This window comes from Dendrobates tinctorius, unplaced genomic scaffold (assembly GCF_039654945.1).
Source record: "Dendrobates tinctorius isolate UK_male_01 unplaced genomic scaffold, ASM3965494v1 ptg000162l, whole genome shotgun sequence".
NCBI classification, from domain to species: Eukaryota; Metazoa; Chordata; class Amphibia; order Anura; family Dendrobatidae; genus Dendrobates; species Dendrobates tinctorius.
Window position 1 is genome coordinate 66,879,750 of NW_027361829.1, and position 274,747 is coordinate 67,154,496.

Genomic DNA, 274,747 nt, shown 5'->3' on the forward strand with positions numbered 1-274,747 from the left:
CCATACGCCATCAAGTGCATCTGGGAAGCTATCGCAGAAAACCATTGAAAAGAAAGCTGAGTGATACTTCGAAACATGTTTATAATTGAACATTGTACTCTAGCCTATACTCGGATTCCTTATTAGTTTTTATCAATATTTATGTAAAACTACAATATAGGACCTAGTTCAGACAGCGTGTGTGAAACCACAAACATTGAGTAACCCAAAGCAAATGTGGACTAATTCGCAAACTACCCAGTGACGCCCTGCGGATGCCAACAAACCCTCTGGGCCTATAATGTCATCTCGTGGTTTCATATTTATTAAACAATCGAGGCTGCAATCCTTTCCACGTGTATCTGGAGTTGAACCATAAATTGTGAGTAAACCTCTAGTGCATGTGGAATAATGTTAATCAACTACTGTTAACCAACTTCTTTGCCAGAGTGGATTTACAACTATTTGTCATTAAGAACAGACATTTATTTACAACACAGAAAATTTTATCTATTTTTGGCATTTTATATATCTTTTACATTTTTCTTATACTATTGTGCAGGACTCACAATTACGTAGATTTGGACTGGACTTATTACCAATTATGCAGATTTAAAGAGAACTTGTCAGTAGGATCAAGCCTCCTAAGCCGTCAGATATGGCATGTAGGTCATAGGAAGCTGAATAAAATGATACCTTGATATCTGTGATCCAATGTCTTATTCCAGAGTAATACAAGTTTTTCTTATATGTAAATGAGCTGTGGGTCGGACACTGATCTACATGAGAATCTGTCTCCAGAGATTATTATAAATAAAAGGGGAGGTTACCAGTGTAAAACATGTATTGGCTGCTCTGAGCTGACCTGATCTCACTGCAGAGCTGTGTGATTATAGCTGACACATCTGCAGGTTCCTCTCTGCTTCAGCTTCCATCACACATGCAGACAGGGTTGTAATACAGCAGAGCTGTAGTTACTAACGTATCTATGAGACAAGGCTCAGTTCTCTTTTTCTGTGTTAGTTACATGTCTCCCACTGGTAACACATCCTTTTATTAAAAATAAGCTCAGAATTCTCATACAGATCTGTATCTGGCCCATAGACTTGAACAGATCATGCATAGTTGTGTTCAAAAGTTTACATACTCCGGCACAATGTTTGCTTTCTTGGACTTTTTTTTTAGAAAATATGAATGATAACACCAAAACTTTTTCTCTGCTCATGGTTAGTGGTTGGATGAAGCCACTTATTGTCTAACTACTGTGTTTTCTCTTTTTAAATCATAATGACAACCCAAAACATCCAAATTACCCAATGACTGGTCGACTTGGCCTTGTGTTTTGGATCGTTTTCATGTTTGAATGTCTAAGTAGGTCCTATGCGCAGCTTCCGGGCTGATGATTGCAAATTTGCCTCCAGTATTTGCTGATAACGTGCTGCATTCATCTTTCCTTCAACTTTGGCCAAGTTTCCTGTGCCTTTCTAGCTCACATATCCCCCAAAACATCAACGATCCACCTCCGTGCTTTACAGTAGGAATGGTGTTCCTTTCATCATAGGCCTTGCTGACCTCTCTCCAACTGTAACATTTATGGTTGTTGCCAAAAAGTTCAATTTTGATCTCATCACTCCAAATTACCTTGTTTCAGAAGTTTTGAGGCTTCTCTCTGTGCTGTTTTGCGTATTGTAGGCAAGATACTTTGTGGCATTTGCGCAGTAATGGCTTTCTTCTCGCAACTCGACAATGCAGCCCTTTTATCTTCAAGTGCCTCCTTATTGTGCATCTTGAAAATCTCCACATTGCTAGTTTACAGAGAGTTCTGTATTTCAGCTGATGTTATTTGTGGGGTTTTGTTTGCATCCCGAAAATTTTTTATGGCAGTTGTGGACGATATTTTTGTTGGTCTACCTGACTGGGGTTTTGTTTTTACAGAGCCCCTGATTTTCCATTTGTTAATCACAGTTTTAACGCTGCTGCCTGGCATTATCAATTCTTTGGATATCTTTTTGTATCCCTTTCCTGTTTTATACAGTTCAATGACCTTTTCCCGTAGATCCATTGACAATTCTTTTGCTTTCCCCATGACTCACAATCCAGAAACGTCAATAGCTGGATGAAAGATGCAAGAGTTTGTCACACACACTGATTACAATCAAACAGGTCACAGGTGAGGATGTTACCTTTAGTAGGCATTCAAACCCATTTGTGTCAACTTCTGTGCATGTTATTAGGCCAAAATCACCAGGGTATGTGAACTTTTGATCAGGGCCATTTGGATGTTTTGGGCTGTCATGATTTAAAAAGAGAAAACACAGTAGTTTGACAATAAATGGCTTCACCCAACCACTAACCATGAGTGGAGAAAACGTATTGGTGTTATCATTCATATTCTCTGAAAAAAAGCCAAGAAAGCAAAATTTCTGCTTGGGTATGTAAACTTTTGAGCACAACTGTCACAGGGTTACTGTAACAGAGCGGAGCCAGAAGACCTGCGTCTGGTGGCTTCTACTCCGCCTCTGAGAAGAAGCACTTCTCCAGTGTATCAAACGTGTTAATTTCTTTCAGCAGAACAGGGGTTAATCGGCCATGTTGTAAATTCCTGCATTCAGCTGTGCTCGGTTAGCCTTTCCTTTCCCCTATAAATTCTGGGCTCGGTTACCAAGCCGTTGTCTGAGTTAGTCATTGCTGTAAGACATAAGAGTGGGAGAAGTTGGTTTTGTGAAGGAGTGTTGGAGGAATTTATTAGCTACTGTTGTCAGGTTTGTATGCTTGGACATTCCTTATCCTTTCCTGTTTTGCTTTCTTCTACACACCCTAGTTAATACCTCTGTTATATGTGAGTGTATATTTTGTGTGTGTGGAGTTTTCAGTTAACCCTTGTCTTTGTTACCCTGACTGTCGGGTTGGTGTACTGCGGTGCACAGTAGCGCCTCCTCTTCCCTTGGGTGGGGGAAGGGGACAGATGAAGGGCTAATCTAGAAGATGGGGAAAGGGCAGAAGCCCCGGCGTCTTCGCCATCTGAAGTATCCTGGGGAACAGGGCATGCTAGGACGCCCCCTAGTGTTAGGGCCAGGAAAGGTGCCCCTGGTCCCAGATCACTCGCCAGTGGAATCGTGACAACTGTACATATAAGAAAAATGTGGAATAAGACATCAGATTGCAGATATGAAGGTATCATTTTATTCAGCTTGCTATGACCTACATTCCCATATAAATGGCTTAGGAGGGTTGATCCTACTGACAGATTCTCTTTAAATGTGTATACCTATCATATATTAAATATTATTTTATGAATATGGTTTTATTGTAATACTTTCAGAGTTGGCATATTATTATACTTTTGTTCATTTACACATCTGGGACATCATTGGTTGACAACTGCAAAGGGCGCTGCCAGCAGCGGATCATGATGGTTTGTGCACCAGCTTGTAAGAACATTTCTCAGACATGTAATAACCCCAATGATTGCACGCCAAGCAAGTTTTTGCATTTGTACACGTGGTTTAAATATGACATAGAATAAAACTTTTACTCAATTTTTTCATAATTTGCATATCAACATGTCTTTTGATCCTGTGATTTACATAGTTCAACAACTTTTTCTTCTTGGTGTTGAAATTTCAGAGCTTTTATTTCTGCACAAATTTGTACTATGTGGTAAAATGCTGCCATCCTATTAAAGTCAGTGCTATAGTGCATTAAACAAGAGGAGATTGCCCAACTCCTCATTATCAATCCAGTGGTTTTTATCCTCTCGCAATTTTTGTAACACTGAACTGATGCCATAACTAATTCCACACATTTCTATGTACAATTGTTGTTGTGCTTGAACGGTCTTTCCACAAGATCAAAAAAAAAAGTTACACCCAGAGTTTTCTGCTCTGGGTAGGAGCACTAGACCGCAGCACTTTAACTTTGCGTCTCACTTTCATACCATTCGGGTATGTGCATTCGATCTCTTTCAGGCAGGTGCACTCTGTAACACTCTTGACAAACCGTTAAGTAAGCGCTATCATGATTGAACATATGCACTACAATGTAAAAAAGACTTGCTGTGCATATGTTCTATCTTTTCAGCTTCTTTTAGCCGCCTCAGGGCCTCCAAAGAGGCAAAGCCGTACATAGAAGTGGAATGACTGTAGGGTCGTGGGCCGGACTGGGGGGTGGTCCCTCTGTATACCGCGCAGTGACGTACAGACACAAGATGAGGCAGGTTTCGGGTGCAACAGGTCCAAATTTATTCGTGCTCTCGCCGTCCGACTGACGGTCCTCACAATACAACACAGTACCTTGCTCACGGCCCTCCGTGTCCAGGGCCGCTTCACACACCGTACTTTTCACCTGGGACGTATATGTACGTCCTGTACCTTTTTCACTCTTCGACGCTCATGTCAGCTCCGTCACTGTGGCTGTTGTAGGCCTGTACACCAACAGTAATTTCACTGGTCAAACGTCGTACCAAATACGGTGTCCTACACCCGGTGTCTCGTCTATACTGTGGCTCTTCCTGTCAGGACCACCCCCCTGACTTTCTCTCTCCTCAGTCCCCCTGGTTTGGGTTTCCTCACAGTGCACAAACTGTTGTAGTCCTCCTGTCACTTAAGCTCCCCCTGGGGACTGGAACTTTCTGGAACCCTCCTTCAAATTTATAACTTTCCCGGTTCCCTGTAACTCCGCCCCCCATGACCAACGGTTTCCTAAGCCCTAAGCTGATGTCAAGTCCTTTGCTCACACTCCTCACTGCACGTCCACTACACTTTCCTAGCTGTTTCCCCACTGTAGTAACTGACACCTGTCTAAACTGTGCAAACCTTTCCTTCTCTATTCTGAAAAGTCCGTCCGTCCACACAGGTCACCTTCCCTACACTCCCCCTTCCTTTGTCTATTGTCGTCCTCGACAATCGTAATCCCTGCCTTCGTCTTTCTGAAGCTCCACCTACACTCTGTTGTCGGACCAGTTGTTGGGCCAAACCCACTACCTGCGGGGGCCGAACCATACTGGGAGCACCATGCTCTGAGCAGCCTACTGCTACTCACCAGCGCGCACGCCACATGACAACGTCTTCCAAATTGGGCTAGGTACACCCATTTTCTCTCTATGGCGTGTACCTTCCCCTACTCTCCCCTTCTGTTACCTTTCACTGTCCGGTATGCCATGATCAAGGCCTCACACCTACCAGATCATTGCTGGCGTCCACCTTCCTCCTTCAGGGGTGTCCATGGTGTCGGGGACCTGACCTAGGACGGCTGTCTTTCTCACGTCTTCCATCCCTTTTACCTTTCTTGCAGTTACATGTCATGGTCGGCGTCTTGGTCTCCCAGACCTTCTCCACACATAGACCCCTTTCGGATCTCACACTTCCCTTTGGTCCCTCAGACCTTCTCTTACCCGGACCTGTTGCATTTACTTGTGCATATTGTACAACAAAACAACTTTACAATATCACAAGTACCCCATTTTTTTTTATATATTTTTTTTTTCATTTTCCTTTGCTTTCAAAAATCAACATACAACAATAAAACATCACATGTTCTCCTCCCCCCTTCCTTGGACATGGACACTCCCTCTGCTCTTCGTATCCCCGCTCTGTCAGGTAAACATATCTACGTATACTTCCATAGAAAAGGTACACAGAACGGAGAAGGAAAGAAAAAGAAAATAAAAACAACAGATAAACAACAAAAGAAAATTTCCTCTACATACAACTATCCTTATAACCTGCACAGCGGTGCTACGAACTCCTGACAGTTCACTCTGCCTCCTAGCGGTCAGTCGTGAGGGGCTCCACAGCCGTGGAGCTCCTAGAGTACCGAGGGTGTCCACACAAGTCCTCTTTACGGGGGTTCACATCCTTCAGGCTCCGCCAGTACGGCCACCGCATGATAACCGCGGGGACAGTACTCTTTGTAGTAAGACACATAGTCTCCTTCTTTCAAAGCCCGTCCGTGACGAATGGAAGCCACATTTGCGTAAACTTTCTGGCCAGTCTCATCCTGAATAAAGCCATATCCTTGAGCGATGTTGGTATACACCAGCCGTCCCTTAGATCTCTTAGCCGCGATCCCAGCCTCTCCCCCTGCGTGGAGCAGGTTCCATATCTCCTGCTCCCAGGCCGCCTTCTTCCTTATTACCTCTGCAACCCAAACAGAGGGTACACTACAGGCTTGGGAGTCCGGTGGGCGGGACTCCGCCGAAGAAGGGAGCGGGACAGAGGCGGCCAATGATGTCAGTGGCCCAGCAGCTGCTGGGGCCGGGTGGCAGATGAGAGCGGCCGTGTTCTTAGGAGATTGGGCAACAGGGCCTGTCACACAGGTTGCAGTCGATTCCAGTGCCGGCATAGCGGCCGCAGGGTAGGCCGCACCTGAAATTTCATCCGGAGCCGGGGCAGCGGCCGCCTTTGAAGATGCGGTCGCTAGCGGCAGAGGGGATGCAACAGTGTCGCCTACGGTCAGACTCCGCATCGGCGCCGCCGGGCGTAGCGCCACCGGATGGAGTGGTTCAGGACCAGGAGCGGAGGCCCTGCTCAGTTCCGCGTATATGGTAGGGCCCTCCTTGGCCGGGCTCTCGGGGACACAGGATGCCGCACGCTGCGGCCGAATGGTAGAGGCCGCTTGCGGAGCCACTGTCGGGGCAAGGGGAACTCTCACCTTCCCCGGTGCCGTGGCCTCCGTCTCCTCATCACGCGGCTCCTCCCACAGTCTCCGCTCTTCATCCCGCCTTCCGGCGGGGCTAGCCTCCAGGCTCAGGGGCTCCGCAGGGAGGCTCTCCGCTGGTAACTTAGGTGGTCGCTCTCGGTGGTTCCGCACAGGCTCCGCTCCTTCACTCACCATCCAGCTGCTTGCCCGTGGCCCTGAGGGGAACGTTTCCTGGCGTGACTCGACCTCCCGGCACCACCGCCACTCTAGGCGCCCGATGCCCCGACATCCACAGCGTCTCATATCGTCCGATGGGCAGCACTCGAATGGCGCCAGACAGCCGCAGCCAAACTTTTTCCCTGTGCCACTCCCTCTGCTGGGTGGGGCGATGGCAGACCTTTTCACCCACTTGTCAGGGTCCAGTACGTGGGAGCGCCGACCTCCTGGTACATATCGCTGGCTCCAGGGGTACGTAGGAGGGGGCCCCAGTCCATTGGGAACAACAGCAAATGCCTGGAACTCTCCTCTGCGCTGAAGCAGCACCGCCATCTTGCACCAGTCCTGATACCTCCCCGGATCTTCTGCTGGCAACGCAGATACGCCACAGCGCTCCCAATTTGTAATCCACAGGTGGGTAATTTGTATTCCACAGATGTTTATAATCCACACAGAGCAGTCTGAGTTTTTTTCCATCCCTTGGGGCAGGCCTGCCGCAGAAGATATTATATAAGCGGTGTTGATCCTGCCGACTATGCCAAGTGTAGGGTCGTGGGCCGGACTGGGGGGTGGTCCCTCTGTATACCACGCAGTGACGTACAGACACAAGATGAGGCAGGTTTCGGGTGCAACAGTCCAAGTTTATTCGTGCTCTCACCGTCCGACTGACGGTCCTCACAATACAACACAGTACCTTCCTTACGGTCCTCTGTGTCCAGGGCCGCTTCACACACGGTACTTTTCACCTGGGACGTATATGTATGTCCTGTACCTTTTTCACTCTTCGACTCTCTTGTCAGCTCCGTCACTGTGGCTGCCTTAGGCCTGTACACCAACAGTAATTTCACTGGTCAAACGTCGTACCAAATACGGTGTGCTACACCCAGTGTCTCGTCTATACTGCTGTTCTTCCTGTCAGGACCACCCCCCTGACTTTCTCTCTCCTCAGTCCCCCTGGTTTGGGTTTCCTCACAGTGCACAAACTGTAATAATCCTCCTGTCACTTGAGCTCCCCCTGGGGACTGGAACTTTCTGGAACCCTCCTTCAAATTTATATCTTTCCTGGTTCCCTGTAACTCCGCCCCCCATGACCAACGGTTTCCTAAGCCCTACGCTGATGTCAAGTCCTTTGCTCACAATCCTCCCTGCCCTCTAATGGTCAACCCAAGGTACTGCATGTCCACTACACTTTCCTAGCTGTTTCCCCACTGTAGTAACTGACTCCTGTCTAAACTGTGCAAACCTTTCCTTCTCTATTCTGAAAAGTCCGTCCATCCGTCAGGTCACCTTCCCTACATGACCGTTCCTTAGTTCCTCAGGGGGCTTCTACTTGGAAGCTGCTCACCAGTTTATTCAATACAGATTTGAAAGAAAAAAATAATACAAATTGAAATAAAGCTGTCTGCCAAAGACCCCGCAAAAAAAAAAGACAGAAAAGACCCTTGTGTGTCCTGGAGAGCCTTCCTCCTGAAAAGTTGCCAGATTTGCATACGTCTAAAAGACATCATGTGCACATACTCTAATAGGGTAAATTCAGCCACCGAAGTCCACTGCTGTGGTGATCTAGGTCTGCTTATGCGAACGCTTCTTATACTATATATAAAGTGTTTGTTCACTGCTGTGTATACAGGTTCTGCAGGGGTGTACTGCCCAAAGCAGCAGACCAGACAGCCGCTAAAGTGCTTGTATGCCAGGGGAGCTCAGACCACCTCGGCATCTGGCCTCCCCCTATCATAGCAATTTCCACATCGGAAGGCTCCATGATCCACCAGCCTCTGTCTTTGAGCCTGAGACTCCGTGCAATGACAGACCAGACTTGACAGACCTGAGCAGTGTGTCGGGAGAACAGGCTGAGGTGAGTAGTGTTTACTTACTTTTTAATATCAGTAGCTATGAGAACACTTATACTAAGTGAGGGTGAGTTTTGGGGACATCATACTGAGTGGGTGTGGGCTTTGGGGGGGAAGGCAGTGGGGTACATCATACTAAGTAAGGGGCTGTGGGAGCACAATACTGAGGCGTAATCATACTGTGTAGTGAGCTGTGAGGACCATAATGCTGTGTGGGGTGAGAGGCTATGGGGTACATACTCAGGGGCCAGCATACTATGTGGGTGGTTGTGGTGTCAATGATCTTGTGTGGGGGTATCATACTGAGTGATGTCTGTGGGCTCACCATACTGATAGGTGTGGGGTTATTATACTCTATGCATGGGGGAGGGCATTTTTGAGAATATCAAACTCTATAGTGGCCATAAAAGGGTTTCTTGGGTGAAAAAGCTACAGGGTTTGAATAAAGGCATAATTATTGTGCATGTGCCGCCATACATATTCTCACTGTTCATAAAAGTTGGGGAAAAAAAGACCCCCCCTCTACTCCTCTGAATTTATGCATATATATTTATTTATTTTATGGTTGGGGAACACAATTAAAACTATTGCTGTGGGGACTCATGAACATTCTAGAACGTCTTTGCAGTTACATGAGGTCCAGACCAAAGTTTTAAGTCCGTGGCACTCGTAGTGGTTAGAGACCCCACACCCACTCATCAACCATTTAACCCGATGATAGTCTTGGAGTTCCTATTTTCCGCAGTTTTCAACTAGTAACAAGTGACATTGGCAATAAAGTACAGTACCTAGGGTGAAAATTACATTTCTTTTATTCGCCTTCCTGACAAATGATTTTTGTTTCCCTAATAAATGGCACAGTATTTCCAGAAAGGACACATCCTATATTACACCTAAAAGAATATTGTCAGTCGCTCCTGAAGTCTGACTAGAACGGCTGCCACTCCCTAACTGTTGGCTTCATTGCCTGATAATTCAGCCAGGAACATTTTTCTTCCTCTAGACACTAATTCTTGACATTGAAGTCTGGTAAAGTAATTCAGCTAGGCCTGGACTTGCATTCTGCTCTTTGAGTCATGAAGGCAAACAGTGTTTCAGAGACTCGTCACTGTTGTTTCCGTAATGCAAACTATTGTCACATTCATATCCTTTTAAGATGACCGTAAGCAAAAATTCCACACCATGTACATCCAGGGATCGTAGTAGTGTATGTAGAAAGCCTCTTATATTGTTGGTTGGGTCATGTGCTTACAAAATATTATGTATTTTTATATTTTTACAATTTAAAGAATACATCTAATGATTGTTATATTGTTTCACTGCATAAAAAGCACAAAATGTTGAACTTTACAAAGAATTTTTAGAAAAATGTACTTTTTTTTTATATGCAACTCCTCAACAGACCCATGTACCCACATGGTTGCGGACTATGGCTAACCCTGCAGTCATGTGTTACTCCACGGCCTCACCTTTCTCTTCTTAACCTTCAGATAAACAAGGAACAAATGGAAGGAAGAAATACATGGTTACAACACATAGAGATACATTTTTATGTGCAAAACAGCAGGATTTTTTTATGTTAAATATTAATGATGAATGAACGTGCTGAGTTAAGGTGTTATCCGCCATGCTAGTGGAGCGCCTGCCAGGGCCTTGGGGTACTCGGTACCGGGCCACTTCTTAAAGGGACAGTGCCACAGCGGCGGTGACCTGGTCCGTGGCCCTGGGCGTCCTATAAAAGAAGTATATTTACAAGGGATGAAAATAAAGAGTTCTTGCAATAAAGTGTTCATGACGCCACCTATGGTTTATGTTCAGAGGCGACCAGCGCTGCAGTGCAGATCCTCTGGGATGGATGGTGGGATGCAGCAGAGTTGGAATAGCTCTCCACAGGCAGAGCTGTTGTCCCAGGGCAGCAGTTGTAATTAAAGATGTTATGTTTGATGTTAGTAGATGTAGCAGTGCTGAGTGAGTGTTAAGGAAAGAATTCAGAGGACACAGCTGGGTGAAGTTCCAAAGTTTTACTCACAGTTCTGTCTGCAGTACAGATGCCCACTTGGTGCCATGTCCTTCAGGTGAGGGGCTCAGTCAACTCCCAGGCAGATGAAGCACACCTCTCCAGCACTCCCTTCAGTATATGCCTTTCCTGGCCATCTCACTGTGTTGCTTTTTCACCTCTTCCTATACAACACCTCACAGTCAGTATTGTCAGGCCAGCAGCCGCGGACCTTATCGGATAACGTGCACAGTTCATTTCCTTGCTCCTTTATGGCTGCCTTTCTGGCGAAGATAACTGTGGTTAGTGGCTGTGGCCCCTAAAGTTGCTACAGTTGTCAGCATGCTAGCTGAGTCCTGTCGTCCACTCTACTAGGCTTGGGGCTGAGACCCTTCTGTGACCTGATCCCTCCACCTGACGGCCGTCAGCGTGGAATGAGCCCCACAGGTGGCCTACGCTCTGCCTGTGCCTCTGGAATCCCTTCCCTCTACAGGGAGCTTCCTTCAATCTCTACTCCGTCCAGCAGCTCCTCCCGACTAGGAGCTGATCCAACTACATCCTTCCATTTCTCCCCCTAGAGGAGAACTGATCCTGACTTCCTTTCAGTTCTCCCGCTCTGAACCCTCAAGCTCCACCCACCTCCCAACACCCTTTCCTATCCAGCAGGGATGAGATCATCCTCCCTTAGGGTCCATCCAAGGTGCCCTGCTGCTATAAGTGAGTGTTGGATGCAGGTGTAAGAGTGCCGTCAGGTGCCTCCACCCTCCTTGGGTAGTGGGATACTACACCTCTGGATGAGGTGCAGTACCTCTGTGTCGACTGAATCCTCAGGGGCGCCACACTAGTGTGCTAACCGAGTGTTTTCGGTGTGCTCGAAAAATATGTTCGAGTCCCTGCGACTGCATGTCTTGCCGCTCAGTCGATTAATACTGCACAAACTATTTTCAGAATGAATCAGAGGCTGGTTGCATAACTGAATAGATGGAAAATAGGTTTTCTATGCAATTATGTTGTTAATTAAACTATCTTAAAGATACTACTGTGCATCTTTCTTGCATATACACAGGGAGAGACCTGTCAATCACTTGGAGGGTCACAGGAAGAAGAAGGTCGAGGTTGGTACCAGACTAATCTCATCTCTTTCTATGGTCCAGTTCCCTTTAAAAATGCACATGCGAGTTATATGGATGCTATACTATTCTCAAAACTTACCACCGTTTCTTTAAATTTTCGTAAATTTCCCTTTTAATGAACTTGAGTGATTCAGATAAGACACACCAGCAAAGAAAAAAAAAATCAGTTTTGTCCATGCTTTGCCTCAATATGAACATGAACCCTCTTTGTAATATCATATGTATATGGTTTAGCAATGAGACAACTCCTGCAAACACACTATATTGCTAAGACAGGACTGCCATAAGGATAAGAAAAATTCTTGTTTCTGCTACAAACATCTCTGCATTGTGGCATAGGGAGGCGTAGAAGACTGTACCCAAAAGTGACATTTCAGCTGGAGTTAGGATTTGAAATCTACTAATACTCAAGGCTTAGATTTCTGTCAATTTTACAGATAAGTTTCCTTTGTGTTAGAGTACAATTGAAGATATATTTTCCTTCCGGACATTTGCTGGTGTCACCAAAAGAGGGAAATCCATAGTTTGTAGCTGGCACAACAGTGACTTCCAGTGGTGGGTCTGTAACATTTCATCCATGTTGAGTTTTTCATGCAGAACATAACAGTGTAAATGTGTAAGAATGATGAATTACCCACAAAGTTGAGCAAATCTTAAAGGGGTTGTCCAATGATATCATATTGATGACCTATTCATATTCTTTTCAATAAGAGCTGTTCTGCACTACCCAGCAGCTTCCGCGCTTTGGAGCTCTGTTCAATGTGTTTATATCCGGTTGACACTGGCGCTTGATTACTTGTTTCGTGCCAGGTCCTCACTAGTGATAAGCGAATGTGCTCTGATAATATCTTATCTGAGCATGCTCATATATGTGGCACCCCAGGAGTTCGGTTGCCACAATGGCCTTGCTTTCCTCCAGGGGGGAGTGATGTCATGCCTGGAAGCAAAGAAGGAATTCCCTTACCAGATAGTTCCAGCATACAACACAGTTCCTGCTCCAGGCCAGCAGGGGGAGTTCTAAACCCGAATTTAGGGGAGCTGCTCTCTCTGGTCAGGAGGAGGAAGTTAGTGAGAATTACAGCCTGAACAAGGTTGAGAGAAGTCATGTGTAGAGGAGCTGGGGATAGGAGCTCCATCTGAGCTCACCCCAGGCTTGAGCACCAGTGATCGGGAACCGGAGCCCGAGGCTGTGTGGGTACTAAAGCCCCAGCAGCAGAATCGAGGGCTAGAAGACCGTAGATCCTCTGTCCCCACTGATACTCGATGACACAGCAGCACATGTGAGCCAGAGATGCCAGACAGGAGAAACCCCTGAAGCAGGCTACAGCTGCCTGTCATGTGAGTGGAGTTCTACTTAAGCCTCAGATAGAAAGAGGGACTTGAACAGAGTTTACAGCAGCAAGTACCTCAGAGAATAGCGCTAGAAAGGATTACTTCTGCAGATCGAGGCTAGATGGATTTTTTGCCTACGTTCATTTTCGCCAATGTGACTTAATGAAGAGCTCCTCTTTACAAGATTCCTGGGTTGAGAGCAGCTTTCTTCTATGTTTGGCTCACTTTGGGAGAAAAGATTGTCAACCTCTCTACCCGATGGACCTCTTAGACGACTCTCATCCTATAACCACCACCCCTATTTGGCTATTTTTTACATCATACAGCGCCCCCTTGCCTAACTCCTTCTTGTGAGGGACTGTTTGCTTTAAAATTTGGGAATCTCTTATCCACTTACCCATGGACTTAACTGTGGAAGATGCCTTGTGCCTTGGGAATTGTGTATCTGTATTTTTTTTTACAAAATAGGTTGTTAGTAATGTGTCTCCTGTTTTTGGCTTTCCCCTCATGTAGATCTAGTGGCAATATCTTTATGCTATGGGGCCTTATATTTGGTTGTAATGTGGGGTTTGTTTCCTTACATACGAACTGGACCATGCTTTATTATGTATTGGATTTTTTTTCAGTGTTTTGTTTGTTATTTTTTTGGTTATGATCATAATATGTGCCCTAATGATAATATTTGTACTATGACACTACCTCTTATAGCTATGTCACTTTTAGCTATTTTATTGTATCCTCTCTGGAGAAACACTTCAGATTTTGTATTATTATGGCTTTGAGCTTGTGCACGCAGAACATTAACATCCCCTGTTCCCATTATTATTGTTCATGACACATTTGGTTCATTTTTACTATAATTGCTGTCCCAGAGTTTTTTCTCTCTTTTTTTCTTTTTTTTTTTTTGCGAGGGGGGTGTTCATTCTATTGTTTTGTATGGGTTGTGCAATAATTGTGTCTATGTTTGGTGCAGTATAGGTCTGTGGGGACGTCCACTATTAGTACTATCATCTAGTCAGCCTATTATATATATTCATCTCTGTTATAAAATGCACTGAGGAATGTCAGTTTTGCAGTCTGTGTTTTGCTGACCCTTTTTGGCTATATCTACAAGTGTTGTAAATGTATATATATATATATATCTGTTGCACCTTCATGACATTGCACTGGGAACTGTATTTATATGGATATTACTTGTAATGGGGGTGTTGTTATCTTGCTTTTTAATGTTTTTAATTTGTGTTTGCTTTGTTGATAAAGATTTTTTTTTGTACCTTCATATTCAGGTGTGCACATATGCATACACAGAGGTCTTTCTCCTTGTTTATTAGCGCTAGAAAGGAGGCCTCACAACCCACTCTACTAAGGAGATTCCCAACTTGCTTTCAGGCTGACCGGCTCCAGAACCATCTGTAATCTGAGCCTCGGACTGTACCTGCACTGCTCAGTAAAAGGTAAAGGAAACTGCACCCAGCTGTGTCTACGGAATCTTTCCTGCGTCACCTGCCCTGCACCACACTCACTACCAACATCCCCTTTAATACCCTAACTGCACTGGGATACAGCTCTACCCGTGGAGAGCTTAACCATCTTTGCTGCCCCATCACCATCCCAGAGGACCTGCATTGCAGCGTCGGTCCCCTGACCAAATACTACGGGTGGCGTCAAGAACACTTTATAAACTTTATTCCCTTGTAAATATCCCATTTATTGGACGCCCAGGGCCACGGACCGGGTCATGGCTGCTGTGACACTTCCCCTTTAAGTAGCGGCCCGATACCGAGTATCCCCACTGCCCTGGCGGGCGATTCATATATTATGTTCGAATCCCCAGCAATTGCATGATTTGCGGCTGTTAGATCGCCTGTACACATGTGGGGATTCCCTAACAATCAGGCAATCCCCACATATGTTGTGTTTGTGAACCAGCCACAAATCATGCAGCCACAGGGACTCGAACATAATATACGAGAAAACAATTCTTTCTTTGAGGTAAAACATTTTTTTAAAAACAGACAGGGAAATTGTTATGATTAGGTCACTGGGGAGGATAGCCGAGGAATAAGTCAGGCAACCAGAAAACCAGAAAGGTTGGTAACTAAGCGGATTGCAGACCCCTAAACTAACAACACAACTATAATTAGCCGTGGGATGTACCTACGATGCCCTAGACGCCTCGGCACAGCCAAAGAGTTAACTAAGCCTAAAGCAAGAAAGGGGAAAGCTAAACTGCCCCGGAGTAGGACCCCAAAGGAATAGATAGCCCCCAAACATATATTGCCGGTGAGACAAGATGAGGCACAAACACAGGCAGAAAATAGAGTAAGCAAATGATGGGGCCCAAACTGTCTAGATAGAAAGATACTGTCTGCAATCACGCAAAAAATCCTAAGAAAAATCCAACACGTCTGATATGCAAAAATACTGAGGCCACACGACCTCTCCCCCACTAGATCAGCATTCTGGTGTGAACTGAAAGCAAAACAAAAGATACTGATAAAACAGGGGACTAGCAATACTGAACAGACTGACATAAGCTGGGACATATGGAACGGGGTCCAGCACTGGTCCCAGCCGGGAACAATGCTGAACACACACAGCAAAGCAGAAAGCAGAGAAAGGCAAAAACTGGATCAAATGAAAAAAGATTCCAGCAAGCAAATCAATTATCTGAACGATGCAGGACCAAACAGGGGGCAAGCGGACTTCAAAATGCACAGGAAGAAAACCAAATCACCAGCAGCAACTGAGGGAAGCTTGCTGACTTAAATCTTCCCAGTCTGTAACACCTGATTTCCACTCATCCTCTTCAGGTGATTGACTTCTGTCAACCCGACCAGCTCCATTACCCGCAGCAACCACCATAGGGAGCCCAAACTCAGAATTCAGGTCACAAGTGTTCACAACAGGAAATGCTTTATCTCACATTCAGTATTACTATGGGCTGTGCATTATACTATGTGGATGACTATAGGCTGTGCATTATACTACATGGATGACTATGGGCTGTGCATTATACTATATGGATGACTGTGAGCTGTACATTATGCTGCATGGATGACTATGGGCTGAGCATTATACTAAATGCATGACTATGGGCTGTTCATTATACTAAATGCATGACTATGGGCTGTGCATTATACTACATGGATGACTATGGGTATGCATTATACCATATGGAGGACTTTGAGATGTGTATTATACTATATGGAGGACTATGAGGTGCATTATACTATATGGAGCATTATGGACTATGCATTATACTATATGAAGGGCCATGGGTAGAACAGCGGCAGAACGTGGGACATATACCACGATGAGTGACAAACACCAGGATGGGAAATATATGCAAATTATATATATATATATATATATATATATATATATATATATATATATATATAAAATCACCCAGTAGCTTAACTAGAGTCTGACGGGTCCAGGTGCAAAATTTGGACTGGGCACCCCTCCTTATCCTGATACATACATCAGGATAAGGAGGGACCCAGTCCAAATCTTTCACCGTGACCCTTCATACTCTAGTTATGCTAGTGGGTGACATGTTCCCTTTAAACACTTTCAGAAAATTCATGTCCACAACGGCAATATTAAAACCAATACTTCTTTGTGGAGATTACTTTGTTTGGAGATTTTGAGTTGCAGAAATGCTAAACTTGTGCCAAAACGGATTAGGGTGGATTTCACAGAGCCGCACTCACTTAGATCCATCATGAAGGGGGACACGTATTAGACTGTTACATCTCAGTATGTTAGAATGTTTTCAAAAGTGAATATTTCTTTTGATAGATCTACTGTGTAAAATCTAAAACTGTATCTTATTTGCTTCCAAACATGCAAAACTGTAGATTTTAAAACTATTTATGATAAAAGGAAATGAAATATACTCTAAAAATACAAAGTGCATAACGTCAGTTTAGTGGCTACCAGAGGACACATCTGGCACACAGTGGTTCCTCGCCTCTGTTTACCTCGCTCTTCATGTCATATATCTAACAGGAAATACTTTGCAGGTGGTATTTACTGTTTCATACAGTATATGTAAAGTATGAAACTTAATTTAATTACAGAGATCAAACACTGTAAGTCTTCTCACATATGTGCCACATCTGTACTGCAATTTATCACTGACAGAATGGCCCATGGGAATGCACCGAGCCACCTCCAATGTGGAGATATGGGAGATGTATCAAAAGAGGTTTGATGACAGTGCCAGACCTTGAAAATCTTTTTAGCTGCTAGTTGTGCTATCATCCATGTGCTAAGAAACTGCATTACTGACTTGTGCAGTAGGTTAGGGGGTCTCTGCTCACAGCAGAGATAGTCCAACACATGTATGAGGCTGTAAACAGGTCCACAGGTGAAATGACGGCACAGAAGATTAAGACCCAGGGCATGGGCGGACATACCGCCGGTTCAACCGATGCGGCTGCACAAGGGCCCAGAGGTTCCAGGGGGCCCCTGCAGGGCGGCTAATGATGAGGGCAATCTGGTCGGTTTCTCCAGGCCCGAGGTTTCGGGGGGCCTCTGGCCAGATTGCCCTTATGTGCGGGGAATGTTGCTATCTTGAACTGTAGCTAAGGTCTGAGCAACGAGCAATCCAGTGGGGTATTTGATCCATCACCGTTTGCTTGATCTGCATTTCCACTCCCTCCAGAGGAGTACAAGCTCATATGGGCAATGTGAGCACTGTGTGACTGGGCGGTAGGGTTATCTTCGCAGCCATCGGTACCATCACTTTCCCCAAGACTCTTCCATTTTCCGACGTCTCCTGAGTTAGAGCTGTTCGGATTAACTTCTGGAACACGTTCTGTTGAGGGGTTTGTGGGCTCCATTGGTTCAAGAAAGGTTCCTGCAGTTCACTAATCAAAGGTTGTCCCATCTCCTTTAGCACATTCCTTGCCAGAGTCATTTCAGGTCCACGTCTGGATCTCTTGTGACCAACACAACCCCCTTGCAGCCTACATCCTTCCTGCATACTTTAATCTCCATCCAGACCACCTCTGTGACCGGGATGGGCAACTGATTGGCTGCTGTTAATCTTATTACTGGTCCCCACTCTGACCGTGAGACATGTGGGAAGTGTCATCTGAAGTAGGCTTCCGGCAGAGTAGTCACTTGTGACCCGGTGTCTATCAAGCAGTGAACAGCTCGCCCATTCACCTCGGCCCAGACTGTAGGACTTGCAGAAGCTATATTTTCAGGACCTCCTTCCTTCCCCCTTTTGCCCTTTGCCAAGCTCTGGGCTGCGTCCCTCAGCCACGGAGGCCACTAGTTTAACGGCTGCATTGGTGGGGGCCGTCTACGGCTCACACAGCCTCAAGCATAATGTCCCGTCTTCCCACAGTTAAAGCACATCAGTCCCTCTTTTTCACCAAGGGGTCTCACTCCCTGAAGGGGTCCTTCGGAAAAGCAAGATCCTGTATCATTTCTGTATCGGATTGAGGGGTCTCTCGTCAGTGACTCTTGAACTGGAACAGAGTCTCTCCTGAGACTGAACCATTCTCTCCTCATCTCTTGTATTTATTTCTGGATCTCTTGGCCCACTCCGGCTCTGGTGCAGGCGGGGTAGGTACTTCGCCGCTACGGACCATCCCGCTAGGGCCATCACCCTCTGTTCCTGCTCTCTTACATGCGCCTCCGCCCCCACCTCTAAGAAGGTCATATGTGGCTAGCGCGCAAATGTTTTCGCAGTGCCTGTTTAAGCGATGCATCCCTAAGACCCTATTGATCCTTCAAAATTCTTCTTGGGCCTGTTGTTCCTTCCAGGATCTGGGGGATGAGATCCTGAAGCTGTGCCTGGGGGTGGATGTGAACTCTAGTCTCTAAAATAGTCGCCAAGATGCTGAAGCCACACCATCATAGACCTTGCCATGCAGGTTGCCGCTATTGCCAAATTTAATGAGCCTGTCAGTGATTCTTAGGCTTGTTTTAGGAAATCCTATGCTTTATTATCTAAGAGATCCCTCAGAGTCCCTAGGTCCTCAATGGGCAACATGGATCGTTTGACTAATTTAGCTACCACGACGTCGATCTTTGGGGTCTTATCTCATATGCCAGTCTTTTCCTCATCACAACGCTATCTCCTTTTTGAAGAAGACATTAGTGAACCTTTCCTTTCCGGCCTTTTCCACTCTCTACTAATGAGCACCTTGATTTTTTTCATTAACTGGAAAGGAACACCTCTTCCTCTGTTCCAAGCCACCGAACATAATGTCCTGGACAGTTCTGGTAGTTTTTGGATCAGATATGCCCATAGTGGACCTTATTGCCCTGACCAGCCTGTCAGTATCCTCATCTGGGAAGCAGGGTCTACCCCCTCCTGTGAGGATGAAGAGGCAGATGAATCAGTCAGGTCCGAATCCTCCCCCTTAAACTCTACTGATCTTTCAGACACTGATGACAGTAGTTCTAGCTTCCCATCTTCTGTTTGTCCCATCAGATGTTTTAAGGACTCCTCGACCGCCGATCAAATGATGGCCTTCAGGTCCATCGCGAACGCGGGGGATTCTCCTGAGACCGTCTGCTGTATACACCCTGGGCAGAGTCTCTTACTATAAGTGCACGATAAATCCCCCTTGCACAGAGCACACTATCTATTGTTCTGATTTGAACAACCTTTTAGGGGCCTTCCTGGAGACGGAGGCTGAGCTGATTCTGAAGAACGTCTCCCCCTGGAGGTGCAAAGTAAGACTGTCACAGGGGAGCGCCAGCCAAGCACATCTTTGGGTGATGAAATGCAGCTCCAGCCTGGTGCCTCAGACAAGGAAAGGAGGTGCAAAGTTGGAAGAAACCCAGTCAGCAGGAGTGCAAAAACAGGGGCTAAATTAGTAATCAATCTTTTATTCAATCCACAACGCGTTGCCACCTGAGGAAGACAGAATTACCCGTTGAAACGCGTTGTTGATTTAAAAAAGAAGATTGATTACTAATTTAGCCCTAGTTTTTGTGCTCCTGCTCCCCCTGGAGGTGAGCTCGTGACGTGCCTTGCTTTTCAGGCTGGTCCTGCTGCTGTACGATTGCCATCATTGCGTCCTTGCTGCTGGCAGCGCTGAAAAGGCTCCTGTTTCGACTGCTGCGAAGATGGTGGTAGTGGTGGCAACTGCTGCTGCTGTGGTGGCATCTTTGTGGGCACTTCCCTTTAAATATCGGCTGGCCCTGCCCACCTCTCCATCTCCTAAAGTTTCAAAATCAGGCGCACTGAATGCAGGGATCCACCATAGACCTGCGCATGCGCAGTTCCGGATGACCGCTGTAGTTCACGGCACGCTACGTCATCGGGATGCGCCGGATTTCATCCTGCGTCCTGCGTGTGTGTAGACCCGGGCAGCCTCGCTTTCCGGCACACTTAACCCCAGGACACACCAGCTTCATCCAGTGTGCACAGCACATGCGCAGACCCGGAAGCAAGTTCCGGCGTGCATCATTGGGGTGCTCCTGCAACCCACAGCGTGCAGACTCAGGATCTTGTGTCGGCTAGGAGACATTTGCCCAAGAAGTCTCAGCCTGCACGGTGCTGCACCAACCTCCCATTCGACGTCACCTCACCGGCGGACAGCATCCCATGCTCCTGGACACCCCCCCCTGGGTAAGTGTACCACTTCATTCTGCAGGTTCCCACGAGGACAGGAAACCGAACTGATGCAGAGGAGAGGTACCACCTTTTAATTCAGTAGGTTTCCTGTCCTGGTGGGTGGATACCCTCTCTCAGGTGATGCTGTCATGGGAGAAGGGAAAAAGAAAGAGAACAACTCCAATCAAGCAAGAGGTCATCTATAAAGTACCTGGATGTAAATGCTTACTTGTTGATACCATCTACATCTCATTAGTACTGTGATTCAGTCTACAGTTTGATGATGGCTGTCAACAACTCCCAACATCTCCTTACCCTTGTTAAGGACATACAGTGAGTTATAGGTATATGCAATAAAATATTTATGAAGATTAAATGACATTACTATTGATTACTGTACTAAAGTTGTTTCTTGTATTCAAGTACTTACCATGGTTCTGGTGATGTACTGTACACATTGTGAGGTAGCGCTGTCATCTAGTTAGGGGATACTTGCTTGCAGCCACAAAAATCACATCTGGCACAGGATTTTCATTAGATCAAAACAGTCCATGCGGTTTATTCACGCCTCATAAACCACAGCAGCAACAGAAAGTTCACTTAACAGCATTACCAGCATAGCGTCCATTACAGAGCTTCCCTCTGTTAGCAATGTCCAGCATACACAGGCTCTTCAGCCTTCCTAATTATCTCACCCACGTCAGGGTTCTCTCATGGCTGTTCCTCCATGCTGCATGCATCCATTCCCTCGAGGGAACTTTCAGGCTCTGACAGCCATTACACACAGCCACACACAGGCTGTTAGCCAGGAGACACTCCTGCGCACGGGACCTTCCGCTCTGGACCAACCAGGTCCCTGCATTCACCACATGTGACCTACCCTGGCCACATTATATGTTCTATAGCCACACCCACCGGGTCACGTGACTATGACCTCATCACAGGTCCTTCACACACTCACATAGCCTTTTAATACAGGCGTTTTCAGACACACTCCTGGGTGGGTTTGTAGGTAACCAGAACCCGCCCATCTCTCTAGTTACCTGATGACTTCTTCCCTTACACTTTGATACAACACCTCAGCAATGATATTGCTGATCACACATACACAAGTCTCCATCTCAAAGCCACCCACTTTGAGATACATAACCATCCTTCAGGATTCTGCTACTCATCCGTTCTTTTGGGACATCCACACAGCACCCCCTAGCGGACACAGTGGTTACTACACCACATACCTCGCCCCTCTGTTCAAACTTGTGTTCACACATCATTACATCAGGCTCTCGAGACCGGGCACTCATCACACCTTGCCCCACAGGTCGAGAGAACCTTTTCCAACTGTCATACGGCCTCCTCTCTACGTTAGGCCTCCCCCGCCCCCAGCGATCAGAATATCGGTCCTGCTCTTTGACCCTCCAGTTACAGTCTGTCTGCATCGTCAGACACTGTCTAGTCACCACATTCCTCTCTCTGTTTGTTCCGTTCCCCGACCAGCTTCCCTGGTTGGTACAGTCATCAGTCTTAATCAGGCCTACTGCCTGGCCTGAGTCTGGCTCATTCAGGGTTTCACAGGAACTACGGTCTCTCAACGTCATCTTGCCAGTCGAACTACCACTTGCTGAAATTCTTTGGCCATCTGCCCTGTCACTTCTTGGTGGAACCCTTCGGGTCCTTACATCTTGTTGGGTTGGAGGCGGCCGCCACCTGGTATTCCGTACTTCTTTATTAATTCGCCGGCGGTTCAGGCTCAACTGCTCAATTTCTTGCAGGTACCCCACTCGATACTCCACAAGCATTCGAAAGTCTGTCAGGCTTTCTACAGAGCCAACTACCATGATGGATATCCTACCCACCTCACTGGATACCAGGTCTTCATCATCATCATCATCAGGAGGGATCCTCACTCTCACCACACCAGAGATATTCACAAGGTCTTGCATTACCTTCCCGGATCTTCCAATGATTCTCCCAATCAGAGTTTTGGGTACCGGCATCACATCTTTCCGCAAACCCTGCTGATCCATAGCCTCCCTTGCTAACTCTAGGCGTCGAGCAGCCTTCACATTACTCTGCCTGACCCGCTGTTTGGTGTGGAGACATTGTAGATGCATCTCTTTCAGGACAGCTACTCGGTTTGATGTATCTTCTCTGTCCGATACTATCACCAACTGCCGAGTCTAAAGGTGCCCAGCGCACCTTACACGCTTTGACCGCTTCTTTGAAAGCCTCATGCACACCTTCCTCCACACAGGCTTCTTGCATGTCCTCTGGTACATCAATCACAAACTGAAAGGTTGTGGTCTTGATCTCTTCCTGGACTGAAGGCTCTAGCTTTACCACGGACACTTCCCTCACTGCCATTGACCCGACCGGGTGACTGTCTTCTTCTGTTCTTAACTCACCAACTTCACACGATTTGACCACTTCATGACCCTTTGCCACGAGGGCTACTGGCCGTTCTGTCCTGTTATCACTTGCGCTCACCCGCGGTAAGTCTTCGTCCAACTTCTCCCGCAGAAGACTTTTAACTACTCCCCTGAGTTCTTCCATTTCTTCCCTAAGGGTCTTGTTCACATTTTGCCACATTGATAGGTGACCTCTGAGCTCCAAAACTTCTTTCTCGAGCTCCTCCACTCTGTGCTCGGCCATTTGTCTCACCACAATTTCTCGCTCGAGATGCTCCTTCACTGTCTCTTTTATTAACTGTATCTCCTGCTCTAGTTCTCTTTTGGCCAGTATGTGTTGCACCATTACTTCTTTAATCATATCATCAAAAGGTAGCCCGGGGTTAGTCCCGTCAGTCGAGTGAACCCCCCAGTTACCCTCTGACTGTGTCTCTACTCCCGTTATCTTCTCGATCAGGTTACCATCCGTCCTGTCACGAGTTTCAGTCAGCACAGCACTAGACTCTGTCCTAGTAGTGGCTACTGGCAACAACACATCACAGTCACACCACACCGTACGGTGAACCCCAAAGACACTCTCTATCCATGTGTCAGCTCCGCTCTTTTTGTATACCACACCCTTCTCAGTCACATCGTTGTACCCTTCAGGTGACATCCGGTCAGTAAGTTCGTCCGACGCCCTTCTTTCTCCGGTCGCCCCTACGTCTGGCCTGTCCCCGTTAGGAGGCGTCAGCATCTCAGTGTCTGCTAGCCCTACCGTAGAAACGTCTCTATCCTCCTCCCCCACATCATCAAATATGACAAAGTCCCGGCGCTTCTCAAAGGTATGCACTAAGTTTGGTGGTATCCTACCACCTTGGGACTCCCCATTTTTCATCTCAATCAGGACTCTGTCCACCTTATAATTCACAATGCCCCGTGGACACAGCGAACTCTGACATTTTTCTCGGTCAGAGATAAAACGAGCGGAGTTCCTGTCAGAGTCACCTGACTCTTGGAGTTCAGCCTACCAGAGACTCCTTCCTGGTACAGCATCACGGTACACACATGGGGCCCGTCATTACTACGCGGAAAGGATATCTCACATTCCCCCCAAGACGTACACATACACTGCGGTACTGCAGACATACCCACTGAGTCAACCAGTGCTGTCATTTCCTGAATCACCCCAATTTGGGTTACAGCCCCCTCCCAGGACTCCACCCCTTTTTGGGTTACCACTTCAATTTGGGTCACCGCCCCCTTCTGGGACTCCACCCCCTTTTGGGCTACCACCCCAATTTGGGTCACCACCCCCTTCTGGGACTCCACCCCCTTTCGGGATCTCCCCATGTCCATTATACCGGTCTTCTCAGACCACAGTTCACACAACACAGTTTATGTCTTAACGATACCACACAAGTCCTTGTTGGCACAAGCTTTAGCCAAAATAACTGCGATCAACCGCTTCCGGTAACCATCAATGAGTTTCTTACAATGCTCTGCTGGAATTTTAGACCAATCTACTTTGGCAAACTGCTCAAGGTCCCTGATATTTGAAGGGTGCCTTTTCCAAACTGCCATTTTTAGATTTCTCTACAGGTGTTCTATGGGATTCAGGTCCGGACTCATTGCTGGCCACCTTAGAAGTCTCCAGTGCTTTCTTCTAAACCATTTTCTAGTGCTTTTTGAAGTGTGTTTTGGGTCATTGTCCTGCTGGAAGACCCATAACATCTGAGGGAGACCCAGTTTTCTCACACTGGGCCCTACATTATGCTGCAAAATTTGTTGGTAGTCTTCAGACCTCATAATGCCATGCACACGGTCAAGCAGTCCAATGCCAGAGGCAGCAAAGCAACCCCAAAACATCAGGGAACCTCCGCCATGTTTGACTGTAGGGACCGTGTTTTTTTTTTTGAATGCCTCTTTTTTTCTCCTGTAAACTCTATGTTGATGCCTTTGCCCAAAAAGCTCTACTTTTCTCTTATCTGACCAGAGAACATTCTTCCAAAACGTTTTAGGCTTTTTCAGGTAAGTTTTGGCAAACTCCTGCCTGGCTTTTTTATGTCTCGGGGTAAGAAGTGAGGTCTTCCTGGGTCTCCTACCATACAGTCCCTTTTCTTTCAGACGCCCTACCATACAGTCCCTTTTCATTCAGACGCCGACGGATAGTACGGGTTGACACTGTTGTACCCTCGGACTGCAGGGCAGCTTGAACTTGTTTGGATGTTAGTCAAGGTTCTTTATCCAACATCCACACAATCTTGCGTTGAAATCTCTTGTCAATTTTTCTTTTCCGTCCACATCTAGGGAGGTTAGCCACAGTGCCATGGACTTTAAACTTCTTGATGACACTGCGCACGGTAGACACGGGAACATTCAGGTCTTTGGAGATGGACTTGTAGCCTTGAGATTGCTCATGCTTCCTCACAATTTGGTTTCTCAAGTCCTCAGACAGTTCTTTGGTCTTCTTTCTTTTCTCCATGCTCAATGTGGTACACGCAAGGACACAGGACAGAGGTTGAGTCAACTTTAATCCATGTCAACTGGCTGCAAGTGTGATTTAGTTATTGCCAACACCTGTTAGGTGCCACAGGTAAGTTACAGGTGCTGTTAATTACACAAATTAGAGAAGCATCACATGATTTTTCGAACAGTGCTAATACTTTTGTCCACCCTCTTTATTATGTTTGGTGTGGAATTATATCCAATTTGGCTTCAGGACAATTCTTTTTGTGCTTTTTCATTTAAGACAAATTAAATGAAGATAATAATACCAAAGAATTTGTGTTTGCAATCATTTTCAGGAAGAAACTGAGTATTATCTGACAGAATTGCAGGGGTGTCAATACTTTTGGCCACAACTGTATATGAATGATGGTACTGGTATGTTTATTTACGGATGCTGATTCTCATGATGTATTCATGTACTGATTGTGGTTCTTGTGATGTAGTCATGTACTGATGCTGGTCCTGGTGATGCATTAATGTACTGATGGTGGTTCTAGTGACCTATTTATTTACTGATGATGGTTAAGGTGCCGTTTTATGTACTATTGATGGCTCTGGTGCTCTATTTACATACTGGCAATGATTTGGGTTTTGTAATTATATATGGATTATGACTCTGGTGATGAATACAGCTCCAGAACCATCATCAGTCCATGAAGTTATCACAAGAGCCATCAGTAGTACATGAATGAGGCACCAGAACAACCATCACTATATGAATGTCACCAGAACCACTACCTGAAATGGAATACCTCACCAGAACCACTTTCCGTACAGGAATATGGCACCAGAACTGCCATTAGTTTTATTGCAAATTGTTTTTGTTACATGAAGGATGCAAAGTCCATTATAGGTATCCCATTATCTATAATGGTGTGTGGTTAGTTTCTATTAGGGTATCCACCAAATGATGAACACCATAATTGAAACCAAACGCAAGCCATTATAGTTAACTATGTTAATTCCATAACTATCATTGGGTCTGACATTATAATATAATTGCAGGGATGAATATAACTGTTTGTCAACTGTATTGTCTAAATGGTCCACAAACAATGAATGATTATATCTCTAGCTTTGAAATTGCACTGACTATTGAGTCTCACCCCTAAAGTAATCCACTTTTATTAATTTGATGGTATTTTTTTATGAAAAAGGTAACTATTCTATTGGAACTGGTGGAACTGGTTGTCAGAGCTTTTTACTGGACCCATCAAAAGGAGGGGGTACATTAGAGGTCCTGTTTCCTTAGTCTCTGACCTATTCCTTTGCTTGGAGGCTGAGTGGTGGACGTGGGGGCGGGGGGTGGCTTCATATGCCTAGGGCACTAAAATACCTTGTCCTGGTCCTGTTTGGCTGTATAATACAGCTGGCATCTTCTGGTTATGGCGCTGGCTCAACTCCCGAGCCTGCTCCATACACCTGCACCAGAAGGATGACTAATATGTACTTGACACATTGTGAAGAGTTTTAATTAACATTTGGTCCCAGTGCTAACACCTGGGACCCACACTAGTGAGCTGTTAGCAGGTCCTTTGCCATCTGCAAGTAAATACAGAGCTGTAAAACCATTGCACATGTAGCGGCCATTCTCAGTTATTGCAGCTCAGGTTCCATTGATGTTACTACAAAAGTTGGGATGTTCCTGTTATCAGTTATTTGGTAGGGGTGCTATGTTTGGTATTAAAGGTCTATGCTTATGATGAATCAATATCAGGAGCCTTGGACAGCCCCTTTAAGGGGCAATAAAAATAATAAGATAATAATAATGAAAAAATAATACAAATATAAATATTAGCAAACATAAACATTATCTTTACAATAGTGTGAGTAGTTATGCAATCCACTAAAGAAAGACATGAAACCATAATATGAACATAGAACTAAGACTTTATTTTTCATTTTTGTTTTACATAATGGAATTTCTGACAGCACCTGACATTAATAACTTCCACTGTCAATAAGCTATGTACAATATATAATGCAAATAAATATACATGTGGCAGCAAGTTAAAGTCTGGGTCTAGTCTATCATTAATATACTTAAACTAAGCATGAGGTTTCATTCATTCTGGTTAGAGCTCATAAGCCTGGCTAGCTTAGTATGATAGGAATGCTGGCAGCTAAACAATTGCAAACTGGCACACAAAGGGCAGGGTCTCTCTGCAGTTTTTATCAAACCACTTACCAATAGCAACAGCAGAGAGAGATGCACAGTTCTCTTGCTTGCCGCCATCAGGTTGAGTGGTTATTTCTGTTTCCCAATGTTTAAAGTATATGCGACTACCAGTCATATCAACCCAGGATCCTTCATTAGCCATATCATTGATGCCTATCCACACCTCTGATCCAGAACCTAAGCTCCTGCGCACATAATCATATAACGCATCATTTTCATCTCCGTTCTCTGGAGAACTCAGGATTCCGCCTTGTGAAATGCAGGCGTCACTGGCTTCACGGTAAGTCTTTGCTTCCGGAAAGGACAGGAAACATTTGCTTAAAGCCTTGGAACCCTTCAGGCAAACTACAAAGATAATAAGGTTAGAATAAATTTACATAAAATAAAATTCATTAGCAATTAAAAAGCCATGTGTTAATAGCTCTTGTTTTGCAACTTTTTGATTTTGCAGAAAAAAGTAACATTTTCTCAAACTGGCTGTATAATCATTTTTTTTTAAGTTTTAATGTCTGATAATAAAAATGGCATTTTAGTAGCATTGGAAGGTGGATCAAATAGAAAAATGCTAATTTTAACCCCATAAAGATTGAGCCACTTTTGGCCTTAAAAATAATCAGTCAGTAGGATCAACCTTCCTAAGCCATCTATATGGGCATGCAGGTTATAGAAAGTCGAATAAATGATACCTTGATATCTGTGATCCAATGTTTTATTCTAGAGAAATCCACATTTTTTGTGAAAGAATTATCCACTACGTTGACAACCCCTTCTTGATCTGAATGTTTGGCGCTGATAAAATAAAAATATTTATACGCACCTCCCATGATTGCGCCATTCCAGCAGTGTCGGTTATGACAAGTGAGCCCGGCGCCCAATCAGCAGTGGGGTCACCTGTCTCTGCCTTCGGACAAATCAAACATGAACAGGAAGCCAGGGCTGCGACTGCTCTCTGAATTCCTCATGATGTTTGATTTGTCTAAAGGTGGAGACAGTGACTCCAACTCTGATTGGGTGCAGGGCTCACATATCATAACAACCGCACTAGCGCCCCAGGGAAGGCAAGTGTTGACACCTCTGGAACAGCGCAGCCACCAGAGGTGAGTATAAGTGTTTTTATCTTAGCAGCGACAAACAATCAGATTGAGTAGAGGTTGTCCTAGTAGTGTGTAAGGCTGCCAGGGTGGTAGTTGTGGCAATGGGCTCTACTGTTCCCACACCCTAGCTCCCCTCAGATAAAATACAATGTCCCTTCTGCTGCATGTGCAGCATGCGCAGCAGTGCACTCATGGTTACTGTCAGGATCCTCTCATGTTCTGTCACTTCGGCTCAGCGTTTTTGAGCTCCACAAAACATCTCAGAGTCACATAGTTCTTTTCCAACAGATTAACTTTACTATTCAGCAAGGCATTCATGACACTGGCAGCACAGGTTAAACAAAGAAACATCTTCTTATCTTTCCCTGCCACCCTGGCACCCTCTATCCTCTCTAGTAGCTCTGTCTCCGATCCCTGCTATATCTGTGGACAGTTTGTGTCCCATCCGTGCCACCAGTGTCACTATCTCCCTGTCAGCCCCTTATCTGGTTCCAATAGGGAAAGGTACCAGGAACGCCATCTCAACTGCTTTTGCCCCAGTTGTAGACCCTGGATCCTTCTTGGGGATGGTCCTTTTGAGCTGGTGCCCGACTGCACTATTCACCGCCTGGGGCCCCTTACTGTTGTAGCAGCTTCATCCCCATGGTCAGCCATCTGCTTTCTTTACTGCTCACACCTTGCCCTGGGCAAGCCTGTCCAGGCTCAGCTGCCTATACAGGAAGTCCCTCTCGTATATCCCTATGACTCTGCCCTGCTCTGCTCTAACTCCTCCCCACTGAATAACCCCTTGCTACCTATATATGACTAACACTCTTATCTATCCTACTGTATTCTCTAAGCCTATGCACAATACATAACCAAAGCATCACATTACAGTACACACACAATACTATAACATTAATCAACGACAAAGTGCCGCATGTAATATGTGAACAGTGTCCAGAGGAGAGGAAGCAAGTGAAGGTCCCCCGCCACATCCTTACAAGTGGACAACCCCTTTAATATGTAAATTTTCATCCCCACCTTTGGATGTATGAAACATGAATATGAAGAGGAAGTCAGAGAGCAGCTTCATTTCTGGCTTTCTTTTCAATTTGCATGAAGGTTGGGACAGGCACCCCAGAGCTGATTGGGCATCACGTGTCATACAATTGAGAGCCCTAGGACCGCGAGTGCCAACACGGCAGGAGCGGTGCTGGCAAGAGAGGCAAGTATAAGCTTTTCATTTTATCTGGTCCAAACATTTAGATCAAGAAGGGATTGTCCTAGTAGTGGACAACCCCTTAAATATCTATGGGCAGGACACTGATCTCCCTGAGAATCTGCCTCCAGAGCTTATGTTAAATGAAAGGAGGAGTTAACCAAGCAAGACATATAATAACTCACAGTCTGCTCTTCTGATCTACATGTCTCACACTGATAATTTCACCTTTCATTTACAATAAGCTTAACAGCTTGTATACATATTTAGAGAAAGTGGATTTCTCTGAAATAAGACATTGGATCACAGATCACTTTAATCAGCTGTCTATGACCTACATGCCCAAGTAGATGACTTAGGAATGTTGACCTTACTGACAAATTCCCTTTAATGAAGTCTCATTTTTCCATTCTGACATCTGTCATTTTATGTGGTAACTTTAGAATGCTTCTACATATCTCAGTGATCCTACAACTGTTTTTCGTGACACATTGTACTTAATTTTAGTGGTAAATTTAGGCCAATAAATTTCCATTTACTTATGAAATTATCAGAAGTTTTATGAAAATTTTGAAAGATTCACAATTTTAAAAGTTTGAATTTTTAATCCATTACAGCAGCTAGTGATTCCAAAGAAAATGGATGACAAATAATATTTTCCATGTGTGCATAATTTTTCCAGCAAACTTGAAGGGCCTATTTATTGTAAAACCCACAGAAATTATACCATTTTAAAACCTTCACCCTCAATGTATTAAAAGCTGCCATCAGAAATTTTGTTAACCCTACATGTGTTCCACAGGAATTAATAAAAAGTGTTAAAAAAAATAAAATAAAAGTATACTTTTCCACTAAAATATTGTTTTAGGCATAAATTTATTTTCATTAGTTTCATAAGGGGTAGTGGAAGAAAATAAACCACACAAATTATTACTCAAATTCTTCCAAATGCTGCAATACCCCATATGTGGTTGACAACTACTGTTCTGGCACATGTCAGAGCTTGGGAGAGAAGGAGCATCATTTAATTTTTGGACAAAAAGACTTGGCTAGTATAATTTGTGGCCGCCATGTCGCAATTTCAGAGACCCAAGGCGCCAAAATTGCATAAACCCTTCACAACTGACCCCATTTTGGAATCTATATCCCTCCCAAGAAATGCAAAGCAAGTGAAAAAAAAAAAACAGGACACGAAAAGAAAAACTGGCAAAAAACTGCTTTAAAAAAATAAAAGCAACAAAACAAAAAAACTGTATATGTTACCACCCTAAAAAGGTTGATATGTCAGTAAGACAAATGAAAATGGATATTTGCACTACTTGTAGTCAGCACAGTGGGTATTGTAAGGGTTGGACCCCTAACTCGCAGTGTTTGACATGTATAATACCATAAAACTGAAAAAGGGGTTGTACTGGAAGAATCCTCTTATGTGAGGATGGAGAAATAGGTTAAAGCAACAATCTCATTAACAGTTAAACATGATTCATTGTGAGAAACTATATTGTCATGCCAGTGATGTCAATACCAGGCCTACCAGCAAAGCCAAGGCACATGGTCATCAGAATCGGTTGTATTCTTGACCACTATTTGATGCTTTTTTAGCTCTGCATTGTCATTTCTCCCTTAAAGTGCCCAATTATGAATTAAACAAAAAAAATTGTATTATAAACTTGCTTTGTAAACTGTCTATAGGTTATACAATGCAACACTTACTCGTCTGCAGTGCAACTTGTTCCTTCAGGTGCTTCACCTCCTGCCCAAGCTCGTGCAATTCTTTCTTTAGTTCGTCATGCATTTTCATGCTGACTCCATCTGCTGAATAGGCAAATAAAAATGCTCGTTTATTTTTCTTATGTCACCTCTAGTTCTTATTGTTGAAATGACTGTCTCCAGCAAGTAGCAGTTTTCATTCAATGTATACAGTGACTGGTCAGGTGGGACTTTTCTCCTGTTTTTTATTCTGAGTACTGTCAGGGGTGGTTTTCTATGCAACTGATTACTTGGCAATGATGTATCTCTTGTCATATAAGCCAGGTGGTGTTACTGTGTAAGGGGTGTACCGGGACCGTGTGATGCTCCACTCCGTTTCCTTATATATTGCCTTGTATATAAAGATATTATTTATCTGTATGTATATTGTTGCCTTATATTGCTGCTAGAATATATATGACATTGTATAGGAATAGCTATTTTAGGAGGAGCCAACTGTGGATAAGATAAGGGGTTTTCCCTGGTTATAGCAGTAGGGCCTTAGATCCCGGATAGTGTGGTTGCCTCAGCAACGTTTGAAGCGAGAAGCCCAGCCATCCAGGGCCAGTGGGCCAGAAAGGCAGCAGTGGGAACAGAAGCTGTAGCCAAAGCCACAGCGGAAAGGGATGCAGGTCGCTCATCATGTGACAGCTTACTTCATTGGCAGATGCCCTCTTGTCTGGGGCAAAACGGACAAGGGAAATCCTGAACATAGTAAAGCTGAACAGAGAGGGTGCTGCGGTACCGGATGGAATGGTACGACCCTGGCACCCACTGGAAGACTTAGGAAAGAGTTCAGGGAAAGTGAAGGTTGTGAACTGTATGAAACCCTATATTGATGCTGTATCTGACATGGACGTGCTGCGAAAGGAAAGAAGTTACCATATTCGTTTACAGTTGAAATTGGACTGCGTCTCTGTTTGTGCGCAATCATATGGAAGGGGTCTTCAGCAACTCAGAGGAGACCCTGAAGGTGCAGAGAGGCAAGTACACCGACAAAAGGACATGGCTTATCTGTGACGAGAGACCAGGGTGCGCAACAGCCATTAGTCTCAGCCACGACTACGGCCCTGGCCCTCCCTCACAACTGCATGGCACCCCCCAGCCAGTGTCGGATTGGGGTGCTGAGAGCCCACAGGTAGACTTGGCTCTAAGAACCCACTTTATACATACATCCAAATACCTGTTAGGTGTTATTCCTAATGGAGCGAAGTGTCGTCAGTAAAATACGGAAGATCCTGCATATCTAATGTGCCCTCACAAAATCTATGATGTATAATTGTGGTTGTTAGCATTAAGTGCATCTCTGCAACTGCATAATATTATATTACAGGACAGAGAGGGATGAAATGTTCAAGTATTTAATGGAAATACAGAATCTTCTCCTTATTGATATAGAATAGTGATGAGCGAATGTACTCATAAGGTGTTATCTGAGCATGCTCGTGTGCTAACTGAGTGTCTTCGGCGTGCTTGAAAAATATGTTTGCTTGACTCGCGGCTAATAGGCAATCCCTGCATGTGTTGTCACTGTTGAACAGCCACGAGACATGCATCTGTGGGGACTCGAATATATTGTTCGAGTACGCTGAAGACACATTTTTGCAATTTCACCGCACTTTTAATTTTTTTCCCATTTTTCAGGACACGATATCTTAAAACCAATGGTGACGTTCAAAAGTACAACTCGTCCCGCAAAAAACAAGCCCTCACGTAGCCATATTGAGTTAAAAATAAAAAAGTTATGGCTCTGGGATGAAGGGGAGCAAAAAACAAAAAAGCAAGGGGTTAACAATCGGTTTCAGGCAAAACCATATAATACAGTACCAACAGACATCGGACAGTAGACAAATGTACTGAATAACTAAAGATCTTTCATAAAACACAGTAACATAGATAGCAAGGCCGAAAAAACAAATTTGTCCATCCAGTTCAGCCTATATTCCATCAGAATAAATCCTCAGATCTCCATCCTTCTAAAGAATCTAATCACTGTAAGATATAACATTGTTACACTCCAGGAAGACATCCAGGCCTCTCTTGAACCCCTCGACTGAGTTCGCCATCACCACCTCCTCAGGCAAGGAATTCCAGATTCTTATTGCCCTAACAGTAAAGAATCGTTTTCTATGTTGGTGAAAAAACCTTCTCTCCTCCAGATTCAGAGAATGCTGCCTTGTGACCTTTACCTTCCTTGGTATAAACAGATCCTCTGAGAGATATTTGTATTGTTCCCTTATATACTTATACATGGTTATTAGATCGCCCCTCAGTCATCTTTTTTCTAGACTAAATAATCCTAATTTTGCTAATCTCTCTGGGTATTGTAGTTCCCCATCCCCTTTATTAGTTTTTTTTGCCCTCCTTTGTACTCGCTCTAGTTCCATTATATCCTTCCTGAGCACCAGTGCCAAAACTGTACACATTACTTCATGCGCGGTCTAACCAGGGATTTGTACAGAGGCAGTATAATGCTCTCATCATGTGTATCCAGACCTCTTTTAATGCACCCCATGATCCTGTTTGCCTTGGCAGCCGCTGCCTGCATCTGGCTGCTCCAGGTAAGTTTATCATTAACTAGGATCCCCAAGTCCTTCTCCATGTCAGATTTACCCAGTGGTTTCCCATTCAGTGTGTAATGGTGATATTGATTCCTTCTTCCCATAAACTAGAGTGCAAATCCAGTCACTGTGCGTATACAGAAGGTACTGTGCCGTAGCTAATGCCTTAATAGCACACTGAGGTGTTGTCACTATATGTGTTAAAGTAAATGTGTTCCTTATTTATTTTACTAATTAAAACCAGACCTCTTTTTGGATTGTAGATTTTTTGGTCTGATACAAATATGTCAGCTCTCTGCTTTTTTTCTTCTCTCAGATAACAGCATGGAGGGGATTGTTCATGGCAGATCAGAGTGTGAAGATTCGGGAAAGCATCTATAGTCTTAGGTAGGGCTACAGGCTGTAGAAAAGGAGGAAAGCACAAGATTTTTCATGAAATTTAGCTGGGGAAATTACCGTACTCCAGGAATAAAGCCTTGCTGATACATTAGAGGCACAGAGAAGCAGGATTCTGGATCTTACATCAAGTGCAGGTGGAAAATCTTTAACACTTAACTATTAGAAATTGCCAAAAAAATATTTCCTCTAACACGTGTTAACATTTAAATAAAGTAGAAGCTGTCGAGTTACATCATCCACATGATTTGGAAGAGCCTCTGGTCTCCATACATTCCCCAGTGATCACAATCCCTCTGTTCTTTTTATGCTTCTGAATGTCAGCATAGTTTATGATCATTGGCCTGGACTGCATTAAAAGCAGAGGCTTTGATTCTCTCAAACATAAGGCCACGTCACAGGTGAAAGTGTCATTTTCAGTGATATGTTATGGTCTAAAAATATTGCTCATCCAATTATCAAGGAACATGAGGAACTGGCCTTAAGTTCATAACATCTTGATTATGTAAAGTTTTCAGAGAAATCATAAACCTCATGATGCTGTACTCATTAGAAAATCACTGCAAACCTCAAGAACTACTGTAAATCCTCATGATGTTAGGAGCTAAACTGACACTACTGCCAGATGCCAATGTATGGCCTATCTTATACTGTCACTTAAATGGTCACCATATAGCTATGCACAATCTGTTTTGTCAACCTGTATTTATATGTATATATTTTTTTAACTAAAAAAAATAAACCACTAATATTAGGAATTTAGGAAAACCATAAAATCATACGTAATAGATGTCTACAACATATAATATTGCAAGATTTACTGTGAACTGTAAAATGACAAAAGAGTCAGAATTAACTTGGCTTCAAAGAAAACCACAAACACAGACTTTTGATCTAATGTTTTACAGATTGCCTAGAAATTTACAGCAGGTAGGTAACTCTTATACAAAAGCCATTTACCGTATTTAAAAAGTCATTTTTATACAAACTTAGTTTCATCATATGGAGAAAAGTATTGGGACACCTACACATTGCACCTACTGGAGCTTGTATGACAACCCATTCTTTAAATCCATAGGCATTAATATGGAGTTGGTCACAACACAGTCAGGCAGTTCCCAATGCATATTCATACATGAGGCTGCCAGCTATTGAAGTCTGATGCACCACTCCACAGAACAAGTGCATACTGCTGTAGAGTCCTTGGTGGCTTGCTTTACACCACTCTGCCCAATCTTAGGTATTGTGCACGAGTTGTAAGCCTTTCATACAGCTGCTCGGCTATGACAACCTATGCCAAAAAGCACTCGGCACGGTCTTTGCGCCGATGGTAATGCCAGAGGAGGTTTGACGCTCTGCAGTTATTGAGTTACCAGAGCTTTGGTGTCTTTTATACACTGTGTGCCTCGACAATTGTCAACCTCACTCTGTAAGTTTGTCTCCACTTTGTGGCTGAGTTGTTGTGGTTCCTAAACTCTTTAGCTTTTCAATAATACCTCTTAAGGTTGATCATGTATCATTTAGGAGGAAAGGTAATTCACAAACTTACTTGTTGCAATCGTGGCAGTAGTTTGCTGGAAATCAGTCAACTCTTTAGACCGACTGTTCTTTTCACAAACATTAGCAGATAAACTGCATGGCTAGAGGCTGGACTTCATACAACTGTGGCAATGGAACTAAATGAAAACCCTGAATTTATTCTGAGATGTGCCCCAATATTTAGTATACCAGTCTATTACAATTTAGGGTTGGTGATTACTTCTACATTTGATATCTACACCATCCACCGGCACTTGAGTAACGAAGGTGACTGGAGAATTGGAGTCTGTCCACCACTGTTATATAACCACATCATAGAATGGAATAACATAGAAACAGAATTCTTGTTTTTCTCATTTAAATTCAGTCTCTATTGAGGGCTGGCAAATGCCTGTAAATTCATACGCAATCTGTGAAAATGTCCTTAAAAATTTTAAAAAAACAATAACAACACAAGTGATTTTTTTTTTTTTTAGTTATGTTAATTATTAAACTGTCAACAAAAATCAAACAGCCCTTTAAAAGTGACAAAGGGACAAAAAACGTTAGCAAGAAGAAAACAATCCAGGTTTAATGTAAATTATCAGATAAATTAACATTGTAAATCCATCCATTGGTAAAACAGAATGACCCCTATTCTCCATGAAGGAGTTCTAAGACAAGCATGTCTTTGGCCAAAAGCTTCTTACCTTTACTAGTTTGCCTTTGCTTTTTCTGCTGATAGGTGACTTGGGCGAAGCAAAAAATGCACAGAACCAGACAGGCACGTCTGAGCTCCATGATATTCCCACCGCTGGCAATCTACTGTTTGAAGCACACTGTGTTCCTGCACTTTAACTACGCCTATAATAAAAACATGCTGTTCAGGAACTCCTCCATCCAGGCCGTGCATTCATGATTCTCTACAGAAGTTATTGATAACAGTAAAGTTATAAGTCAGATGCTTACAGCACATTGCAAACTTAGGTCAAACACATACATGAATTAGATGATATGTAATAATATTTAGAAGATGGTTTCTACTTCGACAGCCCAGCAAAGCATTTTGAAGTCTTATGTTCTGTATTGCACTGTTTTCACACTACAATTAGTTCTTCTTCATCATTAATCTGTCGCACTTAGGGTGAGTGGACACGCTGCAGATTCTGCTGCGGATCGGCAGTGGTTTTGGCCCTGCGGATCCGCAGTAGTTTCTGCTGCGTTGTACAGTACCATTAAAATTAGTGAAAAACAAAAAACGCAGTGCACATGCGGCAGATTTTTCTGTGTGGATTTGCTGCGGTTTAAAATCCGCAGCATGTCAATTCTTTGTGCGGAATCCGCAGCGGTTTTACACCTGCTCCATTGTACAGGTGTCAAACCACAGGGCAAAACCGCAGGCTAATCCGCAGATAACCCGCAGGTCTTTTGACCTGCGGATTTACCTGCAGATTTTGCCAAATCTGCATGGAAAAATCTGCAGCACAATCCGCAACGTGGTAATTGACTGGGACATTCTAGCAGCTTTAGTTTCTTTTTCTGAAACCAAATGCTGAAATGTTCACCCTTGATTCATGTTCATCATCCTGGTAGATGGCAACAGATCTTTATCAAGAATGTCTCTGTACATTTATCCATTCATCCTTCCTTCAACAATACAGAGTTTGCCAATACCCTATGCTGAAAAACAGCCCCACACCATGATGTTCCCACCTCCAAACATCACTGTTGGTATGGTGTTTTTAGGATGATATGCAGTGCCTTTTGGCCTGCTAACATGATGTGTATTATGGCATCCAAAAAGTTCAATTTTGTTCTCAACTGCGCCCTTGAACAATGTTTTTTCTTCAGCAATTGAGTCTTGCAAGGTGATTGTGTATACAGACCATGAAGGTTGAGTGCATAGATTCTAGTTTTCTTTGAGACCATTGTATTTGCTGATTTCAGATCTTTCTGTAGCTCTACACAGGTGGCACTTGGCTCTTAGACAACTCTTCTGATAATTCTTTTCACTCCTCTGTCTTAAATCTTCTGGATTATGGACCCAATAGTGCTCACTGGAACCTTCAGTAGTTTACAAATTCTTCTGTAACAAATGCTATGAATATGTATTGCAACAATAAGGTTACAAAGGTCTTGAGACAGCTCACTGGTTTTACCCATTGATTGATGCTTCTTGTGTGGCACCTTGGTAATGAGACACCTTTTAATAGGCTATCAGTTGAACCAGCTGAGATTATTTTCCACCAAGTGGCAGGATTGCTTTCAAATTACTGATAGATTTTAGCAGGTGTCATGAGTGTCCATGGCGTTTTGCACCTCTCGTTCATATGTGTCATTTCTAATTATTACAAATAACTTAATTTAATAGACATCTATGGTTTGATTTCTTTTCCAGGGTAGATTAGATAGGTAGTTACCAACATCCGGTGAGAATTTCATGTCAATAGCCCCTTTAGAAATATATTTAATTAGAAAATTGGTGATGTGTTCAATACTTATTTCACTTGCTGTAAATCAATAGTACAGGTGAATATAAAAAAACTTTTTAATTTATCTTAATAGTTAAATCTGCTTTATCACTTCTTCCTTGTCCCGCGTCCTGAACTCCTCATCCACTTGGAAAAAACCAGCTCAACTCCATTTTGCTCAAGGCAAGGATGGACTGCCAGCACAGTCAGATGGCAGGTTACACTCGAAGGAAAAAAGAAGGGAAATAAGTGAGAAGCAGAATGAGAAAACGAGCACAAAAGACGCAGAAAGATCATGCTGAGTATTTCAACAAGTCTTATCTATCTAACCCATGATCTGGATTTATATCTACTATATGATTTTTTCAATGCTGCTGTTTAAATCTTTTTTTACTCACTTCATTTGGCTCTTTTTACTTATGTTTAGGACCTGTGTGAAAATTCCGAAGGGCTCACAAACTTTCAAGCACTACTGCCGGAGCAGTTTTCAGCTGACCAGCATTAATGCTGGGTGTCAGACTCCCATCAATCAAATATTGATGACGTATTATGGATAAATTTTCAGTTGTTCAACCCTGGACAGCCATTTGAATGGGAGATAAAGCACTGTAATCAGCAGTGGTCCCAAAGCAATGTACAACAAAAAGGAGAGGTGAGTATTGTGTTTATTTTTTAAATCAGTGAGTACATTGTGATGACCATAATACTGTATGGAGGACTATGGGGTTGAATTATACTATATGGAGGACTATGGGGGTGCATTATGCTATATGGGGGACTATAGGGAGTGCATTATACTATATGGAGGGCAATTCCGGTGAATTATAATATATGGAGCACTAGAGGGGGGTCATCATACTATATGGAGGACTATGCGGAGTGCATTATACTATACAAAGGACTATGTGGAGTGTATTATACTGTATGGAGGACTATGGTGGTGCATTATACTACATGAAGGTCCTATGTGGAGTGCATTAAACTATATAGAGGGTTATGGGGACTATTATAGGAAAGGATGACACCGGAGAGATCAAGCAGAATCCCACCACAGCCACCACATGTGGTGAACCACACCTTGCCACCACACCTGATGTCACTATTACGTCAGATGGATCACGTAATGCAGTCTCCCAACTATCACCAACACAACATCCAGAACCCCCTGGGGACATGTAAGGTCAGCTTAGCATAGTTTTACACAGACACCCCCATCCACACTGGCCCAGGGAGGCACGGGAGTTAGAGGATGTGGCCCATGCTGTCACTGACATGGAACCACACTCGCTCATAACCCTGACAGCCTGAAAGACCCCTTTCACTAGCACTAGTGAAACAGAGCACTGCCAGCCTCGTAAGACTGCCACTAATTCCTTGCTAGCTATGTTCCTGGTCCGATAACAGGATCATAAAAACCAGAAACCATACAATAGTGGTAGGACAAAAGATATAAGCAGCTGGATCATGTCAATTACCAGGTGATGTTCAATCATGTGTGCGCTGGGCAGCAGGGGGCATGGGCTGCCATCTGGCTCTTAGGTCCTTCACAGCACGTTACTCGACCTGGGCCCCCCTGTCGATATGGACCACATACATAACAGAGAGAGAGACCACATGGCCTTACCCAAGTCTTTATCTCCTTGGCGCCACTCCCCTCCTGCCCTCTGGGCTGAACCTAAGTCCCATCTCCTTGCCTCTGCAGCTAAAAACTCCAAAATCTAAGATGGGTCATAACTCCTTAATATACAGTCTTGGGGAGGTGGTTTTTGCACCATCAGATCTAGCCGGGTCCCTGCTATGCGTTAAGACCAAACACAGCTTTGCCATCTGATTTCTACTAGCTATTCTATGTATCTCGATATCCCTAGGGCTAGAATGGGTCAAGACCCAGGCGAGCATTTGCCATGTTCTGGGGATCTTGGAAATATACACGATGTACAGATATGACATATAGTATCTGCATCACTCCTTATGGAATTATGTTTCTGGAGTGTTCAAGAAGGAGTCGACAGCTTCAGCAGGACTCTATGTCAAGCAAGCCTTTGTCCTGCTCTGAGCTGGTCAAGGTGTGAGATCTCTCACTCACAGCCTTTGAGGCTTGACCCCACTGCTGAGCTTGGTGTTCTCATATACCTGCAAGCTGAAGGGGCTTTTATAATCCCATGCCAGATAGGAATAGGATACATTGATGATTGACATGAAATTATATCTCCATATTCTTCACAATTATAATATATCATAGACTATGGTGTGTATTATATTATATGAAGAGCTATGTGGGTCTCATTATACTATATGGAGGACTATGGGGGGTGCAATATACCATATGGAAGGCTATGTTGGGCCCATTATACTATATGGAAGACTATGTGGGGGTAATTATAATAGTTGGAGGGCTATGTGGGAGCTTTAATACTTTATGGTGGGCTATGAGGGGCATTATACTGTATGCAAGCAATTATGCAGTGTCAAGGTTTGTGTGGGGTCCATCACACTGTGTACAGGGCTGTGTAGAGGTCATTGTACTGTTCAGAGTGCTAGTACAGGCCATTGTACAGTCTGAAAAGGTGTGGGACCATTATACTGTATGCAGGCCCATTATACTGCATGGATAGTTGTATGAGGATTACAATAGGGAGATCATACTGTGCTGGCGTCACCATACTTTGCCAGGTATGGTTGGGTCAACATACAGCAGTGCGTGAGGAGGGTACTGTGGAGTAATTCACTGTGTGGGGTATCATACAGTGTTTGTAGGGCACTCTAGATGGCATCATACTTTATTGATGCAATGAAATGGGAATCAAGAGCTTCAGTAGGAGCAAAATTGCCTTGTATGGGCTGCAAAGTTGTGAGATATGCTCTTCTGTGACCCTGCTGAATATCTGTTTTATATACTGTACATATACATATATTTATTAGGGAGGAGAGGGCAATTAGAACTACATATGCTAGGGGACCCCATGATTTCTATGTATGCCCTAGTCTAGTGCTGTCATATTCTAGAACTGCAGACTGTAGAGAATCAACCACACTCACACAAAGAATTTCAGATTAATCCTGGTTTTTATTAAACACAATATTTCACAACAGTGCTGGGTAAGGGGACAAAAAGCGACGGGTAGTGTTTTAGTGCTTGATGTTTCAACCCGTCCCATCTATCCATGCCTCTCTCTGGTTTAAACCTCAACGTCACACTTCCAGTTCGTGGTAACCAGAAGTCCCACCCAGTAGCGTAGCTACCGGGGGGGCAGATGGGGGGCGGTCGACCCGGGCCCCGCGCTCTGAGGGGGCCCACCCGGATTTACACTTAACTGTATCTGCGGCAGAGAGGGAGAATCAATCTCCCTGCTCTGCCCCTATGTTCTCTTCTCGGCCACAGGATCTGTGATGAGGTCACAGGAGGGGGAGGAGTCGAGGTCACATGATCATGGGCCTCAGTCTCAGTGTATGCAGGAATCTGCCTTGCTGGTTGTCATGGCGCACTGGGATTGGAGCAGTAGCGTAGCTCTAATCTCTTCTGGGTGCACAGGACCTGTGATGAGGTCACAAGAGGGTGAGGAGTCGGGGTCACATGATCAGGGGCCTCAGTCTCAGTGTATGCAGGACTCTGCTGTGCTGGTTCTCATGGTGCTGGATGAAGGGAAGTTTCTGTGTGGGGTCAGGAGGGGCTTGCAGGGTGCATGTAGCAGAGCTGTGTGTACGAGGTGTACGGAGCGGAGCCGTGTGCGTACGAGGTGCATGGAGCGGAGCCGTGTGTACGAGGTGTACGGAGCCGCGTATGTACGAGGTGTACGGAGAGGAGCCACATGTGTACGAGGTGTACTGAGCAGAGCCACGTGTGTACGAGGTATACAGATAGGAGCCACATGTGTACGAGGTGTACGGAGCAGAGCCACGTGTGTACGAGGTGTATGGACAGGAGCCACGTGTGTACGAGGTGTACTGAGCAGAGCCACATGTGTATGAGGTGTACGGAGCAGAGCCGCGTGTGTACGAGGTGTATGGAGAGGAGCCACGTGTGTACGAGGTGTACTGAGCAGAGCCACATGTGTACGAGGTGTACGGAGCGGAGCCGCGTGTGTCAGAGTGTACGGAGCGGAGCCACGTGTGTGCAAGGTGTACGGAGCGGAGCTGCATGTGTGCGAGGTGTACGGAACGGAGCCGCGTGTGTGCAAGGTGTACGGAGCGGAGCCGCGTGTGTGCGAGGTGTACGGAATGAAGCCATGTGTGTGCGAGGTGTACGGAGCGGAGCCGTGTGTGTACGAGGCATAGAAAGCGGAACCGTGTGTGTATGAGGTGTGCGGAGCTATGCGTGTACAAGGTTTATGGTGGGGAACATTCATACCTCCCAACCGTCTCGATTTTGAGAGACAGTCTGCCCCGTTCGGGAGCTTACTTTTCCCGTGGACACAGGAGTACACGGCAGAGCCCCGAGGAGCACTTTAAAATTTGCACGTGACGTTCCACCGAAAGTGACGTGCTGGAAGCTGACCGGAAATGAGGTAATTTCGGGAGGAGATTGGGACGGAACCATGGAGGCACCTCAGGGAATGCTTCAGATCCATCACCGTCTCCTCCGACAGCGCGGACAGCGGGATCGCCTTGGACTCGGGGATGTCGGCCATGTGAGTGGATCATGATATGTCCTGCACTGGGAGGCTCAGGTGGGCACTGCAATGGGAGCCGGGCTGCTATAGTATCTTTATAGAATCTTTCTTTGTTTCTTTCTCTCTCTCTGTGTTCTTTCTTTCTTTCCCCTCTTTCTCTCTCTCTGTTCTTTCTTTTGCTCTGTTCTTTCTTTCCCTTCTTTCTTTCTCGCTAATCTTTCTTTCTTTCTCTAATCTTTCTTTTTCTCTCTCTCTGTTCTTTATTTCTCTCTCTCTGTTTTCTTTCTTTCTCTCTGTTCTTTCTTTCCTCTCTTTCTCTCTCTGTTCTTTCTTTCCCCTATTTCTTTCTCTCTAATCTTTCTTTCTCCCTCTAATCTTTCTCGCTCTAATCTTTCTTTCTCTCTGTTCTTTCTTTTTCTCTCTTTTTCTCTCTCTGTTCTTTCTTTCTCTCTCTCTGTTCTTTCTTTCTCTCTCTCTGTTCTTTCTTTCTCTCTCTCTGTTCTTTCTTTCTCTCTCTCTGTTCTTTCTCTCTCTCTCTGTTCTTTCTCTCTCTCTCTGTTCTTTCTTTCTCTATAATGTAGCCCCCTTCATATAGTATAATACAGCCCCCCAAAAAATATAATGTAGCCCCTTCAGAATATAATGCAGCCCCCCTTATATAGTATCATGCTGCCCCCCCTTATATGGGGTATCATGCTGCCCCCCTTATGCGGGGTATCATGCTACCCCCCTCATACTGGGTATCATGCTGCCCCCCATCATACGTGGTATCATGCTGCCCCCTCCTCATACGGGGTATATCATGCAGCCCCCTCATATGGGGTATCATAATCATGCAACCAGGACTCACTATATAAATTTAAAAAAAAAAAACTATACTCACCTCTCCTCCTCGCTCCCACGCTGATTTTTGCAGCAGCTCTGCTCTGATGTCAGGTGCTGCACTGCAGTAAGACCGGCACACAACGGGGACACGATGAAGTGACGTCATTGCACACCCGCTGTGTGTCAGAGGAAAAGGGTAATGATGGGAGAGGGAGCGTCGTGTGACACTCTCTCTTACATTATTGCGGCGCGTACTGGGGGGCCACGATGACGCCGCAATAATGGAATATATATATATTATTTTTGGCAACAGCGCAGTCATCTGCTGAGGTTCTCTGGTTAGGGGCCCACTCAGAAGTTTCGCCTCCCCTGAACCAAAACCCTAGCTACGCCTCTGGTCCCACCCTTAGCAGTCTTTTTAGTATACCCTGTCCATGTCACATCAATGGTGGAGTACATGCAGCACTGATCACCTCTCCCCTACAATGAAGGACACAGCAAAAATTTGAAAAACACCCGAGACTGGTCAAAATCTCAAGCATTAAATCAGTACCAGTCCCTTTTAGTCCCCTTACCCAGCACTGTGGTAAAAGATTGTATTTAATAAAAACCAGCATGAATCTGAAATTGATTGTTGATTCTCTACAGTCTACTACTTGGGCCCCTCAGTTCAACGTGCTCCCCCTCATCAATGCTGTGTGCACCATATCTCGCTACCTACATAGTCAGGAACTGCAACCTCCCTGGAGTGCCCAGAAGTACAATGCGTTCAGTGCTCAGAGACATGGCCAAGGTAAGGAAGGCTAAAACCCGACCACCACTGAACAAGACACAAGTTGAAACATCAAAAAATATTTCAAGATCGATTTTTCAAATGTTTTAATGGACTCATTAGATGAGATTGACTCTTAACAGACCAGACAGATGTGCTGGATCAGTAATTGGCACAGACCTCCACTTTGACTCAGACAACAGGAAGGTGGAGGTGGGGTACTGCTATGGGCTGGTTTTATTAAAGGTTATCTAGTTGGACCTTTTGGGGTTGAAGATGGACTCAAATTTAACTTCCAAACCTACTGCCAGTTTTAGAAGACACTTTCTTTAAGTAGAGGTATAGGACAAAGTCTGCTTCAAAAATAAAGCTTGATTTTTATACAGAACACTGCTCCATCACATGCATTGAAGTCCGCCACTGGTTGGCTGCCAGTAAAGGCCTTAAAAATTAAAGAAATAATGATTTGACCCATTCCTCATTAAATGGAAGATTTACACTGAAGGAAAATAGTACACTTTTCTGAAAAGTGTTTGAGAGGCTGTGGTCGGTGGTGCTGAAAAAATTTATTTTTAAAACAGATTGAGAAACTGACAGGCTCCATGGATGGAATCTTATTGCTGCTAGTGAAAAAGATGGTTGGCTATATGGGTCATTGATATATTATTTTTAAATGTCAGAAATTTATTTTTGTACATTGTGAGCTGTTTGGTTATTGCTGTGACTTTAACAAATGAAAATGTACAATAGAAATGGGAAAATGTATGTTTTTAATTTAGTTGCATAATAGTTCTGCACACTAATATTTGCCCAGTAATGATGCTCACAGACAAAACCTTAATTTTTTCTTTCTTAAATATTCAGGTTAAACTTTTTGATTGACTGACAGCACTGTAGATGTTAAAATAATAAAACTAGTCATCAAAATACAAATTGATTAACCCCTTAACCCCCGAATGTATTTCGTTTTTGAGTTTTCATTTTTCACTCCCTTCTTCCCAGAACCATAACTTTTTTATTTTTCCGCCAATATGGCCATGTGAGGGCTTGTTTTTTGCGGGACGAGTTTTACCTTTAAACGACACCATTGGTTTTACCATGTCGGGTATTAGAAACCAGGAAAAAAAATTCCAAGTGCGGTGCAATCCCACACTTGTTTTTTGTCTGGCTTTTTTTACTAGGTTCCCTAAATGCTAAAACTGACCTGCCATTAGAATTCTTCAGGTCATTACGAGTTCATAGACACCAAACAAGTCTAGATTCTTTTTTATCTAAGTGGTGAAAAAATTTCCAAACTTTGATAAAAAAATTGCGTCATTTTCTGGTAGCTGTAGCGTCTCCATTTTTTGTGATCTCGGCTTATTTTTTTGCGTGCCGATCTGCCATTTTTAATGATACAATTTTGGTGCAGATACAATCTTTTGAACGCTCGTTATTGCATTTTAATGCAATGTCACGATGACCAAAAAAAACCGTAATTCTGGGGTTTTGACTTTTTTTCTCGTTACGCTGTTTTGCAATCATGTTAATCCTTTTTTTTATTGATAGATCAGGCGATTCTGAATGTGGCGATACCAAATATGTGTGTATGCTTGATTTTTTTTATGGTTTTACTTTGAATGGGGCGAAAGGGAGGTGATTTGAACTTCTGTAATTTTTTAATATTTTTAAAAACATTTTTTTAAACTTTTGGCATGCTTTAATAGTCTCCATGGAAGAATAGAAGCTGCCATAACCGATGATCAGATCTCCTATATGTAGCTGAATTACTCACTTGCTTTGAGCACCGACCACTGGGCAGCGCTCACAGCAAGCAAGCAGTGACAACCATAGAGGTATCCAGGAGACTTTTGGTGTCATGCCATCCCACCGGTGACCCGCGATCACGTGACGGAGGTCACCGGTGGGCAGATTTCCGGTGTGATTGCCGGAAGCGCATGTTAAATGTCACTGTCAGCGCTTGACTGCAGCATTTAACAGGTTAATAGCTGCGGGTGGAGCGCAATTCCACCCCTGTCTGTTTCGGGCACTTGTCAGTTGTTCAAAACAGCTGACATGTGCCAGGAAAGACGTGAGCCCACATCAAAGGGAGAGAGTCCGACGTCAGCGTAAATGCACGCCCGATGTCAGAAAGGGGTTAATTGTGCACACAGGGTAGAAATATTGATGATGATTATAGTAGGTTGGTTACGAAAAGACTTAAGAGTTTGTTGGTTATTGACTGTATATAGCTGTCTTGAGACTATCAAGTTTTCAACTGAATATGATTGTAGTGAGTGCAATTATCTTAATGTGCATTTATGCATATCGAGAAAATTGAGAATGTACCCTCTTTACTAAATGCACCGAACCGAAAAATAATATGATCCATTATCGCAGAAGTCATGCTCTACGTTTTTAGAAATTGCATTTTTGTTAATGGATGAGTGTTGGTAGTACTCAGAAGTCTAATCAAGGAATTGATACTGGTCTACAGCTGATTAAAGATAAACTCATGTGTTGATGCTATGAAATATGGGCATTCTTCTCCGATCAAAAAAAACTATATGCGGGTAGTGGAGATTTTGAAACAGGATCCAAAATTTGGAGTAACAAGTGACACCATTTTGGAAGCTAGACCTCTCAAGGAATGTATCTAGATGTGTGGTGAGCACCTTGAACCCCCAGCTGCTACAAAGAAGTTTATAACGTTGAGCCGTAAAAATAAAAACATCAAATTTTTTACACCAAAATGTTATTTTACCCACAATTTTTTTTTATTTTCACAAGGATAGCAGGAGAAAATGGACCCCAAAATTTGTTGTTCAATTACTCTTGAGTGCGCCAATACCCCATATGCGGTCTAAAACTACCTTTGAGGCACAGTGCAAAGCTCAGAAGGGAAGAAGAGCCACACTGGAGTTAACATTTTGCTGGAATGGTTTTAGCATGCCATGCCACATTGGCAGAGCCCCTGAGGTGCCAGAACAGCAGAACCCCCCCCATAAGAGATCCCATTTTACAAACCACCTCTCACTGAATTCACCTAGGGGTGCAGTGATCATATTGACATCACAGGTGGGTCACAGAATTTTATAACATTGGGCAATGAAGAAAAAAAGAATTGCAATTATAACCTCCAAACTGTTGTTTTAGCCCCAGATCTTACATTTTCACACTGTGAAATGGGTAAAAATGGCAACAAAATATGTCCCACAATTTCTGCAAAATGTAGAAATACCCCATATGTGGCTGTACAGTACAGCTGAGCTATACGGCAGCGAGATTCTGGAGGGATGGAGTGCTATTGGCAATGGCAACATCGGGTCACCATGGCAACGCTCGGGACCCCGGGATGATGTTGCTGTGAAAGAAATATTTAGGAGGTTAAAGAAGGAGAATCTGCTGACACCCAGCTGCGACTGCGTGCACAGCCTCAGTGCACGCAAAATTGTCATGACGTAACCATACGTCCAAAGTTGTTAAGTGCCAGGCGAACTGGACATATGGATACATATATGGTCATAAGTGGGTTAATCACAGACAGCACATTAACACAATTTATGTACTGTGCATTATTTTCATGGACCATATACTTATATGGGCAAATTTCATCAGCGAAATATCAAAAATGGACATGTCTCTATGATTTTTGATGGACACAAGGTCTGTGAAAAAACAAGGATATGTGAACAGTCACATAAAACATGTATGCATTATAGTCTATTGGCGAAAAACGTGGACAGGACACATACGTCATTCACAGATTGCTGTTCCTGGATTTTTTTCTACTTGTGAATTGTTGAGCGATACCGTTCGATACCCAAAAATATCGTATCGGATGGTATCGCCCGATACGAAAAAAATATCGGGTATCGCCGATTCCGATACCGGAAGTCCCATTCAAGTCAATGGGACTTCCGGTATCGGAATTAAAAAAAGCCCTTTATTTCCTTGTTGGTTAATTCTACATAATTGAAAACAAATAAGAATCATGTAGAATGTATTGTGGGAGGTGGAGGAGACATTAAAGGCATAGTGGTTTATTCAAATCACATGGCATAGCATTAATTCCAATTTTTTTTTTCAAGATGTTCGGAGTTAAAAAAATATTGACTGTTAACTTTTTTATATTTTGTCAGATATGTATGTTTCACAACTTCCATGCTCTTCACCTTCTTTTGTACTTCTCCCACACTTTCTCCTTCATGATCCGCAGCAGTAGCATTTTTTTTCATCAACTTTTTCTTCACCTTATTCATCTTCTTCTTCTTCACCTTCTTCCCATTATTTTTTTTTTTCCATTCTTCATATTCTTCTTATTCAGCTATTATTAATTTTCATATGCTATTTCTTCATCTTCTTCCTATTCTTCTTTTTCTTCATTTTCTTATGGTGACAGGCATTCCTGTAGTACCGTATATACTCGAGTATAAGTCGATCCGAGTATAAGTCGACCCCCCTAATTTTGCCACAAAAAACTGGGAGAACTTATTGACTCGGGTATAAGTCTAGGGTGGGAAATGCTCCATAGATTATTCCCCCATATGGTGTCCCCAGAAGAAGCTCCATAGATTATTCCCCCATATGCTGCCCCCATAAGAAGCTCCTTAGATTATGCCCCCCATATGCTGCCCCCATAAGAAGCTCCTTAGATTATGCCCCCCATATGCTGCCCCCATAAGAAGCTCCTTAGATTATGCCCCCCATATGCTGCCCCCATAAGAAGCTCCATAGATGATTCCCCCATATGCTGCCCCCATGCTGCTGCTGCATGTAAAAATAAAAAAATTACATACTCACCTCTCCGTCTCCGGGTGTCAGATTCTCACCTGTCCTGCGTCCGTGGCTGCTCACCGCTATCTGCCACGTCATCAGTCAGTGACGTTCAGACTGCAGGGGGCGCGGCGCGCACTAACCACGTCACCGCGCCCTCTGCTGTCTGAAGTCACTGACCGATGACAGACAGCAGCAAGCAGCCATGGACGCAGGACAGGTGAGTATCGCTATACTTACCCGTCCTGATGCTGTGTCTTGAGCCCCCAGCTTCTCCACGCTCTCTCTTCCTGCCTTCAGCGGTCATGTGGTACCGCTCATTAAAACTCATGAATATGCGCATATTCATGAGTTTTAATGAGCGGCACCACGTGACCGCTGAAGGCAGGAAGAGAGCACGGGGAGAAGCTGGGGGCTCAAGACACAGCGTCAGGACGGGTAAGTATGACCTGACACCCCCGCTCCCCCTCCCGCTCCGACCCCCCGGTGTATATGACTCGAATATAAGACGAGAGGGGGACTTTCAGCCCAATTTTTTGGGCTGAAAATCTCGACTTATATTCGAGTATATACGGTACTTATCTATAAAAGTTATAAGATTACACCTTACGTTCTGCCTGTCACAAAAGATTTACAACAGGATTTGTCCGCGTTCAGTTTGGCCTGCAGCAGCAGGCATTTTCCAGGGGCACCACGAGGAGGAACGGACTCACCCCCATTTACTGCTTAGTCTTCTTCTGCTTATAATTTTGATATCTTCTATGCTGATTTTGAGTCTAATGCTTAATGTTCTTCTGCTTTCTGTTCTTCTGCTTCTTGTTCTTCTGTCTTTTGTTCTGTATCTTGGTGGTTGTCTTCGTGTTCTTTGTCCTCTTGGTCATATTATTTAGGGTCATATTTCTGGTCTTCTTTGGTGTGGTCTTCAGGGTCGTCGTCATGGAGATCAATAAGGATTACCAAAGACAATTTCAAAAAGCTTGATCTTGGAAATGTAGCAGAAGGTACAAGAAGGCTGAGAAACTGGCGAGAACCAGCTGACAGTACTGGAACCCGTAGTGGCAGCAGAAGGAACAAGAGCCAATGGCACTACCGAGGACCAACTGACGGTGCTGGACCACGGTTACTAAGCAGAAGGTACCTGTGCTAAAAAGCACTACCAAGGACCAGCTGACGGTGCTGGACTTCGGATACCGAGATGGAGGCACCTAGGCCAAAGGCTCTGGCAAGAACCAGCTGACAGTGCTGGCACCCGGATGGGTAGCAGAAGGAACAAGAGCCAATGGCACTACCGAGGACCAACTGACGGTGCTGGACCACGGTTAATAAGCAGAAGGTACCTGTGCTAAAAAGCACTACCAAGGACCAGCTGACGGTGCTGGACTTCGGATACCGAGATGGAGGCACCTAGGCCAAAGGCTCTGGCGAGAACCAGCTGATAGTGCTGGAACCCGGATGGGTAGCAGAAGGAACAAGAGCCAATGGCACTACCGAGGACCAACTGACGGTGCTGGACCACGGTTACTAAGCAGAAGGTACCTGTGCTAAAAAGCACTACCAAGGACCAGCTGACGTTGCTGGACCTCGGATACCGAGATGGAGGCACCTAGGCCAAAGGCTCTGGCGAGAACCAGCTGACAGTGCTAGCACCCGGATGGGTAGCAGAAGGTACCCATCCAAAGCAAAGTAGCCAGGCCGCAAGCCGGCCGCAGTTACCGAAACCCACAGTCCTAGAGGGGGTCCATGTCCCATTGGCACTACGGATCCAGCCTTCAGTGCTAGATCCCGCAGTCCACATAGGAGTCACCTAAACTGCAGGCACCGTAGAGTCGGCTAACCCGGCCGCAAGACGACAGGACAATGGATTGGTGGCAAAGTGACCTTGACACTACCGGAAACAGCTGGCGTGCTGAAAACAGGCTGGGCAACAGGGAGTACCCGTGCCAACGAAACTTCTGAGCAGCAACTGGTGATGTTGGAGCCCAGGGACAATCATGGTGTAGGCCGAGGCCTACTTGGTGGCAGTATTATATAGGTTGTAGACTACAACAGACTGTCAACGTGCTCCAATTAGGCATCTGTCTCCACTCTGTTTCCAGGATTTCACCTGACCACCAACACCGCCAGTTTATGCGTACAGTAGCCATCTGCCCAATCCACACGTGTTCCTGTGTTACTGGGGTTCTGTAATGTCAGCAGATCCCCTGATGTGTGTCTGGCAATGTCTCCTGCTCTGTCCACCTTCCCACCACTTGTAGTGGTAGGAGACAGTGCCGGACACACATTGGGGGATCAGCTCACGTAGCAGAACACCAGGAACACAGGAACAAGTGTGGAATGCGTGTACGGCAACTGTGAGCAGGAACTGGCGGTGTTGGAGGTCAGGGGAAATACTAGAGACAGAGTGGAGACAGAGGCCAAATCAGAGAATGTTTAAATCAGAAGTAGTTACAATTTGGAGGCAGCAGCAGTTTGCCCTCCACACAGCAGGGGATCAGCTGACGTTACTGACCCCCACTTTCACATGAACGAGTGTTTTTTTTCTGTGTGGACAGCACTTCCGAGCACCAACTGGCGTTGTTGGAGCCCAGGGACAATCTGTCATGGTCACGTGTCTCTGGACGCAGCGGTTACCGCAAGGCGAACCCATAACACACGTGACCCTGGATACACCGCCTCCAGTGGGGCGCATTTAAATAATAAAACGTGCAGGTGGATACGCCGCCTCCACCTGGCGAATTTAGGTATTACACGTTAATAAACATTCTGGAAACCCCGCCTCCAGCACAGCGAATTTAAATAATAAGGGAGACCTGGGAAACATTAACAGTGGTGGGCCCTGCGATAGGGAAAAGGGAATTGGAGACCTCCTGAGCTCCCCTGAGCCAGTGTCCCTGCACTCCTAACATTCCCTATGCCGGTTTCGCACCGGGCGCCGCACGCGTACCTCAACGCCCTAGCTTGCCCTGACCCTAAACCCTCACTAGGGAATAGGTCGGTGCGGAAACTAATCCCACCACTGCACTAACAACACACATGAGGAAAGAGACAATACAGGGGAAACACCACTTAGCTTTGCTCTGTTGCGTGCGCTCCTAGCAACAGAGCCCACCACCTGTGTGCATCTTCTCCTCCACCCTGATCCATCACCATAACTGGATCCGTCACCATCATGCAGCCTGGGAGCAGAGTCCATCACCACTTGCAGCAGTCCAGTACACAGAGTCCCAAGATGAGTCCAGCCTCTGCCAAGAATCCAAGCATGCTCGAGTCCAGTTCTCAGCAACCAAGTCGAGCATGCTGAGTGCAACTCTCTTCCTAGTCACCACTCCTCTAAGCCATGCCCGCACTTCCCGCCGACACCATAAACTGCGACTCCACCAGGCCATGCCAGTCCTTCCTGCAGACACCATTAGCTGGCACTCGTTCTCTCTGGCTGACTGCGCAGGACTCCTATCCAGCTCCATCCTTCCACCAGGCTCTCCAACAACTCAGCAAGAAATATCACCAGCAGTGAGTGAACACCCTGAGACCCATTTATAGAGTGTCACACCTGAACCATAATTAAGTGCAACCTAACCTAAGGTGCAATACCACTAACCACCACCGGGGACAGTCAAAACACCTTTGAACTTAACCAAAGTAAAAAAAGTTCACTTTGTGCTTTTAATACCGCCAGATCCAACACTGGATCATGACACAATCATGGTGTAGGCTGAGGCCTACTAGGAGCCAGTTGTAAATCGGAGGTATTTTGACTTTGAAGGAAGCAGGACACTTTGCCATACACACAGCAGGGGATCAGCTGACGTTACCGAACCCCACTTTCACATGAACAAGTGTTTTTTTCTGTGTGGACAGCACTTCCGAGCACCAACTGGCGGTGTTGGAGCCCAGGGACAATCATGGTGTAGGCCGAGGCCTACTTGGTGGCATTTTTATATCGTTTGTAGGCTACAACAGACTGTCAACGTCAGTTTATGCGTACAGTAGCCGTCTGCCCAATCCACATGTGTTCCTGTGTTACTGGGGTTCTATAATGTCAGCAGATCCCCTGATGTGTCTCTGGCAATGTCTCCTGCTCTGTCCACATTCCCACCACTTGTAGTGGGAAGGTGGACAGCGCAGGAGACAGCGCCGGACACACATTGGGGGATCAGCTCACGTAACAGAACACCAGGAACACAGGAACAAGTGTGGAATGCATGGACGGCAACTGTGAGCAGGAACTGGCGGTGTTGGAGGTCAGGGGAAATACTAGAGACAAAGTGGAGACAGAGGCCAAATCAGAGAATGTTTAAATCAGAAGTAGTTACAATTTGGAGGCAGCAGCAGTTTGCCCTCCACACAGCAGGGGATCAGCTGATGTTACTGACCCCCACTTTCACATGAACGAGTGTTTTTTTTCTGTGTGGACAGGACTTCCGAGCAACAACTGACGATGTTGGAGCCCAAGGACAGTCATTTTGTAGGCTGAGGCCTACTTGGAGGCAGTTTAAGATAAGACGTTGTTTGAATTTGGAGGCAGCAGGAGAGTTTGCCGTACACACAGCAGGGGATCAGCTGACGTTACCAAACCCCACTTACACATGAACAAGTGTTTTTTCTGTGTGGACAGCACTTCTGAGCACCAACTGGCGGTGTCGGAGCCCAGGGAAAATCAGGTAGTAGGCCGAGGCCTACTTGGAGCCAGGTGTAAATCTGAGGTACTTTGAGTTTGGAGGGAGCAGGACACTTTGCCATACACACAGCAGGGGATCAGCTGACGTTACCAAACCCCACTTACACAAGAGCGAGTGTTTTGTCTGTGTGGACAGCACTTCTGGGCAACAACGGGCATTGCTGTAGCTCAGGAAATAAAGTTCAGGTCATAGAAACATGAACACAACAGGAGACCTGGATCCTGTTGCCAGGCAATTATTTATTCTGGAAGAGGACTGGCAAATTCAGGTGAGATCCAGGCCTTGTTCATTTTCACAAAAGTAAGCCGGTCAACATTATCGGCGGATAGTCGCGTGCGACGGTCTGTTACCACACCACCTGCAGCACTAAAGACACGTTCCGATAATACACTGGCAGCAGGGCAAGCCAGCACCTCCAATGCATACTGGCTAAGCTCTGGCCATGTATCCAGCTTAGAGACCCAAAACTTGAACGGGGAAGAGCCGTCTGTGAGTACACTAACAGGGCAAGACAAGTAGTCTGTCACCATCTGACGGAAACGTTGCCTCCTGCTGACTGGAGCCGTCTGTGATGGTGTAGCCGTTTGTGGCGGTCCCACAAAACTTTTCCACATTTGGGCCATACTGGCCTTGCCTTGTCCTGCGGCACTGCCTCTGCTACCTCTTTGTGCAGAGCTTCCTCCACTGCCTCTACCCACATGGCTGCTTTGAAAAGCACTACCAGCAACACTTGCGGGGGGAATGGAGAACATGATGGCCTGCACAAGTGTTTCTTGGTACTCCCGCATTTTACGCTCCCGGTTCAACTGTGGTATGAGGCTTTGTAAGTTGTCCCGGTAGCGAGGATCTAGGAGGGTGTACACCCAATAATCAGCCGTGTGGAGAATGTTGGCGATGCGGCGGTCATTTAACAAGCACTGCAGCATGAAATCAACCATGTGCTGCAGACTGCCAACTGGACCGGAAACGCTGTCCCCAGCTTGAGGCAGCATCTCAGCCTGCTCAGCATCACCCCACCCTCGCTGTACACACTGACTACTAGAGCCTTGTGTACCTCCCTCCTCTGGAGAGATGTGTTCCTCCTCCTCCATTGACTCCTCGTCATCCTCCTCACTAAGTGTCCCCTGCCTGGGCCTTTGTGTGGAAGCACGTTGCGCAGACTTGCCAGAAGCAGATGGCATTTCTGACTCATCATCCTCGACCTCTTCAAAAACCTTCTCACTTAGTGCTTGTAAGGTTTTTTGAAGCAGACAGATAAGGGGGACAGTCATGCTGACTAGTGCATCATCTGCACTGGCCATCCGCGTGGAGTCATCGAAGGCACGCAAAACTTGGCAGATGTCCCTCATAGTGGCCCACTCAGTGGTGGTGAAGTGTGTCCGGCGCACAGTGCAACTTGTTTGCGCCTGATGCAGCTGGTACTCCATTACTGCTGCCTGCTGCTCACACAACCGCTCCAACATATGTAACGTTGAATTCCACCTGGTGGGGAGGTCACATATGATGCGATGTTCTGGCAGGCGGAATCGGCGTTGCAGAGATGCAATGCGCGATCTTGCCATGCTGGAACGCCGCAAGTGAGCACACTCTAGGCGAACCTTGTGCAGCAGTGCATCAAGATGCGGATAGTCCCTCAGAAAGCTCTGCACGACCAAATTGAGCATGTGTGCCAGACATGGTATGTGAGTGAGGTTGCCTAGGCCCAGAGCTGCCACTATATTTCGGCCATTGTCACTCACTACCAAACCTGGCTCGAGATTCTCTGGCACAAACCACACATCGCTCTCCTGCTTGATGGCATTCCAGAGCTCCTGTGCTGTGTGGCTCCGATTCCCCAAAGAAATTAATTTAAGGACGGCCTGTTGACGTTTGGCCACACCTGTGCTCATATCTGGCCTAACAGGCTCATGCAGTGCTGATTCCGAGGAACTAGAGTTGGAGGAGGACTCAATATGTACAGACTGCATTCCTGCAATCCTTGGAGTTGGCAGAATACGTACAGAGCCACTCTCCAGATCTGTACCCGGCTCCACAACATTGACCCAATGGGCAGTGAGGGAAAGGTATCGTCCCTGTCCATGGTTACTGGTCCACGCATCGGTGGTCAGGTGGACCTTGCTACTGACGGCGCATTTTTAATTTTTCCCTCCACATGCTTTTGCAGGGCAGGGACGGCTTGCCTGCTGAAATAAAAGCGGCTGGGCACATTGTATTGTGGAACTGCCAATGACCTCAAGTTCCGGAAGGTGTCAGTCTCCACGAGCCTGAATGACAGCATCTCAAGGGCCAGTAGTTTGGCAATGCCGGCATTCAGAGCCAGTGCTCGGGGATGGTTTGACGAGTATGGCCGCTTTTTCTCCCATGCCCGTGCTACCGATTGCTGGTGAGTGGCCTGGGAATGTGCTGATGACTGAGAACGTGGTTCAGTGGGTGGAATTTCACTGGGTGACAGAGGTTCTTCCATGGCGTTCCAGTGAGGAAGCCGAACCAGCTGTGTGTGAGCTGGAGAAAGAGGCCCCAACACGAGCTGAAGAGGTGGTAGGTGCTGCTGAAGGTTGGCCTACATCTTCAGTGTGTCTGTGTAACTCCACCTCGTGCTTGGTACACACATGTTTCCACATATTTGTGGTATTGAGGTTGCTCACATTTTTCCCTCGTTTAACTTTCTGATGACACAGCTTGCATTTGACAAAGCAAATGTCATCTGCAACTGTGTCAAAAAAAGACCACGCACTGCAAGTCCTGGGAGTGCCCGTTTTGTGTTTTGGAAGAGGATTGCTCCTCACGGGTGCCAAAGTGGAGGCTACAGGCAACCAAGACTGCCCCCGCCCTCTCCCTCCTCTTTTGGCCGTTCGGGGATTCTCTTCCTCAGAGCTGCTCCCACCACCTTCCTGTGGCTGACGCCATGATGGGTCAAGGACCTCATCATCTCCACTCCCCTCTTCAAGCACCGGCTGGTCCTGGGTTATCTCGCCAGCACCGTACGCACCAGAAATTGGCAACTGAGTCTCATCATCATCAGATGAGTACTGAGGTGTGCTGACAATAGGCACTGGCCCACCCGCCTCTTCAGATTCAGAGGGACAAAGCAGTTGCACATCACTGCATACTCCCTCTTCTTCACGCTCTAGAATGCTGCTTGGCTGGCCACCTCTTTCCAAGCCAATGGATTCTGAGAACAGAAGTAAAGATTGAGATGACTCCTGTCCAGGGCTCTCAGACAATTTGGGCAATTTGGCAGGTGGTGAAGAGACAGATGGTTGCTCTTCAGTGCTCTGGCCCTGAGAGGATGCGGAAGTTATTGAAGTGGATGCGTTAGCTGCCATCCAACCGACAACGGCTTCAATTTGTTCGTCACGCAGCAGTGGGGTACGGCGAGGTCCTACAAAGCTGCGCATGAAGGACTGTTGCCTGGTAAAAGCGGGGGATGCCGGGTCACTGGTGGCCGCAGCAGACACTGAATCCCCACGTCCTCTCCCTGCTGAAACTCCACGGCCACGACCACGTGCCTTACTCCCTGCCTTCTTCATCTTGGTAGACTGATAAAGATAGGCAGAAAAGTAAAAAAGGGGGGGCTTAGTGTTCTTATTCCTGAACACCTGCTAACCAGTATAAGAAACACTAATTTTGCTAAGAGTGTGTGTACTCCACTTTAATATGATCTAATGTGGCCTACACAACTCTAAAGTGGAGTGTTTGGTGAACTTTATTTCCTTTTTTTTTGGGGGGGGGGGGAAATAAAAGGATGTGACCAAAGTTTGAAAGCTATAGTATCACAAACTTTTTAGAGCGATTACAATGCAGGAAGCTAACCTACAATGCAATTGATGAGGCTCCAAAAAATAGGGTGACACTAGTCTGGCTGGCCCTGAAGGGCACAAGCCAGCAAAAAGGCTCCTCTATCTAATCCTATATAGTGTTTGCAACCAACCAATGACAATGGATGCGGATGGAAGCACACTAATATAGGAGCAAAAATCTGGACAAATTAGCTGCAAAAATAGGACTATGTATGAGGCAGTGACGCACGCTGAGCGGACTACAACCAGCGTTGGCTGTAGAACACACTGCAACGTGAGTTGCACTCACACACAGAGAGACCTATCAGACAGCCAAAAACAGTGCAGAGAAATGGGCTATAGCACTGAAAGGCTCCACTGTCCACTCCTTTAGTGTTTGCAACCAACGTATATGGATACGTATGGAAGCACACAGCACAGCACTCACACAGCCCTTGCAGACAGCTATTAAAACAGCGCTGCTGGGCGAAAAAAAATGCTACAGTGGTGGATTATGTAGCCTGGGTAGAGCAATAGATATGTTTGATGATCGCTATTTCTAACTGTCCCTCACAGTCTTCAACAGCAGCCTGTCCCTAACTGAATTCACAGCAGAGTGAACCCGAAATGGCGGCTGCTGTGGTTTTTATAGTTCATCATGACATCATTTCAGCAGCCAATCACAGCCATGCCAGTAGTTAACATGCCTACATGCCTAACAAGATGTGCCCACACTTCTGAGGATCCCCATTGGCTGAATCAAATCGAGCGGGCTCCTAGCATTATGGGAACTTCCGATTCCGGTATTCGATATGAATAAAGTATCGGAACTAAGTATCGGAATTCCGATACAGCTAATGTCGGCCGATACCCGATACTTGCGGTATAGGAATGCTCAACACTACTTGTGATACATAATGTGAATTATCTTTTTAAAATGTCCTTGTGGTCAACTATAAAGCAAACGCAAATTAGATCATAAAGGAGCCTAGGTCTGCTATTAGATCGCATAACCCACAGGATATTTTGACAGATCATGTTGAAAGTAAGCAAAAATTTGGTAATGATTGTGTTGGTAGTCAATCCTATGAATATCGTGATAGTGTAACAATTACATTGTCAGGTATTGGAAGCGTTAGCGCTAATTCATGATGGAAAGGTCAAAAGGACAGTTGTTAGAGTGCAAAGCTTTTTGGATTGCACAAATAGGAACTATGTTACCCCACGGGTTAAATGAGTGTTGCACTTTTATTTTTATGATTACTTTTCCGTATGCTGGGTTAATTGTTATGTAATTAAGTTTCATGGTTTTTCTACGATATATGTGTGAAATGTTATTTATATATTTATGGAGTGTTTCTAGAGTTACGTGCACCTATTAGAATTTCAGGTGGTCTACGTCAATACGCATGATGAAAGGGGGGGGAAGCGTCCTACTAAAATGTCACTTCATATAATACAAGGTATGTCGGTGTTTGTTACTGTGACTAAATGCAATTCTTGAATAAAAGGACCTTGTTCGGTAAAGGCCACTAAAATGTAAGTAGTCCTTTATCGACTGTGCTGATCTATTTGCCCGGTAACTCTTGAAAACGTATAGGAGGTGCATCAGTCCACAAAACATTGCTAAAGAGCACATGGACAAGGCTAATGATATTGGAACAAATTGCTTATGGACAGCAATGCTTTTTATTTTAGACCAGTGGCCTTTTCCTTGCAATCTTGCCATGGACACCATTACTCAGTGTACTCCTGATGGTGGATTCGTGAACATGAGCTAAAGTGAGAGGCCTTTAGTTGCTTAGAATATCTTGGGTTCGTTTGCGACCTTGCTGACTAAACGCCTTGCTACAATAGTGACTTTTGATAATAAATCAATCCTGGAGAGGGTAACAATGTTATTGAATTTCTTCCGTTTGTACACAATCTGACAGTGGATCGATGGAATCCAGACTCTATAGAGATGATTCTGTAAGCCTGATGCGCATTAACAACTCTTCTTTCAAGGTCCTCAGAAATCTGCTTTGTTCATGTCATGATACACGTCCATAAATGTGTTGTGAATATAAGATTTTAATAGAACATGGGTTCTTTATATAAAAAAAGGACACCCATTGACAAAAGACTGGCATCCCCCTGATCGAAATTCCACCTAATTATCAGTTAACCCTAAAATTTCACAGACATGCAATATTAGATAACTTGATCATTTTTTAAAAAAATGACAACCTAATGTTTTTCAACTCACTTCTATTATTTTGGGCTCCATTTACTCCATTTTCAGTGTGCGATAAGCGCCTTCCTGATCTCGGCGGCCATATCCAGACAGACACAGGCACTCAGGACCCTGTGTTCGCATCTAGGACAGTGGCTGCACTACTGGGGACAAGGATTCTTAGGGGCACAGGACCTGGTAAGTGCTGCTACACTGCCCTCAGGCCCACTCCCTTTTCCACTCAAAGTGCTCTGCTGATCTACAGCTGCACACACATAGCCTTCCCTGCAACGTATTGGGAGATAACAGGGGTACAGCATGTCCCTACCTAAAACCTCCAAAAAGTCCAGCAAAACACATACCGTGTTTATTGCTTGTCAGACTCCGTTACCAAGGGAACATAATACACCGCTCTGTGATGCTTGTGTGGCGCCCCCAGGAGTATGGTCGCCACAATGGCATTGCCTTCCTCCAGGGAGGGTGATGTCAGGCTTGGAAGCAATGAAGGGTCTCTCTGACAGTTAATCATTTACATGCAACACGTTCCCACTCCAGGCCAGCAGAGGGAGCTCTGAACCAGGATTGGGGGAGGAGCCCGCTCTGAGGGCCAGGAGGGGAAAATAGTCAGTTAGTGTGAAGAGGGCAACGAGTGTAGACGTGTGGAGAGAAGCTGGAGGTTGACCTGAGGACAGAGAGCTCCCTCCTTGAGATAGCGCATGATCTGGAGCCTGGTCTCCATGGTTGTATGGATACTGAAGGTCCTGCAACAGAAACCAGAGGAATAGGAAGCGGTAAATGCTCTATTTCCACCTAAGACTTGGAGGCACAACAGCAACTGGTGAGCCAAGAGAGATCGAGGGCTACGGCTGTCTGCCGTACGAGGTAGTTCTAAGAGAAGATAAGAAGGAGGAACGTCAGTGTAACACAGTACTGGATGTACCTCAAGCCAGCGCTAGGAAGGAGACTACACAACCCATCTGATAGTGAGATTCCTGAGTTGCTTCCAGGCTAGCCTGCTCCTGTGCCATCTGTAACCAGGACCCTGGACTGTGTTTGCCAAGTAAAGGTAAAGAAACTGCACCCTGTTGTGTCCTTGCCTCCTTCGTGCAACATCCTCAGCACTGCTACATCTCTGTGCCAAACACTGCACCTTCTTCCTAACCCTTTATCTACACTGCCCTGGGACTACAGCCCTGCCTGTGGAGGGCTACAACATCATAGCTGCACTACACCATCAGTCCCAGAGGATCTGCATGCAGCGTCGGCTTAACACCTCCCTTGCCAAACACCACAGGTGGCGTCATGAATCATTCACTTATAAACTTTATTCCCAACTCAACCCCTTTTACATGGGCACCCAGGGCCACGGACCGGGTCACCGCTGCTGTAACATTCCCATCTGAGAGACCGGCCCAGTACCGAGTACCCCACAGCCCTGGGAGGGCAACCCACTTGCGACCCTATTGGTGCTCAGGAGCCATCCACCGTGACTGATCCCACACTGGGTTTCGTCATTATCTCAATCTATGGCTTCCCTAACCAAGGCTATTGAGTCCCTTCAGGATCCCTCCAGGAGCAGTACCACTAATCCGCCTGCCCCAGATAATTCCCCTACATCAGGGGAACCGTCGGCCTGCAGGGGCCGTTCTCGATTAAAACACAGACAGGCATCTAGGAAAAGAGTTCGTAGCTCATCCCCCAGGCCCTCTGGAGCCTCGGTGTTCGTTAGCTCCATTTCTCGCTCTCCCTCTCCAGGGACTTATAGCGAACACGACTCCGATTCCGATGGGCACCTTGACCTAGAGTCGCCAGGTTATCAGGCTACAGTGGACAGCCTCATTGAGGCCATCAACCAGTCGATGCAGGTTGACAAAGAGCCTACTACTTCCAATGCGGAAAACGCGGTGTCCTTTAAATGGACCAAACGTCCTCATAGGGTGTTTGTCAATCACCCTGAGTTCCAGGACATAGTTCGGCGACATAGGGAACGGCTAGACAAACGTTTTGCAGGTCAGAGATCTCTTGAGACCAGATATCCCTTCTCACCTGACCGCCGTAAACAATGGACAGAATCCCCTCCAGTGGATCCTCCTGTATCGCGTTTAACCTCTAAGACTCTTCTGTCTTTGCCAGTCGGATCATCCATTAAGGATCCCACAGATCGCCTGATTGACAGATTCACCCGTTCGGTTTTCGAGGCATCAGGCTCGGCACTTTTTCCCTCCTTTGCAGCGACCTGGGTAGCCAAAGCCGTGGATTCCTGGGCAGATTCCCTGCATAAGGCCATACAGAAGAGTGATCTTAACCCGGAGGTAGCGGAGCTGGCCAATCAAATTTCCTTAGCTGGTGACTTGGTAAACGCCTCCCTAGACGTGGCTAATTGCTCTGCACTTGAAGCCGCTAACGCAGTAGCTATTACATTCATAGGGATAAGTGTCCTCAGGCCTCATACAAACCCAACCAGCCAAGGAAGGCTCACCCCAAACAGGCCAGATCTAGGGGATCCAGACCCCAAAGACCCTTGGCTAAATGACTCGCAACCCTGTCTGGTCGATACCAGCAGAGTAGGCAGCTGCATACTCCTGTTTTGCCATGTCTGGCTCACCGTCGTTCACCACGAGTGGGTCCAGGTATCTGGTGTCCTCCGGATAGAAAATAGAATTTTCTTCCCCACCACCAACCCGTTTTTTTGGCTCCCAACCTCCCAAAGCAGTAACAATGGCACGATCCTTTCACCTAGCCATCGAGTCACTCCGCAAAGACAGTGTTATTTCCCCAGTCCCGGAGAACGAAAGGTTGGAGGGCTTCTATTCAAATCTGTTTGTGGTTCCAAAGAAGGATGGTACAGTCAGACCCATCCTGGACCTAAAGCTTCTAAACAAATTTGTCAGAGTCCAGCGATTCAGGATGGAGTCTCTCAGTTCCGTCATCTCCTCGATGGAGGAGGGAAAGTTCCTATCCACCATCGACATTCGGCATTTGTATATTCATATCCCAATCTCCCCCTCACCAAAAGTTCCTTTGCTTCGCCGTTCGCGAAGAACATTTTCAGTTCATGGCCTTGCCTTTCGGCCTCGCCACCGCCCCCAGGGCATTCACAATTTCCTTCCTGGGCATAATTCTGGACACTTCCCGAGGGTTGGCGATTCTCCCGCGGGACAAGGTCTTAGCCCTTTAGCAGGGGTCCCGGGCACTCTGTCAACCGTCTCCTCGTTCCATCCGTTTCAGCATGAGGGGCCTTGGGAAGATGGTAGCCGCAATGGATGCATGGGACAATAGCACCTTGATCGACTGTGTCGGCTGACCCCCCGGGTCAAGCAGGCACTCCAGTGATCGACGCTCCGGTCCTCCCTCCTCCAAGGGAAGTCCTTTCTCCGTCCATTGGCTGGTGGTCACTACCGATGCCAGCCTCCTCGGGTGGGGAGCTGTTTTTCAGCAGTCACATCTTCCCATCAATGTCCTGGAAATCCGAGTGATTCGGCTGTCTCTGTGGCGGTTCCTTCGTCTCCTAGCAGGCTGCCCCATCCGTATCCAGTCGGACAATGCCACAGCTGTGGCTTATATTAATCATCAAGGGGGCACTCGAAGTGGAACACATCCTTCGCTGGGCCAAACAGAATCACTCGGTTATCTCGTCCGTTCACATTCCAGAAGTGGAAAACTGGGCTGTGGATTTCCTCGGCCGTCAAGGCTTAGCCTCAGGAGAGTGGCCTCTCCATCTGGAGATTTTCCAGCAGATCTGGTTTTGTTGGGGAACTCCGGACGTGGACCTGATGGCGTCCTGGTTTAATGCCAAGGTGCACGAGTTTGTGGCCCAGTCCCGAGACCTGAGAGCTATTGGAGTGGATGCACTGGTCCTTCCATGGAGTAGCTTCCATCATCCCTACCTGTTCCCACCGTTGCCCTTAATTCCAAAGATCATCACGAAGATCAAGGCAGAGGGGGTACCGGTGATCCTAGTTGTTCCAGACTGGCCACGCTGTGCGTGGTATACAGAACTGGTGCAACTGTTCACAGACGTCCCTTGGTGACTAACGTTCTTTCAGGGAGTCTACCATTTGGTACCTCCCTACAGAGTGCCCCTAGATGCCTGGGATCTTAATCTGGTCCTAGGTGTCCTACAAGAATCTCCCTTCAAACCGTCTCTCTATTCAACCTCTCATGGAAGGTCGCCTTCCTAGTCACAATTACTTTGATCAGAAGAGTCTCGGAGTTAGCTGCTCTTTGTTGCCGAGATCCTTTTCTGATTTTTCACCAACAAGGTGGTCCTCGGGCCATTCCCGCCCTTCCTTCCAAAAGTGGGTGCCGGGAGTTTACTCTTATGATGTAATTTCCCACCCAGGGACTGCTTTGGGACGTCCCACGGTCCTGTGTCCCCCAACTTGGCAAAGGAGAAATAGGGATTTTTGTGTACTCACCGTAAAATCCTTTTCTCCGAGCCACTCATTGGGGCACACAGCACCCACCCTTTTGGCCTGTTGGCCATGATGCTTTCCTGTAGATATGTTGTACCTACTGCTTGGACACTGAACTGGTTCGATCCGGAGCCAGTGGGTGGTGTATACTGCAGAGGAGGAGCTAACCATTTTTGTATTCACTTAGTGGCAGCCTCCTAGTGGCAGCAGCATACATTAATGGTCCTGTGTCCCCCAATGAGTGGCTCAGAGAAAAGGATTTTACAGTGAGTACACAAAAATACCTATATTTCTGCAGGATGTTCGTAGGACACAATATCTAGTTGTATCAAAAAGATTGTTGCGTGCATTTCATGTAGGCAGGAAAATTTAATGCATTGGCCAATACTTAGCCCATCTACTGATACCAATTACCATGTTGGCATCACTCTATACGGTATCATTTTGAACATTTGTGCTAGAATAAAATATATTCCAGGGTATTATTCCAAATAATAAAACTGCCTTCATTCTATTTAATGCGCAATTTAAGGACAAAATATTTTAGTGAAATTGGCTCTGTACTCAGAAAAGCGGTCATTATAAGCTATTAATTAGGATAGTAAAATCTCAAAGTGCTCACCATGGTAGCAAGATATTTTTCTCTGCACAGATGATGCCTGAAATATACAGCTTCAAAATCACCAAGAGTTTCTAAAATGCTGCAACCATCAAAAATATGTCATAAGACCATATACCTAAAGAATACACTATGTAGTGTCCTTGCGTAGTGCAGCAAACATTGTTGCTTTGCTATATTATCCAACGTTGTAAAGTTACATCTTTATTAAGGGAAAAAAAAAAAACACATGCAACTGTTTCCAACACACACATGGCATTATAAAGAATTTCCATTTCCCTGGCTAGAAACACATATTGGTTAATACGTTAACACAAGATGGAACAATAAGTCATCGGAAAAATACAGCACACAAAAAAAATAGTTATTCAAGTAAAAAAGTCACAATGTCAAGTGTTCTTTTAAAATCCATATAAACAAGAAGTGAGTTTTTATAATGTAGGAAGAGAGACCCTGATTCCAACGGTGTATCACAAAGAAAAGGAAACGTTGCCAATAATATGATCAAATACATATAGGCCTGATCAGTGGGTGAAGTATCCAGCGGGCAGACTCAGCAATAAAAGTAAAAGGGAGTTCAGCATATTTAAACATTTTATTTTTGATCCATTAAAAAACAATGATTAAGTACACAGGATATTAAAATTTGAAAGTTTCTGGCTATAGAATGCCCTTAATCATAGTATAGTGGAATAGACATCAGTTAACATTCAATTAAAAAGTATAATGCCAATCACAAAGAAGAATCCAAGCAACCAATAGTAAAACTCATTACATAGAAGACAAAAACAAATTGTAGTGCCACTGGTGCACACTTACGCAGTGAGGAGGCAGTGACCCACAAATTCCAACACAAATCTCTTTAATGCGTTACTTTATGGCATTAAATGTCCAATTCACACATGTGCATATAGTATTAGTGTCCATTTCACAGCACTACATACTAGATGGCATCCTTTAGCTTACAGTCACTAAACACGCTGGACTTCCCTTTGACCAGTAGCTGTGGGCGACTGCAGTCTGCACCGCCGTCTCAATGTCTCTTATAGCTTATCCAAAGTGCACGATATCCTTCGGATCTCAGCTGGGAACCTTATTCTCTGATTTGCAGGCACTAAACACACCAGTCCTTCTTTGACCGGTTGCCGTGGGCATCTGCACCGCTGTGAACGCTGTGGGTACCAGACCTTTCAGCTGCCTTGACTGTTCAGCTCCGCTTGCTTGCGTCACATCACACACAGCCAGCGCTCTGCAGGGCCTCCTGCTCTGCACTCCCGCCGAACACCAGACTCACACTGACATTACACCTGACACACCCAAATCCTTTCCTATAGGGCTTTTAACAAAGAAACCTGTGGCCTTCAGCCACATGAAAAACCCGGGCCTGGAATGAAACGGACTGCACGACTACCATCCTGCAATCTGTTTCACAACACAACATCCCAGAGGTTTTCTCTACATCTGCCTTGGACCATAGCATGTCCAAAACTACACTTATTTTGTTTTGTGTTGGCTAACCAACCAGACATTGTGATCATAGACAAGGATCAGAAGACAGCAATGATAATAAATGTGGCAGTGCCAAGTGACAGCAATATCAGAAAGGAGGAATATGAGAATCTGGAGAAATACCAGGGCCTTAAAGGAGTACTGGAGAAGATGTGCAAGGTGAAGGAAACAACAGTGATTCCAATGGTGATAGGAGCACTTGGAGCAGTGACCCCTAAGTTGGAAGAATGACTATAACAGATCCCAGGAGCAACATCTGAGCTCTCTGTCCAGAAAAGCACAATGCTGGGAACAACGAAGATCCTGCGCAAAATCCTCAAACTAGGGTCCCCCGATCACCGTCCCCCCCGGTACCTCCGTTGTCACTGTAGGCTCCCCTGAAGTTCCCCGGGCCACTGGCTTCTTCTTCCGGGAAAAAATGGCGGGCGCATGCATAGTGTGCCCGCCGAGATCTGCCGTCTGGCACTCGGCAACAATAGATTTTTTCCCTATTGGTTCATTTTGATCACTGTGATAGACCCTATCACAGTGGTCAAAATGAAAAAAAAAATAGTAAATCAAATCCCCCTTTATCACCCCCTTAGTTAGGAAAAAAATTTAAAAAAATGTATTTATTTCCATTTTCCCATTAGGGTTAGAGTTGGGATAAAGTGAGTTGGGCTAAAGTTAGGGTTAGGCCTGGGGCTAAAGTTAGGGTTAGGCCTGGGGCTAAAGTTGGGGTTAGGGTTTGGATTACGGTTAGGGTTGGGATTAGGGATATGGGTGTGTTGGGGTTAGGGTTGGAGTTAGAATTGGGGGGTTTCCACTGTTTAGGCACATCATGGGCTCTCCAAATGCGACATGGCGTCTGATCTCAATTCCAGCCAATTCTGCGTTGAAAAAGTCAAACGATGCTCCTTCCCTTTCGACCTCTGCCATGCGCCTAAACCGTGATTTACCCCCCTATATGGAGTATCAGCATATTCAGGACAAATTGCACAACAACTTTTGGGGTCCAATTTCTGTTACTCTTGGGAAAATAAAAAACCGAGTGGTGAAAAGATCATTTTTGTGAAAAAAATATGATTTTTTATTTTTACGGCTCTACGTTATAAACTTCTGTGAAGCATTTGGAGGATCAAAGTGCTCAACACACATTTAGATAAGTTCCTTAGGGGGTCTACTTTCCAAAATGGTCTCACTTGTGGGGGGGTTTCCACTGTTTAGGCACATCAGGGTCTCTCCAAACACAACATGGTGACCGATCAATTCCAGCCAATTTTGCATTGAAAAGTCAAACGACACCCCTTCCGAGCTCTGCCATGCGCCCAAACAGTGGTTTACCTGCATATATGGGGTATCAGCGTACTCAGGATAAATTGTACAACAACTTTTGGGGTCCAATTTCTCATGTTACCCTTGGTAAAATAGAACAAATTGGATTTGAATTAAATTTTTTTTGAAAAGTTAAATGTCCATTTTTTTTTTTTAAAAAACATTCCAAAAATTTCTGTGAAGTACCTGAAGGGTTAATAAACTTCTTGAGGCTGTGTGCACACGATGCGCATTTAGATGCGGATCCACAGCGTTTTTGGCAGCATGGATTCACATCAAATCCGCAGTGTAGTGCACAGCCAATGTTAATCTATGGGAAATGGAGATTTGTTGTGCACATGCTGTGGAAAAATCCACGCAGAAACGCAAACTTTTTTTTTTCCTGCAGCATGTCAATTCTTTTTGCGGATCTGCAGCGTTTCTGCACCCATTGACTTCCATTGATTCAGGCACATCCACAGCAAAAACACAGATGTAAAAAGGATCTGCGCATTTGCTGTGGATATGGGTGCTAGAAACGCTGCAGATTGGGAGGAGGGAAGTGTGTGGGCGGAGTGTGGGCGTGTATGTGTGTGCCGTTGTCAGCGTGAATCTGTGTCTATGTGCAGGGGTTTGCGGGGCTGTGTGAGTGTGTCTGAGTATAGGCAGGCATCGTCCGACGGGACTACACTCCCTGACAGAAGTTATGTCACTTTTCCATGTTATATAAATAAAAGCTTATAACCTGACGTTAAATTCATCCATTTGTTGTATAAATGATTCTTTTGAAAGCTGAAACCCTCCGAAATGTGGTTTAGGTTAAGAAAATAAATTGCCATCAATGCAGAAATATTGATCATTTAATGGACACAGAATGGTCAGATTTTGGCGAGACAAAAGTTGTCGCCTGGTCATATAATGCACCCAATCCTAGTTTACATCCTCACCTGTACTCAGTAAATGATCGGTTAATTAGTGGGTGTCTATAAAATGAAACCCAGCACCCTAGATCTTCACTTGAGCTCTGACAACATGCCAAAAATCCACCTTGCGACCAAAGCCTGGATTATCAAGAGGCTGAAGACCAGATCCACTGAAGAGGTGGCTGGCACCTTTAATGTGTCTCAGCGTCAAGTACAAAGAATTAAAAAAAGATTCGAAGAGACTGGAGATGTGTTTGACAAGCCCAGGTCCAGCAGACCCAGCAAGACAACTGCTCAGGAGGAACGTTTGTTGGTTAGAAAATCCAAAGCAAGCCCCTCTTCCAGTGCAGCAGAGCTCCAATAGGCCTGGTCACCTCAAGTCCCTGTGTCAACTAGAACAGTTTGTAGGATTCTGTCTCGAAATGGTCTGTATGGTCGAATCAGTGCCCAGAATCCAGCACTAAACAAAACGCAACTAAAAAAACGTGTGGAATTTGCAAAGTCCCACAGCCTGATAAACAGATGGACGCTGAAAAGTGGCAGAAGGTGGATTTCTCTGATGAATCTTCTTTGCCCGGGAAGGAACAACCACGGGAAGGGCAGTCTAGGAGCAATGCCTAGTAAAAAGACTATGAAAAGGAGGCATTGCTCCTACCAGCCAGTTTCCTACTCCACACTGATGAGGGGCAATACAGCTGTTTCGGGGTATGTGGATGGATACCATGTTTTGGCATAGGTGGTTTCCTTCATTGGAGACTGCCCTTCCCGTGGTTGTTCCTTCCCAGGCAAAGACCTGGCTGGTCATTGCTTGCGTTGAGAAACACGTGATGGTGTCTCCGCGGCTTCTGTTTTGCATGTTTTACATATTTCCCATAAGGGATGGGGGCAGTGCTCTAGAATCACTGCGTTGAGAAACACGTGATAGTGTCTCCGCAGTGTCGGATGTTGATCTCCATGAGTTCATTCATCCTCCTTTTCATAGTCTTTTTACTAGGCATTGCTCCTACCAGCCAGTTTCCTACTCCACACTGATGAGGGGCAATACCCCGAAACAGCTGTATGTGGATGGATACCATGTTTTGGCATAGGTGGTTTCCTTCATTGGAGACTGCCCTTCCCGTGGTTGTTCCTTCCCGGGCAAAGACCTGGCTGGTCATTGCTTGCGTAGAGAAACACGTGATGGTGTCTCCGCGGCTTCTGTTTTGCACATTAGCCAATGATGGGAAAGTAGTAGTCCCTTCATCTGGCTAATGTATTGAATGTTAAAAAAAAAAAAAAAAAAAACACATACAGTACACATAGTACATTCTTACCATACACACCTAATCCCCGAAGCCATCGATCATCTGCAAATAAAATTAAAATAATAAACAATCAATATACTCCGTGTCTGACGTACTCCAATTAATAACGATTGTCCCACGATGATCTCCAGTGGAGAGCTGTCGTGACCGCTCTCCAGGGGCTCCGGTGATAGTGACTGAGATAATCCTCCGCACTGTATCACTCTGCTGCCGACAGGTCATCTGAGGTCATCCTGTCACTTGCGGCACCGCTGTGTGAGAATTTTCTTACGCTGTAGTGCCGTAAAGTGAGAGGCTAAACTCCGATGATACACTGTGGGAGGGTTAACTCCGGTCAGTGTGTCTTCGGAGGCCCTATAGAGCGGTCAAATCTGTTGATGGGACTGCTCTATAGGGGAAATCGTTGTGGGACACTCGTTATTAAAGGGATTACGTCGGACCAGGGAGTATTTGTTTATTATTTTACTTACAGGAGATGGCTTCGGAGAATTAGGCATACAATAAAAAGATGGAAAACTGTGTAGTGTTATTTCATTAAAATACTTTTTTCTGGCTGTTTTTTTAACCCATTAATAACTATAGGATTAGTAATGGATAGGCGTCTTATTGACACCTCTCCATTATTAACCGGTCTTAATGTCACCTTACAATCAAAGGTGACATTAACCCCTTATTACCCCATATGCCACGGCTACATGGCAGTGGGAAGAGAGAGGCTAAGTGCCGGAATTGGCGCATGTTAGAGATGCGCCATTTTTGGGATGACTGAGAGCTGGTGTTTGTAGCCAGGGGGCGGCCAATATCCATGGCCCCTTCCTAGGCTATTAATATCAGCCCGCAGCTGTCGGCATAGCCTTTCTGGCTATTATAGGGGGACCCCACGTCATTTTTTCGTCATATTTTAATAGCCAGAAAAGGCTATGCAGACAGCTGCGGGCTGATATTTATATTCTGGGAAAATCCATGGGTATTAACCCCTTCCCAGGCTATAGACATCGGCCCCCAGTCGCTGGCTTTCCCTCTCTGGCACAGAAAATTGTGCGGGAGCCCACGCCATTTTTTTTTCTATTTTTTTAAATTAAAAAGATATTGCGTTAGGCCGGGGTCACACTTGCGAGAAACTCGCACGAGTCTCACACCTCAATATCCGGCACTGCCGCCGGCACTCGGAACCGGAGTGTACGGCTGCATGTTTTTCTATGCAGCTGAATGCTCCGGTCAAAGTGCTGGCAGCAGTGCCGAGTATTGAGGTGCGAGACTCGTGTGAGTTTCTCGCAAGTGTGACCCCTGCCTAACGCGGATTTTTTCTATCTATAGATCTATATCTATAGATAGATCTATAGATATATCTATCTATAGATCAATCTGTGTGTAATGGAGTATGCAAAATAAGATGGACAAAGAAATTACATCACAACTCTTTTTTTTTTTGTTAAATTATAGATCTTTATTTAGCTTACAAAAACACATACAAATCTGCATGGAAAAAAACGCATCAAATCCGCGTCAAAAACGTGCAGATTTTTACCTGCATTTTCTGGCAAGAGACGCAGATTCTGTGTGATTCTATCATATAGACCCCTCAAAGTGACTTCAAATGTGATGTGTTCCCCTCTCCCCCCCCCAAAAAAAATGGTGTTGTAAAACTGAGAAATCGCTGTTTAACTTTTAACCATTATAACTTCCTAACAAAAAGAATTTTGGTTCCAAAATTGTGCTGATGTAAAGTAAACATGTGGGAAATGTTACTTAAGTTTTTTGTGTGCCATATCTCTGTGATTTATGGGCATGAATATTCAAAGTTGGAAAATTGCAAAATTTTCAAAATTTTCCCCAACTTTCTGTTTTTTCACAAATAAACGCAAGTCATATCAAAGAAATTTTACCACTATCATGAAGTACAATATGTCACGAGAAAACTTTGTCAGAATCACCGGGATCCATGGAAGCGTTCCAGAGTTATTACCTCATAAAGGACAGTGGTCAGAATTGTAAAAATTGGCCTGGTCATTAAAATGCAAACCATCCTTGGGGGTAAAGGGGTTTAAGTCATGTGATGATTTATTGGATATCTGCCATTGTGACTATGGGGCAGTAGCTAATCTCTATATTTATTGGCTACTAGTATCTTGTGTCATGGGAAGAGAGAACACAACTTACCAGGATGCAACAAATCCTATACTGAATTTTTTTTTTTCTTTACTCCCCAGGTTTTCATTTAAAGAAAGGCAAGTTTACCTCCTTACATATCCCTTAATGGAGTCGGCACATTAGCAATATACGCAGGAACTCCAAACACACATTCATCTGTAAAACCACACTTAATCTGGCTATAGGTTTTCTAATTCCAATTGATCACTTTGCATTTTTTCATACTGCGTCATTTCTAATGTACATGAACTTCTTTGTAATGTATGATTTTTAATGCCATGTTGATACTATTGCATCCGAGCATCATTTTTATGGGTTTCAAAATGTATGTTTGTCTGATACATGAAGTGCCTGGTGGTGGAATTCATTGACATATCCATGTGGGGCGGTCATCTGACCATATTATAGTCACGACTAGTGACTTAAAACAATTAGGCTGCGTTCACACGTCGCGGCTTTTTCTCGCTTTCACGGCGGTTTTAAACGCACGATTTTGCCGCGAAAACTCGAAAAATAAGCATCCCATGCAATCCTATGGGATTCCGCAATGCTGTGCTAATGCTGCGTTTTTTTCCGCGCGGAATCGCTTTGCGGTAAAAATCGCAGCATGTTCATTAATTTAGCAGAATCGCGGCGATTCCGCCCACATAGGAATGCATTGTTCTGCTTACTTTCCACATGTGGCTGTGCCCACCATGCGAAAAGTAAGCAGAACATTTGCGGATGGTACCCACGGTCCGGAGGAGAGGAGACTGTCCTCCGGGCTTTGGGTACCATATCCCTGTAAAAAATAGAATTAAACTAAAAAAATATTGTTATTCTCACCTTCTGGCATCCTGCGCAGCCTTCCTGCCTCTCTCCATGCTCCCGGTCCCAGTAATCCTTTGCGAAAATGACCGTGATGACGTCGCGGTCTCGCGGGAGCATGACGTCTAGCGGTCATTCGCGCAAAGGATGACTGGGAGCGTGGAGAGAGGCGGGAAGGCTGCGCGGGTCGCCGGAAGGTAAGAATAACAATATTTTTTTTTTTATTATTATTTTTTACATCCTTTTACTACTGATGCCGCATAGGCAGCCTCAATAGTAAAAAGTTGGTCACACTTGTCAAACACTGTGTTTGACGAGAGTGACCAACCTGTCAATCCGTTCTCCAAGCGATGCTCCAGATCGCTTGGAAAACGCTAGCATTCTGCCAGCTAATTACGCTTGCAAATCGCTAGTTTTTCCGCGGGAAAATCGCAGGAATTTAAAATGCGATTTTCCAGCGGAATGGAATTCCGGAATTCTCGCGGTAACTTCCGCGAGAGTTCCGCTACGTGTGAACGTAGCCTTAAAACTGCACAAAAGTTGCTAACAAGGACTGATCTTGGAACACACAGTATGTAATGGTGTAAAAAAATAAATGTACCATCTCAATGATTTTATTTATTTTACTAGCTTATATAACGCCATTAATTTCCACAGCACTTTACATACATTATCATCGCTGTAACCTTGCATATACTATTGTAGATGTTTTTCTGTGCTATATTGAGCTTATGTCAAACCCTGTGGTCTGCGTTACTACCCTGCTTTAAAACACACGTCAGTACACGCCCACCCCAGTGGAGGCCAGAAAAGTGGCCTCTGTCGGAGTGGCATGTTTTTTTTTCTGCAAATTGATGGGTGTCCAAAACAAAGCTCTGCCCCAGTTTTACTTTATTAAAATTGTAAATAATTTTTTAAACTGTTTTGGAATATAATGTCTATTAAATGGAACAGGTCACCAGTTTTTCACAAAACAAAAAAAAAAGCCACTGTCAGGTGTAGGGTTAGAATTAGGATTAGGGTTGGGATTAGGGTTAGGGTTGGGATTAGGGTTAGGGGTGTGTTGGGGTTAGGGTTGGAGCAAGAATTGAGGGGTTTCCACTATTTACCAACTTTGGGGGTCTAAAAATTGGGGTCTAAAAAAATCACTTTTGTGGAAATAAAAAAGACTTTTTATTTTCACGGCTCTCCGTTTATAAACTTTTGTGAAGCGCTTGGGGGTTCAAAGTGCTCACCACACATCTAGATAAGTTCCTTAGGGGGTCTAATTTCCAAAATGGGGTCACTTGTGGTGGGTTTCCACTGTTTAGGCCCATCAGGGGCTCTGCAAGCGCAACATGATGCCCGCAGACCATTCCATCAAAGTCTGCATTCCAAAATGGCACTCCTTCCCTTCCGAGCTCTGCCATGTGCCCAAACAGTGGTTCCCCCCCACATATGGGGTATCGGCGTACTCAGGACAAATCGCATAACAACTGTGCGGGTATGATTTTTCCTGTTACCCTTGTAAAAATAAAAATTTGGGGGCGAGAAGATCATTTTTGTGGAAAAAAAAATGGATTTTTTATTTTCACGGCTCTACGTTATAAACTTCTGTGAAGCACTTGAAGGTTCAAAGTTCTCACCACACATCTAGATAAGTTCCTTAATGGGTCTAGTTTCCAAAATGGGGTCACTTGTTGGGGGTTTCCACTGTTTAGGCCCATCAGGGGCTCTGCAAGCGCAACATGATGCCCGCAGACCATTCCATCAAAGTCTGCATTCCAAAATGGCACTCCTTCCCTTCCGAGCTCTCCCATGCGCCCAAACAGTGGTTCCCCCCCCCCCCACATATGGGGTATCGGCGTACTCAGGACAAATCGCATAACAACTGTGCGGGTATGATTTCTCCTGTTACCCTTGTAAAAAATAAAAATTTGGGGGCGAAAAGATCATTTTTGTGGAAAAAAATAGATTTCTTATTTTCACGGCTCTACATTATAAACTTCTGTGAAGCACTTAAAGGTTCAAAGTGCTCACCACACATCTAGATAAGTTCCTTAATGGGTCTAGTTTCCAAAATGGGGTCACTTGTTGGAGGTTTCCACTGTTTAGGCACATTAAGGGCTCTCCGAACGCAACATGGCATCCGATCTCAATTCCAGCCAATTCTGCGTTGAAAAAGTCAAACGACGCTCCATCCCTTGCGAGCTCTGCCGTGTGCTGAAAAAGTGGTTTACCCCCACATATGGGGTATCGGCGTATTCAGGAGAAATTGTACAACAAATTTTGTGGTTGATTTTCTCTTTTAACACTTGTGAAAATAAAAAAAATTGGTTCTGAAGTAAGTTTTTTGCAAAAAGAAGTTAAATGTTAATTTTTTCCTTCCACATTGCTTTAGTTCCTGTGAAGCACTTAAAGGGTTAATAAACTTCTTGAATGTGGATTTGAGCACCTTGAGGGGTCTAGTGTTTAGAATGGTGCTACTTTTGGGTATTTTCTGTCATGTACACCCCTCAAAATGACTTTAAATATGATGTGGTCCCTAAAAAAAATGGTTTTGTAAATTTTGTTGTAAAAATTAGAAATTGCTGGTCAACTTTTAACCCTTATAACTTCCTAACAAAAAAAAAATTTTGCTTCCAAAATTGTGCTGATGTAAAGTAGACATGTGGGAAATGTTATTAAGAAATTTGTGTGACACATCTCTCTGATTTAAGGGCATAAAAATTTAAAGTTTTAAAATTGCAAAATTTTCAAAATTTTCGCCATATTTCCGTTTTTTTCATAAATAAACACAAGACTTATCGAATAAATTTTACCACTAACATGAAGTACAATATGTCACGAAAAAACAATCTTAGAATCAGTGGGATCTATTAAAGCGTTCCAGAGTTATAACCTCATAAAGGGACAGTGGTCAAAATTGTAAAAATTGGCCTGGTCATTAAGCTGCAAACTGGCTCTGTCGCTAAGGGGTTAATAGTTTAGATGGGTCAAATGTGGCACAGATTCCCTCTGCAGCTGATCTCGGACTTCATCTCCATGTTCGGTTTGTCCGAAGGTGGAGACCCTGATGCCAGCGCTGATTGGGAGCCAGGCATCACAGCTCTGGGACAGAGTGCTGACACCGCTGGAACAGCACCGACACGAGAGGAGAGTATAGGTTTATTTATTTTATCGTGACTGGACATTTAGTTTCAGAAGAAGTTGTCCTAGTAGTGGACAATCCCTTTAAGAGTAAAATTGATTAAAAAAAAAAAAAACTAAATTGAAAGAATAAAAAAAATCCAAGTTTATTAATTTGTAAACAAAAAGCCAAGACACATCTTTATTGCTTTTCCAACGCACTGCTCTGAAAGTTCACCTGAGGAAGCCTATCTTCTGTCGCTTCTTCCCTAGGCTTTCTTCTTGGTTTAATACATTTTGTATAGACAAGTGTAAAAACTTTGCAACACGCTTCCCTGTCTAAAGTAAAAAAACAAGAAAGAAAAATATTTCAATGTCAGTGCTACACACATTCAAATCATTATTATTTTTTTTTTTTAAATATAAAGTATGTAGAAAAGAAAAAAAAGTTATAATACAAACATAGTACATTAGCAAGATCCCCAACTGAGGTTAAGGGTGTGTGCACATGCTGCGGATTCTGCTGCGGTTCCACAGCGGTTTTGGCCGCTGCGGGTCCGCAGCAGTTTTTGCTGCGGTGTACAGTACCATTACTCCCTATGGGAATAAAAAACCGCTGTGCAGACGGTGCAGATTTTTTCACGCGGTTTTGAAACCGCAGAAAGAACTGACAAGTCAATTCTTTCTGCGGATTCCGCTGCGGTTTGCCATCTCCTCCATTGTGGAGATGAAAAACCGCAGGGCAAAACCGCAGAGCAATCCGCAGGTAAAACCACAGGTCTTTTGACCTGCAGATTTACCTGCGGATTTTACAAAATCCGCGCAGCCAAATCCGCACCCCAATCCGCAGCGTATGCACATACCCTTACTGGTATACATGTGGACGCTTTGTAAGGCCTATAGATGTAAAGTATAATTCTAAATTAAGTGGTAAAGAGAACTACAGAGACCTGGAATTTCCGTAACATCCACCCAAGGTTGGAGTGTTCTCAGAAAGAGCTTAGAGTCTGTAACAATGGTATTTATTTTTTCACTTAACCATATCCACGCTGAGGTTCTGAGGATTCCCCGCGGAGGTAACATGGATGTGTGCCACCATGCAGAATTGCTTATGGAGGTTTATCGGCCAGTAATAAATGTTGGAGATTTAGAGAATGGTTCTGATAAGATCTGAAATAATATATAATCACCAGTGATGGGCGAACATTCTCAGATAACGTCTTATCCGAGCATGCTTGGCTGTTATCAGAGTATCTTGGGCGTGCTTGTATATAATATTCGAGTCCCCGTGGTTGCATGATTTGCAGCTGTTAGACAGCCTGAACACATGTGGGGATTACCTGTTTGTTATGGAATCCCTTGCATGTGTTGGGGCTGTCGAACAGCCACGAGACATGCAGGTGAGGGGACCCGAACATATTTTTCGAGCATGCCCAAGGTACCTGGTTAGCACCCGAGCATGCTCTGATAACACCTTATCCAAGCACATTCGCTCACAACTAATAAAGATATATTTGAGTAAGTTGATCAAAAACTATCTTACCTAAAGATCTCAGATCACATTTATGACAATTTAAAGTAGAAAATTGAAAACTACCAATTGATTTATTGCTATGGGAAAAAAAAAGTTCGAAAGTTTTGACAACTGCTGGCTAATGTCTAAGGCAATGTTCACACACTGCGTTTTTGATGCAGGCAAAACCTGCTCTCTTGGCAGTAAAGAAGCTGCTTACAAAAAGCAGGTTTTGCTGTGAATTTGCCACGTTCTGTGCTGTTTTGTTTATCAAGTACTTTTGTTTCTTGTGCATGCTGATAAGATTTTGTGTATGTATGTATGTATATATATATATATATATATATATATATATATATATATATATATATATATATATATATATTATATAAAGCTCAATGTGTGTATGTATGTATGTCCGGGATTGGCATCTGCACCGTCAGAGCTACAGCCACAAAATTTGGCACAGCCACACGTCTGGACCCTGAGAGCATCATAGGCTATGTTGTGAGTGAAATTTTAACCCCGCGCGTTCCAATTCACCAAACAATTTTGCCCCTATCTACATAATGGGGAAAAAGTGTATGTATTGGCATCTGCACCGTCGTAGCTACAGCCACAAAATTTTGCACAGTCACACATCTGGACCTCGAGAGCATCATAGGCTATGTTGTGAGGCATAATTTTAACCCCGCGCGTTCCAATTCACCAAACAATTTTGCCCCTATCTACATAATGGGGAAAAAGTGAAAGGAAAAGTGTTGGAGGCAAATTGACAGCTGCCAGATGTGAACAAGGGGGACTTAAAGAATGAGAGCGATGGCGCCAAAGAGTATATACCGTACAGTTGCTAAGGTGGGGCCCTGACATGGGATACTCACCACACACGGGGATATGAACACACACACAAAATGCGCCACACACTACCACGTGCTTCAACACATATACCACCCTCAGTACACATTCACCAAACTCGCCACATAAAAGTTGAAACACAAAAGTCGCCACTCAAAACTCGCCACGCTGTCCCAGAGCTGTTTAAAGAATGAAAAATGAGCTGTGATTGGTTGCTATCAGCAACAGTTTTCTTTGTAGACAGTTGTGGTAACTGAGGTCTATTATCATTTCTATGGTTTTATCATCCTTCTGTAAAGCTGGAAATAACACAATGTATTACTATGCCAACACAGACCACCCTCTGACACAGACTGCAGGGGGAGCCCAGTATCACACAGGATAGGATTAGATACACAGCTCAGCAGTCAGTATCACACAGGATAGGATTAGATACGCAGCTCAGCACACAGTATCACAGAATAGTATTAGATACACAGCTCAGCAGTCAGTATCACACAGGATAGGATTAGATGCACAGTTTTTATGTGCAATATAATCATTACAATTTGTTATAACTAACCACAGTTGGTTACTACGCCCAGGCAACACCGGGATATTCAGCTAAAATATTATATATTTATATATATATATATATATATATATATATATATATATATATATATATATATATATATATATATATATATATATATATATATAAATAACAAAAGACGATATGATGCAACTTTGAGGTTTTTCACCTGATACCAGCACTTTTTGCACTTATTACTTTCTATGGATGAAAAACGCTGAAACAAAAGACAAGCTGCAAAAACGCAGCAGTTTTGCAATTCAGCCAGGAAAAACAGGATTTTTGGTTACTCACCGTAAAATCTGTTTCTCGAAGCCTTCATTGGGGGACACAGGAAGCCATGGGTGTATGCTGCTGCTGCCGCCACTAGAAGGCTGACACTATGCACAAAAAAGTTAGCTTCTCCTCTGCAGTGTACAACCCACTGACTGGCACTAGCGTAATCAGTTAGTGAGAGAGCAGTAGGAGAAGCAACATGTAAAAGAAACGAACAGAATTCAAACTGTAACAAGATAACAGTAAGTAGAGCTGATAAACATGGGAAGGTGCTGTGCCCCCCAATGAAGGCTCCGAGAAACAGATTTTACGGTGAGTAACCAAAAATCCCATTTTCTCCATCGATTCATTGGGGATACAGTAAACCATGGGACGTCCGAAAGTAGTCCCTGGAGAGGGAACAACAGAAACTCCGTTCAGGTCGGAGAACTCACCACTGCCACCTGCAAGATTCTTCTACCTAGGCTGGCGTCCGCCGAAGCGTAGGTATGGACCCTGTAAAATTTAGAGAACGTGTGAATGGAAGACTAGGTTGCCACTTTGCAGAGTTGCAGGGCAGATGCCCTACGGTGTACTGCCCAGGAGCTGCCCACTACCTGGGTAGAGTGTGCCTTAATCCCAGCGGGAGGCACTCTGTTCTTAACCCGGTATGCCTCGAAAATTGCCATCCGGATCCAGCAAGCTATCGTGGCCTTGGAGGCCGGCAGACCTCTACGAACACCCTCTGGAATGACAAAAAGAGAGTCTGTCTTCCTAAAGGAGGCAACCCTAGCCAAATCGACCCGCACCACCCTGACCAGGTCTAACCTGTTCAGTGAAGTTTCTGGAGAGGGAACAACAGAAACTCCATTCAGGTCGGAGAACTCACCACTGCCACCTGCAAGATCCTTCTACCTAGGCTGGCGTCCGCCGAAGCGTAGGTATGGACCCTGTAAAATTTAGAGAACGTGTGGATGGAAGACTAGGTTGCCACTTTGCAGAGTTGAAGGGCGGATGCCCTATGGTGTACTGCCCAGGAGGTGCCGGCAGACCTCTATGAACACCCTCTGGAATGATAAAGAGAGAGTCTGTCTTCCTAAAGGGGGCAACCCTAGCAAAATCGACCCGCACCACCCTGACCAGGTCTAACCTGTTCAGTGAACGCTCCAAAGGATGAGTCAGAGCCGGGCAAAAGGAAGGGAGGACCATATCCGCATTTAGGTGAAAAGTTGATACCACCCTGGGAAGGAAAGATGGTAGAGGCCATAAAACCACCTTGTCCTGGTGTAGAACAAGGAAAGGAGGGCGACAGGAAAGAACCACCAATTCCGAAACGTGCATAATTGAGGTGACAGCCACAAGAAACACCACCTTCCAAGACAGAAAGGACAGAGAGACCTCTCGGAAAGGTAGAACAGGAGAACTCCTAAGGGCCTCCAGGACTAGATTGAGGTCTCAGGAGTCCACTGGTGTCCGGTACAGGGGCGCAGCGTGCGCTACCCCTTGGAGAAAAGTTCTGACCTGAAAAGAATAAAAAGCGCTGACACCTGGCTCTTTACCGAACTAAGAGCCAGGCCAGTGTCAAGTCCCGCCTGGAGAAACACCAGAATGGAAGGGAGAGCAAAGGACCTAGGCAGGATGTGATTATATTCACAACAGCTGAAAACAGTAATTAGTCCTACCGGTAATTGTGTTTCCAGGAATCCATCCTGACAGCACCATGAAGGATGTCCTTCTTACCCTCAGTGGGGCAGGAACAACAAGCGGTTAAAAGGACCCTCCCCTTACCACCCATCAGTGATTTTCCAAAGTACCACAACTGGATGGATACAAACAGAGACTTTATTAACAATTCCTATACAAATATTACTTCACATCAGTATGCAAACATATAAACTTGCAATAGGGAGGGAACTAGTAGTGCTGTCAGGATGGATTCCTGGAAACACAATTACCGGTAGATCTAATTACGATTTTCCAGTTCACCACCTGACAGCACCATGGAGAAGTACCAAAGAATGGTAACTTTTAGGGCGGGACTACTGCATGTAAGACCTTCCTGCCGAAGGCCAACTGCTCTGACACTACATCTAGCTTGTAATGCCTAGCAAAGGTACTAAGATTTGCCCATGTTGCGGCCCTGCAAATTTGTTCTGCTGAGGCCCCCCCTTTTTCTGCCCATGACATAGCTACGGCTCGAGTTGAATGGGCTCTAAGACTGTCTGGGGAGTCTTTCCCTTGAGCTCTATAGGCTAAGTCTATCGTGGTTTTAATCCACCTCGCGATTGTTGCTTTTGCCGCTTTACAGCCCTTATTTGGACCCCCATTCTGGATCAACAGATTTTTGTCTCTCCTCCAACCCTCGGTTGCCTTTAGATATTTTAGCACTATCTCCCTGACGTCTAAATTATGATAGACCCCCTCCTTTTGGATTTCTGGGGTGTTGGCAGAACTAGGGAAGAATCACCTCTTGGGTTATATTTTTGGAAGATACCACTTTGGAGAGAAAGGTTGGGTCAAGCCGCAGGACTAACCCATCATCAAAAATCTGTAGGTACGGGTCCTGTATAGATAGGGCCTGTATTTCTCCCAACCTCTTGGCCGATGTAATGGCTATGAGAAAGGTTGTTTTAAAGGAGAGCTTGGCTATATCTATACTCTGCGACAGGAGATACGGGGATTTTCACAGCACATTAAGGACCAGGTTAAGGTCCCAGGGCGGAGAGAATTTCCTTACGAGGGGCCTCAATCTCTGTGTGGCTCTGGAAAACCTCGCTACCCAGGGATGGGTGGCTAGGGAGAAATCAAAGAAGACATTAAGGGCCGATATCTGTACTTTTAACGTACTAGGCCGAAGACCCTTTCTAAACCCCAGCTGGAGGAAGTCAAGGATTTTGGGAATGTCCGGACTTGAAGTATCTATCGGAGCTCCCCCCGAGAAGGTACAGAACCACTTCCAGATTTTATTATAAATCGCCGACGTCACCAGCTTCCTACTTGATTGGAGTGTGGTGATGACATCGTCTGATAGGCCTCTGGATCTCAGGGTTTGGCGCTCAAGACCCAAGCAGATAGCTGCAGTGAGTCCGGATTTGTGTGCAGTACGGGACCGTGGTGTAGCAGATCCTGTCTCTTTGGTAAAAGTATGGGTCTTTCCACTGTCATTCTGTTTAGAAGGGAGAACCAGCTCCTCTTTGGCTAAAAGGGCACTACTACAATTGCCGTTGCTCCGTCATCTAGTATCTTCCTGAGTGTTCTCGGAATTAGTGGAAGAGGTGGAAAGGCGTACAGGAGCCCTTTTCCCCATGGCTGTGACAGAGCGTCGACCCCGGCTGCCCCCTCTAGGGAATTTAGCGAATAGAAGGGTCTGACTTTTGCATTGGTTCTCGAGGCAAAGAGATCCACCTGCGGTGTTCCCCAACGCTGGCACAGCATGTGGAATATCTCCGAATTTAATTCCCATTCTGTGGGGTTTATCGATGTCTTGCTTAAGCAATCTGCTAGCTGGTTCCTGGCTCCCTCCAGGTGCACCGCCGAGATGGACTCGACCGAGTTCTCTGCCCACTTGAAGATCTGATTCGCCAGATGTTGTAATGACAGATGTCTCGGGCCTCCTTGGTGGTTTAGAAACGCCACTGCTGTCAGGTTGTCGGAGAGAACCTTCACATGTCTGCCTCTGATCTTCGTTCGGGCCTGGTATAGCACCTTCCATATAGCATATAATTCCCGGAAATTTGATGACTTGGTCTTCATCTCTGGGTCCCATTGACCTTGATAATATTCTCCCTCTATGTGTCCGCCCCATCCGAACTGACTGGAGTTTGTGGTCACGGTGACAGAGGTACAGAGAACCCATGGTACCCCCACCTTCAGGTTTTCCAGGGTAGTCCACCACTCCAGTGATTTCTTTACTGAATGGGAGAGTGTCATCTTCTTGTCCAATGAACTCTGTCTCCTGTCCCAGGTTCGCAGAACCTGCTCCTGTAACTTCCGTGAGTAGAACTGACTCCACTTCACTCCAGGGATGCAAGCTGTCATTAGGCCTAGTATTTTCATTGCTTCCCTTATAGAATACGGTTTCCTCTTGAACCGGCGGACCTTCTCTATTAGGGTGACCTGTCTTTCTTCTGGTAAGAAAGATGTTTTGATGTGGGAATCTAGTATGACTCCTAGAAATTTTATTCTGGGCTGAGGGATTAAATTTGACTTTTCCCAATTTATGACCCACCCCAATTCCTGTAACGTGGAGGTTGTGAGGTGGCAATCTATTTTGAGCTGCTCTACCGAACCTGCCATTAGTAAAAAATAGTCTAAATATGGTACTATGGTGACGCCGTGGTTTCTCAAGTAAGCGACTACTTCTACCATTAGTTTGGTAAAAATTCTGGGGGCCTAGGCAAGGCCAAAGGGTAGGCAATGGAATTGGAAGTGATGGATTGTACCCTGGTTTCTCAGGGCAAATCTTAAGTATTTTTGGTAGGCGGTATGGATTGGGACATGGTAGTCCAAAGTGCACATCACCATGTCCCTGTTTATTAGTGGAATCGTAGACTTTATGGATTCCTTTTTGAACCTCATGAAGGCTATCCATTTGTTCAGGGGTTTGAGATTTATGATCGTCCGAGAGTCTCCTAATGGTTTCTTTATTGAAAAGAGACTCGAATAGTGACCCCTGCCTTTTTCTGGTGTGGGAACTGGGATGATCGCATTTATTTCTATTAGTTCCTTGATGTCTGTCCACATAGAGGTGGCTAGTGAAGGTTGGGATCTGGTTACTATGAACCTCTCTGGGGGAAGGCTGGTGAATTCTAGCCTGCAGCCCTGGCTGATTGTACGTAGAATCCAAGGGTTTTGTGATACTTTCTGCCAACCCCCTAGAAATTGTTGTAGCCGACCTCCCACTCTGATGGCGTCATTTTCTTTCTGACCCTGAACCAGAGCTGGAGAAAATGGAGTCTCTACCCTTAACCCCTTTGGGATAGCTCCATCTCCCTGTCTGCCCTTTCCCCCTGTAGTTTGTCCTCTAATTAGGACAGGACCTACGAAAGGGCTGGTACTTCTTTGTCTTTTCCTCTGAGAACCCTTTTTTCTTATCTGAGGCTTTTTCTAGTATCTAGAATGGACCCAAACGCTTTACCCCCAGAAAAAGGAATGGCACATAGTTTGTTTTTGGACTGGGTATCTCCAGACCAAGTCTTTAGCCAGATTGCTCTTCTGGCTGCATTAGATAAACATTCGCTCCTGGCGGCGAATCATACGGACTCCACTGATGCATCTGCCATGAATCCTGTTGTGAGCTTCAGTAATGGCAGGGACTTGAGTATAACATCTCTGGGGGTTTTTGCGTTGAGATGTTCCTCTAAATCGTCCACCCATAAATGCATCGACCGGGCCACCGACGTTGCTGCAATGCTGGACCGGATTATGGCTGCCGAAGACTCCCAGGATCTTTTTAGGAGACCATCTGCCTTTTGGTCCATTGGATCCTTCAGGCTGGAGGAGTCCTCAAACGAGATTGCCTTCTTTTTTGCCACTTTGGCTAATGGTACATCTATTTTGGGTGTTTCGTCCCAAGTCTTTATATCCTCTGGATTGAAGGGTAGACAGAGCCTGAAATCCCTTGGCACCACCAGTCTCTTTTCCGCATCTTCCCACTCCTCTAGGATCATGGATCGGATGTTATTTACTGGGAACACTCTAGTGACCCGGGTAAGTAGGCCGCCAAACATTTCATCCTGGATGGATACCTCTTCCGGGGTGTCCTGTAACTGCATCGTGTCCCGTACTGCCTGCAGGAGCTCGTCGGTGTCTGCTGACTAGAAGAGGTACCTTTTCCCTCTTCCTATCGGATCTTCTTTTCCTTCCTGATCTGAATCCTCCGAGCAGTCCTCGTCCGAGGAATGACTAGATTCCCTAAGCCTTTTCGGTGGTCTCTGGGTTTCTGGCTGGCTGGTCTGATGGAGGTTTAGGCCGCTATGGAAGCCTGCACTTCCTGCCTTATCATTGACCTCATATTGGTCATCAGTGATGTCTGCTCCTCTCTGACGATTTTAAAGGTACAGGCCTTACAGAGCGGCTTCCGCCAGCTTTCTGGCAATTTTGTGGTGCAAATGGGACATTTAGGCTTTGAGGGCTTCTTTTTCTCCCCTGACAGGGTGGATGACGCCCCCTACAAACACAGAGAGATCCTGGCATTATCTCAGTGTGTGTGGGGTATTTACTGTGGCATTGTGGTATGGCTTCGTTAACAGCTTACTCACGGGCCCCTGGCTCAGCTCCGGTGTCTCAGGCTTGGCTGTGTCCTCCATAATTAGGGTGCACACTATCCGGTGACTGTCCCTATTCAGGATGGCCGGCGGTGGTTACTGAGCCCTCCCCCCTTTATCCTACCTGGTTGATCCTGCTCCTCCTCGACCGGGCCCCGCGCGGCATGGCTGTAATAAGAGGCCTCTCCTAGGTACCCGCGCCGCCGCTGGGTTCTGCCGCAACCCGGCAGAATGCTTCCTGATCTCCTCCTGGAGAGACGCGGCCCCATCCCCCGCGATCGGAAGTGACACGGCCGCCGCACCGGAAGTGACGCGGCCGCTGTCCTGGAGGCGGCCACATGGATCCCGGACTGCCGGTCTCCTGCCGGCTGACGCACCCCGGGCCTCGCACCAGCCCGCTTTTACCTCAGCGATGCGGGCGCAGTCCGCCCGGTTTTTCTCGGCGTTGGTGTGAGGGATTGGGAGGCTTGGCGCGCAGCCCGAGAGCCCCCCAGAGGAGGAAGTGCACCGGAACCCAGGAGCAGCGCTACACTGGGGCTGGCTGAGGGACCCCCCATCGTAGGTATCAGCCGCTGACTTGTGGTGGGAAGGGAGAGGCTGGGATATGCTCGCCGTTCCTATCCTCAGTGGGACAGGAAAAACACTGATGGGTGGTAAGGGGAGGGTCCTTTTAACCGCTCGTTGTTCCTGTCCCACTGAGGGTAAGAAGGACGTCCTCCATGGTGCTGTCAGGTGGTGAACTGGAAATAGGCTCTCCAGGTCGGATAGTAGACCCGAGACGTAGACGGCTTTCTAGCCTGGATCATGATACGAATCGCCATATCTGAAAACCCAGATGCTTTGAGAACCGTGGATTCAACAGCCACGCCGTTAAAATCGAGGGACTGAGAATTCTGGTGGCAGATCGGTCCTTGGGACAGAAGATTCTGTCTGTCTTGAAGCCTCCAGGGGGCGTCCTCGAGAAGATTTACAATCTCTGTGAGCCAAAACCTCCTGGGCCAATCCGATGCAATCAGGATGACCGGCAACCCTTCAGTCTTGATCATCTTCAACAGCCTTGGAAGAAGGTGAAGGGGAGGAAACAGATAAGGAAAAACAAACTATGACCAAGGTATTGCGAAAGCGTCGACACCTACCGCAAGAGGATTGCGGGAACTGGAAACAAATTGTTGAGCCTTCCTGTTCAGCTGGGACGCCATGAGGTCCACATCCGGAGTATCCGATCAAAGGCAAATTTGATGGAAGACTTCCTGATGCAGAGACCACTTTCCCGCCGCGAGCCCCTCGCGGCTGAGAAATTCGGCGGCCCAATTGTCCACGCCGGGGATATGTACTGCGGATATTGCTGGAATCGCCGCCTCTGCCCAGAGGAGAATGTTGGATACCTCGGCCATCGCCAAGGGACTCCGAGTTCCTCTCTGGTGATTGACATATGCCACCGCCGTGGCATTGTCCGTTTGAACTTGGATTGGCAGACCCCTGAGAAGCCTTTCCCAGTGGAGCAAGGACAGAAGAATGGCATTTATCTTGAGGATTTTGATCGGCAGAGAAGATTCCTCTGCCAACCAACGACTCTGGACAGTCAGGTAGTGAAAGACCGCATCCCAGCTGTAAAGGCTGTCATCCGTTTTCACCAACTGCCAGTGAAAGGGAAGGAAGGACCGACCCAGGAAGATGAGAGGGGATGACAGCCACCAATTGAGAGATCGTTTGACTAGGGAGGACAGTCGGACCGGACAATCCAGAGAGAGAACAGACTTGTTCCACTGAGAAAGGATGGCCTTGCTGAAGTGATCTTGAATGGAATTCTGCAAAAAAAAAACAAAAAACAATTGCTTCCGACACTGCAACCATCCTTCCCCGGACCGCCATGGCCGAGTGGAAGGAAGGAAGCCGACGACCCTGTATAGAGCGAACCCCCTTGCTGGAGGATTGCTCTCTTCTCCTTGGGAAAAAAACAATTGCTTCCGACACTGCAACCATCCTTCCCCGGACCGCCATGGCCGAGTGGAAGGAGGGAAGCCGAGGACCCTGTATAGAGCGAACCCCCTGCTGGAGGATTGCTCTCTTCTCCTTGGGAAGAAAAACTCTAGTCTGTTGGGTGCTGAACAGCATGCCTAGAAAAATGAGGCGCCGAGTCGGGACAAGGCAAGACTTTGCCCTGTTGATTAGCCATCCGAATCGGGAAAGGGCGTCTAGAACGATGGACAGACTTTCCTGGGCCTGGAAAAAAAATACGGAGCCTTGATGTGCATGTCGTCGAGGTACGAAATGAGCACTAAACCTCTGATCTGCAAAGTGGCCATTAACGCTGCCATGATTTTTGTGAAAACCCTGTCAGTTGTTGCAAGCCCAAAAGGCAGGGCGACAAACTGAAAATGGTCCTGTCGCACCGCAAATCGCAGGTATCACTGATGCCCTGGGACGATAGGGACATGGAGGTAGGTGTTCTGGATGTCTATGGGGCACAGGAACTCCTGCAACTCCATGGAAGCAATTACTTAACAAAGGGACTCCCATGCGGAAATGTTGCAAACGGACTATTCTGTTCAGTAACTTTAGATCCAGGATGAGTCGAACCACGCCGCGAGCCTGTGGCCTCTCTTGACGAAAAAAATTCTCTGACGCAGAGAAAAGGTGAAAGGGCCGAAAGGACTGAATCCTACACTTCAGAGGAAGCCGGCGAGGTTTGGAATGAGGGAGCTCGTCCCTCCAGTGGCCTCCTTAATAATGTGGTCCAACTTGGAACCAAATAGACGAGAACCCTGGAAAAGCAAGCTGGTAAGGGATTTTTTTTTGAAGATAAGTCCGCCTGCAACACCATAAAGCCAAATAGTCCATTGGATGGCCGCAATATTGCTGGACGCCTGAGCCGTGCATGAAGCGGTATCCAGGGAGGTGGATACCATGTACTCGCCTGCATGAGAAATCTGGTCCGCGAAGTCAGCCAATTCCTCCGGTCAGGCTCCAGCAAGAATGCTCTGACGGAGTTGCTTAGCCCATGCAGCTATGGACTTTGACACCCAGGTGGTGGCAAAGGCAGGGCACAATGTATAAGCGGCAGCTTCAAAGGCAGACTTAGAAAAAGACTCTATGACCCTGTTATTGGAGTCCCTGAGGGATGCTCCACTCGTAAATGGGAAGAATGTGTTGGTAGATAATCTGGAAACTGGAGGGTCCACAGATGGAGAAGCGGTCCAGTTTGTTGTGAGCTCAGGGGCGAAGGGATATAGGAATCTGAGGTGCTTCCCTCTTTGGAAGCGTCTGGTAGGGTTTTCCCGTTCTCTGTAAAGTACCTCCTCAAATTTTCTGTGTGTGCCAAAGACCTTGGGAGCTGGTCTCGACTGTCTAAACAAAACTGCCTGTTCTGCGGGTTCCGCAGCGGTATCCGTAATGTTAAAGGTCTGATTATCTGCCACAATGAGGCTCTGGACCATGTCTTTCATATTAGAGACCTGGTCAGAATCCAAGTTCGAATCATCCTCTGACAGTGCGTCCGAAACCACTTTGCCTGACTCGGGAGAGGAAGACTGGGAAGAAGCCTTCCGCCGGGAAAGACCAGGGGGAGACACAGAGCGGGAGGAAGACCTAGAACGACGCTCATGCCTGGATCTTATTGCCCACATTGGTAGGCACAGCCGGTGAGTTCTGCAATCCGCTGGTGACGGCGGAGACAGGAAGGGGCAACCTGTCAAGTACGGACACCAGGGTCTCTGAAACCTTGGTGAGTTCCGCCACAGAATCTGATAGGGAGGCAGCCCACACAAGGATAGGGGCACCGCTCTCTCCTGGGGTGGTAGGGGACTCCTGGGTAGCTGTGGCCCTGACAGAGGGAGGAGGACTGGCCTGAAGGGAGCTTGCAATTACAAGAAGAGAAAAAAAAAAAAGGCCTGACAAGAGCAGGGGAAAAAGAAGAAGGAGGGTGAGCGTGCTCTCCTTTAGGATTAGGCATGATAAGAGGCAGACCCACTAACTAATGCCAGAAGGTTAGGGGACAGAAAGATATGAGCTGAGGAGAGTGTCAGTCTGCAGAGCAGAGCTACTCACAGGAAGATGCCAGTTCTGAAAACACTGCTACCAGGTTGTAGTCCAGGAGACAAGCAGGTCTGCAGGGTGGCTGCAGGAGAAGAAGATGCAGGTCCTATTGAGATGAGCCACCTTCCGGGTCCAGATGCTGGAAAATGGCGACCGCAGAGCGGAAGAGGAGGGCCAGCAGAGCCAATAAAACACGCGCAGATGTCGCTCTGCGAAGAGAAAGGAGGAGGCGTAGACTGAAAAAGCCCGCTCCTGAGGCCGGAAGGAGAGGCAGGGCTAACCGCCAGAACAAGAGGCAGAAGAAAAACTCCTTCATTGGAGCTGGGAGGAGGGGGTGGAGCTACTCGCCAAAGACATGAAGAGGAGATGTGTCTATAACAAGCGGGAGAAAAGCTTGCCTGAAGACACTGAAGAGAAGGGGGTTGGGCCAAACGCAGGAACTAAGATGGAGAGAAGCCGGGACCTAGATTAAGACCAGTGGCCAAAGAGGCCCAAAGATCTAACAGTAAGGCAGCCTGCACCACCAATCCCGTGGGGAAGTAAGTGAAAAGAGGGAAATCAGGTGCCCCACTGTTGAGAATATGAGGATCACCACAGCGTTAACAGAGGGAATCAGAGCACTTGATGTGCTGCGCCGTCTCTGAGCCCATCCATTCAAGTCTTCATCAATGTTATTCTCCTCATTACCTAAATCTTCTTTTCTTGAGTCCTCTCCTCGTCTCCTCTGGAGAAACCTGATGGAGCGAAGAAAAAGAAGTACCTCTCCATCCATGAGACCTTTCATAGACGTCGGAACCTCTTGGGGATGTGGGACGTCCATGACTCCTGACACCGGCAGACTCTGGTGGGTGAGTGGGGAGGAGGTGGGGCCCAGGACCAATGCTCGGATCACCAAAACACGCTTCATGTGTTAAGGGCTGGAGTCCTGCCAGATAGACGTACAAGGATACGGGGTGGCAGTGCACGCCGTGCTAATAGTTTCTTGTGGGAGTACAGTGTGTGTGACTGCTCACACTGTATCCCTCCAGAAGATCCATCTGAAGAAGAAGAGATGTTACAGGAAAATGATGAAAACTGAGGTAGATATGGGTCTAGTGAAAGACCTGTGCCCACCTGCTACGGACACAAAGCTAAAACTGATTAACCTAGTGTCGGTCAGTGGGTTGTACACTGCGGAGGAGAAGCTAACTTTTTTTTGTGCACAGTGTCAGCCTCCCAGTGGCAGCAGCATACACCCATGGTTTCCTGCGTTCCCCCAATGAAGCGATAGAGAGAGAAAAAAAAAAGCGTGCATGAGATTTCTGAAATCATACCTCTTGTTGATATTGTAAAACGCAATTTTAAATTTGCACAAAAAAACACAGCAAAAATGCAATATTTGAACATAGCCTGAATCTTTAAAACACAAGATCAATTTCTTCACAAAAAAATCAATAATGGTTAAATACTAAACCTTGATACATAAATTGACCCATCATTTACATCTGGCTGCACACTTGGTAACCGAATCTAATTGGTTCCAGATACTAAGAAACGAAGCATGTGTGTTTTCCCATGTGCCAAGTGCTAAAGTGTGAATTGATGTTTATGATCAACTGATCCCTTACAGAGCAGCAGACGTGAAATATGGAAAAAAGTAATGTGACCTGTTAATGCGTGCACTGCTAATGAATGTCTTTTATAGGTGTTTTTTTATGGCATATGACAGCGCTATATAGGTAATCAAGCTCTATTTAGGACAGGAATCGTGTTAGGTCAGGTCTCTATTTTTGTTGAGACCCTGACCTAACATGATTCTTCTCCTTGGCTAAAAGCTTATTACATGGGCAGGTAGGATCAAGCTCTATTTAAAACCTCCATAGGCAGATGGGTGGAGTGCTCAGTCTGAAGGTGTGTATTACAAATGTCAAAAGACTGATCATCACTTCCAAACAGACAAATGTGAACAGGTGCAAGCTAAGAGCCACTCTAAACTGCCACCTGAAGAAGACGGTGTTACCGTCGAAACGCGCTGTGGACTGAAGAAAAACTACCTTGTCTTGGTGTTCCTAGCGCTCCTCTGACCGCGATTTTATTTACCACTGCGCTTGCTCAATGACACAGGAGGACTGCAGTGGTGCACTCTGTCTTGTGTGGGCGCTCTGTCTGGTGCCTCTCTCCTGACTTTCTGCAGCTACTGCGCCCAGAAGTCTAGCGGGTGAGCGGCTTCAGTGAGGAGGAAAAAGCATTGAAGTGAGTAGACAGTAGCCACACATCACCACAATCTCTTCTCTGAGGGAGCATCATTCGGCGACTACAAACAGGCAGGAACCAGGCATCAGAGTGCACCGGCATTGATACTTGGAGTGCTCTGCTGAGCTCCTCCAGTGTCACTGTGCAAGCTCACGCACACACAACCTTGTTTTAGGGTACCGTCACACTTGGCGACGCACCAGCGATCCCGACATTGATGTGACCTGGTAGGGATCGCTGGTGCGTCGCTACGAGGTCGTTGGTGAGATGTCAAACAGTCAGATCTCAACAGCGATGCAGCAGCGATCCAGAACGATACGACGGTTGTTGGGAGCCTGTCTCTCAGACCTGTAGTATTGAAGTCGTTCGTCATTGTCCCTGTCAAACACAGCGATACATGCTGGCCAGCGGGACCCCAGCAATCAAAAAATGGCCCAGGACATTCGAGCGTGATCAGCAACATTGCAGCAGGGGCCCGATCGCCGCTATGTGTCACACGTAGCGAGATCGCAGGCGAGATCGCTGTTGCGTCACAAAATCGGTGATGCAACAGAGAACTCGATAGCAATCTCGATATGTGAGAATGTGGCTTTAGACAGTGTTCACTCTTATAAATCGAACGGTGTCAATCAAGATAAGAGACTGGCTTTACTATACAAATAGGAGGGTGTAACAGTGCACTAAGGCATTGACCACGGCAGGGGTAAATTTGCATATTAGATAAAAGATATTTCAAGAAATATTAAAATCAAACTGTTTATACCTGGTATGATTTTTTTTTTATAGCGGTTCTGTCCATTATATAAATGTTTTTGCAGTTTAATTTACATTTTGGGGGTGTCAGACCTTTAATGAGACAACCACTAACTCTAAACTTTCATGAACGGAATACGGCTTTGGACAACTGCATCAGAAAAATGGAGCATCAAATGCTAAATATATAGTATAAAATTAATCAGCACAAAATCACACAGATTATATACATCTAAATTACAATAGGTGTACAGACTGTGAAGGGAAAGAGGACTTATCTGTCACCTCCTTACCTCAATCATTTCGAAGATGCTTTCTGGATCTAGACTTCCTTTGCCTATTTTTCTCATACAAGTCAATGTACCCTTACTTGTCACAGAGATGAGAAGACTTGCCATAGAACAGGCTTCTTCTTGCAATGTGGCATCTACTACATGTCGGTGACCTATCTGAACAAAGAGCAAAACAAGACAAACTTTTCAGAAGAGCACTAATCATTAAAGAGGAAAAAAAAAGGATGCCTTGCCTTGATAATGGCTCTACCATCATATCTCACCACTCCTGGCCCTGGTGTTATAGAAGACCAGAATTTCCTCACCAGCACTGCTATATACCGTATTTTTCGCACCCCAAATTTTCAGAAGGAAAATAAGGAAAAAAAAATTATGCGTCAAATGGGGGTCTGACTTGCAGTCCAAATTCAGCTTACCGGGGGGGGGGGAATCGGCAGCACAGGTGGCGCGAGGTCACAGGGGTTGTTCGGTGGTCTGGCAATGATATGCCTCCCATCCTAGACTGGTGTGGCAGATATTTTGTGAAACCCATGAGCCCCCGTATATCCATTGCTGCGATGCGGTGACCTCCAGGAAAACCCATCCCAGGCTGATGCGGCAGAGATATGGCAGTGCTCAGTGGTACAGGGGCTCCGCCGACATTTTATGAAAGCCCTCAAGCCCCTGTACATCCATTGTGGTGATGCGGCAGCCTCCAGGAAAATGATCACTGGAGGCAGAGCATGCGCAGATTGAGATCTCAGCACTGAGATCTTTTCTCCCAAGATCTCGTTGCCGAGATGCACCGCCTCCGGTGGCCATTTTCATGGAGGCCATAGAATCGCAGCAATGAAGTGCGGGGGCTCCAGGCTTTCATAAAATGTCGGTGGAGCCCCCGCACCATCGAATACTGTTCACATCAGCCTGGGATGGGAGTGAGATCATCGCCATTTAGCGCCGAACCAGTGCAGAATCGCCCGACTTCTGCTGCCGTCACACTACTGGTAAGCACATTCTGGCTATAAGACGCACCCCCAACCCCCCCCTCAAATTTGGGGGGAATAAAGTGTATCTTATAGTCTGAAAAATTTGGTACAGAATATAAAAACTAAAGACAACGATCTCTATTCTCAATGGAAGTTTATGTGGATTTAAATTATACTTACTCGGCTAAGTGTGACAATACAGGGAACATGCTCCACGTTCAGCCGCATGCAGTCATAAGGATCATCAGAAAGTTCAATGTCTTTGGTTCCCTCGTCATCTTCCAGGACACGCACTTTAGGTATCCTAATTTTGAGAGAGATCACATATAATATTTCTGATCAGCAATTACATCTCTCTAACAGCATTAACTAGAATCACAATGTAGTTTAATGAGGCCTTAAATGGACTTTCCTGTTAATACAAGTTATCACCAATCCGCAGGGTGGGTCATAAACTTGCCAATTGGATGGAACTTTCATTCTCATCACAAAATGGCACGGTAGGTCAGATGCCAACCTCTGCTCTGTTCATTCTCTGTGGAGCTGCCTGAAAAGTAGAGCATCCGGCAGCACTATAGGGTATGAATGGATCGCAAGTGGAGCATGTGCATTGCTGCTCCATTCTAATGAGGATAAAAGTTCCCTGATCTGCCGACTGGTGCAGGGTCCCAGCGGTCAGGCCTCAACTAATAACAGTCCTGTAGATAGTACAAGTCCAGTAAAAAGAAATTAACCCCTTTAAAGGAATTATTAGAACCAGTGATATATTCATTTGGTTCAGTACACTAAAGCATGTACATAGTGCAGGTGAAATGTGCAGGAATTGTTAGGGAATAGTTCAGGTGCGCCCAAACAAAATTTTCACATGTAACAACATGGGAGGCTTTGTTATGCCTAGGCCAAGCACATAACAAAAAAAAAAAATGTAGCTTGGGCACAAATTAGGAATAGAGGAGCCCCCTCCCCGTGCCTGCTATAATCTGTGGCATTTAGACTAGTTGAATGCCAGGATCACAGTTACAGCTGGTTATTGAAAGTGCACACTACAGTGCCATATTATAGTTGGCCAGCGGAAACTTGAAGCCCACCACAATTAACAATGATAACCAAGTCGTACTTTTGCCAGTTCCACGTTTCTATGTGCGGCTTAATAGTAAAAGTAATTAACCTTTAAACTAAAAAGTATTCAGGTATTTAACACATTTTGGACCTGGTCTGACCCTCTGCACTTAGGCAATTGTTTAATGTGCTGCAGTTGAATGGGAGAGATTTCACAATGCAGCACACACAGCTTACTGACAAGTTAACCCAACAAAGGCTTTCTGCATCAGGACATGTGGATCCCATTGCTTTCATGTATTAAGCATGCCATAGGGAGAACTGCACAGGCATTCTTTACATGGTCTTACTGTCATAACACAAGTGATGTGTGCTTTACCCACTAATGCTAGAGAGCAAGCCTGTGACTATGGGAATTACATGGCTGGCTGACTATTTTATGGTCTTTACTGTAAAATACCTTAACGTGGAGTTCACATTATAGACATTTAGCGGGTACCCATAGATCCCTTGTTCTCACATGGGTGCCGTACTTGAAAACTCAATGCAGGTGGGAGTCATCTTGGTTTTAAAATCTATATTTACATGATAAAAAGCAGGCCAATAGCATTGTTTGGCATAGCACGATACACCCTCATTCTGCTGGGGTAATAGCAGCAGCTGCAGCTATGCTGGAGGGACACGGTTAAGCCGAAAGCAGTCGGCGCTGTGGGAACTATTAAAGATCATTTGCACTAATTGACCACCGATCTTCAAGTTGTTTGCTGATCAGCGGTCATTTAATAGTTTATGGATACAGGCAGACCGCTGTAACAATGAGCACTGTAATAGATGGTTTAATGCACCTTGGCTGTCACTATTCTCGGCAGCTCAGGCTCTATATACACAGGACGATGTGCTGCCAAGATCTGTGATCTTTTGTGCAGCAACACTTTCGTTAATCGAGTGATCGGCAGCATGCATGGACTGCAAAATTATAGTAAAACCTTCATTACTAGTAACACTAGTAAGTATAAGCCGAGATTTTTCAGCCCATTTGTTTTAGGCTGAAAGTGCCCCTCTTGGCTTATACTCGAGTCATTGTCCCAGGGGGGTAGGCGGGGGAGGGGGAGCGCAGGAGTCGGCGGCTGTCAGATCATATTCACGCCCTCCTGGCATGGTCTTCTGCACTTCTTTGCTTCTCAGATGGTCTCCGGCAGCTCTTCCTGTGTTCAGCGGTCACATGGTACCGCTTATTAAAGTAATGAATATGCACGCCACTCCACTCCCATAGGCGTGGAGCGCATATTCATTACTTTAATGCATGGCACCACGGGACTGCTGAACACTAGAAGGAGCTGCCGGCCCCGGGATGACGAAGAAGCAAGAAGTGCAGAGACCGCGCCAGGAGGGTGTAAGTATGACGGGGAGGACGGGGGGAGCCATGCGATAATCACCTGTCCCCGTTCCACCGCCGCACGCCGCTGTGTCTTCAGCGTCCTCTTGTTGTAATGTTCAGGTCAAAGGGTGCGGATGACGTGTTTAGTGTGCGCCCTCTGCCTGAACAGTCACTGTAGAGGACCCGGAAGACACAGCGGCGTGCGGCGGTGGAACAGGTGAATATCGCAAGTGCCTGGCCCCCATAGCGCACCGGTGTCCCCGCCTGCTCAGGACACCAGCACCTGGCCCCCCAGCGACGAGAGGTGAGTATGTCTTTTTTTTTTTTTTTTTTTTAAATTGCAGCAGCAGCACATGGGGCATATTATTCTATGGAGCATCTTATGGGGCCATCAACCTTTATGGAGCAGCATATGGGACATTTTTTGTATGGAGCATCTTATGGGGCCCATCATGAACTGTATGGAGCATTATATGGGTCTACTGATTCAATATTGATATTCAAAAACATGTAACCTACTGATGTCTCAATTAATTTTACTTTTATTGGTATCTAATTTTATTTTTTAAATTTACCAGTTGCTGCTGCTGCATTTCCCACCCTAGGCTTATGTGGCGCCCCTGAGGGTTCAGTCGCCACAGAGGTACTGCAACCTCCTCCTGAGGTGTGGTACCCCACCATCCAGGTAAGGTGGAGACACCTGACCACACTCCAACACCTGCATCCCACACAACACAGTAGTGTAGCAAAGCACCCTTTGGTGGCTCCCTGCTTGGAACACGAAGCGTGCTGGGAGGCGGGTGGAGTTTAGTCTGCACTAAAAGAGCGGGAAGAGTTTAGGATTTAGTCAGTCTGACAGAGTCAGTGGAAGAGTGAAGATCCCCTGTGTGGGATGTATGAAGGAAGTGCTGCAGCCGACCTTAGTGACCTGGGTCCGCTGGCACAGGAAAGGAACATTGATAGAAAGCCTGACTCTCTCCATAAGAAGGATTCGTACGGAACGTAAGGAGAGGAGGACTAAGGATTAAGCTTAGAGCAGAACCCTTCCCAAGTTCACAGCGCAAGGCCGGGGTCCGGTCCCCGAGGTTGTATGGATACTAATGGTCCTGCGACAGACACCGGAGAAATAGAAGTTGTCACCACTTTATTCCCACACAAGACTTGGGGGTACAACAGCAACGTGAGTGAGCCGCGACTTGGTAGCAAGGAGTCCCCGAAGCAGGCTACAGCTGTCTGCCGTACAAGTAGAGTTCATAGGAACATCTGACAGGAGGAACTCCAGTGTAACTCAGTACTGTGAGTACTTCACTATAGGCGCAAGAAGGGAGACGCTCAAGAAAGGCACATATGTTGGCGGAGTGTTGGAACGGAGTATTTCATCTTGTCTGGAGGTTGGCTGAGCCCCTGACCCGGAGGACACGGCACGGATGCGGGCACCTGTATGTACAACAGACTGTGAGTAAAGCTTTGGAACTACGTGCCCTGGTGTCCTTCGCTTATTCCTGCGCCAACCCACTCAGCACTGCTACATCTTTGTGCCTAACACTGTACCATCCACGTCTCCCCTCACCGTCACTTCACCTACTCTGCCCTGGGACTACAGCCCTACCTGTGGAGGGCCACACCATCATTGCTGCACTACACCATCTGTCCCAGAGGATCTGCTTGCAGCGTCGGCTTAACATCTCCCTTGCCGAACACCACAGGTGGCGTCACGAATCATTCACTCATAAACTTTATTCCATCACTTAACCCCTTTTACATGGGCGCCCAGGGCCACGGACCGGGTCACCGCTGCTGTGACATTCCCCTTTGAGAGACCGGCCCGGTACCGAGTACCCCACAGCCCTGGGAGGGCGACCCACTTATGCTCGAGTTAATAAGTTTTCCCAGTTTTTTGTGCCAAAATGAGGTGCCTCGGCTTATACTCGAGTATACACGGTAAATAAAATATACCGTATATACTCGAATATAAGCCGAGATTTTCAGCCCGTTTTTTTGGGCTGAAAGTCCCCCTCTCGGCTTATATTCGAGTCATATACACCGGGGGGTCAGAGGGGGAGGGGGTGTCAGGTCATACTTACCCGTCCTGACGCTGTCTCTTGAGCCCCCAGCTTCTCCCCGTGCTCTCTCTTCCTGCCTTCAGCGGTCACGTGGTGCCGCTCATTAAAACTCATGAATATGCGCATATTCATGAGTTTTAATGAGCGGCCCCACGTGACCGCTGAAGGCAGGAAGAGAGCGCGGAGAAGCTGGGGGCTCAAGACACAGCATCAGGACGGGTAAATATAGCGATACTCACCTGTCCTGCGTCCATGGCTGCTTGCTGCTGTCTGTCATCGGTCAGTGACTTCAGACAGCTGAGGGCGCGGTGACGTGATTAGTGCGCGCCGCGCCCCCTGCAGTCTGAACGTCACTGACTGATGACGTGGCAGATAGCGGTGAGCAGCCATGGACGCAGGACAGGAGAGTATCTGACACCCAGCGACGGAGAGGTGAGTATGTCATTTTTTTTATTTTTACATGCTGCAGCAGCGGCAGCACATGGGGAAATAATCTTAAGGAGCTTCTAATGGGGGCAGCACATGGGGGAATAATCTATGGAGCTTCTAATGGGGGCAGTATATGGGGGAACAATATGGAGCTTCTAATGGGGGCACAATATGGAGCTTCTAATGGGGGCAGTATATGGGGGAACAATATGGAGCTTCTAATGGGGGCAGCATATGGGGGAACAATATGGAGCTTCTTATGGGGGCAGTATATGGGGGAACAATATGGAGCTTCTAATGGGGGCAGTATATGGGGGAACAATATGGAGCTTCTAATGGGGGCAGTATATGGGGGAACAATATGGAGCTTCTTATGGGGGCAGCATATGGGGGAACAATATGGAGCTTCTAATGGGGGCAGCATATGGGGGAACAATATGGAGCTTCTAATGGGGGCAGCATATGGGGGAACAATATGGAGCTTCTAATGGGGGCAGCATATGGGGGAACAATATGGAGCTTCTAATGGGGGCAGCATATGGGGGAACAATATGGAGCTTCTAATGGGGGCAGCATATGGGGGAACAATATGGAGCTTCTTATGGGGGCAGTATATGGGGGAACAATATGGAGCTTCTAATGGGGGCAGTATATGGGGGAACAATATGGAGCTTCTAATGGGGGCAGTATATGGGAGAACAATATGGAGCTTCTAATGGGGGCAGCATATGGGGGAACAATATGGAGCTTCTTATGGGGGCAGTATATGGGGGAACAATATGGAGCTTCTTATGGGGGCAGTATATGGGGGAACAATATGGAGCTTCTAATGGGGGCAGTATATGGGAGAACAATATGGAGCTTCTAATGGGGGGAACAATCTATGGAGCTTCTTATGGGGGCAGTATATGGGGGAATAATCTATGGAGCTTCTAATGGGGGCAGCATATGGGGGAATAATCTATGGAGCATTTCCCACCCTCGGCTTATACTCGAGTCAATAAGTTTTCCCAGTTTTTTGTGGCAAAATTAGGGGGGTCGGCTTATACTCGAGTATATACGGTAATAAATATTTATTGAAAAACCATTAAAGACATGGAATCAAAAGAGATCCAAACAAGGAGACAAAAAAGGTGGGTATGAAGTACAATGGACGGCTGCAGTAATGATAGTCTATAAAAGAAAGGATATGGTGTGTTATTATTTATTATTAGAGCACCATTTATCCCATGGCGCTTTACATGTGAGAATATGTATTATATTAAGGTTGAATAGTATATCAATGAATATGGGCAAACATGCCAGTGTATAAGTAAAAAAAAATAAAAAAAAAAAATGAAGATTTCAGCTAGCTGAATGAATACTGACAATATGAACGCAAACAATGAGGTTCATAAATACAACACTTATTAATGAAAATAGAAACTGGTCACATGGAGATAAACCTGGTAAGTAGGCCAGGTGTGTCAATGTAGATTAGGAACATCCCAGCAGTCATAGTTAGCAATTAAGGGCATAAAGCCATATTCCAAATATAGAACATCCCCCCCCCAAAAAAAAAACAAAAAAAAAACACAAAACAAAAAAAAAAAAAAAGCATAAAATATACATATACATACCATATACAAACACATGTACCCACATACATAAATACATACACTTTACTATACATAAATTTACTACTTATTTGTCCCAAGCTATTGGGCTGTATACTCATCTCGCACTTCCATTGTACTTCATACCCAGGTCCTTTTTGTCTCCTTGTTTGGATCTCTTTTTATTCCATGTCTTTTAAAAGATTTATAATAAAAGATTTATTATATATGTTATTTACCCTGCCTGTCATTTTTCCTTTGCTCATGTTTTCTCTATAGCAGTGCCTTAGGACAGTATACTTTTCTGTGTGTTTGCTTTATTAGTTTTGTTCAAGATTAAAAATGTCCATACAGCCTCCAGAAAATGACTGACAATCATTCATCAGACGTAATTGTTCAATGTCTACAATCTGTTTGCGCTCACATCTAGATACGAATTCATGCACACACGGTCTGTACGGCCATCTGCCCTTCCTCTATATACACACACATTATATATATACATATCTAGTGTGTCACCTTACCTGGTATTAAACAGCGCTGCCTTCACGGCTATAGAAATGGTGTCAAACAGGTTGCCGCCACACTCCAGAAGCTGCAAGAAAAGACCGTTTTCTTATATCACAGGTTAGAGTTGACTCCCATGTTGTAGTTTCAAGAGAATAACGTGGTAGAATAAAGAGGTTTTACACTTTTTGGGACACAAACACGAGATGACATCACTGACAAGGCGCCAGTCACCCATACACACAATGAACAATTAGCCAGGAGGTAATTAGTAATGTTAATACTCGTGTAATTGCCAAGTGCTTAATTCAGGCCTTTCATGAGAGAACAAAGGTGCGATTTACAAGAACTTTAATTACTGGAAATTAGATGTTTGCTGAAGGATAAAAGGCATCAGATGCAAACGAAGAATAAAAAGGGGAAATCTGGGTGCGTTATTGCTTTACTCACACGGCAGATGAAATGCACAGAAAAGTCTATATGGAAACTTCACACTGCTTGTCAGAAGAGTTGCAGAAAAACTCCTTAGGATACAGTATGGAGATATTTAGCTTTCTTAACTTCCATCTAATATTATTGTCACTAAAAAGCTGGTCTGGTGTAAGGTTAGGTTCATATTGCGCTCAGGGGCTGCGTTTAACGCATCCGTTACATAGCGGAATTAAAGCTGTGTAACGGATGCGTTAACGCACCAATAGACTGCCATAACATAGCGCTTCGCTAACGTATGTCATAATCGGCATGCGTTAGCGATGTGACATCATTCTGTGACGGACTCTTGGACGCGGTCTGCAGTGTTCGAGGGTCCATCACTGCTAGCGCAAATGGAGCATCTGCGCTAGCGCGATCGCATAACGCGATCAAAAATAAGAGTAGCGTTAGCGCAGTCCGTTTAATGCATGCGTTGAACGGACTGCTCTACCGCAATATGAACCAGGCTTAATAGCAGCAGCTACAAAGGATACAGTAAGGTGGGGAAAGAAGGGGATGAGGCTGCAGTACCGCTTACTTTTTTATTTTCCTTTGTAATGAACTGACAATTTGATTCTTCAGGTCAGTGTGACAGTGATACCAAACATATACTTTTTTATACTTTGTTAAAAAAAATTCTATAATTTGTAAAGAAAAGAAAAAAAAACTATTGCGGTACATTAGGGTGCCAAGGAAACGCAAGGTAAAAATTAAGTACTATATACTTGTGTATAAGCCGACCTCCCTAATTTTGCCACAAAAAACTGGGAAAACTTATTGACTCATGTATAAGCCAAGGGTGGTGCTGCACAAGGGTTAATGGTGGTCCAAGAAGATGCTCCATAGATAAATACCCCACATAAAATGCTGCACAAGGGTTAATGGTGGCCCAAGACGATGCTCCATAAATACCCCCCATATGCTGCTGCACAAGGGTTAATGCTGCCCAATAAGATACTCTATACCACCCATATGCTGCTGCACAAGGGTTAATGCTGCCCCATAAGATGCTCTATAATCCCCATATGCTGTTGCACAAGGGTTAATGGTGCCTCATAAGATGCTCTGTAAATACCCCCCATATGCTGCTGCACAAGGGTTAATGCTGCCCCATAAGATGCTCTATACCACCCATATGCTGCTGCACAAGGGTTAATGCTGCCCGATAAGATGCTCCATAAATACCCCCCATATGCTGCTGCACAAGGGTTAATGCTGCCCCATAAGATGCTCTATAAATACCCCCCATATGCTGCTGCACAAGGGTTAATGCTGCCCCATAAGATGCTCTATACCACCCATATGCTGCTGCACAAGGGTTAATGCTGCCCGATAAGATGCTCCATAAATACCCCCCATATGCTGCTGCACAAGGGTTAATGCTGCTCCATAAGATGCTCCATAAATACCCCCATATGCTGCTGCACAAGGGTTAATGCTGCCCCATAAGATGCTCCATAATTACCCCCCATATGCTGCTGCACAAGGGTTAATGCTGCCCCATAAGATGCTCCATAATTACCCCCCATATATTGCCGCTGCCGCAATTAAAAACAAAATGACATACTCACCTCCAGGTGCTGGTGTCGCCGCTTGATCAGGCGCCCGGCACTGGTGATATTTACCGGTTCCAGCTCCATCGCCGTCCACCGCTCTGTCTCCCGGGTCTCTGCAGTGACGTTTAGCAGAGGGCGCGCACTGACTACGTCATCGCGCCCTCTGCTGAACGTCACAGCAAGAGGACCCGGAGAAACAGCGGTGCATGGCGATGGAACAGGGACAGGTGAATATTGCTCTGCCCCCATCACACTCACCCCCTCCTGGCGCACGGTCTCCTCTGCAGCCCCTGCTTCTCCCTCGGTCTTCTGAGGCTGTGTGCACACGCTGCGGAAAAGGTGCGGATTCATCCGCGCGGATTTTGTACAATCCGCAGGTGAAACCGCAGGTCAAAAGACCTGCGGTTTTACCTGCGGATTGCTCTGCGGTTTTGCCCTGCGGTTTTTCATCTCCTCAATGGAGGAGATGGCAAACCGCAGGAGAATCCGCAGAAAGAATTGACATGTCAATTCTTTCTGCGGATTGAAAACCGCAGATAATCCGCGCGGAAAATTTCGCACCGTCTGCACTGCGGTTTTTGATTCCCATAGGGAATCATTGTACTGTACACCACAGCAGTTTCTGCTGCGGTGTACAGTACAATGATTCCCTATGGGAATCAAAAACCGCAGTGCAGACGGTGCGGAATTTTCCGCGCGGATTATCTGCGGTTTTCAATCCGCAGAAAGAATTGACATGTCAATTCTTTCTGCGGATTCTCCTGCGGTTTGCCATCTCCTCCATTGAGGAGATGAAAAACCGCAGGGCAAAACCGCAGAGCAATCCGCAGGTAAAACCGCAGGTCTTTTGACCTGCGGTTTCACCTGCGGATTGTACAAAATCCGCGCGGATGAATCCGCACTGCTGCGGGTCCGCAGCGGCCAAAACCGCTGTGGAACCGCAGCAAAGTCCGCAGCGTGTGCACACAGCCTTACTGTGTTCAGCGGTCATGTGGTACTGCTCATTAAACTCATGAATATGTGCATATTCATGAGTTTAATGAGCGGTACCACGTAACCCTGAACACAGGCGCAGGAGACCTACGGAGAAGCGAGGGGACTGCAGAGATGTGCCAGGACGGGATGAGTATGATCTCTGACACCCACACTGACCCCCGGTATATGACTTGCGCATAAGCCAAGAGGGGGACTTTCAGCCCCAAAAAATGGGCTGAAAATCTCGGCTTATACACGAGTATATACAGTAGCACGTTTTTGAAGGTCTTACCTCCTAATTTTGTTCCTTTTTGGTCATAGATATTTTATTTTCTTTTTTTAAGATTAGTTATTTACTGGTTGCTCAATGGCACATCATATTGCAGTTTTGTTTAGTATTTATCGTCATGCATATCCCGCGTTATGTATGGTATGTTATACAGTTTACCGTCACTGATATATATATATATATATATATATATATATATATATATATATATATATATATTTACACACACACACATACATACACACACACACTTGAGCAAGTGGTAAATCTAAGTTTAATGTCAACATATTTTACATGGTGAATCCTTATGCCAAAAGGAACAAATTTGAGGGGTAAGACTTACCAATTTGCAAAGTTCATTTTTCCTTGGCACCCTAGGAACATTTTGATCACTTTTTTACATTTTTTTGGGGAAAATGCAGCGAAAAACAACAATTTTGGTGATTCAATTTTTTTTGCTGTTCAGGGTGTGATGTATGGCTTATATAATTATATGTTTTGATAGATAAGACTTTTACAAAAGGCACAATACCAAATACGTTTATTTTTTTAAATTTTATTTTTGAACAGGGGAAACAAAGGGGGTTGATTTAAGGCTGAGTTCACACGTGGCGTTTTTTTCGCGTTTCCGCGGCGGTTTTAACCGCGCGATTTTGCCGCGAAAACGTGAAAAATAAGCATCCCATGCATTCCTATGGGATTCCGTAATGCTGTGCTAATGCTGCGGTTTTTACCGTGGCGGAATCGCTTTGCGGTAAAAAACGCAGCATGCTCATTAATTTGCGGAATCGCGGCGATCCCGCACCCATAGGAATGCATTGTTCCGCTTATTTCCCGCATGTGGCTGTCCACACCATGCGGAAAGTAAGCAGAACATTTGCGGATGGTACCCACGGTCCGGAGGAGAGGAGACTGTCCTCCGGGCACCATATCCCTGTAAAAAATAGAATTTAAAATAAAAATTATTGTTATTCTTACCTTCCGGCGTCCCGCGCAGCATTCCCGCCTCTCTCCACGCTCCCGGTCCCAGTAAGCCTTTGCGAAAATGCCCGCGATGACGTCCGTTCTCGCGGGATCGCGAAGTCTCGCGGTCATTCGCGCAACGTCATCGCGAATTACCGCGAGACATCGCGATCCCGCGAGAACGGACATCATCGCGGGCATTTTCGCAAAGGATTACTGGGAACGGATGCGGGGGACGTCGGAAGGTAAGAATAACATTTTTTATTTTTTTTTACATTCTATCTTTTACTACTGATGCTGCATAGGCGGCCTCAGTAGTAAAAAGTTGGTCACACTTGTCAAACACTATGTTTGACGAGTGTGACCAACCTGTCAATCAGTTCTCCAAGCGATGCTACAGATCGCTTGGAAAATGCTAGCATTTTGCAAGCTAATTACGGGAATTTAAAATGCGATTTTCCCGTGGAATGGAATTCCGGAATTCTCGCGGTAATTTCCGCGAGAGTTCCGGTACGTGTGCACTTAGCCTAAATGATTATTTTTTTGGTTTGATATTTTCAATTTTTACTTTATTTTTTAGCCTCCTTAGGGGACTTGAACCTGTGATCATTTTATACAGAAATACTACGGTATATCAGTACATGGTAGAAATGATGTTCTGTCTCTTCAGCAGGCCCTAGGATTCCATGGCAATCCATTGGCTCCCTGAGATCACGCTGCAGGAAGGCGGATGGGAGACAATTAAAAGCTGCTGTTAGTGACTGACAGTGATATTTAAAGTGTGAAACAACAATTGGAGGTAGCTCTGGTTGCTGCTGTAAGAGGAAGATGCCGGCTGTGTAACATATCCAGTGTACAAAGCGGGCTCAGCTCCTGCTCTATATATCCCACAAGCCATCTGTGATAAAAATGAATGTAACTGGTCAAGGGGTTAAAGTCCTCAATTACTCATTACAAAATTGTCATTTTTTTAGCTTGTTAGTTTTTTTTATATTTAGGAGCCACTACTGTTTTTTACTCTGAAAATACATTTAGGGAAAATGAATAAAAATGAAGAGAGAATGAGGCCAACGCACATGTATGAACAAAGTGACAACTGGGTGTTAATACTTTACATGTTAATAAGGTGTGCCTCTGGGTGGTGTCATACAATATAGGAATACATATATTGCTGTTCACATAAGTCAGCATGGGGTAAACAATTATTATCAAACTCCCTAATCTAAAGACTATTAAAAATTAACCTTTATTCACACTATTATAGCAATATGAAATCTTGCATGAGTCCATATATGTACTAGGACACGAGATATGCCACCTATTCACTCAAATCAACACTATTAGGTGTCCCATACTCATTTCCACGTAATGGTTTTAGGACAGTTTGGTGCGGCCACAACCTATACTATCCTATCTGTTGTGTTCACCATTCTCATATCTGACTAACGCTATTAAGATAGTCCTGAGCCTCGACAACATGTTTCACCAGGCTGACGGGCATCATCAGGGGATTGAGGCTATAAAGATGGTGAACACAACAGATAGGATAGTATAGGTTGTGGCCGCACCAAACTGTCCTAAAACCATTACGTGGAAATGAGTATGGGACACCTAATAGTGTTGATTTGAGTGAATAGGTGGCATATCTCGTGTCCTAGTACATATATGGACTCATGCAAGATTTCATATTGCTATAATAGTATACAACATAGGAATACATACCGCAGTGACACAGGAAATGTTAATGTCCAGTGGACAACTTAGTTATATTTCCAAAAGGAATAACATAAGAACAACATAACCCAGGGATCTATAACAAAGCTCCAGTGTTGTTATTGTGGAAAATGCAAAGGACATGAACTGGATTTAGTTTTGAGAACGTTTGGAGCCAAATTCTTAAGCAAAACACAATAATATGCTATACGTAAAAACAACACAGATAAGTGCCACTTGCATATGAAGAAAAGTCTTTTAAAGCAAGATAGCACATCTGTCACACTGCGGACTCCGAGTGACAATAACACAGAATGGCGTATGTACGGCAGGTAAGAAAGACATTTCGCTATACGAGTGTCTAAAGTCATGTGCGCTTTTCACTCACCAGAACGTCCACATACAGGACCCAGCAGTGCTCACCGGGCAGAATACAGAGGGATTGAAGGTCAATGCTGCTCTTGTTATCAAATATTTTGTACAGCATGTTGGCAATCTCCGTGCCGAGCTCTTCTCCTCCGCGTCCTTCAAACTCTGGTGTGGCGTTAGCAGAACTAGAAAAGAAATAAATAGTGATACATTCCTTCCTGAAGAGGTTAGTAGGTGTATTACCCTCTACTAGAAGCTCTATCATCACTTAATGATTGGTGGGAATCTGACCTCTGGGACTGTCACCCATTCTAAGCACGGAGGGGCCACAGCAATGTGTCAGCCCCTTTTCAGCATGCACATTGGCCCCCAGGACACCTACTGTTCAGAGGAAATGGGGCATCACCACTTTCCAGAGAACTGGCATGGCTGCAGTATGATTAAGTGCTGCGTCTTCCTATCTGAGTCTGTCCTGAGCAAAGGTGTCGTTTGCCATCCGGCCGTGCTAGGAAAATCTAGAAGTGGACGCAGCACTACACCACTTAATTCTCAGGACTGATGGAGGTCTGAAGGCACAGTCCCCATCAATTGTAGCCTACTGGTATATCTATATGCCATCACTTTAAAGGATGGGTGTACCTCTTTAAGAATTCAAACCTATTAGAAGTTGCAAGAATTAAGGTACTGTCACACTTAGCGATGTACCAGCGATCCCGACCAGCGATATCACGCGGTCAGGATCGCTGGTGTATCGCTAAGTGGTCGCTAGTGAGCTGCCACACAGGCAGATCTCACCAGCGACATAGCAGGGGTCGGGGGTCGCTACTTACCTGTCAGACGAGGCGATCCTGACGTCCTCCCGCCCGCGTCCACGCGTCGCTCGTCGTCACAGCAAGAAGCTGACGACGAGAAACGGTCCAGGACGTTCTCGCGCGATCAGCGATAACCAGTGGGGGAGCGGTCGGAGGTAAGTATCACATAAAGCAATATCTCTATAACATCACAAAAACCAGTGATGTTACAGCGATATTGCTAGCGATATCGCTTAGTGTGACAGGCCCTTTACATAGTCAAATGTATGATATGCAGTACGATTCCTATGATCCCTGGGTTACTAGATAGTCATATCAAACAGTTTTCACCTTTGTAAACTAGTTCTTCCTGCTCCAAGTCTGCACTTGTGTGAAAAAAAACAACTTATCAGATGATGGATTAACAAATTAAGTGGCATCTGTCAGTAGGATCTATCCTCTTAATCCATCAACAGGGGCAGGCAGGTCCTAGAAAGATGAATAAAGTGATAACCTTGATGCTGACCTTGATATACAATGTGATTTTCTGTTTTTAATTTTTAAGATTCTCTCTCTTACAGTTGAAGTGCAACTACTATACAAATTACAGACCTCTCCATTCTTTGTAGGTGGGAAAACTGCAAAATCAGCGGTGTATCAAATACTTATTCCCCCCCTGTATGTACTGCTGTAATGCTAAATCTGCAGCTTACATAATGGCTCCATCCTGTGATTGGCAGGCATCTGGGGGTGAGCGAGTCAGCCTGTGCCCAGATGTGCAGATTCTGGGTATAGCCTACTGATCTACTGCTTCCAAGAAGTCAATGTGGTCATGATGATCTCCAGAGGCGCCAAATAAACTCCATGTGCTTATATGACCAAAACAACTTTTTATACAATGGATGCAGTTAACCATTTAAAGTTGAACGTTTTTGAGCTTTTGCATCATGGAAAAATCCCAAGTTTCAGCTGTTTATGTCTTAATGAGTCATGTAATTCTGAGCATACGATGTCTCTTTAAGTCCGAAGATAAAGCAAAAACATGTTTCTAAACATAATATATAAACTAATGATAAATAAAAGAATATATATAATACTGTGAAATAAAATGAATAATGATGGACAAAATATGGTTTTACACCACAATGAACATAAGCATATAAAAGATACGATGTAATAAAAACCAAAATAATTGTTAAAAATATATATCTTATCTATAGGTCTGCAGACATACTGCATACATATTTGTGACACCATGTGTGTCTTAGTATTACATGTATGATCTGCATAGGCACACTGACACCTACTGGTGTATTGTTGAATTGCAATTGCACTTTATGTACTGTGCACAGACATAGTTATGGTTTTTTTATTTTATTGCAGAGCACTTTATTTCTATGACACAATGTGTTAAGTATATATAGATTTATAACCAACATAATTTTGCACATTTAATATTGGTGTGTATTTATCACAATTTTTGCACATATGTAAACGGTATAATTTATGTCTGGGTAGTTTCCCCTTTAATATTACATCTGTCAGCATATGCTTTATAAACTGGTTTTGACCTCCTATTGATATGTAATTTTAATATATGATTTTGTTGTATTAATAAATATTGTAATCATCAGGGACTTCTGGTCGTTATGTGGTTCTTCTGTGTTGTCTTTGGTAAATTACGACTGTCCTGATTACCTAAGTCCATTGTTTAGCTAGCAAACAATTACAAAAAAATTATATATAATCATCAATAAAACATTAATTTTTGATTGCTTGCTTTCCTTACTTCCTTCTTTGTGTGGCTCTATATACATGCAAAGTATACATGATATAGCAATCACAAATATTCAAATAGCATAGATTTGCAGCAATGCTCTTTTTCTCCCAATGGATAATGAATGACAATAAATGTATATTAAATTTCTATATGTTATTTATTAGATGTCTCTTACCTCTTAAGAATATGAAAAAAGGACTAAGAACTAACTAATGAATAGCTTGCACTATAAATAATGAATTTGCATCAATTGTGCATGCATCTTCAAAGAGGGTTTGTGCCTCATGCAGATGAACAGGTTAAAAGAGCAATGCTAGTTCACATAATGGTAAAATACCCAGGGAAAGCCATAGAGATCGCAAATACCATCCCATGCATATGGGGGGGGGGAGGGAGAAGGAAAACAGATTAAGGCTGGTTTCACATTAGCACTTTTGTGCGCAGCGCATCATGCGCACCCGTGCGCATGCGCACCTATGTTTAACATGACGTGCGCATGGTCTTGCGCACACTTGCATTTTCGTGCGCATGCGGTTTTTTGTCTTTCGCGCCAGGCGCGCCAGACGCAACATGTTGCATTTTTTGGTCCGCCCTGTCTCGTCAAAAAAACGCATGCGCACACTTGCGCACAGAATGCGCAAAAACAACACATTGAAGTCTATGGGAACGCATGCGTGCGCATGGTCTTGCACACGCTTGCGTTTTTTTGCACATGCGTTTTTGAGGCAAACAAGTCTGGAATGTGGTCTAGACAATGGAAAAAATGTCACACCTAAAAACGCATGCGCATAAAAAACGCAAACGCATACAAAAACGCAAGCAACGCTGCGTTTTTTTGACGCATCAGCGTACGCATGACGCTAAAAAAAACCGCGCGTTTGTTTTGCGTTTTTCTTTGCGTTTTTTATGCGCACGATGCGCTGCGCAAAAAAAACGCTAATGTGAAACTAGCCTTAGTCACATAATTACCAAGGGAGACCACTCAGTCCTCAAATGCCCTACGCGTGTCGCTGCTGCTGCAGGTTCCTCAGGGGAAGTCATCCAGAGTACTTTAATGACAGGCATTGGGAGTCTTCAGCAGACTCGTAGTATCATGACAACCCACAGGCGCCCCACGATCACGTGACGCGGCACCAATGGGCGGGATGAATTAAGTGATACCGGCGGTCATGTGTTAAACCCCACTGTGAGTGACTGACAGCACAATTTAGCTGGTTACCAGCCGCGTTCCCAGCTTAAATCAGTCATCATGTGCAGGGAAAGATGCGGGCTCAGCGTGTGAACCCGCATCAAAATAAATATACGTCATAAGTCGTGAAGGATTAGGAAGGCATGTAGTCATTTCAGTAACTTCGTGAAAACGATCATGGAAAGGGCCTCACATGTGCATTACCGACACTTCCAGCTTTTTCTCTCTTCTGCACACAATGGTGGGCACATGACAACTATTCTTTCATTCAAAGTGCCAGGGCCCAACTCCATATTAGGCTTTCGAGTATTCCATAAATGTCCATTATAAAAATAGAAATTTATAACATTTTTACTTTAAAATATCACAACCGGAACCAATACCTGTTAAATAAATTATGCTTAATTTTATGCAACAAGACGTTAACACAGGGTTTTAAGAGAGGGCGAAGTTGCACAGATTCACTGCGTCATTTCTAATGCTATATAAAGTGGTCAGAGAGTCTTCCAGACTAGTGATGAGTGAGAGTGCTGGGATAAGGTGTTATCCGAGCATGCTCGAGTGCTAATAGAGTATCTTCAGCCTGCTCGAATACTATTTGAGCTGCCGTGGCTCCGTGTCTCGCGGCAATTCTACAATCGCAACACATGCAGGGGGGTTTCCTGTTAGGCCATCCCTGCACGCGCTGCGGCTGTCGGACATCTGCAAGATATGGAGACTCGAACATACTATTTGAGCATGCCGAAGATACTGATAGCACTCGAGCATGCTCACTCATCACCATTCCAGAACTGAACCCAACAGTGCACTGCAACGCCAGAGCGCCATGTCCCTACCTCAATGACGGCTTTCCATACAGGTCCTATTGTGCGCAGTAACTAGTGTTAACTGTTAAGCACTATAATTATCTCATGTAATTACAGGACTCAGTGCCTGCATTTAAAACAAAGTTAAATTAACAAAGCAGCTGGAAACCGAAATCTAAATAAGCCAAACCAAGGAAAATGTTAAGGGATGTTCAAAGTGTTATTTATGTAAAAGCATGCAATTTTTTGTATATGTTTTTTACAAGTTGCTTTTCCTTTCACTCAACAAAAAAATACTAATTTTTTTTGTAAATGGAAACAGATTATAAAGCTGAATCACACATCACAGTACAGCTATGTCCAAATGTTGCGTTTTTGCTTTGCTTTTTTAAGGAAAATTAAATACTGCTTTTTACAGTATCAGCAAAAGCTGTGAGATTTCAGAAATCTCACACACATGCTTGTTTTTCTTTCCTGATGAAAATTGGAAACTGCTTTTTTTAAACTGCAGGATGTCAATTCTTTCAGCATCTTTGCAGCGTTTTTTCACCAATAGAAAGCAATGAGTAAATGCAAAATGCAGCAAAAACGTTACTCTCACTTTTTATAGCGTTTTTAGGGGGAAAACAAAGCAGGTACAGCAATATGTGAAAACCATTTATTTTTGTGATTTTCGCAAGTTTAAACCAAAAGTGTCTGGTCTCCTCACTAGAGATAGAGCACTAAAATTCTCGTAACAAGTATAATGGGAGTCAACGTGAAATCAGAGAATTTTTCTGGCAGACCCTAAAGGAGGTCTGGGGGACAACAGTGCTGAATGGAAGGAGAATAGGATGGGGAAGACCCCTAGAAGCATCTCTGACTCCCAGATTGCTGCTGAAACAATGGCCTCACTTTTACTCCACTTGACGTAAAGACAAGTTGTCATATAGTGGTACTCCTAGAATCATAAAATCTATGCAAATTCAGCCCAAAATTAGAAGATGGGTCACCCATACAACCTTAAACGCACCAATTATAGTGCCTCATTCAAATATTGTGAGCAAAGTATAGTTGTGGTACTCCTACACACAAAAGTTCTGCACATAGCGCAAAGCCTGCCAAAAATTACAAGCAGGATCATCCGTACATCCTTGAAGGCACAAACTGTACTGCCTCATTGAAATATTAAGAAAGTGTAGTTGTGGTACTTCGACATTCATAAAAGACTCTGAACACGGTGCAAAGCTAGAAAAATTTTTTACAAAGGAGGGTCATCCATACACCCTTGAAGGCAACAACCTGTGGGCCTCATTCAAAATATTGTGGATTATAAACACTTTATGTGCTGTAGTCATTTGATGGGGAGAAAAAGTCATAGCTTATCCAGGCTTTGTTCATTTTTATCAGAGTGAGCCTGTCAGCATTTTCTGTTGACAGGCAAAAGCGCCTGTCTGTTATGACCACCCCCGCGGAACTAAAAACCAGCTCGGACAAGATGCTAGCGGCAGGGTAGCATAACACTTCCAAGGCATGGAGGGACAGGACATTCCAGGTTTCCAGTTTTGAGACACAATAGTTGAAGGTCACAGAGGAATTAGAGAGTACACTGGTTTAGTTGGCCAGGTATGGCTTGACCATCTTTAAAAATTTTATTCTCCTTCTCAAAAATACCTGGATATCAGGGCCTGGGGGAAGGCATCAAGAAATTTACCCAAGCCTTTGACAGAGCACCCCTGCCTCTGCTGTAAGTCTCCCTCGCCTCTCCTTGGCTGGGCAAGGAAACTTGTCCCTTGCCACTAGTGTTGTCTGATGGGAATTCTTTCAACATATTTTAAACAATGGCTTTCTGCTATAGCACCATTTTAGTAGACCTCTCCACCTCAGGAATGAGAGATGTAAGGTTCTCTTTGTAGCATGGGTCTAGCAGGGTGAACAACCAGTACTCCTTTTTTGGCTAAGATGAATACTACATGAGGGTCACAGGAAAGGCAGCAGTACGTAAAGGCAGCCATATGTGCCAAGCTCCCTACAGTCTACACTTCCCTGTCTCCATCATGATGACAACTCTCCATCTCTTCCTCCTCCTCCCCCCTCTCTTCATCCACAGCGCATCTATGTAGGACAGACGGGACAAAGCTTGTGTGGGTACTAGCCTATTGCGCTAGCTACCAGTTCCTGTTCCTCCACTTCCTCAGTTACCAAATCCACACTGAGCAGAAGAGATGAGGCTGAGCAGTATCTCCTTGTCACAGGTCTACCATCTCCACCTGGTCCACATGCAAAGCTTCATGTTTAATTTTCAGCAGCAACTGTTTAAGTAGGCACAGAAGCGGGATCGTTGTGCTGATTATGGAGTCAGCGCCGCTCACCATCTCTGCGGAGTCCTCAAAGTCTTGGAGAACCGCTCAAATGTCAGGCATCTTTGCCCACTCTACACAGTTATGTGCAGAGGCTGACCAGAATACCGAGGTCGTGTTAGAGCTGGTATTCAACAAGTGGCCTCTGCTGCTCACAAAACCTTGCCAGCATGTGCAGTATGGCGTTTCAGTGTGTGGTCACATTTCACACTAGTCGATGAGCTGGCACTTGCATGTGTTGCCTCAGCACTGCCAAAGCGCTGGCAGCTGTAGCTGACTTGCAGAAATTGGCGCCGTCATGGTGTACATTGACTAGAAGCTCTGGCAAATCTGAGTAGGTCATGTGTTGTGCCAGGGTGGGACTGGGCCCCAGCCTCCACAAAGTTAGCCCAGTGTGCAGTCAGGGAAATGTAGTATCCCTTGTCACAAGCACTTGTTCACGTATTGGTCGTTAGTGGACAATCCCCATAAGTGCGTTAGTAAGGGCACAGATAATGTTCCTGGACACGGGGATGCCAAACTGGGAGAAATTATGGCGGCTTGGGACCATGTAAAGAGGGACGGCTGCCATAAAAAATAAGTATTTGATCCCCTACCAAGCATTAAGAGTTCTGGCTACTACAGACCAGTTAGATGTTCCTAATCAACTCGTGACCTGCATTAAAGACAGCTGTCTTACATAGTCACCTTTATAAAAGACTCCTGTCCACAGACTCTAACCTCTACAACATGGGCAAGACCAAAGAGCTTTATAAGGATGTTAGGGACAAGATCATAGACCTGCACAAAGCTGGAATGGGCTATAAAACTATAAATAAGATGCTGGCTGAGGAGACAATTGTTAGTGCAATGGTAAGAAAATGGAAGAAATAGGGCTTTTAGTGTACTCACCGCAAAATCCTTTTCTCTGAGCCAATCATTGGGGGACACAGGACCATGGGTGTTATGCTGCTGCCACTAGGAGGACACTACGTGAAGATAGAAAAAATTAACTCCTCCTCTGCAGTATACACCCTCCTGCTGGCTGAAATTGAGCCAGTTCGGTAACAAAGCAGTAGGAGCTTCCAACAACTAACAAGAATAAACTATGTCAAAACTAAGAATGAAAAAACTAACCATTAGGCTAACAGGGCGGGTGCTGTGTCCCCCAATGATTGGCTTGGAGAAAAGGATTTTACGGTGAGTACAAAAAAATCCCTATTTCTCCTACGCCTCATTGGGGGACACAGGACCAGGAGACGTCCTAAAACAGTCCCTGGGTGGGGAGCAACACAACTGCTAATACCCAATGTACCACAAAATTACGGATTTGGTACTGACGATTGAAGAATTCGCCTGCCAAGTGCTGCATCTGCAGAGGCCTGAGAATGTACGTTGTAGTGTTTTGTAAAAGTATGCAAGCTGGACCAAGTCGCAGCTTTGCAGACTTTTTCTGCTGAGGCCTGATGCCGAATGGCCCAAGAGGCACCCACTGACCGAGTGGAGTGCGCCTTAATCCCTGCTTGGACGGGTGTGCCCCCGACACGGTAGGACTCCTGAATCGCCGAGCAAATCCACTTGGCTAGTGTGGCCTTTGAAGCGGCTAGTCCCTTCCTATGCCCTTCTGGAAGCATGAACAGGGCATCTGACTGCGGAAAGGGTCCGTCAGCGAAACGTACCTTCTAAGAGCTCTAACCACATCCAGAGTGTGCTGAGCTTTCCCGATACGATGGACTGATGCCAGACAGAATGAAGGCAAGACAATATCCTCGTTGAGATGAAAAGAGGAAACAACTTTCGGCAGAAACAACGGGGACGTCCTCAAAACTACCTTGTCTTGATGGAAAATCAAGATCGGCAGGACAGGGCCGCCAACTCCGAGACCCGCCTGATTGATGTGATCGCGACTAGAAAAACCACCTTCCAAGAAAGAAAAGTTAGCGATACGTCCTGCAATGGCTCGAAAGGAGCCTCCTGTAGAACTCCGAGAACCAAATTAAGGTCCCATGGTTCCAACGACATTTTATAGGGAGGTGCCACATGGGAGACACCCTGAATGAATGCTTTCACATGTAATCTGGTGGCAATCTTGCGTTGGAAAAGGACTGATAAGGCTGAAATTTGTCCTTTTTGCAAACTAAGCACGAGACCTGACTCCAATCCGGATTGTAGAAATTCCAAAATAGAAGGAATAGAGACCATCAGAGGAGATTGTCCATCAACCTTGCACCGAGACGAAGGTTCTCCAGGTGCGATGATAAAGGAACATGGACGCGGGCTTCCTAGCACTAATCATGGAGGAGATCACTTCACGAGAGAATCCTGCTTGAATCCTGCTTGAGCTACAATTCAGGATTCAAAGGCCACGCCGTTAAAGACAGGGCCGGAATTCTGGTGGTAAATTGGGCCCTGCGAAAGTAGATCCGTGCGATCTGGTAGTCGCCAGGGAACGTTGGCGACAAATTCAACTAGTTCTGCGTACCATGCCTGGTGCGGCCAGTCCGACGCGACTAGAATCACTGGTACACCCTCTGCTCTGATTTTCTTGATGACCCTTGGAAGTAAGGGAGGCGGGGAAAATACATAAAGAAGCCGAAACTGATGCCACGGAAAAACTAGGGCATCCGTTCCGATGTCGACTGGATCGTGTCAGAGGTCAATGAACTGGGGAACCTTGTTGTTTAGCCTTGAGGACATGAGATTCACAACCTGAGTCCTCCAGTGACGACAAATCTGCAGAAAGACCTCCGGATGAAGAGACAACTCTCTCGAGGCAAGGCCCTGGCGACTGAGAAAGTCTGCCACCCAATTCTCTACGCCCGGGATGTGGACCGCCGAGATGACTGAATGGTTTCTCTTGGCCCCTCGGAGAATGTGACCCACTTCGTGCATTGCCGTCCTGCTGCGTATGCCCCCCTGACGGATGATATACGCCACGGCCGTGGCGTTGTTGGATTGGATCCTGATGGGGCGACCTGCCAGATGATAAAAACGCAGAAAGGCCAACCTGATCACTCGTATCTCCAAGATGTTGATAGGGAGACGCGACTCTCAAATGGACCAATGACCTTGTGCCGTGTGGTGGCAGAAAAATCGCACCCCAGCCTAGACTGGCGTCGGTGGTCACCACTAGCCAACGTACTGGAAGAAAGGACTTCCCTTGGTCCAAGGAAGACTTCAGCGTCCACCACCTGAGGGTCTGCCTGACCCACTGAGACAGACGGGACCGACGGTTGAGGGAGAATGGGTTCCTGTCCCAAGCCAACAGAAGCGCATGTTGCAAAGGGCAGAGGTGTAGCTGTGCGAATGGAACCGCCTCTATCGCAGCTACCTTTTTGCCGAGAATTCCCATGCTGCGACGTATGGAGTGAGGAACTGAGCGGGAAAGAATCTGTGCTCCCTGTTGTAAGGCTGAGACCTTTTCTGGAGAGAGAATTACCAACCCACGGGAAGTGTCCAGGATCATTCCCAAGAAGGGAATGGATTTGCAGGGGTGGCATTTATGCACATGTTATCGAAGTACATGTATCAAAGTACTTCTGGCAGTTATAACATGGATGAATGTGACACGCATCTCTATTCTCTTCATACAGGTAACCAGCTTTTCCAATCTCTGCTCTGAATCCACTCCTGTGTCTCCATTCAATGTCAGCAAGCAGTTAATCCTGAATGCTATCTATGTGTTTTCAACTCTGCAAGCTTATATCTGGTAACCAGCTTTTCCAATCTCTGCTCTGAATCCACTCCTGTGTCTCCATTCAATGTCAGCAAGCAGTTAATCCTGAATGCTATCTATGTGTTTTCAACTCTGCAAGCTTATATCTGGTAACCAGCTTTTCCAATCTCTGCTCTGAATCCACTCCTGTGTCTCCATTCAATGTCAGCAAGCAGTTAATCCTGAATGCTATGTGTTTTCAACTCTGCAAGCTTATATCTGGTAACCAGCTTTTCCAATCTCTGCTCTGAATCCACTCCTGTGTCTCCATTCAATGTCAGCAAGCAGTTAATCCTGAATGCTATCTATGTGTTTTCAACTCTGCAAGCTTATATCTGGTAACCAGCTTTTCCAATCTCTGCTCTGAATCCACTCCTGTGTCTCCATTCAATGTCAGCAAGCAGTTAATCCTGAATGCTATCTATGTGTTTTCAACTCTGCAAGCTTATATCTGGTATATAGTTATTTCAACTTACTCTGCTTGTCCCCTTATGTTGTGAGGTCAAGAAACTTTTCAAAGTGCTTTATGATCCATGTAGTGCTGGACATGTGTTTATTTGACCACAACATTTTATTGGGTCCTGGTGTCTCAATTTAGTGTGATTGATTATCGAGGAGAGCCAAAAAAAAAAAAAAAAAAAAACTTAGCCTTAACCTCCTATATATTCAGACATAGCTAGGGGGAGCATTTATGCAGGGGTGGCATTTATGCACATGTAATCGAAGTAAATGTATCAAAGTACTTCTGGCAGTTATAACATGGCAGTTAGACAGGGCAGGAGACAGGTAAGACATTTATATACATCTACTCTCTGTACATTTGGAGTACAACAAATATATACCATATGCATTTGTGTAATTTATATCCTGGCCGCTGCATTCACACACATCCACCGCCCTGGCATTAACTCTCCACACTCCATCCATATTGGCCCCTCGCTCCTTTCCTCTCCTATGTATAGCACTCATGCTCTTTTCACATTGTTAAATTGCACAGATCCAGCCAGTCCCACCATTCAACACCAGAGACGCTCTCACAAATCACTTAACCATCTGCTCACTCTTTCTATCCTCCTTCTCCTAGTTGCAGGAGACATTGCTCCCAACCCTGGTCCCTCATGTTATAGAAAGTCAAACCCCCCCACTGCTACACTCAGAAACCCCTCTAATCTTATTAATATTCCCTGCATGCCATCTGTCTCTCTTAATTGTGCACTTTGGAATTCTCGCTCAGTGTGTAACAAACTCTCCTTCATTCATGACTTCTTCCTTTCTAATTCTCTTAACCTTCTGGCTCTTACTGAAACCTGGATCCAGCAGTCAGATACTACCGCTGCTGCTGCTCTTTCATACGGGGGGCTACACTTCTCTCATACCCCAAGATCAGACAATAGAGCTGGTGGAGGCGTTGGTCTGCTCCTATCACCAAAATGTACCTTTCAGGTTATCCCTCACTTGTCTTCCCTTCTTTTGAGGTCCATGCCGTCAGACTCTACACCCCCTTCTCCATGCGAGTGGCGGTGGTATATCGTCCTCCCGGCCCCTCCCATCAGTTCCTGGATCATTTTGCCACTTGGCTTCCACATTTTCTCTCCTGTGACATCCCTACCCTCATCATGGGAGATTTCAACATCCCCATTGCTCTTCCCCTCTCCCCATCTGCTACTCACCTTTTATCTCTAACCTCCTCATTTGGCCTTTCGCAGCTTACTAATTCTCCAACGCATGAAGACGGAAACTCCCTCGACTTGGTCTTCTCTCGGCTTTGTGCAGTGGATGATTTTGCAAACTCCCCTCTCCCGCTCTCTGACCACAATCTTCTTTCATTCTCTATAAGGAACTGCCAGGCTGCTCAGGTCACCCCCACTGTCCAGACTTATAGAAACACACAGGCCATTAACACCCAGAAACTTCTGAAGAACTTGCAGTCTTCATTGGCCCCTATCTCCTCCCTCTCAAGTCCTGATTCTGCTTTGAAGCATTACAATGAAACACTTCAAACTGCCCTGGATGAATTTGCACCCCCTATAAATAGAACACCACAACGCAGACGGCGACAACCCTGGCACACGGTGCAAACACGTTTCCTGCAGCGGTGCTCCAGGTGCGCCGAACGTCTGTGGAGAAAATCCAATCTACACGAAGATTTCATCCATTTTAAGTTTATGCTTAGAACATACAACACTGCCCTTCACCTCTCCAAACAAACCTATTTCAACACCCTCATCATCTCACTGTCCAATAACCCGAAACGTCTCTTTGACACTTTTCATTCTCTACTCAATCCAAGAGTACAGGCCCCAACCACTGAGCTCCGAGCTGACGATCTGGCCAATTACTTCAAAGAAAAAATTGACCAGATCCGACAGGAAATTATCTCCAAATCCCCTCATACCATGCACTGTCCTCCCTCCCCCACTGCATCTAACTCACTCTCTGATTTTGAACCAGTCACAGAAGAAGAAGTAAGCAGGCTCCTTGCATCTTCTCGCCCAACTACTTGCACCAGTGACCCATTTCCGTCACATCTCCTCCAGTCCCTTTCCCCTGCTGTCACCCCTCACCTAACTAAAATATTTAACCTCTCTCTCTCTTCTGGTATTTTTCCCTCCTCATTTAAGCATGCCATCATACATCCACTACTTAAAAAACCATCCCTCGACCAAAATTGTGCCGCTAACTATAGACCTGTCTCTAATCTTCCCTTCATCTCTAAACTCCTGGAACGCCTGGTCCACTCCCGTCTTATCCGCTATCTCTCAGAAAACTCTGTTCTCGACCCTCTCCAATCCGGTTTCCGCTCTTTACACTCCACTGAAACTGCCCTCACTAAAGTCTCTAATGATCTGCTAACAGCTAAATCAAATGGTCATTACTCCATGCTAATTCTCTTGGATCTCTCTGCAGCATTCGACACTGTGGATCATCAGCTCCTCCTCACTATGCTCCGTTCCATTGGCCTCAAGGACACCGTTCTCTCCTGGTTCTCCTCCTATCTCTCCGACCGCTCCTTTACTGTTTCTTTTGCCGGTTCCTCCTCCTCTCACCTTCCTCTTACTGTTGGGGTTCCTCAAGGATCGGTTCTAGGCCCCCTCCTCTTCTCCTTGTACACTGCCCCTATTGGTCAAACAATCAGTAGATTTGGTTTCCAGTACCATCTCTATGCTGATGACACCCAATTATACGCTTCTTCTCCTGACATCACGCCAGCCTTTCTAGAAAACACTGGCGATTGTCTAAACGCTGTGTCTAATATCATGTCCTCACTATATCTGAAACTGAACCTATCAAAGACTGAACTCCTTGTGTTTCCTCCCGCTACTAATGTACCTACACCCGACATTGCCATTTCCGTCTGTGGTTCCACTATTACTCCCCAGCAACATGCCCGCTGTCTTGGGGTCATACTTGATTCCGAGCTTTCCTTTGCCCCCCACATTCGATCACTGGCTCGCTCTTGTCATCTGCACCTCAAAAACATTTCTAGAATTCGACCTTTTCTTACTTTTGACTCTGCAAAAACTCTTACTGTTTCTCTTATTCATTCTCGTCTCGACTATTGTAACTCTCTTCTAATCGGTCTCCCTCTTACAAAACTCTCCCCTCTCCAATCTGTCTTGAATGCTGCAGCCAGGATCATATTCCTCACCAATCGTTACACCGATGCCTCTACCTTGTGCCAGTCATTACACTGGCTACCCATCCACTCCAGAATTCAGTATAAACTTATTACCCTCACCCACAAAGCCCTCCATGGCTCAGCACCACCCTACATCTCCTCCCTTGTTTCAGTATACCACCCTACCCGCGCCCTCCGTTCTGCTGATGACCTGAGGTTAGTATCCTCAATAGTCAGAACCTCCCACTCCCGTCTCCAAGACTTTACACGTGCCGCGCCAATTCTTTGGAATGCACTTCCCAGGTCAATACGATTAGTCCCCAGTCCCCACAATTTTAAGCGTGTCCTGAAAACGCATTTATTCAGACTGGCCTATCGCCTCAACACATTAACCTAACCTATCCCTGTGTGGCAGAGCCAAAAATTTTACCATAACCAGGTTCCCAGCATCATGTTCCCACATGCTTTATGCATCCATTAGCCCTCTGTGTCTGTACTGTTACACACTTAACATTATGGCTGGTCCATACAATCAGGGCAACTGTTACCACCCACCTTTCGTGTCTACCTCTTTCCTCATAGACTGTAAGCTTGCGAGCAGGGCCCTCACTCCTCTTGGTATTTGTTATAATCTACTGTATGTGATTATTGTTATGCTGTAATGTCTATTGTCTGTACAAATCCCCTCTGAAATGTAAAGTGCTGCGGAATATGTCGGCGCTATAAAAATAAAATTTATTATTATTATTAAGAAGGAAATTTGTTGAGCCAGTACTGGAGAAGACTTTTCGAAGTTTATCTTCCAGCCCAGGTGAGAAAGTGTATCCACCGTGATACTTACACACTCCTCACGAGCCCGAAGAGACGGCCCTTTGATCAGTAGATCATCTAGATACGGAAGTACCACCACTACCGATTGTAAAGAATGGCCATGACCATCGTCATGACTCTTGGTGAAGACTCTGGGAGTGATGGCGAGGCCGAAGGGCAAGGCAACGAACTGGAAGTGTTCCCCGCAAACCGCTAAGCGTAACTTTTGGTGGGGGAGGAAAAATTGTGATGTGAAGGTAAGCATCCTGGATATCGATGGATGCTAGGAACTCCCCTTTTTCTGCTCATCACTGAGTGGAGAGATTCCATTCTGAACAATCATACCCTGACAAAGGTGTTTAACAACTTCAGGCCCAGTATCGTCCGCATCGTTCCGTCCTTCTCCGGTACTACAAATAGGTTCGAGTAAAAACCCTTGAACCTTTCGTCCTGTGAATCGGAATAAGGACCCCATCCCTTCGGAGCACATCTACGGCTTGGAAAAAGGCTGTTGTCTTTGGAGGAGAAGACAGGAAAAAGCATGTCGGGGGGGGGGGGGGGGGAAGAAAACATGAGAAAAAGAAAGCCAGGCGCCTCATGGAACAAAAGTAAACAGTTGCCTACTTTGTCGGTGTCCGCCGGATGCTGCAACGAGTCATTGTGTAGAAGATCTAAGGGATCTGGCTCCCTTAAATCCAGACGTTTTTGGCCTGGTTTTCCAGCTGAAATTAGGTCTGTATAAGACCTGGGAACCTCTGTCCCTACGCGGGGACCGATCTGATCCAGAAGAGAAGGTTGTAGAGGACAAGATGGAATTGTGAAAATGCCGGGACCGAAGCTGTTGTTGATTCCGAAACGGCCGGGTGGGCCTTTGTTGAGGAAGGAATTTACTCTTTCCCCCGGTAGCGTCAGAGATGAGTTGGCCCAGTTTTTCTCCAAATAAGCGACCAATTTGGTAAGGCAGAGAGGTTAAAGACATCTTGGAAGCGGAACCCGCTCGCCATTCCCTGAGCCATAGGGCCCTTCTGATGGAGACGGCATTCGCTGCTGCCTGTGCGGTGCAATTGGCTGCATCTAACAAAGTGTTTACTATGAAGTCTCCGGCCTGAGATATCTGACTGGCGAGGCTGACTGCCTCTGGGGGAAGATTACCGTCATGAATGGCTGTGGTTAAAACCTCTGCCCAAGCGACCATAGCCTTAGCCACCCAGGTCGCACCAAAAGACGGAAAGAGCGCCGCTCCAGAGGCCTCAAAAAGTGACCGAGCAAGGCAGTCAATTTGACGGTCAGTGGGGTTTTTGACTGAGGAACCGTCGGACAAGGATAGGAGCGTTTGGGATGCTGAAGGAGACTGTCCATTGAAGGGGACTGTAGCCAATCATTCATTAGATCCGGAGCAAAGGGATGTTTCGACTGAATTGGCTATTGACCTGAGAACCATTTATGTGGCCGGTCCCTATGTCTCTGGACAATGTCCTTAAACTCAGGATGATTGCCAAACACCTTGTGAGAACGTTTAGTCTTTTTAAAAGACACTACGTGCTCCGGAGCGGATATAGATTCCTCGTCCACCCTCAGAGTCTTGTTCACCAACTCAATAAGGGAATCAAGAATCTCTTGATAGTTCTGCGAGTCCTGGACTAAGGACGCATCAGACTCATATTCAGAATCATGATCGCTGCGAACCTCAGCGGAGAGAGAGCGGGAAAGCGAACTCGCATACACTGAAGCACGAGCATGATCGAGGGACGTGTCATGGGTCTTTTCCTAGAAGCCTACGCCCCCTTGGACTGAGTACGACCCCTGCTAGTGGACGGTTCCCGACCGTCGCAAGAGCCCTCCGCAGCCGGCAAACTGATATTCTGACTTAATGAGGGGCCCCGGAGAAAGTATTGCTTTGGCCAGAGAAGCCATAGAACGAGACAGGGACGCAGCCCACTCAGGGGGACTAGGCTCAGTGGGGTCGGTGGCTGCAGCGGGTGGCCTCTGGACGCATTCCGGGTCACAAGCCGTGCAAAATGGAGTACTGTGAGCTCTGGGCAGGGCAGTATTGCAAGTGGCACATGAGGTAAAAAACACTGTTTTGTTAGCCTTTTTGGACTCCTTAGATTGAGACATAGTGTACTCCTAGAAGCTATAGACAGAGTATGGGCTGCAGGTGCAGAGAAAGGTGTATAGCACGTGCAGAGAAGGGGTTAAGGTCTCCTCCAGAGGCTCAGTACAGCTTCCCTAGGTACCGTTTTGTGTCCCCAGGGGAGAAGTCGGTGATGCAAGAACTCTGCGCGGTCCCTGCAGCGCCAACTGTCAGCACTGCCAATCAGTGCCCCTGCAGGAGTCAGCAAGCAGGCTGCATGAATAATCATGGCCCCCGAGAACAGAAGGGCGCCTCTCGTTCAGGACGAGAAGCGCCAGGAGAGTGGGCGGCAGCTCTCGCGGTGGGTGCAGCTATGTAAATTGCAGCCTATTCCGTCTAGAAGCTGGGGGCTAAATTTTTGTTGCCTGCCGGTGATGTGCGCTGGCGGAAAAGGGGCCGCTGCAGGACAGCAGACCAACCGCCGCTGGGCACTGGCCCAGCGCTCCCCCTAGGGACCAGGACCCACTACGTTTGTGTGCGGGGGATCATGCAGGGGACGCGACGACAGCCGTCATCATACTCACAGAGGCGGTGTAGCAGAGCCGGAGTTGCGCTGTTCTTAAAAGGTATATCCCTCAATCCATCCTCCCTATAGACAGGGGGATGGAGAGGAACTTCTGCTTCTGTCCATCAACCGCAGTAGTGGGGCTGCAGGACGCCATTAGATGGGTCCGGCTATAGGCGTAGCTCCAGGAGAGGAAAAACCTTACGGCGACACTCCATGTGCACGCCCTTCGCTGATGTGGGGAGATCGGGACCGTGCAGGAACCGTCGCCCCTGAAGTGGGTTTAGGCATAGGAGAGGGTACTACGCATTGTCGCGTTGATGGTTCGGGGGAGATCGGACCCTTGAAAGGATGTGTCGCCCCCTTCACTCCGTTAATTAAAAAATAAAATTTTACAGAAAAACTAAAAATTGAAAATAAAAACGTTGGGGTCTGAAACTAGACCCAAGTGCCTGCTACAGACACTAAACAAGAACTAGCTCAATTTCAGCCAGCAGGAGGGTGTATACTGCAGAGTAGGAGTTGATTTTTTCTATGTTCACTTAGTGTCCTCCTAGAGGCAGCAGCGTAACACCCATGGTCCTGTGTCCCCAATGAGGCTTAGGAGAAATACAAAATGACTGTCATTCGACATCGATCTGGGGCACCATGCAAAATCTCACCTCGTAGGTTATCCTTGATAATGAGGAAGGTAAGAAATCAGCCTAAAACTACACGTGGGGAACTTGTTAGCGATCTTGTTAATGATCTCATGGCACATGTGCAGGCGCAAATGAAGTTTGCCAATGAATATCTGGATGATTCTGTGACTGGGAGAAGGTGCTGTGGTCAGATGAAACAAAAATTGAGCTCTCTGGCATTAACTCAACTCGCCGTGTTTGGAGGAAGAGAAATGGTGCTTATGATCCAAAGAACACCGTCCCCACTGTCAAGCATGGAGGTGGAAACATTATGTTTTAGGGGTGTTTCTCTGCTAAGCACACAGGACTACTTCACCACATCAATGGGAGAATGGATGGAGCCTTGTACTGTAAAATCCTGAGTGACAACCACCTTTCATCTGCCTGGACATTAAAAATGGGTCATGGCTGGGTCTTCCAGCAAGACAATGACCCAAAAACATACAGCCAAGGCAACAAAGGAGTTGCTCAAAAAGAAGCACATTAAGGTCATGGAGTGGCCTAGCCAGTCTCCAAACCTTAATCCCATAGAAAACTTATGGAGGGAGTTGAAGTTGCGAGTTGCCAAGTGACAGCCTCAAAATCTTAATGATTTAGAGATTGATCTGCAAAGAAGAGTTGACCAAAATTCCTCCTGACTTGTGCGCAAACCTCATCATCAACTACAAAAAACGTCTGACTGCTGTGCTTGCCAACAAGGGTTTTGCCACCAAGTATTAAGTCTTGTTTGCCAGAGGAATCAAATACTTATTTCTCACTGTAAAATGCAAATAAATTTATATAATTTATACAATGTGATTTTTTTTATTTTATTTTTGACTAGCTGAAGAGCCCGGCGTTGACCGGGCATAGTACGTAACTGTGGGTCCCGCTGTCTTCCTTAACATCCCCGCTCTCCACCCGCCGTCCCGTTCTATCCCTCAGCAGCCGCGCTCTACATCCATGTCCCGGTGTCCCTCCACAGCCTTGCTCTCTCCCTCCACAGCCCCGTTCTCTTCATCCACAGCCCTGCTCTCCCGCTCTCTCCCTCCACAGCCCCGTTTCTCTTCCTTCACAGCCCTGCTCTCCCGCTCTCTCTGTCCACAGCCCCGTTCTCTTCCTTCACAGCCCTGCTCTCCCGCTCTCTCTGTCCACAGCCCCGTTCTCTTCCTTCACAGCCCTGCTCTCCCGCTCTCTCTGTCCACAGCCCCGTTCTCTTCCTTCACAGCCCTGCTCTCCCTCTACAGCAGGGGTCTCAAACTCGGCAGAGTAAATGAGCCGCACATAAGAAAAAATTTGAGCCTGGGGGCCGCATTCCTTTCAAACTTAATACACCTCGTACACACAGGGCTCCGCTCCGTACACCTCGTACACACAGGGTTCCGCTCCATAGACCTCATACACACAGGGCTCCGTACACCTCGTACACACACGGCTCCACTCCATACACCTCGTATACACAGGGCTCCGCTCCGTACACCTCATACACACAGGGCTCCGTACACCTGGTACACACACAGCTCCGCTCCATACACCGCGTACACACAGGGCTCTGCTCCGTACACCTCATACACACAGGGCTCCGCTCCATACACCTCATACACACAGGGCTCCGTACACCTGGTACACACAGGGCTCCGCTCCATACACCGCGTACACACAGGGCTCCGCTCCGTACACCTCATACACACAGGGCTCCGTACACCTCGTACACACACGGCTCCGCTCCATACACCTCGTACACACAGGGCTCCGCTCCGTACACCTCATACACACAGGGCTCCGCTCCGTACACCTCATACACACAGGGCTCCGTACACCTCGTACACACAGGGCTCCGTACACCTCGTACACACAGGGCTCCGCTCCATACACCTCGTACACACACGGCTCCGCTCCTTACACCCCGTACACACAGGCCTCTGCTCCATACACCTCGTACACACAGGGCTCCGCTCCATACATCTCGAACACACAGGGCTCTCCTCCATCCACCCTGTAAACACCTCCTGACCTCACGCATAAACTTACCTTCATCCAGTACCATGACAACCAGCACAAAGCCAGCAGCGTCCGTCACACTGAGGCCCCTGATCATGTGACCCCCTGACTCCTCCCCCTCCTGTGACCTCGTCACAGGTCCTGTGCAGTGTGTGCACACAGAACAGCCAATGCCATCGCTGCTCCTGAATGCGTGCCTTCCCCCTGCCTCAGGGAGTGAGACATGTGGTGCACAGCGGGCCGCAGATGCCTGCCTCAGGGGCCGCATGCGGCCCGCGTGTTTGAGACCCCTGCTCTACAGCCCCGCTGTCTTCCTTCCTCCACAGCCCCGCTCTCCATGCACCACACGCAGTAACGCCGGGACCAGGAGAGGTGCTCAGATTGTTCGTTCGGCTGGAGCTAGAGCAGAGCTGCAGCACATGTGATTGGACGGCCTGCGGGGCGTGGCCTAGCGCAGCAGCTGAATTGGGTGGAGCTTGCCAGAGTGGGCGGAGCTAGAGCTGCATCGCGTGTGATTGGACGGCCTGCGGGGCGTGGCCTAGCGTGGCAGCTGAAGTGGACGGAGCTTGCAAGAGTGGGTGGAGCTAGAGCAGAGCTGCATCGCGTGTGATTGGACGGCCTGCGGGGCGTGGCATAGCGCGGCGGCTGAAGTGGGTGGAGCTTGCAAGGGTGGGCGGAGCTAGAGCAGAGCTGCATCACGTGTGATTGGGCGGCCTGCGGGGGGCGTGGCCTAGCACTGTAGTAGGCCGCAGTAGAACTAAATTTAGGCCGGGAAGCTGCAGGGGAGAGGGGGGATAGCGCAGTTGGCGACGGGGAGCGCCGACTGAGCCGGGACAGGGCTGGGAGGGTGCCGGCACTGTTGGGCCCTGTCCTGAAGACTGTCTTCCTCACAGCCCCGCTCTCTATGCACTATCCTGCTGTATCCGTCCTTAGCCCTGCTCTCCAACCGCGTCTGCTGCTTCGTGATTGGTTGGTATCTCACTCTGCTGCTTCGTGATTGGTTGGTGATACACACACACATTCAGATTTATATATAGAGATATTCTCTCTCTCAATGTTAAAATTAACCTACCCTTAAAATTATAGACTGTTCATGTCTGTCAGTGGGTAAACTTACAAAATCAGCGTGGGATCAAATACTTCTCTCCCCCACTGTATAAAAAAATAAAAATTTAGAGTTTCATCTGGAAAAGTGGAACAATTTTATTCTCAATTGTCATCCATGTGCAATCTGTGTGCAGTCGTCCATATGCAATCCATTTATTCTATTTTTTTTTTTTTTACAGCAGCAGCTAGTAATCCTTCACAAGACCATTTACAGTTTCATGTGTTACAGAATTAAAATGTATTCGCAATATCCGATGCTATACTGTGGCTATGTATAACATCCAATTTTTTATTTTACTTCAATTATTTATTTTGACACACCCACAGACTTGAATGGGTAAGTGTCATCTGATGGACAGAGTAAACTAGTTCATGCTGCAATTTTTTTTTTTTTCACACGCAGATTTGGCCAGTGAAAAAACAAAAAAAAAAATAGGGGGGGCAAAATAGTCATGGGCACCGATTTATTAAAAAACATTGGTCTGAGTACTGCCCATGAGAGAAAAAAAAAAAAAAAAAGTTGACAGACGGGTTAGTACCTATCCTATACATTCAGTGCTTTCTTCACATATTCCTATGTTGGGATGTTTTAGATCTACATTACTGCATGATGAATTGTAGTAATGCACTATTCACGTGTCACTTTATTTCATACTATTAGATTTTGGACACATTTCCTTATAGATAATTATGCAGCTTATGCACTTAATCACTTTCCCTGAACTGTTTACATATTTGATATATTATACATAATACAATTTTATTGTTATCAAGAAACTGATCATGTATTACAAATTCTCTTTTGATATATTATATCTATAATCATGGTACCCCCTAATCATGCCTTTTTAATCTGAGCTGTGTAACCTATTTCCCTTAGACAATAATAAAATGGTTTATTTGAATTAATAAAACAATACGTTGGATATTCATTGTTGCAAGTCCCATTTATAGGTTTATATGTTAGAAAAGCAGTTAGATTATTACCACTCCTCCACCTCGTATTGCTTTGAATAGGAGGCGGATGTGCAGTACACTGCCGCGGCCACTATGATAAGACGGAGCAGCTCAGCAAACAAGCAGCTGAGCAGCTCAGCAAACCAGCAGCTCAGCAAACCAGCAGCTCAGCAAACCAGCAGCTCAGCAAACCAGCAGCTCAGCAAACCAGCAGCTCAGCAAACAAGCAGCTCAGCAAACAAGCAGCTCAGCAAACAAGCAGCTCAGCAAACAAGCAGCTCAGCAAACAAGCAGCTCAGCAAACAAGCAGCTCAGGCCGGCACCACCGAGAACAACTGATCGTGGGGGTGCTAGGTGTAGGCCCCGACTGACCAGAAGTTGATGACCTATCCTAAGGATAAATCATCAATGAAAAAGCAGTGGACAACCTCTTTAAGTAGACATTTAAGATTAAAATCAACATTAGTTTTGGACCACCCTTTTAATTACATTGTGTAAGCAAAGCAATGTATATTTGCTTTATAAAGAAAATATGTCGCAAGATTTCACAGAACAAATTGCATACATCATTAAGAAGGTCGCTTACACTTCATGAGGCCGTTGTTTATATATTGAAATGTAAGAGCGTACGAAATAAAAATTGGCCCTTTAGAGCTAAGCTCATAAAATGCTCACTTTATAAAAATATTCAAAATGGACCAGGCTGACAAAGGACGTACAACAACCTGAACAAGTCTAAAATACATTTAATAATGGATGCACTCTGTATTGATAACGGAATAGAATGTTTAGGTCTTAATAAAGCTTGTTGGAAAAAAAAAAAATAATTCAAGTAACCTGGCCAGAAACTTTCTAGGGTCTTGGAGGTTCTACAAAGGCAGTGCAGCCATTTCTAACAATTTATGGATGTAAAAATACTTATGTCCCCCCCCAAAAAAAAAAATTGAGAAAAGTATTCAAGGAGTGATACCTTTATTGGGTAACCAGAGAAATTATATTTGCAGGCTTTCAAGGCTCAGAAGGCCCCTTCATCAGGCATCGATTTGATGCCTGATGAAGGGGCCTTCTGAGCCTTGAAAGCTGGCAAATATACCTTATATACTCTAGTATAAGCCGAGACTTTCAGCCCATTTTGTAAGGATGAAAGTGCCCCCTCTCAGCTTATACTCGAGTCATATACGCCAGGGGGTCGGCGGGTGTCAGATCATACTTACCCCCTCCTGGCACGGTCTCTGCAGCCCCTTCATCTCCCATGGTCTACAGCTGAGCACCAGTGTTCAGTGGTCACGTGGTACCGCTCATTAAAGTCATGAATATGCGCATATTCAAGAGCAGAGATGCGCCAGGCGGTGGTGAGTATGAAGGGGAGGACGGAGGGGAGGGGAGTGTATGCTACATTCACCTGTTCCCGTTTCATCGCCGTGCGCGCCGCTCTGTCCTCCGCGTCCTCTGGCTGTGACGTTCAGGTCAGAGGGCGCGATGCAGAGACCCATAAGACAGAGCGGCGCGTGGCAGTGGAACAGGGACAGGTGAATATCGCAGGTGCCGCGACCCTGAGCCAGCGGCGACACCTGGCCCCTATAGCGCGCCGGTGTCCCCGCCTGCTCAGGGCCCCGGCACTGGGCCCCCAGCAATGAGAGGTGAGTATGTAATAATTTTTTTTTTTATTCGCTGCTGCAGCAGCATATAGGGCCTATTCTATGGAGCATCTTATGGGGCCATAACCATTATGGATCAGCATATGGGGACATAACCTTTATGGAGCAGCATATGGGGCATAATCTATGGAGCATCTTATGGGGCAGCATATGGGGCATAATCTATGGAGCATCTTATGGCGCCATAACCTTTATGGAGCAGCATATGGGGCATATTCTATGAAGCATCTTATGGGGCAGCATATGGGGAATAATCTATGGAGCATCTTATGGGGCCATAACCTTTATGGAGCAGCATATGGGGCATAATCTATGGAGCATCTTATGGGGCAGCATATGGGGCATAATCTGTGGAGCATCTTATGGGGCCATAACCTTTACGGAGCAGCATATGGGGCATATTATTCTATGGAGCATCTTATGTGGCCATTATTAACCTTTGTGCAGCATTATATGGGGCATATTTTGTATGGAGCATTTTATGGGGCAATCATAAACTGTATGGAGCATTATATGGGGCTCCTGATTCAATATGGTTATTCAAAAACATTTAACCTACTGATGTCTCAATTAATTTTTTTTTTACTGGCATCTATTTTTATTTTTGAAATGCACCAGTAGCTGCTGCATTTTCCACCCTAGGCTTATACTCGAGTCAATAAGTTTTCCAAGTTTTTTGTGGCAAAATTAAGGGGGTCGGCTTATACTCGGATCGGCTTATACTCTAGTATATACGGTAATTTCTCTGGTTAACCAATAAATGTATCACTCCTTGAATACTTTTCTCAATTCTTGGGGGGGGGGGACATAAGTATTTACATCTATTTTTCTGGCTAACACGGTACCACAATATTATTTTGTATTGTACATCGTAACAATTTATTCTAATGAAACGAGCTGAAGGCCCCATTCACTCCTTATAAATATCCTGCACATATAAGTGGCATGGCCGCTCCATATTAACATGGATCTCAATAACTACTGATAGATCCCATTACATTATTCTGGGGTCCACTAGGCTCCAGGTGTTTTTGGCGGTAAGAATACTCCTGGAAACAACACTATAGTGGCCATGAAAACCACCAGACTGGATGTTTGTAGCTTTACGTTACATAGTTTGAGCAGTGGATACTTTGAGTTTCCAGTTGCTGGGGAACTACAAGTCTCATCATTCCACCTTAGAGTTCCACAAGCTCTTGTGTATAGGCTGCAGACCACCATGCTGTCTGTACTGAGACGTACGCTTGTATGGGCTGTGTGGACCACAAATGGGTTTAGTCTCAGAGAAAGCGCACACAGGTACTCTGCTCAGAAACATTCAGGCGTAGAGAGGTGTCCATTAAAAATAAAATATTCAGGTTTTTCTACTGTAGCAGTATAATAAAATTTATCAGCATTTCTGAGGCTCAGCTTTAGGCCAGGGTCACACTTGCGAGTCCAATGCGAGAAACTAGCGCGAGTCTCTCACCTCAATAACCGACACTGCCATCGGCACTCGGGACCGGAGTGTGCGGCTGCATGTATTTCTATGCAGTTGAACGCTCTGGTCCGAACCACCGGCGGCAGTGCCGGGTATTGAGGCGAGTTTCTCGCATTACAATCGCAAGTGTGACACCGGCCTAAAGCTGAGCCTCGGAAATGCTGATACATTTTATCACACTGCTACAGTAGAAAAACCTGAATATTTTTTTTTTTTTTTTTTAGATATATATATATATATATATATATATATATATATATATATATATATATATATATATATATATATAGTCAGTATAGTTCTCTGTAATGTGTAGATTCATTACTAACCAGTCTACAAAGAACTCCAGATAGCCCTTATTAGGATGCTCCAACTTTGGGGTTCCCATTTCTGCCTTCACTCCGATGAGGATATCTGTGTGGCCCTGAAACAGAATGAATATCGTTAATCTAGAAAATGGGCAAACATGATGGAATATTTACTATTAAGTATTATGGTACAGTGAACAGAGTTGTCCTTATCTTCAGCAGCGCACCCCTCTGCAGCACTCCTGCTTGCTGGAAGGATGGGTGCTTCTGTGAGATTGAAAGTCTGGAGCAGCAGCATTATTTCACCGCTGGCCAAATAGTGAGCTCGCCAACGCTGCAAACACATGCTCTTCTGCCCCCGCAGTATTTGAGCAGCACTGAAGCAGGTCGAATCGGGAGCCAACAACGTGGTCCAGTTATCAGATCAGCTTCACGGCAGCGCTTACAAGCTTTACAGAAAAGAGCTTGGAAGCAATTTGCTCCTTGCTCTGGAGACCAGCCGCTGCTGACAGAATGCAGCGGTGGCCAGTAACCTAGACAACAAGCAGCAAACAATAACATTAAAAATCTCATCCTTCCCTGAGAACAGAAAGGTTACTTGTTTTTACAAGCACTTTACAAGTTTAACTCTTTAACATAATGGGAGTAACATTTTCATGCATTTTTGCAAAAGAATTCCAGGTGACAATCACATATAGACAGAAGTAGTCAGAAAACAATGAGTTGAATTCTGGACAAATCTGATAAGAGAAATGAACCCAAGCAGAAGTTTGCATTATGGAGTGATTCTCCTCTAGAAACAGAACAACTTACTATTTTCACTCGTGCAGATCCGGTGGTGTTAGATACAACATCAGTCTCCACTTCAATCCCTCGGTAGTCCTCACATCCTCTGCCATCTGTCCGCAAATCATCCTGCAGAAGTGAAACACACACATTATTATGTGCGGATGTTGTAATGATCCAACCTAGTATATCTTAGGTCCCCCATACAATTAGATAGCTGCAGCTAACGCTCCTGACTCCCCGATAACGAAGAATCCTGGCTTGGCCAAATGTTTGTGCTCTCTATAAGAAAGCGGCTGTCAGACTTCCTTGGTAGATGCTGATCACCAGGAAGAATAAAAAAAAAAAAAAAAAAAAAAAAAGTATTCTTACCTTGATAACCCCCCCCATGAATCACTATAGCACAAAGGCCAGTGGGGGACCAGAAAGCACTGGAAAGGGAGCAAAGGAAAGGGAGTAATGATGGGGGACCAGGGAGCACTGGAAAGGAAGTAATGGTGGTGATGGGGGACCAGGGAGCATTGGAAAGGGAGCAATGGTGGGGGACCAGGGAGCACTGGAAAGGGAGTAATGGTGGTGATGGGGGACCAGGGAGCATTGGAAAGGGAGCAGTGGGGGGGGGGGGAACAGGGAGCACTGGAAAGGGAGCAATGGTGTAGGACCAGGGAGCACTGGAAAGGGAGTAATGGTGGTGATGGGGGCCCAGGGAGCACTGGAAAGGGAGCAGTGGGGGGGGGGGGGAACAGGGAGCACTGGAAAGGGAGCAATGGTGGGGGACCAGGGAGCACTGGAAAGGGAGTAATGGGGGACCAGGGAGCATTGGAAAGGGAGCAGTGGGGGGGGGGAACAGGGAGCATTGGAAAGGGAGTAATGGTGGTGATGGAGGACCAGGGAGCATTGGAAAGGGAGCAGTGGGGGGGGGGGGACTTTGAAGTGCATATTTTGTTTCTGTTTTACATTACAGTATGACCCTTTAAAAAAAATGTAAGGGGTTGACCAGCCTGAACATGCTTTCTCCCCATAATACGGTCTACATATAGAATAAGTCGCTAAGCAAAACAAACAGGGCTTGGTTCAAAGTCATTTTTGTCGGAACTCGAAGTTTTTCAAAAATCCTGCATTGGTGTTTTTTTTTCTACCAGTCCCAATTAGCACTGTACAAAATTCACTAAAGAGGTGCCTTCCTCTTCATGGACTTGGTGCATCTTAGTCCAGTGTCCCCAGGGTTAATGAGTTGGGCCTGCAGTGTTGGCTTTGCTTTTATATAAACAGGCCAAGGAGACAATTCCATGGATAGCACCACTAGCCACAGATAAAGGCTCTATGTACACTGCATCTGTGCGCCAACAGTATCCTGATAACCACACTCACATCTCAAGAGGCCCGGCTTCACTAGATGCACAATGGCCTTCATCGGGAAGGTATGAGTTGGCACACCATGGAGGCAAGGTCAGCGAAAGAAAATGTCCATTCCATAATACCATGAAGAAAACCATACAGTGTGGTATCTATATTTCATGAGTCCCTGGGGATCTGCTCAGGACTGGTCACCCTAGTTGCATGGTCGGCAGCAGCTGGTAACGGTGTATGTCCTTTAAAATGTAGCAGCTAATCGGCTGCTGTGCTAGCCCTGAGCCTTCGGGAGAGCTTCCTCCTTACACCACGTAGTAATGTCACCAAGCTTGCTGACGGTTTGCACCAGCAGAATTGTGAATGCAGCTCTGGGATAGAAGAGTAATTCAGGAGTAACTGGAGATAAATGGGGTTATCTGGAGTAAAGCTGCTGGGTGTGCACGTATACTTACACACGGTATACATAGATGGAGGCGAGGCTGCGCACATCATCCATGGAGAGTGATGGAAAGTGGTCGATACATACGTTAGTGTGTGATTGTGGGGTCCGACAGTGAGACCCCAGGGATCAGTCACTGATTGCCTGTCCTATAAAGTCATGGCAGATTAATATTATAGGGGCAGATTCAGCCAGCAGTGTGTAGTGCCTCTGTGCCACCAGATGTGGGCAGTGTAGCGCAGAACACACAGATGTATATAGTCAGTGCCTGTATACAGCACTCAGGATGGCTGGCGCATGCGCACTGTCCGCTCTACGGAACCCGGTCTATAGCAGTGTCAGGCGCCAGAAGACCGGGGAGAATCACCTGAATGCCGTGCAGGACGTACACCTTCTCCGCCTCACTCAGCACCACAGAAGCCATGCTGCACTGCTTCCGCCATACACGTCTTGTACGTCATCAGTGCGCGACCTCACACTTCATCTAGCAACATGACGTCATCAGGGTGCTGCCGAGCCGCCTGCCTCACACTGCCCTCCCCTTCTCAGTGCTGTGCGCCGTGGTGGGTGCGGCGGAGGTGCCCTCTGGTCTACCCCTTACCCCCACCCTCTCAGTGTGGGTGGGGAAACCCCGGGGCTGTCACCGGCCTGTGATAAAGAGGAAGCAGCGGAGGCATTGTGAATGGTAAGAGCCTAGCGGCACGTTGTGTGGTGGGGTGTACGGCAGCTGCACAGTGCTGTCTGTCTGACTGGACGCAGCTAGCTGTGCTACATGGATAGATAATACTTCTCTATGTATGTATTATACTTATGTGTCATTTGTTATTTTATGAGTAAAATATATATAAAGTGCTCTCGGTGAGAGAAACAAAATAGGAATCTTGTGGGTATGATACCTTTTAATGGCTAACAAATAATAGTGAATGTTGTTACAAAGCAAGCTTTCGGGACTGCTTACGTCCCTTCATCAGGCTGATATGTTATTATATTATGAGCACACACACACCTGGGCAGAGCACTCATGTGCAAATGGGTCGCCCTCCCAGGGCTGTGGGGTACTCGGTACCGGGCCGGTATCAGCTGGATGTGTCACAGCAGCGGGGACCCGGTCCGTGGCCCTGGGTGCCCAAGTAATGAGGCAATGTAATGGTTTGAATGAATAGTTCGTGACGCCACCTGTGGTGTTCGGCAAGTGAGGTGTTAGGCCGACGCTGCGTGTAGATCCTCTGAGGCTGGTGGTGTGTTTCAGCCAAGATGGTGAAGCTCCCCACAGTGCTTGCAGTTCCAAAGCTTTACTCACAGTCTGTAGTACATACAGGTACTTGCCTCCGTGCCATGTCCTCCGGGTCAGGGACTCAGTCAACCTCCAGGCAAGATGGAATGCTCCCTTCCAACGCTCCGCCAACATGTGCCTTTCTGAAAGTCTCCTCTATAGCGTCATTAAGTGTGAAGTACTCCCAGTACTGAGTTACACTGGAGTGCCTCCTGACAGATGTTCCCAAGAACTCTACTTGTACGGCAGACAGCTGTAGCCTGCTTCGGGGACTCCCTACTCCTGAGTCCCGGCTCACTATCACAAGTTGCTGTTCTGCCCCCAAGTCTTAGATGGTAGTGCATTTACAGCCCACTACTCCACCGGTGTCTGCTGCAGACCCATTAGTGTCCATACAACCTCGGGGACCGGGCCCCGGCCTTGCGCTTAGAACTTCTAGGCAGGGTTCTTCCTCTAACCCACGTCCTCTGTGTTCCATTTTACTTCTTTGTTCCGTACTAATCTCCCTCTCCTATGGAAGATCAGGTTTCAGTTCAATGTCTTTCTCCTCTCCTTTCCTGTGCCAGCAGACCTGGGTCACTCAGGTCTGCTGCAGCACCTCCTTCCTCCATCCCTCTTCTAGGGATCTCCTTTCCTCACTCCTCTCTGAGTGGCTTCCTCTCCCAGACTGACCTGTAATTCTAAACCTTCCCGCTTTTTTATGTATTCTCAACTCCACCCGCCTCCCAGCACGTTCCAAGCAGGGAGCCACCAAAGGTGCTCTGCTACTCTCTAAGCAAGGAGCCGCAATGTGGCTTTGCTGAACTACTCTGTTGTGTGGGGTGCGAGTGTTGGAGCGTGGTCAGGAGCCTCCAACTTACCTGGATGGTGGGGCACCACACCTCAGGAGGAGGTGCAGTACCTCTGTGGCGACTGAGCCTCAGGGGCGCCACACAAACACACACCTGGGCACGAATCTGCACATACACACACCTGGGCACGAATCTGCACATACACACACCTGGGCACGAATCTACACACACACACACGCACACCTGGGCAAGAATCTGCACACACACACACACCTGGGTACACATGCAAAAATACCTGCGCGGGTGGTCATCTGGACTCACACACGTACCTGGGCACAAATCTGCACACACACCTGCACGGGCAGACATCTGTACACACACACCTAGGTACGAATCTGCACACACCTGCTTGGGTACACATCTGGACACACACACTCATACACCGCCTCACCCCTTCCCTCAACAATTAAACTGCAATACCAAGAAGGAACATTATGGAAATCACAGGATAGACATGTTAATGATTTGCAAATGAAGAAGAAATTAAAACAAAATTTTCAAAACATCTCGATTAATTCAGTATTAAGTATGATGTCCTCATTCAACAATCCTCACACTTACATGCCTTGTCATACTATCAGGTTATTTCGGATGGGGGAGGAATGTTCGGCCACAATGAATGCACTCGACCATGTAAATCCTGAAGATCTGCTGGCAGCTCCCTCTGCGATTGCCGACCAATGACATTTTAGATGTGCTTGATTGGAGACCCTGCAAGCTATGGTAGCACGTTTAGGCCACGCGGACTGCTTACAAGCAACATACAGCCTGATGTTGTCATGTTGAAAGAAGGCTCCTGGGACACTTTGGAAAATTGGCCGTACTTCTGGTTCCATAGCCAAATCAATGTAACACAGAGCTATTACTCTACCCGGACTGAAGACTAGAAGGGTCTGGCTACTGTACATTATACCACCACATCATAATCCTGGGAGTAGGGGGCTTGCAAGGTTCTATCATGAAGGCCTCTTCATTGACTAAACACCACCATTCTCAAAGGCAAAATGACAGTGGTGGCTGGAATGGAGGTCTCGACCTTTGTCTTGGATACAACACTAGCTATAAATTAGCCTAGTAACTACATGGGCAATGCTATGAAGAGACCTTCACAAGGGAATGTGAAAGTGTCCCCGAGACCTTTTTTGACAAAACTATACCAGGCCACTCTGAGCAGCCATGAACGTGCTACCATAATCTGCAGCATCTCTGGCCTTGTATCCCATTGAGCACATTTGGGACATCCATTAGTCGGTGATTACAAAGGGAGCTGCCAACAGGGGATTGTGATGATTTGCCCACGTGAATTTTGCATGGTAGAATATTCCTCAGACAACCATTAATAACCTCATTAATAATATGCCAAGGCGTGTAAGTATGAGGATTTGTGTGTGTGGTGCTTATAGTCCATACTAAATAAATTCAGATGTTTTGAAAACTTTTATTTCCATTTTCTCATCATTTGCATATTATTAGCATTTCTATTAATCCAGTGATTTTCATAATTCCTCAACTTTTCTTTCTCAGTTTTGCATTTTCAATGCTGAGGAGTATATTTACCATATCTATAATCTCTGTATATACCGTATTTTTCCGACCTTTTTGGGGAAAGTGGGGGGTGCGTCTTATGATCGCAATACACGGTACTAACCTGGTGCCTGGTGGCAGCAGGCGGGGCTCTGCGGTGCGGTGGTGGCAGCAGGCGGTGCTGGGGTGTGGTGGTGGCAGCGGGCTGTGCTCCGGTGCAGGGGCGGCGGCTCCGCCGGCATTTCTTCGCAGCCCGGAGGCCTCTGCACTTCCCTTGCTGTCCGCCGCCATGTTGCGGAGGCCTCCGGGAGCATGGACGGCGGCAATATGGCCACCGGTCCGGGGACGGCGCATGCGCAGCTTCAGATCTCGTCCCGAGATCTCGTTGCCGAGATTTGAATCTCGTCCCCCGAGATCTCGGGACGAGATCTGATCCTGCGCATGCGCCGTCCCCGGACCGGCGTCCATGCTCCCGGAGGCCACCGCAACATGGCGGCGGCCAGCAAGGGAAGTGCGGGGGCCTCCGAGCTGCGAAGAAATGCCGGCGGAGCCGCCGCCCCTGCACCGGAGCACAGCCTGCTGCCACCACCACACCGCAAAGCGCCGCCCGCTGCCACCACCGCAGAGCACAGCTGCCCCTGCCCCAGCACTGCTGCCCCTGCCCCAGCACTGCTGCCCCAGCACAGCTGCCCCTGCCTCAGCACAGCTGCCCCAGCACTGCTGCCCCAGCACAACCAACCTGCCCCAGCACAGAGCCGCCACCGCACGAACCTGGACCACTGAATGACCCCTGTGACTACTCCACCTGTGCCAGATCCCTTCCCAGGTAAGCTGAATTCGGACTGTAAGACGGACCCCCATTTGACACATTATTTTTTTTTTCCCTATTTTCCTACTGAAAATTGGGGTGCGTCTTATGGTCCGGTGCGTCTTATAGTCCGAAAAATACGGTATCCTTTACTGTATCTGTTATCTATTTGATCTCTGTTTTCACACTTTATTGTATAAGAGTGATAATTTTTTGCCACTCTCCATTCAAAAATATTAAAGGTGTTCAAATAATTTCAAGTGAGCCAGTGTAAGTTCCGACAATGAGTTTTTGGTGAATTTTTGATGCAGCAAAATTTCTAAATCTTTGATTTGAAATCTCGTGCTCACTGTGCCTTTTTTTTTTTTTTTTTTTTTAAACGCTGCATAAACTGACCTGTGTATTTTTGAAATCCACAACATGTTAATTTTGCTTGCAGGTACGCTTATTTTTATGTGCAGATTTTCCCCATAGAATTGCATTAGACTCAGATAAATACACACTAAGACTTATGTACTTTACATATGATTATCTCTAAAGTTTTGTCAAAGCCAAACACCAGGAAGTATCAAAAACAAAGCAGCTTTTTTTGATAAGATGACATAACAAAAAGACACAAAAACCGACGCGTTCAAAACGCGCTAAAAAGTAAAATTAAAAAATAAACTTAAAAACGCAGTGGAAAAAAAACTATTTTGTTTCAGAAATGTTAAAGAGAATTAACATAAAAAACTCATCAAATACTCATCATGTGGAAGTAGATATACAGGTGCAATATTTAGAACAAACCAAGATTTCTTGATATAGTGCCTAATAACCAGGGCTGTGGAGTCGGAGTCCTGGAGTCGGTATAAAATGGACCGACTCCTAAAATATATAATAAATTTGGTACAGTAGTTCAATGCAGAATGTGCTGAATATTTTTTTCATAGGAATTTGGGAAAGTTATGAAATGTCCTATAAATGGCTGTTCTATTCCTGATCTACATTCACACACAGCATTTTTCCTGCGTTTTATGACGATACGTTTTTCAGCTGCCAAAGCAGATCGGCTTTTTAAAATACCGCATCACCTGAAAGGTTTTTGAGCTCATAGATAATGTTTTCAATAGCAAAAGCAGATTAGAAATCTGCTCCATCTATCCATCAATCTAACCATATCTGTCTATCCATATCTTATTTGTACCAAAAAGAATGAAAGCCGGGTAGCACACAGACTATCACTCCTTTTTTGCAGCACCAGTCAGGTACACCTCATAGCTGCCCAAAAGGACGCCCAGGACAGGCATTGCTCGTCTTCAGTAACACATGAACATCAATTGATAGTTGGAATAAATAGACTGCATTCATCGCCACATCTTCTTAAGGAGCAGGCTTTATTTTCAAATGTGGGGGTATGCAGTATAAGGTTCTGCAGCAGCTGAGGTGTGCAGTATGAGTTTCTGTGGAACAGTATGAGTTTCTGCCCCCCCAGGTTTGATCCTGGCTTCGCCCATGGTGTGAATGCAGCCTGAGCATCTAGGCTTTGTCTTGGCTGAGATAAGTCATAGTGATATAGACACACACGTATATACAGTCATATGTAAAAGTTTGGGCACCCCTATTAATGTTAACCTTTTTTCTTTATAACAATTTTGGTTTTTGCAACAGGTATTTCAGTTTCATATATCTAATAACTGATGGACTCAGTTATATTTCTGGATTCAAATGAGGTTTATTGTACTAACAGAAAATGTGCAATCTGCATTTAAACAAAATTTGACCGGTGCAAAAGTATGGGCACCCTTATCATTTTCTTGATTTGAACACTCCTAACTACTTTTTACTGACTTCCTGAAGCACTAAATTGGTTTTGTAACCTCATTGAGCTTTGAACTTCATAGCCAGGTGTATCAAATCATGAGAAAAGGTATTTAAAGTGGCCACTTGCAAGTAGTTCTCCTATTTGATTCTCCTATGAAGAGTGGCATCATGGGATCCTCAAAACAACTCTCAAATGATCTGAAAACAAAGATTATTCAACATAGCTTTTCAGGGGAAGGATACAAAAAGTTGTCTCAGAGATTTGACCAGTCAGTTTCCACTGTGAGGAACATAGTAAGGAAATGGAAGAACACAGGTACAGTTCTTGTTAAGCCCAGAAGTGGCAGGCCAAGAAAAATATCAGAAAGGCAGGGAAGAAGAATGGTGAGAACAGTCAAGGACAATCCACAGACCACCTCCAAAGACCTGCAGCATCATCTTGCTGCAGATGGTGTCACTGTGCATCGGTCAACAATACAGCGCACTTTGCACAAGGAGAATCTGTATGGGAGAGTGATGCGAAAGAAGCCGTTTCTGCAAGCACGCCACAAACAGAGTCGCCTGAGGTATGCAAAAGCACATTTGGACAAGCCAGTTACATTTTGGAAGAAGGTCCTGTGAACTGATGAAACAAAGATTGAGTTGTTTGGTCATACAAAAAGGCGTTATGCGTTAACATTAATAGGGGTGCCCAAACTTTTACATATGACTGTATATATATGTGTATATATATATATATATATATATATATATATATACTGTGTGTATGTACAGTGCCTACAAGTAGTATTCAACCCCCTGCAGATTTAGCAGGTTTACACATTCGGAATTAACTTGGCATTGTGACATTTGGACTGTAGATCAGCCTGGAAGTGTGAAATGCACTGCAGCAAAAAAGAATGTTATTTCTTTGTTTAATTTTTTTTTAAATTGTGAAAAGTTTATTCAGAGGGTCATTTATTATTCAACCCCTCAAACCACCAGAATTCTGTTTGGTTCCCCTAAAGTATTAAGAAGTATTTCAGGCACAAAGAACAATGAGCTTCACATGTTTGGATTAATTATCTCTTTTTCCAGCCTTTTCTGACTATTTAAGACCCTCCCCAAACTTGTGAACAGCACTCATACATGGTCAACATGGGAAAGACAAAGGAGCATTCCAAGGCCATCAGAGACAAGATCGTGGAGGGTCACAAGGCTGGCAAGGGGTACAAAACCCTTTCCAAGGAGTTGGGCCTACCTGTCTCCACTGTTGGGAGCATCATCCGGAAGTGGAAGGCTTATGGAACTACTGTTAGCCTTCCACGGCCTGGACAGCCTTTGAAAGTTTCCTCCCGTGCCGAGGCCAGGCTTGTCCGAAGAGTCAAGGCTAACCCAAGGACAACAAGGAAGGAGCTCCGGGAAGATCTCATGGCAGTGTGGACATTGGTTTCAGTCAATACCATAAGTAACGTACTCCACCGCAATGGTCTCCGTTCCAGACGAGCCCGTAAGGTACCTTTACTTGCAAAGCGTCATGTCAAAGCTCGTCTACAGTTTGCTCATGATCACTTGGAGGACTCTGAGACAGACTGGTTCAAGGTTCTCTGGTCTGATGAGACCAAGATCGAGATCTTTGGTGCCAACCACACACGTGACGTTTGGAGACTGGATGGCACTGCATACGACCCCAAGAATACCATCCCTACAGTCAAGCATGGTGGTGGCAGCATCATGTTGTGGGGCTGTTTCTCAGCCAAGGGGCCTGGCCATCTGGTCTGCATCCATGGGAAGATGGATAGCACGGCCTACCTGGAGATTTTGGCCAAGAACCTCCGCTCCTCCATCAAGGATCTTAAGATGGGTCGTCATTTCATCTTTCAACAAGACAACGACCCAAAGCACACAGCCAAGAAAACCAAGGCCTGGTTCAAGAGGCAAAAAATCAAGGTGTTGGAGTGGCCTAGTCAGTCTCCTGACCTTAACCCAATTGAAAACTTGTGGAAGGAGCTCAAGATTAAAGTCCACATGAGACACCCAAAGAACCTAGATAACTTGGAGAAGATCTGCATGGAGGAGTGGGCCAAGATAACTCCAGAGACCTGTGCCTGCCTGATCAGGTCTTATAAAAGACGATTATTAGCTGTAATTGCAAACAAGGGTTATTCCACAAAATATTAAACCTAGGGGTTGAATAATAATTGACCCACACTTGTATGATTAAAATTTAATAAAATTTAACTGAGCAACATAACTTTTTGGTTTGTAAGATTTATGCATCTGTTAATAAATCCTGCTCTTGTGTGAAGTTTGAAGGCTCTAACTTATTTGCATCTTATCAAACCTGCTAAATCTGCAGGGGGTTGAATACTACTTGTAGGCACTGTATATATATATATATATATATATATATATATATATATATATATATATATATACATACAAAGTACAGACCAAAAGTTTAGGCACACCTCATTCAAAGAGTTTTCTTTATTTTCATGACTATGAAAATTGTAGATTCACTTTGGAGGCATCAAAACTATGAATTAACACATGTGGAATTATATAATTAGCAAAAAAGTGTGAAACAACTGAAAATACTGTATGGCTTATATTCTAGGTTCTTCAAAGTAGCCAACTCTTGCTTTGATTACTGCTTTGCACACTCTTGGCAGTCTCTTGATGAGCTTCAAGAGGTAGTCACCGGAAATGGTTTTCACTTCACAGGTGTGCCCTGTCATGTTTAATAAGTGGGATTTCTTGCCTTATAAATGGGGTTGGGACCATCAGTTGTGTAGTGCAGAAGTCTGGTGGATACACAGCTGATAGTCCTACTGAATAGACTGTTAGCTTTTTTATTGCCATAATACAAATTCTAAGTAAAGAAAAACAAGTGGCCATCATTACTTTAAGAAATGAAGGTCAGTCAGTCCGAAAATTTGGGAAAGCTTTGAAAGTGTCCCCAAGTGCAGTGGCAAAAACCATCAAGTGCTACAAAGAAACTGGCTCACATGAGGACTGCCCCAGGAAAAGAAGACCAAGAGTCACCTCTGCTGCGGAGGATAAGTTCATCCGAGTCACCAGCCTCAGAAATCGCAGGTTAACACCAGCTCAGATTAGAGACCAGGTCAGTGCCACCCAGAGTTCTAGCAGCAGACACATCTCTACAACAACTGTTAAGAGGAGACTTTGTGCAGCAGGCCTTCACGGTAAAATAGCTGCTAGGAAACCACTGCTAAGGACAGGCAACAAGCAGAAGAGACTTGTTTTAAAGAACACAAGGAATGGACATTAGACCAGTGGAAATCTGTGCTTTCGTCTGATGAGTCCAAATTTGAGATCTTTGGTTCCAACCACCGTGTCTTTGTGCGAGGCAGAAAAGGTGAATGGATGAACTCGACATGCCTGGTTCCCACGGTGAAGCATGGAGGAGGAGGTGTGGGGGTGCTTTGCTGGTGACACTGTTGGGGATTTATTCAAAATTGAAGGCATACTGAACCAGCATGGCTACCACAGCATCTTGCAGCGGCATGCTATTCCATCCGGTTTGCGTTTAGTTGGACCATCATTTATTTTTCAACAGGACAATGAACCCAAACACACCTCCAGGCTGTGTAAGGGCTATTTGACCAGGAAGGAGAGTGATGGGGTGCTACGCCAGATGACCTGGCCTCCACAGTCACCAGACCTGAATCGAATCGAGATGGTTTGGAGTGAGCTGGACCGCAGAGTGAAGGCAAAAGGGCCAACAAGTGCTAAGCATCTCTGGGAACTCTTTCAAGACTGTTGGAAGACCATTTCCGGTGACTACCTCTTGAAGCTCATCAAGAGAATGCCAAGAGTGTGCAAAGCAGTAATCAAAGCAAAAGATGGCTACTTTGAAGAACCTAGACTGACATTTTCAGTTGTTTCACACTTTTTTGTTAATTATATAATTCCACATGTGTTAATTCATAGTTTTGATGCCTTCAGAGTGAATCTACAATTTTCATAGTCATGAAAATAAAGAAAACTCTTTGAATGAGAAGGTGTGTCCAAACTTTTGGTCTGTACTGTATATATGTAATCGATATTACATAGTGTATTACATATTTATAATTTATTATAGTTTTTTGTGTTCTAAAGTTGTATTCCAATAAATATAGCTTATGTTCTATCTTAATATTATTAATTATTGATTATTGTATCATAGAAATGATTAAATGAATGTCTGATGTTCACATTGTACTACAATAAATTTTTCACTTAAATATAATCAATATATGTGGGAGTCGGAGTCGTGGAGTCGGTGTAAGGGAAATTGAGGAGTCTGAGTCGCAGGTTTGGCTTACCGACTCCACAGCCCTGCTAATAACCACTGCATGTTTTAATGAGCTTCTGGTGGTCCACAAAATAAATTTACATGAATATAGAAATGAATTTGGTTTTTTTTCTGTCCATTGAAAAAAATGAACAGAACAAGACAAAATCAGAATGAGCACTCCGGGTGGGTCCCGACGTGGCAGATGTCTTCCATTGTGCATTTTGCAGCAAATGTGCTTCAAAGAGAAATTATAACATTTAACATAGTAACATAGTTTTGAAGGCTGAAGGAAGACCTTATGTCCATCTAGTTCAGCCTAGATAACATAATGACCATGCTGCAGGTTAGAAAATACACAGCACTGCTTGGCTTGGATTTTACACTAATTTTACAGCTCAGCATCCAAATTTATTGTAGATGTGGGACATCAGGTTACCCGTATTATTTTCTGGTGTAACTGCACCCTATGCAGGGAACGCAAAGATAAGACCCCCTCAGGTTATCACTTTCTATTCTATTGTTGGGGAACTCTTAGGAGAATTGTATGTCTTATTAGTTCATACTCACAATATTGTTTCTCCTCACTGAAAACCATTCTCCTGTTCTTGTAAGGTAAGATGCTAAGTTATAAGAAAGAGGTGGTGCAGCGCCCATGGGTCAGGTACAGTCTGCAGTATCACTTGGAGATGAGCGTGGTAGGAGGGCTGCCTGGTATTGCATTGCACTATGGTGAAAGGTCATACTACTTCACAATACAACCGAACAAGCAATGTCATTGTCCATTGCCGGGCTGCTTTCCTACTCAAATCTATGACCGCTGCAATAAACAGACAGTGAACCGAATCATCAGTGCAATATTCCTCCAAGGGGAGATGTATTCTCATGTTATGACCTGCTCCTCTATATTTCTTTCAAGTTAGATAATAAAATACTTTTTAAAAAAAAAATTGAGTCTGTCACCACCTTTGGGGTACGTTCACATGAGGCTTGTCTATTCAAGTGTATGCGAGCGCAAAAAACAGTGATAGTTTTTTATTATTTTATCATTATTTCTATACAGTCATGTGAACTTGGCCTAATGAGCACCCTAAAAGCAGCATAAGATAATGGTAGACATGCTGATTTCAGTTTTTTTTCCTGTAACGTGTATCTCTCTTGTAGTTTTAGAAAAAATTACATTTTGCAGTTTTTGTGTGGAAGCAGTCCACTCCATTGATGAGGCACACAAGTGGAGTCCTCGGCATCCATGAGTTTCTGCCTAACGCCACCCTTCAGGTACAGATTGAACACTTTCCCCCAATGCGCATTAATAAGGAGAGAGTTGTCAGTCAACAGTCAGGGGGCAGAATTATGCTAGCCGCTCATAAATATGAGTGCTGCAAGTAATAAGGTGTAACGTTCTCCTAAAGCTACAGGACAGACACATGTAACATATGAGACTCCCAGATCCTCATCGTCAGAGAAGGCATCGTTAAGGTGGTAACAGATTCCCTTTAGGCTACTTTCACACATCAGGTTTTCGGCGTCAGGCGCGATCCGGCGTCGTGCCGGAACGCCGGATCCGGCAAATGTTTAGTAAAACCGGATGTGACGGATCCGGTTTTCTGCCGGATCCGTCTTGTTCTTGACAGACAAAACCGGATCCGTCTCATCCGGTTCATCCGTTTTTCTATCCGTTTTTCGACGGATTATGCCGGATCCGGTTTTTAAAATTGACCCTTGTGGCCTTCCGAACGGGATTGGCTACTGGAAAACTATATATAGAGTGTTCCTACAGCCCTTCTTTGACAGGTTGTCGAGGAGAAAGTGCAGGTTGGAGAGAAGAGCAAGTTACTGGCGAAGATGGATGTTGTGATTGGAAATATTTTGAAGAATTTGGCGGATTTTATAGCGGAGGCGAATCGTTTGAGGGTGATTGTTCTGGAGAAGGAAAGAGCGAGACAGCAGCGCATCAGGCATCGTAGACGACGTTTGTGGATCCACCCCATCACAGCCAAGAGAATGACGCGTGGGGTCTATTCTACACTCTGCATGGACCTTCGACGAAACCCGGATAAATTTTTTGGATATGTTCGGATGAAAATGGAGAATTTTGATTACTTGGTGGAGCGCATTGCACACCTCATAAGAAAAGCAGACACCTATTGCCGCTTCTCTGTTTCACCCGCAGAGCGTCTGATGGTGACTTTAAGGTAAGCCACATTTATTGGATGTGATCGCATCAGAGCACACTTTCACTGCAATCTTGTTGGTGGTAGTTTGTATCTCCAAGTGTTATAGCTGAGTTTTGGTATGTAATGCTGTGATTTTAAACTAATTGATTGTTTTTTAATTCCCCACAGATTTCTTGCAACTGGAGAATCCCTTTCGTCACTGCATTTCCAGTACAGACTCGGGATTTCCACCATATCAGGAATAGTGAAGTACACATGCCGTGCACTGTGGGACTCCTTAGCTGAAGAGTTTTTACCAGAGCCCACAACAGAGAGGTGGATTGAAATTGCTGACAAGTTTCAACAGATATGTCAGTTTCCCAACTGCTTGGGCGCTGTGGACGGGAAACATATCCGCATTGTAAAGCCAGTCGGATCGGGATCGGAATATTTCAATTACAAGAAATATTTTTCAATTGTCCTCATGGCCATCGCTGACGCGGAATACAAATTTATTGCTGTGGATATTGGGGCCTATGGCCGCTCCAATGACTCTCAAGTTTTCAAACTGTCTGCCATGGGGCGTAAACTGTATGGAAACACCTTCCAGTCCCCACCACCTAGACCGCTGCCGCAAACATCTGGTCCACCTATGCCATTTGTCTGTGTAGGGGATGAAGCCTTCCAGCTGTCAGAACACCTTTTGAAACCGTACTCTAGCAGAGGATTGACAAGACCAAAACGCATTTTTAATTACCGCCTCACAAGAGCAAGAAGAATGGTTGAATGTACCTTTGGTATTCTGACAGCCAAATGGCGGGTCCTATTGACTGCGATCAACCTCAAGACAGAAACTGTGGACGAGGTGATCAAAGCTTGCGTGGTACTCCACAATTTTGTTATCTGCAAGGAACCCATTTCCATTGAGGACACCTCTGAAGAAACCACCTTGCAAGATTACCATGACATTACCACTAGAAGTTCTGTGACGGTTTCAGTAATGAGGGACAATTTTGCACTATACTTTGTCACCTCAAGGCAGAGTACACTGGCAGGATGACAGAGTGTGAAAGATTTGTGCCCTAACCAAACTTGTGTACCTTCTGTACCAACAGTATATACCTTTGCCAACCAAAGTTGGCTATCTTGTCATGGTCTCTATTTTTAGCTTTAGGCCACAGGTGTGTACCTGGTTGTGTTTTATGCAAAGTATTTCACCTTTTAACAAAAGTTGTGTACATTGTTATGAAATCACCAACAATAAACACAACTTTTTAGGTGAAATACTTTGCTTCAAACACAACCAGGAACACAACTGTGGCAAAAAGCTAAAATTTACCCACAGTTATATACCTGGTTTTGAATACCTTTTTACCTTTTAAATACCCTTTATTTAACCTTTTTTTTAAACATATTTCGCCGCAGAAAGAAATGACAGACAACCAGTGTAAACAATAATTTAACTTTTATTTAAAATATTTTTTTGTTTGTAAACTGTTTTTAAAGTTAAAAAAACTTTTTTAATAAAGGTTTGAAAAAAAACTGGGCATTTTTATTACAAAACACATCATAAATCTGTGTAGTGTGGGGTGGAAATACTGCTGGAGGGGCTGCGGGACACTTCGACACTGGGAGTGTGGAGAGAGGATTGGGATCGTGGTGGGGAAGGAACAGTTAGAGGTGATGGTGTGGAAAAAGCTACAGAATGGGTGGACATGTGGGAGGCAGAAGAGGTGGTGGGCGGTGGAGTGGAGGGTTGGGCAGGGACTGTAGGAGCAGATGATGTTGATGGAAAGTTGTATGGGGAAGGAGTTTGGTACGGGGAAGGAGTTTGGTACGGGGAAGGAGTTTGATACGGGGCAGGTTGCTGGAAGTGGGGAGATGTCTGGTACTGGGGAGGTTGCTGGTACTGGGGAGGTTGCTGGTATGTAATAGGAGGGGGAGGATGGAAAGTGGCTGGAGGGGGTGCAGATGTAATAGGAGGGGGAGGATGGAAAGTGGCTGGAGGGGGTGCAGATGTAATAGGAGGGGGAGGATGGAAAGTGGCTGGAGGGGGTGCAGGTGGAGGAACTACAGTGGTGGGAGGTGGAGGTTGGGAGGTAACCTGCTGTAGAGCACCGTGGCACGAATGCATTACATGCATCTGCTGGGTAGGAGATAGTGTTGCCATGCGCTCCACAACAGACCTGAAAAAGGTGTGGTTTGGCGAAGATCTTGCTTCTGAATGCATGGTTTGCAGAAGTGTCTTCACCTCCAGAATGCTGGAGTTGATCTGCTGAAAGCCTGCGGAGATTTGCTCTGACAAGACTTTTAGACAGTTCTGGAAAGATGCATTCAGATGCAAGAACTTTGGCGCATAACTCTTTTCCTGACCCCTCTGCCGCTGCCGCCCAGTACCCGCAGGTGTACTAGAGGTGGCAGGGGCAGAAGGGTGGGGTAAAGGGAAAGCGATCTCCTCACCAGCAGCTTCATGTAATGTAGGTGGCCACGATGCTCCTGTGCTGGTGGATGGGACAGATGGGTCGAATGTGTGGGAAGGCTGGGAAGGTGCAGATGTACCGGGGCGGTCGAAGTGTCCCTCGGTGACGGTCTCCTCAGGGATCGCCTCAGAAGGGTCCAATCGTGCAGGCTCCCGAGTGCTGCTCACCGTGCTGTGGAATAAAGAGAAAAAAAACAATTAAAATAGTGACATGGTATGGCCCTGGCTGAAAAAAAAAAAGTTACATCTAAACATTTTTTTGTCACATGTGGTGTGTAATATTTACCTTCTGGTGAGCATTGTCTCCCGGAGGAACGACAGGGCTCGTGCATACTTGTACTTGCTCCTGCGTCCTCCAGATCCACTCGGGGCCCGCATCTCTTTATTGAACTCCTTCTTGAAACGATCCCTCACAGACCGCCACCGCTTCACAATTCTCTCCCCTGAAACGAGAAAGGACAAAGTGGTTAGTATACAACATCAGTGTTTCCCAAACTCCAGTCCTCATGGTCCCCAGGGGTCATGTTTTCAGGATTTCCAAAGTAAATAGAAATCCTGAACACATGATCCGTGGGGACCACGAGGACTGGAGTTCGGGAAACACTGGTTTAAATCAAGCAACCGGTACTGTATATACTTACGCTCTTTAATCTGGGCCCGAGCTTCGAGGTCCTCCCAGCGGTCCACAAGGAGCGAACAGATTTCCTCCCAGAGTCGTCGGGTAACGATCAGGTCAGCATGGCAGCGGTCAGCCATATTCCAGAGCGGCTCCCTTTCTCTGACGAGATCGATGAGGCGGTCCACATCAATCCCTCCATCCTCACCGTCAGAGTCGGGAGCACGCTGTGAAGGCTGTTAAAGAAAAAGACAAAAATAACATAATTAGCCTCCACAAAAGAAATGAAATAAAAAGTGCAAAAAAAACAAAGCAAAAATATTTATACTTACACGCTGGTGACCGCCGCGTTGCTGTCGCCGACGACCCTGGGAGGCACTGCGAGGACCTCTTGGCCGAGCACCAGATTGGGAAGACTAGAGAAGAAAACAAAAAATGTTATGTCTTTGGATGTAGGCATTTGTTTGCTGTGTGTGGTCTGCAGAACATTGTTTTCTATGTGTTGTGTGTAGTGTGATGTTGTGTTTCTGCGTTTGATGCAAAAAACTTACCAATTGTGAGCCCACTCCAAGTGTCTGTCCACCCCTTCCTTCTTCTTCTGGGAGCTCCTCTTCATCTTGTGATTCCTGTTTTGAAATAAAAGGAAATGAATAGACATATATTACAGAGATGATGGATTTTGGAAATAAAAACTTACCGTCAAACGCTGACGATGCGAGGCAGGGCTCCCAGAAGAAGATGTGCTGTCTTCCTCATGGCCAGACTCCATGGCTGTGGGTGGTGTTTCTGCTGCTGCCATTGCTGCTGCTGCTGCATCTATTGGGCGGCTGTTGAATAAAGAGAAACAAAGGGCCAATGAATATCTTGATATTCCATAGCCCTAGTTTGGAGGAATGGGGGATTTGATAATTACCGTCTCTCATCTGCTGCTGGACTCCCCTCCCGTTGTTCAGCATGCTGCTCCATTTGGGGTGGTGCTGATGGTGCTGATGCAGATGTCTGCTGCCTTCTCCTGCTCCTGGTTCTTGGCTTGGGTGGCATGTTGGGTGTGGCTGAGGGTCCCACTGTCTTGCTTTTATATATGTCTTGTGGGCAGAGCTACTGAGCATGCTCAGACCAAAGAAACCGGATCCGGCCGCCGGATCCGGCTGTCGCCGGATCAGGCGCATTGCGGCGCTCATAGGCTTTCATTGTATGAAAAAGCCGGACACGCCGGATCCGGCGTGTCCGGCTTTTTCGCCGGAGACAAAAAACGTTACAGTAGCCGTTTTTTCCAGACGCCGGATCGCGTCACATTGCCGGATCCGGCGAAAATCGGATGAAACGCATGGCCATCCGGCTCGATCCGGCTCTAATGCAAGTCAATGGGGGGGAACCGGATCCGGCATTGCATTTCGCCGGATCCGGTTTTAGTCAAAAGCGCCGGATCGCGCCTGACGCCGAAAACCTGATGTGTGAAAGAAAGGGGTAAGTCCATATCATACTTAATCACTAATTGGTATAACAACCTTAGGGCATATGAACGCGTGGTCATTTAGATGCCGGCACAGGTGCCAAATTGTCAAAGATGACGCCTCTTCTGGAGAACACCGGCAGTCGTTATCCGAAGGCAGTTGCACTGTCGTACTTGCAGTGGCTTTCACGCTTTGCTGTTTGGTATAGGGAGCGGGAGGCTTCTTACTGGATACCGCCCGAAGAAAGAGTGTGTCATTTCTCTTGTCCGCTCCAAGGTTTCAGAACCCTGAAGTGGTTAAAGTAGGTGACATAAGATGGAACATCGTTTTGATATCACTGTGCATTATGTTTTTGTGACACGTTTTCAAGCAGATTCCTGTCAGAATCCACCTGAAAAAGGCACCATGTACGTACATGTTTAGATATTTATGACATGAACAGCGGATATACCATAAATGTCTGATAGATTCTGTTACATCTGCTGCTGTTGCAGCTGTCGCTGTTCTGGATTCACTGGGTTAGTTGGATCCTCTAAGCCGAAGGTCCGGTTTCCGCAAGTGGATGACGCATGCAGGACACGGATAGCAGATAGGAGATCATTAGAAGAGCTAATGAAGACCGTAGGCAGGTTGCACAGTTAGTGAAGACCATAGGCAGATTGCAGAGATATTAGCAACTGTAGGCAGATTGGAGACTCAAAAACTGGTTAGCCGCAGGAGACAGGAGGTGTCATGGAGAACGCAGACAGGTAACAGACAAAACTCCGGAGTAATAAGAAAGTCCAAATACCATGGAAGCCTCAGGCAGCTAAGGGACGTCTTGGAAACCGCCGGACACGCAGCAGAGGTCCTAGTAGACTGGGAACAGGTAGCAGACAGAACTCTTAGATGTAACACTGATATGAATTTGTGAATATAGCCTTAGGCTGGGGTCATATGGGTGAATCTTACAGTCTATGTGGACCACAATGCCCGGTCTGGTGGTCCTGTGCCGCTGCCGTCTTTTGACTACTCCACTGTACAATCACATAATTGAGAAGGGACATGGCTATTTCATCTGCAAGACAGCCCTGCCAGTCATTTCCCTTCATGTGATTGTGCAGAGAAGCAGTGGAAAGACTACCGCAGCTGCTGCTTGTGAACAACTCCTTAGACAGTGTCTCACTGTAGAATGAGTTGTTGGACACCATTACTAAGTAACTATGTAACTCATCGGATCACACATCTTTGTCAGGCTTTGCACCTTCCCAGCAGAGAGCCTCGCAAATGTAGATGTCATATATCCGTCACTAGGGGAGAAAGTTAATATTCCATTAACACTAACAATACCCCCCCAAAATATTTAACCTTGTGATTACTGGCAGTCATCTGAAAGCAGGAACCTGATGATGATATCTGATGCTTCTCTGGAGCACAGCGATCAAGCTCCTGAAAGTCCCTGACTGTTGGCATCCTCATAAATATTCAGAGCTGTCTCTGTTGGCGTCTAAAGGCAAAATCTGTAATATTATATGTAGAGCTATGTGTAGAAGACAAAATTGCTGTATAACACCATCATATTGTTAGTCAATGTACCTGTTCTTTACAGCATTGCACAGGTGTCATACAGCAGTGGCACGGGGAGGTATAGTAAAGGCCAAAGCAGTACCCCGGGAGCATTATCACAGCTCCATACTAACTATTGCCGTAATTGGACTCGAGACCTCATGCAAATTTTTTGGATATACCCACCTGAGCACTCTGTTGCTCAACCAGTAATATAGGCTACCCATGCTGTGACCAGCCAGGTCATGTGTGACCTTCCCCCCCCCTCCTGTGTAAGCAAAAAACATTGTCCCTGCAAATATACAGAATGCCAGAATCACACTGGAGCATGTCTATTTCTGGGGTCCAATATACCAACATATTAGAACTTGGCAATATCACCATACCATGGGAGTCCTTTATCGCAATGTGCCATCCCTACCATTCTGTTGACCAAGTATAGCCATTGCTTGGTATCTTTCATTCCTGCACAAGGAAAGTAAACGTGAAAGAAGAATATTTGAATATTTACTAATTTCATTGTATTTGATAATTAGTGCTCAAAATAAAGATTATGGTTTAGGGTTGCTCCTTGAAATGCATTTATTGCCTAGTCACACTATAGGTGATAAATGTCTGATCGCAGAGGTCATACTACTGTGACCCGTTTGGTTCACAGTAACAAGAGTCCCTCCTCAATGTTCCTCCTCAGTGCATACAGCATGGATGGACATGACTTCTGCAGCTCCTTCTATGGGACTGCCCAGCTCAGTAGGCTGCCAGCGTTGTCAATCCCATGGACAATGAATATAGCGGCATCAATGAGGTAGCTCTGCATCCTAACAGCTGAGGAGAACTGGTGAGCTGCCAGCAGAGAAACTAGTGCTGTATTGGCTATCGTGCGGATAGGTAACACGTCTTTAGCGGCAGGAACACTCCTTTCAGGTATTAGGAAATTACAAATGTAGCAAAGCTTGAACTAGGAGTAATCAATAACAGTCATACCTTCCGTGGGTATTTTTTAGGAATGACAGTCCCTTCTTTTCACCCAAATATCAGCAAAAATAACATGCCTTGTATTGATTCGCTGATGGGGATTAATGCATATAGGTACCATGTGTTGGTGTATGAAGTGGTATTAGGCTACCTTCCCGAGATGAGCTTTTGGTGAGCTTTTTTACACTGTGTATTTTTTAAAAACTGTAAGTAACCGATTTTGTTTAAATCATCACTCCAGCGTTGTCATTTTTTTAGTGCTGGAGTGGTGCTTTAAATGTAAGTCCCTGATCCTATATTCACCCTCTGTTGTCTTCACTATTTTTCGGCACTGCTCTGGTCACACGCCGCCATCTTGTGAGTACAGGTTTTGACTGGCCCAAAGTCAGAAGTTACATCTTTAGCTCTGAATGCATGTCTATGAGGCCAGAATGGCGCTCTCATGGACTTACATTGGTTAGTGACCCCCGGCTCTCTCCATGAAACACTGGAGCAGCGAGCAGATCTGCAGGAGATGGACCAAAGTGGCGCCAAAACAGATTAAAACGCTGGAAGGTCAGGATCTGACAGGGGGTAGGGAACTTTTAAGCACCACTCCAGCTGTGAAATAAAATAAAAAACCGCTGGAGTGTTGCTTTAATGGGTGCAGAAAATCTGCAACATCAAAAACTCACTAAAAGCTCATCATGAGAATCTAGCCTTATATGTTCTAGTATTTAGAGGTGTAAAGAACGTTTCATCACAGGGCAAGTTTTTAGATGCTGCCCACTGACTTCAGCTATTACCTCATCTTGAATACAACCCATTCTGTGCAAGTAGTTACTTCTAATAATAATAGGAAGAGCAAAGTTCCCTCTGTAGCAGTATCAGTGTATGTCCCTGTCTCAGCTGGGCGGGAGTCAAGGGCTGGGCTGGGCCAGGTTTAAGGAAGTGACTTGGAAGGAAGAGCTGCAGTTTGTTTCCTGGTTGCCGGCAGCACTTTTCTAGTGACAGGCATCTAAATGGCCACAACTTGGATCTAGGTTGGTGAGGTGTATTCTGATTTCTCACTTTATGTGCCTGGTTGATATGTTTGTATAGAAAAGGTTGGATTACTTGTCAGTCATTTAGTGATACTGATGTGTTTTACATGGTTAGTGTGTTACATGATTATCCCCAAATCCTTGTTGCCTGTATTCCTTTATAAGTCGGAGAATTTAATATTAGGAGCTTGTTAAAATCCCCTGATAATTGTAAACTAATAGGGTTTCAATCACCTCATGGGAATTGTGAGTAAGTAGTAGGGTTCCTGGCTCGGGATCCTCAGCTACTGCCAAACTGTTCAGTAGTTTTACAGCTTGTCACTGTGGAGGACCTGTCCTGTCCTCCATGACACACACAGTCTCCTGATTCCAGTGGACACGATGTAATGCACAGTTTCCCCCTAAAGATTAAACACTAAGGACTTGTTCTCATGCTGCATCTTTGCTGTGGGAAAAAAACGCAGCATTTTACAGAGCCAGCAAAATGAATGAGATTTCTGAACTCGTGCCCATGCTGCTTGTTTTTTCTTTGCGAGTTTTGAGCCATCAAAACGTTTTTTTTTTAGTTATGACATGTCAGCACTTTGTGATCTGCTTATTGTCAATGGACTCTAACAAGTATGGGTGGCTCAAAGTGGAGAACTCCTTTACAAGGGTTACTACCAAAATCATCAGCTAACGATAGGGGATAATTTGCTGATTGCTGGGTGTCAAACCAAAGGGACCCCCGCAATCCTATGTTCAGGGCCCTTGAACCCTATAGAGAGAGAGCTTGTGATTTTGGGAATGACTCTAATGTAGAGTAGGACCCTTGCGCAGAACTCTCAACTAGTCGGCAGCAGTAATAAAGCTCTCGTCAGCATTTCAAAGTCTCCGTTTTAGGCAGGGCTGTGGAGTCGGAGACGGTGCTCATTTTGGTGGAGTCGGTATAAAATGGACCGACTCCGACTCCTAAAATATATAATAAATTTGGTACAGTAGTTCAATGCAGAATATGCTGAATATTTTTTCATAGGAATTTGGGAAAGTTATGAAATGTCCTATAAATGGCTGTTCTATTCCTGATCTAAGGCTACGTTCACACACAGTGTTTTTCCTGCATTTTTTGAGGATACGTTTTTCAGTTGCAAAAGCAGATCAGCTTTTTAAAAAACCGCATCACCTGAAAGGTTTTTGAGCTCATAGATAATGTTTTCAATAGCAAAAGCAGATTAGAACTCTGCTCTATCCATCCATCTATCTATCCATATCTGTCTATCCATATCTTATCTGTACCAAAAAGAATGAAAGCCGGATAGCACACAGACTAACACTCCTTTTTTTTTTAGCACCAGTCAGGTACACCTCATAGCTGCCCAAAAGGACGCCCAGGACAGGCATTGCTCTGCCAAGAGTGTGCAAAGCAGTAATCAAAGCAAAAGGGGGCTACTTTGAAGAATCTAGAATATAAGACATATTTTCAGCTGTTTCACACTTTAATTATATAATTCCACATGTGTTAATTCATTGTTTTGATGCCTTCAGAGTGAATCTACAATTTTCATAGTCATGAAAATAAAGAAAACTCTTTGAATGAGAAGGTGTGTCCAAACTTTGGTCTGTACCGTATACATGTACATGTATACAGTGTATTACATATTTACAGTTTATTACAGTTTTTTGTGTTCTAAAGTTGTATTCCAATAAATAGATATTATGTTCTATCTAAATATCTTGATTATTGGATCATAGAAATGATTAAATGTCTGATGTTCACATTGTACTACAATACATTTTTCACTTAAATATAAGCAATATATGTGGGAGTCGGTGTAAGGGATATTGAGGAGTCAGAGTCGCAGGTTTGGCTTACCGACTCCACAGCCCTGGTTTTAGGAAGAAAGGACTTTGAACAAGGCTAAGGGAAATATAGCCCTCTTGTTGCCTCTGACTGGTCGTGGGGAATCATATTGATATGAGCTCCTCTTCTTCTCTTGTCCGTGAGAGGCACGTTCATGTACGGGTTAGTGAGAGGCAGTTGTACCCCCTGATGATGGGTCACACCATTAGTCTTCTCTTTCATATTAGTAGCTTGTAACGGATCTGTTTAGTCAGTACATTGTGTTTATGAGGGCCAAAGCTTCTTCCTTTGCATCTTCTACCACGAGGAGAAATGAATTTTTGCCCTTTCATGTCTGAGGCTTAGACATACGTGCTTGTAATTTGGGGTCGACGGCTGGATGATGATACGGCTCACATCGGTAGGTGCTTATATAATCTACCGGATTACTGTTGGCTCACATAACTTGTTTCGCGGCTGATGTAATAATTATTTGTTCCCATTTGGACACTACAGAAGCTTTTATAATCAATACTGGATGTAGGGCTTTGTTCAGTAGAGCAAACACTAATATCTTGGAGACTACAATGTCTATTATCTGTTGTCTGGACTTCATCCTGACAACTCCTGAAATGTTCAGTCTGTGCATTATCCAGTAATTGTCAGACGTTCACAATCCAGTTTACTAAACCACCAAAAAAACCTGTTTGGGAGTCTGGTTTAGGGAAAACATTCAAACCATACTACCCACAATTTGGTGCCGAACTAAATCAACCCAATGTAGATTTCCCAACACATCTGAATTTGGACGCAGATTTTCTGAATTTCTTGGGGTATAAATCCACTGAAGATATATGGCAAAATTGGTAGAAAAACTGTTTTGAGGCTTTTAAAACCCAACATTGGGGTGGTATGGCATTAGGAACATGCTTATTTGCCAAGTATGTTTATACTGCCTATGTATGTTTCTAGGCATGATGTATTCATCGTCACATGAAAGTGTTTTTATGGTAAAAACAATTTATCCCGTATCCACAGAATGGGTGATACCTTATTGATCGTGGGGGTCTGATCCCTGGGACATGCACCAGTCCACAGAACAGAGAATTTTGTCTCTGACAGGGTATTTTTATCCCCTTCAGAATTGAGCGGCAGCATATACTGTATGTCCAATTGGCACTACATTAATCGTCTATAAGACTGCCAGAAAATTGGCAGCCAATTAGATAATGAATGGAGCGGCAGTCAGCCATGTGTACTGCTGCTCCATTCATTTTGGACCCCCACGAATCAATAAATGATCACCTATCCTTTGGGCAAGTGATAACTTGTTTTCACTGGAGAGCTTCTTTAATGGCCATGAAGCCGCTCATAGAGTGTGCAAAGTTTGGGGGGTTAAGATTTACTAGAGACATTATATAAGTACTAACTCTTCCACTAATAATAGGAGACAGAGAATTCTCTGCAACTTTAGCTTTCAGTGTTAAAGGGGTTGTCCGCTACTAGCAAGTTAATCTTAATGGGCCTCAAGTGGTATGAGAAAGCAAAAAAAAAAATTGTACTCACCTCCTGGATTGTTTCCATACTGTGTCCCCCACCAGTCTCGTGTCATCAGCATCCAGAGAGGGTGTCACATAATCACTGCAGCTAATCATCATCCGCTCATTGGCTGCAAACTTCACCTTCAGTTTGCATACTTTTTTCTTGAATGTCTGCAGAGATCACTTGACGCAGAGTAAAGAAAGTTGATGCCTAGAGAGTGGCGGGGAACATAGTGTGGAGGAGCAGCACCTGTTTCGGTGGGAATAGTTTCATTTTATCTTGCAACACTCTGATCCCTTTAAATCAGTTGCATCTGTAAGTTAAGGTTTGCATTAGAGTTATGTAAAAACAGAGTGACTATAAGTCATTCATCACTGAAGGGTCTGTGAATGTGATGCATACCATACAGTTTGGTCCAGAAATATTTGGACACTGACCAAATCTTTGTGATTTGGGCTCTGCATGCCTCTATTTTCGGTTTAAAATGAAACAACTGAGATGTAATTGAAGACTTTCAGGTTTAGTTAAAGGGGTCGAACAAAAATTCGCTGTGAAACGTCTAGGAATTGCAACCTTTTTCCTACAAAGAATCCTCATTTCAGGGGCTCAAAAGTAATTGGAAAAATTAACTTTAAAGTAGAGAATCCTTTGCAGGCAATGACAGCCAGAAGTCTGGAAGCCATGGACATCAGATGCTGGGTTTCCTCCTTTGTGATGCTTTGTCAGGCCTTTACTGAAGCTCATTTAAGTTGTTCCTTGTTTGTGGGTCTTTCTACCATAGGTTTTGTCTTAAGCATGTGAAATACATGCTCGATGGGATTGAGATCTGGTGACTCGGCCATTGCAGAATATTCCACTTCTTTCCCTTAAAAAACTCCGGGGTTACTTTTGCAGTATGTTCTGGGTCATTATCCGTCTCTATGTTAAATGCTATCCAGTCATCCTTGCTGCATATGATTGAATCTGAGCAGAAATTATAGCCCTGTGCACTTCAGAAGTCATCCGGTTGCTTCTGTCTTCAGTCACATCATCAATAAACTCTGGTGACCCGTTGCCATTGGAAGCCATGCATGCCCATGACCTCACACTACCTCCACCATGCTTTACAGAGGATGTAGTGTGCTTTGGATCTTGAGCTGTTCCAAGCCTTCTCCATACTTACTTTCTTCCTCCCATCATTCTGGGACAGGTTGATCTCAGTGTCATCTGTTCAAAGAACTGGGCAGCTTTTTTAGATGTTTTTTTGGCAAAGTCTAATCTGGCCTTTCTATCTTTAAGGCTGATTAGTGGTTTGCGCTCATTGGGTACCATGCTCATGTGTCATAACAACTGCATGAGAGCCTCTGGACCGCGAGTGCTTACACCACTGGAACGGCATTGGCACGGGTGGGGAGTTTAAGTATTTTTATTTTATCAGCGTCAAACATTTAGATCAAGAAGGGGTTGTCCTAGTAGGAAATCAATCTGCAATCATCCTCTACTGTTGTCTTCCATGGACATTCTGGTGTTTTTGAGTTCCCATGCTCACCAGTGCGCTTTTTTTTTTTTTTTTTTGCTGAATGTACCAAACTGTTAATTTGGACACACCTAACATTTCTGCTATCTGTCTTATTTCTTTCTTTTTTATTCAGCCTAATGATAGTCTGTTTCTCTTTTATTGAGATGCTGTTTGACTACATGTTGTGGGTTCACAGCAACAGCTTCCAAATACAAATGTGACATCTGAAATCAGCTACAGACCTTTTACCTGCTTAACTGATGATGGATTAATGAGGGACCTGCCCATGCAGCCCATTAAAGAGCTTTTGAGATAATTGTGCAATTACTTTTGGTCCCTTTAAATAGAGGTAGCTACGTATTAAAGAGCTGTCATTAATTCCTAAACCCCTACTCCATTTAGGATGTGAAGACCCTCAAATGAAAGTGGTTGTCCGGTCTAAATTGAAAGTCTGCAGTCTCTCTGTGTGACTGTAGACTTATGAATCCCCCAGCAGATGCACTATACACTATGCGAGGATTCACCGGATTCTTATCTGGGAACGGTGGGTGCGTATGCGAGGATGCACCCACTTTACAGTCGCATCACTAGATGGGGCACAAACTCGCTCTATACAAGTCTATGGAGGAAGGCCACACCCATTAGACGGGCTTTGGCCTGGAGTACGCATAACGCATAGGTTTGCGTCAGTGCCAGTTCAAAAATCGGCGAGTCCTTGCATCGCACACTGTATGTTCTGGGGGGATTCATAAGTCTGCAGTCACACAGAATGACTGCAGACATCAATTTAGACCAGACAACCCCTTTAAAGGTGAGGGTCAGCATTGTAAGCCTATATTAATTATATAACTGTGTTTAATATGTTTTGGTAAATTTGCCCAAACTTGTGTCACTGTCCAAATATTTTTGGACCTAACTGTATATACTCAGACATAACATTGTTAGCTTTGTCTCATTTCTTGTAAATTAATTTTCCGTCTCTTCTAGGCTAAAAATATGGACTATAAAGCTTACCATGCCAACCCCAAGCCACCGCTACCGGGATATTGAGAGGACAGCAGAGTACCTCCAGCCAGAGAAGTGTCTCCCACCACCAGTAGATTACTCCATGGATAAAGTGTGGTTCATCAAAGATGGCTGCGGCATTGCTTGTGCCATAGTTACCTGGTTTCTGGTTTTCTATGCAGAGTTTGTTGTTATTTTTGTTATGCTGCTGCCATCCAAAGATTTGGTTTATAGCACAATCAATGGGATCATCTTTAACATGCTGGCATTCCTAGCTCTGGCCTCACATCTGCGCGCTATGATCACCGATCCTGTAAGTATGACATATCAGTTTCTGGCTTTACTCTGTAAGAGTTTTGTTATATATTCTGTACCCATAAATCCCCCTGGATAAAGCTAAACGCAAAACGCGCATCGGGGTGCTGCAGCCACTTAAAGGCAAAGTGCCTGTGTACCGCTTACATCTACCCTTTCTCCCTCTTGTTTTCCTTCTTTGGTTCTTTTTCTTATTTGCGCATGTATGTCATCTGACACTGATCTGTGAGTATATTCAAATGATTTAGCATTTGTATATACTACTATTGGCAACTTGATTTTTTGCTGATTAATTCAGTATCAGCATGTGTAGTAATTGGTATTTTTGACCTTCTGCAGATTGATTCAGTATCAACATATGTAGTGTTCGGCATTTCTTATTAGCCAAACATGAGGATAATTTTTTCTGATATATTTTTTTGAAAGTGGCGTATATAACTTATTCTATCTGCTAAGTTGATTTACTAGGCCTATGCATACTCTTTCTGGAAGCCATTATTTAGCTCCTTTGATACACTTATTTGTTTCTCTATCTTCAACCTTCCAATAATTCAACTCCTCAGGATTTTTTATGTATATGGTATACTATTTCGGCTCAATATCCTTGACTGTGTTTTTTAGAGTTCCAACTGGATATGCAGGTTCCCAGAGTAAACAGTATAGGAAAAGAAGGTGGTTGTCTGGTAAAACAGAATGTATAATCAGAAAATTATCAATTGTTTAAATCAGCTATTTATGTTTAAATGTATTTTTTGTTTAATCGTGGTAATTTTAGATCATGGTCTGAAATTTTTTTTAAAAAAGAGAAATTTTGCAGTTTTCTCACTTGCCATTAGGCATAATTCTAACATCCTCCTTCCTTTTTTGTTCAGAATGCACCATGGAAATTAGCAGTAATAGACCAACTCAGACCCTGCTGAGTTTTATTGGAGCATCAAATGAGCATGCTGTAGGTAGAGCAGTGTTCATTGTAAAGTGATGGGGAGGAGGTGAGCTGTGACCATGGCCTACTGTGAATGGTGGATTTTGTGTTATGTACTGTGTAGATTTGTTGCACTTCATCATAATCCTGACTGTGATGGTAATGAGACTTCCGAAAAGTGTGCTGTGGTGAACAGGATTTGTGAGGCTAAACATTGGCAGTGTGAAAATTGCAAGATTCATGATTTTTTTTTTATAAGAATTCTTATAAGGAAAATTTAAAAAAAACTGAATTTTAAAATTATACACTTGTGCAAAAGTTTTAGGCAGGTGTAGAAAAATGATGCAAAGTAAGAATGCTTTAAAACAAGTGTTGATTGCATTTTTTTAATTAATAAAAATAAACTACTGTAAGTGAATAAACAAAAGAGAAATCTAAATCAAATCAATATTTGGTGTGACTATCTTCAAAATGGCATCAATTCTTCTAGGTGCCCCTGCACACAGTTTTTGAAAGAATTCTGCTGGGTAGGTTGTTCCAGTCATCTTTGGATGTACACAAATCCTTCTGTTTCTTCATGTAATCACAGGCAGACTAAATAATGTGGAGGTCAGGGCTCTGTGGGGCCATATCATAGTCTTTACGCTTAAGCTAGTTTTTAATGCCATTGACTGCATGTTTAGGGTCATTGTCGTGCTGCAGAATAAATTTGGAGCAATTCAGACTCCTCTTTGATGGTATTGCATGATGGGTAAGTATCTGTATTTCTCAGCATTATGGATACCAAAAAAATGGGCAGCATTGAAGACCTTAGACCGTGGTCGCCCAAGGAAAGCAGCAGATAAGACACATGAGACTTACTTACCTTCAAAATTGGAAGATATCCAGCAGTGCCATCAACTCAGAACTGGCAGAAATAAATAGTATGACCCAGCTACGCCTGTATACTGCTTGGAGAATTCTGTCCAAAAATGGCAGTCATGGAAAAATTATAGCCAAAAATCTTTATTTTCAACATGGAAACAAGGCCAAGTGACTCATCTCTTCAAGAAAACACAGAGACTGGGGACAGAAAAATGGCAGCAGGTGCTCTGGACCATTGAGGCAAATTTGAAATATATGGTTGCAGTAGAAGGGCAGGAGAGAGGTACAATTATGGGTATCAGCAGGCAACAGTGAAGCATAGTGGAGGATCCTTGCAGATTTGGGGCTGCATTTCATCAAAAAGAATTGGTGATTTTGCGAGGATTAGTACTGTCCTCAATACTCACAAATACAGGCAGATACTTATCCCTCATGAAATACCAACAGTAGGCATTTGGTTGGCTTCAAATGTATTCTGCACCAGGACAATGACACCAAAGATTCAGTCAATATCGTGAAGAACTATCTTCAGTGTAAGGAAGAACAAGAGGTCCAGGAAGTGATGCTATAGCCCCCACAAAGCTCTGATCATGATAAAGCACCATGCCACAAAGCAAAAGTGATAACTAAGAGGCTCGGTAAGCAAAACATTGAATTTTTCAGGTCTGTGTCTATGAAACCCCAGATCTTAATCCAGTTGGCCCACACAGAGCCCTGATCTTAACATAATGGATTCTGTCTGGGATTACATGAAGAGAGAGAAGGATTTGCACAAGCCTACATCCACAGAAAATCTGTGGTGAGTTCTCCAAATATCTGGAACAACCTCCCTGCCAACTAGTCCATCAATAAAGAGCAGGAAACAGGAGTCTAGGATAGCCCCAGTGACCAGTGTGAAAAGTACAGAATTTCTCATTTTTATGGGGAATTTGTCACTATGGTTTTCTACCTAATCTGAGAGCAGCATGATTTTGGTGCAGAGACCCTGATGCCAGCAATGTGTCAGTTACTGGGCTGCTTTGTGTAGTTTTTGTAAAATCACAGTTTTATCAGCAGGTGATCATCAGCCATGCCCCCACCACTGACTTATGCACAGTGTATACAGGAGGCTGTCAAGCAGTGGTGTGGGCGGGTTATACAGAGACCAGCATTCAGAGAACTGCTAGATCTGCAGCAGATAACATTTTTAATCAGAGAACTGCAGCACCCAGTAAAGTAAGTGATACTTTGCCGGTATCAGGGTCTCTGCTCTTATATCCTGGTGCACTCAAATAGGGTAGCAAAAATTTGGTGACAGATTCCCTTTAAATTAGTGACCTGGCCAAATTTTTTAAATCTGACCAGTGTCACTTTATGTAGCAATAACTCTGGAGTGCTTCAATGAATCCCAGTGATTGAGTGTTTTTTGTGGCATACAGTATTATAATTTATAATGGTAAATTTAGGTTGATATGATTTTGTTTACTTATAAAAATATCAGAAATGTGACAAAAATGTACAGAAAAATTTGCAATTTTCAAACTTTGATTGGTTATCCCTTTAATCCATATAGTACAGAAAACGATTAATAAATAACATTTCCCACATGTCTTCCTTACATCAGCACCTTTTGTAAAATGTTATTTTATTTTGTTAGCCTTTTAGGAGGTTTAAAAATGTAGCAGTAATTTTTTATTTTTTTTCAAGGAAATTTACAAAATTTATATTTTTGAGAGACCTATCCAGGTTTGAAGTGACTTTGGGGGTGCTATATATTGGAAAACCTCTAAAGGTGATACCATTTTAAAATGGCACCACCCAACATATTGAAAACTGCTGTCAGGTAGTTTATTAACCCTTCAGGTGCTTTTTAGGAATGAATACAAGGTGACATGACAGGAATGAAAAGTTTTATTTTTACCACCTAAATGTCACTAACTTCTGAATAGCTCACTATAGCCGGCAGACTCTAAGGCCGCTATTTGGCCATGAATTGCCATGGGAAACATCAGGATCACACAATCATGATCTCAGGGTGCCAATGGGGATAAACTAGGAGCCCCCACACTCTTTTAACCATTATATGATGTAGTCACTATTGACAGCAGCATCTAAGGGGTTAAACAGATCGTGGCTGATACAGCCAGTTGTCAGCTATAGTGTACAGGCGATAGCTGCTGGATTGTCACCTGTATGGGGATGCTATTCTCTTATATCTCAGTAAAAAGGAAATTTGTCACGATCCATGTTGGATTGTGACAGATAAAAGCAGATGTAACCTTTTTTTCCTTTAAGCTGGTTGCTTAAAGTTAGTTTTACCCCCGGTGGCCATTAGGGTCATTACACAGTGGTGTCTTTAGTTCTAGTTTTGCCCCTGGTGGTGGCTAGTATTATTACACGGGAATCACTAGCAGGTGTGATTGCTCTGGCTCTTGCCTATAAAGGTGAGTCAGGTGGTCTCACTCACTGTTGGTGATATTGGTCATTTCCAACCATCCTTGGTGGAGGAAGGAGCTAGAGAAGAGTTCCTTGCAGCTCAGTCAGAGTCCTGGTGTGGAAGGAGCAACAGTGAGGAGTTCCTTGCAGCTCTGACAAAGCTTTGGTGAAGTAGCAGCTATTCTGTTGCTGGGAGCAATAGCAACAGAGCAAAGCTAAGTGGTTTTTCCCTGTTTGTTACTTTCATTATGTGTGTTTTAGTGCAGTGGTGGGATTAGTTTCTGCACCGTCCTATTCATTAGAAAGGGATAGGTGCAGGGCGATCTAGGGTTTTTAGGTATCCTGCTCGTCGCCAGGTGCGGAACCTGCCTAGGGACCGTCAGGAGTGTAGAGACACTGACTCAGGGGAGTGCAGGAGGTCTCCACGATCCCCGTTCCCTATTGCAGGGCCCTCCATTGTATCGGTTTCCCTGGTGTTTCCCTTATCTCTGTAAATTCGTCCTGCTGGAGGCGGTGTATCCAGATACACGTGTAACTATTGAAATTCGCCTGTTGGAGGCGGTGTATCCGGCTGCATGTTTCATTGTTTAAATTCGCCCTGCTGGAGGCGGTGTATCCAGGGTCATGGGTGTCATAGAAATTTGCCCTGCTGGAGGCGGAGTATCCAGTCATCCGTGACATCACAAAATTAACGTTCAAACCAAGTCTAACAACAAAGTGTGTGTCATGACTCTGGACAGGATGGTTTCGCCTCCATCCTGGTCAGGGTTAATTCTAGTTCGTCTGTCTTTGGGTTTGAGGCGGCTATCTAATGTTGGCAGTTTCTGGATTTAGTATCGGTGATACTTCCGTATACTCGGTGGTTGCTGACCTAGGTGACTCGTCCTTAAATGTGTGCCTTTGTGCTTGTGTGCCTTGATGTGTATGATTCGGTGTGTCCCCTGACTTCTGCCTCTGTATCCTGCTTTTGTACTACTTTGTCTCTCCTGGTTATCTGACCCCCTTGGCTTGTCCCCGCTTACTCTTTGTCTTGTCCTTAGGTACTACGCATTTGTCTGGCTTCTGACTCTCGGCTCTCCTTGACCACATTTACTGTCTTTGCCCTGTGTGCTCAGTGTCTTTCCCTGCACTCACTTGCGATGGCTCCGCCACCCTGGTCACGTGGTTGCTTGGTGCCAGGTCCTGTGCTCACTACACTAGTCTCAGGTCTTTGCGCACTGCGTGCCTTCTGCCTGCACTCTGCGCTCATTCGCGCACCCCCTGATAGCACCCCCTAGGCAGCGCCAGTGACACCATAGGTGTCATCATAGTGTGCACTTAGTTGTGCCAAGATCTTTTCCACACACACACACACACACACACACACACACACACACACACACACACACACACACACACACACACACACACTCTCACTCAATCAATCAATCATAATAAAGGATAATTTTTAATATTACCTGCATGGGAAACTGGATTGTTCCAGCCTTTTGCATTTTCTGATGACACATTGACCTTAAATGAATGTTTGTCCGGTAAATGATCCTTCCACAAGCAGCCATACACATAGTATAGAGGGAGCTGGCAGCCATGCAGGTTCAATTATACCTGGCAAGTAACATGATGTATTGCCAGAAAGATGAAGGTTCTTTCATGGAACAGCATTTGTATTTTGGGTCCAAGTGCTTTTATTCAATGGGGCAGTGTAGACAAGCATTTTTTTTCATTGAACGCACCTGCATTTGAAAAAAATTGCAGTATGCACTAGGTTCCTTTTCTTGGATAAGATTTGCCCATTCTAGTCTGTGTGCGCCCCTCAAAAAAATCAGATTCCATATGTATAGTATCTGATATTTATTGATACATTGCAATTCTTTAAAGGGAATCTGTCAGTACGATCAACCATACTAAGCCTTCTATATGGATATGTAGGTCATAGGAAGCTGAATAAAATGATACCTTGATATCTGCCATCTGATGTCTTATTCCAGAGAAATCCACCTTTTTCTTCTATATAAATGACTTCTTCCAGGCTCTGGGGAGGACGTTGCTGGAAGATAACTGCCTCCAGAGCTTATTTCACATGAAGGAGGAGTTATCAGTGAGGCAAATAACTAACACAGAACAGGAGAACTGAACTTTGTGTTCTTACAAACACATTTTGCAGCTCTCTCCGCTCTGAGTATTGCTATAATATTTCAGCCCTGTCTGCCTGTGAGCTGGAAGCTGAAGATGAGAGGAATCTGCAGATGTGTCAGTTAGGGTATGTTTCCACGGTCAGGATTTGCTGTGGATTTGACGCTTTGTACAGCCACAGCGTCCAATCCGCAGCGTCCAGATGTTGCAGCATAGTGGAAGGGATTTTATGAAATCCCATCTCCACTATGCGTGCAGGGACGCTTCCGGCATCTCTACGTGAGTGCACATGCGGCGCGTCTTTCTAGACCGCAGCATGTCTATTTATCTTGCGGAGACACGCAGTCTCTGAAAGATAAATAACACTGTTCTATGAATAGGATGGGGTGATTCTGCTGGTGTTCAATGAACACACACGGGATCACTGCGAGTATAACTGGGGGCGGTGCTTTGGGCGGAGCCGGTATCCGCTGCGTCCAAAGCGCAGCAATTCCTGACCGTGGAGATATACTCTTAGGGCTCATTCACACTGTCGTATATCATCTCATACGAGAGAATCAGGCCAATTATGCTAATGATACTCAACTTAAACTCCGTCTGAGTCGTCTGAGTGTGATACTATTCTCTCGCATGACAGAATTGCAGCACAGATACGATAACTTAATTTCTCCATCTTCTCCATTGATTCTGTGCGAGTACATGAGCCTGCATTCAAGTGACATCTGAATGCAGTCCTATGTTTCACATGCACCCATAGACTTGTGTGGGTGCGCATGATCAAGAAATTGAAGCCACTCGCAGCATGAATTTGCATTAGAAAATAATCTCAGATCTGCACTACCCCATAGTTTAAGGCCATGTGCCCACGTTGCTTTTTTGATGCAGAATATTCCTGAGCGGAAACACACACCCTCGTCTCGGGAAAATGCATGTGTTTTATGACACGCTTTTGTAAGTGTTTTTGACGCTTTTGTTAAGCGTTTCTGCATGCGTGTTCCTATGCGTTTTTGCAATACAACTGTATGTATGCGGAAACACGCGCATTTCCGCAAAATTAATGAACATGCTGCGTTTTATTCCGCTAAGCGTTTCCGCAGCAGAAAAAAAACGCACCATTAGCACATGTGCGGATTCAATTATGATTACATACGATGCTTTTCTTAAAAACAGGGTGGCACATGTTAAGGAGCTGAAACTCCTAAACCCTTCATCCAATTTTAATGTGGATACCCTCAAATGAAAGCTGAAAGTCTGAACTTCAACTGCATCTGAATTGTTTTGTTTAAAATTCATTGTGGTAATGTCTAGAACCAAAATTAGACAAATGTTGTCTCTGTCCAAATATATATGGACCTAACTGTACCTTTATTGGCTAACAATTTCCATTTTAACCAATTAAGGTATCAATCCTAGAATACAATACTTTTGTCTTTTTTTAGGCATAAAAGTATCTTCATAGATTTTTTGGCTAACACCGGACCGCAATATAATCTTTTATTGTACATCATGGCTAAAACGGTATGATTGGTGACTGCTGCGTACATAAGGTGGCAGCGCTGGTTTAGTTAAAAGTACAAGATCTCATAGTAACGTGAGATCTCGTGCTTTGTTAGTGAGCGAGGGATCCCGCTCTGGATGCCGAGACCTCACAGTTTGAACCTGTCTTTTGGTAGAGTTTTTTTTACCATGGCATTAGGGACACCTGCTCATTTTTTCTAATTAATGCTATTTAGTTTTATCATCTGTCTGCAGCTGACCAGTGTTTTCCTAAATAACAAAGCAGCCCCAGACAGGTGATAAGTGCTCTTTAAATTCCACCCAACAAATGCTCATTATGGTTGAAATCATCCATTTTAGAGGGCTTTGGTCAACTATATAAAGGCAACTTAACTGGGTCATTGATTGGTTTATGAATTGTTCTTGTGGTTTAAGATTGAAGAACTTTGCCTCTTCATCAGCAATGAAAGAGAAGGGGGCTGGTTTAGCTAATGAACTAAACTAGACCCATAATCAAAACAAGGAAGATGAGGTAGCTCTTTCTCAAAATATATTTGGAAATGGAAGTTACAAATCCAGGAGTGGAGGCCTTAACTGGATGACTTTAGACTTCATGGCTTTAGACAGATTTGTATACTCTGGACAACCCCTTTATTGTGACAAAAGTTAAGACAGAAAGAAAAGGAGCATATACCCTGCAGTAAATAAATAAGTCTCATCAATAGTGCATATAAATAACACCGGGTACTTAGTAAACAATGTTTTTTATTAAAAAAAAAAGGTGTTAAATCCATCTGACCAGGATGTCAGGATGGTTTTAACTTCGAATATTAAAACCATACCATGTGTCAAAGTGACGTCAATGAGAATAAGGGCCGAGCAGGACAGGGTCCCGAATATGGTTACCCAGCAAATGGGAAGCTATATAAAAGTAATGTCCAGCTCTTAAAAAGGGAGGCCACACCGTTAGCTGCACTAAGGGCAGATACCTGAAACTTTATCCGAAAAAAATGAACTGGGTTATAAGTTGGTAAACATGCAAAATAGGAGCATGTTCACACTGGTCACTAAGCAGACAGAAACAAAATGAACATATACCCTGCTGTATTGTGTTCTATTTGTAAGTTCTGGAAAGATGGTTTTACCTGTGAAGTGTCGCCCAACAGTTTCCAGTCGCAAAACTAAAAATCCATGTGATAGCAATTTTAATGTACCGTAGTTTAAGGCTGTGTGCACACGCTGCGGATTCCGCTGCATTTCCGCAGCGGTTTTGGCCGCTGCGGACACGCAGCAGTTTTAGCTGCGGTGTACAGTACCATTCATTTGAATGGAAAAACAAAAAACGCTGTGCCGACGCTGCGGAAAAAAACGCACAGATTTGCTGCGGTTTTGAATCCGCAGAAAGAATTGCATGTCAATTCTTTCTGCGGAAACCGCTGCGGGTTCCTATCTCCACCATTGTGGAGATAGTGAATCTGCAGGACCAAACCGCAGGCAAAACCGCAGATAATCCGCAGGTCTTTGGACCTGCGGATTATCTGCGTTTTTTGCAAAATCCGTGCGGATTAATCCGCAGCGGAATCCACAGCGTGTGCACACAGCTTAAAGCAGGATGCAGATAAGGAACATAGGGAGTATTCTAGGTTTACTGGGCCTTCTGCAGCCTACATGGTAGGGTATATAGTATACATGATGCAACAGATTGGTATACGATAAAGGTATATATCACGTTGTCCTAATAGTAGAAACAGCGTAAAACTGAACAGAGCTGAGCTGCAACAAAACATTGGACTTACTGTATGTACAATCGCTTTTTAGGAAGAAGCATGCGTTCCAAGTAATTAACAAAAAAATCATAATCCTGAAATACCATCACATCTTAAGGCTGCTTTCTTTATTAGTCATAGCTACATTTAATGCACCTTCAGATAATCGTAGTGGTATGAAGTTGGGGCTGTATAATCAGATGCCATATGTAGTGGTGTCCCCGTGATTATACATGGAGTGCCAGAATATCTCAGTCTGTAATTAATTTGTTCCTGTCATCCTCGATGACAAGTCTGTGGATGTATGATACATGATGATAATGCTAAAACCAACAAGTTATGATTCACAAGTAAGGCTTGTGGTGTTAGTTTCTTGTGTCTGATCCCACAGTCCTGGGAGAGAAGGACAGATGCTTGGGAGAAAAAGGTTTTGATTTTCACCAGAAACATTCCAAATATGTGCTCCCTATTTAAAGAGGTTTGGCCGATATAAGATGCGGCCACCACCTTTCAGGACTTATCTACAGCATTGCATAATTCTGTAGCTAAGCCCCTGGTCCAACCTGAAAGATAAGAAAAACAAGTTTTATTATACTCACCGGGGGGCGGTCTGGTGCGATGGGTGTCGCAGGTCCGGCGCCTCCCATCTTCTTGTGACGCCGCCCTCCTGCTTGTTTCATGGCTCCCCAGCATCGCGCTCCTGTTGAGGGCAGAGTAAAGTACTGCAGTGAGCAGGCGCGGGGCCTCTCTGACCTTTCTCGGCGCCTGCGTACGGCAGTACTTTACTCTGCCCTTAGGATGCCGGGAAGCCATAAAGCAAGCAGGAGGGCGGCGGCGTAAGAAGATGGGAGGCGCTAGATCCGGACCTGTGACACCCATCAGACCGGACCGCCCTGCAGGTGAGTATAATAAAAGTTATTTTTCTTATCTTTCAGGTGGGATCAGGGGCTTACCTACAGCATTATAGAATGCTGTTTATAAGCCCTGAAAGTTGATGGCCATATCTTATAGCAGCCAAAAACTGCTGACAGGTTCACTTTAAGGTCTGATTTAATAACTTTTGGAGTATGTTTTAGGCTACGTGCACACGTAGATTTTCCTCCTGTGGATTTTTCCGGGTAGATTTGAAGAAATCCGCAGGTCAAATGACTTGCATTTTTCCTGCGGATTTCTTCCTGTTTTTGTGCGGTTTTCTTGCCGTTTTTGTGCGGTTTTCCCCCTGCGGATTTGGAGAATGGAGCAGGTGGAAAACCGCACAAAAGAAGTGACATGCTGCATTTTTTGTACCGCACCAAAACCGCCCGGAAAAAACCGCAGCGTCGGCACAGCGTTTTTTTTTTAATTGATATACATTGTACTGTAAATCACTTTGCGGATCCGCAGCGTTTCTGCGCGGTAAAATCCGCTGCGGATCCGCAGGAAAAATGCATCGTGTGCACATGGCCTTATAAGGTTTGTAACAGGAAACTAGCTAAATTGTCAGACTGTATTAAAAAGGATTTTTGCAAAGACCCGTTTCCTCTATATCTTGAGACATAACAATATTTATTTTACTGATGCCACTGCTTCTTCTGTTCCTCGGTTTCCTGAGTAAAGTTTCACCGATCACGGTACACGCTCAGAAACTTTAATATAGCCTGAAATTGTGCTACATACAGAATCTAGAGACCGTTTCCTTTGGGCTGCCTGTCAGACTTACATTGATGGGTATAACAGTGCAATACATAAGCATTACAGTGAATAATATCACGATTCTCCTGTGAAAGCCATACTGTGGTAGCTTCAAGTCCCCCAAAGAGACTAAGAAATACAGTTAAAAAAAAAAATTAAATATGGAAACACTAAAAAAAACAAAACACAAATTTCAAATCACACCCCTTTTGCCCTGTTTAAAAATTATACAATTTGAAAAGAAAAAGATATATTTGGTATCACTGCTTTCGTAAAAGTCCATTCTATCAAAATATAAAATAAATGAGTCTGATTGCTAAACAACGTAAAGAAAAAAAATTAAAGAAATTACCAGTAATACAGTTTTTTGGGTCCGTAAGATGCGATCAAGACATATCTATCGTCAGATGTTATCAGTAAAAACATCAGCACAGGACGCAAAAAATAAGCCCTCACAGAGCCCTATATTCTGAAAATAAAAATGTTATGGGTCTCTGAAAATGGCAACAAAAGCAAAAAAAAATGTTTTTCTTACAAATTTCCAAAAAATTTTTCACCACTTAAATAAGTGGTGTTTAGTACCTGTGTACTCGGACTGTCTTCATGAATCGTATTGCCAGGTTCGTTTTATCATATGGTAAATAAAAAATTAAAAACCGAAAATAATTGTGAAATTGCACTTTTTTTTCTCTGCAATTTCACCTCACTTGGATTTTTTTGGCCATTTTCCAGTAAATTATATGGTAGAATGAATAATGTCATTCAAAAGTACAACTTGTCCTGCAAAAAATAAGCCCTCATATTGCTAGATTGACAAAAATAAAAAAGTTATGGCCCTTGGAAGAATTGGAGAAAATAAACCAGAAAATGGCCTTGGCATGAAGTGGTTAATGATTGTCTGAGGAATTTTCTGCCATGCTGAATGCATTTGGACAAGCAAATCATCAAGATCCACTGCTGACAGCTGTCTTTGCAATTTCCAACCAATGTCGTCCTACATGTACAGGTCCAGACATGCTAGGAAGTTACAGCCAAACAGGCTGCTCACAGTTGAGCGTGCAACATGTTGTCTGGCATTTTTGTGTTTAAAAAAAAGCGGATTCTGGGATATTTTGAGAAATTGCCATACATCTGGTCCACAACCAAATCAATGCAACACCAAGCTATTAGTATACCTGAAATAAAGACTATAGGGGTCTGGCTACCATATGCCAGCCCACACCATAATCCCTGGAGAAGAAACAGTGTGACGTTCCCTCATGAAGGCCTCTTCATGGCATCTCGCACACGGTCTCTTCAGATTTAAAGAATGGCATGTAGTGATCCTTTTGCAATAAAAGTGAAATTAGAAGTCACACACAAAGCATAAGGCATCAAAAGTGTCTACAAAAACCATCAGAATAATAAAGCCTATACTCAGCTCCTGTGCCGGCTCTGTTCTCGCGGTGCCGGAACTTGCTCTACCCAGGGCTCTTATGCGGTGTTGTGACGTGTGATGCCCGGCACCCAATCAGCGCTGGCGTCACAGTCCCCACGTTCGGACAAACCGAACATGAAGAGGCAGTCTGGGCTGCAACCGATCTCTGACTTCCTCTTCATGTTCAGTTTTTCCGAAGGCGAAGACAGTGACGCCATCGCTGATTGGGTGCCGGGCATCACACGTCACAACACCGCACGAGAGCCCCGGGAAAAGCGAGTGCTCTCACCACAGGAACGAAGTCGGCACAGGAGGGAAGTATAGGTTTTATTATTTTATCGGGGCCAGTAGTAGTGGACAACCCCTTTAACATTGGAATGGATACGAGAAGTTTTGTCATTTAGTTATTCATATGTCAAAAATATTGATGGTAAAAGCTGACACGCGAACCAAACAGCGGTGAAACGCGGATCCAAAACGCTGATGATACTCGTACCATTTTTTTGCTTATGTGAAAAATACAGGTGTCTGAATGAAGTCTTATGGGTTTTTCAATGCAGTGACACACACAGAAACAAAATATTTTCTGAAAAAATAAACCATACTTTTATGCAATAAAAACAACAAACCATGACCACCTGCAGAACAGAATTATCATCTTATATGAATGGCGCATTATTTAAGTATTTGTACAAATTAGATGAGAATCCGTCCACTATCATACATCCTATAACACTTGGTTCCCGTAAGCAGACACTTGCTCATATGGTTCTCTGTGACCAAAGTGGAGCAGCTCAGCATAATTGCCATTAAAGCCTCACTTATCAGGGTACATATTTACCCAGCAAGGTGCGCCGCCAGTCACAAGCTCAGGGGCTAGAGGTGGAGCTGCTGTAAGAGCACTCAGTGACATCTCAGGCTCTACAGAAACAGTTTATGTCAATGGAAAATAGATATTGGCACAATAATTTTGTTTTAATAAGTTTTTTTTTTGCCGGTCACACCACTAAATAAATAAAAAAATTTGATCTAAAAAATTGGCTTAAAAGGGATATTTCCATCTCCAAGATCCTATCCCTGTATGTAGTAGGTGTAATAGTAATAACAATAGCAAATACTGCACCTCCAATTACAAATGCAGTATACTTCTGATTCTCTGTCTCTTTGCTCACGTGCAGGGATTGAACGACCTTAGGAATCCATTGATTTGATCCACTGCACCATTACAGCTTGTTCACACAACCGTGTTTTCTGGACCAATGTTATTCAATGTGGCAGTGCAGATGAGCAATTTTTTTTTTTTTCACTCTCCGAAATCGTAGCGCGCACTAGTTTCTTCCATACAGCCAATGAGACTTGCCCATTCAAGTCTATGGGTGCTTAAAAAAAACAAAAGCCATACGGGCCACAGTATAGCATCAGATTTTTACCGATACATTTCAGTTTTGTAACATAGGAAGCTGTAAATGATTAATAGCTGCTGTAAAGAGCGGATTGTATACGGACGACTGCACACGGATGACTATTGAGAAGAACAATTGTCCGAGTTTTTCTGGAGGAAGCTCTGAAATTTGACCTAACTGTAGCTCATAAGCCGTCACCATGGGTGAGCTTCCAAAGCGTTTAATAGAAACACTGTGGGCATAGGATTTCTATAAATCCCTTCCACTGTGCTTGTACCCTTTGACACAGCATTTTTCACACAACACAGTGCAAAACACTGCTATTCCTGATCATGGACATGCAATGTTTTTTCATACAGTCCTGTGAACCTCTTCTCAACACAATACTTTTGCTTAGGCCGGGAGTCACACCGAGAAAATCGGACGAGTGCAATGCGATAAAAAATCGCATTGCACTTGTCCCAATATTAATCTATAGGGCAGCTCCCAGGATCCGATTTTTTTGTTCTCGCCCGTTTAAAACGGGTTGAGAAAATCGCAGCATGCTGCGATTGTCACTGATTCTCAGCCGAGACTCACCAATGCAAGTCTATGGGTGCGAGAAAAAAAACGGATTACACACGGACCACAAGTGTGACTTGCGAGAAAATCGCACCCGGTGTCCTTTGCCAAAAGCCGGCAATTCATTCTGCAATACAGTAAAATCACACTGACAGGTTTAATAAAGAAACGAAAGAATAGATATAGACACATAGAATGCATATATGTATATATAATATATTTATATTTCATATCGTTCTTCATAGCTGAATAGCCGCTAAAACATTTGCCGGCTTCATTAAAATCATTCCAAAACCCAACATGAAAAGACACATGGTTTACATACAGTAAACCATTTCATTTCATGTTTGTTTTTATATGTCTTTCACTAGTAATTAGGTGAGGGTTTGTGTGTAAAATTTGGGAGGTGTAGGTGTTAATTTGAGGGGTTAATTCATGTAAAAAATTTTGTGGGCTCCCGCGGTAATTTGTCAACCAGAGAGGTATAGCAGGTGAGTGAGGACAGATTTTAACAGCCTTGAGAGGGACCATTGTTTTTGCCCCCCCGGCTACAAAAATCTGCCCCCAGACACCCCAGAAAAGGCGCATCTATAAGATGTGCCTTTTCTGTCACTTATCCTCTCTAGTCCCATTGCCCTGTAGCGGTTGCGAATGGGTTAATAACAAAGGGTTAATGTCATCTTGCGAATCGAAGGTGACATTAAGCCGATTAATAATGGAGAGGTGTCAATAAGACACCAATCCATTATTAACCCTTAATAATAATAATCTTTATTTATATAGCGCCAACATATTCCGCAGCGCTTTACAGTTTACCAGTTTCAAAACACAAGTCATAAGTAACAACGTTAACAATACAATAATTAAAGCAAAATATGACGAAATAAGACGGCCCTGCTCATGAGAGCTTACAATCTACAATGAGGTGGGGGAGATACAAAGTACAGGTGTGTATTTACAATGGTGTATTTACAATGAAGGTCCAGCCATCTTGAGGGAGTGAGGGACGGATGGAGATAGTGAATGGGCTACACACGCACACTTTCACATAGAATGACTTTGATTAGTGAACGTGATAGGCTGCGCTGAACAAATGTGTTTTGAGGGAGCGCCTGAAACTATGCAAATTGTGGATAGTCCTGATTTCTTGGGGTAGAGCATTCCAGAAGATAGGAGCAGCACGGGAGAAGTCTAGGAGTCGGGAGTGGGAGGTACGGATTACTGCAGAGGTTAGTCGAAAGTCGTTTGCAGAGCGCAACGGTCGGTTAGGCCAATTGACAGAAATGAGGGAGGGGATGTAGGGGGGTGCTGAACTGTGGAAAGCTTTGTGGATGAGAACAAGTACTTTCAATTGGATCCTATAATGAATGGGCAGCCAATGTAAGGACTGGCGAAGAACGGACGCGTCCGAGTACCGATTAGTCAGATAGATGACCCTGGCTGCTGCATTAAGTATGGACTGGAGAGGGGATAGTCGAGTGACGGGGAGGCCAATTAATAGAGCATTGCAGTAATCCAGGCGGGAGTGGATCAATGCTACAGTGAGGGTTTTTGTTGTTTCCATGGTGAGAAAAGGGCGGATTCTAGAGATGTCCTTTAGATGTAGGCGGCAAGAGCGGGCAAGAGATTGTTTATGGGATGTGAAGGAGAGATTGGTGTCAAACATAACACCCAGACAGCGCGCCTGCTGCCGGGGTGTTATTGTGTTACCACCCATGGGAGAGGAAAATGTCAGATTTAGGGAGGTTAGTAGACGACGGGAGCAGAAGAAGTTCAGTTTTGGAGAGGTTGAGTTTCAGATAGAAAGTGGACATCATCAGCATAAAGATGATACTGAAAGCCAAATCTGCTGATGGTCTCTCCAATTGGGGCCGTGTAGAGAGAGAAAAGTAGGGGGCCAAGGACTGAGCCCTGAGGTACCCCGACAGCAAGAGGAAGAGGAGATGACGTGGAGCCAGAGAACAAAACACTGAAGGAGCGGTCAGAGAGATAGGAAGAGAACCCGGAGAGAGCAGTGTCCTTAATGCCTAGTGACTGGAGCCTGGAGAGTAGGAGATGGTGGTCAACAGTATCGAAATCTGCAGATAGGTCAAGAAGAATGAGCAGAGAGTGGTCACCGTTACGTTTTGCTGTCAGAAGGTCATTGGTCACTTTAATGAGTGCAGTTTCAGTCGAATGTAGGGGGCGGAAGCCGGACTGTGAAGGGTCTAGAAGGGAGTGAGTGGAGAGGTAACGGGTAAGGCGGGAGTAAGCTAGGCGCTCCAAAAGTTTAGAGATGAAGGGGAGATTGGAGACTGGTTTGTAGTTGTTTGTGAAGGATGGGTCGAGAGCAGGTTTCTTTAGTAATGGAGTAACGATGGCGTGTTTGAAGGAGGATGGGAAAATCCCGAGGAGAGGGAGAGATTAAAGATTGTAGTTAGGTGAGTTGTGATGACTGGAGAGAGAGAGATTGGAGGAGATGTGAGGGAATGGGGTCGGTAGTGCATGTAGTCGGACGAGAAGAAGAGAGGAGTCTGGAGACTTCTTCTTCTGTGATGGGATCAAATGTGGAAAGTGAGCCAAGGGAGATGCAGGAAGGGATGGGAGTCACAGCACTTGGTGGTTAGGAGCAGATTTCCTGACGGATATTATCTATTTTTTCTGTAAAGTGGGAGGCCAGGTCATCAGCACAAACCCTTGGCTATGAAAGGGTTAAAAAACACAGACATTAGTGAAAAAATCTTTTAATGAAACAAAGACACCAATTTTTTGACCAATTTTTAGTTCTCTGCTATTCCAAAATTAAACCATGATCTGCAAAAAATATAACATAAAAAAGCAAAAATATCCTTACCTCTCCACCGTTCACTCATATCCCACGCTGTAATCCTTCACAAGGTTTAAATAGTTTACAATGAGGACCGGTGCTAATGCGACCAGCCCCACTTTAAACTACTTCAGAATGACTTAGTTCAGCTCTACGCAGCCTCCCTGGCTGCCCAGAGGTGAACTAATAAGCGTGGGAAAGTTTCTGACTTTTTTCCCTCGCTCATCAGGTCAGCCAGGGGACTTCCCGCAGCCTCAGCCTCCATCCTGGTCCCCATCTTGTAGTAATGTCCCCATCTTGTAGTAATGTTCCATCCTGGTCCCCATCTTGTAGTAATGTCCCCATCCTGGTCAGCATTTTGTAGTAATGTCACCATGTTATAATAATGTCCCCATCTTGTAGTAATGCTCCATCCTGGTCCCCATCTTTGTAGTAATGTCCCTGTTATGAATGGGTCACCGAGGAGGAAAAAACCTAAACAAGCTAAGCCCCAGAAAAACCAGAGAGGTTGGTAACTATGCAGATTGCAGATCCCTGATCCTAACCACACAACTAGCAGCAGCCGTGGAGCGTACCTACGATGAACCTAGACGCCTCATCACGGCCGGAGGACTAAATAAGCCTAAAGTAAGAAAAGGGGAAAACTAACTGCCCCAGAGCAGACCCCAAAGGAAAGACAGCCCCCACACATGTATTGACGGTGAAACAAGATGAAAACACAGGCAGGAAAATAGGCTGAGCAAACGATGGGGCCCAAACTAACTAGAAAGGAAAGGAAAGACACTGTCTGCAATCTGCCCAAAACCCTACAAAATAATGTCCAACACTTCTGATATCAAAATTAACCCTGAAGTCACTAGACTTCTCCCACTATATCAGCACTCTGAAATATTCTGAGACAGAGCAAAAAGAGGCCAGTCTAATAAGGGACAAAAAGCAAATTGGCAAATACAGATAAATAAGAGTGGAAATTCAGCACAGCCCCAGACGAGACTGGCTGACCACACAAAAAACTGAATAGAACAAGAAAATCAAGTGTGAACATTAGCAGAAAAACTTAGCTTGAGCTGACTGGAACAGAGCTGAGAACCAAGACCTGACAAGCAGAATGAATCACCAGCACCAGAGTAGGGCATCGGCTGTCTTAAATCCAATCTGAGATTCCTGAGGTCCAATCGTCATCCTCATTATCAGGTGGCAGATCTCTACTGATTAAATCAGCCTCACTACCTCCTGTTACCACCAGAGGGAGCCTTGAAGGAGAACGCACAACTGGTAGACCAGAAAATGAACTCACAACATGTCCCCATCTTGTAGTAATGCTCTATCCTGGTCCCTATCCTGTAGTAATGTTCCATCCTGGTCCCCATCTTGTAGTAATGTCAACATCTTGCAGTAATGTCCCCATCGTGGTCAGCATTTTGTAGTAATGTCACCATGTAATAATAATGTCCTCATCTTGTAGTAATGTCCCCATCTTGTAGTAATGTCCCCATCCTGTAGTAATGCTCCATTCTGGTCCCCATCCTTTAGTAATGCTCTATCCTGGTCTTCATCCTGTAGTAATGTCCCCATCCTGTAGTAATGGTCCATCCTGGTCCCCATCTTGTAGTAATGTCCCCATCCTTTAGTAATGCTCTATCCTGGTCCCCATCCTGTAGTAATGTCCCCATCCTGTAGTAATGCTCCATCCTGGTCCCCATCTTGTAGTAATGTCCCCATCCTGTAGTAATGCTCTATCCTGGTCCCCATCCTGTAGTAATGTCCCCATCCTGTAGTAATGCTCTATCCTGGTCTCCATCCTGTAGTAATGTCCCCATCCTGTAGTAATGCTCTATCCTGGTCCCCATCCTGTAGTAATGTCCCCATCCTGTAGTAATGCTCTATCCTGGTCTCCATCCTGTAGTAATGTTCCATCCTGGTCCCCATCTTACAGTAATGTGTCCATCCGGTTCATCATCTAGTAATAATTTCCTCATTTCTGCCACTCTTCACATACACATTAAAAAAAAATTCTTCTCACCTGACCTCCGCTCCTTTCCGAACAGTGTCCTCTTCTCCGCAGCCCAGGCGACACATGACAGTACAGTCACACGCTTCCCAATGTTAGCTGCTGGCCTCTGATTGGCTGGAGGCTCGTATTGGTATTGTGTCGCACGGAGCTGGTGTCTGCGCCGTGATAGATTGCAATTGAATGTATGTCTAAGGAGGCACATTCAGCTGAAAAGAATCGCTGACGTCAGTGTCACCTAGGACTGGAGCTTGCGGCCCATGGGCGACGTGTTTGAGACGTCGTTATTAAAATGAGCATGTTCTGAATGAGGCCAGACGAGTTTTTTTTCTTGTACTGGTTCTATCCCTGGTTTTCACAAATAGAATCGTACCTGTCATAGTTTCTGTGGCTGTTCATACGTTTTGGGTTTTTGTTCCTTCATTTTTTTTAATTTATTTTGCAGACCTAGTGGAAACATGTCTGATTCATGGATCAGCTTGCCAATGTAAGACTATGGGTCTGTGAAAAAAAATCAGGCAGCATTTGTATGCCGTCCCATTCATGCTCCTTCCATTTTTCCGTGACTGATAGGAGAAGCTTGAGAATACTTCATAATTTGGGGGGGGGGGGTTTGCATATGAGAGAAACTGATGAAATGCTTGTAGTAAAAACTATCACACTGATCAAATGCTGATGAAATCTGATCCAAAACACTGCTGAAAATTGGTCATTTTTTGCATATGAACAAAATCACTTTAAAAAAAAAAAAAATAAAGTCTGCTGCCTCTGCTGGTCTCTTTAGAAATTTAAGATCTTATGTGGCGTGCAATTGTATAGGGTCCTTGTGCCCCTGTAATATAACAATCTCCTGATTACATCACCACCGGCTCTGTACATACCCTTGACAAAGCTGCAGGTCTTGTAGCGATACGTGTTGCTGCAGTAAATGCCTCGATAGCTGCTTATGAATAGATTTTACACTTTGGCCTCCAAATACTACAGTGATCACCGCTTATCTCTATTCATTCACAATGTCGTATTTTCAGTCCAGGAGGTGAGCTGTGTTACACTTTATTTAGCTAATCCAAGGGGTTTGCATACTAGATCCCGAGTCCAGGATTTGTAAGGCAAATGTATTGGTTGATGTCAGCAGTTGAGTTGTGAGTGGTCTTAGTTACAAAGCAGAGTCACTATAATGTGTGGTACATAAAAGAGGAAACATTTCACAGTCATAATCCAGAATTCTAAGATAAAAACAAGGATAATTGTGTTATTTTACATTCTTTCCGCTATTCTTTATTAAAGGGCTGAGTATCCAAGGCACTTTCATAGCAAACCTCAAAATGGTCTTCACAGGGGAGTCTGACATAAATATAGTGTGACTCCCTTTTGATGGTTTTATGACGATTTGAAGTAATAACATTTTGCTTCTGTAGCTGTCATAAACGTGGCCATCATTGGTGCAGCCTCCAGCTTTAGGCCTGGACCTGGAACATTCATTCCTCAGCAGTATTTGTAGGATAGATGATAATTTGATGACTGATGGATTCACGCTAATCGGCACAACAGCAATTTCCTTTTCCTGATGGGGACCTTTTATCCCAGTTAAAAAAAAAAAAAAATAGAATGGACGGTTGACCCCTACGCTATTCTTTCCTTTCAACGAATTGAGCTTGGTCACACATGTGTAATACTGCCACTCCATTCTAAGGGAACCTGTTGGCAGGATGGTGCTGATTAACCTACAGGCAGTGTCAGGTTGGCACCATACTACTGATTAAAATAATACCTGGTTGATGAAATCCGTCTTGAGGTTATTGTTTAATCCTTATTTTCAGTTTTGAGTTAATGATCTGCTCGTGCTCCGGGGCGGCCTGACAGTGTCTGTAGGTTACTGTGCACAATCCTGGTGACGGTTCCCTGTACAGTCATGGCCAAAAGTTTAGAGAATGACACAAATATTAATTTTTACAAAGTCTACTGCTTCATTTATTATTTTGGCAATTTGCATATACTCCAGAATGTTATAAAGAGTGATCAGCTTAACAGCAATTACTTGCAAAGTCAATATTTGCCTAGAAAATTAACTTTATCCCCCAAAACACATTTCAACATCATTGCAGCCCTGCCTTAAAAGGACCAGCTAACATCGTTTCAGTGATTGCTCCATTAACACAGGTGTGGGTGTTGATGAGGACAGGGCTGGAGATCAATCTGTCATGATTAAGTAAGAATGACACCACTGGACACTTTAAAAGGAGGCTGGTGCTTGGCATCATTGTTTCTCTTCTGTTAACCATGGTTATCTCTAAAGAAACACGTGCAGTCATCATTGCACTGCACAAAAATGGCCTAACAGGGAAGAGTATTGCAGCTAGAAAGATTGCACCTCAGTCAACAATCTATTGCATCATCAAGAACTTCAAGGAGAGAGGTTCCCTTGTTGCCAAAAAGGCTCCAGGGCGCCCAAGAAAGACCAGCAAGCGCCAGGACCGTCTCTTAAAATTGTTTCAGCTGCGGGATCGGGCTACCAGCAGTGCAGAGCTTGCTCAGGAATGGCAGCAGGCAGGTTCCCTTGTTGCCAAAAAGGCTCCAGGGCACCCAAGAAAGACCAGCAAGCGCCAGGACCGTCTCTTAAAATTGTTTCAGCTGCGGGATCAGGCTACCAGCAGTGTAGAGCTTGCTCAGGAATGGCAGCAGGCAGGTGTGAGTGCATCTGCACGCACTGTGAGGCGGAGACTCTTGGAGCAAGGCCTGGTCTCAAGGAGGGCAGCAAAGAAGCCACTTCTCTCCAGAAAAAACATCATGGACAGACTGATATTCTGCAAGAGGTACAGGGAGTGGACTGCTGAGGACTGGTGTAAAGTCATTTTCTCTGATGAATCCCCTTTTCGATTGTTTGGGACATCTGGAAAACGGCTTATTCGGAGAAGACCAGGTGAGCGCTACCACCAGTCTTGTCTCATGCCAACTGTCAAGCATCCTGAAACCATTCATGTGTGGGGTTGCTTCTCAGCCAAGGGAATAGGCTCTCTCTCAGTCTTGCCTAAAAACACAGCCATGAATAAAGAATGGTACCAGAATGTCCTCCAAGAGCAACTTCTCCCAACCGTCCAAGAGCAGTTTGGCGATCAACAATGCCTTTTTCAACATGATGGAACACCTTGCCATAAAGCAAAGGTGATAACTAAATGGCTCAGGGAACAAAACATAGAGATTTTGGGACCATGGCCTGGAAACTCCCCAGATCTTAATCCCATTGAGAACTTGTGGTCAATCATCAAGAGACGGGTGGACAAACAAAAACCTTCAAATTCAGACAAAATAAAAGCATTGATTTTGCAAGAATGGACTGCTATCAGTCAGGATTTGATCCAGAAGTTGATTGAGAGCATGCCAGGGAGAATTGCTGAGGTCCTGAAGAAGAAGGGTCAACACTGCAAATATTGACTTGCTTCATTAACTCATTCTAACTGTCAATATAACCTTTTGCTACTCATAATATGATTGCAATTATATTTCTGTATGTGATAGAAACATCTGACAAACACACATAAAAACCAGAGGGCAGCAGATCATGTGAAAATATAATATTTGTGTCATTCGCTAAACTTTCGGCCATGACTGTAATGTCTTGTAAACATGTCCACAATGATCGTTTTTGATGGTGTAAATATGGCAGCAATTACCTGAGAAACAAGCTGATCACAACTTTTATGTGACTTAAAAAATAGTTGTCATCGGCAGCACATCTGCTAATGTAAGCAGTGGATGTGCTGCCGACAATATACATACAGTATGTGGATCGACCGATCGATTAATAGCTGTCCATTCCTATACAGTTTGCATCAATTTGTGAAAAAGCTCCATCAAATGAGGACTTGTTATATTGTTAATTGGTGTATATGAATCTGTATATGTGTTTATGGAAGTTTTATTCAGAAAAAAATGTCATTGTAGAGCAAATGCCATTTTCTTGCTTACTTCCTCCTTGTATGTCTTTTCAATATTTTATATAAAATAATTTAAGAGGTTATCCACTACTTTAGCATTGATGACCTATCCTTAGGATAAGTCCTCAATATCTGATAGGTCGGGGTCCGACTCCTGGCACCAACGTCCATCATCTGTTATCGATGACGACGGCTGCCGCCGGCTGGAAATACTCACTTGCAGAGCTGGCCATCTTCTGACAGTGGCTGGGGCTTGGTACTGCACATCCACTTCCTATAAATCATTAAGAAGCAATGTGTAGTTCCCTGCGGCGGCCACTATGAGAAGACGGAGCAGCTCCGCAAGTGAGTATTTCCTAAGGATAGATCATCAATGCTAAAGTAGTGGACAACCTCTTTAAGTTAGTCTCAACTAAAATAATATCTCTCTTCCTTTTTTTTCACAGGGTGCTGTTCCTAAGGGAAATGCCACAAAGGAATTTATTGAAAGCCTGCAACTGAAGCCAGGACAGGTGGTTTACAAATGCCCAAAATGCTGTAGTATAAAGCCCGACAGGGCTCACCATTGCAGGTATTAATAGATTCTGCTGATCCCTTAGCACCTTAATTAAAGTAGACCTTTCATGAAAGATGCATTCAGCAGGGCTGATAATTGGTGTATGAGCTTTCATTAGAATGCTCATTTCTGATTGGCAACTTGTTTCCACAATCTGATAGTCATTTGACAACGTTGTTGGCTGCCTATCGCTTCTTGTAGGGGGAGAATGTGCTGCCGACAACATGATGCTGCATAAGACCAATACAATAGTATTAATGATCATTATCCCACATACAGATTTTGTTGGCCTTTTAAACAAGCACCGATTTACTTGTGTACATCTAAATGGGCCTTAAAGGGGTTGTCCGGGCTTTTCGGCTGCAGAATGCTGACAATAAGTAATTTACCTTCTGTGGCCAGTTTGCAGGGTTTGCTAGATATCATCTCTTGTTTGTAAGAAAACGTCCAGGGGGGGTGTGTTCTGGCATTGAAATGAGAACTGGTTGTTTCCTCACTAGTTTCACTTTCCATAGATCACTGTTCAGCGTGTGTCTGGGGAGGAGCAGCTGGGTGGTCCTGCTCTCTGCACTGAGGCTGCTAGAGGGGGAGGATTTGTTACTGTGTGAGGAGGGCTTCTTCATGTGGTCGGGAAGGGCCTGTTGCTATGGAGTGTGGGGTTGTTGCTATAGAGGGCTTGTTTTTAGTAGAGTAGGAGGAAACGACCAGTTCTCATTTCAATGCCAGAACACCCTCCCTGCTTTCTTACAAGCAACAGATGATATCTAGCAAACCCTGCAAACTGGCCCCAGAAGGTAAATTACTTATTGTCAGCATTCTGCAGCCCAGATATGCACTGAGATTATGTGAAAAGCCCGGACAACCCCTTTAAGGCCAGCGTATCATCATGACTAGTCCTTCTAACCATTACCTGAGAGTGTCCAACACGTGGCCCAGGATAATTGAGTGCTGACCAACACAAAATCATGAACTTGTTTTGTGATTAGGTGTCGTCATGTAAAATAACCATACGTAATGTACGCTGACGCTCTTTGTATACATTCATGGTTTCAAATTAATCCCAATCTGCTGGTTGTAGATTGTGTGTCCTCCAAGGGCAGACAGTGGAATTATCATAACCAGATTTTACATGTACTTGAGGCAGCGATTATTTCAACCCACTATTGCGCCATTAGGCTTTTAATGTCATTTACAAATCAGTTAAGAGTTTTTTTATGATTATTATGGGTACTTCCACACCTCTGTGGCACCTCACACATCTCCTGAGAGAGAGAGAGATATTTTTCTGCCGCCAGAACGGAATTTGGGGTTAAATTTCTGGCACGGAAATTCTCCGGGCATGCTCAATGTCAAAAAGCGGATCCGTTGCTATCCGCTATTTTGACGCAGACAAAAAACGTTTCATTGTCCGTCCACTCAAGTCAGCGGAGCCAAAATTTTGGCGGATCCGTCAAAAAACGGATCCAGCGGATGACCATCCGTCAAAATCCGCCGGTAATGCAAGTCAATGGGGAAAAAAACGGATTCGCCAAAAAAAAATGGCGGATCCGTTTTTTTTTTGCAAAACGGCGGATTTTGACTGATGGCAACAAATGGAAATGTGAAACAGGCCTTACTGCTCATGACTGTGTTAGTCCTACTCTGTTGATCCAGAGGAAGGCAATACTAAATTCCCCATATTATACAAACAAATTCCTTCTCAACTCCTATAATTAGAATCAGAATTAATCCCTGGATCAACAGCCATCTACAAACTCTAGTAACTATTCTTGGTGATTGTATTACTTTCCCATAAGGCATACAGGCCCTTCTTGAACTGGTATTTGTGAGTCAGCGGTATTACAGTATTGTACAATAGTTTCTTGTGTTTGGAGGCTTAGTTGAGCTGTGATGATATCCGTTGTTGAGGTTAAATATGCAACATATTTTATTAACAATGTGCTTTAATTAGGGTTACAGAGATGAGCTCTATATAATCAAATTCGGGTGGGGTGAGATCAAGTAGGATATACCAAATTGAAGCTTTGGAGTCAGGTATACAACATTTCTGGATAATAGAGCTCTATTAAGTACTTAGATTTCAGAGGGGCAACATGGAAGACGAACTTCATTGGTCCAGGCAATAGTAATTATTTAATGCGTGGAGAACAACATTATTTTAGAATTAAAAGCTGGAAATGGCACATGTAAAGTCAGCTTTACCTAGGTGTTTCCTGTTACTGTTAATACAGTCATTGACAATCAGGTCTTTATAGTAGTTACTGATTATGTGCTCGAAAATCAGTAGTGCATGGGGTAACCACTAGGATCAACATTAGTCTTACACCACTGGGACGTTTGTATTTTAGGGAGTACAATATTATTTAAAAGTTATAGAGATGTGCCAAATAGTTTAGAAGGAAGAATTGTTGGGATTCCTGTATACAAAAAACAGCAAAAGAGCAAAAAGGTTTACCCGTCCAGGCCTCCAGACAAATGCACTATCAGGATGCAGTGGACCCATATAGTTAAGATAGCAACACAGGTGCAAGAATACCGATGAAACAACTGCTCGCAGCCTATCAATACATGGAGGGGCGGTTGCCTGGTATGTTAGTGCACAACAAAACACTTGTATGCGGCACTGTTCACACTATGGCCATGCACAGCATCCAGGCCAGCCTAGTAGTGAAAATCCATCAATAATAAAAAACAGCAAAAGAGCAAAAAACCTTTTTTTCAGTGTTAGGATTTAGTGTTAGGTACCCATAAACGTGGAGATCTTTGACGCAGGTTACGGGCTCATGTATTTTGGCCAAAATATCAGCTAATACTCCACATTTTTTAATGTGTTTTTTGCACTTTTTATTCAGGGTGCAGTTGGGCCCATTTGGTCTTGTAAACTGCGGTGTCTGTTCACATGGCATGCATTTTGATAGCGCTGGGCAGCCCGCCTGAGCTAATAGAAGGTTGTCACTACTAGGTTGGCCTGGATGCTGTGCATGGCCATAGTGTGAACAGCGCCACATACACGTGTTTTGTTGTGCACTAACATACCAGGCAACCGCCCCTCCATGTATTGGTAGGCTGCGAGCGGTTGTTTCATCGGTATTCTTGCACCTGTGTTGCCATCTTATTTATATGGGTCCACTGCATCCTGATAGTGCATTTGTCTGGAGGCCTGGACGGGTAAACCTTTTTGCTCTTTTGTTGTTTTTTATTATTGGTGGATTTTCAAGTCCTCTTTCTGTGCTGTATCAGATTCCTGTATACACAAATAAAAGGCTTCTTTTTATCTCCTATAAAGTGAATTTAAATTGTGCGTTTAATGTTTAAATATATTTTTCTTTTTAAATGTGTTTTTTTTTTCCCATCGATCTATTAGACATGATTGGCGCGATTCAATGTGAATTCAAACAATTCGCTACTGATTTGTACAAATCTGATTGATACGAATTTGCTGCCTTTGTACACATTGCAGCATATCGCATCAGTCACATCACATTGTATAGCATAGCCAATCAGGAGGGACTATGATAGCCCCTGGAACAGAGTGCCATTTTTGGGTTATTTCAAGATAGTAAGAGGACATTAGAGCTCACAGCTCAAGCAAAAGAAACAGGAAGAGAAAGCCCTAAAACATTGGACAAATACTCTGGACAGTGATGTCTGGAATAACTACAACAGTGAAGAAGGTGAGAGTAGTTGTCTGGAAATAATAGGAAAGGTGCCAGCTGCAGTACCAGACTTTGTGTGGTCAACGATATGGTGTAGCGGACATCTGTTCTGCTACGTTTGAATTACACATACACATTTTTGTCTTCACTTTTAATGCACTAGAAATCAGAAGCAAAAGAGCACAATACTTTCTATACAAAATAGAAAATAAAAATGTGAAATCGTGTCAGACAGTGTACTTACTTGTCATAAGGGACTGTACTTAGTTTTTGCAATTCTTGTGCAATCTTTTTTGTAAAGTGGGGAAAATTTAAAAAATACAAAAGAAGATTCCCTTAAATCCAGACATTTAATTTTGACTGTGTACCTCATAAAGTGTGCGTGTGGCAAACAATTTTTTCTTTCTCGTTGCACATCTGTTTTACTCATCAAATTTTACATTAATTCAGCGCCCTGGTTCAGGTGCTGGCTTTTTGGTCTTTTACCTACTTAGCATTTCTTATTTAGTCATTTTAGATAGGGGGTTGAATTTTGTTAAAAAAAGAAAATTAAAATATATAGATATTGAGCTGTGCATGTGTTTTTGCACACTCCCTTTACTAGTCCAATTTGAGAACTGTACATGCAACACATATACCAGGGCCTACTGCTGCATTTTACTTTCTGTACATGTATGGACCTAGCATTTCTTGTTACATCTTTTTTGCAAGGGTTGAATATTTGGTATTGTACAGATTCTTAAAATGTAATTGTAGTGTTCTACAAATTGGATGTTGAAAGAAAAAGTACAATGGTTAACAATTGGTCAGTATTTTACCTCAGTATGTGTAAGCCAAAACCAGGAGTGAGTGATGAATGCAGAATTGGTGACCTGTTTCTATTATACTTTTCCTCTGGATGTTCTACTCTTGGTTTTGGCTTACACATACTGATCTGAAATACTGACCAAAGTACTACGTGTGAACGTGGCCTAACAATGACCCCGTCAGTTTGAATCCGTGATCTGCACACAACTGCCTGATCAGAAATTACTTAGAGGGTTTTTTTTTATTTTTTCCTAACTGGCAGATTAACACTATATCCTGTCACGATGTGACAAGACCCAGTAGTTGGTCGGTCAGCGGACGAAGCAACACACACAGCGAGATGGAAATGTGGAGGGGAAGGCCCTACTGATAGGGAAATGGGGGATGGTCACCAGCTGAGCTCAAACCTGAGCCTGTCCCTGCACTTCCCTAATGCCCAAAGTGGGTCCTTCCCCCCCACCGCTTTCAGGAACCTCATCCCTGGTTTTCACCTATTACTGCACTGGCCGGCAAGGGGCGCTAGCCTCACCACTGCAGATAATACCATACAGGGGACAGTGACAAATTCCAAAGGGACAAGGAGAAAACACAGCGCTTAGCTTCCAAACATCGCTGCCAAGCTCCACACCACAGATAGCACAGCAACAGGACTCTGAACAGCAGAAGTGGCTGACACCAGAGGCTGGTCTCCATAGAGAAACTCTATCACCAACAGTTAGCTGATGCATCAGGTGGCCTTTTATAGGATGAAGGGAGTGATCACCACCCGCATCAGTTGACCTAGACACACCGCAGTTACAGCTCATTGCCAGCGGGGAAAAACTGATATTGGTCCTGAAAGGAAAAAACAACATTTAAAACATTCTGGAACCAGAGCTGCCACGAATGCAGAAATGGATTGTGACGTATCCGCAGGTAATAGTGTTATCCAGCTTGACATGTTCCCTTAATATCAGAACCATCTCGTAGTCAGCCACAGTGATCGAGATATTCACCCTGCAGGAAAAATGTAGTACAATGCTACTAATGCTATGTAATACACAGACAGTCCAATTCCTTAAAAGCAAAAGCTGCTGCTTGTTAGAAGCGCTCTCCTCTTACTTATACTTACGACTCTTTTGAGGGCTGGATTCTCTCATGATGTCCATATGTTTCACAACACAAATACATGAAAACCATAACATATGTACAGATGCAATGCAGGGTCTGCTATGAGCACATACAGTCCCCTAATATCCTCTCAGAGTCTTGTATGGATTCTGTGCCAAAAGGTATGGTACAGCACATGTGAATGGGTTTTTCCAAACTCCTGTTAAATGTAACGGATTTTCCTGGGGCAGATTAGAGGACATGCTGCAGATTGTTGACTCCACAGCAGGTCTGTCTGATGCAGAATAGTCGCAAAACGTCTTAACATGAATGACAAGGTGATTTTGCCATTGCTTCATTGAACAAAAGTGTTTAGCACAGATTAAGTCTCTTTCATCTCTAAAAGCTTTAAATGCATATCAATGTTTTATCTCATTTTGTTCTTTTCCTAGTGTATGTAAAAGATGCATCAAGAAGATGGATCACCATTGTCCATGGGTTAATAACTGCGTGGGCGAAAGCAACCAGAAATTTTTTGTTTTGTTCACTGTGAGTATCTCATCTTAACGACCAGGGGTATTTTTGGTTTTGCATTTTCATTTTTTGCTCCCTTTCTTCCCAAAGCCATAACATTTTTATTTTTTAGTCAAAATGGCCATGTGATGGCTTGTTTTTTGCGGGATGAGTTGTACTTTTGAACAACACCTTTGGTTTGACCATGTCTTGTAACAGTAAACGGGAAAAAATTCCAAGTGCGGTGAAATTGCAAAAAAAGTGCAATCCAACAGTTGTTTTTTGTTTGGCTTTTTTGCTAGGTTCACTAAATGCTAAAACTGACCTGCCATTATAGTTTCTCCAAGTCATTACAAGTTCATAGACACCAAACATGTCTAGGTTTTTTTTTTATCTAAGTGGTGAAAATAAATTCCAAAGTTTGTAAAAAAAAAAAAAAAAGTTGCCATTTTCCAAGACCCGTAGCGTCTCCATTTTTGGATCTGGGGCCAGGTGAAGGCTTATTTTTTGCGTGCCGATCTGATGTTTTGAATGATACCTTTTTGGTGCAGATATGTTATTTTTATCGCCCGTTATTGCATTTTATTGCAATGTTGCAGCTAGCAAAAAACCGTAATTCTGGCGTTTCAATTTGTTTTTCTCGCTATGCCGTTTACCGAATCGATTAATTCTTTTTTTATGTTGATAGGTCGGGCGATTCTGAACGCGGCAATACCAAATATGTGTATATTTGATTTGTTTTTATTGTTTTATTTTGAATGGGGCGAAAGGGGGGTGATTTGAACTTTTATATTTTTCAATTTTTTTAATAATTTTAAAAACATATTTTTTTTTTTTTTTACTTTTTACTTGCTTCAATAGTCTCCATAGGAGACTTGAAGCTTAACTTGTCTGATCGCTTCTGATACATACAGCAGGGCTGCAGGCCTGCTCTATGTATCAGAAATGCTCACTTGTTATGAGCGCCGACCACTAGGTGGCGCTCATAGCTATGCAGCAATGACAATCACAGGGGTCTTCTGCTGACCCCGGTTTGACATGCCAACCCGTCGGAGACCCGCAGTCATGTGACACGGGCGCTGATGGGAGCAGGAAAGGACGCCCTTCCTGCGCGTCCATGTTAAATGCCGCTGTCAGAGTTTGACAGTGGCATTTAACATGTTAACAGCCGCGGGCGAATTGCGATTTCACCCGCAGCTGTTAGGGGAACATATCAGCTGATCAGATCAGCTGCCATGTCCCGGAAAAGGTACGGACTCATTGCTGGAGCCCGCACCAAAGAGGGGGAGGCGTCCAATGACTGACATTAAGGGGTTAAACTCTTAAAGTATTGTTATGTCGATGATATGTCAGTTTCTTTCATCATGTTATGTACTTCAGCACATAAGTCTTTAAAACCTATCCCAACTTTTTGCAGATGAACTGTTGGCATATACAGGTGCTTCGCACAAAGGTAGAATGTCATCAGTAAGTTAATTTATTTCAATACAAAAAGTGAAACTCATATATAGTCATTATAGAAAGAGTGATCTATTTCAAGTGTTTATTTCTGTTTATGTGGATGATTATGGCTTACAGCCAATGAAAACCCAAAAGTCATTATCTTAGTAAATTAGAATAATTAACAAAAAACACCTGCAAACGCTTCCTAAGCATTTAAAATGGTCCCCTAGTCTGTTTCAGTAGCTCCACAATCATGGGGAAGACTTCTGACTTGACATGTCCAGAAGGCAGTCATTGACAGACTCTACAAGGAGGGTAAGCCACAAAAGGTCATTGCTAAAGAAGGTGGCTGTTCACAGAGTACTGTATCCAAGCATATTAATGGAAAGTTGAGTGGAAGGAAAAAGTGTGATAGAAAAAAGTGCACAATCGACTTGGATAAAAGCATCCTTGAAAGGATTGTTAAGAAAAGCCATTCAAAAATTAGGGGGAGATTCACAAGGAATGGACTGCTGCTGGAGTCATTGCTTCAAGAGGCACCACACACAGACGTATCCAAGACATGGGCTACAAGTGACGCATTCTTTGTGTCAGGACACTCATGACCAATAGACAACGCCAGAAGCGTCTTACCTGGGCCAATCAGAAAAAGAACTGGACTGTTGCTCTCTTGTTTTCAGATGAAAGTACATTTTGCATTTCATTTAGAAATCAAGGTTCCGGAGTCTGGAAGAAGAGTGGAGAGGCACACAATCCAAGCTGCTTGAGGTCTAGTGTGAAGTTTCCACAATCAGTAATGGTTTGGGGAGCCATGTCATCTGCTGGTGTAGGTCCACTGTGTTTTATCAAGACCAAAGTCAGTGCAGCCATCTACCAGGAAATTTTAGAGCACTTCATTCTTCCCTCTGCCGACAAGCTTTTTGGAGATGGAAATTTAATTCTCCAGCAGGACTTGGCACCTGTCAACACTGCCAAAAGTACCAATGCCTGGTTTAAAAGCAGGCTGCTATCAAATCAACCTGGGCTTCCATAACACCTCAGCAGTGCCACAGGCTGATCACCTTCGTGCCACTCCGCATTGATGCAGTAATTGATGCAAAAGGAGTCCTGACCAGGTTTTGAGTGCATTTACTGAACATTTCAGTAGGCCAATATTTCGGATTTTAAAATCATTTTTCAAGCTGGTGTTATAAAGTTTTCTAATTTACGGAGATAATGACTTTTGGGTTTTCATTGGCTGTACCATAATCATCAACATTAACAGAAGTAAACACTTGAAATAGATCACTCTGTAATGACTCTATATAATATGAGTTTCACTTTTTGTATTGAAGAACTGAAATGAATTAACTTTTGATGATATTCTAATTTTGTGAGAAGCTCCAGTATGTACTTGTAGCCGATTGTCATGACCTACCACATGGTTTGCCACAGTTTGACGACCTTTTTTAGATACAAATAGCCCATGTGGTCAAAGCCACAATTTTTTGAGAAAGCTGACATACTACATAAATGCACATGTTTTTTATGGTGTGGTAGTGGTGCAGCCTTCTTCTGCACCATTACTTCTGCTGGTGAACCCAATCTTACCGGGTATGCCCACCTAATAATGTTTTCATTTATCACTTGTGTATGCAGTAACATGATCGGTGGGGGTCCAATCTCTAGGACCACCACCAATCACAAAGGAATACAAGAATCACATGTGTCCAGCATCTCCTTCCTCCTTATATGATCATCTGATTTGTCATGTCCTGTCAGTGCCTGATACATCAAGTCTTTAATTATTGTGAAGGACATCCATTCTGTTTCTAAACTAGAAGCCATATAAGACACCTAATATCAAGTTTAGTTTTTGTATTTTTGATTAACCTGAAATAATCTAGAGAATTTTGTGAAATGTAATTTTCTGTCTGTGGATGTCCTAGGGCTGACATTTTCTCTCTTTTTCAGATGTACATAGCTCTGATTTCCTTGCATGCCCTCATCATGGTAGGGTTTCATTTCCTGTATTGTTTTGAAGAAGACTGGACAAGTGAGTAAATACGCACTGAAGTGTTCAATGGCATTGTAAGCTGCCATAGACTGGGTATAGGCAGGGGGAATTTCTCTTGCCATACTGGTCACCTTAAGACATTTTATTTTTCTCCTTCGCCTCATTGGGGGACACAGATACTGTGGGGTGTATGCTTCTGCTGCTAGGAGGCTGACACTAAGTGAAAAAAAGAGGTTAGCTCCTCCTCCGCCGTATACACCCTCGCCCCTATTGCGGGCGGAAATCAGTTTTTGCTTAGTGTCTGTTGGAGGCACACGTCGGTCTGTCTCAAGACTGACCTTTTTTTTTTCTTTTTCCCCATGAAGATAAAACAGGGGCGACGGACCCTATTGAAAGGGTCCGATCTCCCCAAACCAAAAACGGGCGAGCACGTGCGAGTGTCCCTCCACGTATCCTCTCCTGCAACTTGGATTTTTTTCTGGATATTCCCTTTTTTCACATGAAGATGAGATAGGGGCGACGGATCCTATTGAAAGGGTCCGATCTCCCCAAACCAGCGACGGGCGAGCACGTGCGAGTGTCCCTCCACATATCCTCTCTCGCACTGTGGGACCTGATGCCGGACTTAGCCCTGTCCACCCGAGGGTATTGAAACTCCAGGCTGCACAGAGGCACAAGCGTAGTCCGTGCGGCCCCCACTGCCCCACCAATGCTAAGACTGCAGTGGGGCAAGGCGGCGGACGGTCCCTCTCCTCACCCCTTGAAGGGGTTAGATGGAGCTAGGGTGCCTGCACCCTTCCTTGTTTCATATGGCCCCCCTCCCCTCTACCTGACATGGATGGAGGTGGATGGCCAGGGAGGGCTCCTGCAGCGGCACAGGGCTGGAGCCCTTGGCCTCTCTCAGGCAGCAGCAGAGACGGGCGTCCAGCAGTGGTGGGTCCGGTCCCAGCCTTGATTCTGGAGTCCCGGCGGTTCCACGCCCCCCCGGGCAGATAGTAAAAATCGAGGCCGTGGCTTCAGCCAGCGCTAGGCCGCAGCCGGAAGTCCCCGGCATCGCGGCGGCCCCGCCCCCCATAGCCTGGGCGGACACCGAAAAAACTTAGGCCCTGGCTTCAGGCCGAAGCTAGGCCGCTAAAGGAAGTACCGTCCGGGGGCCTGCCCACAGTGCTGGCGCGCAGGTAAAGCGACGCCTCGCACGCTGAAGACACAGGACAGGACTGGGGTAAGTGCTCCCCCCTAGCCCCACAGAGAGGCTATGCTAATCGAAGCAAAGAGTGCCTTCCCGCGGTGGATGCCTGACAGGTACAGCATATCAGGAAGATGTATCTCCTGTCGGTCTGTTTTTTCCGCGGGCGCAGAGCGAAGTCTGCGAGTCCGAACGCCCTCAGGAGCCCTCCCCTGCGACCAAGCCCCGGAATGGGCGTTATCACTGTCGCAACCTATGGCGTCACTTACGAGAGGTTTTGAGTCCCTTCGGGCCCCAAATAGGGGCAGGGACACTGGCTCGCCTGTCTTAGAGGGGTTCTCTACCTCACAGGAGCCTCCGGCCTGCAGGGGCCTCTCACTCCAGACAGACCCGGGGGATCGAACCCATACGGTGTCTCCCGGTGCCTCAGCATCCGTGAGCTCTGCTTCTCGCCCCCCGTCACCAGTGGTTGATAGCGAGCAGACCTCAGATGACGACTCGGACGAGCCCCTTGACCTGGACACTCCAGGGTCACGTGAAACAGTGGACAGCCTCATAGAGGCCGTCAATCAGACCCTGGGGATTGAGGATGATCCCGCAGCGGCTCCGGGGCATAAAGTGGCATTTAAGCGAGTGAAGCGCCCGCACAGAATTTTTTCCTCTCACCCGGAGTTTGAGGACATAGTGCAGCGGCACAGAGAACGTCCAGACAGGCATTTCTCAGGTCAAAAGGCACTCGAAACAAGGTATCCGTTTGTTCCAGACCTCCGTAAAAAATGAGTGGAATTCCCGATGGTGGATCCTCCGATTTCGCGCCTAGCCAATAAGACCCTGCTGTCCGTCCCTAGTGTTTCCTCGATTAAGGATCACACGGATCACCTTATAGAGAGTTTAGCTCGCTCAGGATATGAGGCGTCAGGATCAGCGCTTGCTTCCTCATTCGCAGCAACTTGGGTAGCCACGGCTATGATATCATGTTCAGAAACATTAAACAAGGTCACGCAGGAGCAGGATGTACCTGCAGAGATTTCGGAGGTCAGATGGCGATGGCCGGAGACTATGTAATCAATACATCTTTGGATGCGGCCAATTGCTCGGCACTTGCTGCCGCTAATGCAATTTCTATCAGAAGAGCCCTATGGTTAAGGACATGGCGAGCCGATTCTACTTCTAAGAAGTCCTTGACTTCCCTGCCTTATCAGTGCGGCCGCCTATTTGGGGAGAAGTTGGAGAAGCTTATCTCCAACTCCACAGGAGGAAAGACCGGGTTTCTCCCTCAACAAAAAGTCAAAACGCTTTTTCGTTACCCGTTTCAGGCACGTTTTCGGGCCTTTTCGCAACCCCAGGTGGACTACAGCGGCCAATTCCGCCGCCTCAGGCCGCCCCAACCAGGATAGGGAGCGTCAGGTCTCATATAGAGCCAACCCATTAAGGAGAATGCGTACTCAGCACCCCAGATCGAGGGGATCCAGATCCCAAAGATTGTCGGCCAAATGACTCGAGGCCTTTACCAGACGACACCAGCAAGGGGGGCGGCCGCCTACTCTGGTTTCACCAAGTCTGGGTCAATGTCCCCCCAGATCATTGGCTGGTAATGACAACCGACGCCAGTCTCCTCGGCTGGGGAACGATGTTTCGCCACCACACAACCCAGGGACGGTGGTCACCACAGGAGGCACGCCTCCAGATCAACTTATTGGAGATACGAGCAATTCGGCTGGCTCTGCAGAAGTTTCATCACTTTCTAGCAGGCCGCCCCATCCGGATTCAATCGGACAATGCCACGGCGGTGGCTTACATAAAGCACCAGGGAGGCACCCGCAGCAGAGCAACCATGCGTGAGGTGGTGCACGTTTTTTAGGGGGCCGAAGCAAACCACTCGGTGATTTCGGCTGTCCACATCCCCGGCGTGGAAAATTGGGCGGCAGACTTTCTCAGCCGGCAGGGTGTTGCATCTGGAGAGTGGTCTCTACATCCCGAAGTTTTTCAGCAGATTTGTCAGCTGTGGGGAGCTCCAGATGTGGACCTGATGGCTTCCAGAGTGAATGCCAAGGTGCCCACATATGTTGCTCGGGCCAGGGACCCGCAGGCATTTGCGGTGGACGCGTTGGTTCTGCCATGGAACCAGTTTCGCCTCCCATATCTATTTCCCCCACTGCCACTACTTCCGAGAGTCATCAAAAGGATCAAGACGGAAGGGGTGCCGGCTATTCTGACCCCAGACTGGCCCCGTCGAGCGTGGCACGCAGATCTAATGCAGCTGCTCGCCGACGTTCCTTGGCGTCTGCCAGAGCGCCCAGATCTACTGTCTCAAGGGCCGATTTGCCACGCGAACTCAGGGACCCTGTGTTTTGACGGCATGGCCGTTGGATCTTGGATTCTAACCCAGGCAGGGTTCGGGAGCGAGGTGGTCGTTACAATGATTAGCGCCCGGAAGCCTGCTTCAGCACGAATTTACCACCACACCCGGAAGGTGTTCTTTGCTTGGTGTCGAGGCCACAGTGTTTCTCCTCTGAGATTCTCCATCCCCAACATCTTGGCTTTTCTCCAGTCGGGCTTAGACTCGGGCCTTGCCCCAAGTTCCCTCAGGAGACAAATATCGGCCTTATCCGTCCTGTTCCAGCACAGAATTGCTACCAATTTGCAGGTGAAGACTTTCATTCAGGGAGTCTCCCACTTGGTACCTCCATATAAGGCGCATATTGACGCCTGGGACCTTAACATGGTCCTAAGTGTTGTGCAGGAAGCTCCATTTGAACTGCTTCAGGATATCTCTTTGAGGTACCTTTCCTGGAAAGTGGTGTTTCTAGTGGCCATCACTTCCATCAGGCGGGTTTCAGAGCTGGCGGCCCTATCCTGCCGAGCTCCATTCCTCACTTTCCATAAGGATAAGGTGGTCCTCAGACCAGCCCCTCCTTTTCTGCCGAAAGTCGTGTCCTCTTTTCACATTAATGAAGATGTGGTTTTGCCTTCATTTTGTCCAGCACCGGTGCACCGTGTGGAAAAGGCTCTTCACACGTTAGACCTGGTAAGAGCCCTCCGGAGGTACGTGTCACGGACGGCACCCTTTCGTCAGATGGACACGCTGTTCGTGCTCCCCGAAGGGTGCAGGAAGGGACTTGCTGCCTCAAAATCGACCATAGCCAGATGGATTCGTTTGACTATTCAGGAGTCCTACCTCATTAGAGGCACGCCGATTCCAGCAGGGATCAGAGCGCACTCTACTCAGGCAGTGGGCGCCTCTTGGGTGCTTCGGCACCAGGCTTCAACGGAACAGGTTTGCAAGGCAGCAATCTGGCCCAGCCTGCACACTTTTACCAAACATTATAATATCCATACTCAGGCCTCAGCGGATGCGAGCCTGGGTAGAAGGATTCTCCAAGCAGCGGTGGCGCACCTTTAAACAAGAGGTGCATGTAGCTTGGATCGGTGAGTCAATCTCCCACCCAGGGACTGCTTTAGGATGTCCCACAGTATCTGTGTCTCTCAATGAGGCGAAGGAGAAACATGGATTTTTTGGATAACTCACCATAAAATCCTTTTCTCCCGAGACGCTCATTAGGGGACACAGCACCCACCCTATTAGCCAGTTGGCTCTTGTTTTGTTTAAATTAATTTACTTATTTGATATAAGAGTGGTGTTTTCTTTGGACATGTTGTACCTGTATTAAGGCTGATTTTGTTGTCCTCCTACTGCTTTGGCACCAAACTGATTTCCGCCCGCAGTAGGGGCGAGGGTGTATATGGCGGAGGAGGAGATAACCTCTTTTTTTCCACTTAGTGTCAGCCTCCTAGCGGCAGAAGCATACACCCCAGAGTATCTGTGTCCCCCAATGAGCGTCTCGGAGAAAAGGATTTTACGGTGAGTTATCACAAAAATCCATGTTTTATTAATTTACTATGTCTATATTTTACACGTGCAATCAGCCTAGCACTGCTGCCATTGCCTACAGAAACCTTTAGGCTATGTACCCACGTTGCAGAAATGCTGCGCAAAGGACCTAAGATGACGTCACGCTCGCGAGAGCGTGACGTCATCAGTGGTCATTCGCGCAAAGCATTAATGGGACCGGAAGATGCCGGGAGCGTGGTGAGAGGCGGGAAGGACTTCGGGGGCTGCCGGAGGGTGAGTATATCACTATTTTTTTTTTTATTCTATTTTTTACAGGATTATGGTACCCAGGGCCTGGAGGACGGTCTCCTCTCCTCCAGGCCATGGGTACCATCCACACATGATCCGCATACTTTGCGCATGGTGGGCATAGCCACATGCGGAAAGTAAGAGGATCAGTGCATTCCTGTGGGTGCGGAATTGCCGCGATTCCGCAAAAAGAATGGGCATGCTGCGGATTTTTCGGCTATGCGATTCCGCAGCTGAAAAATCCGCAGCATTAGCACAGCATTGCGGAATCCCATACGATTGCATGGGATGCATTTTCGCGGCGATTCCGCAGCAGAAAAACGCAGCGAAAACGCAAAAAAAAAAACGCGACGTGTGCACACAGCCTTACAGCGTCAGTGGACTGGCCACAGATGCTTTGTTAAATGGCTTGAGAAACATTTTAGATATGATTTCTTAAGGGGTATTCTTGTTTCAGTAAGTAATGGCATATTGAGAAGATGACGGGACTGAAGTGTTGCGTCTTTTTCATTTTTACTCTCCATCGGGGCATTCCCAGCCACAAATTTCAGCACAACCTGTCGGGTGGTCGGGAGCACCACTGTAAAAGGGGTCACCACATTGAACCAGAAAGTGTAGGGTTCTAGAGGTTAAACACCTACCAATTACCGTATAAGTAAAATCATCTTTACAATGATTTAAAAACGTGTGAAACCTGCTCCGTGTACACAGACAAGCTCGCACTTGGCTGACTACTCATCCTCTAATTTTTGTTATTGTCATGTTCCCATAGAGTGCAGTTCCTTCTCTCCCCCTACCACAGTCATCCTCCTTATTCTGCTGTGCTTTGAGGGTTTACTATTCCTCATCTTCACGGCTGTGATGTTTGGCACACAAGTACACTCCATCTGTACTGATGAAACGGTGAGTTCCTCATTTATCCTTCTTGCCTTTGTTCATACTAGAATTGTTCATCAAAATCATGTTATATGGGCTGTTAGTGTCCTTGTTATCAGGAAATTTCAGTTAGTTGCAAGTAAGTCTTATGCTCTGTTCACATGTCAGCTTTAATTTTCACTTTTAAGATCCTTTTGGGAAACATAAAAGCGAAAATTAAGTGCTCAACTCATTGAATGTTTTTTGTTTTGTTTTTTTCTAAAACGGTATCCATTTGCCTCTCCTCCATCCACTATCCATTTTTTGAAAGGACCCAAAAGTCTGCACACCTTTTTTTTGTTCTTCCAAAAAATGGATAGTAGACAGATCTATTTTTTTTTTTTTTTCATTTATGTATTTTGGAAACAGGTCACATCAGATGGCCATCCATTATGTCTTCAGCTTAAAACATCTGTTATTTAGCTCTGTACATGCCGAGAACAGTAAAAATCAATTTAAGATGGAACAAACACATATGAAAAATTAAAACTAAAGCTGATAGATCCGTTTAAAAATGGGAACTTTGGTTCCAGTTTGCATCATCTTTTGTTTTTTTATTACTTTTAGCAGACAGATTCCAAATGGGCATGTAATCAGAGTTTTCACATTAGTGTAGAGTGATCAAAACAGATGCAATCACATACAAAATCGAGCGGATCTGGGCGAATCCTTTAAAGAAGATCTGTCAAAAGTATCCCAATTTTTTTCTTATTTTGTTCTCACTGCATCCCTGAGTTTTGTTTTGTTTTTTGTTTTTTTAACTACCATGTGGTTCCAGGTATTGGCCTTTTTATGTAGTGCTTATTTTTATGGTCTTTGCTATGGGGCATTGCTCACAGAATTTTCTGCGGACTTGTCTTTAGGCTGCTCTGCATAATTACCCTGCAAACCATGCGCCCTCGGTAAAGACCGTAAATATTAGCACTGAATAAAAAAGTCCAAACTCTGGAACTCTTTGTAAGAGTTGAAAAAAAAAACAATACTCAGGGGAGCAGTGGGAATAAAATAAGAGCATAAACTGCCCACTTTTGACTTGGTGACTGGGCCTGTTCAAGTAACAAAAAATGTTCTCAAAGTGTCTATATACTTTCAGATGCCCATATGTTTTAGATAGACATTGGCCACCAGCTATTTGTCCCATTTATCCATTTCTGAAGCCATACATATTTCCCACACACATTTGGGAGAAGGATATTAAGCCCCTGCCACTATCCTGACAGCAGCTCATCTCCTATAGGAGCATAGGGTCAGGCCTATCTAAATACATCCTGCCTGATCCTTGTTTCCCCGATGTACACTGCCATCAGTGTGTTAGGACACCCCGTATACAAAAGATAATCCGAAACTCCTGCTGAATTTGGCCTTTTTACCTGACTTTAAATATATGTTTATGGGCACCTTTAGTGTAAGCAGAACCCCTCCACTTACTGTGTGCCGTGCGCCAAGATATAGAGGGATTGTTTTCACTGTTACAGTCAGTTTTCGACAATATAGCCCTAGTCCTCAGTATTGCCAGACTCCTATGATGTTACTTGCCAATAGAGGAACCATTCTCTCCATCACATACAATATTACTCATAAAGATATGAGCCGCTTTCCCAGTCTGCTACGGTAATGTTTGCATGGAGATGAATTGATATCTCAACCCTCAGACTATTACTCAAAAGATGATAAGACATCCTCCTCCCCTGTGCCTGCTTCTCCCAGTTCAGGCCCTAGTGTTGCTTGCCCCTAATGGTTTTCCTTTACTTGATGTTCATTATTGGAAGTCTAACTATAGGAATGAGTTCACGTAAAAAGCTAGATACACTGTAATATTGGCTTCTTAACTATCACAGATGATGGCAGTGGTTCCTAATTCCTCGCTGTGTTTCCTAACTGCTCTACTTTCCCATCTAACTTTAATCTTGGTGTCAGATCCTAATTTCCAACATGGTGGCTCCATTCACCATGTATATGTGGCATTGAACTTTTTACATAAATTATAACATTGCTTGAGGGTGGTAATGGCTCACCCTTTATTTTGTACAGGACAATGTACTGCTCCAGCTATGTTCTAATATTGAACAAAATATCTGAGGCTCCAGTACTGTAACCAGTACTTAATTGAGGTGTGGGGGTTGACTTTGGGTAAAATTTTCCCAAGAAGTCTAAAGGGGATAATCTAGGAAACAAGTTCTCATCTGTTAAATTCCCCTGTTATTCAAGCAATGCAGCTCTGATCTTCCCTGCTGATAAATATGTAACTTGGCTGCATCGAATATGCGCCATCTACCACTGCTGCAGCAATTAACTGGCTTCCCCGGTGTACCAGCAGGGTGAAGTGAAGAAATAGGACATCCCCCTTAGGCGGGTTTCATGGTCCCTATGCCTTTGAGGCTGTTGAGTTTAGGTCAGGAGACATTAAACCATGAAGATGTTGTGACTCGTGTGGGGCAATGATTTGTCTAGTAATCCATCATTTACAGTTGTGGCCTGTACGATGACTGAATCTCAGGCATAAAAATTGGCCTAACACAAATTTTGCCCTATAGTTCTTTCATCTGTTGTAATTTCTGGGGTCTCATTACTGGGAACTGTGCCTCTCTAGATCTTGAGGCTCATCTTGGAGAGCAGAGTAAGATAGGACAATGTACAACCAATGTTATTGGTGCTACACGGGAAGGCAACAAGAGCCAAAGGGATTTGATGTTCAGTGGGGTGCCACAGGTCTTTACAGCAATTTAGTGCCCAGGCCACCGCTTCTGTTACCAAAATATATGCAGAAACTGATGTAGGTTTAGATTTGGCTACAGTTGAACATACACTACAAGCAAAGCATAACCTGAGATACAACTAGTTCTTCGATCTCACCACACTTATTCCATAATGTATTAATATTGAGATTGCGTTAGAAGAATGTTATGTGCACATAAGCTTGTGATGTCTGATGCTTCTGTAACATTTTATTCTTTTTTCTAAAACTATAATCCTCTTAAACATGTGTTTTATGACTGCTCTGTGGTGTTGGTGGCTTAGGTTTTTGATTAGAAGCATTTGATGAAGATGCAGAATTCCTAGAACTTACATACAATCTATCCATTACTTATCCCTCTGTTTTGGAGTTCTAAATGACTCCTCCACCTTGACCCATCTCATAGGACTACCAGAAACTCATAATCATTATATAGTCCTGTGACATCGAGCCATAGTCATCCATCTTTACTGAAAGTTTCTTTTTATTTTCAGGGAATAGAACAGTTGAAAAAGGAAGAGAGAAGATGGGCTAAAAAAACAAAATGGATGAACCTGAAGGCAGTATTTGGCCACCCGTTCTCAATAGCATGGCTTAGCCCCCTCGCTACACCAGACCAGGGAAAAGCAGATCCTTACCAGTATGTGGTATGAGGATTTCTGCGCCAGCTTTGCCGCACAGAAAGACACCACATTACTTTCATTTACCAGCTTGACATTGAATGTTTCACAAAAATACAACTCTATTTTTGAAATAGCCAAGAGGTCCTGCTGAGAAGAAGCCGCCAACATACAGCAGTTCTGTTTGCTCCTGTTTTCTGGAACCTTTGTTTCATTTGATTCTCTGATTTCTTCACAATAACACAATGATTGTCTCTCTTCTTTACTACTTCCAGCTCTGCTAACCAACCTGACTTGACTTTGTCTGCCATCATTTGCCATAGCTGACTGTGCCAACTAACCACTAACTTGTTCTGGGCCTAGTCATTAGGATGCATTGTCTCTGAGGAAAACTTGAATTGCAAATCTCGAAAATTTTGTGTTGATGGAAGATGAAGACACATGTAATCATAGAAGTTCTTATATGTAGTAGTATTATGAATCTGTAAAGTTCTCGGCCGTTTTTCAAGTAATTACATATCCCTTCTCTTGTGAGAAGACCATATTAGAAAAGGTTCTTTACAATGTCCACCACAGCTTGATAATGCATTTCACAACTGTGGGGGCAGGATTAATGGAGAGTCCATGTATAGCAGATGAACATCACAGTAGAATGTAGATTCACTGCAAATTAGGGATGTTTTTACATCAATTGGCTGTGATTGTGCAGTTTTCCAGGAAAATCCATGAGACCATTAACGATCAGTGTGAAAATTGCACCTATTTGCAGTAAAACTGCCTGTATCTGTGAATTTCAGGCATATTTTGTTGCAATCATGGTTATAGTTCAAAATGTATTATTCTGCCTGCTTCTTATCAAGTGTTTCTTTTATATCCAAGTATGCCATACAATATATATATATATATATATATATAGATATATAGATATATATATAGATGGTATATATACACTTTAAGAATTCTGTTACTTCTAAAATTTCATCATCCCTGTTGACGCATTGCGAGGGGGTTTTTAAAAAAGATGAGCAGTACAGACTTAAAATATATTATGTATAACATTTTCAATACACTCCATTTATCAGTTTTGCAGTCTTCACAAACTTCCGGTGAATTTGGTCGCTGACCTGATCTTGTTTTGTGCATACCTTTTCTGCCAGAGGGATATTTCATCATATAGTGTTGTCTATAGAGATTTGCTATTGCGCAAGCAACCCAACAATGTAGAAACTAATGAAAAGGTTACACATACACATTATACTGTAATCCATACAGCCCAACTTTTAGAATTCAGATTCCCTTTAAGAGTTAAGCCGTTTTCTGTCAGTAGGATCGTCTATAAGGGCATATAGGTCATATAAAGCTCAATGAAATGACACCTTCATATCTGTGAACCGATGTTTCATTCCAGAGAGATCCACGTTTTTCTTAATATGTAAATGAACAGCTAAGATCTATGGGCCAGACACTGATCTCGATGAGAATCTGCCTTCAGAGATTATTTTAAATGAATGTCGTCGTAACCAGTGTGAGACATGTAATGACTGACAGTCTGCTCTCCTGATCTATATGTCTCACATTGGTAACACCCCCTTTCATTTAAAATAAGCTCTGGAGGTAGATGCTCAGGTATATTTATGTACGGTCCATAGATCTTCACAGCTTATTTGCATACCAAGAAAAATGAAATCCACTTCAGTTAGAATATTTCATATGCTGACCTTAAAATGGCTCAAACCAGCATAATTTCATTATCATGGGCTACTCAGGCTTCAACTGAACCATCCAATAATATAATAAAATGGAGTTCCATACAGAAAATATATAAAAAATATCAATTTTATTACACAAAATATACATTTGTAATAATGGTAAAAAACCCTAATAACTGATACACGGGTCCATGGCATAAAAATAAAATGATGTCATGCAATAAAAGCACATAAAGAGCACATAAATTCTATTTATATATCACATACAATTAATTATATTCACACTTGATGAAGACATGCTCCCTCAGAAAAACGCCAACATGAATCCAAAATGCTATGGGAAAGACAAACCTCAGTATATATTGCAGCGTTATCTGAAAGACCCAGTTACATGCCAAAAAAAGTCAATTTAGTGCTTACCCATGAAGTGTGGTGTTGTAATGCCCGGGAGCCGCGTGCCGCATTATTACTTGATTATTACAAATGTATGTTTTGTGTAATAAAATTGATATTTTTTATATATTTTCTGTATGGAACTCCATTTTTTATATTATTGGATTGTTATCCGGAGTATACAAATTTTAGTCCTTTTATGATTTGGGTGATATTATTTGTGTATATTTATTTTGATTTTTATAATTATTTAGTACACCCATATTTTCTTGTTGGGAATTTATTCAGCTGTTCAACTGAACCATGTAGAGCTTCAAGATTGATCAAAAGGGACACTTGACAGCGAATTTCACACCCCAAAATTATTACACTCACATGTAGCTCTTTAAAGACAAGTCCAGCCAATACCTTTACGTGGCCAGTCCCTACTTCTGTTCTTGCGGAATCGGCATTATAATTGCTATGGAAATGGCTATGGTAGATCTGAAGCCTCTGTCACTCCAAGTCTATTCTCCACCCAGCATCACCTTGATGGCTGCGGTGCCTAAAGTCGCACAGCATAGAAGTTTTCATAAAACCAGTAGGAGGTGGCAAGGGGCAGGGAATAGAGCTTGAGTGACAGAGGCTTCAGATCTACTGTCTCATTTTCATATTAATTCAAACACATATAAATAGTATGAGGAGTGAAATCCGGATGACAGATTCCCTTCAATGAGCTTTAGACTTTAGGTATCATGTTATGTCACATGTCCAATAATGACAGTATGTCATATATCAGTTATTACCATGTCTTCTTACTGGAATTGTGCACTAATAGCTTTTTAGTGTGTTGCATACAAGTTTGTCAGAGACATGTAATCTATGTGCGTGCGTCTTTTCTTACGTATACCATAGCATATGGTCTTTACAGTGAGTTCACATGCCATTGGCATGCATGCAGTCCACTCTTTCATGCTCACTTTTACAAGTCATGCTGTTAAACATTTGCCATGGAGTATTAACAGATAAAACACTATTGATAGCGGTATAGCGGTACTTGTAGCTCCATCTGCATTTAAACTCTCCTTTTTGTACTTTTGCATCACTTGCCCTTTTTGTTCTTTTTTATGACTTCACTCTTTGAGATTTTCTATAGCTTCTTGTATTTCCTTGTCGTCCCCCCCCCCCGGTTTAGGCAGTATAATTTATGGGTGGCGCCTCTAGATTACTTTTTGTATGATCTTTGTCATAATTCCATGTGGTGTTTTTGTGTTGTGATTTTTCTTTTGAATGTAATGTAATGGTTTGTTGTGCCTGCGGAGCGCACTTTGTTGACATTTTGCCAGTCTTTGAAGCTAAACTTCCAAAGATACAAATGTAAGACTGAGACCAGCGGAGCCCTAATATTCTTATAAATTGACCCTTCTTAGAAATCTCACAAGAATATAATGGTTTGGATAAGGCTATTTACAGAATAGTTTGATACAAAAGAATCTTCCCATGATTTTTTGGTGCGCAAAAACACAGGGTATTACCATTCCAGCAGTGTGGATGAGACTCAGAAATCTCATGAATACTCTGCTTTTATTTTTTTTAACGCTGTGAAAATTAACCTGCTGTGCATTTTTAAATCTGCAGCATGCCAATTTTTTCTTGTGTTTAATAAGCGTTTTAATTGTGGATTTTCCCCATTGACTTGAATGAGATGCAGAAAATCCAAATGTAAAAAACACATGTAATCCGCACATGACTTTATCAATACTTATTTGAAATATTTTAATATTTAAAGTTCAACACGCCAAATAGAAACAAACTGCAGTGGAATAAAAGCTATTAAAATGTATGTAAAATTTACACTTAAAATGCAATGAAGAAAAAAACACCAATTACTTGATTTAACTAATTGATGCAGAAAATCTGCATAATCAAAAACGCACCAAATACTCATCATGGGAACCTGGCTTAAAAAAATTTCTTTTTGACTCCTGTTAACCCATTGTTTATCTATTAGCACTAAGTAAGATCTCATAGCCCATCAGGTATTCTCATACCAGCAAGCACTGAACTATAAGGCTGTGTTCCCACAATGAGTTTTTGGTGCGTTTTTGATGCCTATTTTTGTTGCATCTAAAATGCAGCATCTTACAGTTCCAGCACAGTGAATGAGATTTATAGAAATCTCATCACCACTGTGTTAGTGCGTTTCTGAAATGGAAGCGTATCCAAAACGCATATACCGTATTTTTGGACTATAAGACGCACTTTTATTGGGTAAAATGGGGGTGCGTCTTATAATCTGATTGTACTTACCAGGAGTGAGGTGGAAGCAGAAGTTGGGCGATTCTGCCTGCCCTGGGCTGGGAAGAGGGGGGTGTTCAGTGGTCCAAATCTGTAGGGCAATGATCTCAATCACATCCCTGGCTGGTGCGATAGGTTTGGTTGTGTGGAGGCTCCGCCAATATTTTGTGACAGGCCGGAGCCCCCGCATTTCCATTGCTGCAATGCGGTGGCTTTTGGGAAAATGGCCACCAGAGACCGCGCATGTGCAGATGAGATCTCGGCGACAAGATCTCAATGCTGAGATCTCAATCTGCACATGCGGCGTCTCCGGAGGCCACTGCATTGCAGCAATGAATGTGCGGGGGGCTTCGGGCTTTCGCAAAATGTCAATGAAGCCCGAGCACTGCCGCATCAGCCTGGGATGGAAGTTAGATCTACCTGGACTACCGAACAACTCCTGTGACCCCGCTCCACCAGTTCTGCCGATCCCCCCTCCTTCCCCCCCGGTAAGCTGAACTCGGGCTGTAAGACAGACCCCCATTTGACAAATTCATTTTTTTTCCTTCTGAAAATTGGGGGGGGGGCTTATAGTCCGAAAAATATGGTAATCCACATCTAAATATTAATTAAGTTTTGTCAAAGCCAAATGCCAGGAAGTATCAAAAACAAAGCATCTTTATTCAAAGCATGATACACCAAAAGGAGACAAAAAATGTAGCTTCAATAACGTGATAGACGCAATGAAAAAACATAAGCAACCTAATTTATAGCATGGGTGCAGAAAATTCTCTACATCAAAAATGCACCAAAAGCTCATTGTGGGAACATAACCTAAAGCTTGTTTTTAATTGACTGCAGAAATGAACATGCTTCAATTTCATACATCCAAGATATAAAAATTCAGACTTGCACACAGACTATTAATTACCCACAATACACTGCACGCCTATATGTAGATATTGCTTAGTTAATAGTTGGATTTGGCCCTGCTTTCAGATCCTTTAGTTCTCTCCTGCAGGACACCCTGAAGCTTCCCATCTGTATATAACTGCTTGACATCATACTCTATTTTGGTAAACCTAGTATTGAGGCGGAGTGGCGAAGGCTGCACATATCTGTGCTTCAGCGCATATGTTACACTTATTTTTCATACCACGTGTACAGCGATAAATATTTACATGTATATTCCACATTCCATTCCTAAAATTTTGCAGAATATTTTTTGAATTATTTTTGGGCAATAACTTATACCATGTGTCTTTTTTGCTTATTTAAAATACCGTTTTTAGAGATTGTAATGATCTGGGTTTCATGCTGGATATTCTAAAGGCCTCTATAACTGGGCTTCCCAAGTCTTAGGACTAAATGATTTTTTTTGTTTTCGGTTGAAATGTGAACTCTGCATCTCATTAAGCTCTGTACGGTATATGCTTCCATACTAAAAAGAAAAATGTTAATGCAATAAAACTTTTCATAGAAAGTAGGTGTGTGCCTTGTCTGTTGTGCATCCATTGCTACAGTTAGTATGCAGCCATGTTAACAGAAAAATATAAGTTTTGGGGGGAAAAAAACAATTGCAAGTAAAAATATGTTCTCTTGTTGACAGAATGAAGTCAATTGGCATCTGACTTTTTATCAAATTTTGCATAAATTAATCGTGCAAGTGAAAAATATGTAATAAATATCAGAAATATGTTTCTTTCTCCTCTACAAGCCACTTTTTTCTCCATCTGCATCCTGAACTCATTGTTCACTTTGAAAAAGTGCTAAAAATCCATCATGGAAAATCAAGACTGCCAGCTCATTGAGGTATCCAATGACATCTGCCTATGGATGTCAAAGGAGGAGGGATTAGCTAAATATACAGTACTTTGTATAGGAGGCCTTAAACAATGTGGATTAAACAATCTTATACCAAAATATGATTTATAAGACATGAACTCGGATATTAGACTTGATTGTTGGTATCTTTATTTTTCTGGGCAATATCAGTTGTGCCGCCCTTTTCTTTATTGTTTGAGGTATGTAGGAGACCTAGTAGCAGCTAGTTTTCACCCACTAGCCCAAAGATCACTGAAAACTTGCAATAGAGTGTCAGGCGAACCTCATGATGTTAATTTACAAAGATTCTGACCAGGGTCGACACACGGACCTGAGGTGGTGGCGCAGCAGTTTGGAACAAACATGCAACAGTAGGAACCGGACATCTGGTTATGCTTGGTTATAGACAAAGAAGCGAGGTCCCAGAACGAGGAGGGCAGATGAAGAGGATAATGGCAGGTCTGAAAGAGTAGACAGATATAGGTGACAGAATCGCTAAATGTAACCAGTCTATAATAGCAGTTTGTGATGTTCACGTCAGACAATTGGTTTAACCCGTAGAGAGCTAGCAGATGGTTAGCAAAGAGGTCTGAGGGGGTCTTAGAAATCATAAAGTGCAGTGTAGTAATTAGTTTCTGAATGTCAGTTCATAGTGTTTGCAACAAGCGATAGGTTAAACAGCTGGTCTTGGGGAGCAGGGAGCACTAGGCGCTAGATAGAGAATCACAAACGTCTCAGGATAGTTTAGCAACAGAAGAAGTTACGGTAGTTGAGTCCAAAACAGACACCAGCTGATGACAGAACTATTTTAACACTGAGAAAAGGGTGTGTCTATCTTGGATTTAAGAAGGAGATGATGTATGTTGGGTAACTTTTAAAACCCAACGTGGCATTATTCAAATGGCAGCCATATGGGAAGAGAGAAGACCACTGCCCAGCTGAGGCAGGTGCATAACAAAACCCCCCTTTAGGGTCTCCTCCTGAATAGTTATTAATAGAAGAAAATGGATGCTTAGCACGAAATCTCTTGCATAAGATTGGAGCGTTAATGTTCATTTTCGGCACCCAGCATGTCTCCTCAGGACCACATCCATTCTAGTTTATAAAGTAGAAGAGATTTCCATAAACCTTACAGTCCAGCTTTTAGTTGATCATATACTCTATGTCTGAATCAGAGGTAGAAGCAGAAACTTTCTTAAGGTTGAAGACCAGAGGATGTAGTAAAGAGACATTAAAGGCATTATGGATTTTTAGCTTTGGAAGTATGTGTAGATGGAAAATGGCAAGATTAATTTGCTGAATACTTTGAAATGAATCGATGAACTTAGGAGTTAACTTTTTGCAACAAGTGTTTAAAGAGATGTTTTAGGTGGAAAGCCAAACCTTTTTGGGAACAGGTCGACGGTACATATCAGCACTTTGCTTTATTTGCAGACAATTGCGCCTTAGACCAGAAATTATTTATGTCCTGAGAGACGGATGTTCACAGCTAGAATTAGACTTTTAGGAGCAATAGGCAGATGTATACAAGGTTCTCTACCATACTCTGTAACAAGTGGAGACGACTCTGAAACTGAATTGTTGAAGGTCAGTTCAGCCCAAGGAAGCAAATCCAGCCAATTATCTTGATGGGAGTTGGAGAAAATTAATAAATATTGCTCCACTGATTGATTCATTCTCTCAATCTTCACATTACTTTGGAGATAAGCTGCAAAGTCCAAAGAGTTTTTTGAATTCTTGCAGAGCTCGCTCCAGAATCTGGAAAAAATTGCACACCACATTCAGAGGCTATGCAAGCTGTGAGACTGTGGAACTGGAAATTATTTTTGTAAAACACCATGCCAAACTGTACAGAAGATGAAAGTCCTGATAATGGAAATAAATTAAGCATCTTGGAGACACGGTCCACTACAACCCAGCGAATCCTTGCGCCTCGAGAAGATCTGTATGTACCAAAGTCCTTGGAAATCTCGGACCAGGCAGGGGCTGAAAAGGGCAGACAGGAGCTTAATGTGAGGGTCTAATCTGCACAATAGGAGCAAGATGCTATGAATTCTTTGAAATATTGTAATATTTGGATCACCAGTAGAAACGATAAAGCAGTTCAGTAGTTTGTTTAACATATGGTCGACTAGAGACCAGAGAAGAATGGTCCCAAGATGAGACTTTCCGGTGGAGTGCTTTTGAGACCAGAAAACGACCTTTAGTTGGAGAATTGAAATGGGCAGAGATGGCAGTCTGCATTCTTTCAGGTTAAATTACATGTGAGGGCACATCTTCAGATGCATCACATACGTCAATGGATCTGGTTAGGGCATCAGCTCTGTCGTTATTCTGGGCAGGACAGTAGGTGAGGAGAAATTCAAACCTTGAGAAGAGAGACCACCAAGTTTGTTGTGGATTCAGCCTACAGGCTGACTTTAGATATTCCAAAATAGATGGTCACTTGGAAATTAACCATAAAATTATCCCTTGAAGAATGTTAACACTTTTTTGAAGGAGCTAAGAGAACACAGTCACCTATGGAATAACTTCCTTGCAGGGGATAATCTCTTGTAGAAGAATCTGCAGAGATAATTTCTAGATCTAGAAGAATTTTGTGAGAGAACTGCTCTTACACCAATGGCAGATGCATCTACTGCAAGGAAAAAACATCTGTTGATATCAGGATTTTGTAGGAAAGGAGATGTGGACAGCTTAATCTGACCGGTACAGAGAATTAAAGCTATAGTAGGAGCAACTGTTTGACAGTAGTTTTTATTCAACAGGCAGTAACAATTTGTAAAGCCAAGGAAGGGTTGGAGGTTTTGAGACCAAACGGTTGCGGCAAATCTAAAACAGCAGAATCTATTTTCTGGGTCTACACAGTGACATGTAAAAGTTTGGAGACCCCTGGTCAAAACTACTGTTATTGTAAACATTTATTATATATATATATATATATATATATATATATATATATATATATACAGGTGCATCTCACAAAATTAGAATATCATCAAAAAGTTACTTTATTTCCATTCTTCAATACGAAAAGTAAAACTCATATATTAGAGTCATTACAAATAGAGTGATGTATTTCAAGTGTTCATTTCTGTTAATGTTGATGATTATAGCTTACAGCCAATGAAAACCTAAAAGTCATTATGTCTGTAAATTAAAATACCGTACTTTATAACGCCAGCTTGAAAAAATGATTTTCAAATCTGGAATATTGGCCTACTGAAATGTATATTCAGTAAATGCACTCAATATTTGGTCGGGTCTCCTTTTGCATCAATTACTGCAGCAATGCAGCGTGGCATGAAGGCGATCAGTCTGTGGCACTGCTGAGGTGTTATGGAAGCCCAGGTTGCTTTGATAGTAGCCTTCAGCTCGTCTGCATTGTTAGGTCTGGTGTCTCATCTTCCTCTTGAGAATACCCCATAGATTATCTATGGGGTTAAGATTAGGCATGTTTGCTGGCCAATCAAGCTCAGTGATACTGTTGTTTTTAAATCATGTATTGGTACTTTTGGTGGTGTGCACAGGTGCCAAATCCTGCTGGAGAATTAAATTTCTATCTCCAAAAATTGTCAGCAGAAGGAGGTATGAAGTGCTCTAAAATTTCCTGGTAGACGACTGTGCTGACTTTGGTCTTGATAAAACACAGTGTATCTATATCAGAAGATGACATAGCTCCCCAAGCCATCACTGATTGTGGAGACTTCACACTAGACCTCAAGCAGCTTGGATTGTGTGCCTCTCCACTCTTCCTCCAGATTCTGGGACCTTGATTTCCAAGGTCTAGTGTGAAGTGTCCACAATCAATGATCGTTTCGGGAGCCATGTCATCTGCTGGTGTAGGTCATCTGTGTTTTATCAAGACCAAAGTCAACCCAAAACATCCAAATGACCCTGATGAAAAGTTCAAACACCCCATTTCTTAATACCGTGTATTGCCCCTTCTAACATCAATGACAGCTTGAAGTCTTTTGTGGTAGTTGTCGATGAGGTTCTTTATTTTCTCAGATGGTAAAGTTGCTCACTCTTGGCAAAAAGACTCCACTTCCTGTAAATTTCTGGGCTGTCTAGCATGAACTGCACGCTTGAGATCTCCCCAGAGTGGTTCAATGATATTGAGGTCAGATACTGACATGGCCACTCCAGAACCTTCACTTTGTTCTGCTATAGCCAATGATAGTTTGACTTGGCCTTGTGTTTTTGATCGTTGTCATGTTGGAATCTTCAAGTACGTCCCATGCGCAGCTTCCGGGCTGATGACTGCAAATTTTCCTCCAGTATTTGCTGATAACATTCTGCATTCATCTTCATCAATTGAAATTACCTTGTTCCCGAAGTTTTGAGGCTTTTCTCTGTGCTGTTTTGAGTATTATAGGCGAGATACTTTGTGGCATTTGCGCAGTAATGGCTTCTGGTGACTCGAGAATATAGCCCATTTTTTTTTCAACTGCCTCCTTATTGTGCATCTTGAAACAGCCACACCGCCAGTTTTCAGAGAGTCCAGTATTTGAGCTGACGTTATTTGTGGGGTTTTTTCTTTGCATCCCGAACAATTTTCCAGGCAGTTGTAGATGAAATTTTTGTTGGTCTACCTGACCGTAGTATTGTTTTTGCAGAGCCCCTGATTTTCCATTTGTTAATCACAGTTTGAACACTGCTGACTGGCATTATGAATTCCTTGGATATTTTGTTGTATCCCTTTCCTGTTTTATACAGTTCAGCTACCTTTTCCAGTAGATCCGTTGACAATTCTTTTGCTTTCCACATGACTCACAATCCAGAAACGTCAGTGGCTGGATGAAAGATGCAAGAGTCTGTCTGGATCCTAGAAACTCATTCAGCTCTTATGCACACACACTGATTACAAGCAAACAGGTCACAGGTTAGGATGTTACCTTTAGTAGTATTCAAACCCATTTGTGTCAACTTCTGTGCCTTTTTATAAGGCCAAAATCACCAGGGTATGTGAACTTTTGATCAGGGTCATTTGGATGTTTTGGGTTGTCATTATGATTTAAAAAGAAAAAACACTAATTTGACAATAAACCATGCTCCACTAACCATGAGTGGAGAAAAAGTTTTAGTGTTATCATTTATAATCTCTGAAAAAAAGGCCAAGAAAGGAAAAATTCTGCCAGGGTATGTAAACTTTAGTAACTGTTCACAATAACAGTAATTCTGACCAGGGGTGCCCAAAACTTTTACATACAACCGTGTCACACAGTTTACTAAGTGCAGCCATTATGACACAATCGGAGATTTTAGATTTAGCATGAAGCAGAGTCGAGAAAGCTAACCCTGCACACACCAGACTCTGTATATACAATGGCTATATATACTGAGATGCTTATCCAGAAAGGGGCAGATTTGGACGAGGAGACTGCTGTGTCTGAGCAACAATACGCTCCTGGTGCATCTGTCACACATGCAGGTGGCACATGGCAATCGTGAACCCACTGTGCCACAGGATGGCTTTATCTAGCGTAGCTAAGCGGCTACCTGGTTTTCACTGCATCTCTTTATGGTGGAGTCAGACTTAAACTGCATGGAGCCGTCAGGTACCCCTGCTAGGCACTGCAGCTGCTGACCCCGGGGGACAGGATCGCAGATACGGGCTAGACTCGGAGTAACTGGCAGACAGGATTCGGACTCAGTTCAGACTATACACAGGTTCTTGATCCTCCGGCAGAATGGATACTGACATGGAGTCACAGATAGGTCTGGGTATTTAACAATGGCAGCTAAACACAGTACTGTCTTAACACTCAGACACAGAGTTGTGTCCTTCTACACTTTAAGAGGCCTACGGAGATGAGGTCACTGAGACACACAAGCTGACTAATAAAACTTGACTTGGAGCACAAGAAAAGGCCATAGGGGAAGGGAGCGGAGCCCTGCTCAACTGAGACAGGTGCTTAACATCGAGTCTGCAAAAGTAAAAACTGGTGCACAATAGAAGCCATATAATGGTCATAAATAGTGTTGTTCCTCTCGTGTGCACATAACATTTTATTCTGAACAATCACCTGAAATGACAAGTACACTTTAATTGTCCTGTTACAATATTTTCATCATTTTCTTGAATGTGTCTTGATTCTTCATTGCGTGATGTTTTATAAAGATGGATTTTTGGTCTCCTTTCTTAATACATTTTGTAGGTTTTTAGTGTTACTTGTAGGGGATTTTCACTGTTTAGGCACATCAGGGGCTCTCCAAACACAATACGGTGTTCGCTAATTGTTCCAGCAAATTTTTTCATTCAAAAAGTCAAATGGCACTCCTTACCATCCGAGCTCTGCCATGCGCCCAAACAGTGGTTTTCCCCCACATGTGGGGTATCGGTATGCTCAGAAGAAATTTCCCAAAGAATTTTGGGGGCCATTTTTTCCTGTTACCCTTGTAGAAGTTAAAAAAAAAATTGTGTCTAAGTAAAATCTTTGTGAAAAAAGTTAAATGTTCATTTTTTTTTTTTTACACATTCCTAAAATTCCTGTGAAGCATCTGAAGGGTTAGTAAACCTTTTGAATGTGGTTTTGAGCACATTGAGGGGTGCAGTTTTTAGAATGGTGTCATTTTTGGGTATTTTCTGTCATGTAGACCCCTCAAAGTGACTTCAAATGTAATGTGGTCCCTACAAAATGATTTTATGAATTTTGTTGGAAAAATGAGAATTTGCTGGTCAAATTTTAACCCTTATAACTTCTTAACAAAATAAAAATTTTGGGAATTTGGGAAATGTTATTTATTAGCTATTTTGTGTGACATATCTCTCTAATTTAGGGTATAAGAATTTAAAGTTTGAAAATTGCTAAATTTTTCATATTTCCGCAAAATTTCCTTTTTTTTTTCACAATTAAATGCATGTCATATTGAAAATTTTTTACCACTGTCATGAAGTACAATATGTCAGGAAAAAACAATGTCAGAATCAGTAGAATACATTCACGCGTTCCAAAGTTATTACAACATAAATTGGTCAGAATTGTTAAAATTGTCCTGGTCATTATTGTGCAAACCACCTTTGGGGGTAAAGAGGTTAAAGAATACTTGAAAACTAATTATTTTGTAATCCCTATTGCCAAGTGACCCCTATCCTGTACATTTGATATTCAGTCTGACATATGAATTAAAATTAGGTCTAGAAGGACCCCCTCTTGTTTGGTCCTGCAGTTGTGAAATTGTCTTTCATAGTTGTCAAAAACCTGTTTCATTTGCTGGTTCTGCAGGTTTCTGCTCCCCAATTTATATCAGGGTTGTTGAAGTCCTCCATATTAATGAATTCTCTCTAATTTTCACAGTCCGGCCATACTGACACATGTACTGATACCCCCTCATCTGCCAACTTTGCAAGCTTGTTTGGGTGTTCGAGATCGGGACTAGCCTCCCTCGCACTCTTCCCTCAACCCCACCTTCTGTCTGCAACCCAACTAGCTGCCTCACTGCCCTGAAGCTCCATACTCCGATCCTCCCCCACATCTACCTCAGTGAGCAGCAAACTCCTTTCTATATTGTCAATGGATCTCGGTTTTTCCCGCTGTACATTTAGATCCATTACCTGGGCTTCCAAATATACAATGTTCACACATCTTGCACAACAGAATGCATCCTCAAACGGCTGTTCAAGAATTGGGTACATGTGGCAAGACCTACACTGGATGGCATTGTCAATTAAGGAGCTCATTTTCCTAATGGGGATTATACAAAGAAATATAAATAAGCAAACAAGTAAATACAAACAGTGATTCAGTACCCGTAAGGCTGAGTTCACACGTGGCGTTTTTTCGCGTTTCCGCGGCGGTTTTAACCGCGCGATTTTGCCGTGAAAAATAAGCATCCCATGCATTCCTATGGGATTCCACAATGCTGTGCTAATGCGGTTTTTACCGCGGCGGAAACGCTTCACGGTAAAAAACAGCATGCTCATTAATTTAGCGGAATCGAGGTGATCCCGCACCCATAGGAATGCATTGTTCTGCTTACTTTCCGCATGTGGCTGTGCACACCATGCGAAAAGTAAGCAGAACATTTGCGGATGGTACCCACGGTCCGGAGGAGAGGAGACTGTCCTCTGGGCTTTGGGTACCATATCCCTGTAAAAAATAGAATTTAAAATTAAAAATATTGTTATTCTCACCTTCCGACGTCCCACGCAGCCTTCCCGCCTCTCTCCACGCTCCCGGTCCCAGTAAGCCTTTGCGAGCGATGACGTCCGTTCTCGCGGGATCGCGAAGTCTCACGGTCATTCGCGCGACGTCATCGCGGTAATTGTCGCAAAGGATTACTGGGACCGGGAGCGTGGAGAGAGGTGGGAAGGCTGCGCGGGATGTCGGAAGGTGAGAATAACAATATTTTTTTTTTAATTATTTTTTACATTCTATCTTTTACTATTGATGCCGCATAGGCGGCCTCAATAGTAAAAAGTTGGTCACACTCGTCAAACTATGTTTGACGAGTGTGACCAACCTGTCAATCAGTTCTCCAAGCGATGCTCCAGATCGCTTGGAAAACGCTAGCAATTCTCCAAGCTAATTAAGCTTGCAAAATGCTAGTTTTTCCGAGGGAAAATCGCGCGAATTTAAAATGCAATTTTCCCGCGGAATGGAATTCCGGAATTCTCGCGGTAATTTCCGCAAGAGTTCCGCTACGTGTGAACCCAGCCTTACTCCCTCCTAAACGCCCTTAATCCAAAATCACTGAATCACAAGTTGCACACTTAAGGCAAATCACACTTAAAAACAAATAACTCTCAAGCCATTTCAGCATGACTTTTGCATAAGCGAAAACTACCATGCACTCATTTATCTCCATCCTAAAGGACTTTGGCAACACTTAGATGACTTCGATTTCTTTGTTCTTCTCCATTGTGCTTTTGCTAATTTTGATATTGTCCACCTTTTTCTATCTCCTCAGGGAATTGAACGACTGAAGAAGGAAAATCCAACTTGGGTGAAGACTAGTAGTTGGGATGGAATGAAACAAGCTTTTGGTGGCAGTTTCTCTCCTGCATGGTTCAGTCCTTTCTCAGGGACTCTCTATCATCAGGTGCCAACAGACATTGAAACTGGTCAAGGAGGAAAGGACAGTGAAATAGTGACAGGCAGGTTGGAGGGACACGTTGAGGTCATTGAAATAAGAGGTGGAATCGGTCACTGTGCTAATTCATGAAATCCAAAAACATCTTTAAAAAGAAACCAAGATGGAAATATGTTGATTAATGTAACCATCGAGAATCAGCAGTGAATGTCAGCTCTTCTATTTCAGTCAACACATTAATATGTTGAGATGTTTTCATTAGTTTTATCTTACATTTCTCACAACCCCAAGACATGTTTTGCTCTACATTTTCCTACACCAACTCAAAACCTCATGCTATTTTTCTATTTTATATATATCAAATATAATGTTGTACATGTGGTCCATCAAATGACTCGTTCACCTGAAGGTGTCTGTCGTACAGTGACGTGAAACGTCTTTACATGACGTTAGAACTGGATCCGTCTCTTTGACATTGGGTTTGCCATCTATTACTTGGCAAGGCCTTCATAGTCAGTGCTAATATACCTCTATTGTTTGCCTTTTCATACATGAAAAACATCATTATTCTGTCATCTGCATCTAATAGTGTTGTCAATAGATAAATTATCATGCGCAATATCTAACAATCATTGACAAATGAAAATAGGATTTTAATGGGGGAAAAATAAAAGATATTAAAAATAATAATTTTATACTCCATTATTAAAACTAACAGAAAAATGAGAGTAGATGATTTTCCATTAACCAAGAGAAGTTCTATGTAAGTTCTATTATAGGTGTCGGAGTAACATATAAACTTCAGAAACCAGCACAGGTTCCTGATTAATATGAATTTCATAAGTTAAAGGGTTGTTCCATAAATGGCAAATTATATTTGGATAGGTGATTACTTGCTGATCGCTGGGGGTCCTTCTGCAGAGACAGTAATCAATCTTCTTCTTGATATATTTTTTGACTTAGGTTTGCAGATTGTTTTATTTTTATGAATCTCTTTTAAAAATAACAAAATTTTTCTCTGTGTTCCTGATGTAACCGTCGTAAAGACTTTTCACTAATATATATTTAAGTGCGTCAATTCTTTGTAAATGATGGAGTGCGGCTCTTTCAGTTAGGTTTTTCTTTACTATACTTGCACATTTCACACATTTTCTAATTAGCATTTTTGCAGTCCTATGGGACACTGTTCTCAAAGGCAGAAAGCAGCAGTTAATCACTTCATTTCTCAGCATACATTGCCACCTAGTGGCCAATGCAAGTATCAGTGGTCACCCGTCACTACAGTTTTACGAATAACGTTATTTCTTATATTTAGAGAGAAAATGTTTACTGAATGTGTCTGAAAAACTGGAATCGTTGAAAATTTATGTTTTACCAGTTAAATCTTCCTGATAAATACTTTTATACCCTGCCAATTCTTAACCCCTTTCTGTCGTTCGGCGTAATAGTACGCCCACGTCAGAATCCCTCTCTTTGATGTTGACTCCGACTCTGAGCCCACATCTTTCCAGGCACATGTCAGCTGTTTTGAACAGCTGACATGTGCCTCTAACAGCCACAGATGGAATTGTGATCCACCCACGGCTGATAACCGCCACTGTCAGTCTCTGACAGAGGCTTTTAACTTGCACTTCCGGTAAGTGCGGCGTATATCCCGCCCATTGGGTCATTGCAATAACGGGCGACTAAAATATCATATCTACACCAAAATGGTATCAATAAAAAAGGGCAGATAGGTGCGCAAAAAAATAAGCCCTCACCCAACCTGAGATCACGAAAAATGCTACAGGTCTCGGAATATGGATTTTTTTGTTTTGTTTTGTTTTTAACCAAAGTTTGGATTTTTTTTCACCACTTAAATAAAAAAGAACTTAGACATGTTTGGTGTCTATGAAGTCATAATGACCTGGAAAATCATAGTGGTAGGCCAAATTTAGCATTTAGCGAACATGGTAAAAAAAAAAAACACAAGTGTGGGATTGCACTTTTATTTGCAATTTCACCGTACTTGGAATTTTTTTCCCGTTTTACATTACACGATATTTTAAAACCAACCATGTCATTCAAAACTACATACTTTTCCAGCAAAAAACAAGCCCTCACATGGCCATTTTCACCGAAAAATAAAAAGTTTTGGCACTGGGAAGAAGGGGAGCAAAAAATGAAAACGCAAAAATGAAAATATCTCCGGTCTGTAAGGGGTTAAAGGGGTACTTCCATGGTGGCAAGAATAGCATATATCTAGAATATAACACTTGCAGGGTTCTGTATTGGGCCCCCTACTATGTAATATATTTATTAATGATCTAGTGGATGGCTTACACAGTAAAATATCAGTATTTGCAGATGATACAAAACTATGTAAGGTAGTTAGCACAAAGGAGGATAGTTTGCCACTACAGACAGATTTGAGTAAATTGGAGAATTGGGCTGAAAAATGGCAAATGAGGTTTAACACAGATAAGTGTAAGGTTATGCACATGGGAAGGAGAAACAGATGCTACAGTTACTTACTAAATGGGAAACTGCTGGGGAAATCAGACATGGAAAAAGACTTAGACATCTTAGTCAATAAGAAGCTAAATTGGAGTGCCCAGTGTCAGGCAGCTGCCACCAAAGCAAATAGGGTCATGGGATGCATTAGAAGAGGTCTGGGGACACGAGATGAAAACATAATTCTCCCTCTATACAAATCACTCATCAGACCACACTTGGAGTATTGTGTGCAATTTTGGATGCCGGTGCTCAAGAAAGACTTTACTGAACTTGAAAGGGTTCAAAGGCGGGCTACTAAAATGATAAATGGAGTTGGTTCACTACAATACCCAGAAAGGTTATCAAAATTAGGTCTATTTACTCTAGAAAAGAGAAGACTTAGGGGAGACCTAATATATATGTGCAAGTATATCAGAGGGCAATACAGAGATCTCTCCAATGAACTGTTTGTACCAAGGACTGTGACAAGAACAAGGGGGCATTCTCTTCGTTTGGAGGAAAGACAATTTCTGCACCAGCATAGAAGAGGGTTCTTCACGGTAAGAGCAGTGAGGCTCTGGAATTCTCTTCCTGAGGAAGTGGTGATGGCCAACTCACTGAATGAATTTAAGAAAGGAATGGATGCTTTTCTTGTGAGTAACAGTATAGAAGGTTATGAATAACAGAATATTATAGGTAGATGGTTGACCCAGCTTAGGGGAAGGAATTTTTTTCCCAATGGAGAAAATTGGCTTCTACTCTGTGGGTTTTTTGCCTTCCCCTGGATCAACAATGCAGAACAGCTGCACTAAAAATAGGCTGAACTAGATGGACATAAGGTCTTCCTTCAGCCTTCAAAATTATGTTACTATGTATGTATGTTACTGATGGGCAAGACTACCAAGTCCCAGCCTCCATTACATGAATCATTTCACTGCAGCGTGGATGGCGGCAAACGCTGCTGTGCTAGTGATTATTGGCCAACGGAACCACAGTTATTTCATTGAAGCGATCAATGTGTTCCTAGTGATTTGCCATATCACTAAAACATGGGAATACCTGCAGATAAAAATTACAACATGAAGTCAATGGCTATAAGCCTCAAGTTTCTTTTTTTTAATTGAGGCATTTTTTGAGACACAGCTGCTCCGTGTTCATGAATAAACTGTGAGAACCCCCTTCTTTTTGTTTAGCTAAATCTATTTCTTAAAAGGCAGCAAACTAATAAGTAGTAATTTTCCTCGCTCACATGTCCAATTTTCATATACAGTACATGACACGGCCACGATCTTCCCTGTTGTCTGATTTGTGGATCAAACTAATACATTTCAATGAATGGGCCCGTGATGTGAATGGGCAGCGCACGGATACCTCTTGTGTTGTCCAGATGAAACTTGGACATGTCAATTTGTCCTTGGTTGACAATGTTACTTTGGGCATGGAGAATGTGTGCAATCTTCTTGAAGTGGTTGTCTCATCTCCATGTTATAGATGAGTGGTCTCCAACTGTGACATGTGCGGAGAGGCATAGAGTGAATTGTATTTTCACCAGTGCTGGCAAGTCCCAAGTTGGAGACCCCTGTTATAGATGATCCCCCCATGTAACCAGACCAGAGAAACACTAAAATAATATCCTTATCAAATTATAAGGAAATATTTTTAGGTTGCAAAATCCTTTGCTATCATCATTTTTCCTATTGTACATTGGACTAAAGCTAAATTATGCCAAAGATTCGATTAACCCTTAACCAAATAAACTGCATTCATGAATGTACATACAATGAATACCAGTGACAGTATGTACATACATTAAGGGTGACTTTTTGGAGCTGAATTTCTTTAAAAACTACAAGGAATTTTAAAACCGCCATGTTTTTGTTGGAGAGTTTCTGTAGCATTTAGCCGTTTCACTTTGTCCAACTAGTTTTAATTTTTAACTAATTTTAAAAAGAGAATCATAAAATGCAGCTTTCAAATGATCCTTCAATTTACTGAAAACATAGATTTATTCAAAACCTATATCACCTATGTGAAAAGGAAATAATTACCCCTATGCATAATAACTGGTAACAATTGCAGTCAAACATTTTTGATAACTTCTGTTGAGTCTTTTAAGTTATGGGGGAAGGAATTTGGCCAACCCTTCTTTGCTAAATTATTTTAATTATCCTATGGTGGAATTTTTTGAAAAATTACTGGTAGCTGTCTATTTAGACACATTTTCCTTCAGGATTTACTGATACCGCGAAGAATTCATGGTTCCTTCAGTTATGACAAGTAATCCTGGTCCTACAGAAGCAAAAGAGCCCTGCACCATCTAACTACCACCTACATTGTTGGTGTTATGTTCTTATGGTGGAACTATGTGTTTGCTTTATATCAGATTTAATGGGACCAAGGTCTTCCAAAAAGTTTCACCTTTGACTCATGAGTCCACAGAATATTGTACCAAAAGATTTAGGAGTCATCTAGATCCTTCTTAAAAAAACCGAGATGAGCCTTTGTGTTTTTTGCAAGCTGTGGTTACTATGAAACTTTTTCAATGGATGTCATTTTTGACCCGTATCTTTCTAGTTGTGGAATTTTGTGATTAGGCCTTAATTGAGGCCAGTTAGTACTGAAGTTACTTAGATGTTCATCTGGTTTCTTTTGGGACCTCCTGGATAAGTCATCAATGTGCTTTTGCTGAAATTCTGGTAATATGGCCTATCCTGGTAATATGGCCTATCCTGGGAAAATTTACCACTGCTTCAGGTTTCCTCTATTTGTGGATTGTGCCTCTTACTGTGGTTCACTACAATTCCAGGAACTAAATGACGGCTTTGTAACTCTTTGCAGACTGATAGATTTTCATTACTTTGTTTTGTCTCTGTACTTGAATCTCTTTATAACAGGGCATCAGGTTCAGCTTAATTGGTGTGAAGATTCAGCCTGGTCTGGCAGTCATCATGGCTGACTGTGACTACTGAATTGTCAATTGAATTTTCTTAACTGGTTGATTTAGTAGCTACGGGACTATTCACTATTCTCATAGGGCCAGATAGGGCTGAACAACATATATATATTCTTAATAAATTAAATAATCATTTAAAAATAGCATTTCGTGCTTACTTGGGTTATCTTTATTCAAGTAGTTTGATGATCTGAAATATTTAAGTGTGGCAAAATCTGAAGAAGCAGGAAAGGGGCAAATGCTTTTTCTCAGCAGTTGTAGTCCGATTTAATACCTAGTAAATATTAATACAAATAACCAAAAAAATAGAGTTCCATACAAAAGATAATAAAAAATACAATTTTATTATACCATATGTTGTACAAAGCACATAAGCCATGATAATGTAATGTCACTTGGAAAGTGACTCCCCTCATCGGGACTTCCATCAGCAGCAAATGAGTTTATGATATTCTTGGCCTCCACTTTTTTTCTGCCTTTTTTTTCGCTCCCCTAACTTGTGTTTTAATATTTGCTTCATTTTGCTCTTCTTTTCCATCCTTAACAACAAATCAAAGTTGATACAGGTCCAGCAAGGTCTATGTCTCGCACCCTGGTAGTTATTCCAATGCACAAAGATGTACATTAGAGAGATTGTCCAGGCTTAGGATATTGATGATTACCTATCCTTAGGATAGGTCATCAATATCAGACTGGTAGGGGTCTGTCACCCCCATCGATTAGCTGTTTTCAAGTCCAGCAGAGGTCAGAAATAAACACTGAATAGAACTGAACAGCTTTGTTCATTGTGTGGTTGCCATTGTCAAATGCTGTAGCTCTTCCACCATGGAAGTGAAGCTGAGCTGCAGTTCTCGGCAATGACCACTACGCAGTGAATGAACCTGTGCTGTTCTGTCTCTGTTGATTGTTTACACCCAGCTGCCACTGGAGTTGAAAACAACTAATTGGTGGGAGTATTGGGTTTTGGACGCCCACCAATCTGATATTGATGATGTATGAGAATAGATACAGGAAAGATGTATATCTTTGTACCGTGTTAGCCAGTTGATAGAAAAATATTCAGGATTGAGAGTCCTCAGTAGTTGATACCTTTTAATGACTAACTGAAAAGATGGTAACAAATTGCAAGCTTTCGAGACTACTCAGGTCTCTTCATCAGGCATTGACTAATACAACATCTGAAGAATCACATTTATGCACAGCACAGCACAGGAAAAAATGCAATAGATAAGATAAGTGATGTGAAGCAGAATTATCATTATGGGAGAGGGATAGACATAAATATTGGACCAGTTCATAGATAAGGAGTCTGGATGTTTTATTGTCCTCTCATTGGGGTCTGGTTCTGTGTTGTGTGATGCCCCCACAATGTCTTAGGAGCAAATTCCTTAATTGATGTAAAAAGACATAAATAGATTCTGTCTTATATCACATGGATTTATGTCTTTTTACATCAATTAAGGAATTTGCTCTTAAGACCTTGTGGGGGCATCACAGTGTAAGGAGGAGGACCCCCGCAGAGTGTCCGGGCCGGAACCAAAGGGACCGCCATCTGAGTTCTTAAGGAAACAGTACCCGGGGAGCAGAGGAGGAGAGTGGACTGCTGAGAGTGACAGGGCAACAAGGGGAGGGGCGAGTATAAAAGGGACAGGGAGCACGAAGGGGAGTGAGTTGGCAGTGAGGCAGACACGGAGCAAGAAACCGTGGGAAGTTGAGAGAGCCAGGGTGACAGACGACCAGCGGGGAAACCTTCAGTGGCCTGCGGAGGGTAAGTGACGAACCTGCCGACAAGAGACTTGTGCTTTACTCCAATCCGGGGCCGCTCCCCGCCCACAGTCGTCCGCAGCCATTATCACTGTGCTCCGGTCTGTTGCGGCTGGTCCGCCGCCCCGCGCAGCCGCTGCCACTTCACTCCAGTCCGCTGCTGCGGCCTGCACGCTGCCGCCCCTCCTCAGTCCGCTGCTGCGGCCTCTTCATCATCGGCCACAGTGGACGTCACCCCGCCACAGTCTGCAGTTGGGGTCTACTCCCCGCCTACAGGGGAACTCTTCGCATAGGTTCAAGCCATGCACGTGGCCTGCCAACCGCCACTCCTGGAAACTGCGACATAACCCAGCTTGGAGATGAGAGTCTCATTAAACTTGCGGATAAGCCGAACCCCGCAGTGTTTACAGGGGGTTACCTCATCAAGAGATTCCTTCAGGGCCTGTTGTGCCCAGCTCCAGGACTCCTTCAGGGCCTGTTGTGCCCCAAAGTCAAGACTCCTCCAGGGCCTGTTGTGCCCAGCTCCAGGATTCCTTCAGGGCCTGTTGTGCCCAACTCCAGGATTCCTTCAGGGCCTGTTGCACCCCAACTCCAAGACTGCTTCAGGGCCTGTTGTGCCCCAACTCCTCTGGGTGCTGGGGTGCCCGAAGATTACGACAGATCTTCAGCAGCTGGGCCCAGCGGCTGCGACGCCAACGCAGCCCATTAGCGACATCGAGGGACGTCAGGACGGATAAGTGACACTTTAGAAATAAGGACCCGTAGTCGGCCATATCGCGGGCCCTATAGCAACCGGCTGTTGCCGTATTAGTCGTGTTCTCAGTTAAAGTGCTTGTTGGTGCATAGTCCCTGCGAGGACAGTATCTTCTATTGTTACTTTTGGTTGCTTAGTATAGCCCTAGTGGCTCAAAGTTATAAAAGTTTCTTTAGCCAAAGTTCACCCACTCTCGCGTCTCGTCACTGCATCTTGCGTACCTGCTGTTACTTACAACAACACAGAGCCAGACCACAATCAGAGGACAATAAAACATCCAGACTCCTTATCTATGAACTGGTCCAATATTTATGTCTATCCCTCTCCTTTAATGATAATTCTGCTTCACATCACTTGTCTTATCCATTGCATTTTTTCTGTGCCGTGTTGTGTATGAATATGTGATTCTTCAGATGTTGTATTAGTCAATGCCTGATGAAGAGACCTGAGTAGTCTCGAAAGCTTGCAATTTGTTACCATTTTTTCAGTTAGCCATTAAAAGGTATGAGAATAGGTCATCAATATTGTTTGCCTGGACAACATCTTTAAGAGCAGGTAACTTTATACTATGTATATCCAAATATCTTTGGGAAAAATGTGAATATTTACATGATATATATTTGTATTAGTTAAAGTGTCATCCAGGGCAAAGCTGAAAAATCTTCGTCAACCCTCTTTGTGTTTTTTGTTCTCTTGTGTTTACATTATAGGGTATGTAGAGCGTTGAAACATAACCTGACACGTAGGGCGAGGTAATGCCATAATGGTTAACAGTTAGGGATCTGTTCAAATTGGACACATTGTAACGGACATGTGGCTAATCCCACACTAATTCTGAGATCTTTTACATTATAAGCTGTGATAAAATTGTACTGGTTATGTTTGTTTTCCCATTCCCTTTTTACATATAGGTAACAGTCTACTGAAAAGTTGTGTTTTAATAATTGATCATTTCCTAATATATTTTAATGTTGAACTGCACAGATGTATCCTCTGTATGTGATACAATAAAGCTTTGAATGGTAATGAGGCATTGTGCTGTCATGATTAATATGCCATATAAACTCCTCTCGCAGAGTAGGCTTCCAACGAAAAGTCACTGCACTTAAGATCTAAATTTCTCTTACCAAGTTGACATTTAGCTTAAATAATTCAAAGGAAAGTCTAGGAACATTGGTAGAAGATGTATCGCATTTCTCTGGCGGAAATATGATCAACTATAAACTGAGGTGCAGTAGAATTGACCAGTTTTGCGAAAATGACTCATAAGGAGAAAGTTAAAATAGTTTTCCAACTTTTTTTTTTATCCACTTTCTGGCTAATTTGTCTATTGTATTTAAGGTTGGTTTTAAAACATTTTAGAAACTTTATTAAAAAAAAAAACATTTGATTTAAAAACATTTTAAAACGTTAGAACAAAGTTGGAAGAGACGAAGATGAGTGTCATATTCCACAGCAGTGTAAAAATGCTATGTGGAAATGAGATCTAATGATTGAGTCTGTGAGATCAGCATAATACAACGTGTGCTGTGTGTCATTATCCAGCAACTATGTGGCTCGCAGTAACATACATAATTGCTATTTACAGGCCTAATGTGTAATAAAAAAAAAACCTTCATTCACCACCAGTAGTCTAAGTTATTGAAAAAAAGGACAGGAAGAATTAACACCAATATCTGATATCCCTCTATTGGTAACATGGAAAAAAATTGCTACATATTGCAAGACATATAAATCAGGGCCGGCAATCTACCTGGCAGAGGAGGCAATAGTCGGGCACTACTTCACTGGAGAAACTAAAGAAAACGAATAAAGAAAAACATTTTGCTGAAGTCCCATACCAACTCTTCTGATTTGGCCAACATCACTAGAGCACATGAAACAGACCAAGAAACAGTTGGGAATCTTTTTTGAGAAACCCAATATCTGGCCTTACATGTAGTGATATGAAATACTTACGTATGGATTTGTCAAATTGATTCAAGGCAACCTATAAATATACAAGCACCTATAGGAGAGAGAGCCAGTGGCTGCCATGTCCAACTCGGGACTATTATACTGAAAAAAACAGTCCAGACAACATTGATCGTCTCTTTATTAATGAAAAATATTAATAAAAACATGACATAAAATTGTGTCAATTGCACAATGGAAACCACCATAGGGTTGCATACATTAACCCCTTCACCCCCAAGGGTGGTTTGCACGTTCATGACCGGGCCAGTTTTTACAATTCTGACCACTGTACCTTTATGAGGTCATAACTCTGGAACGCTTCCATGGATCCCGGTGATTCTGACATTGTTTTCTCGTGACATATTGTACTTCATGTTAGTGGTAAAATTTCATTCAAATAACTTGCGTTTATTTGTGAGAAAAACGGAAATTTGGCGAAAATTTTGAAAATTTCGCAATTTTCCAACTTTGAATTTTTATGCCCTTAAATCACAGAGATACGGCACACAAAAAACTTGATATCTAACATTTCCCACATGTTCACTTTACATCAGCACAATTTTGGAACCAAAATTTTTTTTCGTTAGGAAGTTATAAGGGTTAAAAGTTGACCAGCGATTTCTCATTTTTACAACACCATTTTATTTTTAGGACCACATCACATTTGAAGCCACTTTGAGGGGTCTATATGATAGAAAATACCCAAAAGTGACACCATTCTAAAAACTGCACCCCTTAAAGTGCTCAAAACCACATTCAAGAAGTTTATTAACCCTTTAGGTGCGTCACAGGAATTTTTTTGAATATTTAAAAAAAAATGAACATCTAACTTTTTTTCATAAAAAAAATACTTCAGGTTCAATTTTTTTTATTTTACCAAGGGTAACAGGAGAAATTGGACTGCAAAAGTTATTGTGCAATTTGTCCTGAGTACGCAGATACCTGATATGTGGGGGGGAACCACTGTTTCGGTGCATGGCAGAGCTCAGAATGGAAGGAGCGCCGTTTGACTTTTTCAATGCAAAATTGGCTGGAATTCAGATTGGACGCCATGTCACGTTTGGAGAGTCCCTGATGTACCTAAACAGTGGAAACCCCCTACAAGTGACCCCATTTTGGAAACTAGACCCCCCAAGGAACTTATCTAGATATGTGGTGAGAACTTTGAACCCACAAGGGCTTTACAGAAGTTTATAACGTACAGCGGTACAATTAAAAAATCATATTTTTTCCACAAAAATGATCTTTTCACCCCAATTTTTATTTTCCCAAGGGTAACAGGACCCTAAAAGTTATTGTGCAATTTGTCCTGAGTACGCTGATACCCCACATGTGGGGGTAAACCACTATTTGGGCGCATGGCAGAGCTCGGAAGGGAAGCAGCGCCATTTGACGTTTTTGGCTGGAATTGAGATCGGACACCATGTCGCGTTTGGAAAACCCCTGATGTACCAAAACAGTGGAAATCCCCCACAAATGACACCATTTTGGAAACTAGACCCCCTAAGGAACTTATCTAGATGTGTGGTGAGAACTTTGAACCCCCATGGGCTTCACAGAAGTTTATAACATAAAGCCATACAATTAAAAAATCATATTTTTTCCACAAAAATGATCTTTCCACCCTCAATTCTTATTTTTCCAAGGGCAACAGGACCCTAAAAGTTATTGTGCAATTTGTCCTGAGTACGCTGATACCCCACATGTGGGGGTAAACCACTATTTGGGCGCATGGCAGAGCTCGGAAGGGAAGCAGCGCCATTTGACGTTTTTGGCTGGAATTGAGATCGGACACCATGTCGCGTTTGGAAAACCCCTGATGTACCAAAACAGTGGAAATCCCCCACAAATGACACCATTTTGGAAACTAGACCCCCTAAGGAACTTATCTAGATGTGTGGTGAGAACTTTGAACCCCCATGGGCTTCACAGAAGTTTATAACATAAAGCCATACAATTAAAAAATCATATTTTTTCCACAAAAATGATCTTTTCACCCTCAATTCTTATTTTTCCAAGGGTAACAGGACCATAAAAGTTATTTGCAATTTGTTCTGAGTACGCTGATACCCCACATGTGGGGGTAAACCACTATTTGGGCGCATGGCAGAGCTCGGAAGGGAAGCAGCGCCATTTGACGTTTTTGGCTGGAATTGAGATCGGACACCATGTCGCGTTTGGAAAACTCCTGATGTACCAAAACAGTGGAAACCCCCCACAAATGACACCATTTTGTAAACTAGACCCCCCAAGGAACTTATCTAGATGTGTGGTGAGCACTTTGAACCCCCCAGTGCTTCACAGAAGTTTATAACGCCCGGGCGTGAAAATAAAAAATTTGTATTTTTTCCACAAACATGATCTTTTAGTCACCATTTTTTTATTTTCCCAAGGGTACCAGGAGAAATTGGACCCCAAAAGTTGTTGTCCAATTTGTCCTGAGTATACTGATACCCCATATGTGGGAGAAAACTACTGTATGGGCACACGTCGGGGCTCGGAAGGGAAGTAGTGACGTTTTGGAATGCAGACTTTGATGGAATGGTCTGCGGGTGTCATGTTGCCTTTGGAGAGCCCCTAATGTACCTAAACAGTGGAAACCCCCCACAAATGACACCATTTTGTAAACTAGACCCCCCAAGGAACTTATCTAGATGTGTGGTGAGCACTTTGAACCCCCCAGTGCTTCACAGAAGTTTATAACGCCCGGGCGTGAAAATAAAAAATTCATATTTTTTCCACAAACATGATCTTTTAGTCACCATTTTTTTATTTTCCCAAGGGTACCAGGAGAAATTGGACCCCAAAAGTTGTTGTCCAATTTGTCCTGAGTATGCTGATACCCCATATGTGGGAGAAAACTACTGTATGGACACACGTCGGGGCTCGGAAGGGAAGCAGGGACGTTTTGGAATGCAGACTTTGATGGAATGGTCTGCGGGTGTCATGTGCGTTTGGAGAGCCCCTGATGTACCTAAACTATTGAAACTCCCCACAAGTGACCCCATTTTGGACACTAGACCCCCCACGGAACTTATCTAGATGTGTGGTGAGTGCTTCACAGAAGTTTATAACACTCGGACGTGAAAATAAAAAAATCATTTTTTTCCACAAAAATGATATTTTTGCCCCCAATTTTTTATTTTCCTAAGGGTAACAGGAGAAATTGGACCCCCAAAATTGTTTTGCAATTTGTCCTGAGTAGGCTGATACCCTACATGTGGGGGTAAAACACTGTTTGGGCGCATGGCAGAGCTTGGAAGGGAAGGAGCACCATTTGACTTTTTCAACTCAGAATTGGCTGGAATTGAGATCAGACGCCATGTTGCATTTGGAGAGCCCCTGATGTGCCCAAACAGTGGAAACCCCCAATTATAACTCCAACTCTAACCCCAACACACCCCTAACCCTAACCCTAGCCCTAACCCTAGCCCTAACCCTAGCCCTAACCCTAAGGCTGTGTGCACACGCTGCGGATTTTGCTGCGGTTCCGCAGCGGTTTTGGCTGCTGCGGACCCGCAGCAGTTTCTGCTGCGGTGTACAGTACCATGATTCCCTATGGGAATCAAAAACCGCAGTGCAGACGGTGCGGAATTTTCCGCGCGGATTATCTGCGGTTTTCAATCCGCAGAAAGAATTGACATGTCAATTCTTTCTGCGGATTCTCCTGCGGTTTGCCATCTCCTCTATTGAGGAGATGAAAAACCGCAGGACAAAACCGCAGAGCAATCCGCAGGTAAAACCGCAGGTCTTTTAACCTGCGGTTTCACCTGCGGATTTTACAAAATCCGCGCGGATGAATCCGCACCTAATCCGCAGCGTGTGCACACAGCCTTACCCTAACGGGAAAATGGAGATAAATACTTTTTTTAATTTTATTATTTTTCCCTACCTAAGGGGGTGATATCGGGGGGTTTGATTTACTATTTATGGCGGTTTTTATGTTTGGCGGCTGTCGCACGCTAAAAGACGCTTTTTATTGTAAAATAGTTTTTGCATCACCACATTTTGAGAGCTATAATTTTTCCGTATTTTGACCCACCGAGTCATGTGAGGTCTTATTTTTTGCGGGACGAGTTGACGTTTTTATTGGTACCATTTTCGGGCACGTGACATTTTTTGATCGCTTATTATTCCTATTTTTGGGACGCAGAATGAACAAAAACCAGCGTTTAATGAATTTCTTTTGGGGGGGTGCGTTTACACCGTTCCGCGTGCGGTAAAATTGATAAAGCGGTTTTATTCTTCGGGTCAGTACGGTTACAGCGATACCTCATTTAGGTCGTTTTTTTATGTTTTTGTCGGTTTTATGCAATGAAAACTATTTTATATAAAAAATAATTATTTTTGTATCGCTTTATTCTGCGAGCTATAACTTTTTTATTTTTTTGCTGATGATGCTGTGTGGCAGCTCGTTTTTTGCGGGACAAGATGACGTTTTCAGCGGTACCATGGATATTTATATGCGTCTTTTTGATCGCGCGTTATTACACTTTTTGCTTGGCGGTATGATAATAAATCATTATTTTTTGCTTCGTTTTTTATTTTTATTTTTTAAGGGGTTCGCTAAAAGGGTTAACTAATGGGACAGTTTTATAGGGCGGGTCGTTACGGATGCGGCGATACCTAATATGTGTACTTTTATTGTTTTTTTTTTTTATTATTTCCAAAAAATGGATTTATTGGGGGAATATTTTTTTTTTTTTTTCTAATTTATTTGGCGATTTTTTTTTAATTATTTTTACACTTTTTTTAATTTTTTTTTTACTTTATTAAATAGTCCCAGGTGGGACATCACTGTCCTGTGACAGATCGCTGATCTGTCACATCACAGATCACTGTGACAGATCAGCGATCTGACACAGGCACTGCAGAAGGCTTCCTCATGCCTGCGCTTTGCAGGCACTGAGGAAGCCAGCTTCCTCAGGCCCCCGAAGGCCCCCGTCGCCATCTTGGATTCGGGGGCCTGGAGGAAAGGAGTCCCCCGCAGCAGCGCTGCACATTGCGCTGCCGTGGGGGGCTCAGGGAAGCACGGAGGGAGCCCCCTCCCTGCCGATGCTTCCCTTTAACTCCCGGTACACCGCGATCATGTTTGATCGCGGTGTGCAAGGGGTTAACGTGTCGGGGGCGGTCCGTGACCGCCCCTGACACATTGTGCCGGGTGTCAGCTGTGATAATCAGCTGACACCCGGCCGCGATCAGCGGCGCTCACCACGTGGGCGCCGCTGATCGCGCCCGACGTACTATCCCGTCCATGGGCATAGGGGCCCAGGTCCCATGGACGGGATATACCGTCGGATGTCGGGAAGGGGTTAAATAGTGCATGTACAAAATAGTAAATTACAGTACATTGAAAATTTCTCTTGACTACCAGGTGTTATGTTCTGTAGCTAGGCAGGACAGGGTTAAGTCCCAGCTCTGCAGGATTTGATTAGATGCACATGCCTAGCTTTTTACTAGAACCATGGTATGTGTCAGTGTGCTTGATGAAGCACAGCTGAGTGTGCTGCTGGTGATTGACCAGCCAAAATGTGAGATGCAGCTGGAAGAGAGACAAGCCAGGGTCTCTGTTTGATTTGAGACTGCATGGGTCAGTTCCGAGAGCTGAACAGTCTGTGTGTTGTAGCTGCAGAGAATGTGTGGAAGCAGCTGCCTGTTCAGTGTGACCTGTGTATAGAGTTGAATACTTCTGTTTGGTGCTGAAAGCTGCTGGAGCTCGGGCTGAAGGGGATACCGAGACTGATGGGATCGTGCCCCTTCTCTGTATGAAGTTTGATCCGGGAAAAAAGTACTTTAATCTGTACAGGTGAGCCAACACTGATTATGTGCCCTGCTAAATGAACTGTTTATTTGCTGTTTTACCTTTGTGCCCAAATAAGGCTGTTTTAAGTTTTGAATTTATTGTTGTTTTGTAAAAGCAATAAAACTGTGTATACCAAACCGCATTGCCTGTGTGAACACTAATGCCTACCTGAGAGAGTGAATCTCTACACTGTATACATTACATCTACGGGAGATGTCTATTAAACCTACTGGGGTAAAACGTAGAAATATAAATAATCTGCCTAGTGCTCTATAATGTAAGTAGTGTACCCCTGTTATCACATACTAAAAAGTAAACACAAGTCACCTAGCATTTAAGATAGTCAAGGTAATGTCAATGATATTCCTGGTGATCAGAGACTGAAGAAGGCCCCTGTTTAAGAACAGTTTGTGGGTCATCTGCAGGCCTATAGTTGATCATAATTTACTGCTTTATGTACTGCTTTTCAAATGGAAGCGGGCCCACCTAACCTTGTGGGATCCGTCTGGAAAAGTTTTACCAATGGTATGTCTGCCCTTGCCTGTGATAAAGAAAGGCGAAACGTGTTGGTGTCCCATCACCATATGGTCGGTATGGATACTCCTTCTACTATGTTGTACTTCTGATTATTTTGATACCATTAACCTGACTATCTTGAGTGCTAGACTACTTGTGTATACTGTTTAGTAGCTGATAAGTGGGGGTTCACTACTTACGTCCTCGAGCATTAGGCTGGTTTTATGTTCAAGTTTTACCCTACTAGTTTTCATAGTCACCTACCCTATGGTTGATGTATGCACATAATATACAGTGGGTACGGAAAGTATACACACCCCTTTAAATTTTTCACTCTTTGTTTCATTGCAGCCATTTGGTAAATTCAAAAAAGTTCATTTTTTTCTCATTAATGTACAATCCACCCCGTCTTGGCTAAAAAAACAAATGTAGAAATGTTTGCAAATTTATAAAAAAAAAACAAAAAACTGAAATATCACATGGTCATAAGTATTCAGACTCTGTAGAAAAATATATATATATATATATCTTCTTGCACGGTTGAGAATCAAAAGTAAAGGCAATGTTGAATTGAGGATAAAATAAATCTTGTTTTTAATTATTCATTTCAAAAAGTGATTACAAAAATGAAGAAAAGTAAGTTCATGACATGCAGTAATTATTTGAAGAGAAAACGAGCATTGTTCTTACATATAGTCTTGAGCAGCTGTCCGGGTGTTCGAGAGTCTCAAGGGATATGAGATCTCCTGAACAAGAGTTAGACCGGCTTTATATACTATTCTGACCTATAAACTACAACCACATATGGTGGCTTGCCACTATGTTCATAAGTTCTTCCATATTAAGTGAACCCTAGTTATTTTAACAATATGCATACAGTTATTTATGCATTACCTTAGTCTGAGATATTTAAGCCTAAAGTCTGAGATCTTCAGAACCATTCATTATCTCTAAATAGTCACATTTTGACAGCTTTGACTATTTTGACCTATACATTTGACAAGAGAGACAGCTGTGTGAGCCAAGGAACTCAGAATAACTCAGTCACTTCTCTAAAGTAAGCAAAGCCTGTTAGCTAGATTCTGTATGAGAGAATTAATCTATATTATAGAAATACTGATATTTTACAGTCCCCCCTGATTATGATTTGAGACATATCATAATCAATCCTAACTCATTCTCTCACCATTCGTATCACATTCATTCTTTATTCTGAAAACCTTGTATCACATCTGCCCTGAATGTCATCTGAATTTTCAAACCTATTGTAAAAACAAAAATTAGATCAGAGAGTTATATTTTTTCGTTTTAACATCTCTCTTAAAATATCATCTTCCTTTTTCATTTCTATCTTTATATTCTTATAAATACTCCTAATTTTACACATAATAATTATTTGATATATTATACACAGCAAAACTATGATAAATAAAATAACGATCGGATTAGACAATACATTTCCTGCTGCCATTTTCGCTGAAGACTGTGACCAACTAGTTACAGATTTTCCTAAATTTCTCCACCAAGATGAGCCTGACATACTCGTCCATTCATGTTCAATATCATTTAGATTACCTTGTTCATGTCTAAATACAATTTCAGCTTCTTTTAATTGTTTTGTCAGCAGATTTAATAAACCCTTGTCTTTCTTTATTTCATTTGTCCACAAATCCCAAGGGAATTTATTGACTTGTGACAAATTGAACTGGATCGGAAGGATTTTCAGACGTCTTGAGCTTATTGACGTAATATTAATACTTCCTTCCTTCTTTGTGAGAGTTTTAACATTTCCCTCAATACAATATAAACCCATTGTCAGATTTTCGACATGTACACAAGATGAGAAGAATGCAGAAACTGCTTCTTTTCCTGACATGACTTGGAAACAAGTTTTGTTAGCGCTTACTGGTGTCACCAAGTTATGTATCGTGTGGACATTCTCAACTCTGGCATGACAAGAAGTATGATTATGGAAACATGAATCATAAATGACTTTATCCTGTCCAGGTAGACACATTACCTTGGAAACAAAATTTAAGCATGACGAAATGTCTAATTGTTCAATGTTTGTACCATCAAATGCAAAATCTGTGTACTGTAATTGATAATATAACAATTGTGTAGGACTGACAGGAATTCCCAGAACACCTATAGGAACCAGGGTTTCTTCTCTTCCTGACACTGGAATCAATGATGTTCCTACACAAATGTTCTGTTCACATCCTAACCACTTATTTACCCACAAATCTGTATGGTTTAACGCAAAGTTATATTCTATGGGCAAATTTCTTATTAGCCCTAAAGGGGTAATTCCACTTTGTAAGGCTTGTGCAATCATTTTCAGATTGGTGGAATATTCAATCTGAATTTCTAGACATGTTTTGGCCACTTGAGATTCCTGTTCACTTTCCATTACAGCTAAAGTAGCATCTTGAAGATGTGATACAGAAGATCCCAATACAGTAGCAGTGTTCAAAACCATCTTTTCAAGGACTTGATTCAAGCTTTTCTGAATCTTTACCCCTTTTCCTCCAATATACCCAATATTTTCCAGATCTGATTTAAGTGTATGAATGTCCATAGTGTTAATTAAACTTCCTACTGTTCCTAATCCCCCCAAAATACCTTCAAACACTCCCCTCTTACTTCTAACCTGTGTTGAAGTTCTTTTCCCAAACCATTGTTCTATTCCCATCTCCATGTTAGTGAGATGTGGTTGACACTGGGGATATCTAGAAGAGATTTTCCAGTTAGACATGTTAAAGGTCCATACCATGGTCAGAAACACTCCATCTCGTAACAGAGGTTTAGTTTGGAACTGATTGATCTGAAAAGGAGTAGATGGTTGAAATCTTGTCTGTGTGCATACATTATCTACTGCTGACCATATATTTACCTTTACATCTCTACATTGTTTGTAGTTATATTTCGTTAAAATGCAACATTGGTAAAGTCCAGAATCCTTAGGAGATGGATTATCTACAGAAAAAATAAAATCCTTATTTAACCATCTCACGTTACCGGATTGACCTCTGTGTATAACATTTGTTGGACCATTTGAAAAACTTCCCAAAAATGATTTATCTTTGGTCCATATTAACAAAGATTCTGAAGGTAGCTCTAACCTCGTGCTGCATTTTAGTAATAAAGGAGACATATTTTCTTGACTATATACTGCTTGTGGTGTAACCCTTACTTCTGGAGCTATAGTATTTGAAACTGTAAAAACTACAGATACCTGTACTTGTACTGGTTCTCTGGTTATCTGAAAATTCCATGTTTTTACCCAATCCTCGTCTCCTTCTGTAATAGAAAGAAATGCAGGATCTAAAACTTTCCCAAATAGTTGTGTCCTTAACCAAGCATCTGTTTTGGATGTTTCAACTTTCCCTTTTGCGATCATATCATTTGTAATATCGCCTGACCACACAGCTTTCTCTTCACCTCTTATCTCTATATTCCAGAATAACACATCTGTAGGACTACATTCCCATGTGCCTGTCTTATTATTGTGTATATAATCTCCTTGTAACTGTGTGAACTTCGTCTTAGGTCCTGTGGCTGCGTGTAATATTATGTCAGTGTCATGTATGAAGTGTAGCTCAATACAGCATTTTGCACCAAAACCCATGCAAATGTTTCCAGTAATATCTACTGAATCGTCCGGTATGTCCTCATCTATTAAGCTTTGTAGATTCGTTCCTCTTGGTTTCCTTGGATGTAAAGTTCCTTTGAAAAGTTCCTTCACTTCACTAGTATTTGTTCCATGGTGTGAAATATCTTCAGCGTAGATCACAGTTGAAACAGTACAAAACAGCAGAAATGTGATTCCCATCAGATAGTAGCTTTTCCTGGGAAATGTCTTTTCCTCCTGAAGGATTGGTGTTGAATCCCTTCCATCAAGGATGTGGAGTTTCGTATTCCAGTTCTTATTGGAATCCATTTCTTCCTAAAAGAAATGCAGTATCATTATTTTGCAATATACAGTTTGCATTGATCAACATGTACCCACAATTTTTGTTGTCTGCGGGTATTTTTAACCACCTTAGATGCTCGTTGCACAAGTATCATCACTTGTCCCATGGTTTCGATAATTTCAAAGGGACCTTCCCAATTACTTTCCCAAGGTCCATTCTTCCTGAAAGTTTTAATCATCACTAGAGCCCCTTTCTTGAATTTGGATACATATGGTGGCTCCATTCTCTGCATTCTTGATGCAGCATGTGGAAGAATTGTTTTCAAATTTTCCTGCAACAATTGCAACCATTTGGACCTTGCAACAGCATCTTTTTGTGGTGTAGACAAAAATGGTTCATGAGGAAAAATCAATGGCATTTTTCTTCCTGTCATCAGTTCAAAAGGAGTAAACTGAGTTGTGGCAGAGGTTGTTCCTCTTACACTCAACAGTACAAAAGGTACTGCATCAACCCAAGTATTGCCTTTGTCCAATAACATCTTGGCAATTCTGGATTTTATTGTTCTATTCATCCTTTCCACAATACCAGCAGACTGTGGATGGTAGGGTACATGAAACTGTTGTCGTACCCCTAGAATAGCACAAACGGCTTGCATGATTTTTCCTGTAAAGTGACTTCCTCGATCAGAGGTGATCATTCTTGGGATCCCCCAAGTACAAAAGACATGATTAACTAATGCTCTAGCTGTAGACAAAGCATCATCTTTCCTGACAGGTAAAATTTCAACCCACTTAGAAAAAACATCTACCACAACCAATGCATACCTGAGACCATTTTTACCTGATGGTAACGGTCCAATGTAGTCGATTTGTAACGTAGACCATGGACCATCTGCAGGTGCGATTCGGAGTAGTGGCGGTTTCTGTCCTTTTGGTCTTGGATTAATTTGGGCACAAATGAGACATGATTGAACAACACTTTGCACTGTCTCTTCCATCTTTTCCCAGTAAAATTTCTCTCTGAGAATGCCTAACAATTTTTGTTGGCCCAAATGACCCAAACTTTCATGATTGTATTTTGTGAACTCAACCTGTAGATGTCTTGGGACAACAGGACGCAACTCCCCGTTTAAGTCATGACACAAAACCCCGTTTTCACAAACAAAGGGAGGTTTTGGATCAACCCGGGAAGCAACAAGAGATGAGTCTTTTTCTTGTTCTTCCGCAAAAGAAGGGATATGCGTGTCTGTTCTTTGAACTGCTGAAACCTCGAGAGGTTCAGGTTCAAACACCTCTTCTCCTGTCAGGGCTGCCTCTTTGGCTAGCATATCTGCGGTTGCATTTCCAACAGATAATTCATCATCAGATTTTTTATGGGCCGGAACCTTGACAATAGCAAAACCATTAGGGTTTTTTGATGCTATCCTGAAAATTGTCTTCAGTGTGTCACTGTGAACAAGAGTCTTATTAGATGAATCTACATAACCTCTTTTTTCCCAAACTGACAAGTAATCTGTCAGTGATCTTACAACATAAGAGCTATCACTGTAGATCACAATGGGACACTGATCATCTGCTTCATTCAGCTGTAGTACCATTTTTACTGCTTCTAGCTCTGCTCTTTGAGCTGAAAAATGACTCGGTAATTTGTGCTTCACAACCTGTCCTCTTTTGGGATAAAAAATGGCATATCCTGAATAATAGTGCCCATCTGAATAGAATCTGGAACCATCTACAAAAATTGGTTCGTCTGTTACCTCTGCTTTCCGTCTGAAAAGTGATGGACTTGGATCCTGAAAAGACTGTAAACAATCATGAGTTTGTCCTTCATATTGCATCAGCTGAGGAAGAACATATTTGGCCTTGTAATCTACCTCAATTTGTTTGGGAGACAATGACAATAACCAATGAGCAAATCTCTGATGTGACACACCTGGGATATTATTCTCAAAGAGAAGTTTTAGTGTAGAGTGAGGAGTTTGCAAAATGATTTTGTTGAACCCGACAATATGTTCGGTTGCTTTGACTGCAAAGTACACACCTACCAAGTGTCTTGCACAGGTCTCAAAACCTTTTTCAACAGGTGAGAGAAGTTTTGAAAAATAGCCCAAAATTCTCCACTCTTCTCCCTGTAATTGCAGCAATACAGCAGAAACAGATGTTCCTGATGTATGCACTTGCAAAGCAAATGGAGCCGAAGGATCTACTGTGGACAAAGCAGGTGCATTTTGTAAATTCATTTTCAATTGTTCAAATGAGGTTTGCTGTTCATCACCCCAAGGACCAAAGTAATCACTGTTTTCACCTTTCAAAAGATCATATAAAGATCTGGCCTTATCTGCAAAATTCTCAATGAAATCCCTTGAATAATTCATAAGACCTAAAAAATGTCTTAATGCCTTGTGTGATGTCGGAATTGGTAGGGAAGCAATTGCCTCAATTCTTTCCTGCAGTGGCTGCCTTTTTCCTGGACTCAACAGCACCCCTAAAAATCTGACCTCAGTCTGCATCAATTTGACCTTTTTGGTGTTCAATTTCAACCCTGCATCATGCAGCAATTCAAACAATTCTGTCAGAAGAGAAACATGTGTCTCTTTATCCTCTGTAGACAATAAAATATCATCCACATATTGCAGAATGCAATCAGGCCTCGAAAATCTGGATAATACCTTTGCCAATGCCTGATGAAAAACACTAGGTGACAAATGTGCTCCTTGAGGTAACCTGCAAAACAGATATTGCTCGTCCAAGAAAGTAAATGCAAACTTATACTGACAACTCTTTTCAAGAGGTATACTGAAAAAACCATTGCTAATGTCCAGTACAGAGAAGTATTTGGCCTTTGCATTTAACCTTGCCATCATGTCATGAGTATCTGCCACAATTGGTGCGACATTGGGTGTATGCTTATTGAACATCCGTAAATCCAATATCATTCGATAAGAACCATCAGATTTCAAAACACACCACAAAGGATTGTTACTTACAGAATTAGCCTTTCGGATAACACCTTGATCTAACAACTCCTGTATGATCTTTGACATAGAGTCAATTGATTCTGGAGGCAATTTATACTGACGCTGTGGCGGGGGATCACGCCCCTCCACATTCACGATAACGTCTTTCATTGTTCCAACCTGATTCCTGAACTGAGCCCAAAGAGAAGGAAAAAGCTGTACAATTTCTGTCAATACCTTGTCATCATTAGTGTCAGGCCACAAATGGTCAGATGACACCACATCATTCAAGCAAATACTTCCAACATGGCTATAATCATTAGGATCAATGACTACCGGTTTACAACCATTGGAATCTTTCCAGATCACTTGATTTCCTAGGTCAACTACCCATCCGAATTTCTGCATAAAATCTGTGCCAAGTATATTTTCAGAATCACGACAATACCAGATGTCAATTTCTGTTTTGAAAGAACTAGGTATTTCCAAAATCACATTGGGAACTAAGGTTGCTTTAGTTCCACCTTTTCCACTGAAACCGACAATTGTACAAACTTGTGAATCTGGGTTTAGCTTCAAATCAAGGTTTGTAACACTTAACTGAGCTCCTGTGTCAATGAGAAATACAGCATTCTGTCCTGCTAAACTTACTTTGATAAATGGTCTTCCACAGTCATCCAATGTAACTCGAGTCACAAATTCCAATGGATGTGGTACAGGAATAGTCTGTGATTGTCAGAAAGATGAAGGAGATGGGAGAAGACCAGTGTCCTTTTTAAAAGACCTTGGAATTCTATCCCTTGACTTTGTTTCCTTCACTGTCATTTCTCTGATCTGTCTGATTAATGGTGCATATGGTGACTGTGTTTGTCTGTTGGCAGTATGAGCAGGTGCAGATAATTGTAATGCAGGTGCGGAAGGTGTGGTGTATGATTTTGGCATGAGTCCGTTTTCCCTTCCAAGCTTACCTGTTCCTTGTGTACCCATCTCTGATTCTGCTCTCAAAAATTTCCTGCACTGCCACTTCAAGTGTCCAGGTATACCACAAAAATAACAATGGATATTGTTCCTTTGTGTAGTATTTTTACCTCTATGCTCAATGTAATCCCTGCTCTTGGAGATTACTGTGGCTCTAGGTTTCAGCTGACTGTCTTTCTTCTCATGAACTACCGCTATTTTAGCCTTGACCTGATTTTGTTTCATGGATCTCCTTATTCTGTCAATAAAAACTGTTGCTTCTTGCAATGATGGCTGAGTGTTAGCCAATTGCACTGAGGCAGGATCTAAGTACTTGAACTTCTTTACAAAAAATTTGATCATGGATGCTGGCTCTTCGTGAGGCCCGAGATCCATTACCATCCTATAGGCCTGTTCAAACTTTACCAAAAAAGAGAATGGGTCTTCAGAAATATTTGTTTGTAAACTCCCTAAAATATCAACTGTAGGCATGTCTTCTCCAGTTGTAAACAATACTAATTGTCTAAGTCTGTCTTCTTTTGTACTATGCCATTTCATTCTCATCATTTAATCTGGGTGTGGTCTGTAATCTTTTTCCCATATGTGAAGGTAACCAAACTTTGAATATTTTATTCTTTTGCTCATCATTCAGATTGTATTTGTCTGTGTTTGATTCAAAAGTGTCCGCATTATAAAAGGCATCCATCTTATCATTGTAATTTGGAATGTCTTTTACAATTTTCATTAGCTGATCGTGTATTTTCAGATTAATGCGTGCTGCTCTGTCATGTAATTTTTTCCGTTGTAATTCTACTGCCTCTAATTCCTCTACTGAAGCATCTGGATCTTGCATATTTGGTACAAATGAAGAGGCAACACTGTCCTCCTGTTTACCTGTTGATCTTGTGTTAGCAGAAACCCTTTTTATATCTTGTCGTAATTTAGACAATAACTCTGTCCTGGTATCTATTTGATCTTCCAATTGTTCTATGTGCTCTGACAAAATCAAACAATTTGGACAATCAAAGTAATCCCCGTCAGACTCTTGTGTGTCACGTGGTGTGTCAGTGTGATTAATGTCTTGTGTGACAATGCATGTTTTATAGGTGTTAGGTTCAGTTTTCTCAAAGACTAAGCTATTATACACATGAACTAGCTGCATAACATTCTGAAGTTTCCTTTGTAATTTTCTTACTGAGAAAAACCTTTTGTCAATTTTAACATTTTCTGCCTCACATTGATTATACAAACTAGACCATAATTGGGCATCCGTATGATTATGAACAAACTTGAAATCTATGTTACTTTTCTTAGCATAATCATGTATAAAATCCATTATATTTTTTCTCACCTATTGAGAGTCTTTCCCGTCAATGGATGGTCCTCTGTGTCCTTATGCAATCCTCAGATCTCCGTCTGGATGAGACGCATGCAGCTCTTTACGATCCTCACCCGTCGTCTTCAGGTTCAGTGTGATCCTTTGTGCCGTGAAAATAGTGGAATTCCTGAGGAAGCTTGTACAACAGGTGGTTTTTTAGCAGAGTTCGTGCTTCCCCCTTGCACAATCGAGGAAGGAATGCCAACCAAAATTAGCACAAAAGATCAGGCTGGCTACGGCTCGCCAAAATGTAGAAAAATATATATATATATATATATCTTCTTGCACGGTTGAGAATCAAAAGTAAAGGCAATGTTGAATTGAGGATAAAATAAATCTTGTTTTTAATTATTAATTTCAAAAAGTGATTACAAAAATGAAGAAAAGTAAGTTCATGACATGCAGTAATTATTTGAAGAGAAAACGAGCATTGTTCTTACATATAGTCTTGAGCAGCTGTCCGGGTGTTCGAGAGTCTCAAGGGATATGAGATCTCCTGAACAAGAGTTAGACCGGCTTTATATACTATTCTGACCTATAAACTACAACCACATATGGTGGCTTGCCACTATGTTCATAAGTTCTTCCATATTAAGTGAACCCTAGTTATTTTAACAATATGCATACAGTTATTTATGCATTACCTTAGTCTGAGATATTTAAGCCTAAAGTCTGAGATCTTCAGAACCATTCATTATCTCTAAATAGTCACATTTTGACAGCTTTGACTATTTTGACCTATACATTTGACAAGAGAGACAGCTGTGTGAGCCAAGGAACTCAGAATAACTCAGTCACTTCTCTAAAGTAAGCAAAGCCTGTTAGCTAGATTCTGTATGAGAGAATTAATCTATATTATAGAAATACTGATATTTTACAGACTCTTGCTCAGAGACTCATATTTAAAGCCCCCGTTACACACTGCGATATCGCTAGCAATATCGCTGTAAAGTCACCGATTTTGTGACATAGCAGCGATATTGCTAGCGATATCGCTACATATGATACTTACCTCTGACTGCTCCCCCACTAGTTATCGCTGGTCGCGCGAGAAGGTCCTGGACCATTTCTCGTCGTCAGCTTCCTGCGGCGCTTCCTGCTGTGACGACGGGCGATGCGGGGACGCGGGCGGGAGGACGTCAGGATCGCCGCGTCTGACAGGTAAGTAACGACCCCCGACCCCTGCAATGTCGCTGGTGAGATCTGCCTGTGTGGCAGCTCAGTAGCGACCACTTAGCGATGCACCAGCGATCCATATCGTTGTCGGGATCACTGGTGCATCGCTATGTGTAATGGTACCCTTAAGGCCCTTTTACATTTAGCGATGCACCAGCGATCCGACCAGCGATCCGACCCGGTCAGGATCGCTGGTGCATCGCTAAATGATCGCTAGTGAGCTTTCACACAGAAAGATCTCACAGCGATGCAGCAGCGATGCAGCGCACGATACTCCCCTTTCACACAGCGATCCTGACGTCCTCCCGCCCGCCTCCACGCGTCGCTCGTCTCACGCAGTAGGAAGCTGACGATGAGAAATGTAGCCGTGCGATCAGCGATGGAGCCGGTCGGAGGTAAGTATCACACATAGCGATATCGCTAGCGATATCGCTATAACGTCACAAAATCAGTGACGTTTTAACGATATTGCTAGCGATATCGCTATGTGTAAAACCCCCTTTAGTCACAGGCTCTCCTTTTCCTTGTGATCCTCCTTGAGATAGTTCTACTCCTTCATTGGAGTCCAGCTGTGTTTAATTAAACTGATAGGACTTGATTTGTAAAGGCACACACCTGTCTATATAAGGCCTCACAGTGCATGTCAGACCAAATAGAATCATGAGATCAAAGGAACTAGCCAAGGAGCTCAGAGACAGAATTGTGGCAAGGCACAGATCTGGCCAAAGTTACAAAAGAATTTCTGCTGTACTCAAGGTTCCTAAAAGCACAGTGGCCTCCATAATCCTTAAATGGAAGATGTTTGAGACCACCAGAAGTCTTCCTAGACCTGGCCTTCCAGCTAACTGAGCAATCAATCAAATCAATCAAATCAATCAAATTTATTATCGCCAAGTACATATTACATATATACAAGGAATTCTTTGTGGCAAAGAGGCAACATAATATATAACAACAGATACAACAAGTAACATCTAACAAGACAGATACAGTATATAGTCTACACATGACGATTTAATTGTTGAACAGAGAGTGGATAGAAGCTGTTCATATGGCGGTTGGTACTGCATTTGGGGACTCTGAAGCGACGTCCTGAAGGGAGTAGTTGGAATGAGGAGTGTCCCGGGTGAGAGGGATCGGATGAAATTTTCAATGCGTGGGATCGAATACTCTTATCATAAAGATCCTGGATTTTAGGCAGGGGGGAGCCTATAATTCTCTCTGCTGTTCTGAAAGTCCTTTGTAAGCGGAGTTTGTCATGCGCAGTGGCTCCCCCATACCAGACTATCAGAGAGGAACAAATCACAGATCTGATGACAGCATTAAAGAATAAGATCAGCAGATTCTTAGACAAACCATATCTTTTCAGCTGACGCAGGAAGAACATCCTCTGTTGTGCTTTTCTTATAACAGCATCCACGTTTTTCCCCCATTTAAGATCATGAGAGATGATAACACCAAGGAATTTGGTCTCTGTGACCCTGAGAACCACTTCGTCATGGATGTAGATTGGAAGTATCTCATGTTGATCTTTCCTAAAATCCACAACCATCTCAGCAGTTTTTTTAGTGTTGAGTACAAGATTATTGGCTTTACACCAGTCACATATTCTTTCCACCTCACTCCGATACAAGTCTTCAGCATTTCCCCTGATGAGACCAATCAGTGTCATATCATCGGCAAATTTCAAGATTTTTACTGAGTCTGCTGAAGAGATGCAATCATTCGTATAGAGAGAAAACAGTAACGGGGACAAAACACACCCCTGAGGTGCCCCGATGTTTGTGACCAAGGTGTCCGAAGTGAATGGTCCAACTTTTACACTCTGTATCCTGGCTGTCAGGAAGTTATAAATCCACAAGCATAAGTTGAGAGGGACTCCAAGAGCTACCATTTTCTTATGAAGTAAATTCGGATCAATGGTATTGAACGCTGAGCTAAAGTCCATGAAAAGAATCCGGACATATGAGTGCCGTTCATCTGTATGATCCAAAATGTACTTCAGTGCCAGATTGACAGTGTCGTTTGCCGAACGATTCTCCTTATAGGCAAACTGAAGCGGGTCCCATAGCTTCTGCGTGAATTTTATCAGGTGGGACATCATAATTCTTTCGAAGACTTTCATAGCTACAGATGTGAGTGCTACTGGTCTATAGTCGTTCAACTCAGAGGATCCCACTTTCTTGGGGACAGGGATAATTGTGGAATTTTTCCAACACTGAGGTACAACGCACTGTTTCAGTGACACATTGTATATATTTGTCAGTATAGGGGCAAGCTGGGTAGCACATACTTTCAGACACATTGGAGATACACCATCAGGGCCAGGTGCCTTTTTGACCTTAAGTCCCTTTAGGATGCGTATCACCTCTGCCTCGGAGATCACTACTTGGGTGTTGCACAATGAATGATCTTTATATGAACATACTGAGGAGCTTAGAGATGAATAGCCACTGTGTGTAGAGCTTGCCTCAAATCTGCAGTAGAATTCATTTAACTCTGCTGCCAGACTTCTGCTGGGGTTCACTATAGTGGGGTGGCTTTTATAATTGGTGACCTCTCTTAATCCTCTCCATGCAGATCTAGTATCTTTTGATGAGAACCTTTCCTCCAGAATCTTTGCATACTCGTGTTTGGCTAACTTGATCTCTTTAGATAGCGAGTTCCTAAGTTTCTTGAATTCAGTAATATCGCCTGCTTTATAAGCCTCCTCTTTTCTCTTACGGATCAACCTGACTTTATTTGTAAACCACGGCTTGTTGTTTCCCCGAAAGTGGACAGATTGGACAATCGTGGGAGTCTTGGTGATAGAGGTAAAGAAGAACCCCAAGATCACTGTGGCTGAGCTCCACACATGCAGTAGGGAAATGGGAGAAAGTTCCACAAAGTTAACTATCACTGCAGCCCTCCACCAGTCGGGCCTTTATGGCAGAGTTGCCCGACAGAAGCCTCTCCTCAGTGAGTGCCAGACATATGAAAGCCCGCATAGAGTTTGCTAAAAAAAAAAAAACCACATAAAGGACTCTCAAACTATGAGAAATAAGATTATTTGGTCTGATGACATGAAGATAGAACTTTTTGGTGATAATTCTAAGTGATATGTGTGGAGAAAACCAGGCACTGCTTATCACCTGCCCAATACAATCTATATATATAATACAATATATCTATAATGATATTTCAGTTTTTATTTTTTAATACATTTGCAAAAATTTCTATATTTTGTTCTTTTCAGTCAAGAAGGGGTGCAGAGTGTACACTAATGAGAAAAAAAATGAACTTTTTTGAATTTACCAAACTGCTGCAATGAAACAAAGAGTGAAAAATTTAAAGGGGTCTGAATACTTTCCATACCCACTGTATTGCCTGGTGCTTAGGAGACATTTGTAATTTTTTCCATAAATGTGTTTATTAAACTTTACAAAATAAGGTAAAAAAATCCAGAAAGATGCTATACATATGAATACATAAGAGTATACAGACAGGTAAGATACAACATTGTGAGGGACAAAACAAGCTTATAATCCTAGATATCTCAAATCAGACACGTCGTGTCCATTCACATTTTAGCAACCTTTGGACTAATCATTCTGAGATTGTGTAAGAAAAAGGCAGATATAGAGAGATAGACAAGAAGAGGAAAAGAGAGAAAGTGGGTAAGAAATGGGGGGATGGGAAGGGGAACTAAACCAACCTCGGTCCCAGCTACCCTATGAGACTTATGGAAACTTAGCTAACCAGCCCGGAAACTCCGAACTCTCCTTGAATGTCTCCCAGAGGAAGCACATTTGTCCCCGATTCGTCATCTTGAGCCATCAGCGACTCCATTCGGTTCACTCTATCCATCTAGGACACCCACTCCACCGCAAACGGAACCATTGTCGCTCCCCAGTACCGGGGAATAATTGTTCTGGCCGCTACTAAGCAGAACCTCATAATTCCTTTCTTTATGGTTGTTATAGACCCAGGAATCAGTGAAAGGAGAGCTATTTGAGGGGATGGCTCACAGCGAACGCCCGTCATCAAGCCAAAGGCTCCAAAAACAGCTTCCCAAAATGGACGTAGAAGACTGCAAGACCACCATATATGAAGCATAGACCCCTCCTCGTTGTCACATCTCCAGCATAAGTTTGAAATTGCAGGATTGCAGGGGGGCATTTATGTACATGTAATCGAAGTACATGTATCAAAGTACGCTGGCAATTATAACATGGCTGAATCTAACACGCATTTCTATTCTCTTCATACAGGTATTTAACTATTTCCAGCAACTTCACTGATTCCTGCATGTGTTCAACCTATATTATTATTATTATTATTATTTATTATTATTATTATTATTATTATTTATTGTTATAGCGCCATTTAGTCCATGGCGCTTTACATGTAAGGAGGGGTGCACATAATAAAAACAAGTACAATAATGTTAAACAATACAAGTCATAACTGGTACAGGAGGAGAGAGGACCCTGCCCGCGAAGGCTCACAATATACAAGGGATGGGTGAGGATACAGTAGGCGAGGGTAGAGCTGGTCGTGCAGCAGTTTGGTCGATCGGTGGTTACTGCAGGTTATAGGCTATATCATTCATCTTTGCAGCATATATAATGGTATTTAACTATTTCCAGCAACTTCACTGATTCCTGCATGTATCCAGCCTCTATCATTCATCTTTGCAGCATATACACTCACTGGCCACTTTATTAGGTACACCTGTCCAACTGTGTGTTAAGACTTAATTTCTAATCAGCCAATCACATGGCGGCAACTCAGTGCATTTAGGCATGTAGACATGGTCAAGACAATCTCCTGCAGTTCAAACCGAGCATCAGTATGGGGAAGAAAGGTGATTTGAGTGCCTTTGAACGTGGCATGATTGTTGGTGCCAGAAGGGCTGGTCTGAGTATTTCAGAAACTGCTGATCTACTGGGATTTTCACGCACAACCATCTCTAGGGTTTACAGAGAATGGTCCGAAAAAGAAAAAAAATCCAGTGAGCGGCAGTTCTGTGGCTGGAAATGCCATGTTGATGCCAGAGGTCAGAGGAGAATGGGCAGACTGGTTCGAGCTGATAGAAAGGCAACAGTGACTCAAATTGCCACCCGTTACAACCAAGGTAGGCAGAAGAGCATCTCTGAACGCACAGTGCGTCGAACTTTGAGGCAGATGGGCTACAGCAGCAGAAGACCACACTGGGTACCACTCCTCTCAGCTAAGAACAAGAAACTGAGGCTACAATTTGCACAAGCTCATCGAAATTGGACAGTAGAAGATTGGAAAAACGTTGCCTGGTCTGATGAGTCTCGATTTCTGCTGCGACATTCGGATGGTAGGGTCAGAATTTGGCGTAAACAACATGAAAGCATGGATCCATCCTGCCTTGTATCAACGGTTCAGGCTGGTGGTGGTGGTGTCATGGTGTGGGGAATTTTTTCTGGGCACTCTTTGGGCCCCTTGGTACCAATTGAGCATCGTTGCAACGCCACAGCCTACCTGAGTATTGTTGCTGACCATGTCCATCCCTTTATGACCACAATGTACCCAACATCTGATGGCTACTTTCAGCAGGATAATGCGCCATGTCATAAAGCTCGAATCATCTCAGATTGGTTTCTTGAACATGACAATGAGTTTACTGTACTCAAATGGCCTCCTCAGTCACCAGATCTCAATCCAATAGAGCATCTTTGGGATGTGGTGGAACGGGAGATTCGCATCAGGGATGTGCAGCCGACAAATCTGCGCCAACTGTGTGATGCCATCATGTCAATATGGTCCAAAATCTCTGAGGAATGCTTCCAGCACCTTGTTGAATCTCTGCCACCAAGAATTGAGGCAGTTCTGAAGGCAAAAGGGGGTCCAACCCCTTACTAGCATGGTGTACCTAATAAAGTGGCCAGTGAGTGTATAATGGTATATAGTTATTTCAACTCACTCTGCTTGCCCCCTTATGCTATTGAGGTCAAGTATCTTTTCAAAGTGGTTTATGATCCATGTAGGCTTGGCACTTGTTTATCTGCTAAATACATTTATTGTGTCCTGCTGTCCTAACTTAGTTTGATTGATTGCTAACGAGTAAGGAGAGGAAAAAAAAAGATCTTAGAACTGTCCTTCTATAAATTCAGAGCTAGCCTGGGGAAGGCATTTATGCAGGGCGGCATTAATGTACATGTATCAAAGTACGTGTAACAACCCTGCTGGCGTCACTGCATGGCCTCCCATCCCCCGCACATCAACTTACTCACTGCTCCGGGTCATGCTGTGAATTCTGTCTATTGCCAGCCCTGTGCTCTGTGCCTCTGCTCTTCTGTATGTTTCCTGGCTATATGTATATAGGGGGGCGGCGCCAGAACTCTCTGGTTCTTATGCAGTCAGGGTGCACCTGTCTAATCTGTCCCTGACCAATCACCTAGAGCCCTTGACTATTTAGTTCCGCCACACCCACTGAAACATTGCCTGTGCAATGTCTAATCTCAGTTAGTATCTTGCTGCTGAGGTAGCCAGGCCCTGTCCTGTGTATTTCCTCCTTCTCTGGAGGAATACTTCTTGTCTTGCTTTGTACCTTGTCTGCCTGCCAGGATGCTGAATATCCTGGCCCTTGAGTCTTGGTCCCAGTACCTTGTCTGTACTCTGTCCTATCTTAGTCTCCCTTTCTCCTTGTCTGTGGCTTCCTTCCCTGCTGTGTCTTTCCTTGTGTCCTCCCTGTCTGTGCATCTGCACCCTTGCAGCTCTGTCTGTGCATCTACACCCTTGCAGCTCTGTCTGTGCATCTGCACCCTTGCAGCTCTGTCTGTGCATCTGCTCCCTTGCAGCTCTGCTCTCTTGCAGCACTGCCTGCTCGGCTCCCTAGCCTCTCTGCCTGCTCGGCTCCCTAGTCGCTCTGCCTGCTTGGCTCCCTAGTCGCTCTGCCTGCTCGGCTCCCTAGCCGCTCTGCCTGCACGGCTCCCTAGCCGCTCTGCCTGCACGGCTCCCTAGCCGCTCTGCCTGCACGGCTCCCTAGCCACTCTGCCTCCACGGCTCCCTAGCCGCTCTGCCTGCACGGATCCCTTGCAGCCCAGCCTACCCTGCACTCCTGCGGCTCAGTTCCTAACCTGTTCCAACATACTCCACTACTTCCTGCCTAAACCTATACCTGCCCCTGCTGTGTGAACAGGCCCCCAACTGTTCCTTTCCGAGCCGTGCCTGCTTGCCCTGTGTCTCCAAGCTGTGCCTGCCTGCCAGTGTACCAAGCCGTGCCTGCTTGCCCTGTGTCTCAGCCGTGCCTGCTTGCCCAGTGTCTCAGCCTGCCTGTTAGTCACACCTATCCAAGTGACTTGTCCCCGAGTGGGATCAGCAGCCACAGCCAGAAACCACCCTGGAGTTGCACCCGACAGCTACCTGCCGCACAAGCCTGACCTCACCATCAGAGGCTCCAGTGAAGACCAAGGTAGCTGTTGTAGTCACGCCCCTTCCAGGGTAGTCTGGTTTGTGGCACAGTGGGGCCACAACCCCCCGGCTCGCGCCATTCATCCAAGGCGCGAGCGTGACAGTACGCTGGCAGTTATAACATGGCAGTTAGACAGGGCAGGAGACAGGTAAGACGAATAAATATATCTACTCCCTGTACCTTTGGACTACCACAAATATTTACCATATGCATTTGTATAATTTGTATCCTGGCCGTTGCATTCACACACATCCACCGCCCTGGCATTAACTCTCTACACTCCATCCATATTGGCCCCTCACTCCTTTCCTCTCCTATGTATAGCACTCACGCTCTTTTCACATTGCTACACAGCACAGATCCATTCAGTCCCACCATTCAACATCAGAGACGCTCTCACAAATCACTTAACCATCTGCTCACTCTTTCGATCCTCCTCCTAGTCGCAGGGAACATTGCTCCCAACCCTGGTCCCCCATGTTATAGAAAGTCAAACCCCCCAACTGCTACACTCAGAAACCCCTCTAATCTTATTAATATTCCCTGCATGTCATCTGTCTCTCTTAATTGTGCCCTTTGGAATTTTCGCTCAGTGTGTAACAAACTCGCCTTCATTCATGACTTTTTCCTTTCTAATTCTCTTATTCATTCTCGTCTCGACTATTGTAACTCTTCTAATCGGTCTCCCTCTTACCAAACTCTCCCCCCTCCAATCTGTCTTGAATGCTGCTGCCAGGATCATTTTCCTCGCCAATCGTTACACCAATGCCTCTACCTTGTGCCAGTCATTACACTGGCTACCCATCCACTCCAGAATCCAGTACAAACTTATTACCCTCATCCACAAAGCTCTTCATGGCTCAACACCACCCTACATATCCTCCCTTGTTTCAGTATACCAACCTACCCGCACCCTCCTTTCTGCTGATGACCTGAGGTTAGTCCCCAATCCCCACAATTTTAAGCGTGCCCTGAAAACTCATTTATTCAGACTGGTACACATTAACCTAATCTATCCCTGTATGGCACAGCCAAAAGTTTTTACCATAACCAGGTTCCCCACATCATGTTCCCAGATGCTTTATACATCCATTAGCCCTCTGTGTCTGTACTGTTACACACTTAACTTTGTGGCTGGGCCATACAATCAGGGCAACTGTTACCACACACCTTTCGTGTCTCCCTTTTTTCCCTCATAGATTGTAAGCTTGTGAGCAGGCCCCTCATTCCTCTTGATATCTGTTATGATCTATGTAATTATTGTTATGCTGTAATGTCTATTGTCTGTACAAGTCCCCTCTGAAATGTAAAGTGCTGCGGAATATGTCGGCACTATAGAAATAAAATGTATTATTATATGATTTATTTTATGGAGGAGCACAGGAGACCTATACCAACGCATTAATATTTTATAGTTTTTCTCTTGTGATCTGCAAGAGATAGGTCTTGTGGGTAAGGGTAAAGATCTTCAGGCGGTCTGCTTCAGAGAGGGTGATCCGAAAATCTCCCAAGCTGTAAAAAAGCTGGGGGTGTCAATAGATATCGTTTCCAGGATCAAACTGTAAAGCATGGAGACTGTGTGGGTAGGACCCTCCGCAGCCAACATCAAGGACTCAAATCGGGTCGATGTGTTAAAGGAAATACCCGAAAGGAAGTCCTTCAACTGAGCGAATTCAAGCCAAGATAGCGATTTGCTATGGCAGGTGTCCTGCAACCCCCCCACAGTAGAGAGCCTAGAGAGTCCGTCCGCAACCTGACCCAGTCTCACACGATCGACACTCGGAATGTTGCAAAGTCTCAGTCTCCCCCAATTTCTATCTCAAAATCTCAACAATATCTGCGTAAGAGGTGAAAAGTCCGAGATCGGGGGCCTAAAATTAGCACCACACTATGGTATCCAGTAAAGAGAGCAAGGAGAGAGGAGTTTTTCTAAAATCACCCACTGTTTGTGTAAGTCGCCATATCTCCAGTCATCTATTCTAGTCAGGAGAATGGCATGATAATATCTTTTGAAGCTAGGTAGACCTGTGCCCCCCTGTGTCTTGGGTCTAGTCAAAACCGAGAGATTAATTCGGGGTCTACGAGCTCCCCAGACAAAACTATTAATAGCAGATTGTAAACGATTGAAAAAATAACCAGGAATTGCTATTGGGACTGTTTGAAAAAGATAAAGAAAGCGGGGGAGAATGTCCATTTTGATGACGTTTATACGACCAAACCATGAGAGCTGAGATCTATTGTATTTTTTAAGATCTGATAAAGTTTTATGTAAAAGTGGGACATAGTTTTTGGAAAAAAGATCCACTTTGTTTCTGGGGATCCAAACTCCCAAGTATTTTATAGCTTTATCTTTCAATTTAAATGGGAATGAAGCCTGGAGTCTCTGGACCAGGTCATCAGGTAGAGATATATTAAGGGCCTCTGTCTTTGAATAATTAACTTTAAAGTTAGATACTTCTCCAAACCGTTGGAACACACTCATCAGCACTGGGAAGGCAATGGTCGGGTTAGTGATATAGATCAATAGGTCATCTGCATAGATAGACAATTTAACATGATTCCGAACAACCTGAAGGCCCTTGATTTCTGGAGCATTCAGGAGACATTTGTAATGCTATTTAAAATATTGTATTCGCACAATTTAATCTATTCAACCTTTTGGTAGTTTCCTTTTTGGTAGTTTCCTTTCTGCAATTGTCCCAATTTATTGTAATTTTTTACTATAATTGTTCATTAATTATCATACATCAATTGGTATTTACTTTTGTCGTCCAAATTCTTTTTAGGTTTATCACAATTGCCTCAAGGTATCAAGATTTTTTTTTTCACCTTACTGACAATTAAGTTTATTGCATTCAAGTTTGTGTTTTTCCGTTTCTCTGGATCAATTGGGGTGTGTAACCGGCCACAAGACCAAGTGATGTTATAGTGTAGCCGCATGTACTGAAGTGGCCAGAATTGTGTGGACAGAACGACGCACAAATAACAGAGCAGATTACTTTTGCCTTCAGATTAGCGTATATGGAAATGTTTTCTTACAGAACTCAGACTTACCTTTGTATACTTGCAAAGTAGATAAATGTTAAAAAATTACCAGTAATTCTTATCTTGCTGTTGCTGGCATGTATTCTTTAGGCTGAGTTCACATAGTGTTTGCCCAAAATTATGTACGACAGAGCACACTGCGACTCCGTCTGCATCACTATAGTCAATGCCTTCATCGGTGCATACGCCTGAATTCTGTTTTGCGGAGATTTGGACGTAAGCTCCAACAAAGCCATTTAACTTAGTGGCAAACTCTATGGGAAACCAGTCTTAATGTCAAGATGATAATGTTTATTTTGACAATTCCAAGAACTGTACTCATACTGGGGACTGGCAGATAAACCAAGCCAGAGGCAGGATTTTCTCTTTTGGTGCCCAAATCTGCTTTTTAAAAGTGTGTCTACATCAACTAGATGGACAATCATTCATGTAATTGCTCCTGTGCCACGTTTTACAATATAATGCATAATCCCCATTTTCTTTCATATCCATCATAACTACACATGCAGTGCTGCCTTCAGACAGCCTATGACCACCATACATTACGCCTATTCTGTGATCTGTCCGTACCTCTACCAACCTTCTCCCATTTATACATTACTAGTGTTGAGCATTTTCCCACACAGCAATGGCATAAAGTGAGACTAGGGACTTTTTTTTTTTAAGTGGCGGAGGAATACAGTGCGGAAGGATACCTACCTTCCGTCATTGGATTCCTGCAGCCCGTAGAGAACGGCAGCATCATCTGATGCTGCAGTTCTCTACCCAAGATCGTCGTGGGACACACTCGTGGACTGCTTCGGATCGTGGGTGAGTATTTTTGTGGTTTGTTATGTTAATATTTATCCCGGAAAAGACAATGGCTTCGGGGAACAATGTGACAAGTATTGGTAAGTATGTTACTCTATGTTATATGTACTGTATGTCTATGTATGTATTGTATGAATGTATTGTATGTATGTAGTATATATGTGGTATGTATGTAGCATGTAGTATGTATGTAGCATGCATGTAGTATGTATGTAGTATGTATGTAGCATGCATGCAGTATGTATGTAGCATGCATGTAGTATATATGTAGTATGTATGTAGCATGCATGCAGTATGTATGTAGCCCCCCGGAGCCTGCACAGCCCCCCGGCAGGCCGGCACAGCCCCCCGGCAGGCCGGCACAGCCCCCCGGAGCCTGCACAGACCACCGGCAGGCCGGCACAGACCACCGGAGCCTGCACAGACCCCCTGGCAGGCCGGCACAGCCCCCCGAAAGGCCCGTACAGACCCCAGAGAGGCTGTACAAGGGCAGGAAAGGGTTTTTCTTATTCCGATACCGGAAGTCCCATAGACTTGAATGGGACTTCCGGTATCGGAATCGGCGATACCGATACTTTTTTTAAAGATCGGCCGATACCATCCGATACGATACTTTGAAGTATCGGACGGTATCGCTCAACTCTATACATTACATAAATATACACTATCATTTACAGTCGTGGCCAAAAGTACTGACACCCCTGCAATTCTGTCAGATAATACTCAGTTTCTTCCTGAAAATGATTGCAAACACAAATTCTTTGGTATTATTATCTTCATTTAATTTGTCTTAACCCCTTCACCCCCAAGGGTGGTTTGCACGTTCATGACCGGGCCAATTTTTACAATTCTGACCACTGTACCTTTATGAGGTCATAACTCTGGAACGCTTCCATGGATCCTGGTGGTTCTGACATTGTTTTCTCGTGACATATTGTACTTCATGATAGTGGTAAAATTTCATTCAAATAACTTGCGTTTATTTGTGAGAAAAACGGAAATTTGGCGAAAATTTTCAAAATTTCGCAATTTTCCAACTTTGAATTTTTATGCCCTTAAATCACAGAGATACGGCACACAAAAAACTTGATATCTAACATTTCCCACATGTTCACTTTACATCAGCACAAATTTGGAACCAAAATTTTTTTTGTTAGGAAGTTATAAGGGTTAAAAGTTGACCAGCGATTTCTCATTTTTACAACACCATTTTATTTTTAGGACCACATCACATTTGAAGCCACTTTGAGGGGTCTATATGATAGAAAATACCCAAAAGTGACACCATTCTAAAAACTGCACCCCTTAAAGTGCTCAAAACCACATTCAAGAAGTTTATTAACCCTTTAGGTGCGTCACAGGAATTTTTTTGAATATTTAAAAAAAAATGAACATCTAACTTTTTTTCATAAAAAAAATACTTCAGGTTCAATTTTTTTTATTTTACCAAGGGTAACAGGGGAAATTGGACTGCAAAAGTTATTGTGCAATTTGTCCTGAGTACGCAGATACCTGATATGTGGGGGGGAACCACTGTTTCGGTGCATGGCAGAGCTCAGAATGGAAGGAGCGCCGTTTGACTTTTTCAATGCAAAATTGGCTGGAATTCAGATTGGACGCCATGTCACGTTTGGAGAGTCCCTGATGTACCTAAACAGTGGAAACCCCCTACAAGTGACCCCATTTTGGAAACTAGACCCCCCAAGGAACTTATCTAGATATGTGGTGAGAACTTTGAACCCACAAGGGCTTTACAGAAGTTTATAACGTACAGCGGTACAATTAAAAAATCATATTTTTTCCACAAAAATGATCTTTTCACCCCAATTTTTATTTTCCCAAGGGTAACAGGACCCTAAAAGTTATTGTGCAATTTGTCCTGAGTACGCTGATACCCCACATGTGGGGGTAAACCACTATTTGGGCGCATGGCAGAGCTCGGAAGGGAAGCAGCGCCATTTGACGTTTTTGGCTGGAATTGAGATCGGACACCATGTCGCGTTTGGAAAACCCCTGATGTACCAAAACAGTGGAAATCCCCCACAAATGACACCATTTTGGAAACTAGACCCCCTAAGGAACTTATCTAGATGTGTGGTGAGAACTTTGAACCCCCATGGGCTTCACAGAAGTTTATAACATAAAGCCATACAATTAAAAAATCATATTTTTTCCACAAAAATGATCTTTTCACCCTCAATTCTTATTTTTCCAAGGGTAACAGGACCCTAAAAGTTATTGTGCAATTTGTCCTGAGTACGCTGATACCCCACATGTGGGGGTAAACCACTATTTGGGCGCATGGCAGAGCTCGGAAGGGAAGCAGCGCCATTTGACGTTTTTGGCTGGAATTGAGATCGGACACCATGTCGCGTTTGGAAAACCCCTGATGTACCAAAACAGTGGAAACCCCCACAAATGACACCATTTTGGAAACTAGACCCCCTAAGGAACTTATCTAGATGTGTGGTGAGAACTTTGAACCCCCATGGGCTTCACAGAAGTTTATAACATAAAGCCATACAATTAAAAAATCATATTTTTTCCAAAAAAAAGATCTTTTCACCCTCAATTCTTATTTTTCCAAGGGTAACAGGACCATAAAAGTTATTGTGCAATTTGTCCTGAGTACGCTGATACCCCACATGTGGGGGTAAACCACTATTTGGGCGCATGGCAGAGCTCGGAAGGGAAGCAGCGCCATATGACGTTTTTGGCTGGAATTGAGATCGGACACCATGTCGCGTTTGGAAAACTCCTGATGTACCAAAACAGTGGAAACCCCCCACAAATGACACCATTTTGGAAACTAGACCCCCTAAGGAACTTATCTAGATGTGTGGTGAGCACTTTGACCCCCCCAGTGCTTCACAGAAGTTTATAATGCCCGGGCGTGAACATAAATAATTCGTATTTTTTCCACAAACATGATCTTTTAGTCACCATTTTTTTATTTTCCCAAGGGTACCAGGAGAAATTGGACCCCAAAAGTTGTTGTCCAATTTGTCCTGAGTATGCTGATACCCCATATGTGGGAGAAAACTACTGTATGGGCACACGTCGGGGCTCGGAAGGGAAGTAGTGACGTTTTGGAATGCAGACTTTGATGGAATGGTCTGCGGGTGTCATGTTGCCTTTGGAGAGCCCCTAATGTACCTAAACAGTGGAAACCCCCCACAAATGACACCATTTTGTAAACTAGACCCCCCAAGGAACTTATCTAGATGTGTGGTGAGCACTTTGAACCCCCCAGTGCTTCACAGAAGTTTATAATGCCCGGGCGTGAAAATAAATAATTCGTATTTTTTCCACAAACATGATCTTTTAGTCACCATTTTTTTATTTTCCCAAGGGTACCAGGAGAAATTGGACCCCAAAAGTTGTTGTCCAATTTGTCCTGAGTATGCTGATACCCCATATGTGGGAGAAAACTACTGTATGGGCACACGTCGGGGCTCGGAAGGGAAGTAGTGACGTTTTGGAATGCAGACTTTGATGGAATGGTCTGCGGGTGTCATGTTGCCTTTGGAGAGCCCCTAATGTACCTAAACAGTGGAAACCCCCCACAAATGACACCATTTTGTAAACTAGACCCCCCCAAGGAACTTATCTAGATGTGTGGTGAGCACTTTGAACCCCCCAGTGCTTCACAGAAGTTTATAACGCCCGGGCGTGAAAATAAAAAATTCGTATTTTTTCCACAAACATGATCTTTTAGTCACCATTTTTTTTATTTTCCCAAGGGTACCAGGAGAAATTGGACCCCAAAAGTTGTTGTCCAATTTGTCCTGAGTATGCTGATACCCCATATGTGGGAGAAAACTACTGTATGGGCACACGTCGGGGCTCGGAAGGGAAGTAGTGACGTTTTGGAATGCAGACTTTGATGCAGTGGCGTAGCGTGGGTGGGGCGGGGGGGGCGGTCCGCCCCAGGCGGCACGTGTGTGGGGGCGGCGCGGCAGCAGAAGCAATTCCTCTCCTCTGTGGGAGAAGCGCGGAGCCTGGACTCACTGACTGTACATTTCGGCCTGCGGGGCTGTGCAGTGAGGGGGTAATGTAATGCAGCCTCTTCCCACCCTTCCTCCATCCTTCTCCTCCGCCTATCGGGAGTCTCTGTACCCCTGCTACCTAGCAGCTTCTCCCTCCTCTCCGCCTGGACCCTCAGTGAGCAGCGCTGCGCTGGGCAGAGGCAGTGCTGACGTCAGCCCCGCTGCACTGGAGGATTGTCATGGTGGGATGGTCGCGACTGCCAGGAATGTGATGCACACAAGGAGCCATGTTAGGAAGAGCCGAGCAGTGAGCTGGTGAGTGCGGGGCTGGGGTAAGGTGGTCTGCGGCTGCCCCCGGCGGCCCTGTGTGCAGGCAGCTGTCATCCTCATCACAGGCTGCGCTGGGTGTGTGTCTGCCTCCATTGTGTGCAGTTATGTGCCACCAACACCGCTGCCTGTGTCTCACCATGTGCAGCAGCGAAAGGATCTGTGCATGCAGCCACACTGTGTGTGTGTGTATGTACACTTATGTGTGTGTGTGTGTATGTACACCTGTGTGTGTGTGTGTGTGTGTGTATGTACACCTGTGTATGTGTGTATGTACACCTGTGTGTGTGTGTGTGTATGTACACCTGTGTGTGTGTGTGTGTATGTACACCTGTGTGTGTGTATGTGTGTGTGTGTATGTATACACCTGTGTGTGTGTGTACACCTGTGTGTGTATCCACCTATGTGTGTGTACACCTGTATTTGTGTATGCCTGTGTGTGTGTGTCTGTGTGTGTGTGTACGCCTGTATTTGTGTATGCCTGTGTGTGTGTGTGTCTGTGTGTGTACGCCTGTGTGTGTGTCTGTGTATATACACCTCTGTGTGTGTGTGTACACCTGTGTGTGTGTATGTATACACCTGTGTGTGTACGCCTGTGTGTGTATCCACCTATGTGTGTGTACACCTGTGTTTGTGTATGCCTGTGTGTGTGTCTGTGTGTGTGTATACACCTGTGTGTGTGTCTGTGTGTGTGTATATACACCTATGTGTGTGTGTGTGTACGCCTGTGTGTGTCTGTGTGTGTGTGTGTGTGTGTGTACGCCTGTGTGTGTGTGTCTGTGTATATACACCTATGTGTGTGTATGCCTGTGTGTGTGTGTCTGTGTGTGTGTGTATACACCTGTGTGTGTGTACGCCTGTGTGTGTGTGTCTGTGTATATACACATATGTGTGTGTGTATGCCTGTGTTTGTGTATGCCTGTGTTTGTGTATGCCTGTGTGTGTGTATACACCTGTGTGTGTGTATATACACCTATGTGTGTGTGTATGCCTGTGTGTGTGTGTCTGTGTGTGTGTATACACCTGTGTGTGTACACTCTGCGCATGTGTCAGCACAGCAGCAGCTCTGCTTTCCTAGGTTTTCTGTCCCGTCCTGGCACCGTAGCAGCTGCAGAGGCTCCGCCCTATTGATGCTCCCGGGAGGAGGAAAGAATATGGCGGTGCTGCTGCCCCGGCTGGGAGCGAGAGGAAAAGGGTAGGACAGTACTGCACGGGGTGAGGTGGGATACTGGGGAGCATGGTATGGGGGCGATTTGTGGGAGAGGCTGCTGGGTGCACCGCGGCCATTACCGGAGAATGCACCACCAACATCTGTACGGGAGAAGCCACAGACAGCTGTCACATGCCACATAGACATCACACCACAGGTGTCCTAATACAATAATCATCCCCCATATAAGTGTTCTCGTACATCCCCCCATATATACGTGTCCTCGTACATCCCCCTATACGTGTCCTCGTACATTCCCCCCATATATACGTGTCCTCGTACATCCCCCATATCCATATATACGTGTCCTCGTACATCTCCCCCTATACGTGTCCTCGTACATCCCCCCATATACGTGTCCTCGTACATCTCCTCCCCATATATTTTCTGTTTTTTTCTGTCACATTATTAAAAATTATTATTAAAAAAAGCCATTAGGTCTTCATCCAGCATCATCAAGCTAATACATACATATATATATAGAGAGAGAACTGCAAGAAGATGAAAGTCTAGAAATGTAGAAATAATAACAGCAGAGTTAGTAGCAGACTAAAAATTAGATCTTTGAGTGTAGTGTGGGCTCTCCTGATGCTTCCGGATTATCATCGACCAAAGGGGCGGCAAATTTTTCGACCGCCCCGGGCGCCACAAACAGTTGCTACGCCACTGCTTTGATGGAATGGTCTGCGGGTGTCATGTTGCCTTTGGAGAGCCCCTAATGTACCTAAACAGTGGAAACCCCCCACAAATGACCCCATTTTGAAAACTAGACCCACTAAGGAACATATCTAGATGTGAGGTGAGCACTTTGAACCCCCAAGGGCTTCACTGAAGTTTATAATGCCAGGGCATGAAAATAAAAAAATCGTATTTTTTCCAGAAACATGATCAATTAGTCCCCAATTTTTTCATTTTCCCAAGGGTAACAGGAGAAATTGGACCCCCAAAAGTTGTTGTCCAATTTGGCCTGAGTACGCTGACACCCCATATGTGGGAGAAAACTACTGTATGGACACACGTCAGGGCTCGGAAGGGAAGCAGTGACGTTTTGGAATGTAGACTTTGATGGAATGGTCTGCGGGTGTCATGTGCGTTTGGAGAGCCCCTGATGTACCTAAACTATTGAAACTCCCCACAAGTGACCCCATTTTGGACATTAGACCCCCCACGGAACTTATCTAGATGTGTGGTGAGCACTTTGAACCCCCAAGTGCTTCACAGAAGTTTATAACACTCGGACGTGAAAATAAAAAAATCATTTTTTCCCACAAAAATGATATTTTTGCCCCCAATTTTTTATTTTCCTAAGGGTAACAGGAGAAATTGGACCCCCAAAATTGTTTTGCAATTTGTCCTGAGTAGGCTGATAACCTACATGTGGGGGTAAAACACTGTTTGGGCGCATGGCAGAGCTTGGAAGGGAAGGAGCACCATTTGACTTTTTCAACTCAGAATTGGCTGGAATTGAGATCAGACGCCATGTTGCATTTGGAGAGCCCCTGATGTGCCCAAACAGTGGAAACCCCCAATTATAACTCCAACCCTAACCCCAACACACCCCTAACCCTAATCTGAGCCCTAACCCTAGTCCTAACCCTAGCCCTAGCCCTAACCCTAACCCTAGCCCTAACCCTAACCCTAGCCCTAACCCTAGCCCTAACACTAAGGCTGTGTGCACACGCTGCGGATTTTGCTGCGGTTCCGCAGCGGTTTTGGCTGCTGCGGACCCGCAGCAGCGGTGTACAGTACCATGATTCCCTATGGGAATCAAAAACTGCAGTGCAGACGGTGCGGAATTTTCCGCGCGGATTATCTGCGGTTTTCAATCCGCAGAAAGAATTGACATGTCAATTCTTTCTGCGGATTCTCCTGCGGTTTGCCATCTCCTCTATTGAGGAGATGAAAAACCGCAGGACAAAACCGCAGAGCAATCCGCAGGTAAAACCGCAGGTCTTTTGACCTGCGGTTTCACCTGCGGATTTTACAAAATCCGCGCGGATGAATCCGCACCTAATCCGCAGCGTGTGCACACGGCCTTACCCTAACGGGAAAATGGAGATAAATACTTTTTTTTTAATTTTATTATTTTTCCCTAACTAAGGGGGTGATATCGGGGGGTTTGATTTACTATTTATGGCGGTTTTTATATTTGGCAGCTGTCGCACTCTAAAAGACGCTTTTTATTGTAAAAATAGTTTTTGCATCACCACATATTGAGAGCTATAATTTTTCCGTATTTTGACCCACCGAGTCATGTGAGGTCTTATTTTTTGCGGGACGAGTTAACGTTTTTATTGGTACCATTTTCGGGCACGTGACATTTTTTGATCGCTTTTTATTCCTATTTTTGGGACGCAGAATGAACAAAAACCAGCGTTTCATGAATTTCTTTTGGGGGGGTGCGTTTACACCGTTCCGCGTGCGGTAAAATTGATAAAGCGGTTTTATTCTTCGGGTCAGTACAGTTACAGCGATACCTCATTTAGGTCGTTTTTTTATGTTTTTGTCGGTTTTATGCAATGAAAACTATTTTATATAAAAAATAATTATTTTTGCATCGCTTTATTCTGCGAGCTATAACTTTTATATTTTTTTGCTGATGATGCTGTGTGGTGGCTCGTTTTTTGCGGGACAAGATGACGTTTTCAGCGGTACCATGGATATTTATATGCGTCTTTTTGATCGCGCGTTATTACACTTTTTGTTTGGCGGTATGATAATAAATCATTATTTTTTGCTTCGTTTTTTATTTTTATTTTTTAAGGGGTTCGCTAAAGGGGTTAACTAATGGGACAGTTTTATAGGGCGGGTCATTACAGAGGCGGCGATACCTAATATGTGTACTTTTATTGTTTTTTTTTTATTATTTCCAAAAAATGGATTTATTGGGGGAATATTTTTTTTTTTTTTCTAATTTATTTGGCGATTTTTTTTAAATTATTTTAACACTTTTTTTTATTTTTTTTTTTACTTTATTAAATAGTCCCAGGTGGGACATCACTGTCCTGTGACAGATCGCTGATCTGTCACATAACAGATCACTGTGACAGATCAGCGATCTGACACAGGCACTGCAAAAGGCTTCCTCATGCCTGCGCTTTGCAGGCACTGAGGAAGCCAGCTTCCTCAGGCCCCCGAAGGCCCCCGTCGCCATCTTGGATTCGGGGGCCTGGAGGAAAGGAGCCCCCCGCAGCAGCGCTGCACATTGCGCTGCCGTGGGGGGCTCAGGGAAGCACGGAGGGAGCCCCCTCCCTGCCGATGCTTCCCTTTAATCCCCGGTACACCGCGATCATGTTTGATCGCGGTGTGCAAGGGGTTAACGTGTCGGAGGCGGTCCGTGACCGCCCCTGACACATTGTGCCGGGTGTCAGCTGTGATAATCAGCTGACTCCCGCCCGCGATCAGCGGCGCTCACCACGTGGGCGCCGCTGATCGCGCCGACGTACTATCCCGTCCATGGGCATAGGGGCCCAGGTCCCATGGACGGGATAGTACGTCGGATGGCAGAAAGGGGTTAAATGAAAAAACACAAAAAGAATTGTCCTAAAGCCAAATTGGATATAATTCCACACCAAACATAAAAAAGAGGGTGGACAAAAGTATTGGCACTGTTCGAAAAATCAAGTGATGCTTCTCTAATTTGTGTAATTAACAGCACCTGTAACTTACCTATGGCACCTAACAGGTGTTGGCAATAACTAAATCACACTTGCAGCCAATTGACATGGATTAAAGTTGACTCAACCTCTGTCCTGTGTCCTTGTGTGTACCACATTGAGCATGGAGAAAAGAAATAAGACCAAAGAACTGTCTGAGGACTTGAGAAACCAAATTGTGAGGAAGCATGAGCAATCTCAAGGCTACAAGTCTATCTCCAAAGACCTGAATGTTCCTGTGTCTACCGTGCGCAGTGTCATCAAGACGTTTAAAGCCCATGGCACTGTGGCTAACCTCCCTAGATGTGGACGGAAAAGAAAAATTGACAAGAGATTTCAACGCAAGATTGTGCGGATGTTGGATAAAGAACCTCGACTAACATCCAAACAAGCCAACAACCTATATAGCATATACGGATATTCATGAAAGACAATGAAAACCTACTCAACAAATGAATAAACCAAATTAAATTAAAGTCCAGATTATGAAGACTTAAAAAATATTTTATTAATTACACAATAAAAGCAAAACCAGACAAAAAAAACATAATGCAATACCATAAAATGTCGTAATGTATGAAGGTAGTTACATAGTAAACACATAAGCCATAAGTAAATATAGTTATCATAAAAATTCCATCCGCAACAAAGTGCATATAATGAGCAGGTAAAGAGTATAAAAACTCAAATAAAGTGCATAGGAAATGTAATAAGATCATAGATACCCGTGATCAATGGCTACATGCGTCTCCAGCTCCCTCCAACGTACGTTTCGCCTACCGTGGCTTTCTCAAGGAGTCACTCCTTTACTTTACACTTTAGACTTTACACGTGCCGCGCCAATTCTTTGGAATGCACTTCCCAGGTCAATACGATTAGTCCCCAATCCCCACAATTTTAAGCGTGTCCTGAAAACGCATTTATTCAGACTGGCCTATCGCCTCAACACATTAACCTAATCTATCCCTGTGTGGCAGAGCCAAAAGTTTTACCATAACCAGGTTCCCCGCATCATTCTCCCACATGCTTTATGCATCCATTAGCCCTCTGTGTCCGTACTGTCACACACCTAACATTATGGCTGGTCCATACAATCAGGGCAACTGTTACCACCCACCTTTCGTGTCTACCTCTTTCCTCATAGACTGTAAGCTTGCGAGCAGGGCCCTCTTTCCTCTTGGTATTTGCTATAATCTACTGTATGTGATTATTGTTATGCTGTAATGTCTATTGTCTGTACAAATCCCCTCTGAAATGTAAAGTGCTGCGGAATATGTCGGCGCTATAAAAATAAAATTTATTATTATTATAACTACCTTCATACATTACGACATTTTATGGTATTGCATTATGTTTTGTTTTTTTTTGTTTGTTTTTTTGTCTGGTTTTGCTTTTATTGTGTAATTAATAAAATATTTTTTAAGTCTTCATAATCTGGACTTTAATTTAACATCCAAACAAGTTCAAGCTGCCCTGCAGTCTGAGGGTACAACAGTGTCAACCCGTACTATCCGTCGGCGTCTGAATGAAAAGGGACTGTATGGTAGGAGACCCAGGAAGACCCCACTTCTTACCCCGAGACATAAAAAATCTAGGCTGGAGTTTGCCAAAACTTACCTGAAAAAGCCTAAAACGTTTTGGAAGAATGTTCTCTGGTCAGATGAGACAAAAGTAGAGCTTTTTGGGCAAAGGCATCAACATAGAGTTTACAGGAGAAAAAAAAGAGGCATTCAAAGAAAAGAACATGGTCCCTACAGTCAAACATGGCGGAGGTTCCCTGATGTTTTGAGGTTGCTTTGCTGCCTCTTGCACTGGACTGCTTGACCGTGTGCATGGCATTATGAAGTCAGAAGACTACCAACAAATTTTGCAGCATAATGTAGGGCCCAGTGTGAGAAAGCTGGGTCTCCCTCAGAGGTCATGGGTCTTCCAGCAGGACAATGACCCAAAACACACTTCAAAAAGCACTAGAAAATGGTTTGAGAGAAAGCACTGGAGACTTCTAAGGTGGCCAGCAATGAGTCCAGACCTGAATCCCATAGAACACCTGTGGAGAGATCTAAAAATGGCAGTTTGGAGAAGGCACCCTTCAAATATCAGGGACCGGGAGCAGTTTGTCAAAGAAGAATGGTCTAAAATTCCAGCAGAGCATTGTAAGAAACTCATTGATGGTTACCGGAAGCGGTTGGTCGCAGTTATTTTGGCTAAAGGTTGTGCAACCAAGCATTAGGCTGAGGGTGCCAATACTTTTGTCTGGCCTATTTTTGGAGTTTTGTGTGAAATGATCAATGTTTTGCTTTTTGCTTCATTCTCTTTTGTGTTTTTTTCATTTAAGACAAATTAAATGAAGATAATAATACCAAAGAAAGGCAAGCCCGGACGCCTGCCCCAAAGGGGCTACAGGGAGGGCGCACATGACTAAGGAGGGATGCTAGGCCTGAGGGTTAGTGAAGGGTAAGGTGTAGTGCTTTTGTGTTTGTGGGGAAGGTGTGGGTTGGAGCTATGGGGCTTATGGTGCAATGTGAGTTGGCAGGGAGTGGTCAGTAGTGCTTTGTGCTTGTGGGGAAGGTGTGGGTTGGAGCTATGGGGCTTATTGTGCAATGTGAGTTGGCAGGGAGTGGTCAGTAGTGGGATGGATATATAGGGCAGAACTGTGGGGGGATGGTCATTCCTTACCTTGCAGACGTCCGGAATCGTCAGCTTCTCACATCTGGGACTTCAGCTTGAATCTTTGGATCCAGAAGATGGAATACCTCGTGGCACAGATGAAGAGGATGATGGAGCAGCGCGGCCAGCAGTGGATGAAGGAACAGCTGAAGCGATGGTCTGGTGATGGCGACGGCGGAGAAGATGGGACCCCTCTGCGACGATCACGGCCTCCTGAGCACCTCAGCCCGGAGTTAAGTTTGCAGCGGAGGATGAGCCCCATTAGCAGACCTGTTGCAGAAGACATCGCGGGGCCGGAGCCAGAAGTCGAGAAGCAGGCAGCAAGGTAACGGGGCGGTGAGTGACGTGGCCGGCCTCCCCTCCATTTCGGATCGCGTCATACAGTGGTGACGCGCACGTCGCGGCCACGTTACCCGGCGTGGTCACCTGACCCGGCGCGGTCATCGGCATCAGTGGACGGCGTTGACGTGACGCGGCAAGGAGCCCGGTGGCGAGGTGGTGTGTGACTTCACCGGCCTCATTTCCTTTCTCGTGGCGCTGGGGGGAAGCGGGCGGTGGCTCGGTCATGTGGCCACCCTTCAGCTGCCAGGGGCCACAGGTCATGTGGTCCGGCGTCGCGTTCCCCCGGCGTTGGGTGCCAGATTCAGGAGGGGTTGCCTGCGGCTGGAGCGCCAACCTCCCCCCCCCGTTTGAGGCTCCGAGCCAGTGACTTTTTGCCATGCGTTCCCGGGCGGACAATCGGTCTGGGCGCTGGTGCTGCGGCCCAGGAGGGCTGCAGTCGGCGTAGATCCATGGAGAAGATCGCAGTTGCGGTGCTCGACGCGGAGGACACGTGACGGCTGTTCTGTGGGGTTCCGCGGAGTCAGCCTAGTAAGTAAGGCTCACTTAAACCTTTATTAATGTCTAGATTATATTAATTGGGAAGGGTGTTGCTACGTATGGTTTCGGGTGTTTGTCTGGGGGTTCAGAAAGATGCGCGGCTGGTCCATGTGGACAGCGTTCGAATCTGTGAGGGAGTGGTTGCTTTGTGGTCCAGGAGGCTGTTTTGTGCACTTCATGAGTGTTGGGAGGTATTTTTTAATTTCATGCTAGTTTGCTTTTATGATAGTGGGTATATCTATAGGTGACGACATCATTTTATTTTGGTTAGTATAATTGTGCTTGCATTCTCTGGGTGTTTGTGTATGACTGGTGGTGATTCCATGGCGGTTTGTGAGTAATTCAGGTGGTGATACGGATATTGGCAGAGCGGTGGTGGATAGCCATATCCATGCTAGTTTTATGGTTTATTGTTATAGGAATGGGGTCTTTGGGCTGGAGGATTATCGCCGCGCCAAGTATTTGATAAGGGTTTGATGGTAGTTCACTGATGTGGTGAGCTGTTTTATCGCCGCGCCTAGTATTTGATAAGGGTTGATGTTAGTTCACTGATGTGGTGAGCAGTTTTATCGCCGCGCCTAGTATTTGATAAGGGTTGATGTTAGTTCATTGATGTGGTGAGCAGTTTTATCGCCGCGCCTAGTATTTGATAAGGGTTTGATGGTAGTTCACTGATGTGGTGAGCAGTTTTATCGCCGTGCCTAGTATTTGATAAGGGCTTGATGGTAGTTCACTGATGTGGTGAGCAGTTTTATCGCCGCGCCTAGTATTTGATAAGGGTTGGATGGCAGTTCACTGACGTGGTGATCTGTTTGGGTAGTGCATCGGGCGGCTTAATCTTTCACGTTACAGTGGGGTGTGTTCTATTGCTGGTCAGAGGTGAGGGGGTAGGTGGTCGAGTTTTCATTAGGGTGTGTTTTATTTATATGCCGGGTTCGGTTCTCCAATAGGGGCTTTGAGTGTACTAAGGGTTTTCATGTTCACTAGGGGCATTTTGGTTTGTTGCGGCAGACGTTCTGGTGAGGTCGAGATGCTTGGGACGGCAGATCTTTCGGGAACCTGCCTTTCTGGCAGCAATGGATGACATTTCCCCCGGGGGGTTTGGAGTTGACCTTTTACCAGATTTGTTTTCCTGGTTAATTTCTGGGGGTACGTAGATATGGCGTGGAGCTGGGGTTATGGTTGGTCAATGTCCGGTTGTTGATGTCCGTGGTTTGGTTTCTGTGTGGTAGTCAGGGATTATCTGGTATTAGGGATGGTGCAGTGCTTATTTTCTGTTCATGGTCCAACCTGGGACTACTATCTGGTATTAGGGAAGGTGGTGTGCTTATTTCTGTTCATGGTCCAACCCTTGACTACTTTGGGTTTCTTCATGCTCAGGGCGTTGTTGCGGTTATCATGTGTTTGGATAAGTCAAAGTGTTTGATTCACCTGGGGCCCTATGTCTAAGTCAGGTTAGGTTAACGAGTACATCGTGTCAGGTTGGGGGTCGTTATTAGGTTCCAGTGTATATCGCGCTGCTGTTTTGGGGGGTTGATTTTGGTTACTGAATACGTGGGGCTACGATCCACTGGGGGTTTTTGCATGATCTGCAGTCATATGGCGTTCTTACGGTAATTTGCTGGTCGTGGCTGCCCGGGGGCAGTTTTAACAACTTTTGTACGTAAGGACTGGTGGGTTCTCACTGCGGTTCTTTAGGGTTGCCGATTGAGCTTTTGGCAGACTGTATCGGGTGGTATTTGTTACAGCCGTTGATTGCAGCTACGTAGGAGTTTATTATACAGAGTGGATAGTTTTTCGTTACAATGGGCTAGGAGGTTTATTGTGGGTGCAGCTGGTCCTGCTTTGCCTTCTGGGTATACAGCTCTCCTTAGAGTCTTTTCTTTTTGGGTGCCCCCGGACGGGGGGGCCAGGGTGAAGTGTTGCGCAAGGATGATGCAACATTTGAGTTGGGTAACCCAGCGTGTGCTTTACTGGTCTCGGGGGTCCTGGTTGGTGAACGGTTTGTTTATCCAGCGGGTGTTGTTCCATTTGTCAGGAATTCTGTATAGAGCATGAGGCAGGACATGTTGTTTCGATGGCCGTGTGAATGGTCTCCCGCGTGGGTGTAGCCCGTCCGGCAATACATGGCTATGTCATTTATTCCGTTATGCGCACTTGTCAGGACCGGCTGGTATTATGGGGACACGGTTGTGGTGCAGCACTGCTGCGGGGGAGGTGTACTTTAGGTAGTGGGTGAGCAGGTTGCAGCTATAACATTACTTTCATTAATGTCGGGCTGGTGGTACGCTGTGGCAGGGGAAGCTAGTGCGATGTGCATTGACTTTTAATGATTCTAAGGACCTGGTAATCGTCTGGGGCTGTGCTCCGTTTGGGGGTGCTTTTTGTGGTGCTTTAAGGCTGAGTGGTGGACAAGCATCGGGCACCGGTGAGTGCAATGTTTTGACGGATGGCCCGGGTTTATGGTGTCTGGGGTTTTCGGGAGACGTGATGTGTGTCTGAGTTTTCCTGGACTTCAGGTGGTGTGGAGTCGCTTTTCTTTCTTTTGTGAGTAGTGTCGAATCCGCAGTTCAGCGGGGAATGGGTGTGGAGTACATCTCACTTTTGGTAAGAGGGTGGCAACAATAGTGTTGTGATTCTGGGTTCGAAGTGCACGGGTGATGCACACAATTAATTCGTTCCGGGTCGTGGTGATTACGGGGTGGATTGGTTTATGTTTTCTAGTTGGGTGGATATTTTAAGATAGATGCTATCACGCAGGGTTGACGGGACCAACAGCGTTTTGGTACTGCACGTGTGTGGTG

General features: G+C 44.2%; 3 protein-coding genes across 8 annotated transcripts; 1 reads left to right on the forward strand and 2 right to left on the reverse strand.

Annotated features, from left to right (window-relative positions):
- Positions 1 to 27,506: 27,506 nt before the first annotated feature.
- Positions 27,507 to 37,217, reverse strand: CLEC3B (C-type lectin domain family 3 member B). 3 transcript variants are annotated; one of them, XM_073550075.1, is made up of 3 exons: positions 37,043 to 37,196; positions 31,822 to 31,923; positions 27,507 to 28,158 (listed from the first exon to the last, which is right to left on the reverse strand). In XM_073550075.1, the coding sequence occupies exons 1-3, from the start codon at positions 37,131 to 37,133 to the stop codon at positions 27,758 to 27,760; spliced, it is 594 nt and encodes a 197-aa protein (XP_073406176.1). In that variant the 5' UTR covers positions 37,134 to 37,196; the 3' UTR covers positions 27,507 to 27,757. The 3 variants fall into 3 exon arrangements, with proteins under 3 accessions (XP_073406176.1, XP_073406177.1, XP_073406178.1); XM_073550076.1 differs by having other exon boundaries at positions 31,822 to 31,920; positions 37,043 to 37,186; XM_073550077.1 differs by lacking the exon at positions 31,822 to 31,923 and having other exon boundaries at positions 37,043 to 37,217.
- A 39,492-nt stretch (positions 37,218 to 76,709) lies between these two features.
- Positions 76,710 to 136,597, reverse strand: EXOSC7 (exosome component 7). The gene is made up of 8 exons (XM_073550082.1): positions 136,458 to 136,597; positions 134,326 to 134,427; positions 133,534 to 133,628; positions 107,695 to 107,860; positions 101,357 to 101,427; positions 94,489 to 94,612; positions 93,344 to 93,499; positions 76,710 to 76,906 (listed from the first exon to the last, which is right to left on the reverse strand). The coding sequence occupies exons 1-8, from the start codon at positions 136,512 to 136,514 to the stop codon at positions 76,802 to 76,804; spliced, it is 876 nt and encodes a 291-aa protein (XP_073406183.1). The 5' UTR covers positions 136,515 to 136,597; the 3' UTR covers positions 76,710 to 76,801.
- Positions 136,598 to 136,629: 32 nt separating this feature from the next.
- Positions 136,630 to 224,366, forward strand: ZDHHC3 (zDHHC palmitoyltransferase 3). Of its 4 annotated transcripts, none has more exons than XM_073550079.1 (7): positions 136,630 to 136,775; positions 162,722 to 163,052; positions 186,902 to 187,026; positions 193,016 to 193,112; positions 196,473 to 196,554; positions 202,615 to 202,745; positions 221,207 to 224,366. In XM_073550079.1, exons 2-7 carry the CDS (start codon positions 162,750 to 162,752, stop codon positions 221,459 to 221,461), a joined length of 993 nt encoding a protein of 330 aa, XP_073406180.1. In that variant the 5' UTR covers positions 136,630 to 136,775; positions 162,722 to 162,749; the 3' UTR covers positions 221,462 to 224,366. The 4 variants fall into 4 exon arrangements, with proteins under 4 accessions (XP_073406180.1, XP_073406179.1, XP_073406182.1 ...); XM_073550078.1 differs by lacking the exon at positions 136,630 to 136,775 and adding an exon at positions 136,784 to 136,885; XM_073550081.1 differs by lacking the exons at positions 136,630 to 136,775; positions 221,207 to 224,366 and adding exons at positions 136,784 to 136,885; positions 205,986 to 211,955.
- The last annotated feature ends 50,381 nt before the right edge of the window (positions 224,367 to 274,747 follow it).

What these genes read in the sequence shown, in the direction of transcription:
- CLEC3B (XM_073550075.1), bottom strand. Translation starts at nt 37,133, where the DNA reads ATGGAGCTCAGACGTGCCTGTCTGGTTCTGTGCATTTTTTGCTTCGCC. An exon ending in GCAAAGGCAAACTAGTAAAG is followed by an intron (nt 31,924 to 37,042) that starts GTAAGAAGCTTT and finishes TTGCCTATTCAG; the next exon opens with CAGATGGAGTCAGCATGAAA. An exon ending in ACAAGTTGCACTGCAGACGA is followed by an intron (nt 28,159 to 31,821) that starts GTAAGTGTTGCA and finishes TTATCTTTGTAG; the next exon opens with TTTGCCTGAAGGGTTCCAAG.
- EXOSC7 (XM_073550082.1), bottom strand. Translation starts at nt 136,514, where the DNA reads ATGGCTTCTGTGGTGCTGAGTGAGGCGGAGAAGGTGTACGTCCTGCAC. An exon ending in CTGGAGTTCTTTGTAGACTG is followed by an intron (nt 107,861 to 133,533) that starts GTTAGTAATGAA and finishes TTTCTTTTCTAG; the next exon opens with TTCTGCTAACGCCACACCAG. An exon ending in GTATTGTCACACTTAGCCGA is followed by an intron (nt 93,500 to 94,488) that starts GTAAGTATAATT and finishes CTCTTTGTTCAG; the next exon opens with ATAGGTCACCGACATGTAGT.
- ZDHHC3 (XM_073550078.1), top strand. An exon ending in GACAGGGCTCACCATTGCAG is followed by an intron (nt 187,027 to 193,015) that starts GTATTAATAGAT and finishes TTCTTTTCCTAG; the next exon opens with TGTATGTAAAAGATGCATCA. An exon ending in TTTTGAAGAAGACTGGACAA is followed by an intron (nt 196,555 to 202,614) that starts GTGAGTAAATAC and finishes ATGTTCCCATAG; the next exon opens with AGTGCAGTTCCTTCTCTCCC.